Source organism: Epinephelus fuscoguttatus, linkage group LG23 (assembly GCF_011397635.1).
Source record: "Epinephelus fuscoguttatus linkage group LG23, E.fuscoguttatus.final_Chr_v1".
Lineage (NCBI taxonomy): Eukaryota > Metazoa > Chordata > Actinopteri > Perciformes > Serranidae > Epinephelus > Epinephelus fuscoguttatus.
The window spans coordinates 12580258-12827348 of NC_064774.1; the positions used below are offsets into that span (position 1 = coordinate 12580258).

A 247091-nucleotide genomic window follows, 5' to 3' on the forward strand; every position below is an offset into this window, starting at 1 on the left:
CCAAGTGAACCTCTAAAACCTTGACCTTTGCCTTTTTTTGACGCCCACACGCACAAATATATTTACACACACTGACAAACATTTTGCAGCGCCCGCCTCGTCCGCAAAAATCGGAAAAATCCTCCATGACACACACACACACAGAAAGGGGAAGAGGTGCTACAGTGCAAGATACACATGCACGCCCACACACACTCTTTGGCCAAGTGACTGCACCGCTGAGGCCGTGACCCTCCTCCCCTCCTCCTCCTTCTCCTCCTCCATATCCCAGGCTGTCTGTCTGGAGGCCGATAGAGGCAAAGGAGGTGGGGGTAGTGTGGAGGGGCAGGAAGAGGACTGGTGATTAGGATGGAGGGGGTGGCAGTGGTGGTGGGGGGTTTGAACATACCCCTGACCCTCTTATCCATTCTTGGCAGCCACCCGGCCGCTCCAGGAGAGAAAGAGGGAGGCCCTGCAAATATTTGTGATGGATCCACACCCACAGACGAGATAGTGGATGTCCACACACAGCAGTTTGGCCCACGCTGAAATATCTTAACAGCTAGTGGATGGATTGCCATGAAATATGGCACAGACGTTCATGTTTCCCTCAGGATGAATTGTAATAACTTCGGTGATCCCCTGACGTTACATGCGGCGCCATCATCAGGTCAAAATGTGTCTAATACTTTGGTTTATGACCAGAATCTGCAAAACTAATTAGATGTGCTTCAGCCTCAGCTGTGCTCTGTGTGCAGTGGGTATTAGCTAGTATCATGCTAACATGCTAGACTAAGATAGTAAACATCATACCTGCTAAAGATCAGAAGTTAGCATGGCCATTTTGAACACGTCAGTAATTAGACATTAGCATTTAGCTCCAGTAGTCTTGTTATTTATTAATTTATGGGGCAATTTTTGCTGACATTTAAGGTACATAAACTATTTTGCTTATTGACAAGGTTTTCTTTTGCAGCCACATTTAACTCTTTTCCTTCTCTCTTCTCTTTAAACAGAAGATATTTACTTATTTATATGGTTGTCTGGCTTATAATCTTTCCTACCTCCTGTGTTTACTAATCCAGAGGTTCTCAATCTTTTTTCAACCGACAATCTATCACCAGATAGAGAATATTAGTCACACAGTGGGACAATTTGCAGTGTATGTCCTTTGAAATGATTCAACATAGCCTGTTTTTAGACTTCTATAGTCTTACTTATGTGAAAAAGCAACACGAGAGAGATGTATTTTATCGATAATAGACATGTATTTAAAATATTTGCACCATCTCAACACAGAGTAAAACTCATAAAACGATGTGATTTATATCATTGGATTAACTATAAGTAACAGACCAAACATCAGAGGCAAATACAGAGTGAATGGTTTATTTAAAGTGTATTACAGAGCATTCACACACACATATCAAGAGAAGTGTGAATGGAGGTGTTTACTCCTACACAGGCAAAATAAAACACAAACTTTGATTATTTTAAATAATATGCAGTTTGTTAGATCAGAGCATAATCTATGAGCTATTTTAGATTTAAAAATTAAAGTATTAGCTTTTTGAACTACAAAGCATTTTGTAAAAAAGAAATATTTTTTTCCATGACAATTTAAATAATTAATCTGAAAACGTTCACAGACCCTATGGGCCACTTTGAGAATTTCTAAACTAAACAAAACTAAACTTAAATAAACTAAGCTAAACTTAAATAAATTAATTATACTAAGATAAAACAAACAGAAATAAACTGATCCAGTCTAAACTAAGATGAACTAATCTTAAAGATAAACTAAACCAAGATAAATTAAACTAAGTTAATCTAAACTTAATCTCTATATACAGACTCTACTTTCAGGGAATGTAGAGTCTGTAGGCAAACCCCGGAGATCTTGCCTCCGGAAGAAGAGCGGAAGAGCCCTGGTTTCCGGTTGTTTGTAGTCCGCGTGATATTGACTAATCACGTTTGAGCCGGCTGCAGTTGTTGCCAGGTTAAATGGTCCGTGCGGTGAACTAACGAGGCAGAAGATAATTGGCGTCACTGCAAACTCTGAATCCATCACAGTGGCTCAGCATATTTACTTATAAATGGAGGTTACAAATGGAAATTCGCCTCCTCCGCCCAAATCAAACCGGACTGCCACAAAATCGGGGGTCTGCCCCCAGAGGCTGTATCACCATCTGCCGAAAGTCAGACGCCGAATACAGCCAATGGGTTCCGAGAATGATCTAAACTAAACTTAAATAAACTAAGATAAACTAAACTAAGATAAATTAAATTAAACTTAAAAAAAAAACAAGATAAACTAAACTAAAGATAAAAAAAAATATTCTGAACTAAGATAAACTAAACTAGACATACACTAAACTAATCTTAACTTAGATAAACTAAATTAAACTAAGATAATCTTAACTAAACTTAAATAAACTAAGATAAACTAAACTAAGATAAATTAAATTATACTTGAAAAAAAAAACAAGATAAACTAAAGATAAAAAACTATTCTGAACTAAGATAAACTAAACTAAACCTTAATAAACTAAGATAATCTTAACTAAATTTAAATAAACTAAGATAAACTAAACTAAGATAAATTAAATTAAACTTGAAAAAACCCCAAGATAAACTAAACTAAAGATAAAAAAACTATTCTGAACTAAGATAAACTAAACTAGACATACACTAAACTAATCTTAACTTAGATAAACTAAATTAAACTAAGATAATCTTAACTAAACTTAAATAAACTAAGATAAACTAAACATAAACTAACCCTTAACAAACCAAGATAAAATGAACTAAACTAAACTAAACATAAACTAAACTTGAAAAAAAAACTAAACATAAACTAAAATAAAATAAACTAGTCTAAACTAAGATAAACTAAACTAAACCTACGTAAACTAAACTAAACCATGTTGAGTAGGAAAGTTGACCTCGAAAACAGTCAACACCACTGTTATGATGGCAACTGAGCAAACTCTTTCCCCAATGACGGTCAGATTGAAAGATTGAATATCTTGACTTGAGTCAAGATATTGAGTCCATTTAGTTGTGTATCATGTTTTTGTCTTGTTTCTAGTCCATAGTGCTGTGTTTATGTGTTCTGTGTTAGAAACACTATAAAATGTTATCACATGACCAGAATTTCACACTTTCACACTAAACCATCTCTGTGACAACTCACTGAAGGAAACCATGAGATGTGGCTGAAAGCTTCGGTGGACATTCTGGTGAGAAAGTTTTGTCAAACAATAAAAATAATGTCTCAAAAAGTTGTATATATATATATGTGTGTGAGGTAAGGACTGAAGTTGTGAAAGACCACAAAGATCAAATGACTGTTTTGGATTTGAAAAGTGGTGATTTCATTTTATTAGACATTATTCCACTGAAATTACAAACCTCATCTTCTGGCCACGTGCGGGCCACTTGAGCCCGCACCTGCACTTTTGCACCATTTCCGCCAAGTGGCTTTTCATCGATATCTGAAGAGATGTTTTGCAACCATGTGCACCAGAGAAACAAGATTCTCAAAAAAAAAAAAACGCACCACGTGACGACCATAAATCACCACTTGACAAAAACCTCCTCATCATGCAGCAGTGTGAGACCAGCGTTTTCACATTTTCTGCATTTTTGGAAAGCTTGAGGTCACAGTGTAAATGGAGGACCAGCAGTGATGAGAAAAGGCGTGTTTCCAGATTTATCTGCGTCTATGTGGCGTGACTGGAGTGACACGGAGCGATTGGGCTGAGCCAGCAACTCTGTACATGAGCGAGGCCGGATACGGGAACAAGTGAGCGGGTGAACAGTGGTAGTAGTGTGAACAGACGGGTGAGGAAACGGGGTGGCAGGCATTCAGCGGGGGAGCTTTAGAAACGCAGGTGCCTTAATTGTCCTCCAATAAAGCCTCGGCGAGTGGGCAAACCTGTGAATGAGTGTCTGTTAAAAGGGACGATGAATGAGGCGCACGTGAATAAATGAATGAGTGAATGAGTGATTGAATGAGCAAAACGAGTGCCTGGAAGAGTAAGCACTCTGTGGGGAGGCTGGGGGGATCAGAGGAGGAGGAGGAGGGAGGAAGAGACAAGTGATGTGATGTATGGGAGGTAAAAAAAAAAAAAGGCCCAGAAGAAGAGGAGGGGCTCAGGGGAAAAAAAAGATAGAAGAAGAGAGACATGGTGAAGGAGCTGAAGGAGAAAGGTGGGTATAAGAGGGAGATGGAGGAAGGAGGGGGGCGCAGAAATCGGGATAGAAGTGGGGGGTGGGGTGGGGGGGCTTTCAGCAGGCCCGTCTCAGACAATGTGACATGGCACACGCTATTAATTCTGGCTCAGCGGAGAGACCCTGCCTCGCCATCTGCTCAGGGTCAGGGGCGTTCGCTGGGGTCGGCGTCACATCCACCCTCCCACCAACCCACCCACCCACCCACCCACACACACACACACACACACACACACAGCACCCCCCCTTCCCCTCCGTCCTCGCCTGGCAGACACCCGGCCAGGCCCGCGTGCATTTCCATAAAACAATTGCGAGCCAACCTGCTCCCGTGTCGGGTGGGCGGGGTTAAGAGGGGAGTAGAACGCCGCCTAGCCTCCCTTAACAATGGCCTGTCAGATGAAAAGGCCCTTGGTGAACTTGATATACATTACAAAAGAGACACACCACGGTAGGCCCCGGGCCCAGCCTCGGCGACCTGCGGTTGAATTTGAGCTTGGCGTTCATTCGTTTGTTTGCAGTTTGCAACCCCCCTCCCGTCCTCCCTTAACCCCACCCCAATCCCACCTCCTTCCTCTTAACCCCACCAAAATTACATATACACACACACACATGCGCGCGTGGCAGGTTGGTGTTAGGAGGAGGAGGAGGAGGTGGTGGTGTTCAGTTCAAAATGTGATATGAAAAACAGAAGCTAAGAAACGGCAGCTTGAAACAGAAGGTTTAGTTTATGGTCGCTGGACAGGAAATCAATACACAATTTTGAAAACTGATTTTTTTTAACATGCAAAAATACCAACAGCTCTAAAATGTGATTTACTGCTTTCATCTGTTTTATATTACTGTTAACGTCACATCTTTGTTCTTTGGACCGTTGGGCGGACCTTCATTTGTAAAATACACCATTTATTGTTAATTATAAATTTATCATAAAGTCCTGCATTTAAAATTTTATTTAAAAGTCTAGAAGTATTGGAAATATAGATATATATAGAGTAAAAATATTAAGGGATATACTTCACGCGTGAAATGACCATTTGTGTATCAATTACTCACCCTGTGTTACGGCTAATTTGTGAGGATAACGTTGTTCTCACATGCGTCCTATGGTTGTCAGCGGTTAACGTTAATCAGTTAACTGCCGAGAATATTTTTGACCAGTTCAGCATGTGGGCTTCAGGTTGATTTTTTTCTTCGCATGTGGAAACACAGTGCTCACTGCCCAGCCTCTGGTTTCCACTCGTTAGCTAACGTAACCTTGGAAGCTCTGCATTACACATCAGCCAACTCTGGTGGGAGCTAGCTAGCGGCGCCACTCATTCTGCAATTCCCTCTAGTAATGTTGTCCCTACCCAGCAGCGTTGCTTTGGAAACATAGTAACCACTGCCCAGCCTGCAGTCTCCACTGGTTAGCTAACGTTAGCCTTGGATACTCAGCCAGGGCTGGTAGGAGCTAGCTAGCAGTGCCACTTATTCAGTGATTCCAGCTGGGAACGCCGTCTCGGCCCAACAGTGCTGCTGTGGAAACATTGTGCCGACCCTCCAGTCTCTTCCTGGGTCGTTCCAGTGAGTATGCTGCTAAAGTTTGAGCCACAACCCTCCTTTGGCATTGTTAACTACTGTTAGCTCTGTTAGCACCGTCAACACAGCTTGTGGTGCTATCATTAGCCCTTTTTAAACAGGAATTGTGCAAATTTGCAGGAAAGCCCAATCAGTCTTTTTCAGCATTGGCAGTATAAAAACAAAATCGGGGAGTGCAGCAAAATGCCACCTGCCTACTTTTATTCATACAGAATGCGCCTTTTTCGGGGCAATGGGGGGCGTGAGCACGTAACAAAACATGTAGCTCAGCGTGTGACGTAAACAGTGACGTAGGAGGGAAGCCGCGGCTAGTCAGGCGGCGATAGTCAGATGGCGATTCTCTCGTAAGTCGGCCTGTTCTTCACCGTCCTGTCATCTGACGGTTAATGGCCTCTTCGTTTGTGAGGCCAAGGAGGGCGCGCTATTCCTTGTCTCCTCAGTTGCTCATCTTTACAGTGTCTGTCAGGTTTGCGTTTCCCTCTTGCTACTAGCTGCTCGCTAATTCCTGCTATCAGCTGTTTCCTGTTTATCCACCGCCAGTGGATCGCACGTGCGGCGTCATCAACAGCCCCTCCCATTGCGGAAGGCCGCCTTGGTCTGTTTAAACTAAAAGGGTTCCGCCAATATGACTACTGCCAACTCGCCAATCTGCCTCTGTGTGTATAAACACTCGCAGCTGGCTGGCAAAACGGCCCAACATTCGCAGAAAATCTGGCAGTGTAAAAGAGGCTAAAGTAAATAATGCTAAAGGGGTTTTGTGGCTCCAAATGTAACCACCTATTCAACAGGGCTACCTAGTGGGAGACTGGGAGTGGCTACGATGTTTCTGCAACATTATTCCATCAACGGGACGGCATTGGTCTCCATGTGCGACACCACTAGCTATAAAGCTATAAAAGGAAAGGCTTCTTACATTTCATGTCATTTTGCTATTTTCTATGAAAAATGAAACGATTGCTTACCAGTTAGCGGGTGTCAAGCTGTCGAAAACAAAATCAATTGAAACTGGTATCCCTAATGCCTCAGCAGTAAACGACGAATCCAAAAAAAGGCAAACATTCTTCACTAATTGGAGTCATGTGAGAGTTTGTAAACAGACATTTTGATGTATGAATCAAGAAAAATAAAAGTTCGAGCACATACCAGGATAATCAGATTGTCACTTAGTTTATTATCAGCTTACATTTGAAAACAAAAAAGGGCATTCTGATATAGTTTTGCTGTTGTTAAACACAGACCTCTTTTACATACATTCATATAGAATATTTACATTTTTTTTTTTTTTGGATTCTTCGTTCACTGGACGGCATGCAAGAAAAAGAGTCTTATTCTTAAATTCCAGATAACATGCGGTGAGTTACTGATAAACAAATGGTCATTTGGTGGGTGAAGTATTCTTTCAAGTATCAAAAGTAAATGTGTTATGACTATTATTGGTGTATTATCACTGATGCACACACTTTTAGGCTGGTCGAGGTCAAGCTATCACTTTTACCTACTCTATAAACTTTTTGGGTAGTTTAGGGTGCTTTCACAGCTGCCCTCTTTGGTTGGGTTCAATCAAAACTCAAGTAGAAGTATAAAGAAGCACTAGGAGAAGATACTCCCGTCAATACTTTCTAAATTTGCTTTAAAAAAAGAAACAAACATACGTAATAACATTAAATCATGTCATATTAAATACAAGGATTAATTGTATTAGCAGCGCAGAGCAGTGCAGAGTGTTCCTGCTCGCTAACAGAGGAGCTTCTGTTCTCCAACAGGCAGCCATTGCGTGCAAGATCTGGCAAAGCTACAAGATTTTGGGTCCCTAATTCTGTTGGTGCTTAAGGTTTGGGATTAGCACTAAAACAAGAGACGATCAGACGGCTGGAAGAGGTATCACTGTGTCAACACATGACTTCCTCTTCTCCTCGTCTTTCCCCCCCCTTCCGCCATCCCTTCATCATTCTGCCTGACCCATCCATCCAATTACTCTCACTGCCGTCGCTTTTATGTTAAACAAAAGAAACTTCTTGATTTCTTTGACCTCCTCGGGGTGTTTGCGTGTGTATTCATCAACCAGGGATGTAAATGGGTGAGGAGTTTAAGTCCCTCCTGTACCACCCCCCTTCAGCTAAATCCCTTAATCTGCTCTCGGACACGTCTGGAGGGCAAAACAAACAAATAGGATCCCCCTCATCTTCCTCCTCCTCTCTACCCCCAAGTCCACACACACACACACACACACAAATACAGATCCCCTCTGAGCCCCCTCCCGAGCCCCATCACCGAACATGACATCACCGCGAGGAGAGGGTGACACTAACCTTCTCAAGGTTAATGAAGTGAGGTTGTGACCGCGAGGGCTGCTGATTCAAATCACGATGGTGATCGTCTTGGAAAGATGCTCACAGACCGAATATTGTCCCCGTCCTCACAACGAGGTGAGACAATGTGACTTAATGGGGTTCTAGTTTTCAATCAGGAGCTGCTGTGATAAAAGTTAAGAGCGTGGATGAAAAACGATTGTTCTCTGCTTTCCTGGTGTAGGAACTACCTCACTGATAGACCTCAAGCTGGAAGTCCTCCGAACTAAGCTATAAAATACAGGTCGACCACGCCCTCTTTTCTTATCTAATGCTCCTATCGCCAAATCAGTTTTATGATGTGACACCGACTACGTTTAAATGCAAGAACTGTTCTGGTTTTTGCCCTTAATTTGAAAATAGATAATACTACTCCTAAATTATTTACGTTTTTAATGAAACAAATATTCCGCTAATATTCCCGTTTAAATGCACTTGTGCATACTCTGTAGGGCTGGGCGATATGTTTTACAAATAATATGATGATATTTTGAAGCTACATCACGACACACAATATATATGTTAATGTTTTTAAACCTCCTCTAAACTACAGCAGACTACTAAAATAATAAACCACTGGATAAACTACTGTTACATTAAAGTTCGTGCTCATTCCAGGGTCATCAAATACCGGTGCTTTGTCACACCCCTCAGCTTCTGATACTGACGCACAAGGCACCCTTTAGTGTCTACATGAGATGAACTCCAGAGGACATGTGTAACTCCGTGTGCAGCAAAGGTGCTCAAAGCAACTAGCATAGTATAAAGAGTGAGAGAGTCCACATTGGGAAGAGTTCAGGGAGCAGGATAGGTCAAACAAACATGGACTTTCACCAAGGAGACCGCAGTTCGTGTCCCTTATGAAACCAAAAGTCATTTTAGCCCAAACCAGGATCTTTTCCTAAACTTAACCATGTACTTCTGGCAACAAAACGTCCATGTCCTGTGACCATAAAAGTTTATTTTGAAAGGACAACGTATACATGTAACAAGTGGACGCTGTATGTTTCCCTTGAAGACGGAAGTTTATTTCTAAAACAGTGTACGCAAGAAACAAACAGAAACTGTATGTTCCGAAGTTTATTTTGAAAAGCTACTCTATACATTACGAGGAGAAACTATCTTTCTTCAGAACATGGAAGTTTACTTTGAAAAAACACTGTGTGCATGCAACCAGTGGAAACTGTATGTTTCCTGTAAGCACAGCAGTTAATTTTGAAAAGACACTGTATGCAAGTAATGAGCTGAAACTATGTTTCTTGTGAACATGGAAGTATATTTTGAAAAGACACTGTATGCAAGTAAAGAGTGGAAACTGCATCTTTCCTGTGAACTTAGACATTTATTTTGAAAAGACACTGTATGCATGTAACAAGCAGAAACTGTATGTTTCCTGTGAACGCCGAAATTTATTTTAAAAAGCGACTGTGCATATGTAAAGGGCTGAAACCATGTTTCCTGTGAACATGGAAATTTATTTTGAAAGACACTGTGTACATAGAAGATGCAGGGACTATATGTTTCCTGTGAACAAGACAGTTTATTTTGAAAAGCCACTGTATGCACGTAACAAGCGGAAAATGTGTGTTTCCTGTCAATAATTAACTTTATTTTGAAAAGACACTGTACTCATGTAACAAGAGGAAACTATAGGATTCCTGTGAACACAAATTTTATTTTGAAAGACACTGTATGCATAGACGATGCAGGGACTGTATGTTTCCTGTGAACAAGACAGTTTATTTTGAAAAGCCACTGTATGCATGTAGCAAGTGGAAAATGTGTGTTTCCTGTCAATAATTAACTTTATTTTGAAAAGACACTGTACTCATATAACAAGAGGAAACTATAGGATTCCGGTGAACACAAATTTTATTTTGAAAAGACGTGTGTAAAAAGCGGACATGGAAACACCGTCCCTGAATGTCCAAAACTGATGCTAGAGGGGTTTATAGAGCGTCGACATTTTAAGTGTAACACCGCTGACCAAGATGCTGTATTTGATGAGATGGGAGTGGGAACGTGTTGCTATGACTATTCTGTAGGCTACCTGAAAAGGTTAAAACCCGCTGCAGTGTAGATATTTAAGGTTAGATGGGCCTTTAGCTTTGTTGTGATGTTGCAAATGTATTTATTCAGTTATTTACTTTGAGTTTTGTGAGTTTTCAAGTTTGTCTAAATGTTGAACTTTTGTGCACAGTTCTTCCATGCAATAAAGAGAAAAGCTAATTAGACATCTTTTATGGCGCGCGCATGTTACATGCTCGTAAATTTGTGTCAGGTGGTCTGAATGAGGCTTACTGGCCATTAAACAGAAAGTGTGTGTGTGTGAAGGGAGGTGTTTCCTGCAGGGGTCAAAGTTGAAAGGTCAAGAGATCAACTAGGCGGAAGAGTCATGAACAGCAGCTGGTACATCAGCTGATGACCTCGCGGGGCAGAAAGAAGAAGGGCAGAGACAGACAGACGGAGAGTTGTGTGTAAAGGTTAACCTCACTGAAACAAAACCGCTCCAACAGAACTTAAATGTTGTAGACGACGATGGAGCCAAAACACGGCTGAAGCCAGCAGAAAAATGTGTATCTATTTATATATGTGTCTGCGTTGTCTGTCCTCGATCCGGCCTCGCCCTCTGCTTCCCCTTCTCCTGACTATAAACCAACCTTATTACCTTTAAATAAAAACCATCTTCCCCTCTTCTCCCCTTTCTCTTTTTCTTTCCGTTCATTTTTAGTTTCTTCCTGCCTTCGCTGCGGGTTACCTCTGACTCCTGACTGGGTGGGAGCTGCGATGGGCCAAAACAGTGATGTCACTGCTGTTATTTTCAATAGGGGTGAGCTCATTGGCTGAAACCACAGAGGAGCTGGCATCCAAGTGTCAGGGAATGAGCGGCCGGGGTTGCTCTCAGCCTGGCGCTGCCCTTCGTTTGCGTTGCATCTGGGGAAAGGATCTGGGACAAATTGCGGTAGCTCTCAATACTTCTATCTGTCTTTCTATCTATTACTCTGAAGAGTTATAAACGAGCAGGAGAGAACGGAGTTCTTGAGAGATGGGGACACGAGGAAAAAGACAGGCAGACAGCGACACCAAGACCGCAACAGACAGCGAGAATAAATAACACAGCTTTTCACGTTTTGGAGTCTGACTCGAGGGCCACAAGTAGCAGATATGAGAGCGCAGAGGCCAGCAGCCACATGCTAGTTGACCATGACATGGAAAGAGTGACACGGCTGTGCAAGATGTGCCAGAGGACTGATAAAACACCAACTGCTCCTCATATGACTCCAGTTTAAAGGCATCGCTGTACCAGCTCCTGTTGACTCTGTCACACTGTAAAGATGTCAGAAACTTGTAGTTTGGTGCAGTAAATGTCTGATTTCCACAGATAAAATATGTCACGCCGAAATATTTCTGTCTCAGTTATAACAAAGGATTTTTTCCCCACTGGTCCACTGTGCTTTCTTTTTTTTTTTGATCGGAGGCTTTATGTCTTCTCCTGACACATTTCATGCAGTTTTATGTGTCCAAATGAAATAAAAATGAATAAAAATTAAATGTTTAAGGGACTGTGAAAGTTGGGAAGGGGGCTGACTTACATTTCTTTAAAATAATTATTATAATAAGATTTCTTTAGACACTTTAGACAGGTTGTTTTTTTACCATGACATCATTCCTGTTCCAGCGACGTTTGTGCCACCAACACTGGGTATTTTAAGCTAAAACATTTACGATATTTTCCTAACCAAGTGGTTTTTGTGCTTGTTCATAACCTCACGTTAACCACCGCGTTGTTAAAATGCTGTTGTTGTTGTTGTAATGTTGTTTCACACCAAACGCGATGCCAATTTTCGAGATTGAACGTTAAAATATTTTGTGTTGACTTGCTTCATACGCGTGTAATATCAATGAATCGATGATTACAGCGCTGATACGTCCTCGGCGTCATACGTCCCCGGAAGATCTAAATACTGATTGTCTATTGGTCGCTCAAGTTCAGATTTTTCAACTCTCGCAAATAAGCGTATGATGCAAAATGCTACTCGCTTCATTTGTGTGGCTTAATTTGCGCATTTTGTGTCATTCTTGTTGTGGCCATCGCACCACCTGGCGGGAATTTACGTCTAATCGTGTCTTTACATTGACGTTACATGTAATTCACTCATGCAAATTGTTTTAGTCACACCACGTGTGAAAGGTATTGTTGTGTTCATACCAAATGTGATGCGAATTTTCAAGTTTGAACGCTAGAATATTTTGTGTTGACTCCCTTCATATACACGAACAACTCGCATCATACATGCGTGAAATCGTTGAAACGATGAATGAACTTGACTTATGAATATTGGTCACTGAAGTTCAGATTTTTTAACTCTTGTGAACTGTATGATGCAAAATCATGCAACACCAGGTGTTCACACCAAATGCGATACGAATCCTCAGGTGTGAAAGCTTGAATATTTCGTGTTGACTCACTTTATATGTGCTACTAACTCATGTCATATGCATGGTTATCACAGCATGAATTGGTTGCTGAAGATCAATTTTTTTTTTTAACTTTTGCGAATAAAGCCTGATTTATGGTCCTGCATTAAATCAACGACGTCACTACATCGTAGGGTACGTGGCTATGCAGAAGGCTCGCCGTAGCCCTCGGCGTAGCCTGACATGCACCTCCCCAAAAATGTAACTACACGTCAAGGCGACGCAGACCCAGCGCAGACCAAGAGGGCTGTGATTGGTTTGCTTGATAGCAACGCATTTCCGGTTCCGTATTTCCAGATTGCGCTATCCCAGCCATCTTTAAACATCTTCTGTTGCGATGTAGATGTTGCAGTATTAAGGCCCATTTATGCTCAACGTTCAATACGGATACGGATACGGGGGAGCCATCTGTCCGTGCTCCGCGTTCTTTTCTCTGTGACCGGAAAAGCCGGAAGCTAAATGAAGAATCAACTAGAGACGACGATAACCATTCAGGAAAGGAACGCAGCCTCCTATCGCTCTGGCGGTGAATTGCACTGCGACGAAATGGAGTGACGGAGAAGTTTGAAGGGTTCACGACGGCGTCACGGCAACGAAATAGGAACGTCGTAAGTACGCCGCAGGACCATAAATCAGGCTTAAGGGTATAATGGGAATTGTGCTACTAGCTTCATTCATGCCACTTAATTATTATACACGTATTTTGCCTCATTCACCTCACGGCTCATGCCCATCGCGCTTGTCTTATTCGCACCCATTATGAAACATAACATTTTGTTCACACCGAATACGATGCAAATTTTCAGGTTTGAATGCTAGAATATTTTGTGTTGACTCCCTTCATATGTGCAAATAATTCACATCATACGCAGGGCTATCAGCGCAAATTGGTCGCTGAAGTTCAGATTTTTCAACTCAACAGCGAGTATGGCACAAAATTGTGCTACTCGCCTCATTCCATTGCTTAATTTGTGTATTTTGTGCCTACTGGAGGGAATTCATGTCTAATCATATCTTTACTTTGACTTTACATGTAATGCACTAGTGCAAAATGTTTTATTCGCACCCAGTACAAACACAACAAAGATTCTGCTACATGAAAACTTCCTTCTGGTGATTGGGTTGTTTCTTAACTATTTTAAAGGTATTTTTTGGTACAACCAAACAAAAAGAAAAACAGGTAAATAACAACACTTATTTTCAAGATAACACTTTAATAATGTAATTTTCCTTCATTATAAAGGTGAACTTACAGTGTAATCGAATGTAAACGTCCTAAATTGAATGATATACACATCAATTTGTAGAATGGTGGTGGGCGGAAGTCGGACCCATTGTGTTGGGACATGCATACACACACTGACTGCCAAGACCCACACACACGCGCACAAACGCGAACAAACGCGAACACACACGATTGGCACAATGCATATCTACTGTAGGAGGCGAATAGCCACACGTTTGAATGCTTACATATACTGTTCATTGACAGAGATATAGAAGGTGCTAGATATTCATGAGACTTATCTGTGTGTGTGTGTGTGTGTGTTACTGAGTGTAATAGTGCGTCACATCTGTGTGCCAGTCAGGTTATCTGTGAATGTGTTTTCATGCCTGTATCTGTGTGTGTGTGTGTGTGTGTGTGTGTGTGAGGGTCAGTCTGGGCAGCAGTCCAGACTGCTAAGAAGAAAAGGAGTGGGTTTCACCACAGGAGGTGGGTCTGGGCACTGTGCCAATCAGCCTAGCACAGACACACATTAACACACACACACACACACACACACACACACACACACAGCCCGAGGCAGTGGCCCTGTGCTGTTGATGCCTGCAGGCAGGCCTGACCACTCGCTGCCCCCACAGACACAGCGAGGACACAGAGAGAGCTGGAAAAGGGAAGGATAGAGAAAGACGAGAGGAGAGGGGGAGACGGGTTGGGGAGCAGAGAGAGGACAGGCTGATAAGGTGGAGGCTGAGAGAGACACGGAAACAGAGGCCGATAATGATAGATGGAGGAAAACAGACAGGGAGAATGAGGTGCAGAGGGAGAAAAAGATGGCAGCAAACAAACGGAAAGACGGGAAGAGAGATGACCGGGGTGTGTTGTGAGTAGGTGTGTTTGTTGTGGGAGGTGCAGCGAGGGGTCCAGAGATGTGGAAAGAGGAGCGAGGGGGGCAGAGACAGAAAAGAAAAGCAGTGGAAAGTGTTTTTGAAAGAGGAAAGAGGGGCGACGGAGACAGACAAGGGCTTCAGGGGTAGTGGAAAAGGGATAAGATAAAGGAGAGCAGGCAGAGGAAGTGTGTGAGTGAGGCCGAGAGAAGACAAAGACAGATAGCTAATGTGATATACATGAGTGGTTTGAGGACATACAAAGGAGCTTTTAATTGAACTGATGGAGAGATGAGAGAACTTGGGAGCAAGAAATGAGGCAGGAAATTAGAGAAAAAGTCTGAGAAACACTGAAAATTTAATAAAATAGAGGTTAGAATCTTCTTCATGGACAAAAACTTGACTTAAGGGCGTAGGTTCTACTTAGACATTTGGGGGTGGAGCATATGAATGTCCAGTACTTGCACCAACTGACCCTTCACTAAGTCCCGCCCCTAGATGAAGACTGGCAATCATAATGTAGCATCAGGGTCCGACAACAACACAGCTGTGCTCCATTGTTTCAGACTTCCTTCATTTTCAGGCTGGTTTTGTACCCTGGAAATCCAGAGTTCTCGCGAGAGCATAATTTCAATTTGCTCAGCGAGTCACTCTGGCAATCAGTAATGATGCTCTTTACCCATGCCGTTGGAGCCAAGCTGCACCAATCACATCGGTGTATCTGATATAGGCGGGCCAGAGGCGAGCTAAACAGATGACGACAGCGCTGTGACGACGAATTAGACTTGGATACGGATACGGCAAGAGTCTAATCTACCAGTTAGCTCCGCTGGTAGCTAAGCGTATACGTCACCCTGTGTATTGTTCTGATTGGTCGTAGTGTTATCCAATTGCTTGCGGTGATACTTTCAAATGCATGCTTGGTGCCGCCCCTCGAGTTGGGGCATTTGCATGGGTCTGGATTTCCAGGCTAATGGTTTTATGGATTTGGAGCTAAATGTTGTGCCTGGGGCACGTCGTGTATTAATGATTCTCGTTACCTGGAGAGGTTGGAAAAAGATATACGTTTCTTCCCTGTTCCAAAACCAAAATCAAACCCTGAAAAGTGTAGGGTTAGCTAGCTAGCTACTGAAGATATAGCCCACTGAATGTATACACATGCTGCTTTTGCTTCTTAATGATTATAACAGTGAAACAAAGACTGACCCTGCTGTACAGGAACCACCGACTTTCACCCTGGAGGTCAGTGTTCACTTCCTGTAAGACTGTAAATCCAAACCCTGTTCTTTTGTCCTAAACCCAACCACATGCTTTTGTTGCCTAAATCCAATCACAAGTGTATGTTGGCTTAACATAACCATGTGTGTCAATGCATGTGACAGACTGCAGTTGACCCGCCATCCCAGAATGTCAACAACGCACCTGTGGAAAAAATCTGCAAAAATCTGCAATGACTGATTTTAATTTTGGCCACTCTGGATCACTGGAAACAAGCTGTAAACACAACACAGACTCATTATAGCTGACATGTGCTAATTTACACATCCAGCTGTTATGGAGAACTTTATCTAGCCCCTGTTACACTGCCAGACTTTCTGTGAATGTTGGGCTGTTTTGCCGGCAAGCTGCGAGTGTTTAGACACACAGAGCTGGATTGGCGAGTTGATCCGAGGTGCCCAATTTTCTGCCTCGTAGGGTAGACATATTGGCGGAGCCCTTTTAGTTTAAACAGACCGAGGTGGCATTCCGCAACGGGAGGGGCTGTTGAAGACTTGTGGGAGGAGCTGTTGATGACGCCCCACCTAGGTGTCACGCCATCCACCATCCCCTTCACCTCCAGATGACTAAGTCAGCTCAAATGCGACGTCGTTTTTTTGCAGTATTGTACGTCAACATTTTCTTCTGGGGACTGGATTGTATGTCCTCACGAAACATTTTTTTTTTATCAATTTATCTCGAGGGCCGAGAAGTAATTTAGTTATCATATTGGAATGTCATATTTTTATGATTTTCTGAGCCTGCACCTTGATAATTTAGCTTCTCTTGAAAATTAAAACGTTTAAAATAAGCACCAAAAATCAGCAAAGAAAAGAGATTCTTGCTACGAAAAGGTTTCAACTCCCAACAAGGTTATCACTGTTTCCTGAACAGCACCGAGTGTCAAGGGTGGCTTTTGTTGGGTTGTTGCTCTGACTGCTGCTGCTTTCACTCGTCTTTTCTCCAGCGCAGGCAGGCGGAGAGCAAACTGAGAGAGATACAGCAAGACAGGAGTTACTGAGAGAGGGAGACAGAGAGGAAGAGAAAGAAAGAACGTCTGTGTCGGTGCCAGAGTGAGGTATAGGGTTTCCTGAGACTTGTTTTCCTGACTTAGCCGTTCTGTAAGCCCTCCATCCACTTCCCCTGTTACACACACACACACACACACACACACACACACACACAGTCCTTGCCTCTCCTCAAATCACACTACATATCGCAGGAGATAGAGGCTTTTGGAAAACTGAGCCCAGTTCCCTTGGGCTATTCCCAAACCCGCGCTCCGGTTACACCACCACGTTCCAGAGCGCAATTCCTCAGTGTAAGGCTGAGTTTACTTAGGCAGATGCCTCTCTCCTCAAAAACGCTGCACAAATCACCCCCAGAGCACTTAATCTCTGTTATTGGAACTCTGCTCCTATCAGTCCCCTTCCATCTAAATATTATTGGAGGCAGAAATAATAAAAGCTCCAATAAATATGTTAAATAACATCAGGAGAGCACCGCATGTCCGTTTCCTCAGCACGTCACACTGGAATGAATGAGTTAATATGTCAAGTCTGCACACACTATGTACTGCTTAACATGTATGAATGAACGTTCTCCATTCACATTCAGTCAAAGTCGTCGTTCGGTGTGAGCGACATTGAGAAGTACACGGTTGATAAAAAGTCCTTGAACTTCCCAGTAAAGACGCGTTTCATCTCAGAGCCATTAAGGATCCGTGGAGTCGCTGTTAAATTGTCCGCAGCCCATTTATGGTTGATCTGATTGCTCGCTCTAAAAGATGGCTGAGAGTCAAAAGATGCATCATCTTTATGCAGAAGCCACGTGGGTTTTCACTGTGAAGGCAACTTGTAACCGCAGGCACAATAAACACAGACACAGCTGCAGAGGAAATATAAGATAAAGTGAAAATTACTAAACATTAAATAGAGTAAATAATAAAAAATGGCTGTATAGAAACTAGAACTCATGCATCCTGTAACTCCTCCTAGACTCTAGAGTACTTTTTATGGTGGTTCTCAGCCTCAACTCCTAAACACTCATTTCGAATGTTATCAGCCAATTAAATGAACATTATCATATCTTATCACTACCATTATAAAGCTTCAGATGGTGCCAGCAACCAGCACTTACAAGCTGGCCAAAAGGTGAACATTCAATATTGTAAAAGGATCGCAGTTTTGTTAAGTTTAGGAAAAGATCGTGCTTTGGGTTAAAATAAGTAAGACTGTTGTGTTACGTGACATTAGTTAGGTACAACATATCAACAGTACTTTTGGCTTCACACGAGACACAAACAGCAGCCTCCTTGGTGAAAGTCCTGTGCTTGTTTGACCCGTCCACCCCAACACATTCTCACTCCGACCTCATCACATATTGACGTTTGGTCATGGACCTTCCACATCCACATACGTGAAAGGTACCTTTGAAATGTAATGTTTACACACAGTCTCTTTCGAAATAAACGCACTACGTTGGTACAACAATGCAAATTGACGTTTTTTTTCCCCAGCAACTAACGTACGAGGTTAAGTTTAAGAAAAAAGAACAGGGTTTGGCTTTATAATCTTACTGGATGCGAACACTGCTCTCCGTGGTCAAAGTCCACCACTTTTCCCACCCGCTGCCTTAATTTTCGTTCTTGCCCCACCGGATTTCCCCTTGACACGCTGGGCGCCATTAAAGTATATGGCGACTGGCCGCATATCATGCCAACATTAAAGGACGGCTTTTTCGTCAGTGTCTGACGCCGCAAGTCACTGTTCAAGCTTCATATTTCGATGAGTTCGGAGTGAGCCCCGGATTGTCCATCTACCCTGACCTCCTCGCTAAGTGGACTTTGCTGCTCTTTATACTACGTGATCTGAGTTCCTCCTTCGCGCATGTCATAATTACCAAGGCCACTAGAAGTCGCCGCCCAGGATACAGGATAGAGCCATATTAGAGTTCTCAACGTTCTCAATGGGCCGAAAAACAAAAAAATTACAACCCGAAGTGAACTGACCCATGTGAGCTGAAGCCAGCCCGTCTGGGATCATCACATAAAATACTGAGCCCATGCCCAACCAACATGTCTTATTGACAAAAGTTTCCAAATCTTGTGATCTCTCCAGTTAGACATTTTCGTTGCCATCTTTGTTTATATCCCTCTCCTTTTTCACCCTTGGATTTTTGTTTTCCTGCGGTTTTGTGCGAGCTGCATCATAGAAAGATCACCTGACCTGCTCTGTTCACACATGGGCTCAATCGGACGTGAACCAGACTTTGTACTTGGGAGCTGGCAATGTAGTCTGTTTAACGTCCGATCCAACTGATTCGGACATTTGCTTTCTCACATATTGTTCCTCCAGGCAAAACATAATTTCAGGTTTGCATGCATGAAAGGGGCGCAAGACCTTGGTATAATTTGCTGAACAGCAATTATAATGATATAATAATTTTAGTTTATTGCAACTTGGACAATTGAAGTTTACAATGGACAGTGTGAGTAATAATTAAATTTTTCACCTTCATATGCTCGTCCAAATAGTTTGGCTAACTCGAGGATTTGTCTAAAACCTTTATTATTGTTTGACTGTTGACTGGACTTCTTTCAAGCACTGTTGCTGCGTTCTCAGATCTTGGCAATTAACGTGGTGAGTACAAAGTCACGGATAGGAATAAAGGCCAAAACTCTGAAAATAAGACCCAACTTGTTATAAACCAAAATGATCCTTTAAGACAAAGTAAAACAAAATACACAAGGCTCAGCACTACTTGAACAGAAATGCTTTGGATAATTACTTTCAGTCCTCGCTGTCTGTGGTGTATCTGATATGTTCCACACTACATAGTGTAGGTAGCGGGAGGGAGACAGACATCACTGTGCAGTAGTGTGCATTAGGAATCCAGAAGCCACAAGTACAAGTTGGTTTTCCTTCTCTCTTGTCTCCCTCCCCTCCTCACCCCCGAGCCAAACCGCTCTTTCTGATACCTCAGCCTCTGTCCAAATGATTCATTCAACCATCCACCCACTAAAGAAACACTGAAACAAAGAGCGAACGCAACATAAAACAGCCTATACTTTTCCGACCACATGCCTTCGCACACAGACTAGCAAACCCACACACACACACACTGAAAGTTTCGTGCACGGTACCAAACAAAAAAGGAGACATATTTACTCATCCAGATACACACATACCAAATTACACACTGTTGTTCCCCATATTCCACATCGTTCCATCTCCATCTGTCTTTTCCTGCACCAAAGCCCAAAGGCAACACCATTCCTGCCGCCACAGGTCCCGGCCCACTTCCAGCGCCGACCTGAGATGACATCATTCCCCAACCCCCCCCTCCTCTACTCCCCGTCTTTCTCCTCCTGCACCCATCCTACTCGAACAAAGGGCTGCGTTCCAACACAAATCATCCAACCCTGTCCTTAATGACAGGGTAGAGCTAAGTGATGCCAGGGGGCAGGAGAGCTGGAGGTACTTTGGTCTGGGATGCTGCCCGGTCAGGATTCCTCCCTGAAACATGTGGTTTGTTCTCTCTCTCTGAATGGAGCAGCACCGGAGGGATGGATGGATGAGGAGAGTAGGGAGCAGGGAAAACGGAGACCACAAAGTAAGCTCATAGCCCAAAGGGAGAGATCATTTGTAGCTCAGGTGGGATATGAGTCTGCTTTTATGTCGGGATGGCTTTCTTGTGCGGATGGCATTAAATAGCAGAAGTATACCCTTCGGACAGAATATGAGGATGAGGTTTATCCATGCAATTCAATCGTTTTCACAAATTTCCTACTGACATCAGTGCATATGGGCCCTATTTAATCCTGTGGTTAGGTTTAGGGTTATGCACACGACATAACCAAGGTTTATTTTTGACCCTCTGTTGCACGTACAGCCGAGGCGAACAAATGTAGGAAATAATGAAGTTCTCGAGCAGTTGTGGAAAGAAAGTCTCGTCCAAGGCTCTAAAGCTATTCAGAAGGATACGATGATACAATTTCCACAATCTCTACTTCAGATTTATGACACTGCCTTCGGCAGCTCGCACACTGTGAAAACCTGACCAGCAATTAAAACCTTTTTTTGAGTTTTTTGAGGGTAAATCCAAGTCAAGGCCCAAGTCATTCGATATTAGTCCAAGTCAAGGTTTAAAGTTTGCAATGTTAAGTCCAACCATGCAACAGCAAGTCTCAAGTTAAGCTTCAAGGCCTCACGGACAAGTGAAAATGTCTTGCAATACCAAATCTCGAGCCAAGTCTCAAGTCCTTAAATACAAGTCCTAAAACAAGTCTCAAATCATTTGAGACAAGTCAGAGTAAGTCTCAGTCTGGATATCTACACAAATCTGCAAGCTCATGTTTTATTTGCTCATGCTGATGCGTCTGGTCATTGTAAGGACATAGTTTTTGTTTGTTTTTGTTTTTTAGGCTCTAATTGCAGGTGTTTTGTAGCAACCTGTCAATGTTTCTCCATTGACTTTTTAGGCTCCAGTCGCAGGTGTTTTGTAGTGACCAGTCTGTGTTTTTCCAGCGGCTTTTTAAGCTCCGGTCGCAGGTGTTTTGTAGCAACCTGTCTATGTTTTTACACTGGATTTTTGGGTTCCAATTGCAGGTGTTTTGTAGCAACCTGTATATGTTTTTACACTGGATTTTTGGGCTACAATTGCAGGTGTTTTGTAGCAACCGATCTATGTTTTTACACTGGATTTTTGGGCTACAATTGCAGGTGTTTTGTAACAACCTGTCTGTGTTTATCCATCAGCATTTTAGATTTTAGGTTCAGCCATACTGTTCCTGGATTTTACCAGGTTAGAGTTTGCGAATCTGCTCTTGTACTTTCAAGTCTCAAGTGAGGCCAAGTCTTAACGTAGTCAAATCCCAAGGAACTTAAGTCTCAAAAAAAAGGTTAGGTCTCACAACAGTCAGAGTCCTCATTTTTGTTTCTTAAATTTGTCAGCTCTAAAAGCAGTAATGTGAATCATATTTGCAAGTTTTATCAGGATAAATTCAAAGGGAGTTCTTGAAACATTTTGCATGTTGCTCATTACCAAAAAATCTAAAAAGGTCGTTGTTCCAAAATACAAGAGACTGAGTGATTCCTCATGGACTCAGTTCTTGAGAGAAGTCAAAGATTTTTTGACTAAGTGAGGAAATGCATTGAACAGATACAGTAGATTCCCTGCCGAGGCAGAAATACAGATTACCAGAGTTACTAATCATCTGGACGATCCGGTTGTGTCAAATCTGCTCTTGTGCTCAGAGCGATCCTGGTCTCTGTTAGGTTTTAGCCACATGCGAGCTCGCCCGCCGGCCTAGTGCTGTAAACCTGTCATTGTTCTGGGTCAGCTCCCTGAGGATGTCCTTACGGCCCACCACCACAAACACACACTGCAGCAGGATTCTTCCTCCTCCTCTTCGGTGGGGAGCAGGCCAACAGCGGACAGCCTGTGTTCCGTCAAGGCGTCCAAAATTCCATGACTTTCCCCGAATTCCCGTCCGGAGCCAAGTCATATATTCTGTTGTCATCCACAAGGCCCTAATGAAAACCCACGAGGAACAGAGAGGCACACCGTCTTCACTCACCCACACGCCATTTACACCAAAATGAAAATACACACCGAATGACTCATCATCCTGCACCACTGCTGGATGCTAAATAGCCATTAAAGCTATTTAATTCTATACAGCTGCTGCTAATGCCATATAGGATATAACTTTGACTTACTGAATTAATTTGCTCTGTATGTAAGCCACTAATAACAGGATACAGTTCACCGAGCTGCATGAAAATGGCAGGGCATTGTGAGTATTTTCAACACTGTGAATCATTCAACCCACTGGTGAGCAGAGTCCAACTAAAACAAGACTCAGTGTGTCACATTAGATCATCATATTACACATTTTTATCAATCTTTACTGCATTACCTGCTGTTAAACCACTCTGTGAAATTGCATACCTTCTGTATTGTTCACTACAATATAATTTTTAAATGCCGTCTTGGGGTTAAAGTGTTTATTTTGATACAGTTCCTTCGACTGAGGGGGAGTGGAGCTCCGTGCCAGGAAATATGAATGAAAACTGGCCCACCGAGTATAAAAAAAAAAGCTGTTTAAAAGAGCTTTCCATGGTTTTTTAATGTAAGCGATGGCTTTGATAGGCCGCAGACTTATTTTCACGATGAACGTGTCAAGTATTAAGGTGCCTTATAAATCACTCCCTGCTCTCCTCTTTTCTTAGCCTTTCCGAGAGGTTTGGAAGAGCAGCATGATTGCTTACAGCTCTGGCCCTCTTTGTCAGTAACCTCGCCTAAATCAACAGCCGCCCTGCTATTTTAGTGCATAAGAAATTTTTAAGATTATAATGGGACTGTAAAACGGAAACCTGCTATATAACATGATTGACGGCCAAGGCTCGCACGAGCTCAGACGGCGGCCGTGCTGTAATGGCGCGTGTTTAGTAAGGGTGACAATAATATTTCAATCAGTGTGTGCACGCATGCGTGCGTGCGGTTTTGCAGGACTCCGTTAATCAAACAGTCCGGAGCTAAATGTAATTGTGGTTTTGCTTTGGTTCCATAGAATCAGTGGAACATGGGACGACACGTTAAAAGAGGAAAAGATGGTCTGCAGGATGAGGTCGGTCCATAACAAAGATTTTCCTCACCACTGACACAAAAAAAGATGGAGGAAATAATAACTTTTTTCCAACCTTAAACTCGGACTAATTGCTTAAACATTTCCTCAACAGATCCATATGTGGACACAAGCCAAGCGACAGGCTTCTGGCACGCTTCAAACCACATCAGAGAATTTCCTACCTCATTCGGAGGTGTTGCTTAATTACATTCACTGGCTGCCTGAAAAGCAGTGAAGAGAGACGGCCCCATTGAGTTTAGCCACAGTAGAGACGAGTTAAATAAAATAAAAAAAAATAAAAAGAGTTACGTGTTTTGTGTGTTTCTGTTTTATAATTATTTATTCTATATTGTTATATCTCTTTCTACTGGACATTTTCCACAGAAAACAAAAAAAAGCTTGTAAAAGTGACGGAAAACAGGCTGGCTGAAAATCGGCTTTGGCTGGTCACAAGTGCAACATATGGAGGTCTGTTTATGTAAATTTTCTGGCACAAAAGGGGCAAAAGAAGTAAAAATACTGTATGTTGTGTTGCACAGTGATACAGAGCCATTCATCTTTTCCATTTGTCCTGTGATTTGTCGTCTAATTGCCAAGTGATCTCAGCAAAATGCTAATTGTCTGCAGCCACGCTAACAGTTCTCTGACGCTGTACTTGGCACAGTGGTGCCTTGAGCTAAATGTTAACGTCAGCATGCTCACAGGCTCACAATGAAGTCTGCTCTGATTGGTGTGTTTTTCCAGGTCTTCCATATCTCGGCATCTCTGCACCGTCACTACAAGATTATGACCTGAAATCTGGTAGAAATGAACAACATTAGCCACCAAGATTACAGGTTTCCCTTACGTTAGCATGTAACTACATGTAGCAGTGTACTTGCAGCTGGGGAATGACTGTAATGGAGAATAGTGGCAACTTTTACCGTGAAAAATCACCAATAAAATATTCTTAACACAACTGGACATGTTCCAACAGGAATATGATCTGAAACTGGGGGGAAATTAACAACATCAGTGACCAAGATTACATTTCCCTGACATTAGCATGAAGCTACATGTACATTAATAGTGTATCTGCAGCCGGGGACTATCTGTAACAGAGAATAGCTGTACATTCTACCATGACAAAACACCCATAACAGCTTCTACACACAACTGGACATGCTCCAGCAGGTATTGATCTGAAATCAAGGAGGAATTCAGAACATCCACTATCAGGATTACATGTTTTACTTTTGTTAGCATGAACTAACATATAGCACTGTACTAGCAGTTGGGGAATAACTGTCAAGGAGAATAGCTACACATTTTACCTTGAATAACACCAATATTAGCTTCTCAACACATCCGGACATGTCCTAACAAGAATATCTTCCAATATCAAGGAGAAATTACGAACATCTGTTATGAAGATTACAAGTTTCCTTAATGTCGGCATGTAGCTAAATATACGTTAGCAAAGTATTTGCATCAGGGAATGTCTGTAGAGAAGACCGGCACTTTCTACCATGAAAAATCACCAATAAAAGCTTCTTAACACAACTAGACTTGTTCCAGCAGAAATACAATCAAAAATCTAGGAGAAATGACCAACATCAGTGACCAAGATTACAGGTTTCCCTGACGTTAGCATGTAGCTTCATGTAGCAGTGCCGCAAAGAAATGACTGTGTATAGTGGCACTTCCTTGTGTTAGAAAAAAATCAACAATAAAAACATCTAAACACAACCTGACATGTTTCAGCAGGAATATGACCACAAATCGAGGAGAAATGATTAACATCAGCAACCAAGGTTACAGGTTTCCCTGACGTTAGCATATAGATATATAGCTATACAATAGCAGCGTACTTGCAACTGTGGTATGATTGAAAGCGGCATCTTCTACCATGAAAAATCACCAATAACCTGACATGGTAATATGGAATACGATTCAAAAATCAGGGAGGAATTTGCAACATCGGCAACCAAGATTACGTGTTTCCCTGATGTACGCATGTACCTACATTCACGTTAGCAATGTACTTGCAGCTAGGGAATGACTGTAACAAAGGAAAGCACCAATTTCTGCCAAAAATCAGCAATAAAACTTTGTAAACACAACCGGACTTGTTCCAGCAGGAATACGATCAAAAACCGAGGAGAAATTAACAACATAAGTGGCCAAGATTACAGGTTTCACTGATAGTAGCAGATACCTAGCTATACATTAGCAGTGTACTTGCAGCAAAGGAATGATTCTAACGGAGGCCCTTTCTACCGTGAAAAATCACACAGTATTATGTCAACACTTATTCAAACTTATTTTAAACTTTGGCTAAGGTTAATGAGAACATTTTTCATTGTAATGCTATACATAAGAAAACAATATGGAAAAGCATAATAGATCCCCTTTAAGCAGATGTACCATATTCCCACATCTTAGTTTAGCACGTTAGCATACTATCATTTGTCTAAAATATAACGTACAGTATTAAGGCTGATGGGAATGTCATTACTTTTGCAGCTATTTGGTGATAAACCAACATTGGACAAGTAAAACATCTGACATGATGATGGTGCTGGATGAAAAGTGAAGGCATCACCACAGTTATTACAAATAATTCTTGGGGGAACATGAATGTCAGGGAAATCCATCCAATAATTCTTTAAATATTTCTCTAAAAACCCCAAATGTGATGTAAAAATATCAGATTTCCACACAGAGAAACTGAAGTGTGCCTCCTGGTCATAGTTCAGTTATGAAACCCTCGTGCTGCACAGAGCATCTCTTCTTTGGGGCTTTTAGGGCGGCTAAAAACACGTTAGCATGCTAGAAAAAAAGAATTGCGTAAATTACTGCTCTAAACATTGTGAAAATTACAAAATGTTTCCTTTTAATTAGTAGATGAATGTTTATAATAAGCCGGGCTAAAAACAGACTTTAGGAGGCAAAAACCGCGTAACATGTTTTCACACGTGCATTGCTGGGTGGCCGCATACAGACTGTTTATAACTAAGTTCCTGTAAGGGTCTAAATTACACCAGCCGAGGAGGAGAGAGTCGACAAACCATCATTGCATCATCTGCCCTTTACCCATTGGCTCCCTGTGCACACTGACACACCGCAGCTATGAACTGCAATGCCTTCACGACTGGGCAACGGAGATGCAACCTAAAACAAACCATAATTATCTATTTGTGGTCCTGCTTCGGGCAAATATGAACATAATACAAAGGCACACACACGATGTTTGGAGTTCCAGTAAGTTCCACAACCACAGTTTAGTCTCCAGGGGATACTGGGCTCCTCTCAGCTGAACTTCTTCGCTTTCTTTCCTGAATGACACATGCGCACACACAAACACACACTCACGCACGCACTAAATGTAACTCTAGCTCGCTCCAGACCACACTGTCACCGGGGCAGTTTGCCTCGCCTGCCTGCTGCGAGCCTGGCCGGAGCCTTTTTTCCTAGACATTGCTTCAGACTTATACTATCTGTTTCCACAGCCGTGCGCCTGCTGACCCAAGAATGTGGACAGCGCTCTCCGGTACATTGTTTTACAAGTCTATGCAGCGTATGTGAGATGTGAAATGTAGACTCTCGCTTGTTTTGAGGGAGCAAACCGACTGTGTGTTTGCACTTGTGTGGATGTGTGCTGTGTTTAAGCGATAGTCTTGTTTTTTCTTTTTTGGCGACATTTGTGGTGAAATGTAGTCATTGCTTCAGTGGAATGCACGCAATGGAGCGGATCTGTCTGTACTGCATGAAGTTTGAAGGGATCCACTCTTCGGCCTTAAAGGGACAGCCCACAAAAAATGATTGGGCCCCTCAAAGGTCCAGTGACTGGGTCCTCCAACACAGTGGTTCCCAACTGGTGGGTCATGATCCAAAAGTGGGTTGTGGGTCCATTCTGTATGGGCCGCAAGTGACTCACGAGCGTGTCAAGTTTGCAGAAAACACTCGTCACTTTGAAGTACAATGAATTTCTGGCACACAGCTTTTATTTTGAAGTGGCGTTTTCTGCTGTAGATGGACAGCTACTTAGCAGAGGCAGCAAACTTGCTCGCCAACATGGCCAAACTCAAGTATGACACTGAATATATTCAACTGCGCAGACCTTGAACAAACAAGTAAGGAGAAATCTAGAACCCATGGCTGGACCAGTTGGTAACCACTGCTGTCAGGGCGCTTTCACACCTGCCCTGTTTGGTTCGGTTCAGTCAAATTCAAGTTCGTTTGCCCCCTAAGTACAGTTCGTTTGGGCAGGTGTGAACACAGCAATCACACTTGGTTGCACACCAGAACAACCAGACCGAGACCTTCTTGAAGAGGTGGTCTCGGTCCGGTTCCAAACTAACTCTGGTGCGGTTCATTTGTGGTGAGAATGTGTTCTGACTTCGATCCGAACCAACTGCAGTCACATGACACATTGTTTGGGTTAAACATGAGCATGTTACAGTCCTGGAGGATTATTAATGTGCACCTCCTCCTGTGCTGCCTTAATATGCACATTCAGCACATCCAATGCATCAAAACATTGTTTTCTAGTTGGAGCCGCGCCTCGTTTTCAAACTGTATGGTTTGACTAAAATGAACAATGACAGCAATATAGTCCACGATGAGCAGCGCTAACATCAACCTGCGTAGTTGTCCCTCCATTGTGACATTAGAAAGTGTTTATCTTGCAAGTGTACTCTTCTTCAACGTTTTGTTTACTTCCTGGATTTTTCCCGCATGGAAATTCTGACCAATCAAGAGCAGCTTTCTCACGCAAGGCATCTGATCTAGTCCGCTTGTAAATGCTGCCGTGAGAACACGAACCAACTCTTTGTAACAAAATTATTTCCTGATTTGGACCAAAGCAAGACAACTCTCTGTCTGAAAGCACCCTAGCATGTACATGGCACTAGCTACTTCTTGGCTTGTAACGTTAGCTTCGTGGCTATGTTTCATCTCTTCAGCCTGACTTTCTGAGCTGACTGAAGTTGATCGTTAAATCATTATTGGATTAAAAGCCCTTTCTAGCTCCCTATTTTCCTTTTCCTTTATTTTCTTGCCTCTTAATTGATGTGCAGGTCCTGCCATAGCAAAGAAATTCACTCCAACATCAGCTAATAGTTAGTTTAGATAAGAAAATTTCTCAGGTCATGTGGTCGGCTGCCCATATTGTTTTTCTTGCAATGATTGCGTAACCTACTCAAACCATTTTCAGGACAGATGCTTTTTATTATGAAACAAGCTGAAAAATAAAGCCAACAAGCGAGTGCCAAAAACTGCAGTTCCTCAAATGGCCACTTGAGGCTGACTCCAGAAGTGAGTCAATCCCCATAGATTTTCATGTTAAAAATGCCCAACTTTAAAGCAGAAATAAACATGTTTACAGCCTGGTACAAAACAGTTTGGTCTCAACAACTGTACGGGGGGTTGAACTTTTATTTAACTCACCAGTTTAAATGTTATTACGGCTTAAAGTTACGCATAATTAAGGGTGTGGCCGCTTTGAGTTACAGGCTGTCTGCGAGGCATCACCACAGTCTATGCGTCAGTCCAAATGTGGTCACTTTGGGTCAATTCTAGCTCCAAAAAATCCAAGATGGAAAAAATACCAAACTTCAAGCTTCAAAATGGGAGTCCACAAACCAGTGGGTGACATCACCATAGCTACATCCATTATTTTATATGTTATATGGTACTAAAAATTACAAACATTTAGACTGAAGCTCTGAATTCTTTTGCATGACTGTCTCTTTCATATTTCCTGGTTCTTATAATGTGGACATATTGATGTGGGACCTTTTTTGAGCTATAAATGGCCTCTTTATGGACTGTATTTTATATTTATGTTGACTTTAATAGCTTTGAATCATCTGATATACAGTACACTATATAAATAAATCTACAGATTACTGCCTTTTTTCTTTAAGAGGGCAATAAGTAACTAAATGTTGATCCATAAAACTGCATTGGAGTTATGAATCCACTTACTTTGATGTTAACATGTGAGCGTACACCTCATTAATTAATTCTGTATTTGCAAATAAACCTAAAAAGGAACAAGAAGTCCTCCCTCACTTCAAATAGAAATGAATGCCACAGTTCTCTGTCTTCAATTACAGAGCGTGTCATCAAGAGGCTCTTTAGAGCGCTCCGGAGTTCTTGTTTTTGTTCACTTGTTATTTTCTGTTTCTATTTTCCACACTTGACTGGAGCGAGGCGTTTGCTCTGCTGCTCGTAATTCACATCCCACCCCTTCCCGTACGCTCTCCGCTGTTACTCCAACCCCCGTGGCCTGTCTGTCAACCCTTGTTCCCATGGCAATTAGTTAGAAACCTTGGCCAATTATGTGCCGCTCTTGAACACACACCTAACAAACTGCTCGGAGCGACGATGTGCCACCACTCTCTGGGACCTGCCTCAATGGCTGGGGGAGATTTGTGTGATGGGTTAATAGTGGGATAGTAAAAGTGCTGCGGAGGCGACATTGTTGAGTTCATGTTGGTTTATAGTGCGCTCTGACCCTATTGAATGTTTTATAGTGATGGGTGTCTATCTACATAGCCAGCTGAATGGGACAAGGGCCGCAGAAAGAGGGCCCGACAACAGAGCCATAAAAGCCTGGTGCAGACTTTAAGGCCTGCTGCTGAAAGGACAGGCGTACGGAGCGAGCTCAGAATGAAATGTCACAGTGATTCACTGATTCACAGCCAGGCGGGACGAGAAAGCCGAAGGCCGTGCTGCACAACCTGTTACATACTTTGCCAGGCGAAGCAACAGAGATTGAGTGTCTCTCTATTCTGTGTGTAGGTGACGCGTCCCCTCAAGAATGCGGTTCTCTTCCTCTCGCCGTTCGCTTCAATTTCCCCTCTGGTTGCTTACTTCACTCACACAGCCGAGGAGCTGTCGCTTGAGGAATCTGGAAAACACCAGCGGGGAATGAGAGGAATTTCTGCTTTTCGTTTTCCCTTAACCACCCCCTCACCCCTTGCTCTCTTTACTTTGGACGCCTCTGCACAGCCGGGCTCTTGAGTTTTCTCTTGTTTCTGAATGCAGCCCAACAATAACAACCTCTCATAAACAATGGGGCTTGTTGATTGGGGGGTTTGAGAAGGAAAGTGGCCGCTGCTGGCCCGTGCAGTCGGTTTCGCTGGCAGCAGGCCTCACGAATGTCCGAAAGTACAGGCTGCATCGGGGACTGTGAAAGATTTAAGGGAAACTTTAAAAATGCACCATCTCTGAAGGACCATAAACACATGCTTTAGTTCTTTCTTAATCTATCTTTCCTCCAAGAGGACTTTGATGGACCAAGCTCTGAAAGGGGATGCTGGTCAATGTCAGGAAACCACAAAAGTACAGGGGAAAAAAAATTGGAGCTCTCTGCTTTTACAGCACCCATGGACTCGTAAAGGGAGTCTGGATCACATCGAGTATGATTCTGAACAAGACGACCACGGAGCTCTGCCCCCGTCTTTTTCAGCCTATGGGCAAAACCCAGCCGGAGTCACATGCCACTTTACACAGCGGGGCAACAGTTAAACCCTGTGTCTCTCCGTGACAGAAAAATGATAATGCAGAGTGATGTGTCCTGGAATAACTCTGTCTCTACTATTTCCATTTTGGAAGATGATACTGCACATTACTGGACATTATCCCTCATCTGCTGAACCGTTTTTATGACTCTTATATCAACTAAATCAAAATAAAATGTCAAAAGAGATTCTTGTGAATAGGATGGGTAAACAAACCACTGTATTTTATTATAATTTCCTGCAGGCTGCATACCAAGGCAAGGATTTTGGAAATAAGAAAGTTTTTCCAAAATATCTAAGATGCACAAACAAAACATTTCACAGTCCAGAGCCTTTTGTGGCCACAGATAAGGTAGGAGCTCCCCCTAGTGGACAAAAAAGAACTAGCACCAGCTCATCCAGGGTCCAGAGTGTCTACTCTTATGTCATAAATGTTTGTTTTTATGTACTAATATCAAATAATAACTGACAACCAACTTTTTATCATGAAATACTTAACAAAGTGATTCAAGAATTAATTTTAAACTTTTAAAATCACATCAAAGCACTGATAACACATCCATTTAAATGGGAAATAATGTAAGATAATGGGATGTGTCACACACCTATAATTCCCATGCGCGAACAGCAACAGAAAGGTTTTTTTTAAAAAATTACATTAAATTAAATTAGTTTTTTAGGCAGAGTTTGCCTCTTTATTAGGAAATGGGTGTGCACAACATACTGATAAAGTCAATTCAAAATGAATTCATAACTTTTGGTATAGGCCCAGTTGAATACTGTAATAATAATGTGTGGTAATCACAAAATCCCATGGCACACCTGGTTTACAAGTATCAGATACTTAAATTTAATGCGTTTATTTAACCTTTTCAAGATCATTTTAAACCAAATTCAAGACTATTTTTTTTTGGATAACGCATCTCTTTCATAGTGAAGCGTTGCAGATAATTATAAAGAGAAGTCTGTGGTGCCACGCAGAGGCAGGTTTTATGTAAGAATATGGTTATTAGACTGAGTTGTGTTAAAGCTACATTAAACCAAAAGGTAAGTGCACGTTTAATGATTTGTAACATCAGAAATGTGGACTTAAACACAGAAGAGCTTGACTCATTTTGACAAAAAAAAATTGATAAGATGGATAAATCTCATTCTTGAGAACTGTGGCAAAACCTTATTTTTGGGGACTATTTACGTTTATTTATTGTATTTATGATTGTTGGATTAATGCTTGATTTCTCTACTTATAAAACTGTATATTGATACTTGATTTAATGCATGCTTTTTTTCTATTTACAGACAATTAGACCAGATTGAGGAGGAACAAAGGCAGGACACTCCCTTCTCCCCTTGCACTACCTTCCCCTTGATGTAGAGAGATATCATTGAATTAAACTGTCTGTTATGGGGTGTGGATATTGCGATTATTAAATCCAAGAAGCAATTCAGCCCTCTTGTGTGTGGTGTATCTGCTTATTTGCAATCAACCTAACTTTGGGGGTTTTTGGGGGGTTTATTCTTCAATTAAGGTGGGAAAATAAGTTTTAAAAGATCAAAGTCTGGACTATTAAACCTTGTAACTGGCCAACCTCCCGAAGATTTAATTTTTTCTTAAATACCATAAATTATGGATGTCAGAGGTTCGATCTGACGGAGGTGATGTCTTACAGAATTGACAAAAAATTAGATATATTTATTCATTTCACTGCAGCTGTAGTGAGGAGCCCATTTATTTTTCATACCTGCGAAAAGTTCTCTTAATGCTCATCAAAATACTCATTTTCAAACCATAATTTGTATTTAGTTTTGATTTAGAGGGGCTGTGAAGTCGACATGTCATGTTAAGGAGACACACCCAATATCAATATTATTTAATGAATTAATTAAAAAATAGAAAGCTTACCAGTACTTGAGCAGCATTTACACCTTTTTGGAAACCAGGAAGTGAGATAGGAGTCTCTAGGATGTAGCGAACACCTTATATGCCTGATAAAATAAGGTTATCGCAGAGTTTAAAAATATCAGGGACACATCTTCAAAGGGCTAAAAGTTTCACACAAAAAAATATTTTTTAACAAAGATGTCTACAGCAGTACAGCAGGGCAAGTTTAAAGTTTAAAATAACAAAAGCAGATCAAAAATATTTTAGAAATCATATTTATTTCATGTAAATAAATCCTTTAAAAATAATGTTTCACACCCAAAACATTTTTAGTGTGTTGATAAGTTAAAATTTTGAAGGTTTTTCTCAGCAGGACATGAAAGAATGTGATAAATGAAATTAAATAAAATGTTTGTGGCGATTAAGACCTCACAAATTCAAATGTACCACAATTGCATGTCTTTTAAAGCCTAATATTTATAAAACTGAGGACATTGTGACACTTTTTAAGGACCTGCAGAAACCTCATCTTGGACGTTTAAAACCTGGGTCTTCAACAGGGGGTCAGCGACCCCTAGAGGGTCCTCAAAGTTACTGCAGGAACATTGACTGACTGAAAGACACATTAACATGGATCCAAGATATTATAAGCAAAGATTCATGCTAATTGTTACCCATGATTCCTTGTGCAATCATATTAGCTGATAATATCATATAATCTACATAGTGAGGGGTCCCTGCTCCATCTCTCTTTCAGCTAAAAAAAAAGAGACCCCTGATTTATAAGATAAGTGAATTGTAGTAGAAAGTAAACATGACGCTACTTGTCTCATGTCTGTCACCCTCTGTGTAGATTACTTTGTTTCACATCACCATACCCATCAAAGCAAAACTGATATTAACAAGCCATTTAGAGATTTTTTTTTTTTAGATGAATGAGCTTTACACTTTATTTTTAAGATTTAAGGAAACGCTTAACAACCAAAAAACAAACACACTCTGGAAAACATTCACTCACGCGCACACCAAGCACTCATCAAACAGGCGCTCTCTGATAGAAGTCCTCATCAGTGTCAGTGGGATCAGTGGAGCAGTCGCTGGTCGTCATTTGCCTGCAGGCTTGAATGGATCCGACCATATCTTCACACCTGCAGATTAACAAAATAAACAGTGTGAACATGTGTGTAGCAGCAACATTACACCACTGACACCTCTCACATCTAAAGACAATGTGCGCTTTGAAGTCACACACGATAATACTTTGCAAAGACTGAGTCATTATCTTTAAGACCACAGCTAGATTCCCTTTAAGATTATTCATCCTCCTTATCCTGGTGTAAATATTACAGCAAACTACCATCAAGAAATACGACATATTATTAATTCCTTACGTGTCTATAAAAACACATAACTCACATAAGAAAAACAAGACAAGAGGCGTCATATGTTGACAGTATTTTTGCCAATTCGGCGTCTGTATTTGTGTAAAAACTTTTCCATTTTGTCATCTCAACTCGTGACCACCCTCTGTTGGTTAGCTGTGCTATTTCAGTGGGAGGAGACCGTGGAAATAAGAAGATAACTGTTTCATAAATTAGGATTTGTCACTGAAATTAGTGCTGGTTGGTGGCTCAGATACATGAAGAATTAAAACTCTTGTCTGCTCCACAACCCCATGGACTTCATGAACTTAAATATTTGCACGAGCCAAGACTAAAAAATGTTGTTGTTTTTTCTAACTGCGATAGACAATAAATAAAACGGAAACAGAACTGTGTTGAGCCGGTCCATGCGTGTATGACAGATGTGTGTATGAGAAGTCTTTGCAAAATACATAAAATCCCATTAAAGTCCAATATCTTCTGACTGATTGCAAAAACAAAAAAGGATGATAACCCCAGCATGCTGTCTCACATTCATCTACAACATTTCAGTCTACACAACCTTCAGCAGGTATAATACACCTGTTCATACATAAATGTACTCTGTGCTCTTACCGACAGGTTGAACATCCGCCTGGTTGACTCCTGCCCGATTCGACTTTTGGACACTTCCTAGCAAAGAGAGAAAAGTACAGTATTCTCAGAAGAAGATTGTGGTGGTCAACATCAATGTCAGGAACAAGAGTTTCACACTGCAGCTTTGTCTCTCTCCTGTGTCTGCGGAGCTGTCAGTAACACTGGAAGACATTTATCCACGATCTGCTGTATATCCTGACTACAGCTTTCCATCTGAGCTGGCCACAACTATAAAGACTGTCTAATAAGTAGTGGTGGAAGACCATAAAATCACTTATGGTCATGTTTTCTAACGTTTGTTAAAAGCCGAGCAGCTGCGTTTTGCACTAGCTGAAGCCGTGAGATGTCTTTTTGGCTCAACGCTGAATACAGTGAGCTGCAGTAATTTAACCGTGAAGAAATTAAAGCATGGATGACCTTCTCAAGATCGTGCAGAGAGAGAAAGGATCTGACAGAAAGAGGACTGGACAATGCTTGTAATTTGTTTTTCCAAAGGAGAGGTCACTGTGAAACACCACAGCAAGGTTTGGCTGCAGGTTTGACAGTTGCATTTATCTTATTTTCTATGATCTTACATGTTTATTGTGCTTACTTATAACAGCAACTGTAACGTATGCCAATTTTCCCCTGGAGATTACTTAGTTACTTTCCACCACTGCCAATAAATAGCTGTTTAAAACACACAGTGAAACCACTACTATTTAGCTGGATGAATTTTCGTGGCATCACTCTGTCTTTCAGTATTAGTTGGGCTAACTAACTTACATGTTTAAGGTTTGAGAATAATAGAAAGAAAACATCACTGCAGTTAGAAACTCCTATTTCTGGCTTGCAAGTTTAAGTGAACACTTTTAACTCCAGCTACATTTAGCTGTATAGTTTATATAACATTAAATTTATGTTTATTCTCGTTTATTATTATTCGTTGTGTGTTTTGGGAAGATAGACCCCAATATAATATGTTAAATGAATGAGAAAACACTGAGAAAGTGCCATGAAACATGTTAGCTAACTAGCATGCTAGCTAAAACAACCTATTAGCCAATTAGCTATCGCTAGCTAGATAAAGCTAATTATTCGCCAGGTAAATCAACATTGAGCTGAGCTGTAACGCTGCCTGCGAAGAATTAAGAACAATGCTAAAGCCTTTACACGCAGAAACATATTAAATGTCATTATTAAACTGTCTTTATGTGTAAATGAAAGTTTAATAAAAGCCGTTAGCTACTTACTGTACTCATCTTTGTGCGCGAGCGGGTAGAAGAATATGGGGTAAAACGCGGCGGCAACGGCCGTTACAAATCCTCCAAATATCAACGCTATTCTTTTATTTTTAGACATTTTAATGTTGGATGAGGTGAAGCACCCTCACCTCCAAGTGTTCGCAGTGTTTACATTTAATGTTTCCGGTTTAAAGGTCACCGACAAACACGCGTTAGTTAAAAAGTGGCTAGTTTGGTTCTTCAGGGCTTCCGTAGCGGAGTCGTCAGTCACATGCTGCAGCACAACAATAATAAGGAAGTCTGTGTGAAGACTGGAGAAGTTACTGATCGTTTGTCTCGTTTTATGAGATATAAAATGAGACTTTTAGTGGTTTTTGTGCTTTTTCTTTGCTGCTGTTGCTCAGCAGGAAGAAACGAGACCATTCAAACGTTTGTTATTCCTCACAGTCACATGGATGTTGGCTGGGTGTACACTATTCAGGTAGGTTTCTGTCACCATAATCTCTTTATAAAGTGTTAAACCTGACAAGAACATAGTGCACAGCCTCTCTTAAACCGTGAAAAAGTATAAGGCAGGTGTTAAAGACCTTGCTGTGTAGTATAACTACCTTGTGACATTAAACTATCTTCCACAATCTCACCCTGGAAGCAGAGTTTGGCTGTTCCTCACCCAGTTTTAAGCCTCCTACACAGCTGTTTCAACCCACATGTGACATTGATGATCATCAGCAGCTGTTTGGTATAATTGGTTAATCATACACCTGACTATGATCTTACAAAATCGTTGACTTTGTGGAAATTACTGTTGTGGAAATGGCATTTTGTCACATTTTTTGTCTCATATGTTGCCTTGCTAATGTCTCGCCTAATTTAGCATTAAATATGCACAAAATACACAACATAAAATTCAGGGAAAGCTGTCTGAGCATTAAGCTTGTTTACAGCAGTGTGCTGAGTTCACATTCAGTGGGCTAGAAGGATACAAATATATAATAGCAACTGCAATAAGGTGATGAAAAAGTCCATAAAAACAAATAAGAGGCAGCAATGTCTGTCAAGAATTATTAACAGCATTAAAAAAAAACAGACTTAATAGTTTTTTTTACACACCAACTCAAAGTGGTCTTCACGGGATCAAAAAAAAAAAAATTAAGCATGGCTGAATGAACAAAATCGACAACAAAGAAAATATAGCCAAAAACCACACATAAAAGGCCACTCATTCATTTTTCTTTGTTCCTTTTGGTGTCAAATTAAGCGTGATAAATATAAAGAATCACCCATATATGAGTAGTAGCGGAATATACTTTTAATTAAATACGTATGTTTAAGTACAAACTCGAGGTACTTGAGTGTTTCCATTTTGTGCAGCTTTCTATTTCAACTTTATGACATCTCAGAGGCAAATGCTGTACTTCTTACTCCACTACGTTTGTCTGACCGCTTAAGTTACTTTGAAGATTCATTTTCTTATACCTTTTTTATCCAGGGAAAACCATGTGTTGATGTTACATGTTTGTGTCAGACTGAAGGATGCAGTGTTCCTTTATGTGTGGGGAAAATTCTACTGCTTCTTAAGCCAAATAAACTCTTTAAAAACCCTGTTGGATCAGCTGAAAAATGCATCGTCACAAAGCTAAAAACAGGGCTGTTTTCTTGACAGCACGAAAAGATGACTCTTTTAGAGATATCACAGCACCGCCACTCTACATCTACAGCAGTGAAACAAAGTGTAGTGGAGTATTTTTACAGTGTGGTGTTCGTACTTTTACTCACGTCAGGGATCTGGATACGTCTTCCACCACTGCTCATGAGTGTGCATCTTCCCACAGGAGAGTATGCACGCCTATGCAGCCAATGTGTACACCAGCGTGACTGAGGAGCTGTCGAAGGCTGGAGGCCGCAGGTTCATCGCTGTGGAGCAGGAGTTCTTCCGGCTGTGGTGGGACACTGTGGCCACGGACTCACATAAGAAACAAGTAAGGAAACAAGATGGCTTAATACTCTGTCTGTACTGACATGAAATAGTCTCAATTCTCTCAACAGGATACTCTGGATTCATACTTTCATAAAGTTTAATCAGTGAAAAAATTGTTGGAGTGACCCTTTAAATACTCAGTGAATATTTAACATGCTTGGTTGGCTCTCCAGGTACGACATCTTGTAAAAGAGGGTCGACTTGAGTTCATCATCGGGGGCCAAGTGATGCACGACGAGGCTGTAACTGATCTAGACGATGAGATACTACAAATGACAGGTAGCCCAACACATGTCCACCCTCTGTAAACGTCAGTTTGAGAGAAGGAGACATGTAATGAACTTTTTTTCAATGTGCTGTTTCAGAGGGACACGGTTTCCTCTACGAGACGTTCGGGGTGCGTCCTCAGTTCTCCTGGCACGTGGATCCATTCGGAGCCTCTGCGACCACGCCGGTGCTCTTTGCCCTGGCTGGGTTCAACGCCCACCTCATCTCCCGCATTGACTATGACCTCAAAGACAGCATGCAGAAAAACAAGGTACAAGTTGGTGCTTCGGTCCAAATACAACTGCCAACAGTGAAGGGATTATTATTTAAAATTCACAGCTTCAGTGTTGAAAACCCAAAGAACACACTTCTTAAACTGCTTTTCTTACATTTTTATCAGATAAGTAAAATGGGGTTAAAAAATTAAATACTTCAATTCATCAAGAATTTTTTCCCATTTTTGGATTCTTCGTCCATTGTGAGAACAACAAGCAAAAAAACGTTTTCTTCACGAATATAATGAAACACAGAGTAAATAATTAATAATCACTTCATTTTTATTTGGGGGTTTTGTATTCCTTTAAAATGGCACCTAATAGTCACAGCAGGTTGTTTATCTTTTCTTTATTACAGAAACTACAGTTTGTGTGGAGAGGTTCTCCCTCTCTAAAAGAGAAGCAGCAGATCTTCACTCACACTATGGACCAGTTCAGCTACTGCACCCCATCCCACCTGCCATTCTCCAACAGGTACTCCATGTTTGGACTCGTTCTTGGTAACAGACAGAAGTGTCTTTACTCGCCATAATTATACTTTACATACTCATAAAATTATTGAAAAGACATAAAAGGAAATCTGTTCTTACGTCTCAGCTCTGGTTTCTACTGGAATGGAGTTGCCTTGTTCCCCGATCCCCCGAAAGACGGAGTTTACCCCAACATGAGCCTACCTGTCACCAAGGAGACGGTGCACGCCTACGCCAAGACGATGGTGGAGAACATAAAGCAGAGGGCTGCATGGTTCAGGACGAAACATGTGCTCTGGCCATGGGTGAGTAAACGGAAACTAAGCATCAGTTTATAAAGCTATTAGTATTAATTTTCTTCAACATACCCTTGTGTCTCTGTGCACTTAACTAGTACATGAACATGTCACTAAAATCCCGCTGCACTCTCCTCGTGTTTCAGGGCTGTGACAAGCAGTTCTACAACTCATCTGTCCAGTTCAACAACATGGACCCTCTGATGACGTACATCAACCAGAACAGCAAAGAGTTTGGGGTGACAGTCCAGTACGCCACTCTGAGTGAATACTTCAAAGCCATCTACCAATCAGGTCTCGCCTGGGAGCTCCGCGGCAGTGAGGATTTTCTACCATATTCCACTGGTGAGAATCTCTTGCCTTGGTGACAGTAGACGTGTAGTTCGGGTAAATGGCCACTGAGTTCCCGTCGTAAGCAGGGTTCGGTCCTGGGATTTTCCCAAGATCTGCATGCAGTCTCCGTCATAGTGCAATTTAGCGATGATAGCACGAGGTGTATCCCCTGGCTTCCTCGCCACAAGACTTCAGTGTGAGTGGTCAACTTTTTCCTCTCCATCTATCTGAAGTGTCTCTCTTAGCAGTTCGGACAATGCCACGGGTGAACTGGAATCCGGTTGTTCTGGTACTCCCACAAGTTGCACATTCCTGCCTCTCATCCGTCCTTCCATGTCCTTACGTTGTCCTTTCAGGTCCTCCATTGCCTTTTTTGAGATAATTCACTGTAGTTTGGAGGGAGACCACTTCGTCTGACCAGATTGAGAGTCCTCCCTCAATGTCCTTCACGCCGCCCTTCCTTTGCTCGATTTTGGATCCTACAGCCGCGGCGTTGTACACAATTTCGGCCTTCACCAACTGCAGTTCACTTTTTAAAGTGTCAAACTCTTCAGTTAGGGCATTCTACAGTTCCTGCCTTATCACCGCCAATATATCGGATCCCAGGGATGAGAGGATGTCCGACTTTATTGCCTCCAGGTCCACGTTTGTAACCTCTGACTTTGCCTTGGTAGCAGGTTGGACGGGTCTACCTGGAGTACTCTGTGCTGAGGCTTCAGGCCTTGTGCTGGAGGAGCTGGTGCACTTGTACTTACGGAGACATGCCGTTATTTATAACAATGATTCTCAACCAGCGTCAGAGTTTATAACTTCCTTGTCATGAATTCAGATAAACAAAATAGGATTACATGCAGTGGATGCCGTTGCAGTGTCTTAATATTCCCAGCCCTGAGAAACACGTCTTACTCCATGTCTTGCTCAACAGCACCCCCACTGGTGAGAAAATCTATCCGAAAACATGATACGAAGCATCACCAGCTTCACATGACAGAACGCAAGGAACACAATTTTTCTGTTGATATCATCTACCGTTACTGATTTATTCCCTAGAATCGCACCAGGCGTGGACGGGGTTTTACGCCTCCAGAAATGTTCTGAAAGGAGTGGCACGACAGGCCAGCTCACAGCTGCACGCAGCGGAGACTCTCTTCACCCGGCACCGAATCAGCTTCCCTGATGGACCTGTAGCGAAAGACTGGGCCCTGGACAAACTGAGGGCGCTTCGCTGGGCTGTCTCAGAGGTAATCTGTCGAAAATATTTGACTCCTTAAAAGGGTAAGTTTGGTATTTTTCAACCTGGACTCTATGTTGCCATGTTTTTGTGTCTGAGTGACTATTCCGAACAACTTCTAAAAGTAACGTCAATTTATGTCTGCTATAAGTGCTTGTTTCTGCCACTGACAGCTGTCGCTCACAGTCAAATACATGATAAAGATTAGAAAAATGAATTAGTACTGTATGTGTTTTTTTAACAGAAAATGTTATTTACTGGTGTGTGTTTTAGGTCCAGCACCATGACGGCATCACTGGCACAGAGTCTCCCAAAGTGGCAGACATGTACCTGCAGCATCTCATGCAGGCCATGATGGGAGTGGAGGAGCTTCTGGCCGCGCTCTTCCTGCTGCCCCACAGCCTACCCAGCATCCTCGGCAGTCACTACCACAGACAAGGTGTTAACATTTTGCAGCTTACTTTAGCATGCTAACATTTGTGCTTTAAGCTAAATGCTAAGAAAAGGAAGTGATACTTTACGCCCTAAATTACCATTTGTAAATCAGTTACTCATCCCTTGTGTTTTCTGCATTTTTGGATTCTTCGTTCACTGTGGAGGCGTGTGAGAAAAGCAAAGTTGTCTTCACGAATTAAGTGTAACACAGGGTGAATACTTGATATACAAATGACCATCTGGGGGGGGAAGTATTCCTTTAAACATATGAGTTACTGTCTAAACAACTGAGTCTTATATTTCCTCCTGCCAGCTGTTCATGAGGCTTTGGAGCAACATGTCATTGTTTACAACCCGTTAGCATGGAACATCACCACTATCGTCAACGTCACTGTAACCTTCCCCTCTGCAGCCGTCTTTGATGATGATGGACAGCCTGTCCCTGCTCAGGTCATTATTGACAACTGACTAACAAATGTGTAAATGTTATGTCTTTAAATAAAAAGTATGTACTGAACTGTGGTTACATGTGGCAGCTACCAGATAGCGTGAAATACAGATGAAATACAAGATGAGAAAATCTATGTAATATACTGAATACTGTCTGTTACAGATCCAGAGGTCAGCACAGTCCAATGTGACCTATGACCTTTTCATCGTGGTGGAACTTGGAGGTCTTCAGCACAGGAAATACCTGATTAAGTTCTCAGACAGGAAATGCTCTCATAGGTCCAAGTGTGGCTCAACTTATGAAGCTAAAGGGGTTTTGTTTGAGCGACGCAACATCCGGGACTCGGCGACAGCAGGGAGGAGGCTCCTGCCTGTTCTGAGTGACTGTTACAAGCTGATGTTCGACCAGGATACAAATCTACTGCACAGCATCACTTACCTGTAAGATTTAAGAGATAATGTTGCACTACATGCAGATATACTTAAGTAATACAGTACAACTCTCTGACCTCTATGTCATGCTTTGCAGTCAAGAAAAAAGAAGAGTAAGGATGACTCAGGACTTCTGGGAGTACCACGCAAACGGGGATGTAAAAACAGGGCCCATCTCTGATAACTACATCTTCAGCGCCAACAGTTCGGCTGTGCGCGCCTACAAGGCTGTGGAAATGGAGATCATCCCCGGGAAGATTGTGACTGAGATCAGGCAGCGCTTCTACAGGTGGGTAACTGATCAGTTGTAGTGCAGTAAAATGAACCATAACTGGCATTTACTCTTTACAATGCATCTTATAGAGAGGAGAGTGATAAAGACTACACCTACTCCATCACCACCCGAGTCCCAGCATGTTTTGGGAGCAGACCACGGTGTCGTAGGCTGGATCAGATGTACTCACTGGGCCCCCTCCATCTCAACACAGAGGTCGTCCTCAGAACCAGCTCCTCCTTGAAGAACAACAGGACCCTGTTTACAGATGACAATGGCTATCAGATGTTGAAAAGGACGTACAGGAAGTTCACTAATAACACTTTAGCAAGAGTAAGTCCCTCAATTTATTCAAAATAATATATGCACACTAGTTTTATAAAAATTCTGTCTCTTTAAACACCCTCTTCTAAAAAAGCCCAGTTTGCTGTGATTGGTCAGCGTTTGCAGGTCTTCCATGTTTTGGCGTCTCTGCACTGCCAGATGACTGTAACAAGGTATCGCGGCGCATATTCGTAGTAGGAATATGATCTGAAATAGGGAATCAGCTGAAAAAATCAGCAACCAAGATGACATGTTTTGCTGATTTTAGCATGTAGCTACATGTAGCAGTGTACTTGCACCCAGGGAATGACTGGAACAGAGTATAGCTACACTATCTACCATGAAATATCACCAGTAAAAGCTTCTAAACCAAAATCTTCACAACTGGGCATGTTCTAGACGGAATATGACCAGAAATTGGGAAAACATGAACAACACTAGCTACCAAGATTAGCTGTTTCCCGTACATTAGCATGTAGCTGCAAGTAGCAGTGGACTTGCAGCCAGACAATGACTGTAATGGAGTAAACCAGCCATTTTTTCTGTGGAATATCATTAATAAAAGCGTCTAAACCAAAATATTTACACCCAGACATGTTCCTGCACGAATGTGGTCCAAAATTGGGGAAATATTAACAACACTGGCATCCAAGATTACATGTTCCCTGACAATAGCATGTAGCTACATGTAGCAGTGTACTTGCAGCTTGGAAATAACGATACCGGATTATAGCAGTATTTTCTACTGTGAAAAATCACCAATAAAGCTTTTGAAACAAAATATTCACAATCTAACATGTTCCAGCAGGAAATTGACAACAAAACAGAGAGAAATTAACAACATCAGCAACCAAGACTACATGTTTCCTTGATGTTAGCATGTAGCTACATGTCACATTATATTTGCAGCCGCGAGAATGACTCCAATGGAGTAAAGTGGCACTTTCTATTGTGAGAAATCATCAATTAAAGCTTCTAAACCATAATTTTTACACCTGGACATGTTCCAGCAGGAATGTGATTTGAAATCAGGGAGAAAATAACATCATCTGCAATCAAGATTACGTTTCCCTGATGTTAGCATGTGGCTACATGTTGCAGTGTTTGTAATGTAAACAGCTGAAGTACCATGCCTGAAGCAGATGAACATATAAAGGAATGTGTCATGATCGGATACCAGCAAATCATGTAGTTTTGCTGATGTTAGCATGTAGCTACATGTAGCAATGCACTAGCAAGCAGGGAGTGACTGTAACAGAATATAGCAGCACTTTCTACCATAAAAAAAAATCAATATTCACAACTGGGCATGTTCCAGACAGAATAGGATCGGAAATCGGGGGAAAAATGAACAACATCTGCAACCAGGGTTTCACGTTCCCTGATGTTAGCATGTAGCTACATGTAGCAGTGTACTTGTAGTCCACAGCGGTATTTTTTACTTACAATCTTACTACTTACAATAAAAGCATCAAAACACAACTGGACATGTTTCAGCAGGGATATGATCCAAAATCAGGAGAAATTAATAACATTGTCAGCCAATATTCCCTGCTTCCCTTAGTTAGCACGTAGCTACATGTAGTAGCGTGGGCTATGTAATGTAAACACTTTAAGTAGCTTGTCTGGAGCAGATGACCATTAAAGAAATCTGACAGAAGCTTGTCACAAAAGTACATAAAAACCATGGAAACAGTATTCAGAAGAGTCTGAAGCCTGAGGGTTTTGCTTACTGCGATCATGTTGACATACCTTTACCTCATTATATGAAATTTTGGTCATATACATCCAACACTGTAACATTATGTATATGACAGAATAGAAGGGAAGACATAATAGGCCCAATTTAAATGAGTAGAATAATCTTATTATAATATTCATTTTGCAGAACTACTTCCCCATGGTTCGGGCAGCGTACATTGAGGATGAACTCAGCAGACTGGTGCTGGTCAGCGACAGAGCTCACGGTGTGTCCAGCCAAGCTAATGGACAACTAGAGGTACCTGAAGGCAACACAAATATTTATCAGTCTGTCTCTACCTACACAGAAACACATGTCAACCTCCTGTTTCTCTCCTCCTCAGGTCATGCTTCATCGGCGTCTTTGGAACAACTTACCCTGGAACCTCGGCTACAACCTGACCCTCAACGACAGCACCGTCATACGACCCACCCTGTGGATGATGCTGGGCTCCATCAGTGACACGTCCAAGCTTTACCAGAGGGAGGCAATAGAGCTGCAGCACAGGCCTGTTGTCATGCCCATCGACCAGCCTCGTGAGTGCTCATCTTTTTAAAGGGTTTTTAGGGGTTGAGTTTTTATCAGTTAATTTGTTTCTCTTGCACACTCAGAGAGGCCCTGGCAGAAGAAGGAACCCAGAGGAAGTTCTCCTTTGTGTCCAGTGGTCCTGCCACCCAACCTCCACTTGCTCAGCCTCAGTATCCCTGGATGGAACTACAGCTCTGATCACGATGTTCACCTCAGACACATAAACTCAGGTCGGCCATCAGAAGGTTTTTTAAGTCCTCGCTGACTTTTCTCAGGGGATTAAGTTCTAAAAAAAAAAAAGTTTGTTGTATGATACTCATCTAGGTAAGGACTTGCACTCGGAGCCAGACTACGACCGAGTCCTGTTGAGAATCATGCATCTCTTTGAGGACGGAGAAGACCCCGAGCTTTCAAAGCCAGTCACCATAAACCTGAAGGTGCAACAAAAACCCGTACTGTCTCCATATTAGTGTCATCATGAGGAAAGCCTCGGATTGTGATATTTTTAAAATATAACTTACATCATCTTTTTCTTTTTCATTGGTCATTTCCTGTGTGAACAGGAAGTTCTGCAGGGCTTAGGGGAAGTAAAAGTGCTGGAGGAGCGTTCTCTCACAGGAACCTGGGATGTCGCCCGTCTGCAGAGGTGGAAGTGGAGGACCGCGGACGACTTCGAAACAAGTGGGAAATTCTTGGTTTTGTGCCATTGGCATTTAAATACATTTAAAATAGGGATGTTCCCTGATGACTAATGTCCCTGACGTCTGAACGGAAGTTTAAACTTAGACATGTCGACCAGTCCAAGAGTAAGAAAACTCAATTTAGTCTCTAAGGTTAAACATTGTCTTGTTAGCTTAGTAGCTAACAGAAGCTCGACTAGGAGGACATGAAATTTTAGCACAAATTTGACTGTCTAGTACTGCTGGTTTCGACAAGCAATGGCAACAGTGCTCAATTGACTGGTCACGCACATCCCTGATTTAAACAGTCTTATATAAATATGTACATTTGATGAAATTCTAGTTCTCTCATGTCTGACGTACCTTGTTGTTTGTGTTTTCTTCCTCTCAGGTAACGAAAGGTGTTGCGGTATCAGAGATGAGCCTTTCACTGTGACCATCTCGCCCAAAGAGATCAGGACCTTCTTCGTTCACTTCTCCTCCAGGAACTTTTAGACTGTCTTCTGTGAAGAGAGTCAATATGTAGACATGATATGACAATGCTTTTAAAGGTTTGATTTTTTGCTACACTGATAATTAATGCTCTTTTTGCACTTTACGATAATTATATGAGAAGCACTGATGTGTTGATGAGGTGCGTGTTCTCACTTTGAGTCCCTGTTGACTTGCACTGAATAAAGTGATTATTTTTGTCATGTTTGTTCAAATGTGTGTGTTAAGTGACTTCACAAACACTGGCCAATGACCAACCAACACCACAGCAAAGTTTGTCTGATATTGGGGGTTTGATGAGAAATCCAAACACAATGTAGAATGCAATAGATAGACCAAAGAATATTTTCTACTGTAGAAATAATCTCTATGAAAACTGTTGAAATGTTCACCTCCATGTACTGCATTGCTTTGCTTAGCTTAGCTTATCTTTGCTCAGCTTAGCTTTGCTTAGCTTATCTTATCTTAGTTTAGCATGAAAATCAGAAGCAGGGGAAAACAGGTAACTGGCTTTGTCTGAAATTTAAAAAACATGCCAAATAGTACCTTTAAAGTTCAGTAATTAACTTGTTAGATCTCATTTGTTAATCCAACTCTAAAAGCATAAATTAGTTGTGGTTTCACAGGAAGTTAAGAACCCCAACATGTGCCTTTATGCTAGGCTAAGCTAATCATCTCCTGGCCCTTGTTTAGCTAACTCTCTCAACAGACACAGAGTGGTGTCACTATTCTCAGCTTACTCTCTGCAAGAAAACAAGTGAATGTCTCAAATGTTAAATTCTGTCTCTTCCCTTGTTCAGTGACTACAGAATTTATTGTTTAAACCCAACTGGATCATAGTTTAGTCATAACTTCAGCAGACAGGTTAACAACATTGCAGCCTAGCCTGTTTACTCTGGGTGCATCACTCAAAACGGTCTGTGTTACAACACTTGTGTAGCAGCTCTCCTGCAATGTAAACAATAGTTCCTAGGGGACATATGTAAACAATAGCTCCTACTGTTACATCAAAGGCCAAAGTGTACTGGTTAGAAAGCTAAGCTAGTAAGATCACTAAGGAGGATTAGGGCCATGTCGAAGGAAAAAAAATCTTAGATTTCGAGAATAAGTAAATCTACGACAAGTCATAATATTACGAGAATAAAGTCGTAAATGTACAAGAATAAAGTCATAATATTACGAGAATAAAGTCGTAATTCTATGAAAATAAAGTCATATGAGAATAAAGTAAAATCTACGAGAACAAAGTCGTAAATCTACGAAAATAAAGTCATAATATCACGAAAATAAAGTAAAATCTACAAGAATAAAGTCGGAAATGTAGAAGAATAAAGTCATAATATTATGAGAATAAAGTCAAATTTACGAGAACACAGTCGTAAATCTACGAAAATAAAGTCATAATATTACGAGAATAAAGTAAAATCTACGAGAACAAAGTCGGAAATGTACGAGAATAAAGTCATAATATTACGAGAATAAAGTCATAATATTATCAGAATAAAGTAATAAATATACAAGAATAAAGTCATAATATTACGAGAATAAAGTCATAACTCTACGAGAATAAAGTCATAAATGTACAAGAATAAAGTCAATATTACGAGAATAAAGTCAAATTTACGAGAATAAAGTCGTAAATCTATGAAAATAAAGTCATATGAGAATAAAGTAAAATCTACGAGAACAAAGTCGTAAATCTACGAAAATAAAGTCATAATATCACGAAAATAAAGTAAAATCTACAAGAATAAAGTCGGAAATGTAGAAGAATAAAATCAATATTATGAGAATAAAGTCAAATTTACGAGAACACAGTCGTAAATCTACGAAAATAAAGTCATAATATTACGAGAATAAAGTAAAATCTACGAGAACAAAGTCGGAAATGTACGAGAATAAAGTCATAATATTACGAGAATAAAGTCATAAATCTACGAGAATAAAGTCATAATATTATCAGAATAAAGTAATAAATATACAAGAATCAAGTCATAATATTACAAGTATAAAGTCTTGACTTGATTTACTTAGATTTAAGACTTAATTCTCTCAGACTTTATTCTCGTAGATTTACAACTAAATTCTCTGTAAACACATGAAAACTAAGTTCAGCTGAAACAAACAGTCGATTAATCGATTGACAGAAAATAATTGTCAACTATTTTGATTATTGATGTAATTTTTTTACGCAAAAATGCACAAAGCATTTCATGCGTCCAGATTCTGAAATGCCAGGATTTGCAAAACTTTAGTTATTTTGCAGATTGAGTTGATGTTGATGGATTGCTTTTTAAATACAGGGCCACATTATTGTCCTCTACTAGATTTTATTTGTCTTTTTGTTTCTTAGGGGGTGAAAATGTTTTCCTATACTTTTGTATACATGTTGTTTTCTTACATATGAAAACTACTAAACTATTAGGGGGAAGAAATATCTGAGTGCTTCTTCCACCTGTGATTACCTCAACAAACTGAACCATCCTTACTGTCATAGTCCAGCTCTGACCTGCAGTACTCCAACATGTCCGCTAGGGGCTTCACTCGCATCACCATTCCCAAACCAACTTCATGCTGCGACAGTGAACACCGAAAAGGCAACACCCGAGGAGAACAAAACCAGATTGTGTGTGTATGTGTGTGTATGTGTGTGTGTGTGTAACACCACAGCAGCTCACCGGGACAATGAGCCGTATCAGACAGCACAGTGTGAGGTGTTAGTGTGTGCATGTAACGCCATGTTTGCCTGTGAAGGAGACGACATTGTCTGCATTTTGGTCCAAGATGAGCAGCGGCAGTGTGAGTTGTCTCCATCATTATGTGCTTTTATGTATCAGCTGCAGCAGGGGTTGAATCTGGATAGGAAGGAGTCGGGTTGTTGCATGTCATGTCTGCACTGCTCCTGTTTTACATCACTATTATACCGAGTCTTTATTGTCGACAGAGATGCAGGAGGCTGAGGGGAGGCGTTGCATGTGTTGCTAGGATACTAGACAGGGAGGGGACTGATGGGATTCACTGAGGTCAGTCTTGAGTGGAATTAATGTGTTTCTTGTCTTTTTGCGTCTTGTGTGACTCAACAGAAACGAGAGAGGGAGCAGAGGAGGAAGCTGCAGCACTTCCTCAGTGACCTGGCCTTGCTGGGGTCATTACAGGTCAGTGACTGCACACGTAGAGAAGATTAAACACACACATGATCAAACCATCATTTGCAGATAATCTTGTTTGTGTTGCAGGGCTTTAAATACTTCCAGCCTTGGCTCAGAGGGAAAGAGGAGCTGCTGCTGACGGTCGTTAATGAGGATCTGGTTAGTTTCATCTCGCTGCATATTTCCTCGTGTGTTCATCATCATCATCATCTGTGACTGAGTGACCTCATACCTGTCCTGCAGGGTTGGCGTTCCCCAGGGTTTGCGGTCTCCAGAGCCTCCTCCTACTCGTCCACCAGCAGCCAGAACAGCAGCGATGTGTCCCCCAGCAGCAGCTCCCCCAGCCTGGGCAGCCGCAGCAGCTCTCCCCTGCCTGGGGAGCCTCAGGGCCCACGAGACCCTCCGGCACACGCTCACACCAAGGCGCAGTCACAAACTGTCAGGTGTGTGCCACATGTTTATATCTGAACTGGGCAACAGGCTTGTGTCGTAGCATCTTCATGAACATCCGTTGGTGCATCACTTCCTGTTAGTCCTGTACAAAACAAAACAATATGTCAAGGCTTTCAGTGACGTAGATGGTGTCTCTGTGGCATTTGTTGTACACATGATTGTACAGTCATTACAATGATGCTTTGATGCAGCCTAATGCTCGCTAATGTCGCCCAGCGTCCACTTTCAATGAATATAATGCTACAGTGAGGCTTTGCGGATTTTTTCAATTAAAAAAAATTACAATTTTCTATGGGAAGCATTACTAATCTCTCATTGTTAAAGGAATACTACTCCCACAAAATGATCATTTGTATATCAGTTACTTACCCCGTGTTATATTGAATTCATGAGGAAATAATTGTTTTTCTATCATGGGTCCACGGAATAAAAGGGATCCAAGAACTGGGAAAATTCTTGATGAATTGAACTCATAGGGGTCCACGTTTAATAACAGCAAAACTATATCAAAACATCTGTTATCAAACTCGCACACCACTCAAGCAGTATATTCCAAGTCTCATTTATCCAGTCGTATGATCAGTACTTCACAAACACATGCATTTTCTCCAAAACCCTGTGTTTAATACTAAACTTAATGTAAAATTTGTCAGTGCTCCTTTCAAAGCCAGACTCGTACTCATACTCGTCGTCCTCCGCTTATACGGGTCTGGGTCGCGGGGGCAGCAGCCTCAGCAAAGAAGCCCAGACAGTCCTCTCCCCAGCCATTCCCGTCAGCTCTTTCAAGTGAACCCGAGGCGTTCCCAGGCCAGTCGGGCCATGTAATCCCTCCAGCGTGTCCTGGGGCGGCCCTGAGGTCTCCTCCCGGTTGGACATGCCTGAAACACCTCCCAAGGGAGGCGTCCGGAAGGCATCCTTACCAGATGCCCGAACCACCTCAACTGGCTCCTCTCGATGTGGAGGAGCAGTGGCTCTACTCTGAGTCCCTCCCGGATGTCTGAGTTCCTCACCCTATCTCTAAGGCTGAGCCCAGCCACCCTGTGGAGGAAAGTCATTTCAGCCGCTTGTACTCGCAATCTCGTTCTTTTGGTCACTACCCAGAGCTCGTGACCATAGGTGAGGGTTGGAACGTAGATTGACCGGTAAATCGAGAGCTTGGCTTTCTGGCTAAGCTCCATTTTCACCACAACGGATCGGTTAAGCGCCCGCATCCCTGCTGACGCCGCCTCAATCCGCCTGTCAATCTCCCGCTCCAAAACCAGACTCCATCGACAAAAACAGTAATTTTACCCTGCTAAACACAGGAGATGCTGGTCTACCACCAGCTCCATCAGTTAGTTAGTTTGTGTTATTGTGTGACTTTAGGCCTGTTTCCACCGCAGGAACTTCGGGGTAATTTTATGGGGCCTCCCATTAAAAGCCTCCCGTTGTCGGATACAACATGAAACTACTCCAGTTAGCTCAATCATGTTGTAACTAAGACATCCGCTGGAAAAAATATTTTTCCCCGGGCCACTTCATGAGTTATTACAGACACCGCTATCGGCTAACAGCTAACGGCATCCCTACGTCGCCCCAGTCAAAATGGTCGCGCAACGATTACATTACATCCAGAGCCCGTAACTTTACAGGAACCTTCCTCGTACTCCACTCTCAGTGGAGACACGGCGGTTGAGAGGGCCGAGCAAGAGGACGTTCCTGTAGTAGTTCCTGCCCCCCAAATAGTACCAGGAACTTCTTCAGTGGAAACGGGCCTTTTGGTGTTTTAAAGTAGCAGTGTGTAAGTTTTGCGGGGATTTAGTGCCGTCTAGTGGTGAGGACTGCAGATTGCAACCAGCTGAAACTTCTCCTGGTTAGAGTTCCTTCAGTGATCATTGATCAGGAGGTTTTTACCAGGAGCTGAATTTTCCACAGATGTCCCCTCTCTACAAAACAAACGCACCCAGTGATTTAAACCGGTAAAAACACTGATTAAAGCAGTATTTAGCAGGTTCACATTACAAATAAATGTCGAAGATGTGTGGCTCGCCAATCACATGCTAACATGTGCTCACCTGTTTTCTCTGAGAACTTGAGATCCAGACGTGCAAGAGGTTTTTTTGGCAGTAGAACAGGAAAACGCAGGTAATATAGCAGCAGGTGTGTGACAGGGGAAGCAAACAGTTTTTTGACCATGTTAAGTGTGGCGGGAATGGAAGCTTGGACACTAGCCTGTGACGGACTCCGAAACTGTAAAGTGGAAACTTACCTGAGATGAATTATAGACATGTAATGTTTTACCTGTGTGAAGGTGAGCACGTGTTAAAATAAATGGGTCACCGCACTTATAGAAATGTGATGAATTGGACTTTGGTTTATTGTTGTTCCCCAGAAAACGAGTCCGAACAATTTCTCACTGTTCGCCCCTCTACATAAACAGCTTAATCCAAGACAACAGAAACACAGCATTATTTATTTTCAGGTGATTATAAGCTAAAGAAAACATACTTATTATATTATATTGCATTTTTGCCAATATATCCTCCTAAACCCTACACACTGGACCTTTTAAAGTCTTGGTTCGGATTCACCAAAGTGTGATCGAGGCAGTGGTAGACCAACAGCTCCTTCAGGGAGGTAAAATTACTGTTTTTGTCAATGGAGTCTGGCTTTGATGAGAACGTACAGTACGTAAGTCTCACTTTCAGGTCAGGTCCTCGTCAGAAAAAGCTATCTGTTTGGAAAGTGCTGAGCATACCAGTGAATAACAAAGACTTGAATCATACTGCACAAGTTGTGTGAGAGTTTGTAAACAGGCGTTTTGATATAGTTTTGCTGTTGTTAAACGTGGACCCCTATGACTTCAATTCATCAAATATTTTCTCTGTTTTTGGATTTTTCGTTTACTCTGAAGGCTTGTGAGAAAAAGTAAGTTTTCTTCAAGAATTCAACGTAACACAGGGCGATTAATTGATATACAAAAGATCATTTTGTGGGTGAAGCGTTCCTTTAAGTAAAGACTACTAATGAGGCTTTGAACAAAGAGCCTTACAGCTCCGAGGTGCAGATGTTCGTGTGATAGACTCACACAGTGCAGACATTATACACAAACACATTGTTGGACGTCTTTCTCTGTCCTCAGGGACCCCAGCAGCGAGGAGCATCTCCTCCCAGCCTCCCCCAGTGAAAGAGAGATAGCAGTGCCTGTGAGTGCGTCAGCCAGTCTCGCTTTAACAACCACTAACTCGCCTGCTCAAGTCTCATGACCTCGACTTTGTCCTCCCCACAGGAGGTGAACTGCACTCTGTTTTTACTGGCCGGCTACGTCAAGTACGGACGCCCCTACGCCTGGATACGCTCCAATCACGAGCGCCTGGTCAACATTGGCGGCACGGATTCGATGGTCAAGGACACGCCCATGAAACTCAAGTCCATCGCAGACTGGCAGACACGAGGTATGGAAACAATGTGAGGAATCCAAACATGAGAGAGCTATTGTTTCACTGCACAGATTCAATAATTACAACTTTTTCCATGAGCTTAATCAGACGCAGATGTCTTTGCTTGAGTTTAACCTTCTCAGAGACTACTGTTTCGTCTGGATTAGCTTGGTGGAAAAAGCTCTGGGTGCTTTGGTCGTAAAGTTACTCTGCACTGTTAGACTGTTACAAATATTTATCCCAAAAAGCATCTCTGTGTCGTGTTTACTGTTGTTGTTTTCAGGTATTCGTGTGTGGGACGTCATCAGTGAGCTGGTGTGTCTGTGCACTGTCCCCTCTCCCTCCAACCCCTTCGCCCTGGACATGCGCTACATCAAAAGCCTTCCCCTCCCCGACCGCTTCCTCGTCACAGGCGCTCTCCTTAACTTCCTGGACATGTACGTGGTTTACGGAAACAGGGACGAGATGCACTATGACAAAGGTAGGCATCATTTGATTTTAATACACCATCATTAATATTATTTTTACTGAAGCCAGCAGGTGATGCTGTTTAGCTACGTTACAAAAAGATCCCTCCTCACACTCCACACTTGAATTTCAGGGCATCAGTGAATGTTTTCTGATGATGGTTTTCTCCTTTCAGTGGTGGAGGAGGTGAAGCCTCTGAGGCGTCTCCACGTCCAGTCCCTGCTGGAGTTACAGCGGCACAGAGAGGGCACCGGGTCAGAGAGCAGTCCCACAGTGGAGGACTCTGCCGGAGAGAAGTGACTCTGATTGTTTGTGTATGATGCGCATTCAGATGAAATATTATGGGTGCACTTCTACTGACTTTTTGTGAAAAAGAAAAGACAGTAAATAGGTTCAAATGTCTGATATCTCATCAGAACAACTGAATTTAGGTTATTTGTTGTGTTGTGGTTATTCTAAAGACGACTATGGATGAGCATGAGAACCCAAGTACTCAATTTGGACGTTGAACGTATAGAGTAATCGCCACCCACATGTGAACATAACTTTTCTTTTACTATCTAAAATGGATAAAACCTTGTGATGTTACCTTACCGGTTACAGACAGTTTGGACCACACAGTAGAAAGTTTCAGCCTAAATTTGTTGGGTCTGTGTAACAGCTCGGTGTTGGATGTTAGCCGCTGCTGCTGCTGCTGTGTTAGCTCATGCCAACTGGGCAGATATTGGAGACGGTCCTACAGTACTGTGTCTGACCTGTGTAATGGCAGCAACAGAAGGTTTGCTAATTTATGGTTTAATAGGCTAATTGAAGCCGTTGTTGAATAAATTTTGTTGTTGGCTAATTTACATTTCTGTTCTTACCTTATGCTTTTTTTCTGTGGGTACTTAAGCACTTTATAATAATTTAATGCGAGTACTCGAATACAGAAATTACTCAAAATACCCATCCATTGTACACACTGGGCAAACCTTTTTTTTCCAAGGCCACACAGTGCACTTGGAGCTGTATCTTTAGCCCTTTTTACACTGCCACTGTTCTGTAAAAAAGGTATATTCGTGGCATGGGGTAATGGAGTTGTCTCGCCTTTAAGCCAGCAGTGTAGATAGTAAAAGTGCCGAAACGATGCCAGATGGGATCACGGACAGGATGGGTGTGACAATCTTTTTTTTTTAGATTCTTTTTTGGGCTTTTTTATTCCTTTATTGGATGGGACAGATTAGTCGTGAAAGGAAATGACATGCAGCAAAGGGCCATGGGCTGGAATCGATCCTGTGGCAGCTGCGGCAAGGATATTGCCTTTGCACATGGGATGCCAGCTCTACCCACTGAGCTCCTAGGTGCTGTAACAGTCTGACATTGTGTTGTTTGCAACCCACGCCCGGGAGATTTAAAAAGCAGTTGATAGCAGTTAGCAGCTAACTCAAAGAAGAACAGCGGCCGAAGATGTATGCAGGTCCGTGAGCTTCTTCCCCCATTGAGCACAAGACAGGCTCAACCGCCATATATCAGGGATCGTTAATGATTTAACTTGATGTGTTTATGCCGTTTTTATCGCTTATAAAGCGCTGCTGAAACATATGTTATATGTCACGCTAGGGGCCAATGCTGTTGTGTTACATGTCAAGCCTGTCACGGCTCTTGTGATGCCACCATGCCGGCATGCTTTATTAATCCCCTAGGCTAAATTCAGTGTTTTCACTCTGTTGTCATACACACATGCACTAACATTACCAGTACACGCATTAAATGGAGAGATGTCAGAGTGACGGAGCTGTTTTGGATCGACGCCCCGAGCAGTTGGGGGTTCGGTGCCTTGTTGAAGGGCACCTCTGCAGTGCCCAGGAGGCGAACTGGCACCTCTCCAGCTACCAGTCCATGCTCCATATTTGGTCCAGACAGGGACTTGAACCGGCAACCCCTACACTGGAACTGCGTGATACTGTTTGGTTCTTTAGAAAAATGCAAAGACAGCATATAGAAGAGACTTCATAGCGGCTCTATAGCACCATCACTGTGTAAAAAGAGCTTGTATCTTTACCACAGTTGAAAGATAGTCACATGTATGAGCTGTTGAAATGTGAAAACACTGGAGAACTAACCCTGGGAATTGAGTCACATGGCTGAAATCTAACATCCCAGGACCTCTCTGAATGTCTTGCCCTGCTGCCACCCCCCAAACCTCTCTATCCTGCCCTCCCACACACACACTGAGCTGCTTCAGGCCAAATATAACATCTTAAAAGCAAAGCAAAATGGAGTCAGGGTCAAAGCTGGTTAAACATTTGTCTTGAAAGTTACGGCGGTACAAAAATAAACATGTACACACAAACAAATGTTGTATAAAAAGTTTTAATACTCCATAAAATACATATTAATTAAATATGTACAACGACATAAAAACAGTACATTGATAAAATACGCTTTAAAGCAGGCACTTTGACCCCTTTTTCTGAGATGGGGGCTGCGCCGTTTGTAATGGAGAAGATACATCATGAATACAAAAATGTGAACTGATAAAAACCTTGTGGCACATCAGTCAAAAACACCTTTCCTGTAATAATAAAAAAACAAAATAAAAGGCGACATCGCTAGCTTAGTTGTGGTCAGCAAACACAAAATGACATGGTAGCCTCGGGGTGTACCACTAATCCTCATGTCTTTGTAAACCTTAAGACTGAATCATGAGGGCATCTTATGCAACGCCGCAGACATCACTGCCTTTAACCGTCACTTTAAATAGTCAGGGGACCTTTTATGGCTTTGGTAATGTGAACGAGTCGAAGGCTTAGGGAGCACTGGTCTCCTGACGAGGCTGCTCACTATGCAAAGTCATGGCTGGACATTTCTCAAATTTCCCCCCCCGTTTGGAATGCAGGTGCACGGCCGCACATTCCTCACAGAGGCTCCACACGGGAACACAGCGTTCCCAGTGTTCGGACTCAAACAAACCCGCAAGTCATGGCTGAGTGTGCTTTTCTCCACGTAAATGCAAATTATTCATGGCAGTGGACAGTTGGGATCTGTTTTTTGTTTTTGCAGGATGCTGCTGTGGTGCCTGAGGGGAGGATTTTGTCGACCCTGCAGGTTCTGCTAAGGTCTATATTTTCCATTTATAATGCAGGTGCTGCTGCTGACCTCTTCAGATGGCAGGAAGATAAAATGTCTGATGACCTGACGAGGAATTAAACTGATGTGTTCAGATATAAACATTTTATAGGAAGTGCTCAGAAATTACCGTGTATGTGTGCACTAATAGGAAACCATAATGCATTCATTTGAGAAAAGAAATTGTCCTTTTCCACAGAATTTTGAGATAATCTCGTTCATTCGGACAAAGATTTCAAGAAAAAAAAAATCCACTCTTTTTCGGAATAAAAAAAATATTTCAGAATTCTGAGAAAAAATTTAAGGGACAATAAAAATTCTGCTTGTGTTTCTGAATTAATAAAATAATCTTGTTAATTCTCAATTTTCTACTTTCTATTTTAACAAGATAATAATCTCTTAAATGCTGAAAAATTTGCAGAATTTATTAATTTCTCTTTTTTACAAATCAATAAGATAAATATCTGGTTATGAAAATTCTGAGGTAATAATTTCATTATTTCTCTTTTTTTCTTAATTAAGATAATTATGTGGTTAACTGAGAAAAAGCAAAAAAAAAATAGAATTCTGAGATAATAATCTCATTAATTCTCAATTTTCTTAATAAGATACTTATCTGGTTAATTCAGAAAAACAGGCAGATTTTTTTAATGAGAACTCTGAGATAATAATTTGTTTTGTTTTTTCTGGATTATTAAATAATTATCTGGTTAATTTAGAAAAACAACAGCATTATTTCTTTCCATGAAATCTCCTCTTAGAATTTTGAAATAATAATTTTGTTAATTCTTGTTTTTCTGAATTAAGATACTGATGTGGTTATTTAGGAAAAACTAGCTGCCATTTAAAAACTTTTTTTTCCAGAATTCTGAGATAATTTTTTAAATTAATTTCATTTTTGTAAATAAATGAGAATTATCTGGTTAAATTAGAAAAACATGCAGATTTTTTTCCCTTAAAAAAATCCTGAGATAATAATTTTCTTAAGTCTCGATTTTGTAACTGAATAAGATACTTATGTGGTTAATTAAAAAAAAAAAAAAAGGCTGAAAATATTCCCATTCATTTTTTTAAATTCTGAGATAGTGTCTTAATCTCAGTAATTCTCATTTTTCTTAATTAATAAGATAATTACTTGGTTAAGTCAGAAAAACATGAGCATTATTTTTCCATGAAATCTCAGAATTATGAAATAAAAAAAAGGGCATTTTTTTCTCAAATTAATGCATTATGCTTCCCTACATTAAAAACTGTAATTAAATGTACTTGACGTTTTTATAGCATGCCTGGATTTTCACTCTCTAGCTTTACATCTGTTTGTAATATCGGCCAAAACTCTCACAATGTAGATTAAAAAAGGTTTCATGGTTTAGTCCATCTAATTCAAAAATAAAAAGATAAACATCCTAGTGCCACAGGGTTAAAATAATAACATAAAATCATCATGACCTGTCACATATGTCAGTTAAATAAAAACCCGCCTTCTAAAAACAAAAAAGATAAAGCTCTTTGTCTCTTTCCAGTTTTTAGTCATCATCTGTGGATCTTTTGGTCGACAGCTGCTGTTGTTGCTGGTTTAATTATCTGCTTCCAGCAGACCAAACTCTTCCATGGCTTCAGTATCAAGCAGACTATTTCAAAGCAAACAAGCCGACCAAAAATGAAAGAGTTACGGAAACGAACCAGCCCGGTCCACAAACGGCTCGCAGCCAGTCACAGAGCTGCTGACAGGCGAACAAAGGCAGCTGTCGACAGCATGTTGTGCTACATCGGACATCACTCTTGCAACCGTCAACTCTGCTGCGTGAAAAACCTTCAAGTCCATACGTTCACTGATTCAGGCGACACCCTCTCACAAGCAGGGTCCTCATTCATCCAAATATGGACCTTTCACACCTCCCAGTTTCAGTCCCTTTGTCCTCCCGTCTGTCCTGTAATCACCCTCCCTCCCATCAGTGCCGTCATCCTTGAGGTTGTCTTCAGGTTAATGTGGTCCCATGTTTGAGGGGTTAAAGTGGCGGGAGTTCAGTTCCAGCTGTCAGAGGCAGATCCTCTTCTGGTGATGGCTCTCAGGGGGCTGCGAGACACAGAGCCCCTCTTCTTCCAGCGAACTGAAAAGGAAGAGACACACAGAGTCAGTGATGAGTCAGTGGTGAGTGGCTCAGCAGCTGCGGATGAAACACCGGTGTTAAAATGTTAATCATGAACATCCAAGCAGCCCCACGAGTTTGTCAACCTTGACTCTGAAAGTGTCCTGGTGAGGGTATTCATTTACTGTTCTCCACTTCAGCACTTGGTTTTCATTACTTTCACCAAATGTGCTCACTGCAGTGGAAATCTTATCTGTCTGAACAGCTTGGAGAGCAAGAGGAGAGAGTGATAACGACAGTTAATCAAGGAAATGGCTCTTTATTCAACCATTAAAAGGCCTTTGTGTTTTTGTGGTTTAGAACTATTTAGCCCTACAAAGCCAAAACACAGTGACTACATAATTTATCAAAACTGAGTCAAAAAATAGTCTAAAATTTTGACATCTATTAAAAAATATAAGTTATTTTGGTATAAAAAGTATTAGTTTGGTAGGGGAAAAATAGTAAAACTCGCAAGAAGATGAAAACCAAGGCTAGCTGGGATGCTAGCCTTAGCTAAATCTACTTTAGGGTTTCCTCTACATGAAAAATGCCCCAACATCTTAATAATTGATGTGATAATGTCATGAAACTAATTGTAAATGAGGCTTAATCTAGTTTAAAAACTTAAACCATAAGTAACATTAGATTAACTAGCCAAAAAGTTAACTTGCCTAGCTTAGAGTAGCAATAACAGCCATTCCCGCAGCCTCTGACTCCGGATGGAAACCTACATTTACGGTTTTATTTTTCAACCTGGACCCTATTTCACCAAGGCTTTGTGTCTAAGGGACTTATCGTATAATATAATTTGGCTGGGGAAAAAAAAATAAAGTAAAACTCCCAAAAAGAGGAAACCTGGGAAGCTAGCCACAGCTAAAGCTAATGTAAGACTCATGCAAGTAAGTGTAAATAAGGTTAAATCTAGTTTAAAATCCTAACACCAGAAGTAACATTAGATTAATGAGCTAAAAGATAATTAGCCTAGCTTAGCAGAGCAGTGAATAACTTTTCAAATGGGTCTAGTATTGAGTGAGAGCGCAATGTGCTATTTTGTCATAAAACATCAGTAATGTGGAAGGGGGAATAAGTAAAACTCACAGGAAGAGGAAAACCAGAGCTAACTGGAAGCTAGCTAGGTAGTTAGCCTTAGCTCAAGCTAATTTAGGGTTTCCTTTAAATGAAAAATGCCCAAACATTATAGTAGTTAAGTTCGCTACATCATGTGAATAAAAATAAATCTAATCTAAAAACGTAACACCAGAAGTAACAAGCTAAACGTTAACTAGCCTAGCTTACCAGAGTAGCCGTAACTGCCATCCCTACAGCTTCCAACTCCGAAGGAAAACATACTCATAGCCTTTTTATTTGTCAACCTGGACCCTATTTCACCATGTTTTTAAGTCTAGGTGACTCATGGAGACAAATGTTTTTGAAATGACTCCAGTATTGGAGTAATGGACAACTGTGCACCTATTTTTGCCACTGACAGGCTCATGGTGTTATTTTAAGTGTTAACTTCAAACAATCTGAGCCCGTCAGTGACAAAAACAAACACTTTTGAAGCAGTACTGTCATCTCACCTTTTCCCAGACTGGCAGGCAGCGTGGAGCTCTTGTTGTTAGCGGGAGAGTTGGACGACTCCTCTGCACGTTTCCCCTTTCCCTCTCCTGGCTGCAGCGTGGCCGAGCCATTCTGCTGCCAGTCGCTCAGCGCCCGCTGGAAAGAATGTGCCAGACAAGCTGTCATGTCTCGTGCCCGCTCCGCCCGGCTGCACCAGAACACCCGACACTGCAGCTGCTGCCCTTGATGTTTGCAGATGTACAAGAAGACGTTGGGCCGGTTTGCGTCCGCCGCACAGTACGCAATGTCCTGAAGGTACGTCTTGGTGAGCTGCCGACCTGTGCTCAGTTCCTTGACCTCTACGTATCTCGGGCGCACCACCAGGGCGTGATCTTTGCTCAGCTTCTTCCCGTTAGCGATACCTTCCAGCAAGTGGCTGATAGCGTCCTGAGCCTGCTCTCGATCCAGAGAGAAGATTTTCTCCGTGCCCAGGTAGTGGACCTTGAAGAGAGGATCACCGTGGGATAAAGACTCTGTGCGGTCGCGGCGAAAGCGGCGACGTAGCGCAGCTGGAGAGTTCTTAAGAGTCTGCATGAGGTGAAATGTGCTGAGAGACATGGTGCGCGTCAGGCTGGGTTTGGAGGAAATTTTAGCTGAGGTGTATCTGCCGGTGGCCAGCTGGTCGTCTTTAGAGCCTCTCCCACTTTTCCACCTTTCTTCCACAGACGGAGCGTAGTTGCATCCACTGCTTTTATCTGAAAAGAGGCAGACAGTGACATTAGCAGATGAATAATTGAGCGTGACAGATGCTTGAGCTTTGTTCAGAGTTAAATACGGTGAAAGAGAAAGTACATCATGGAAATAGGTTATTGACATTTAGTTCGGTTAAAAGCAACTCTCTGTTCGTTATCGTTTTTGTGCAATCTCATTCTTTCAACTCCTTGATAAGGAAAAAAAAACAAAAACATGCACTCAGCACAACTTGTACCACAGCATGGAAAAACAGAAGGCCACCAAACAGGATCAGTTACAAAGGTGACGCATGGGAGGAATATTCATTCACCACAGACACCAGCCATTAAATATTTACAGTGAGGTTTGGGCTTTGTCCTCGCTGCAGTGAACCCTCACACTGATGAAGTGGAAACATGCCACAATAATCTGAAGGTTAATGTAACACACAAAGGTGGCACGCAGGTAATCACAGGTACATGCACCCCGTGCCAAGAACTACAAACTCTTATATCACAGTGCTGTTTCTAACAGGAGGACTTGAAGGATTCTGTGACCTTGCCAACCCCAGTCTTATGCAACGTCCACATCTGGCCTCCCATTGTCTCCCATCCTACAAACCCACAGACCTGCCTGTTCTCCCATTGTGTTCTCCGAACTTTATTTTTTCCCCTTTCTCTTTTCTTGGCTATTCTTTCAACATCCGAGTTCCTCAGAAGTGAGCTGCACTGAGAACCTCCGACTGTTCCAAGGTGGCGGTCATTGTTAGCCGGGACCCTGCGCAGGAAACAGCTTTGCATTCCCCACCTAAATATTTCTCCTGCAAACAATGGCGTGCTTTTGTGAGTGTGTCACCTCACAAAAGAGATGAGAGTTGACCTAGAGCCTGGGCCAACCCCGGGCATGCACACACACAGTTACACGTGTGGGTTGCAAACATGTGCACAACTTTCACTTGGAAACACACGCAGGTGGCTGCCTGTTTTGCATTAAACCACAGGTACTGTGCAACACTGTTGTTCCCTGCCACAGGGCACGAGTCACAAACTCAGCCATGTCCCGAACAAACAATCCAAATTTGCATGCAGGTAAGCTGTCGTGCGTAACTTCATGTGATCTGAGTAAACTCTCTAAGTTTTTTGAACATGTGTAAAGAGCTGTGGCTGCCAGTCAGCATTAGGAAGTGGATACAACACATCAGCTTTTATTTAACTTTAATATTTATTCTATGGAACCAAAATTTGAGCTTTAAACACTTAATTTCCTGCATTCTGGTGATTTTAATGTACCAATATGTGCATTTTCTGCATCAATTAATGGTGAAAATGTATTTAATTTTGACAAAATAAAAGTTCTCTGCTATTTTATGTTTTTATTGGGGAGGCACAAATGCAAATGTTCTTAAAATTGACGGGGACATGCCCCTGCGTACCCCCCTAAATCTACACCTATGTGTATGGTGATTTTTGCCCTAAACTTTATTTCAAATATGAAGAAAAATACAAATAAAGCACACAAGAATGTGAACTAAGAGTTTAAATAAGGGTTTCTACATTTCAGGATTTACCATACAAAGTACAGCTAAATTAAGACAAAGCATGACAGGGGTTTGCTTCACTTTCTCTAAAAGGAGCAACAGAAAACAGTTGTTAAAAACTTTTTCTTCATGTTATGTTCTCATTTCTTGTATGCCGAATTAAACATCAGAGCCTATTGATTACTGTAACATCAAAACATTTCATCTGTGCGACATTTAATTTAAGAAATGAGCGAGACAACTTAAAATTGGCGGATTTTACAGTGAGATTCGGCGAGCCCCGTAGCGTCCCCCAAGCCCCCTCATTTCTCAGTAATATATCACAAGTATGAGCGTGACAGTGATTAAAGTTGCATGTGCTTTCACAAACTGTCATTATATTTTGATTATGTTAATAAAATCATACTTTATACTTTTAAAAAATGTGTCTTACCTGGCCACAGTTTCATGCAAACGATGTCCTCGTGCGTCTCAGGTGAACTGCAGAGTTTGGTGGTGTTTTCAAACACACCGGGTCAGGTGAAGTCTGCTATCCCGCACGTTCACACTAAACTCGACCAACTGTCATTAAATCAAACTCAATAAACTAATCGATAACTCTGTATCGGCTCTCCTCGTAGAGTTCCTCGTGCTCAGATAAGCGGCAGTGAGACACAAGCAGACGGAGACAGTTGATGTAGACACTAAATCATGCTCTGCGCTCTCCCTGCTCAACGCGTTTGACTTGAGTGAATCACTGAGCGCGTGGAGCAACCGTTTTTAAAACAGCGTAGGCGCGAGCTCGTCACAGACGTGGACGAGCACTTGCGTCTGAGCAGTGAGGAGGAGGAGGAGGAGGAGGCTGGCTGGTGTGTGAGCAGCAGCAGCAGCAGCAGAGGGAGGTCTGAGGGGAGAGGAGGTGATGGTTTACAGTAGAGGAGAGATTTACAGGACATGGCAGCATGATAACACCTGACACACTGATGTTCTCTTACTGGCACTGCTGTTCTGAGGAAGACCTGTGTACATATTTACACTGCCCCTATAGTGTTTCCAGTGAAGGCTCTGTCACCACGTTTAACATGGATAAATCATATTATTTATTATATACTGTAAATACTCGACCAGCTCCTCATGGAAGCAAATATGTGTGAACCACTGAACCCCTTTTGTGGTTCCTTAAAATGGAAATGTTCTATGTATTCGGCAGCGTTAAATAGGCACATTTCTCCCCAAAAATCAGCCTGATATATTTGAGTTTTTTGATTTTGAATTTAAACAAAGTTATATGGATTTTAACAATGTTTTACTCAGTGGCGTCCCCAAAGAGGAGCCAGGGGTTGTTTGGGTGGAACAGCATGTTCTCATCCTGAACTCGTCAAATACCGCCGCTTGGTCAGTGATTTCGGCATCAGACACCGACACCAAAGCCACCTTTCAGGGATGCCCAGTAGCTCAGTGGTCGGAGTGGACCATCCCATGATCGGAGGCATTGTCCTTGTCGCATCGGCTGTGGGTTCATATCCAGCTCTTTGCTGCATGTCATCCCCTTGACACGCCGCCAGTTGGCCGGATGGCACCTGTCGCGGCAGAATGATACGCAAATGGGCAACGTCAGTTAATCACGCGGCCAGGTGGCACCTGTCACAGTGGTATAATATGTCGCTGGACAGTTTTAAATGCTACCATTAACGACGTAATATAAGGAGCTGGAGAGCCCTTAAAGCATGGGTGGGGGAGGAGGTGAATGAGTCAAACACACCCAGACCTTTCACCTGGGAGGCTGTTGTTCACTTCCTGTTTGAGTGCTAAGCCAAATCATGACCTTGCTTCTAAACCTAACCACGCGTTTTTGTTGCCTGAGCCCGGTCTCACTTAGAAGTCGTTGACATCTGATGCATGGGCAGTGACTTGCAGTGTCAGACACTGACGAAAAAGCTGTTCTTCAACATCGGCATGATACGCAGCCAGTTGCTGTTATAGTTTAATGCCGCTCGGCTGCGTTGAGGAAATGCGGCGGGACAAGAACACAAGTTAAGGCGGTGAAAGTCCTAGTAGGGCAGGTAGGATTGTTGTTGGATGGGTCCAATAAACACCGACTTTTACTCGAGGAGTGGTGTTTGCGTCCTGTAAGATTCTAAATCCAAACCTTGTCCTTTTTTCCTAAACCCAACCATGTGTGTTAGTTGATGAAGGAAGAAAACGTCAATTCGTGTTGTTGTACTGACGTAGTGCATTTATTTTGAACGAGACTGTATGCAGACGTCACATTTCCTGTGAAAACAGAAGTGTATTTCGAAAGAAAACAATGCATGTAACTGGCAGAACTTCACACAGCGTCCCTGATTGTCAACAACCAACACACCCAGGGTACCTTGCACGTCGTACGTGGACGTGGAAAGTCTATAACCAAATGTTGATATGTGACGAGGTCGGAATGAGAATGTGTTGATTGTTTTACCGAGGTTTGAAGTTTATTTTAAAAAATGCTGTACACATCTAATGAGCAGAAACTGTACATTTCCTGTAAAGATTTAAGTGTATTTATAAAAAATACAACACATTTAATAGGGTTAAATTGACAAGCCGGCTTAATATCACCTCAAGTTTAGGCTAAATTCTGGCGAGGGACCAAGTGGCAGTACCATTTTAAAATAGTCCCTTGAAGTCTCACTTCAGGATATCTGAATTAAAGTGGGGTTTGTGGGTACCCACAAGTCTCCCCTAAACTTGAGACGGCTTGTTCCTTACAATCAATGTACTTCTTCGAATTGAAAGAAAAACCAGCCATGTGGAGAAAACTGAATTGCCTAACGTACAGATACAAAAGTTAACACATCAAAGTATATCAGTACGCGATTGCTTAACTCTCCATGTTGCAACTAGCCTCCAGTATATACTAACACAGCATTATCGAGTTCCTGAAATTCAGTTATGTCTTGTGGTTTTGGTGCCACCCTAAGATTTTCAGTGGCCCCATCTGGCTACCTTGAGTCTTAAAGAACAGCATAAAAATAGCACAACATATAATTTAGCCTTTACCTTATCACCTTTTATTTACCAAAAGCAACTTCACAATCTGATTATTACTTCTAAGATGTTATGATGTCATTTAGACCATCAAAATAAACACTGGCAACATACATACATGGTGATTCAGTGAGACAATCCCCCTTGTAGCCTATTATAAATTCATCAGGACTGATGGGCAAAAATGGGCCTCAAAGTTGCCCAGTTCCCCCAGCTGACTTTTAAAATGACTTATTTTGTCCAAAAACATTTCAAAACCCCAAGATGACAGAAGTTACAGAGAAACTGTTATATTTGAGAGGCCCGCTTGTTCCCATTATTGTTATTTAAATGACCCAAACGATGAACAGATTATCAAAATTGTTATTTAATTCTCTCAATTTATAATTTCAGCATGACCCAAAGAGCTGTGTCTAAAAGAACTGTGATAAAACCTCATATTTTTGCATTCACATGACTAATAAAATTGTTTTTATACGTGTTTATGTCAATGTATTGTAGTCGTTGTCATGTCACAAGCCCATGACCCTGTGCTCTATGAACGTTGAAAGTTTCATGTTGCTTTCTAAAAATATATGTACAAAACAAGGCTGAGGCAACATCTGAAACCCACTACCTTTCATTACCTACACATTGCGTCACAGCCCGGCTCTAATGGGGACCACTGGCCTCACTGGTTCAGATCTGCCTTGAGTGTTTATTCTGGGGGCATTTTGAACAGTGGCAGAGGGAAAACCTTAAACGGTTCCATGTGAGTATGCGTCTATGCATCTGTATGTGTGTGTGTGTGTGTGTGTGTGTGTGTGTGTGTGGCTGGGTGTGCCTGACGTGTGGAAACAGTAGGGCCCCTGTTTCTCCTGGGTTTGGCCCAACAACAGTTAAGTTCTGAACGTCACACTCGCCTCAGTAACTCGTAGGACACACTGGAACTATTCTTGGGGCACCGGTGACATAATGGACCATCTCAGACAGGCACACGCCCTCCCTACGTATCTCGCAACGGGCAGCAAGAACACAGTCAGCATCCAAAGCGTTGCATAGGCAGGAGTGCAGCTGCAGGTCCAGAGAAGTGCAGACTTCACAGGTTTAATCCCCTTTAAACAAACTTACTTTTTATTCAACACAATCAGCAGTGTACCTTTTATTTTTAGCTCTGTTTATTTGTTCAGCAGTAGTGTACTATGATAAAGATACTCTGTGTGTGGTCAACAACTATTGGATGCATCGTGGATAGATGGATTGAAATTTGCTAGAGATATCTGTGGAAGCCAGAGGATGAACCCTACTGACTTCAGTGATTCCCTCATTTTTCTTGTAGCGCCACCATGAGGTTGACATATAAGGTACAGAGCAAAGATTGTATAAGACAATGAACGTAGTCAACATGGCATCACCCATTGGTCCGTAGACTGTTTTGAAGCCTTGAGTTTGGCATTTTGGCCGTCGCCATTTTGAATTTTGGAGCCAGAAGTGACCATATTCGGGCAAGAGGTTGGAGCTAACCATAACGTTAGCTGCTAGCTTGGTTAGCACGGTGCATTCACAGCTATAGTTAAATGTGATAATACTAGTTTTTGCAAGTGAAAATCCAACCCGGTCTCACTCCGAAGTCGTCAAAATCCAGCACCCAGGCAGTGACTTGCGGCTTCAGACACTGTGCGGCTGGTCGCTGTTATAGTTTAATGGCACTCAGTGGCGTCAGGGGGAAACACAGCGGGACAAGAGCGAAAGTTAAGGTTGTGAAAGTACGGATAGCGCGGGCAGGAGGGTGGAGGATGGGTCCATCAAACATCAACGTTCACCTGGGAGAGCAGTGTTCATGTCACGTAAGATTATAACGCCAAACCCTGTTCTTTTTTCCTGAACCTAACCATGTGTTTTTGTTTTTGTATAGGAGAAAAAAGGTCAATTTGCGTTGTTGTACTGACATAGTGTGTTTATTTTGAAAGAGGCTGTATGTAAAGGGTAAATTTCCTGAAAGAAGACAATGCAGACTTCAGAAAGTCAACAACCAACGCACCAGGGTACCTTGCACGTCGTATCTAGATGTGAAAGGTCCACGACCAAACGTCGATATTTCATGTCGATAGGTCGGAGTGAGGATGTGTTGGAAAATCAGGCTTATGTTGTGTTCAAACTACGAGCTGGTCACAGCAGCGTGACCAGCTACGTTATCGCCAAGTTGCCGATAAAGTGTTGGTGAAGCGCTACTTAACGTAATTATGCCGTCACAGGTTTGTGTGGTCTGCTACATACCACAAAGCACCTCAGCTGAACATCATCTAAAGATTGTATCTGGTCAAAAAAATATCTACGCTTTTGATCAATGCCTGAGCCCCATTTTAACGTCGCATTTCGCCGCCTCATTGCATCCCTGTTTGGGCTAGCACATAAGGCTAGCATAGTGCGAGCTAATTAAGCTAAATACAGCTAGACAAAACAGGCAGGATTGTTGGTGCCAGCTCAACTTTGATTTCATGCCTGTCCACAGCAACAAGTGTCAGGCATTCGTATGTAGCTTTATGTCGACGGCTTCCACTGGGAATGACTTGTAACCTGTTGCTGTGTCACTCGTGGTGTGAATACAGCATTAAATCCATTAACACAAAATGTATTGAACTGAAAAACTGCATATTCAACTCCCTAGAGGGTCTTTTAGTACAACCAAAGACTTTTTTAGGCAACCAAATCATCATTTATAAGTACAAGTCCCTCTGAATCAGAGAGCAAAGTCTTTTTTTTAGACTAAACAATCGGCCACAAAACATTATTATCAGTGGGTGTGGGCTCTTTTACAGACACACCCAATCGTTCAGAAACTAATTAGCAGCCATTAATTCAAAAGTCTTGACTGCTACTTTTAACTGAAACCAACCAAGTTTCCGATTCTCTCAAGAGACTATTACAAGTCATTGTGAGGAAACAAAGACAATCTCTGACTGCAGTAAGAGGCAGGGTGAAGGGAAATGGTCACATTACGAACACCTCATGACAAAAACAGTTCCTTGGATGCCAAACACAGTTCACAGTTGAGCTGCTAGGAAATTTGGGGATTTCAGGGAGAACAAAATCACATTGTGTACCACTGACGAAGCAGAGGCAAATTGCAGAAAGAGGGAAAATGAATCGTTGGCTAATGAGATTAGCTTGAAATTCACACCAAATACAGAAAATAACTGACCAGCCCTGAAGGTTACTACAACTGTAGTGAAGCAGAGAGTCCTCAAGATCAGGGGCGTTGTTTTAAGAATCAGGTTTACTGAGTCATTTCATTTCCTAGAACAGTTTCCATTATTTTCACAGGGTTCGGTTCTCGTAAGCATACTGTGCCTCGAGAAGCTGAACAGGGATGTAAAACTGCTATTGTTGGAAGCAGGGCAAACACAGAAAATTGAGGAAGTACATTGACATGATATATGCTCCCACCCATCCATGGTAGAAATGTTTTTATGCCCAGTTCCCTTTCTCTGAACTGCTGCACATCAAATATCAGTGGCATTTACTGATTTATATCTGCAGTAGCGAGGCTTGTCAACAATGAAGGCAGCTATCTTTGAGTCCCACTAAAACAAAAGGTACGCCACAGTCTGTCCCTGGCACCATTACATCTACTGATATAACAAGAATGAACTTTTGCCTTCATATGATAATAACCTGAACTGTCAATCACTTGTTAGCTAGCTATGGTGCTAGCATGTCAAAAATAACATTCCCATCAGTTGTATTTGTGTTCAATGCTGTGGCTAAAATTAGCATGCTAACATGCTAAACCAAGGTGGTGACCTTAATACCATTATTGTACCTGCTAAACATTAGCTTTACCACTATTAGTATGCTAACATTAGTAGCTATAAGGACAGCCTCTCACAGCTGCTAGCATGGCTATCACTTTTTTGCTAGTTTTGTTAAATATCTACACTACTGAACAAATTAAAAGTCGACTCAGAATATGTTTCCCCAAATATAAAAAGTGAATTATAATTTTAAACATCTTATTTACATTTTTACAGCACACAATGTAGGCTATCATCACCATTTTGGTAGTAAATAGAGTGGTGCAGGAATGAGTCCCCAAACATGGAAATGAGCTAGCCAATCAGTTAGCATTTTAGCTCTCCCAGCTCCTTCATCTAAAAGTCAATGGGTTTTTTTAAGCCTCCGCGCTGGCGATGGCCATGACCAGAGGCATTATGTTTTCAGGTTGTTTATCCGTCCCATTCTTGTGAAAGCAATATCTCAAGAACTACTCAAGAGAATTTCTTCAAACCTAGCACAAACATCCACTTGAACTCAATGATGAACTGATTTGATTTGGTTTTCATAGGTCAATGTCACTGTTACGTCAACTGTCTCATTCATGTGAACCCAATAAAGGGTTCACCATAAAGGGAGTTCTTCAAAACTGGCATAAACATCCACAAAGAGTCAGTGATGAACTGATTAGATTTTGGTGTTCAAAGGTCAAGGTGACAGTAACCTAATGTCTGTCTCATTTTTGTGATTATCTCAAGAACACCTTGAGGGAGTTTCCTCAAATGTATCACAAAAACATCCATTTGGACTCAACAATAAACTGTTTAAATTTGGTGGTTGTAGATCAAGGTCACTGTGACCTCACAGAATATGTTTTTTGGCTATCACTCAAGAATTCATACACTAATCATGACAAAATTTCACATAAATGTCTAATAGGATAAAATGATGAAGTGATGCTGTTTTATATCCAAAAGGTCAACTGTGACATCATAATGTTGTGCAAAAACATTTTTCTGGCAATTACTCACCATCAGAGGGGGAGACATTTGGTCAGATACTGAACTGGTGACACTAATCTTGAGTGTCCACCTTAATGTGTTACCCCTGGACATTTTTGTCCATTTCCAAAATTCAAAACTCCCTCACAGAGAGATTAAAAGGTCACAGGGGGGTGATTTTTTTGCATGGGGGTGTCATTCTGGGTGAAATTTCAAAATCTCAACTTTCAGCACGAAAATCCATTATTTGACCCTGTAATGCATTTTTATCTCAGCAACAATAACAAATGGCTAAATAACAGGTGGACATTTTTGTCCACTTGAAGGGTCATGGATGGGATAAAAATGCATTACAGGGTCAAATAATGGATTTTCACGCTGAAAGTTGGGATTTTCAAATTTAACCCAAAATTACCCCCCCCCCTTGACAAAAATCAACCCCCTGTGACCTTTTGTTGGACACTTTCCAGAAAATGGACATTTTTGTCCACTTGAAGGGTCATGGATGGGATAAAAATGCATTACAGGGTCAAATAATGGATTTTCGTGCTGAAAGTTGGGATTTTGAAATTTCACCCACAATGACACCCCCATGCAAAAAAATCACGCCCCCGTGACTTTTTGTTGGACACTACAAAAGCTTCTAGAAAATGGACATTTTTGTCCACTTGAAGGGTCATGGATGTAACTTTTTTGAAGGGGAACACAAGGGTTAAAACTGTGCTGATTGTATATTTCCACAGACCATAGACGTGGATGTAAACTGTGAGTCAAATTTGACTGGCTTTTGAAGGTATACAACCTGAAGGCTGTGATTAGGCTAATCAATACAATGTAAAATGCTATCAGCTTGTGCTAATAACATTAGCATGTTATAGTTATTTGGAATACATGATTATTCAAAGACTTTGTTTTGTCGGTGAACCTTGTGAGTTGTAATGGAGCTGAATTTTGTAACGTCACCTTTGTTAAATGTTGCTGTTGTCCCTGGTTTCATATGAGTAGAGACCATAATTATAATCATTCAAAGAGAGTTTTAATGTCATCATTCATGTTCGTGATCCTTCTACAGTCTGCCACACACATCTGACCCACATTCCAACATCTCGTCTGATTACTTCTGTTGTGTAATTTTCAAACCCGATGACTCCTAGTCACACCAGCTTTTGTTGTTATTTACTTGAATACCACACACACCCATAGAGTCTGTTTCAACAGAGCGTTTAACCGTACAGGGAAGTTGGACGAGGCGTGGAAATATGAAAACAGGAATGGTAACTGCATATTTATGGGTCGCTCTGCATTGTTCTCAGATGTGTGCTACAATAGAGAACACGATAGAAGGGGTTGTTTTTATTGTGTGTGTGTCCTTGTGTGGTATGACAAGTGTGTTAAAGAGTCATCTCATTTGAGTGTTGTAATTGCAGCAGAGGTGCGTTGCATAACTTTATCTGTCAATCTTGAGCGGTTGTGTGGTCTGGTTGTGAGCATGATTAAGCTTTTTCTCAGTGAAGTACAGCAGAAAAACAACTGCCGGTAACTTTCTGTTGGTGTCGAAATAAATGCTGAAGTTACAGTTAACTGGTGGCGTCACACATTCGTATTGATCATTAGTGCCCGAAATATGACGTGAATGATGTTTTGAAGAACACAGGATGCTGGTATTGTTGTAGTAAGGGAGTAAGTGTTGACAGTAATTGTATGTTTTAATGTGTTTGACACACTCAAGCGACAATAGCAGTGCTTCCAGTGAAAGTGACCGGATTCAGTCATGTAAATCCAAGTCTTTAACGGCTCCCTGGTAACACCTTCCTGAACAAGTCCAACAGGCCTCTGGTTTCACAGAAGGAAATGGCTCACTTACTCAGAAGACAAGTTGTCGGCGGGGGTTCATTGTATCTGTGGGCCTCATAGTCAGGTTTTCCTGTTTTCTGCCTAAATTCAAAGGTATAAAATTTGAGGAAATGATCGCAGAAGGACAAAAGACAAGAAGTGGGTGGCTGCTGCGTTTGATAACTCTGATATTCTAATAAAGTGCGAGCTCATAATCTGTGAGGTTTTACATCTTTACAGGAGCTTTACTGCCAATTAAAACCTACTTAATCTCACACACACGGTCCAGTTCTTGGCTGCGGCCCGAGCTTTGATGTGTCGTTACAGTAAAGCTTTGAAGGAGAGGCGATTTCCTCAGGATGTTGCTGCGGTAGCTTATGTGCTGCTGCTGTGTGTTTGGACTTTAGATACGCTACGTGCTCTTCACAAGCTGCTGTTTTTGTGGAAATACAGGAATTTGTGGATCTGATGCACACGCCTTTGTTTGTTTACTGTTTAGTGTCTGTGAACATCAGAGGGTGATGGCTAGGTTAACCCTGCACGGACAATATGTGATCAAAGTGTTTCCTTATCATATGCTGACACTATACTCTGGGACCTACGAATAGATGATGAAATATGATCACACAATTCCAATTTATCAAATGCACTGTGTCATCCAGATTTCATAATGATGACATGAATGTGGCATTTGTGCTAATTAGTGAATGTTGGCATGCTAGTATGCTAAACTATAAAGGTGAACATGGTAAACATTTTTATACATGACTAACATTAGCGTATTAACATTGTCATAGTGAGCATGTTAGCATGCTAAAATTAGCATTTAGCTCAAAGCACAGCTGTGCCTAAAGTACTGCCTCACAGATCCTCTAGGGCTGAGGGAACATGGGGTTGACGAAACCTAGAGTTCAGGGGACATAGGGCTAAAGAAACATACAGATTAGGGAACATTGGACTGAGGAATGAGGGAAATAGGGATGACTTAACATAGGGCTGAGAGTACATAGGGATGTGGGGACACAGGGTCAGCGGAAAATGGGGCTGAGGGAACAAGGGGGGTAGGAAAAATTGGGCTGAGGGAACATAGGAATGAGAGAAAATATGGATGAGGGAACATAGGGATGGGGGGATCATAGGGTTAAGGGGGAAATGGGGCTTAGGGGATAAGGGAGTGAGGGAATACATGGCTGAGTGGACACAGGGCTGAGGGAACAGGAATGAGGGGAAAAGGGATGAGGGAACAAAGGGCTAAGAGAACATCAGAATGAGGGAATATAGGGTTGGGAGAACAAAGTGATAGGGGAACATAGGGTTAAGGGGAAAATGGGGATGAGGGAACATAGGGCTGAAGGAACACAGGACTAAGAGAACATAGGAATGAGGGAAAGTAGGCATGAGGGAACATAGGGTTAAGAGGGAAATGGGGCTTAGGGAACAAGGGGGTGAGGAAAATGGGGCTGAGGCAACACAGGGCTTAGGTAATACAGGGTTGAGGGAAAAGGAATGAGGGGAAAAATGGATGAGGGAACAAAGGGCTAGGAGAACATCGGAATGAGGGAATATAGGGTTGGGAGGACAAGGTGATGGGGGAACATAGGGTTAAGGGGAAAATGGGGCTGGGGTAACACAGGGCTTAGGTAATACAGGGTTGAGGGAACAGGAATGAGGGGAAAAGGGATGAGGGTACAAAGGGCTAAGAGAACATTGGAATGAGGGAATATAGGGCTGAGGGAACTTAGAGTAGGGCTGAGGGGACACAGGGCTGAGGGAACATAGGGTTAAGGGGGAAATGGGGCTTAGGGGATAAGGGAGTGAGGGAATACATGGCTGAGGGGACACAGGGCTGAGGGAACATAGGGCTGAGGGAACAGGAATGAGGAGAAAAAGGGATGAGGGAACAAAGGGCTAAGAAAACATCGGAATGAGGGAATATAGGGTTGGGAGAACAAAGTGATGGGGAACATAGGGTTAAGGGGAAAATGGGACTGAGGGAACAAGGGGATGAGGGAACATAGGGCTGAGAGGAAACAGGGCTGAGGGAACATAGGGTTGAAGTAACAAATGCTTGATGAGACACATGGCCAAAGTAGGGCTGAGAGAACATCGGGTTGAGGGTACATAGGGCTGAGGGAGCATAGAAAACTCTCCTTGGTAACTGCCAAGCTCCAGTTTAACCTGATATCAGCAACACCAAATTGGGCTGCATTTAGAAAGGGTTTTTCCTCCAACGTTTAAAGAGGTCTATATCAGGAAGCACTAATCTCTGTGCAAATATACAAGAGAGCTTTACACTTGCGCGGTAGCCCAAAGGCTTGATGGGGTATTCTCACATTTTAAAGGTACTCACAGGTGATGTTTGCAGTTGCAACAGGTTTATACGTGAATCGTTGTTGTCTGTAAACTTTGTTGACCTCAGTCTTTACCTGCCCCCAAGGCTAAAACAGGACAGGAAATTTATCTTTAGCATTTCACCTGGTATCAAAATGGGAAGCCTGGGGTGTTATCAGTGGGAAATAAATATGAGGTCTGTAAATAAGACTTTTTTATCTGAGCTGTGAGTGTAATTTATCCCTGATTGATAGCACTGATGGGATGTCTGCCAGCTGCTTCCAGAAAGCGAAGTGTGCTCCATCCAAAACATTTAAATGGGCACTGACACTGAAACTTCTGTCCTTTCCTTACAGGAAACCTAGTTGTCTATTTATCTTTACCGAAAGCGCAACTGCTGTGTTATTGTTTAATTTCCCACTCGGCCAAAGTCCCACAATGAGCAAGTGGCCAAGTGACCTGACCTTCGCAGGAATCACGTGGCTCAGTGTGTCGTCTGAGGGTGGTATGAGACGCAGAGGGACCAAAACAGAAAACAAAAAGCAGCATCTGCCCGTGTGTCAGCTGGCTGCAGATGTCCTAATAAGGCATGTTAATGGGCTCGTGCGGCGCAGAGGGAATGACACCGTGTCTGCTTTTTTCCTCCTCTAGTTATCTTTACATTAGGGTTGCGTCAGTCTGCTGATGAGCTAATTTCCTTTCTTCTTTTTTCCTTTTTTTTTTTTTTAACTTCACCAGACTGAGTGAACTGGTGGGGGTTTAAGTGTAATAACATGAGCAGGCCAGACAGGAGGAAGGGTACGTCTGGGGGAATTCCTTAAATCACCATTAATTTCAAGTCATTCTGATAAAGACCTTTCTTAAAATAGGTGATCATTACAGTCGCTTGCATCATGCTAAAGAAAGACTGAACAATTATGTAGCATCTGAACTAAATCAGTGTTTTCTCTCATGAGCACTGTATTCCCAAAGTGAGCTATTCATGATAAGTAGAATAAAAGGCATGAAGCTGCGAGAGTAACTCTTATCACAATGCTTCATGTACACTAATTCTGGGGAGGGGGGGCTCTTATTTTGAAGGCAAAATAATGTCCAAAAATGGAATTAATGGAAGCCGAATCAGGGAGGGTGGGAGATGTCAGCAGCGATTCCTCTTTTGTTTTGACTGTGTTTCTACCGCCTCTTTTTGGGCCACTTTTAGCTCCTTTTTTAAACTGATAAATGTGGTGTTGACTGCTTTGTTGTGCAAATGCTCTCGAGCCCAGGGACCAATCAGAATCTAGACTAAACAGGAAGAGGAGGTGGCTTCCTGTCCAGCCCTGGAGGAGAGGACATTATCCAGTATGTGCTACTCGACTGAACCCAACTATCTCAAACGGAGAAACAATGAGTCAAAATATACTCAAGTTACATCCCAACAACTGAATAAAAGACAGTTTAGTTTGGATGTAAAGGCTCACCACTTCCCACTCAGTCCTCTATCATCAGTCAGGCCGCTTTTTCTCTCAGCGTCACCTCACTACAGGCGTGTTTTTCTATCATTTTTTATTTTCTAACAATTAACTCAGCAGTGCATTGGGTTGTTTTAATGACGCGAACAGAACTTGGCTGCGAGGGTTTTTCCAAATTAAAGCTTGCACACAGAATGTCATTTTTTTGAATTATTCAGAGGTGTGAATAATGTCAGTGTTATGCAATGAGTGGTCTATTCATTAGTGCTGAATAAAACTGAGGCGACCTTGGGTTTATGCTTCTAGTGCATGCAACAAGTGACAAGTCAGCATCACAGACGTAATACTGTGAATGACAACAATGCTACCAGTATGTCCTTAAGTGACAAATGACAAGTGACAGTGTTGATGCTTTTTCTTAGGAAGTATGTGTTTCTCAATCCATAAGGAACACTTAATCCTTACGAGTCTCTGCAAATGTTTATATCACCAAATTTGGAGCTGTACGTACTGCATTAAAGGAATACTTCACCTCCAAAATGATGAGTTGAATATCGCTTACTCACCTTGTGTCACCTCAAATTTGTAAAGAAAACTTTTTTTTTTTTTTTTGCATGCCTGCACAGTGAACGAAGAATCCAAAAAATGGATTTTAAACGTTTAAACAGATGTTCTGATATAGTTTAGCTCCTGTTAATTTAGAATTTTTCTCAGTTTTTGGATTTTTCGTTCGTCATGGTTGCAATCGAGAAAATCGAGTTTTTCTCACAAATTCAAAGTAACACGGGGTGATTAATTGATATCCAAATCACTTGGGGTGTGAGGTAAAGACCTTTTTGGTGGGCGGGGCTTAGCTGGAGGCAAATCAATTCTCCAAAGACGTTAGCCAACGCTAGCTAGCAAGTTCTGTTGGCTTGTTTTAGACAATGGAGGAAGATGATGCCAGTTGTGCATTAAGAAATACTAATTCTGAGTGCCAGCAACCAAATTAGGCTCGCTGTTTTCCCGTTTTCAGCCTTTATGCTATGCTAAGCTAACCACTCAGTGTAGCTAGCTGCTAGCTGAGGTCAATCTTCTGATCTCATACTCAGCAAGTAAATGAATAAGCATATTTTTCTAATGTGGAACTATTCTTGTATAGGGTTAAGAACATAGAGTGTACAAAAATAATGAACGTAGCCACTGTGACGTTACGCATAGGATTGTGGACTCCACTTCTGAAGCCTCGAGTTTGGCATTTTGACTGTCGCCATGTAGAATTTTTGGAGCCAGAAGTGACCATATTTGGATGAGAGATTGGAGCTGTGGGCGAGTGTGGGGTAGATCTGACTCACAGACTGTGGTGACACCTCGCAGAAAGTGTTAATAAAAATTAATGGGTGAGTTGTCTGAAAATTCAGCCCTGTACAGTTGTCGTGAAGGGAGATTAGTTGTAAAGACCAAAACTGTTTTTTGTACCATGCTGTGAACATGTTTATTTCTGCTGTAAAGTTGGGCATATAGGTCTATGGGGATTGACTCACCTCTGGAGCTAGCCTCAAGTGGCCATTCAAGGAACTGCAGTTTTTGGCACTTCCGCATTAGCCTCACTTTTCACCCCTGGAATTTGCCGCTTGGTTTAAAATATATATGACAAATGCTTTTTGATTTTGAAATAACCATATGATGCACCTTGGCACATCACCAGTGATGTAACCTGGGACCTTCAGAGGTTTCCGGTCTTTCAACATCAGACATCCTCGCTCAGGGGACTCATGGATTTCCTCCCGGCAACACTCACCCACTGATCACAGAACTCACATAAACACTAAGAACTGCTCTTTGCTTGCATACCAACTGTGGGTTTTTCTAGGTCTTTGTGGCATTTGTCAGACGTGCATGGCCCCGTGAGCGGCCCCACTCTCTCTTACTCACAATCCACTGACTAATATCGTCTACGGTGTTTCTGCTTCTAGCTGCCTGTGAGTGCGTCTGTAAAAACTGTCAGGGGTATCTGACGCACGTCATCAGCAGCTCCGGAGAGGCTGGCTGATGAGAACAGTGGCAAAGCTCTGGCTTTTCTGCTTGCGTCGTATGAAAGGAGCCATTACTCAGTCTTAAAGAGCCCCACCGTCCTGCTGCTGGAGCTATTAATAGCCACACAGACAGCCTGTTTTTTTTTCAGGAGAAGGCTGGCTACGGAGCATTTGAAGCCAGCCCAGCAAAATCCCCCATTCCCTGTTCATTTCCTCCCCACCCTCCACTCTGCAGAATGCTGTGTTCTGTGACAAATCTCTCATAAATGTATTTTTAGCCCCGAACACACCACAGTCTCTTATTTACACTGTACTTTGTGTGTAGCATTAACACATTAACAACCAAAGGCGGTGAGGTAGACACAGTTATAAGCACGTTATCTGTAATCCTAAGCATTAAACATCGGCTGTTAGATATTTAACTGATGAGTCTTTCATCAGTTATTAGTTGGAACCAGACTTCACACATGATGGCTAAACCAGCTGTGGTTTCTGTGTCGCCTGGTTTCACTGAGAATCATTACGCTACTCTTTAACCAAAGATTCACACAGAGAAAATTAACTTTAACTAGAGCTCTGTGGCTCTGTGAAAAGACACAGCTATGAAACTACACCGAGAAGTAGTTCATTAGCACTGTTATATAATTTTCAACTGTAATATAGTTCCAGTTAATTTGCTTTGTCTATTCAGGCGGTAGAAGAAATACTCCACTCTTTTCAAGCAAAAGTACTCATACCAAAATATTTAGGTACTGCATTCAGTAAGTAAGACCTTCACTGGCTTTAAGTAAGGTGTTAAGTCTTATTTAAAGGTCGAGTGTGTAGGATAAAGGGGTATATACAGTCAGAAATGGATGCACTGTATGCACTGTGGCTAACAAATGTTTATGATACCTACACGTTTTGTTCAGCAAGATAATCTTCACAAAGGAACACCACTTTTATGGTTACTGAAGTCTAAATGCAATCGCCAAAAGTATAAAGCTAATGTTAGACTTTAAACGAATTACACTACGGTCACATGACTTAAAGTCACTTACCGTTACAAGACAGTGTTTGGCACGATGACGTTCTGTCAGTGCATTCTCACTCCGATCTTGTCACATATCGAAATTTGGTCATGGACCTTCCACATCCAGATTCGACGTGTAAGGTACCCTGGGTGCGTTGGATGTTGACATTCTTGGACGCCGTGTCAAGTTCTGCCTGTTACATGCATTGTCTTCTTTCAAGATACACTTTCGTTTTCACAGAAAATTTACCGTTTACATACAGTCTCTTTCAAAATAAACGCACTACGTCGGTACAACAATGGGCATTGATGTTTTTTTTCTTGAACAACTAAAGCACGTGGTTAGGTTTAGGTAAAAAGAACAGGGTTTGGCTTTAGAATCTCCCAGGTGACAGTCAGTGTTGGACCCATCCACCAGCCCTACTCAGATTTTCGCCACCTTAACTTTTGTTCTTGTCCCGCCAGTGACTGGCTGTGTATCATGCCAACATTAAAGGACGCTGCAAGTCACTGCCCAAGCGCTGGATTTCGACGACTTCAGAGCCAGAGCAGATTGGTTCTGTGGTCTCATTTAGCCACTTGCTAGCGACTGCCTTTTTTAAAATACATAGAAGCTTCAAAGTTCACCAGTGGGGCATTAACTGATGTATTTCATGTTGGAGAGCAAAATGTGAAAGTCTCTTAAGCTTGTGTTAACCACAGACCTTATTTCAGGAATCAGACGTAAAAGCCATTCAATAAACCTAGTGACTTCAAGACGAGGGAACCAGGAGTGGTAAAATGCAAACTCATTTCTGGGTTTGAGGACTTCTGGTGGACTCTATAATCACCTTAAAATAGGAATTGTTGTTTTTTGTTCGCTCAGAATGAGCAGTTTAAATCTACGTAGGTAGCAGGTCCTTGTCTAGGGAGAGTGCCACGTTGCATCACCATGTTTCTACAGTAGCCCAGAAGAGACAAACCAAACACTGGCTCCAGATTGGACCATTCACATCTACCGTAGTTTGCAGCCCCTCTGCAACGAGCAGCCTCGGAAAAACACAATTCTTTTAAGTGAAACTGCTTTGTTCAGTGTATAAATCACCTGGTTTGTTCATTTGAAAAGGAAAAGACCTCTGCGGCTCATGCTATAAACCTCCTGGATCAGAGATAAGTTGAGTACACATTAAGTTATCAGAGAAAATGAGGTGAGCACACATTAACAGGTGCTGGGCAAGCTGCCTGTCTGTAATGAGCCAAACAGCACTGGAGAAACACTGATTTATAACATGGAACACCTTTATTCAGTGTTTTTACCAATTTTAATCACCTGGCCCGTTTGGTTTGGGGAGGAAGAGACCTCTTTGGATAGTTCAGCTCCTGGTAAAAACCTCTTAAACAATGAACACTGAAGGAATTCTGACCAGGAAAAGTTTCAGCTGGTTGCAATCTGCAATCGTCACCACTAGATGCCACTAAATCCTTCACACTGCTCCTTTAAAAGTACATAGGTACTGGTATCAAAATAGCAAAGAAAAAAATAAAGTACTTGTCCTGCAAATTCTGTATTATTATATTTTACATTAATAGATACTATTAAATACTGATGAATCAATGTGCAAAAAACAGCTTACACAGAGAAGGTTGGTTGTTTATTCCAGCCACTCTAAAAAGCCCCAAAAATCTGTGGGGTTGTGACATGAAGAATGGAAAAGAAAAGAGTACACCAACAAATACACCAATTTCTATTGATATTTTGGAATTTCCCCTTATATTTGTTGTAGTTTTAGGTTCAGTTAAAGGTATAGTACTATGCAGGATTGTCGGTTACTGATTGTAAAAACGCTCACCGACAAAAGATTAAATAAAATCCAGCCTGAGATTCACTGTTGTTTGGCGTTTCTCCTCACTATAATTGTTTTTTTTTAATATTTTTATTATTTAGATTTTGTATTTTTTATTGAGATTTGTGAAGTACTTTTTAAATTGGTTATCTTATGTCGTTATTTCTGTGCTCAGCTCGAGTCATTTATGTACTGACATCTCAACCTCAACGAGACTTGCCTGGTCAAATAAAGGTTTGTATTGTTGGTGCTGTGTCTCTTGGATGTCTACTCCTTACGATCTGGTACCTTATCACCTCCTTTGTATAAAACCCTGACCTCACCTGAGCATTGTGGGGGTTCACGCCTATAAATGTCTAGGGCACAGAAAATAAGAGGAATATCAGAAAATACAGGCAGAAAAATACACCACCACTCACTGAAAACGGTCATATTTGATGATTGATTACTTCTGTATGAGTCTAAGTATTGGACAACTTTACCAAAACTCTTAATTTGAAAATAACTACAGCTCAGACAGATGTATTTGAATAAAAAGGACAACATTACCCTCCGAGATGTTGTAAAGTATAATGGAAATATTCAAGTAAAGTACCTTCTGTGTAGTACTTCAATAAAAGTACTTGCTTATTTTCGACCATTGGACTATTTCTATTTCTTTTAGCCTGTATTCTAAGACAAGGTTGTAAATGAAATTCCTAAAGGTTTTTGTGTAAACACAATAGTTTGGCTTGAGCGCTGCCTCTTCTTCACAATAAGGGTCTCACGACAGTGTATTTTGGAGTTAAAAGTCTGCCCCAAGGTGTCAGATAAATTCCAAATATTTGTAACATCAACATCAGTCAACACCTGCTGGGAACCTTTGTGTCATCCCATGTATCCTTTCTATATGTGCTGTCAACTTATTACTAACTTTTGCACACACCCTGGTTAATCTGTCGTCGGCTTTTCCACTTTGGCATGTAGACATAAATATGAAAATGCCTTGTTGATGCCAGAGGTCAGAGGAGAATGGACAGACTGGTTCAAGATGATAGAAAGGCAACAGTGACTCAAATAACCACCGGTTACAACCAAGGTCTGCAGAAGACCATCTCTGAACCAATAACTCGTCCAACCTTGAAGCAGATGGGCTACAGCAGCAGAAGACCACACCAGGTGCCACTCCTGTCAGCTAACAACAGGAAACTGAGGCTACAGTTCACACAGGCTCACCAAAACTGGACAATAGAAGACTGGAAAAACGTTGCCTGGTCTGATGAGTCTGGATTTCTGCTGCCACATTCAGATGGTAGGGTCAGAATTTGGCGTCATGGATCCATCCTGCCTTGTATCGATGGTTCAGGCTGGTGGTGGTGGTGTAATGGTGTGGGGGATATTTTCTTGGCACACTTTGGGCCCCTTAGTACCAACTGAGCATGGTTTAAACACCACAGCCTACCTGAGTATTGTTGCTGACCGTGTCTATCCCTTTATGACCGCAGTGTACCCAAAAGGGCGTCCAACCTGGTACTAGCACGGTGTACCTGATAAAGTGGTCAGTGAATGTACTACTACTTAAAAATGCTCATTTCCTCCGAACTATACTCATTCAGGACTGGCTTTCTAACAATACAGAACTGAAACAGTATGAACATCGTTGTGTCATTATATCACCATGTTGTGATTACACTCACGCCTTCAATATCAAACAGACAACACAGACTAAACATGACTGGATTTATAATGAAGCAGTGGGGCTTACAGGAGAGTTGCCTCCACCCCGAGGCTGTGGGTGCGGCACAGTACAAGTTTACTGTCTGCTGAAGTTCATTATGTAACAGCTGGTATCAGAGCATGAAGTCATGAATGAGGTATTTTTAATAAGACCACTTCTCTTTTTCTTTTAAAGAGAAAACGTTACTTTCTGTTTCAAAGTGAATGTTTAAAAACAGGGAATTTCATTTGACAGGCTTTTACCAGGGAAGACACATCATTCTAAATCTCATATGAGGAGTAATACTTTAACTACTTACATCAGTAAAGGCAAACCTTGGTATTTTTCAACCTGAATCATATTTTCCCATGTTTTTGTGTGAGAAGAAGAAGAAACAATAGTTGATATTGGAGCGAGTGTTGCAGCCTACAGCCATGAAACAGGCTGCAGTGTAACCACTTAGTATATTTGCACTGTTAATGTATGTTTACTAAACATGTTTGTTTTTGCCACTGACAGGCTCAGATTGTTATTGTTAGTGTGTGACAATATTAGGAAAGGATCCCTACAGAGACAGACCTTAATGTGAAAAAGTAAGTTCCTTTTTGTTTAACCAGAAACAGCCCGGAAATTGATGTCACCAAACCAACCATACTCCATTTGAATAAGTCATTTAAGCGTCTAACTGAATGAATTAAATGTTTATTTCAACCAAACCAGAGTTGGTGATTGCTCGAATGGTGGAAAGACGAACCAAGACCGTTTTTGTGTTTTATTTTAATTCTGTCAACTTAAATTGAAGCGCCTATCCATTGTTATTTGCGAATCCGAAGCCAGGTCACGGGGGCAGCAGGCCAAGCAAAGCACCCCAGACGTCCCTCTCTCCAGCGACGTTTTCCAGTTCCTCCTGGGGGACCCCAAGGCGTTCCCAGGCCAGATGAGATATACACATTCTGGGTCTGCCCCGGGGCCTCCTACCAGTAGGATGTGCCCGGAACACCTCTAACAAGAGGCACCCAGGAGGCATCCTGATCAGATGCCTGAACCACCTCAACTGACCCCTTTCGATGCAAAGGAGCAGCGGCTCTACTCCGAGCTCCCTCTGGATGTCCGAGCTCCTTGCCCTATCTCTAAGGCTGAGCCCAGCCACCCCACGAAGGAAACTCATTTCGGCAGCTTGTATCCGCGATCTCATTCTCTTGGTCACGACCCAGAGCTCATGACCATAGGTGAGGGGTGGGACGTAGATGGACCAGTAAATCGAAAGCGTCGCCTTCCAGTCAGCTCTCTTTTCACCATTACGGTCTGGTGCAGCACCCACATCACTGTAGATGAAGCGCCAAACTGTGATCCATCTCACACTCCATTCTGCCCTCAGTCGTGAACAAGACCCCAAGATACTTGAACTCCTTTGCTTGAGGCAGGCAGGGACCCAGCCCCAAATGGAATCTGGTGAGTTTGGCCATACCAATTTCACCTTGCTCTTTAACAAAAAGGTCTGTCTCTGTAGGGACCCTTTCCGTTATGTTGTAAGACACTCAGAATAATAATCTGAGCCTGTCAGTGGCAAAAACAAACACTTCTAATGGTTGTACATTGATGGTGCGATATTTCCCCAAACGATTAGGTTACATAGCAGCCTGTTTCACGTCTGTAGGCTGCAGCACTCTCGCTAAACACTGGACTTATTTTGAAAATGTTGTTCCATTCGTCACTTAGACACAACAACATGTGAAAGTAGGGTGGAGGTTGAAAAATACAGACGTTTCCCTTTCGAGACCGACTGCTAACTTATGTCTTTATATCAGATAAAAGACAATTCATTCATTCACGTCTTTCCCTTTCCAGAGCATTCTCTGTTCCTCAAATTCAGCGCTCTGCTTATTGGGGACTTGCCATTATGTCTGTCTAAAGAACACTTAATTCATGAGATCATTCTTATTTCTGGCGCCAAAGTTCACAGTTTGATGATATGTCCACACTGTGCGTCATCACCGGCAGCTTTGACTAAATATAACCTCTCCGGTAGTGACACCTCCTGAGAAATTCAGCCGTTATTCTAGTTTTATTATTTCTGGGAGAGAGAAAACGGAATAAATTTTGTAGAGTATGATGAAACAGCCCTCCGCCCACACACAATAACCTGCACAGACACACAGAGGCCTGCATGTATCATCTTCATCGTGAATAAAAATAATCTTGGTATGTTTGGAAATAGAAACTCAAACTTTACGTGTTTACATCAGCTCCACTCATGAGTTATAATCTAAAAACTTCCCCAGCTATATATATATATATATATATATATATGTAGAGAGAGAGAGAGAGAGTCCTAATACCATTTTATATCAACTGAAAATGAAATGAAAGGATAAAGTTTGGTTCCTGAGAACAAAGTATTTAAGCCTCAGCAACAGAGGAGGTGAACTGTTCCTGCTGCTGATCTCACACACTTAAGTACAGTCATCTGAACTGCACAGACATGAGACCAAAAGTCCAACACCCTGCTAGGGCCCTCTAGAGGCCACACTGTTTATTACACCCCACAAGACTGCAGTGCTGCATGAGGCATACAAAGTACTAACGATTTTCTAAAAAGTAAAGTTTATCCAGAGGGAAGGCCAAGTGAGGGTCGCCAAAAATCAAAGGTCAAACTATTCCCGTAAGTATGAGCAGGGCTGCCAACTTCTCAGTTTGGTTTAGAGCGAGCATTTATGAGAAGGCCTTCTGTGACTTTACCTACCACAAGGGTCAGGGTCGTCACTCCTCAGCCCTCAGGAATTTTGTTTATAAGGTTCAGAAGCAGAAGTCAGTTTTAAAGTCATGAACAGATGAAAAGCAAAGTCAGTGATTAATAACTATGGTTGATAAGCATACTTGCCAACCTCCAGACGCATGTATATCTCTGCTGCAGCCATAAACTCCATTACAACCCGTCTTTCTGCAATAAATAAATGGATGAGGCAAAATGTCTTAAAGTTAAATGACGACAAAACCTAAAACAAAAAGAGATATGCTGCTTAATAATCTGGGGAATTTACCTCCCTGGATTAAATCCGAGGTTCCAAATCTTGGCCTGATCCTTGATTCAGATCTAAGCTTCCAGTCCAACATTAAAAGGTGACGAACGCATCATTTTCCCACCTCACAAACATAGCCAAGGTACGACCATTTCTAAATGAAAAAGATGCAGAGGAATTGATTCATGCCTTAATTTCAAGCCGCCTTGACTACTGTAACACACTTTTTATTGGCCCTCCGAAAAACAAAACTGAGAGACTTCAGCTCATCCAGTAGCTAATAAAACTCTGTGATTTTATGAATGAGATAATCCATGATTTAAACTGTTTTAAATGTCCCTTTATATTGAATTGCCTCACCGTATTGTTAAGAACTTGGTGCTGTATTTCTTGTATGAAAGGTCACGTACAGGCCTCCATAAGCAATATGTGGAACGTTTGATACTCTGTTTCTGTACCCCTACGTTCACCTTACCCCACCCATAAAGGGGTGTCTACTGCCTTACCTCTCCCCTGTTGCTGTTGTGCGCCCTGGGAGAGGTAAGCAACATTTCTGTCATAGTAATTTCCGTGTTTTTGCGCTGTTAAGCTGTTTATAAGTTCATTCTATGCTAACATATTCTTGTGTCACTTAATTTGTGTAGGGGCTCGAGTTTATATGGTTGTATTTTACGGAGGATTTTGTTTTCACCTCTTGCTGTCAGTTGTCAGGAATAAACGGAGACCTCCTCCAAAGATATCCACGGTCTGGGCCTCTTTATATCTACACAGCGCAGACAACACTTGAGTCACACTTCAAGTATACTTTTACTTCATTTTCATTTGCAGTTTCTTTCAATGTGTTTTTTGTCTGACCTGTGTCACATGACCCTCACAAGGTCTTAAATTGCACACCTGTTTCCAGTGCATTTTACACCCTAGTGAAGACTCTCTAGTTGAAACATGTTGGTTTATCCATGTATTAATAAAGGATTTTCAACTACAGTCAGAGTGCCTTGAATGCATCTCTGGACTGTCTGCCTGGACCATGACTGAGTTGGCCGATTGTTGTTTTTTATCTCCAGACATCCTAATTCAGTCGTTCTCAACCAGACATCCAGGGGAACCCAGGGAACCTCAAGGGAGTTCCAGACTGTCCCCCCAAAAATGTGGAATACTTGATTTTTTTACTGTATAATTTACAACAGACGTGGGCCCGATGTGAGTAAGAGTCACATGAGTGAATATTGTCATCACAAGTTTCACTTCCTCCACAGTTATTATTCTGGTCTGAATCATGTCTAACATGAAAATATTTTCAGATGAGGTCCTTGACACAAAAAAGGTTGAGAACCACAGGCCTAAATGATGCTGATGAATCACCATTTGGTCACTTGAAGAGGTCTGTTTGGTGGTTTGTGATGCTTTTTGATAACTTCCATTTGTTGTCAAGTTGTGCACTGTACACTGCCATTATGGAAGGGTTAAGGGGATTTATCTTTGCCATTACAAAATGTGCCAATATAAATGGCCACTAGGGGGCCCCAAACATTTGCCTCTTCTTATGGTATAACCCCGATACCAAACTGGGGCCCACATGCGCCACAGGTGTGCCAAACAAGTCTGGCCACAAAATTACAAGAAGTTTGTTTGGCACGCTCCCGACACACTTGGCAGCGCCTATTTAAATGCAACTATGGCAAGCTGAGCTCACGAAAATAGAGTCCGCGCCCCGCAGTGTACTATTGTGCACACAGAGTATAATGGATGAAGTGACACCCACGCCAGACACCTGCCATGCTGCAGACCACTGTTCAAGACCAACAAAGTGAGTCACTGCCGTGTTTCCTGCAGCTTTTTGGTGACCTAACATGGGTGTTTTTTAGGAACCCGTCACCATGCTTCCTGCAGCTTGTCAGCCACTAATTGTGGGTGTTATTTAGGGACCCGTTGCTCTGTTTCCTGCAGCTTTTTAGCAACCTAAAATGGGTGTTTTCAGGGACCTACTGCTGTGTTTCCAGGGAGGTTTTTACCCACCAAATGTGGGTGTTTTTTAGGGACCCGTCCCTGCGTTTCCTGCAGCTTTTTAGCCACCAGATGTGGGTGTTGTTTTGGGACCCATCACTGTGTGTCCTGAAGATTTTAGCTACCAAACGTGGTTGTTTTTTAGGGACCCATCGTTGTGTTTCCTGCAGCTTTTCAGTCACCAATCATGGATGTTTTTTAGGGACCTGTTGCTGTGTGTCCGGCAGTTTTTAGCAACCTAAAATGGGTGTTTTTAAGGGACCCACTGCTGTATTTCCTGCAGCTTTTTAGCCACCTAAAGTGTTTTTTTATGGACTAGTTGCTGTGTTTCCTGCAGCTTTTTAGCCACCAAACATGGTTGTTTTTTAGGGACCCATTGTTGTGTTTCTTGCAGCTTTTTAGCCCTCAAAAGTGGGTGTTTTTTTACAACCACTGATTTTCCAGCGGGAATAGTGCTGTGAAAAGCTGTTTTGTTCTTTTTTTGTTTGTTTGGTTTTTTTTACTGAGACATTTCTGTTTTTACAGCGGCGAGCCAAAAAATAATCTTTGCAGTGTTTTTTGTGCCTGAACCTAAGCACACATTAACCACAGCACAATTTAAGTTTAAAAAAAATTAAGTTAACAACATATTTGCTGCTTATAATATGCAAATGAAAGTATCCATGGTTTGCAGAAACGTACAATACCAGCATTTATTCTGCATAAAAACAATCTGTGCAGAGGAAGTACTGACAGCTGCTGATTCAGAGGACAGACAGGATCATTAATAACACTACCACACAGTAAGAGGTAAAATTCTTCAGTTTAAGAGCTTTTACAAGTCACCACCAACTGAGCTTGCTGCAAGGCCAAGTATCCTCAACCATACTGATCATATTGTTCATCCTGCTGTCATATTATTGCACATGTTAACATTAATATGTAAGATGTCGCTCACACACTGAGGGTTTCCAGGGCAGCCCAGGAAATCAGTTTTTTTTTTTTTTTTTTTTTTTTTCTGAGTGTGAGAAAATGGATGTGTGATGTGAGAGCGTGTGAAAACTGCCGATAGCATGAGTCAGTGCCTGAGAGTTGGCAGCTCTGAGTATAAATGTTCTTAGCAAACATCAATGCATTTTGGCAGGTAAATCAAGTTAAGTTAAGGTGAAATATTAGCATGAAAATGTGGCAATCATTGGCACTAAGGTGGACAGTCAGGTGACAGCAACACCAGTGACAGCTCAACAGGAAACTCTGCCCCGACAGCAGCACTACAGACAAGGTCAGACTGACAGCGCCATTCTCAGGCCCACGAGCATCACTTAGTCACAAACTAAGTGACATAACACAAATATCGGAGGGGTGGTGTTCCAGCATAACAAGGAGCAGGGGCAGCTCTTCCTATACAACACACGTGGCCCCCTAGGGCACCACTCAGAAGCCCAACATACACAACAACACATTAAAATAAAACAAATTAATACAGCCTGTTGTTATAACAATCCAGCTAATTAATTCAGTTCCACATAATATACTGAACCCTTCCGAACCCTGCATAAACAACTGCATTATAACTTGACAAAACTTAAGTGCTCAAAACAGCTGACGCTGTTGTGAGCATTTATATTTGTATGGTGGTGTGTCTGTGTCCCTCTGCAGTTACACCTCCAAACCACTAGTTGGCAGTGGAGGTTTCTGTGAAGTGCTGTAAAGTTTAGTTGATTCAAAACACACATTAAACACACATTAAACATGGCTTAATAGAGACAATTTCAAACACAAGAACACAAATCAGCTTCACTATAACTCGCAGCATTCACAGACAAACACTTGTCTTTATCTGGACACATTTTCCCCACAAATACAACATGCTAATGTTTTTAGCACAAACCTATGGCATTTTACATTGAATAAATTAGCCTAGCAGCTAGCAGATTTTTCCTCTCCTCATATGAAGCCAGGGACAACAACAACATTTAACAAAGGTAACACTACAAAATTCGGCTCCATTACAACTCACAAGGTTCACCGACAAAACAACCGTCTTATACTAAACACGTTTTCCTATGGCATTTTACATTGTGTAAATTAGCATAGCGAGTAGCAGAGATTTCCTCTGCTCATATGAAGCCAGGATAAATCACACACAAGACTTAAAATGCTATTTTTGTGGAGGCTTTATTGTCTTCACAATTTATTGTGTCTTATCTGTGAAATTAAAGTGAATAAAAGCTTTGTTTCCACTGAGGGAAATGGTTTCAGCTTACAGAAACAGACAGGAGGTCTGCGTCACCGCGACTCGTACTTAAATTTTTAAGGAAGTGCATGTCAGGCTAGCTATTTGTTATTATTATTTTATGTTAGGTATGTTGTTTATTTGGCTTTTGTTCTTGTTTGTAATAAATACAATAACTACAAAAGATAATAATACTCTCTTTGGGGGGATGGAGGTGCCAGGGGAATAGGCTTGTGCCGATTTCCGGTTTAACCGGTTCGGTCCGGTTTAAGAGCTCCACCCGGTTTAATTCAGGTCAACCAGATAAACTGGGTAGGGGTGGGGGGTCATGGGGGAGCTTGTCACATTAGCGGCGTGTCAAGGGACTATATTCAACTTATCTTGCATTGTAGCATGCATTATGACAACTTAATAAGGTTTATGTATGTTTTTAAATGAAGTGGAGGAGCCTACAAGTGTTTTGTTTAGTTTGACTCAGAGGCTCCCCGACTGCGGACTCCGCAGCTCCGCTCAGCCGTCTGATGCTGCTGCCAGAGAAGTGTCCTCCTTCTTCTTCTTCTTCTTCTTCTTCTTCTTCTTGTGTAACCTTGTGTGTATTGGCGGTTAATACAGCATTATCGCCACCTAGTGGATTGGAAGCACATTACACCTATAATGGGCTTTTATTGGGAAAAATAGCTGAAATGCGACCCCCAGTGGTAAAATTAGGTATATAATTCGATATATCGGTTAGGTTAGATATTTGGCTTTAAATCAAACCGGTTGGAAAATTTTCAAACCGGCACAAGCCTACAGGGGAAGCTTGCGTAGGGCACCAAATGTGCTAGATCCGGCACTGACAGGGAGGTTTCTGAGGGTCTATATCCTCCTGAGACCCCGTGTCCTTGTATGAGGACACCACATTTTGGGTTAACTTGTCCTTACACTTCACTCTACTTAACTTAGACCTGTTGTCCTCGTTTGTGGACACTATTTTGCGCCATCTAGTGGTAGTAAGAGCACAATACACTAATCCATGTAAAAAACAAAAAAACAAACAAAAACAGCTGATCCCAACACAAAAGTGGACATTAGGACTTAATTACTGTTGACAATATTTCGTTTTTTATACTTATCAGGTCTTACTGATCGATAGATAGCTGGGAGGAATTAAAAATGCATACCTAAAGTTTCAGGAGGATAAGACACATGAAGAAATGCACAGAGGGGAATGGGGATGGAGGATTGCAGATGGAAGATAATCACCAGCAAAAAAGATTTTACGACCCATGCATAAAGCATGTGAACTGTTAACCGGTTACAGATCTTTTATATAGGTCACATGGGGAGCTGGTGTGGTGGTGCGTCCCGTCACTTCCTTCCTGGAGGAGGAGGGCGCTCTCAGCTCCACTCACAGCTTGTGTTTTGGGAGGTTGTGGTCAAGAGGACAGCTGCAGACCTTCCACGCACAGTCATCCTTTCACGTTACCTCCACCACGCACTGTGAGCACTACACCATAGTCAGACCCACGCAGCAACATGGACTACACTATCCGTGCAGCCAACGTGGAGGACTGCAAGGACATCGCGCGGATGATCATGGTGAGCGGACACGTGCGGTGCAGCTTCTCGAGGAGCCTTTAGGATCCTGTGACTCGGTGTCTGACGTCAACAGATACTTCAGATACACACGGTGTAGCGATTATTACATTATTGGGATATTATTGGATGGACGGGTTCCTTTGAGCGCCACAGGGTCACACAGTGTGACATATCTAAGGATAAGGAAGTGTGATGATTCATAAACAGTATTAACTGGTGATATCTGATGTCATTTGTGCTTATTCACAGGAGTTGGCTGAATATGAGAAAGTCTCAGAGCATGTGAAAATCACACAGAGAGGTACTGTATTAACAGCTGTCCTAAAACTATCTGTCAAAATAAAATGTACAGCTCCCAGCTCTGACCTTATGTTTACATTTGACCTTCATGAGGTAAAATCCTGCACATTAAAGGGCCTCTATTACATATATTTTTAACATTATGATCAATCTTAGCAATGCTAATATTGCACATTTGCAGTTCTGTCATTTCTTTGTTATTTATTGGTGCCTTCTGTGTTCAGTTCAATTTATTGCATTTTAGCAGTATACCGAAAGTAGCAGAGATGCAGGACTGAGCTCACTTTAAAGGGACAGTTCACCCCAATATCAAATATACATATTTTTTTCATTTATTGGTAGTGCTGTTTATTTATCCATATTGTTTTGGTGTGAGTTGCAGAGTGTTGGAGATATCGGCCGTAGAGGCGTCTGCCTTCTCTCCAGTATAATGGAAGTAGATGGCACTCGGCTTGTGGTTTTCAGAAATCATGACCTGGTTACTCAAGATAATCCACAAACCTTGCTGACTATTTTTTTTCTACCGAACTACAGCCGCCCACTGTATCACTGTATCACACACAGAAGGAAGCGTGCATCTACTCATGGATGAGAGGCTCGTGCTTGATGTCCTCCTCGGCTGAGCTGTAACGTTAGCTAGCTCAGTGGTGCGAGGTGAATTAGCAATAGATGCGCGATTCCTTCTGCGCAGTGATACAGTTGGCAGATGGCTCGTTTGGGACAAAAACGGTTACTTAGAAGCATCTGCCATACTGCTGTAGTTATTACGTCATTGTAATCACAGCATTTAATTTCATTTATTTTATTTATTAGGACAATGCACATCAATCAACATTTCTGTCAATGTGCCAGTGTTAGCCAGCTGGCTAATTTTCAGCTGCTGTCCTTTGGTAAGATGTTGTGAAACCAATAAAAGGATAAAATTCACAGGACAAGACAGCAAAACAAACAAAAAACCCCCATAAAGACAGCATTAACAACAGCAAATAGAAATTCAAAAAAAGCGAAAGCAACAAGCAACAGCAGAGCATCAGTACAATACAGTACAATGTTAGCATAAACAGACATGTAAGCAACATAAAGCACAAACACACAGCTTACAGCAGACAACAGTAATGAGATGAAGCCCAAGGGGATTAGCCTACAAGCTAGCTAGTAAGCTAGGACTAAATGTTTCACTGTCAGCATTAAATTATTAGCCTTAATGAATGTTGAATTTCTTGCTAGTGAGCTAGCTATTTTTGTTAAGATTGGACTGGTATAAATTACTAATGTCATTGTAACACTTAGCAGTTGTTAGTTCGTCCCAAGAGTTTAATCAAAATTACAAATAATGGTAAAATGATTTAAGAATTTGACAATAAGGGAGACAAACTGCACTTAAAACCAAAACGTTAACTAGCTCAGTGGTGCTAGGTGAGCTAGCAGTACATGCACGCTTCCTGCTGCAACATGATAGGGTTAGCAGGTGTAGTTCAATGGAAAGTAAATAGTTCCTACATGAAACTGCTCACAACAAGGTGTGTGGATTATTTTGAGTAACCAGGTCATGATTTCTATAAAGAGACATTGCTGTTGAGTTTTTTAATTTAATTTTTGGCATTTTGAACACCGCAAGCTGAGTGCCATCTAGTTCCATTATACTAGAGAGAAGGCAGACATCTCTACGGCTGATATCTGCAACACTCGGCAACTCACACCAAAACAATCTAGACTGATGAACAGCACTACAGGGAAGAGGAAAAATATGTGTTCTTTATCCCAAGTAATATTGTACGATATATCGTTATCGTGATGATCATGTTATTCACAAACTTATTCTACCTTTTTTTTAATATATATATATCATGCAGCCCTAGTAGAGATAGACGATTCATTCTTGACCTTGGAAAAAATACAATATTTCACCACAAGGTCCCTTTAGTAGCCCTTCTTGAGCTTTTGAGTGTATCGCATGATCTTCCTCAGCAGACGGAGTTTGCCCAGTTGCAATTTTAGACACTTAATTTTATTTATTTTTTTGAGCACTTTTAAGACTTTTCATGCAAGTTTGCTAATTTATTCTTGAAGATGATGAGCTAAGAAGAGTATGTGACATGATCTAAAGCTCCAGAACAGCTACTAAATTGACCTTGTGGCCAAATTTTTGGCTGTCATGTCCGACATAAACGATGGATGTTCACTATGAACTTTCAGGCTAGCATGACACGACACTCAATCAAGATCGTGATACAATTAAAAGCTACAAAATGGACCTAGTGATGAGGTTGATTTGCCAAGTGTTGAAGCTGTTTCAAACCACATCTTTGTGAAGAGACCATTAAATGTCTGACCTTCATTTCAGGAAAAACTATCACCAGCATATTACAAATATGTTTCTTTGTATTTTATATGCAGACTTAGAGCAGGATGGCTTCTCCAAGAACCCGTTCTTCCATGGGATCATCGCTGAGGTGCCGGATCAGCACAAAACCAAAGATGGTGAGGGGGAACCACCAATAACACGTCAACTTCACTTACAGCAATGTAACAGCAGGTAGTTGTGTCTCCTCTCTGAAGGGACACGCCTGTTATGACCTCACTGTTTGGACTGTGACCAGAAGTATGACATGCTACGACAAGTTATCAGCAGCAGCAGCAGCAGCAGCATTCTTTCTGCAACATTCAGTTCAGGCCTGATTAATCCTTTAATCGGAGTGTGAGCCTTTCCCCACACTTAAAGTGGCTCATTTAGATGAGCCATAAATCTCACCAACCACAATTATTTTTTCTAGATGGAAGCTCCATTACTGCTTCTTGTTCTTAACCCCAAAGATTGACAGTTTAAGAGGAGGTCAAGCTCACAAAGACAAATGTGGACTTAAGAATACATCTGTTTGTTGGTTTGCTTATTGATTAGTCATTATGAACTCAACAAACCCTGCCGTAAGAGTTCTCTAGACAGTTTTTGTTGCATAGTCTTTAGTGTTAGCCAATCCAACTCAGAGTCCAAAAGTCCTTTTCCTTCATTATCTTTCAACTCTTGTTGCTGCTATCTGTCTTCCTGCGCTTCTTCTTGGCCTGCTCTAGTCCTGATGCAGAAAGTCAAACACACCACACTGTTTTTTTAATTGTACTCATTAAGACAGTCCCTCCAGGATTTTGCATGCTGGTTTTTCAAAAACAGTTATGATGCTGTCTTGGATTTGGAGCTTATAATTATGAGAAGTCAGTGTTTCCCACAGAATTACACTGTCTTTGTGACAATGGGAGGGTAGGCTGATGGCTGCCGATCAGCTGTTGCTGCTGTCTCCATGAGTCGCCCTGCTACTGCTCTGTCTGCCCGTCTATCATGAGCTAACACAGCACAACATAATCTCACCCCTACTCGTCATATTTTGCTGCTTGGGGCAGAAATCCTGTGCCAAGCTCTTAATCTCACACCAACGTGGCTTGACCTTGTCATTTAAACTGCTGGTAACTGTTGGGTAACGTTAGCTGTGTGTGATGAACAGTTAGCCCAGTCACTCTCTGGGTAACTCTATCCCAGGCACAGAACTCCTGCAGCAGTTGTCTCATGATAATCACAGAGAGTGTAAGAGGGGCTGAGTGGATCAATACGCTGCACAGCTCTACAGTGAAATGAGATTTTATCCATTTTAAATTGTCAAATTTGTGTTAAAGTTGGGGTAATTGGGATTTTAGCTCTGTTTTTGGTCTCTACCAGCTCCTAAGGGAAATACCTGCCTCAGCAGCTAAATGCTCCACTATGGTCACTCATAGATAACTTAGTCTTTTTTTGTTAAAAACAGCTGTGTGCTTTTGAAAAGAATTCTGATGAGAGCAGTGAGTGCATCAGAACAATAAAGTAGTGGGTCATAAACTGAAACAACGCAACTCAATCGGCAGAAATAATGTTGGCATTGTACGTTTTTGCAAACTATGGATACCAGACATATGTACATTATTATGTAGGACAAGTACAGTAAATGTTTATGTTTCAACAACACTATGTTTAACATGTGTTTATGTTTAGGCACAAAAAAACAGCATGTTTTGGCTTAAAATACACAGTTTTGGTGGCTCGGTCCAGACTGGAAATGGAGCAGTGTTTCAGTAAAAAAAACAGCTGCTTTTCGTGCCCTTATCCCAGCGAGAAACACAGTAATGTCTTGTTAAAAACAGCTACTTTTACTGCTTCTATTTCAGCAGGAAATGCAGTGAAGTCTTGATTAAAAAAAAAAAAAATAGCCACTTTTCATGCCTCTATCCCAGCAAGAAACTCAGTCATGTCTGGGTAAAAAACAGCCACTTTTCGTGCCCCTATCCGGAAGGAAACACAGCAATGTCTTGTTAAAAAAACAGCTGCTTTTCATGCCTCTATCCCAGCGAGAAACGCAGTGATGTCTTGTTAGAAAACAACCGCTTTTCATGCCCCTATCCAGTAGGAAACGCAGTGATGTCTTGTTAGAAAACAACCGCTTTTCATGCCCCTATCCAGCAGGAAACGCAGTGATGTCTTGTTAGAAAACAACCGCTTTTCATGCCCCTATCCAGCAGGAAACGCAGTGATGTCTTGTTAGAAAACAGCCGCTTTTCATGCCCCTATCCAGCAGGAAACGCAGTGATGTCTTGTTAGAGAACAACTTTTCATGCCCCTATCCAGCAGGAAACGCAGTGATGTCTTGTTAGAAAACAGCCGCTTTTCATGCCCCTATCCAGCAGGAAACGCAGTGATGTCTTGTTAGAAAACAGCCACTTTTCATGCCCCTATCCAGCAGGAAACGCAGTGATGTCTTGTTAGAGAACAACAACTTTTCATGCCCCTATCCAGCAGGAAACGCAGTGATGTCTTGTTAGAAAACAGCCGCTTTTCATGCCCCTATCCAGCAGGAAACGCAGTGATGTCTTGTTAGAAAACAGCCGCTTTTCATGCCCCTATCCAGCAGGAAACGCAGTGATGTCTTGTTAGAAAACAGCCGCTTTTCATGCCCCTATCCAGCAGGAAACGCAGTGATGTCTTGTTAGAAAACAGCCGCTTTTCATGCCCCTATCCAGCAGGAAACGCAGTGATGTCTTGTTAGAAAACAACCGCTTTTCATGCCTCTATCCCAGCAGGAAATGCAGTGATGTCTTGTTAGAAAACAACCGCTTTTCATGCCTCTATCCCAGCAGGAAATGCAGTGATGTCTCAGTAGAAAACAGCCACTTTTCATGCCTCCATCCTGCAGGAAACGCAGCAATGTCTTGATAAAAAAAAATTAAAAAATAGGGACGGGTCACTAAAAAACACACTTGTTTCGGGACTGAAAAGCTGCAGTAAATGCAAAAGATGTCTCAGTAGAAAACAGCCACTTTTCATGCCTCCATCCTGCAGGAAACGCAGCAATGTCTTGATAAAAAAAAAAAAAAATAGGGACGGGTCACTAAAAAACACACTTGTTTTGGGACTGAAAAGCTGCAGTAAATGCAAAAATAACTCGCTAGAAAACAACTGTTGTTGTTGTTGTTTGTTGGTTTCAAACAGTAGTCTGCAGGGTAAAGAGCTGCACGTCAAACAGCCAGGGGTCCATTTAAAAAAACTAAACGCCATGTCTGGGAAACTACTGGAAGAACACTGATGGTTCCCTAAAAAACACCCACATTTTGGGGCTTAAAAAAACACTAGAAAACCAGCAATGTGTCCCCAAAACAAACCCCCATGACTGGGGGCTAAAGACCTGCAGGATAAACACCCACATGTCCATAAAAAGACACAATGTTTTGGTGCTGTAAAGCGTCTGGAAAAACAGCATTGGTTCCCAAATAAAAACCCACTTTGGTGCCTAAACAGCCACAGGAAATGCAACAGTAACTCGCTAAAAAACAACTGCTGTTGTTGTTTGTTGTCTCAAATAGTGATCTGCAGTTGTTTGGAGCTTGGCAGGCGTCTTGCTCTGCTCATATACTTACTACGTCACTTTAGAAGGGATGATATGATGCGTATGAAACGTGCAAAGGTAGCGTATTCGTGGTTTGCAGAAACATACAATGGCAACATTTTCCTCTGGTGAATAGGTTGAACGATGAGCTGTGGAGCTGAGGGGAACTGCAGAGGTGATAACTCTCTGTGGGTTTGTTTCTACGAGAGGCCTGTTAAATACTGCATGTAGCCAATTAATAGATTATAACTCTGAAACAAAACAATTAAGATGATTAAGGATGAAACTAATTTGCTGCGTCTACTGCTCTTCCAGTGCCACAGTCATTTAAGAATACAATAGTGACTCTGGTCTTGAATTACAGCAGCTTCAACAGACATTTCCCACAGCAGAAAATTTGACACGTAGTAGGAAAAGCACATGTGTAAGAAATAACATTAATGAGGGCCCTGGCACTGAAACATGGCCGTCGTTAAAATTATTGATGACACCTGTGCTTGACAAGTAAAAATATCAGCTATGACAAATTCTTTAGAAATTGCGTCTAGTTTGGTTTAATTACCGACAGCACAAAACTTTAATTCTAGAAATGCTTCTTTGAATGTTGGTGAGTTTATGAACAGAGAATTGCCAGCTACCAGGTTAATCAGTCTACGTTTATTAGCTCTGCTATCTAATGTAATGGCACACTGCAGATGTGACCTCTCAGACAGACACCACTTACATAACAAGACTAACACACTGCTTTTCCTCAGAATACAGCAATGAGACCATTAACGTACGCTCTGCTGCCCAGCTGGGCCTTTTTCTTCCATGACACAGCCCTTTTTCCATACAGTCACCACTCTCCACAGGCTGCAGATATCTGCCTGTCAATGTGTGTTTGACTTTACTGAGCCATCACTAAAAACAAACACGTTCATTCCCAAATTGGTTCTCCAGCAACGTTTACCTGCACAACAGGGTACAGATTAGCTCATGGCAGCTAGAATCGGTCCGACAGCCTCACTGAATTGAAGACAGACAAAACTCTGTGGTGATTTCTACCTGTTACACTTTTGCATCTCATCTCTAAACACCTGGACAAACCTGAATCATATGCCAGAGCACTTTTACTGTATTTATAATCTGCATTTAACACCGTCCAGCCTGATTTCCTCCTGCCAAAAATGATTCAGTCACAGCTCAGTCCAAACGTCCACTGATACATCTGTTTGCTCACAAACAGAAAATCAGTTAGTTAAGGTAAATAATATAGTTCCCTCTCCGATGAGGACAAACGTTGGAGCACCTCTAGGCTGTGTTAGCTCACCTGTGTTCTTTACACTGCAATCGTTACCACCAGGGTGTCCAACCAGTTTCTTTTCTAATAATAATATTATATATTATATCGTAATCTTATATGCAATGACAGTAAATATCTATCTATCTGCGTCACTGTCTCTGTTACCTGACGGTGATGAACCCAGATTATTCCAATGCCATGCGTACTGGCTCTCTAAGTGGTGTGATAAGAACACTCTCATTATCAGTGCTAACAAGATGTGTTTGGACTTTCTCCTGACTGTCAGCTGTCTCCAGTGTCAATTCACATTGGTCTATCCCAGCTGACACTGGGTGAGAGGCGGGGTACGCCCTGGACAGGTCACCAGACTATCACAGGGCTGACACATAGAGACAGACAACCATTCACACTCACATTCACACCTACGGACAATTTAGAGTCATGTCTTTGGACTGTGGAAGGAAGCTGGAGTACCTGGAGGAAACCCATGCTGACACGGGGAGAACCTTTGACCACCAAATTCTAATGACTTTATTCTTGAGTCCCAGTGGACTTTATTTGCCAAATTTAAAGAAATTCCCTCAAGGTATTATTGAGATATCACATTCACAAAAATGAGAAGGTCACAGTGACCTCGAACTTTGACCATGAAAAACTAATCAGTTCACTGTTGAGTGAAGTTGATGGTTGTGCCAAATTTAAAGAAATTCCCTCAAGGTGTTCTTGAGATATCGCGTTCATGAGAATGAGACAGACAAGGCCACAATGACCTTGAACTTTGACCATCAAAAAATAATTGCTTCATTGTTGAGTCCAAGTTGATGTCAATTCAGTTTTAAAATTTTATTTATAAAGCCCAATATCACAAATCACAATTTGCCTCACAGGGCTTTACAGCATACAACATCCCTCTGTCCTTTGGACCCTCACAGCGGATAAGGAAAAACTCCCCAAAAAAAACCTTTAACGGGGGAAAAATGTTTGTTCCAAATTTGAATAAATTCCCTCAAGCTGTTTTTGAGATATTGCGTTCACGAGAGTGAAATGGACACAAGGTCACAGCAACCTTGACCATCAAAAACAAATCAGTTAATCGTTGAGTCCAAGTGAACATTTGTACCAAATTTAAAGAAATTCCCTCTAAGTATTCTTGAGATAACAAGTTCACAAGAATGAGACAGACAAGGCCACAGTGACCTTGAACTTTGACCATCATAAACGAATTAATCATTGAGTCCAAGTGAACATTTGTGCCAAATTCCTTTGAGGCGTTCTGAAATATTGCATTCACAACATGATGCATGGACAACTCGAAAACTTAACGCCGGCGCAGAGGCATAAAGATTCCCTCAAGGTGTTCATGAGAATGTGACGGATGTAAGGTCACAGTGACCCTGACCTTTGACCGCCAAAATTTAATCAGTTTCCAAGTGGACGTTTGTGCCAAATTTGAAAAAAATCCCTCAAGGCATTTACAGGAATGGAACGGATGGACATCCCAAAAACATTATGCTTCTCGCCACAGCTGTCGCCGGCACATCGGAATAATAATTGAAATTGATCAATAAATAGAGTTTTTGCTTCTCAACATGGATTTCTCTGCATCATTTGTTTGTCTTTGGTACAAATGTATTTTTTTACAGATATAACTGCAATATATTGACTAACAATAACTACTTTCATTTTTAGGGTTTTTACAGCTTGAAGTAATCACATATGCTGAGCGATACTTCTTATCCCAGCATCATGCCCAAATATTTTAACTGTGCAGACCTGCCAGGCTGCACCCATGCAGTGTTTGACTATTTCAGCAGCAATAAAACAGTGGATAAGAAATTATGACTTTACTTCTGTAACATACTTGCTGCTGAAATCAACGTTGATAAGGCAAATATTTTATTTAACATCTCCTATTTTCTTAGTTTAAGGTGAAGAATCACTAATTGTAGTGAACCAGCTTTATGCTGCTTTTAAAAGTTGAATATTGTAACTCAAATCACCTGCTCACGACTAATTCCTTGTGTATTAATTTCTCTTTTTTTCTCTAGGTCATACGAAGATCGGATATGCACTTTACTTCTATGCCTACAGCTCATGGACGGGCAGAGCTGTTTACATGGAGGACTTGTATGTGATGCCTGACTTCAGAGGTACAGTACAGCGTTCTCAGTCACACGTTATTATAATTATGGAGTAAATATAATTTGTCAAAATGACCCACAGGAAAAAAGCAGCAAATTAAAAACTCATGTCTATACGTGCAGGAAACTCAGGTAATTTGTGGTATGTTTCTTTCAGGGAAGGGCATTGGCAAAGCACTTATGAGCAAGGTAGCTCAGGTGAGTGAAACATCAATCCATAATGTAACTATGACAGTACAGGAAATGTAATGTGTATGTTTAACTGAGGATGTTAGCGGCTGACTGTCGAGAATATTTTTGACTGGTTATGCATTGGTAAGTTCTGCTCACACTCGGTGGGGTGCTGTTACTATTACAGATAGTTACCCTTACGTTAAACAAAGGAGGTCAAAGTGATGCACAATGTGTCTCTGAGCTTGCATACATTCCCATCTGTCATGTAACCATGTCTGTTTTCCTGCTCTGTAGCTGGGCATGGCTGCCGGCTGCAACCAGATCAACTTCACCGTCCTGGACTGGAACAAACCATCTGTGGACTTTTACCTCAGCCAGGGCAGCTATAACGTCACAACTACGCAGGGCTACCACCTTATGCGCTGCGAAGGAGAGGCATTGGAGCGCCTGGCCCAACCCTAACCAAACTCCGGGTTTATAACGGCATGACCTTTGAAACCATTAGGTCACAGTGCAGGGATAGAGCACCTCTCAGTGGCCCCGTTCCAAAACTTGATGATGACAATCGTTGAGCCGATCTCTGTCAAAGCAGATGATCAAAATAATTGACTGTTTGTTAAACCCAGCCCCCAAAGTTACTGTAACTACACCTGTCAAGTTTTCCATGCTAGGACGGTACATATGCGGTTTACAATCATTCCAACACTGTCTCATGTACTTCACATACAGGTACACAAAAGCAGGTTTCTCATTTAAAGCTGATGTCTGTCAACAACTGGTAGATTTTATTAGCGGTACTTAGCTAACGTTAGCTAATGAGCTGACACCAGCTCACTGAACTGGATGAAAACTCCATCTACAGTTGTAGTTAGCTAGCGTTAGCTAATTAGCCAACTTTTTAAGCTTCAAGCTGAAACCAAGAACCCTTTAAAAAGTACACATGATGGCGACATACGTGATTTATTGCTAAAAGACTGAGTGTTGCAGGCAAAAAGTCTACTAGATCTGCTGGAGTGGAAACTTTCAGGACAGAACCGCTAACGTTAGCCTAAACTAACTAAGGCCCCGATCATACAGAAAGCGTTTTGCAAGCTAGCAACCACCCCATCACCTCCTTACACTAAACTTCCTGTGTATTGAATCTACTGTTTTTTCCCCCCAGTAGTTAGTAACTAGTTCCTAAAATGTTGAGGCAGAGGGTACTTGCTGTAGCTCTGGTTGAGGGTGAGAGGCTGTCAGTAAATAGTTTGTTGGGCACAGATAAATGGAGATCTGTGTGGGTACGTGAGACCCTAAAAAAGAGGTGGGTCATGGGGAGTACCACCAGTTGGTCCAGGAGCTTCTCCTTGATAATGGCGGTTTCCAGGCATATTTTAGGATGTCTCTGGGAAAGTTTAACAACTTGCTGTCTATAGTCGGGCTGTATTTTCCTGGGTATCTGACAACCACTGCCACCAGTTTCTTCCATTGTTTACCAACTGTAAACTTGTCGTCGTGACCACCACAGAAGGCCCGCCTCTCAAATCATCCGATTGGACAATGGGGAAAAGACGATGAAAGAGATGATGAGCGTGCTTTTCCGCTCTGAGTTGAAGTTTCTTCAACTCAAGGAGTTTAGAACCCTCCGGCAAAAACGGCAGGCGCCAAGAGTGTCGAAATGCAAGGTGCATCGCAATGCAAAAACAGCGAGCAAAACCCTTCATTCACATTAAAAACAATTACAAAAAGGCGCATCCAGGTGCTAAAATGCTTTCTGTGTGATTGGGGACGAAAGCAGCATTTTGGCTCCCACACAGTGGATGCTCCCGTCCAATTTAACTTAACAATAACTGCTGATTTTAAGCTAGTTAGCCAGGCATGCTTAGTTGGCAGCTTACGTTAGCGTTTTTGGTTTTGGTATGGCTAAAAGCAAAAGACACAACCCCTCAAACTCTTTAGATAGAGTGAGTTACCCTTAAGTAGGACACTGCCTCAGTGGGACACCAAAGCCCTAGTGGGTGTAGGTCTTCCTCAAACAAATGTAAATCAATAAAACCAGGAGTTAACACAAGCTGTCTCACAGATGTATCAGTGTCCCACATTTCCGACATGACTGTCCCACATTAGGAGATGCATATTTGTCTGAGCTACCTTGGCACTGACGGCACTGATGTGTCTACCATTTATTTTCATAAGTAAGATAGCTGCATTTTGTTTTTTGGTTTTCTTTGGACACATCTTGGAGATGTCGGAATTTTGCCACAATTTATTCCAGAAGTCTGAAATGCTTTACCCACGAGGCATCGCTCTTACTTCAGCATCATGCACTCTGCTTCAACATGTACCTGCTGTGCCTTGTTGTGGTTTGATGTGGGTTTAAACAAACAGTCAATTGGCTTATTATTTAGTAAGGATGCAGTTTTAAGTATTGGAATGGGGCCTACGCAATATATTTAAATAGTACGGAACCGAGGCACTGAAATTTGTGTTTTGTGTTTTTCCCTTGTGATATGTTACGACCCAGAGCACCTTTGATTTTGGTGTTAAGTGGATCAGATAACCTAACCTCTCTTCTTAATGAATAAATGTAGAATATATGGGCGAGACGAGAAAGGTCCGACGGGAGTGTGCAGGTGTGTGGTGGTGGGGTTTATAGAGAAAGTCTTAGAACACAATCATCTTTAAATGATGTTTTTGTTTTTGCACAAAGATCCAGAAAAACTTTACGCATTGCAAAGCCAAGATGTATGTTTTATTGTATGACTGCTGGAAAAGGTTGAGTTTTTAGTATCGTATCCCTTTAAATGTATTATAAACTATGACAACAGCAACCAAAGAGTCAGTCACCTCTCCCCTCGTCTTCCAGAGGAGGAGCTGTAAAGCTGTTGTGAAGCACAATGTTGGTATTTGCACTGTTTTTTTCTCCTTTTAAGCCATGTGTGTACTCAGTGATGAAATTGTAAAGGAACCAGCTGAACCTAAACTTGCTTCCATGTATAAAAACAACAAACTCTTTGGGATAGTTTCAAAGGAATGATCCTAGAATCAGACAAAGACGATACATCTGGTGGAATTTAAAAAATAAAAGCCTTGGACTGGGCTCAGTGCGTGTCTTTGAACCTGTCCTGCTAAAATGAAAGGGGCATAAGTCTGGTCTGCACTTCTGTTTCATATCCAGTCTAATTTAAAAAAATAAAAAACGAGGGCTTTCTGTATTATTTCCAGCAATTTAATGAAAACAGTCTGAGTTGTGGGTTATATTTAGTTTGTTTTCTCTCACTCTAAACAAGTAAGAACCACTGACCCTCCTCTGTAGCTTTTGCAATTTGCATTTTATTTCATACTTTGTTTACAAAATAATTGGAGTGAAGAATGTAGATTTGTTTTTTGTTCATTTTGGGGATATTGGTTTGTAAAATATTCATGTATGTATGGAGACCTAGAGGGTCAAATCACAACAGATCACAAAACAGGACATTTCACAAAACAAAACCACATTTCAGAAAACACAACCACGTTTTAGTTAAGACAACATTTCACAAAACACATTTTAGAAAACAAAAGGACATTTCACAAAACACAACCACATTTTAGAACAGACGGCATTTCAAAAAACATAACCACGTTTCACAAAACAGAACCATATTTTAGGAAACACTACAACATTTCACAAAACATTTGAGATATCAAAATAACATTTCAGAAAACAACCACATTTGACAAAACACAACCACGTTTCAGAAAACTCAACTGCATTTCATAAAACGCATTTTAGAAAAGACGACAATTCACAAAACACAACATTTAACAAAACACAATGACAGTAAACAAGAAACAAAATGACCTTTCCCGAAACATGACCACATTTCAGAAAATACTACCACATTTCACAAAACATAACAACATTTGAAAAAACACATTTTAGAAAATAAAAGGACATTACACAAAACAAAATCACATTTCATAAAACTCAACCACATTGGAGAAAAGATGAGATTTCAGAAAACATAACATTTTACAAAACACAACCGCATTTTAGAAAACACGACATTTAAAAAATATATAATGTTATTTCACAAAACAACCATATTTTAGGAAACACTACATTTCAAACATTCCCGTGTCAACATTTGAGATATCAAAATAACATTTCAGAAAACACAACCACGTTGATGAAAACTCAACTGCATTTAATAAAACATAACATTTGACAAAACACATTTTAGAAACGACAATTCACAAAATATGACATTTAACAAAACATTTGAGAAAATACAACTTGACAGGAAACAGAAAACAAAACATTTCACAAAACACAACCACGTTTGACAAAAGATATTTAACAAAAAACACATTTCACAAAACACATTTTAGAAAACAAAAAGACATTTAACAAAACACAACCACATTTCAGAAGACATTTCAAAAAACATAACGTCATTTTCATAAAACATTTGAGATATCACAATGACATTTTACAAAACACAACTACGTCTCAGAAAACATAACTGCGAACAAATGCGTTTCAGAAAATACTTGAGAAAATACAACTCGACAGGTAACGGCAAACAAAACATTTCAAAAAACATGACCACATTTCACAAAACACAACATTTAACAAAACACATTGACATTTCAGTTAACACATTTTACAAGACAAACAATGTAACTGTGTTTTGTGATTTATTTTTTTTTTTGTGAAACATTGCACTCATGTCACATGCTGTCCGAGATGGGTTTTTTTTTTCCCAAATGTGGTCAGGTTTTGTGAAATGTTGTGCTTTGACCCTCTGGGCCACCATATAAATGTTTGCTTCAGTGTGCAGAATGTACGCACAAAAGAACATCACAATTTAATGTACTAACTACAGAGTCCAAGGGAACACGAAGAGATATTTATAACCCATCTTTTCTGCAACTTCCCATCAGAATGCCAGTGCCAGAGCTTAAAGTACACAGCTTGTTACTTTGTTCCCAGCATGGAAAACAGATTCAATATCCAAGTTCAAAACTGATTCCTGTCACATCTCTGCAATAAATCAAACTTTGAGAAGCAATTTTGCAAACAAAACAAGAAAAGATAGAACATTTGCAATGTTTATTGAGATTTTAGTGTGCACAGTGTGTGTGTGTGATCACTGCACAGTGTAACAGTGTAAGTAGAGAAACAACCATGTTGATGTATTTGGCTCATTCCCACAACTGTGGTGCTGTTGTCAGGAAAGGCCTGAGTGTGTTACCCAATGTACCATTCACATGATAGGATAATTCCAGTGTGTTCGATACTGTTTGTTTTTCTACCACTATGTGCAATTATGAGGCGTCTGTTTTAATGTGTCTGATTTTGTCTCTGAAATTGCTGAAAAGAAAAATAGCAGCTGGGTGGAAATCCTGTGAATCCAAAGACAAGCTCTTCAGAAACATCGTCCATTTTTTAAACTTCATCTCTGAGGTTTTAAAGGGCTTCATGACATCAAATAAATTCCCTCACTCCACTAAAAGAGCATGAAATTGACTCAGATGACACATTAAACCACCAAAAATGGATTCACAGGTTTTTTACGTAACCAGTAAAATGTTTGGTGCCATTATTTCAACACAAAGATCCATTATATTCATCTGCTGTACCAGAAATCGTGATACATTAGAAACTGTCTTCAGTCATGTTACATTTAGCCTAGAACCTGCATGAGAAATGTATTTGGGGCTTCCTGTTGTCACCCATGCTTGACAACCGAGGGTGTGTTTCACTGTTTACGTGTATACCTGTTTAACGGCTCTGTCCTGTTGACACGGAGGAATAAAACCAACTCTGACTGCAGTTTAATAACAGTGTTGCCCCACAGCTATGTGTCCTCGTCATACTTACTTCGGTCTGCCAGTGAATTTACCAGAATCAGCTTTATTGAGGAATTTGGCTGCGTTTTTTTGTTGTTGCTCTTACTCTAAAAGTAGAGTACAGATAAGAAAAGCCAACAAAGCTGAAGAAAAGTCAACATTTAGCTGTTACGTAGGGGAGAGTGAGGTCGGTCGTCACAGTTTTTACTTTCGCTTGAATCCTTGGAACACTGTTTCCTTAGTAGATTCCCTTTCGGTGTGTAATGAAGTGTCAGGTAGGAATGCATCGATGTTACTCTCCTTGTGCTTCTCTGTTTCAAAAATGGACTGTCAAATATCTATGTGGTGTGCACATGTGACAACCATCCACATCACGGGTTTGGTTGTCACGTGTTAATTTAATGAGAAAAATAAGACATCTGAAGTCTTAAAAATGACTTAATGACTTAATGCAGTTGTAATTCAACAAGCTAACGTCTCATGCATTGAGAGAAATGGGAAAAATCACTCCCGTAAGTGCATTTTTAACCCTTATATAACAATACTAAGAACAATAAAAAGGTAAGACAGGGATAAAAGTGAAAGTAAAACCTCCCCTACTGCCTGTCAGTTAATCATCCGGACATTCGTAACACCAGAACAATGCCTGCACATTTGAGTACCACAGTTTGTCTTCCTGACAAAATTCCTGCCCATTTTCTATCGAAAAAAGAAAGGACTAAATATTTCACACCACGCGTGCACATGCCAACAAAAGGGTGTGACAACCAACCCTGAAGAGAATGTAACAAGCATCCACAACTGGGTTTTGTTTCCCCGCAACTATGCTGCCAACCACATGTTGTAGCTTAGCTAAGAACGAACGTATCTACGCTACAGCTCTCCCATCGTACTTTTTGATAGTATTAATAGATTCATTATAAATTCATTGTGTAAAAGATCAGAGGAGAAACACAGAAGAACTGGATATTCGTATTTTGACATGGAAAACATAAAGCCTTTTCACGTCAAAGTCAAGCGCATTACTTCTGAAATGACCCCTTAGATGACCTCTGACCCCAATTTGGAAAATCTCAGTACCAACAGCGCCCTCTAGGGAGCGACATCTGATGAATGTGACTGCCATTAGCCAAGTAATTTAGCTGTATAATGGTGCAGAGTGCAAACATGTTGGAATATTTATCAAATAATAAATGTAACATGTCAGAGCCAGATATGTCCTGTCACTTACCATGTGTGGACACTGGGTGGCGCTGTAGGAGGTCAGGTGTTTGAAGGGCAAATGGTTTTTGACCTCTGTAACAGTGTTCAACATGCTGAAAGCTGTGTGTTCAGTTTTGGATGAGAAATGTAGAAAAGGGATATTTCTTTATATTTCTTTAATTTAGGGTGATCTACTGACAGAAAATATAATATAATAAGTATGTTTTCTTTCGTGTATACTAACTTGAAAGTTAGAATTGCGTTACATTTCCTTAGAATGATATAGTTATATCTATGTATGGAGCAGTCCACTCTGTTGCACCACTATGTTTCTACAGTGGCCCAAAACTGACTCAAACTTTTTGTGCCCAAGGAACACCAAAGGGCAAGCCAAAATCTCAAAGCACACCTGTATTTATATCTGTGCACAATAGCTTCTGTAATGTGTGTTGTCACTCTTATCACGACATAAGACAGTAAGACAGGTAGCTTTCCTGATACCGTCTACTGACAGCTTTGTGTCTTTTATTTCTATGGTAGTTTTCGTGCTGGCCAATTAACAGCCCCTCTCTGAGTAGCAGCTTGGGAATTTTTTTTTCTTTATATAAACTGCTCTATTTAGTGCTTTTATTGGTTTAAATCCCTGTGTTTGTTTGTTTGTTTGTTTTGGAGAGCTGGGGACCTCTGTGGATAATTCAGCTTCCAGTAAAAACCTCCTAAACAATGAACACTGAAGGAATTCTAACTGGAAGAAGTTTCAGCTGGTTGCAATCTGCGATCTTCACCACTAGATGCTACCAAATCCCCCTAAATCTTACTCACCGGACCTTTAAGATAGATCTTTAGTCCCAGAGATGCTCCCCAGGTAGCCAAAATGACCTCGCCAAGAATGCCAGGCCGGGTTCGGTTGCCCGAATCGGCTGAGACTCAGTATGAATGGGTCCATTTCCACCAACATTTCCGGGAACTTTTGTTTCCAGGATTGTATTTACCTGGGTGAAAGAAATCCTGGTAATCTGTGTGGTTTTCCACCGCACCTCAACGTTCCAAATCAGGCTGATGACATAGATGATTCGGTGTGTGCCCTATATTTAGCTCCGACAGCTTGTCAGCTATTCTTCCATAGACTCAGTCGTTTTGAGTCGCCGACTCGAAGCCTTGCTGAATTTCTTCCTCAGCAAATACGCTCAAAAGAGTCTGGACCTCGTCGTTCGTCCACTTCTTGAAGCTTCTCTTCTTTTGCTCCATTTTCCCAATGATCAAAACACAAACAAAGTGAATCTTGTAGAAATGAAATAATGTTTGCAGCCACACTAAGGCGGAAGTGCGCAACGCTGCAAGTGTCTGTTCCACCGATCAGCGTTCTGAGGAATCTGAAAAGTCCTACCCCCTACGGTATGTTTTCAGGGGAAGTTTGGAGTTGAGAGAAAGTTTTTTACCTGGGTAATTTCGGTGGATACACATGGAGGTTTTTCAAAATCCCAGGGAATTGATAGAAGTTCCTGTCTGTATACATCCTATCTACACATACATTGTAAAATAAAACACACACATGGTCAAATACAGTGAAACATATGTGCCCTACTTGGGCAAATGGAGAAAGAGAAGGCAATTGTGCAATGCATAGAAGAAAGTATAAAGTATTTGGGGGGGATTCTAGATTATGGACTGTTGGGATCAACAGCCAGTTGTTGATGACCCACTGGATCCAGTCACACAGCATCATCCCCACCATTCATGGCCTATACACTACAGCCACCGTGTGGTGACAAACGGAACTGTCACGCGCGTGGATGGCACATATTTTCAAGGCATGCAAGTTGATGAAAGTGTCTGGAGCAGCGGAGGAAGCCCCGGTGCGCCTCGTATGTTTTTCTTGTGCTCACCTCGTTGGTTTTTACGGCGGATGCACGCTGGTATCACAACATCAGAGCTCGCCGAGGGCGCGCGGAAAGTTCACCACAAAGTCTGTGTATGTGTGTGTGTCTGTGTATGTGTGTGTGTGGTTTGACGCTCATGTGTGCTCAGTCTGTCTGTCTAATAGAGTGACCCCCCAGCGCGCTGTTTAAAGGGAAGACAAGAGAGCTGAGTCAACGAATCACAAGGAGAAGGATGCAACAGTTGATGTGCGCGAGTTGCAGTTTCCGTGCATTTGGAGGCACGCGGAGGATGGTGGCTTTGATCTGTGTGGAGCAAAGAGTGGATGTTTTGCTGCTTTATTAAAACCCCTCAGCTGTCAGATTAAACACAAAGACCCACGCGTTTAGTTTAGAGGCTGTCCACTCGCGCGTCTTCCCTGCACCAAAATGGACATTTGGACAGACCCGCATTTGGAGGGACTTCATGCTCTGCTGGAATGAAGTTGGAGCGGGGACTTGGGATGGTCTGCGGCGGCGAGTAGCAGCGCAGTCTTGCACCAACATGCATCGGATTCTGCAGAGGAGGCGAGTGCGCAAGCTGCGGGTCGTCTGGGCTTCTCTGGCCCTGGTGGCTCTGTCTCTGGCCGCATGCAGCGCGCTGTTCACGGCGTGGACTTGGCGACAGACGCGGGACCTGTCCCAGTCCTTTAAGATCCTGCAGGACCGAATGGAGCAGGTTTGTGTCACACTCCAAAAAACCCAATCAAGCCTGCAAACACGCATGCCACGCATATTTGCACCAACGATAATATTTACGCGCCTGTGATTATTACTAAGTGTTTGTTATGTAACTTTTCTTGTGTGGCTGCGGTTACGGGAATCTTCACGGGGGGGATATGGAAAAATGCGATTCCACACTTCACCCCCCCTCAGCCCCTGGCCCCCCTTTCTCTCCCGCCTTTGCACGTACTCTATTCTATTGCACCATTTCGCTGCTTGGCACTTTTATTGCTTACCAATAAGTGCAGTCAGGTTGTGTGGAGTTACTGCTTCTTTTTTGCGTCTAGCCCCCCCTCGTGCTGCTGCTGCTGCTCCCCCCGCCATGTTTAATTACTCTGGTGCCAGTAGTGCTCCAGTTTTATCTCAATTTACTGGAAAGCCTCAACTATTTGCCTCTGTGTGCACTTTATACCCAACCGAGCGCGCGGAGGGGAACAGGCTGAGTGATAAAGTGTGGCAAGTGTAAAGCGTTTTGCAACATGCACGGTCACTTCTCCTGCACAGGTCAGGAGAAGGCTCTTTTAAAGTGGTTGAATTTGCAGAAATTATGCGCAGCAAGTAAAATCTGAGCATCAAATACTTTATGTCCTGCATTCTGGTGAGTTTTTACGCACCAATATGTGCATTAACAGCATCAATTTATGGTTTAAAAGTCTTAAAGGGACAGTTTAATCTTTTTTTGAAGTGAGCTTGTGTGGGGTCCTTATCCATAGTTAGTATATTACACACATTTGATATCTGTCGTCACGCCCCCAGTTTGGAGAAGCAGGCTGGAGTCCGACGTGGAAGCTGAGCAATGCACTGCTGCGGATGGGGGCCAGCAACAAGGCATGTTTTAGCCACCTAAAAAAACCAACATCAGTTTAAATGTGCGCTATATTGAGAGTGTTTCCACTGCTTTACCTTTCCATCAGACCACCCATTTTAACAGGAAAGGCGTTAGCGGCTTAAGTTCCCTGTCTATGTTCTCATCAAAGCCACCAGACTCCATTGAGAAAAAGAGTAATTTTAGCTTGCTGAACACAGGAGCTGCTGGCCAATGTTGATTCGATTAGCTGGTTAGTTTGTGTTACTGTGTGACTCTGGGGAGTCCAGACAAAGCCGTTCAAAAGCCGAAGTGACACAAAAACACAAATAAAATAACTAATGAAGGCAGCAGTAGACCAGCAGCTCCTGTGTTCAGCAATGTTAAATCGCTGTTTTTTTCAAAGGAGTCTGGCTGAGAAGAGAGCGATGTAACAGCTTCATTTTTGCAGTGGTAATCACTGATTGATATTGAGGTAAAGCAGTGAAAATACTCTCAATAGAGCACACACATGACCCGATGTTGTTTTTTTCCCAGGTGTGCCGTTTCTAGGTCCACAGCAGTAGGTTGCTGAGCTTAAAATCTGAACTGTCCCTTTAAATGCTGTCAAGATAAAAGTCCTTTGCTACTTTCATGTTTTTACAAGGGGGCAAATGCCCATGTTCAAATATTGAGTGTCCCCTGAAATCTGCACCTACATGTGCAGCTCTAATGCAAAGAGCACTTTTGAAGCTTCTTGCACTTGCAGCAAATGTTAAGACTCCAGCACGAGGTTGCATCACAAGGCAAATTCTCTACAAGCAGCCAAAAGGAGCTGATGGAAATTCTTCTGGTTTCGAGTTCACAGTATTTACAAAACCAGGTTGCGCTGGATTTGAGATCAGGAGGACAGGTTGGCCGTGTATCATGTTGACAGACCTGCACACACACTCACTCACACACACACACACACACACACACACACACACAAACACCCCCCCCCCCAAAATTGGACACGTGGAGTGTTGATGCTGGAGTCCTTCCCAAGGGGCCCCGTTCTGTCCATTTGACCGTTGGCCAACTCCTGATGAGAGCCAGCGAGTGAACGTCTGGAGAGCGCAGAGCGACTCGCTGCCTCCATTTCCACAGTAGCAGTAAATTTAAACATACTTTCCCTGGGCCACGGTTCCTCTTACTTCATATAAGCCTCCTTCGGTCATTCAGCGGGCCCCTGGCCAAGCTTTTCAAAGTTTGCTGGCTTGACAAAAATCGTTTCTTTCTCAGAAATGGGAGTAAAGATGCGAGGAATGCAAAGCACTAAAAACATGAATTAGGTGTCGCAACCACTCTCTGAGGAAGTGGTAGACCTATTCTAAAGCGAGCATGGCAGCAGGGGCAGGATACTGGAAAAGACGAGCCTGTTTATGTGGCTGGCTGGCTGGAAGAGGCTGTCTGTGGCTGTGTGGGATCCACGCCAGAAAAAAGTCATAATAAACTTATTGGACATTTGTTAATAGTGCGTTTTCTCTCCCTCTCTCTTTCTCTCTGTCTCTCAACAGGTCAATACACAGAGGAAGGCCATTGTTCAGCTCATTCTGGAGAAGAGAGAGCTGCTGGTGGGGCAGAGAGTGAAGAGAGACGGTACTGCAAACCAAAAAAAAAAAAGTCTTCCACAGCTGCATTTTCTTGACTTCAACACCAGCAGCATGTCGAAGTTTTGTGCTTTTTAGCCGCCCCCAAAATCACCACAGACACAATACTTACCAACTGTGCTCTGTTGTTTTTTTTGGGAAGAACATTTAACACAAACGCTGGCCAGTCTTGGCCCGCATGCCACTTTGGTCGGGTCCAGCGGGCCGCAGGCACAGCCCGCTGCTATAAGTTGACACAGGAAAAAGTAGGCAGCTGGATGACTGTTTCAGAAATTACAGGTCTGACCAGAACGGCCTCGGAGCCCAGAAAACCAGCTGGCTCGGGAGCGAGGCCTTGTTGCATGCTTTCGGGCAGTGAAATTGATTTTTTTCTGTCCTCCCCCCTGAGCACACAACTGACACAGCTATGATTTGTTGTGAAAGCGGTGATATTTGATGACCTATCATTGCAGTATTTATAGCCTCTGCTTGCGTCACCATCACGGGACTGCTTGATTGTTCACATTTTGTCCGAGAGTGAACCCTCAGTCGCTCGTATGCTGGATTTCAGCGCAGGGATGAACGTCCAAATTTGACAAAAGGATTCATTTAGAGAAGTGCATTTCTCGCCAGAATATCTATATTGATATCCTGCAGATATTAGCTTTTTTCTTTAGTAACTGATATCCTGCTTTGTCTTCCAAAACACATTAAACAGTGTTCAAAAATTCATGGCTATCGACGGGAATAAAAAAAACACCAAACAGCTTTTTCCAGTTTGTGGAAAGTTGACCACCGCGGTGCAGCGTTTCAGCAGGACACTGCTGTTATGTTCTCTCCTGATGACTGACAGCTTGAGTCAGGAAACTCAGGCCAGCCTGAGGGCTTTACGCTCGCCCATAGCAAATCCTAAGTCTACAGGGTCACCCACCTGCGAGTTATTTTAGCAGGGACTTAATATTCCTGTATGACGGCGGGGGGCCCCGGTGTTTGGCTGCTCCGTCTCGAAACATAAAGTATGTATTTCTCAGTTACAGTATTCAGGTTGTATCTGAGTTTCAAATCGCTCCCCGAAGGCCAGAATGCAAAGCTAAAATAAACTTTTAGTGGGTAACAAGAGCAGGCGTTCTGCAGCTTTGGCCTTTTAGCGTTGTGTTTTATTTATTGTATTTATTCGAGCAGGGGCCGTAGCTGTTGCCTCACCCTGTTCTTAGTCGACTTTTTTGGGACACAGGGTAGCTGAAGAATTTTTGACTCGCTTTTTCTGGCACTTCATTTCTCTAATTTAGTGTTCTTAGCTTCGTCTATAAGGCTTTTTTTAATGAGACACCAGTGGTATTTTCAGCCGTGATTGTGGTACCAAGACCAGCTATTTTAATGGCAGCTGTTCAAGACTAACAAACAGCAAAACTGGCTTTTTTTTATTTTATCTTTTTTTAATCGAGATATAGTGGCATTTCCAGCCATAACTGTGGCACCACAATCAGGTGTTTATTATTTGTAATTATTAGGTTTTTTTTGAGACAGCAGCTGTATTTCTAGCTGCAAATGTGGTACCAAAATGTTTTGGTTTTTTGTAGCGAGACATTGGAACATTTCCAGCTCTGACTGTGGCACCGAAAGTGTTTTTTTTTTTAATGAGGCATAAGGGCACTTCCAGCTGCGACTGTGGCGCCAAAAATGGGATTGTTTTAAGCAAGACATCGCAACATTTTCAGCCTTGATTATGGCACCCAAAGTGGGTGATTTTTAGCAAGTCATTGGCTGCAACTGTTGCACCAAAACTGGGTGTTTTTAAGCGAGACATCACAGCATTTTGTGCTGCAAATGTGGTGCTACAAATGCTTTTTTTCTCCTTTTTTTTGAGACATCAGCTGTATTTCCACCTGCAAATGTGGTACTAAAACTGGGTGTTTTTTAGCGAGTCATCGGGGCATTTCCAGCCATGATTGTGACACCAAAACTTGGTGTTGTTTAGCGAGACATCAGGGCATTTTAAGCTGCGATTTTGACACCAAAACTGTGTTTTTTAGCGAGTCATTGAGGCATTTCAAGCTGCTATTGTGGCACTATAACTCGGTGGTTTTTAGCCAGACATGGGGGCCTTTCAAGCTGCAATTGTGGCACCAAAACTGGGTATTTTAAGACATAACATGATCTTTTCCTAACCATTACCAAGTGGTTTTTGTGCCTAAACATAACCACACTTTAGCCACAGCACTGTTGAAATGTCAGGAAATGTAAAGTCTCAACACTTGCACTACATTATGCTCCCCGTAGGCCAGATTGCAAAGCTAAAATAAACCTTTAGTGTGTAACAAGAGCCGGCGTTCTGCAGCTTTGGCCTTTTAGTATTGTGTTTTATTTATTGTATTTATCAGAGCAGGGGCCGTAGCTGTTGCTTCACTCTGTTCTTAATCGACTCTTTTGGGTCACAGAGCAGCCAAAGACCTTTTTGACTCTCTTTTTCTGGCACTTCATTTCTCTTTATAAAGCGTTCTTAGCTTCATCTCTCGAAGCACATTTAATGCTTTCACTTTCCCCCTGCCTATCTTGTCTTTGTCTGCCCCCCCACACAGCTCTCCATCCTCCTTCACTCCATCGCTCTTCTTTGTCTGTATTTTCTAGATGACTGCGACCAGCTGGCACTAAGATTAGCCCCCACAGGCACAAAAAAAAGAAAGAGGCACACGACTGAAAATAACAGTTTGAGGAAATATATTGAAGCACGTGACAGGAAATCCTTTGCCCATCTGCTAACCGCGTTAAAAAGAGCCAGGTTGAATTTAAATGGCTGCAAATTAACACACCGTGTTATTAGACAGATACAGATGGGAATGATTGTTTTATCAAAAAACCACAGACGTTATTTTCTCTGCCATTCATAATCCGTCTCTCCTTGCCTTGTGAAGGGGGAGCGCTGCGAGGGAGGAATGGAAGTGGAAAGAAAGCAGCGTCTCATTTTGAGAGTAAGTAGCTTGGCAGATCCCGTATAGCCGTCTCGTTTAGCATCTGCTGAAGTGGTTTCAATCATATACCCCTATACGATTGCACTCATAAAATCTTAATTGACTTTCCCTTTTCTCTCCCTTTCAATGTCTCTTTCACTTTCCACCAGTAACCAAAGTCTCCTCTCAGCAAGGTAAGAGTCGTAAAAATGACGGATGGAAGATAATCTGTGAAATTTTTGTCTATGAGATGATTTACCTTGGATGACTGTGTGTGTGTGTGTGTGTGTGTGTGTGTGTGTGTGTGTCAGTTGGAGAGGGAGGTGTGATAAAGGGTTGGGAAGAGAGGACATTGAATATGAGTAAAGCAGTGAGGTACAACAAGGAACAAGGCACCTTCACTGTGGAGAGAGCGGGCGTCTACTTCCTGTTCTGTCAGGTGAGTTTGTGTTGGGAGTTGTAGTTTATTAACAAACTCCAACAGCATCACACTCCTCATCCTCACATTACTACGTGTGCACAGACATACTATGTGGTACTAAATGTTCGTAATTTCAAATTCTTGGTCTTATTCTTTGATCAAACATTTTCTTTAACTTGGCTGATTAAAGACTGCATTTCATGTAGTCAAAGTCCTTGTATGACTGAGATGAGACCATTTTGTCAGTGAGGAAAAAACAGCCCATTTGCCTGAAGAAAATGTTGGCATTGTACATATCTACAAACCACAGATATGTAACAACAAACCGGGTGTTTTTAGCAAAACATCCAGGCATTCCCAGCTGCAATTACACCACCAAAACCAGTTGTTGTCCAGTGATGATTGTGTCACTAAAACTGGATGTTTTTCTGCGAGACATTGGGGCATTTAAATGTGGCACCTAAACTGTAATTTTTAGGGAGATGTTGGTCGCATGTTCAACAGTAATTGTGGCACCAAAAACACTTGTTTTTGTAGCAAGACATCGAGGCATTTCCAACATGGTACCAAAACCAGGTGTTTTTAGGTGACATTGGCAGCATTTCCAGCAGCAGTTCACCCTTCGCTAAGCCTCTCCCTTAATCAGTTACTGTCCAATCCTACGTTAGCAACCGTGTTTAGCAACCAAGAGGTCCGTCAAGCTTTCATCAGAAGCTAATATGCCAAAGCAGCGTGCATACGGTAACGTTACCTTCAAGTCCGACACCTGATACCCAAAAAGTGTCGAAGGTGGTGTTGAATTTTCCCCTTCCCCAAGCCCAAGACCCAAGGAAGATATGGCTAAAACAGTGTGGAAGACCACATGAACAGCTGAATCCAGCAAAGATCAATAAAAACACCCACATTTGTTCCAAGTTAAGATGCTAACTAACTTTAGCTAATGCTAGCTTTGTGTGCTAGCTGCTCTCCCTTTGTCTGCCCCAAGGAGGGAACATAACTCAACATTAACTTAAATTTAAACCATATATTGACTTACCCTGCTGTACAAGAACATTCTTTGTCCTTCATGGGGTGCTAAACGCTTGCATTGCGACTGGTGAGCTTTTCCCTCTATTTTAATGTTCTCGTGATTTATACTCCGCCAGCAGATGATATTGTGAATGTAGCTCTCACATGCATATTGAAGACCTTTCTGCTGGCTTCTCTCTGATATCTCCGAACAGTTTTTCCAGAAATTTGATGTTATTTCCTTTGGAATATCTCTCACCGATATCGCTGAAAACTCCATATTTCTTATGCTAGGAGTGAAAGCTTGACGGACGTGGCAACAGTAACAAAGGGGGGCGGGGCTTAGCGAAGGGTCAATTGTGGCAACAAAAATAGTTGGTTTTTAGCAAGACATGAGAGCATTTTCAGTGGTGTTTGTGTCACCAGAAACAGTTGTTTTTGCAGCAAGACAATGGAGCATTTCCAGTGGTGTTTGTGTCACCAGAAACAGTTGTTTTTGCAGCAAGACAATGGAGCATTTCCAGTGGCAAATATGGCACCAAAACCGGATGTTTTTTAGGAAGACACTGGTGCATTTCGATGTGGTACCACAACCAGGTTTTTTAGGTAGGCATTAGCAGCATTTCCTGCAGCAATTGTGGCACCAAAAATAGTTGTTTCATAGGAAGACATCAGAGCATTTCCAGCAGCGATTGTGTCATCAGAATCAGAGGTTTTTGTAGCAAGACACCGGAGCATTTTCTAGTGGCGATTGTGTCACCAAAGCAAACATTGAGGCATTTCTTGCAGCAATTATTGCACCAAAACCAGATGTTTTTATCGCACGACAATGGAGCATATCCAGCTAAAATACTGTCTCACCAAACCAGATATGTTTGGTAGGTACACATACAAGCATTTCCAGTGGCGACTGTGGCACCAAAACTGGATGTTTTTAGTGAGACATTGGGGCATTTCTATGTGGCTCCTAAACGGGGTATTTTTAGGTAGACATTGGTGGCATTTTCAGCTGCGATTGTGCCACCAAAACCAGGTGTTATTTAGGGTGACATCAGGGCATTTTCCATCCGCCATTGTGGCTATGAATTCCCCTTCCCTTTCACTTACTCTGCAGCTTTCTCACAGTCCAACACGTAGCTAGCTAGCTAGCATATTTATCCGCATCATTTTTACGAGGGAGGTTCACCTGGTTACGCTTGCATCTTCGGGAAACACGTTCCCTGTTTAGTATTTAAATATTGAGGTGACCTTAAATTATAGTTTATAGTATGTAAATGCCGCTAGTATCAACTTTTTGTCTGCATTTGCCAGAGCCTCACTGTTCCTACCACAACTGGCATCAAAACAGGAAGGAAGTGGTGAAGAAGTAAAGCCCGCCTCTTGTTTGCTTTGACTGGCTGCCAAGGCCAAGTGTGATATTGACAAGCTAACCGCTCCTTGCATTGAAAAGCTGATGATATTTTAACTACTATGCATGTCTAAAAACCGCAAGAAAAACATGAAGCACAGCATGAGAGAAGAGGAAAACAATGGTTTTGCTGGTGACATGTTTTCCATCAATGTGTCTTGGTGTGACAGGGCCTTAAACAAGTTTGCTTTTGAATTTGGCTTCCTTAGTTTTTAAGTTGAAGTGAAAAAACCAAATTTCATATTTCAAACTTGAGTGAATCGTCTTGGGACCCAGCCTTACTTCTTAGTTTTACCACCTAATGCAGCTTTTAAAAAAAACAGCCTTTATTTTGTACAAACATCAGTCATGCTGTACTGGTACGTATCATGTTCTTTGGAGAGGTGGATATCAGGTTTTGGGTAATCTCGTGTAGCCAGACCTCAGCCTTGTCAAGTTGACAGAGGTCTGGAGAAAATCTCGCCAAAAGAAAGAAAGAAAGAAAGAAAGAATTATGATTGCAGGACCTTGGAAATCCAGCACTTAGTTTTCATTTGAACAGTTGAGAAGAAACAAGTTGTCCTGGTGTCTCTGCTAATCTGTCTCGCTTGATTGATCATCTTCTGCATCTCCTCAGGTGTTGTTCAATGAGCAGCAGTCTCAGTATGTGAAGCTGGATGTGGTGACCAGCGGCCAGAGGCCTCAGAAGCTGCAGTGCATGGAGGGTTACGGGACGACCCCCTCCGCCGGGCCGCACCCTTTCCACTTCCTGAAGCCCTGCCAGGTGTCCGGCCTCCTGCGACTGGACAAAGGCACGGAGCTGCAGGCCATCACAGGCTCGTCCTTCAGACTCCACACTCTGGGCAACCCGTCAGCCTCGCCTCACATCTTCAGCATCTTTAAAGTCAACTGAAGCATGGATCCTTTTAACGCAAACTCATCTGAGAACATCAAAACTTCTTGTGTGTCTGGATGAGATCTTTTTTCTATATGGTTAAACAGTCATAAGCAGTCGGGGCATCACATCTGGCCATAGCTGCTTCCCAAAGACGTTAATTTGAAAGACAAACCTGACATTTGTGGAAGTTGTTGTGGAATTTTTTCTCTGGACAGCAGTGCTGTTTTGGAACGCAAAACACAGACTTTTGGATTTAAACCAAGACCCGAAGTGGACGAAATGCCTCGATGAACGTCTGCCGAGAGAACAGATGTGATGGAAGCTGTTTTGTAGATAAAGGGCTTCATATAAAAAGAAAAATACTTGGATGTTCATTTTAGCCTTCGTATCCTGTAATAAATTGTGCTTACACTCTCTTTATAAGACTGACAGTAAAGCTGTGCATGCACCTTCCACTTTTATATCGCCAGTGCCTCGAGGAGCTGAGAGCACGTCCGCAAGCGTCCAATCTAGACACTATAAATGGCCGTCATGAGCTGTCAGTGATATTTTATACGTCTGTGTGTGAATCTGATGAATCAAACAGTTCTTGTTTATACTGATTTTATGATCTTTACAATGCAATGTGTGTCTGAGTGTGAAATTAAGTCTTTTTTTAAAACTTTGTATATACGTCACACATATTTTACTCTGCGCATATCAAGTCAGAAGCTGGCAAAAAAGGGGACATTTTAAATAACATGGATGTGAATTTGTGCTCTTTCTTCTAAGGTCAGATTTGACTGTAAGGTATTTGTATGTATAGTACTGGCTTGACTTTTGGAAAGTACTTGCAAGTTTCAGTAAGCAAAGCAAACAGGTATAAATACAATGGTGTCTCTCTTTTCTGCCTTTTTTATTGGTTTAATGGATCGTCAGATAATTGTTAATTTAGTATTAAGAGCTGGTCTTTAAAAAGTACTGGAAATTCCCTCATTCGTCCAAAGCTGTAGTGAAAGTAAGGGTGCTTTTACACCTGCCCTGTTTGGTTCAGTCCATTCGAATTGAGGTTCGTTTGTCGCCTAAGTGTGGTCCGTTTGGACAGGTGTGAACACAGCAATTGCACTTGGGTGTGCACCAAAACAACCGGACCGAGACCTTCTTGAAGAGGTGGTCTCGGTCCGCTTACAAATGAACTCTGGTGTGGTTCTTTTGTGGTGAGAACGTGTTCCGACCTCGAGCCGAGGTACTGCCTTAATATGCGCATCCAATGCATCACAACATTGTTTTCTAGTTGGAGCCGCGCCTCGTTTTCAGACTGCATGGTTTGACTAAAATGAACAATGACAGCAATATAGTCCACGATGACCAGCGCTAAAATCAACCTGCGTAGTTGTCCCTCCATTGTGACATTAGAAAGTGTCGCATTTATCTTGCAAGTGTACTCTTCTTCAACATTTTGCTTTACTTCCATGGAAATTCTGACCAATCAAGAGCAGCTTTCTTGCGCAAGGTATTTTATCTGGTCCGCTCGTAAATGCTGCCGTGAGAACACGAACCAACTCTAGGTAATTATACAACTTTGTAACAAATTAAGTCCCTGATTTGGGCCAAAGCAAGACAACTCTAGGTCTGAAAGCACCCTTAAAGTTGATTTTAAATATTACAAAGATTTTGTATTTTTTTTTTCCAAAAAAAAGAACATTATCCAGAACTTTCTGTCAAGAGAAGTCTTAATATTAGTGTTAGTAGTATGGCTTGGTAATATATCGATACTGTGATATGAGACTTGTGGCAGTCGGTGTTACAGTGTTTGAGGCATACACCGATTACACTACTCGCCCACTGCCGCCACCATTTCATTTTTTTTTTACTAAACGACAGATACTACTTAACTGAAAGTGTTTTCTCAGTACAGCAGAGTTGCAGCTCACTTATCATTACGAGAGTAAGAAGAGTTGACGGACAAGATGATGGTGGAGGATTTGGTGTCAAAGCAACAAGCAGAAACGCCTCTTTGGCAATATTTGAGATGTAAACCCTATCTTAATTGGGAATCTGATGACGTTACTGATGGAAACTGAGTTGATTACATCCATTGATGTATATAGAGAACTGGATATAGCATCAGGGGCGGGCCTTGGCTCATGACCAGTTTGACTTCCTGGATCTTCTGCAACCTTTGGCAATCGAGTAAGTGAACTAGAAACTTCGGCTGGCCGAGCTGCTAACTTCCAGTTTAGCCTTCTGCTAGCTTGATGTGGCTCTTCTAGACTTTTGAAAAGTTATTGGATCAAATTCCAATAGTGAAACAACATTCGCAGGGGTAAAATGTGATGACTTACAGACGTGTCGTTCACAATGTAAGTCTACATAAAAAAAAGTCTTTTGGGCTCAGTGGCATCACGTGACAGACTTGCAATTACACGGTTTGGCCGCTATGTCCAATTATCTTGAATGCCCGGCGCACTTAGCAGAAGATATACTTCATGAATCCAAGATTAATCCCAATTTTTTTCACTCTCTTGTCATATACATACGTGCCTGAAATACACACACATGCACGAACAGGACCTATACATGCATCAGACGAAGAGATGTCAGCGTTAGGGGGCTGCCAATAGACAAGCACCCCGGGCAGTTGGGAGTTTGGTGCCTGTAGTGCCCAGGAGGCAGGCTGGCACCTCTCCAGCTACCAGTCCACACTCCATATTTGGTCCGGACGGGTACTTGAACCAGTGACTCTGGTTCCCAACCCAAGTCCCTATGGACTGACCTACTGCCGCCCTTTCCTGTAGGGCCTGGTGGCATCCCAGATGTCGTCTTAGGTTTTGGATCTCATAATATTGTCAATGTTGTCTTTTCCTGGTTTTTAAGGGTGCATTATAGTAAAGTGATGTCATTTCCTGAACTTACCAGACTATTCTAGCTTTTCTATTGTTTCCCTTTACCCACTAAGTCATTACATCCACAATTCTGATCCCTTATTTTACCAGTATAAAGAAGAGTGTTAATATAAGCCAGTAACAAAACAAGAGCAGCAGTCTGATGTACAATACTGACACTAATTTACACAAATAATTTACAGTCTATGCTCACAATGACAACAATAACATACTGATGGTTAGCAGGTGTTATGTTTACCACGTTCACCACCTCATTTTAGCATGCTAAAGTGTTGCTAGTTAGCATTAAACACAAAGTACAGCTGAAGCAGATGGGAGTGTGTTTGGTTTTGAAGGTGTTTGGCCATGAACCAAAAGACTGGAGAGATAAAAGTATATTTAGTATGTCTTTGCCCTTGAATGACTCGAATTAGTTTCTAATTTAGAAGTGAAACATCTCTCCTATGAACAGCTCTGAAAAACATGGAAAAGATCCAACCTGCACCCATGAATCTGGAAAATGACTCCATTTATCTAAATTATACATCGTGATAGTCTCACAGACAGTAACTCAGAAGTTCTGGTTTTATAATTTGAGAAGTTTAAGAGTTTAAAATCCAAGTTAAACCCAAGATTCATCGTATAAAGTGACTGGCTTTTTGTTCTGAAAGGTTTCTCAGTCACGTTGCAACTTTCTGTCACTTTATTTTTATCTCTTTTTCGAAATGACACTCCATCTTCCATTCTCTCATATGCTGCTGCTGCTTTCTGTAATATTCCCTGCTACAATACAAACAGTGTGTATTTCTAGCAGTGGGTTCAGCACTCCCACTCTTGTTTATAAGTAGTTTTTGTGGACGGACCGCAGTGGTTTCTCCTCAGCACTTTACTGCAGCGAACGTAGTGTTTTTAATTGGAGCCAAACATTCATGTTTTCAGATGGGAAAATGTCAGATTTTGAGGTGTAGACATTATATCCTGTTTGATTTCCTCATCGTTTTCCTCTTCCCTTTTGTGTCTCACTCATCCCCCCCACCCCCAGACACCCCCACACACCCCCTCACACCCCCGTGCACCTCATATTTCCCTGTCAGCACCGATCAGACCGCACACACACACACACACACACACACACTGAGTCCCCTGAGTGTCCTCTGCACACACACCAGAAGCCATCTAAATTTTCACTTCCTGAATTTGAACCTGAACCACATAGCTGAAGGTCTTTGAGGAAAAACATGCCTCGTCCCTCCACACAGACACACACACACCCACACACACACACACACACACTTCCCTGCCCCAATTCCTATATTTCGAAATGTCAAAGTTTATTACCACCTCGGAAAATCTTGTGAAGTCTTGTGAAGAAGCTCTCTGTAAAGTGATGATGTATGCAACGCCTGGACGTTTCTTTTTTTTTTATTATTTCTCCTGAACTCACTCATCATAAATGTTAAATAAACTTTTTTGTTGTTGTTGTTTTGGAAAAGTTATTAAAAATTTCTTTAATGAAAAGGCCTAGAAAACCAGCCTGCGTGCATACCTCTAAAAATGAAGGGGAGCAGAAAATGTAAAGTAGTGACTTATCAAAATGTTATAAGGTGTAGTGTATTGGATGGGAATTATCTATAAAAATCTAATTAATCTAAAGCTGATTTGAAGCTAATCAATACTTTGTCACAGTATCAGAATTAGATACTGGTTTATAATTTGGATTATTGGTGCATAACATAAACATAGTAAGAGAAAAAGAAAATGAAAGTAAGCATTGCAAAGAGACATTATTATAGAAAAGAAGAAAAATACAATACAAATACTAAAAAAAACAATAAAAATATATGTACAATAAATCTCAGTATGTGTTAATAAAAAGTTAAATTATGTGTAATGTGAAAGGAGTTACTCTGATAGTAAATACGAACCTACAGATCACTATCACTCTGCTCTATGGAGAATTTTAGCATCTTAAAACTAATAATCTGTCTTGCTTTAGCAGCCCCTATTGTTACTGTTTTTGTTCACTCTCTCAGCTCTCATCAGCATAATGTTTAACTGTGATAAACCCACTACTGTACGCTACCCGCCCAGCACCAAACGGCAGACTGTCAACATTAGCGACAGCTTCCCTAAGGAGCTGGTGGGGACCAAAACAGAGCTAAAAAGGGACAGTACTGTGCCAACACTCGTAGGTGGGCAGAAACATCAATCAAAACAAATGCTAATGTTGCTCCATATCTGCTGGATGTATAAATGGCAAATTTGCTGACACAATAACAACTTAAGCAGCCCGCCCTCGCCAAAAAAATGACGATGTAGGTTGTCAAGCAGCTCATTATGACCCATATCTATGTTTATTATTAGGAAGTGACCTCTAGTGGCCATAGTAACTATGACAGGAGCAAAGGAGGAATACAGGTGATATAATATTAAGAGCAGAAGTCTGCACAAGGAGTAGGTCAAGCACAGGACTTTCATCCAGCAGATCACTTGTGTACCATGGGTATCTAATAGGGCTGTCAAAATTGCTCAAAAATAACGTTCGCATATTCCTTCTAAAAATAACTCATAGGTTCGAACCATTTGAATTCTTTTTTTTCCGCATTATGTCCACAAGAGGGCAAACTAATACCAGGAAACATAACTACTTGTAGGTATTTTTATTTAAACATAAATGTCTTTGAAAACATTTACATACCTACACATTAAAACACATAAAACAATTATCTATAACATTACGTTATAAACGACCGCGGACCTCTCGCTCGCCCCCCCCCTCTGACCCGTCAGGCCACACTGCCAGCGCTGCAAATAGCCTCGAAGCACTGAGAAGCCAAGCCAGTTTCCTTTTGGCGCCATGTTAACCGATTGTGTCATCAACAGCTGGGAGCAGAACCGCTTGTCGACCAGCGTGGAGAAATGCGCGTCTGATGTGAACGGAAGTACTCCGGCTCGCGCGAGAATTTCGGTGCGTTGCGCTTCGCAGCACTTCCGTGGGCGGTGTGGCCTATGCAGTACGTTCAGTGCAGCGGCCCAGGCCAGTGCCCACTCGCAAAGACGACAGCTGCGGTGGTGGGTTTTTTTTTCCTCCACAATCGAATATCAATTTTCACATTCGAAGGTCCATTTTTTCTTCGAATTCGAATTTAGAATATTCATTGACAGCCCTAGTAACCAAATATCAATAATGACTTATTTTAAGTACCCTGTACTGACGTCACACACATAACATAAATACATAACAAATGTACTGATTTTAACATAAATTATCTCTTTTTTAAAAAAAAAAAAAAGACATAACTAAAAACAGCATTAAACAAATACTTTTAATGGCAAATCAACATTTCAGACAAGCAACAGTTTTTAGGTGAATTTAATACCGAGCATGATCAGATGATGATATCAGATGATATTACTTAAACTTACAGGATGTTCTGTTAGTGTATTTGCATGCTGACAAGTTCATTGATTACACCTACATAGTTAGCAAATTTGATTGATGGAAGTAAAATACTACACAACCCTCATCTGATTTAGAATATAACCACATGATATCTGAGCACTTACATTTGCAAGTTTTATGTACACACTCACACAAGTTGAGTAAACAAGTGAGTAAGCTATATTTATACTAAATCTTGGCAGTTAAAAATGTAACACGTGTTACAAATGAGCCGCTGGACACGTTGCATTCCTTACAGACCACAACTTGCATGGTAAAACATGTTAAAACTATGCTAACTGATAGAGGACAGAAAAATGCAGCTTTGCAACTTTGTGGATTTTAGCTCCACAACACAGAAACAACTTGAAATATTTTTCAAATGTAAAGTTGAGTTTGTGCCAAACTGCCATTCCCTACAGAGTGGGCAAATCCTGTTAGTATTTCTCAGGGATGTTCACTACTGTACTGTTTGCATGATGACATTTAGGTAGCAAAAGAAAAGGTGTGTGTTACAACAGCAATGCATTACTTTAAGAGCAACTCTCTCCTATGTGTACCTGTTGCTACTACTTTCCAACAGTCATGTATGTCATTTTGCAAGTCATTGTTATACAACCTATTCTGTCATTAAAGTATGAGGATGTGTTTGACAGTAGTGCTGGGCTGCCCCCAAGTGGCCAAAAAATATCAGTTAATACTGCTTTAAGGACTAACAAAGGAGATTTTAAGGGGTTTTTGTTTTGTAATTAGTCAGACAGTGAAGATGTCATTTTACTAACATTTACAGAACCTTGATGTAAACCCAGAACAGCAGAGGACCCTGAATGCAGCCCTGATGGACACCACATTAAACTCTTTTCCTTTTCGCCACCATCAGATTTGTTTTGTCGACACATTTGATAACAGGATTATTGTTTAAAAAAAAGTCCTGAGAGAAGTCAGAGGCATATTTTTATAGGTTTGGCAAGACATCACTATATGTTGTATGAGAGAGACTGAAGTTTACTAAACCAACTCCTCAAATTCTCTGTCATTAAGAAAAGTTTTTATAGCATAGAATAATTTGAAAGCTGTTTAAGATAAGATACACATAATTGATCTCCGGGGGGAAATTCAGTTTTTCCACTCTGTTGTCATACACACACACAGGCCCCGAAACACACACACATGCACAAACAGGACCTCTATTAATTGGAAAGACGTCAGAGTGAGGGGGCAGGCACCCTGTGCAGTTGGGGGTTCTCAAGGGTGCTCAGGGGCACCTTGGCAGTGCCCAGGAGGCAAATTGGCATATTTGCAGATGCCAGTCCCAATCCATATTTGGTTTGGATGGAGAACTGACCCTACGGTTCCCAACCCAAGTCCCTATGGACTGAGCTACTGCTGCCATAAACCTATACTGATAACCCTCATAATAAACAATATGCCATCAGCTAAAAAGAGTCTCATGCATACTTCAAAGTGCAGCTGTAAACTTCATCAAATTACCAACTTTTATTGCAGCTATGTCGTCTAACCAGACACTTAAGTATAATTCATCGGGTCCCAACCTCTTTGGCTCCGGACCCCTCATTACAAGGCATGTCATTAGTGTATGAGATGCCAACAAGGATTGATTGTTCCCTCTCAGACTGCACATATGAAGGATTTTTAGAGGCTCTAAAGAGCTGAAAGTAACCAGCGTTTACTGAGAGAAAAGCCCGATTTATCTTTGGGTTCCCGTGGGTGGGTTCAGACTAAGAATCACCACTATAACTAATTCGGATAATATCAAAAATGTCATGCTAATGATCGTTAAACTTTTAATTATACTTGATTTATTGAGATATAGAAATTCAAACACAACCCAACCCTGCTGTAAAGTAATGTCAAGGGATTTAATTCCAGAATCTGTTATATCTGCAAGTTTAATGTCTTTTTGTTGCGATAATATATAAATAATTCTAATATTAATCTTCTTATATCGCACAAAGTACCAATTGATAGCATCTAAACAACATTTTCAAGTACATTGTGCAGTAAACTGAGGTGAGAAACTAAAGCTCTGCCCTCAAGTTTCTCCACATCAAAAGCTGAATCATATCACCTGAAACATACATGTACAGTAGAGAGGAGATCTCTCAGGACACAGCCAGTATATTATCCATAATGAGCCCTGGGAGTTAAACTCATCTCCAGGCTCATCCACGAGGAATCATAAAGCTGAGATAACAGTAAACAGTGAACTGCGTGGCATCAATCTGTTCTGAATAACAGAGCAGGCTGACTCTTCACCTTTAGTCATCATGAATCACTAACCATCTGCTCCTCAAGGTTGCTGTGATGTGTGTGTGTGTGTGTGTGGGGGGGGGGCGACACAGAAGAAAGTGTGATAAAGGCCTCTATAGAGGAGACACTGAATCACTGCCATCGCTCTCTCAGCCGCCCACATCAGCTTCTTCATGCTTCAGCATCCGCAGACATCAGAGCAGACTGACGCTGGCAATGACACGTCTCTGAAGACGACTGTGTGTCAAGTTTTATTTACCTTCATTTATCAAACAAAACTAAATAGAGCAGACTTTTTTTTTACTGCAAAGCCAGGCTTTAAACTGTTTTTTCAATCTTGGCTTCTACAGGCTTTTATTTATACTTCTATATAATCATATATGTTGAGTTTATCACCTGCTTCACCTTACATATGAAGTTGAAATATACACAAGAAATGAGAGTATATCTTATAATTTTTGGATAAAAGTGGAGCCTAAAATGTCTATGCTATTTAATCTGTCTGTATATCAGTTAAGTGTCCACTAAGCAGTCATGAAAAAGTGAAATCAAGCAATAAAATGACCATATTGGGGGTATTTGTACAAATCAAGAGATGACTATGGCATTTTTAAGATATTTTAAAGTAAGATTAACTGTGCGTTCCAATACCCACACTACCCAGACATGGGGGAAAGTCACACATGTGCAAGTCACAAGCAAGTCTCAAGTCTTTACCTTCAAGTCTCAAGCAAGTCCCAAGTTAGTTGTGGTGAGAATCAAGCAAGCACTTGACTTGAGTCAAGTCCTGGCTACAAGTCAAGCCAGTCAAGTCATTACTCAGGTCAAGCAAGTCACAAGTCAAATCATATGTCACATACAGCAAACATCTCCTCACGATCTGCTAGCTACATGTCCTCTGAATATGCTATGAAAAAGTCCGGTCTCTGTAGGCAGCCCAGGCTCTGCAAATGCCAACAAAAACATTTGGGTCCAGGCTGCACCAACCAGCCAGCGCGAGACCAGCGAAAGCAAGCACACACACATGAACGCGGTGCCCATGTCTCACGGTCTCGCGCAAGTGTGCACACGTGAACGCGGTTCCCAGAGAGGCAGTTAAGAGCTACAGGCTACAATGAGGCTAAAAACAGAGTTCCACTGACGTTTTTTCAAACAACTTTTTATGTCCGGGCTTCAGGATACTTGGATCACTGCGGATAGCTAGCTCCGTTGTGTTTGATAACATTGTTGAACGTAAACAGAAGTGACGCCCAACGGTGCTTAGCGTGCCTTTAATACTGAATTAAAGCCAAGTCCTTTCAAGTCATCTGTCTCAAGTCAAAGTCAAGTCTCAAATCATGAATACAAAGTCAAAGTCAAGTCGAGTCTTTTATCAACATCAGTCAAGCAAGTCTCAAGTCATCATATTTGATGATAGAGCTAGTATGTCCCAATACATGCCAAAAATTTCAAGGCCAAGATGTTCTACTACTGTACATCCGGTCCAATGCAATGACAAATGACAGTGCATTGGAGCAACTGATGATCTCCGTCTCTGGACAACTCAGTAAGTGGCGTTTGATTATCTCCAAGGTAACGGATATAAAAGCAAGACGGTCAAAGTTCAGGGCGTGATGTTATGAAACAGTACTATGTCCTGATTGTGTGCATACTGCATGCAACATTACGTACTTTTGAAGGGCAGCTGCTACTAAAAGTAAAGAGAAAAAGTATGCCATTCAGAACGCACCCTATGTAACTGTTGAAAGAAAAAGTGAACTCAGCCATACTTAGAAATAAAAAGTTAAATTCATAAGCATTAAAAATATAACCTTGTTTAAATTACTACATTGTGGGGTTTTCCTGCACCATTACACTCTTAGTTGGTCTAGGTTCAGTGGTGCCCCTTGATATGCCACACTGCCATTAAACTCGACAGCCCATGCTAGCTTGTCAGGATGGGGCTAAATAACGCTCCAAAGGTAGGGCTGCAACTAACTAATTTTCATTGTCGACTAATCTGTCGATTATTTCTTCGATTAGTCAACTAACCTTTTTAATGAAAAATGTATTTAAATGTTGTTAAATGTCGGTCTGTCTCTCCCAAACCCCAAAATTAAGTCATCTAATGTCTTGTTTCATACTCACACCAAAGGGTTTTAGTTCAGCATCATGGGAGAGTGTGTAAAGCTGCCAATATTTGAACGTAAGAAGCTGCAATGAGAGTATTTTGGAGTACTTTTATAGTACTTTTCTATGAAAAATGACTCAAACCAATTATTTTAATAGTCGATTAGTCATCGATTAGTCGACTAATCGTTGCAGCCCTATCCAAAGGTAGGCTAAATTTTGGCGAAGGAAGAACTGGCATGGTCACGTTCAAAGGGGCCCCTTAAACTCTCACCTCATGATAGCCTAAGTGAAAATGGGCTCTATGGGTACCCATGACTATCCCCTAAACTTGAGAAGTCTTGTTCCCAGTAAATATTTTGTTCCTTACAATCAATGTACTCCTTCAAACTAAAACTGTATATTCATCTTTTTAAGGTCAAGGACAACCAGCCAACTTGAATACCAATAGATTGCCCAACACATGTATACAAACACATAATGCTTTAAAACAGGACTGTTGCGGAACTCATAATTTTATCTGTACCAGTATGAATCTATGCTCTGAACGTGGGATAAATTGTAACACAGACTTGGGTCGATCCTTTCATGCTTCCGGTCAGTTGACCACAAATACCGCCAAACAGTGACCCACAAAATTCCACAGAGGTTGGACGTGTTTCAGCGGAGTACAGTGAGAAAGAGTGTTTTTCAGTGACGAAAGTAAATTTCTTTGTCATACTTGTTTTTCAACCACTGAGCTGTCAACATCCAACCATATATCATCTTAATAACTGTCTTCTTGCCTAAAACATAGCACTGTTTTGAACTATGTTTTTTGTCCTTATGTCCTTCATTAAATGAGGTATAGGCCTACTTTGTACATTTAATTTGTCAGGTATCTTACTGGCACACAGTTTCACAGTTTTGTCAACACTCATACATTCAACACACATACCTTGACATGTGGATCTAGTTTACCCAATCTATGTCCATGTATCAGTCCAACCATTGAATTCTGATGATAGACTAACAGATAGATGGATACCTGTACAGATACCTATCCTCCCCCTAATGTAGATGGAGAGGTGAAAAGAGAAAATTACGTAATATCCACACATACAGTACTCTGAATCCATCTATGTGTTGATCTTTCCATTAATGAAGCATTGGTGGTTAGATGTTTGGATATCTATCATAGATTAGTCTCGCCACCAGACAATCAGAGATCTTCGCCTTCTGATAGTCTGGGGACACTCCTTTCTAAAGTGTGTTTAACACACCGGCGAAAATGGCCGGCAAGAAAGCAACACCTCTTGCATTTTTGAAAACGACACGCCTTCTCAGAAATGTGCGCTCCCCCTTTTCTTGTTTGCAAGGAAACAAACACACAGAGAGCTTGAAAATGGATGCCGAGAGATTTAACTCCGTTTTATCAAACGTGTGCTCATCCGTGAAGAAAATATTTTTTCCAGCAGATGTCTTAGTTACAACATTATTGAGCTAACTGGAGTAGTGTCATGTCGTAAACGGGAGGCTTTTAACAGATGACGTCCTGATGTTAGCTTTGCTGCTGCTGTTAGCTGTCCCCGTCAGCTGCAGCCACTGATGCTTTCTAGACATCGTGATTTCCCAAAACTGAATTGATACCACACATAGCAACACAAAACTGCTTTGCTAGCTCAATCATGATGTAACTAAGATATCCGCTGGAAAAGATATTTTTTTCACGGACCGATTAATGAGTTATTACCTATTGCAGACACCGCTAACGGCTAACAGGGCTAACAGCTAACGGTTAGCCCAGCTAAACGTGCACACAGAAATAGTAATGTTTGTTCAATCATTGTGTTTATAGACTTTACAAACATCGGATTAGTCTAAACGGTGATACAGTGATGTGAAAAATGTGATATATAGGCTATATACTTAGCTAAAAGCTCTGCTGGTTTTCTGCCCAGAAGTATTTGTAAACAACAAGGCGATTCCCTCTATAGTCCGGCCAGACGGATGAGTCATTGCCTTGTAAAAGATTATGCTTGTTTCTTTTAGTTGGCAAGAATGTGTCGCCGCAAACGCGACAAACACCCACTAACTTTGACGGCGTTTTCTGCGAGTGCGGCTGAGCCATTTTGTACCGCTACACTGTTTCTAGTGGGACTATGTTTACAAGCACAAGAGTTCAGCGAGCCACCGAAGGACTGCCCTGCAAATTTACTATTGGTTCTGCAACGTAGGGAGTTTTTTTAAACTCTGAAATTGTATCCGCCCATCTAAACACAAAATCAGGGAGAAAGTCATTAGTCTTTAGTTAAGCAAAGCGTCTAAAGACTGACTTGTGAGTCTAATCATAGATAGATCCGTAACAGTACCAACCCATAGTATATACACCCCAAGATTTTCAGTGGTCCCATTTGGCCACCCCTATCAAACATTCTGGGGACGCCACTGATGAGGGTGGCTGATGTTAGCAATGTTTCATAGATATTGCAATATGCCTTATCAATATTATGACTTACACTGTTAGGGGCTGAAAGAGAACTAAAATATTTTATTCAAGTAATAGTTACATTAAACAGCCTGACATTTTACCAGCAGTATAAAGCATCACCAAGGCAGACACACCACAGATATAAGACAATATGAACCTGACAGCAGCTGCAGCCCACAGACACATGAGCAATACATTGCAACGCTACTACGTTGCCAGGCAATGTCTGTACAGTGTGCTAGTTTATATTTATGAATGAGTGTGTTGTTGTACTCACCTCTGAACGTCATTCTGTGAGTCTGGTGTACCGCTAAGTTCACCTTAGTCTGCTCCAGGTAAATAAAACCAGTCCACTCAGCGTCTCTGTCCCAGTATAACCAGTCCACTCAGACTCTCACACACCTCACTGGAGGTAAAAGTTCCTGAGCAAATACCGTAATCGCCGTTTCAGAGTTCACCTGGACCACATTAGCATTTAACATTTTAGCTATAACCAGCATGCACCTGTTGATTACGCATCAACGTAGGTGCGTTTGATTTGGGCAACTTAACGTGCCCGCCGGTTGGTGCGTTAAATCAGTGATTAACGTAATGCAAATATTATTTATTCACCATAATAGAAAGACTACAAGGCTACATCCACAGTAGCTTTATCGTTAGCTAGCTGTACTTGAAAACACAGTGTTGCTTTTAGCTAAATGCTAACGTTAGCATGCTAAGCTAGCTGTGTGTGTCTGTACTTGTAGTGTCGCTTTAAGCTAAATGCTAACGTTAGCATGCTAAAATGCTAGCATGCTAATGTTTAGCAGATCTATTGTTTACCATATTTACCAACTTAATTTAGCATTTTAGCTAATAGTTACTAACAAATGCTAATTAGCGCTTAACAAGTTCAACTACGGCCAGTGGTGGAGGAAGTATTCAGATATATTACTTTAGTTTAGGTACTAATACCGCACTGTAAAATATACTCCACTACAAGTAATATACTCCACTACAAGTAAAAGTCCTGCATTTAAAACTTTTAAAAAAAAGTTATAGTTTAGTATGTAGGTTCAGTATTATCAGCGAATTTTACTTAAATTCTCATAATAAAACATAATAAATTATATTTCACTTAAATGGTGTGTTTTCTGTGTCACCTTCAATATCTGAAAAAGATTAAATGTCTACATCCATGGTAGCTTTTGCATTAGCTAGCTCCTGAGGCTGTAAATATGTAAATATGTTGATTTTAGTAAAGAAATAATAGCCCAGGCTATTAATTTAAGTTTTACGGTAGCTACATTTTTATATATATTGTAGCTATTTAGTCATTTTGAAAGATTAAAACAGTTTTGAAACATTAAAAACAGTATTTATATTATTTTTATTGTCATTTTAATGGTCAGTGGCAAAAATAATTAGACATTCCTACTGATACACTGCTAAAAAATATTGTTTGGCTTTAAAAATAGCCAAGTGTTCAGTTAGTTATGTTTTCTACTTGTCTGAATTAAATGTTTAAATAGTCTCTACTCTTTCTACTGCCCAATGTTTTTGTACAGTAACGATAGCGTTTTAACTATATGCCAAATAACCCCATTGATGGGACTTGTTGGCACAAATGCACAACATGACTTTAATAACAAATTATCAAATTTTAGACAACAAATTTTGTACATTAAAACATATTTATTAAGAGCTGAGAACTTGGACTTTCATTTGCTGCTAATTAAAATATTCTAACACAAATAATGCCAGATAAAATAAAGTAGAGAGTGAAAAGTGTGCCAGCCAACCTGGCCTAAAATAAAAATACTCAATTAAAGTACAAGTACCCCTAATTTGTACAGCACTTTAGTAAATGCATACTTAGTTTAATTCCACCACTGATAGAGGCTGATAGGAATGTTGAGTTTTGGGTATTAGGCAAATCTATTTTTTAACCTGATGTAGAATGTATCCTCTATGGACCTTGAGTATTGGTAGCAAATTTCATGTCAGTACATCCAATAGGACGGCTCGAGAAGGTATGACAATGGATGTGAAATACAAACACCATTTGACAAAAAAAAATCCACACATTGCTTTTTATCATTTCATTCAGTTTTATTACAAACAAAAAAAAATAAAGAAAGAAAAAAAAAAAGGAGATGCGTCATCATTGACATGTTTCACTGCCACTCATCATTTGATCGGCACCACTACATACACAGTGACACAAGATACCCAGAAATGAACACAAAAATCTGGAGAGAGGACAAAGTAAAAGTGGAAAAAAAAGAACTAAGTGCTTTTAACATTTTAGTTCCGGGGTTGCAAAAACCGTTGTATGAAACATAATTTTTAAAATGGACTGTTTCCTGGGAAGATCAGTGAAAAATGTCCGGGGTTTATGAGATAAATTAACTCCTACGGTAGCTATCTTTTTTTCAGTTTTAACTTAAAGCAGACTCCAGGATTTACAGGTTGACATCAGGTTCTTAATTCAGTTTGATGACTTTACATTTGTTCAGCTATGTTTATTAAGGCGTTTTTTAATGATGCGGTATATAAAATGGACTTCCAGCCTTCGATTTTCCAGATAATAACCGTGTATTTTACTGGGGTTAGATAGTGTACATTATCTTTCTGCTCATAGAAGCATTTAGGGTTACATATGGCCTATTTTCTATATATGTATATGTCATTTGCAAGCCCCAAATCTAAAACGTAAGCAAGAAAAATGAGTTTTTCTTGTAATATATCTACCTCTGAAGTTAGCTCAACTTCTTCGTTTGCGTTCTCTTGCAATTATAGGACAAACATTTCTCGTTACAAAAAAATTGTCTCTTTTGGTAGAAGCTCTTTCTCGAATAGCGACAGCGAGAACAACATCGACGACGACAAATACTCATAATCGCGAGAGTAAAAACACAAGAGAACACGAATGAGCTGTTTAAATATGCAAAGTATATCACAGGATTTTTGTAGAAAGAAATAGAAACTTGGAGAAAAATAAAACAGGAGGAAAGGTTGATTGAGAGAGGGGAAGGGCATCAAGAGGAGTGATCAGATAGGTTTAATAACACTGACTTGCTTATGAAAAGGTTATAAACATTCATAGGAGGCTTCTGAAAAATAGCATCGTCGTTTTCGCCTTTTCTGGAACAAACCCCCAAAATACCTCGAAGCTCTTTACATAAACTAGAACCAGGGAAGCGGGGCGACAAATACTTAAATGGATAGTAAAAGATTTTTTGAAGTAGGGTTGTATGAGGTACTGATCCATAGTCACTGTATTAATGACAGCAGCAGTCTGTCAACACGTCCCTTGTTTGGTGAATTGGCATAAGTGCCGAAACGGAAGCTGAGCAATGTAATGCTGTGGATGGGGCTCAGCAGTTAAACATATTTTAATCACCTAAAAAGGTCCCACCAAAAAAACTAGAATTACCGCTCTGCAGTGGTACGCCTCCACAAACTAAGTTGCACTTATAGTTTACATCAATGTCTGTAAAAACATGGATGCTTTACACACATCCTCCCCTTGGCAGCATGGAGGAAGTATACCATTAGGACAATGTCAAGGTGAGCACTGAGTGAGCATCTGAGTCTCCCCTTCTGTTCCTGATGCAAGATCACAGTGACCTTGACCTGTGACCACCAAAATTTAATCAGTTCATCCTGTAGTCCAAGTAAACATTTGTGCAAAATTTGAAGAAATTCCCTCAAGGTGCTCCTGAGATACCATGTTCACGAGAATACAATGCACACAAGGTCACAGTTACTCTGACCTTTGACCACTAAATCCTAATCAATTCAATTTGACTCCAAGTGAACGTGTGTGCCAAATTTGAAGAAATTCCCTGAAGGTGCTCTTTAGATACTACATTCATGAGAATATGACAGATGCAAGGTCACAGTCACCTTGACCTTTAACCACCACAATCTAATCAGTTCATCGTTGAGTCCAACGAATATTTGTGCCAACTTTGGAAAAATTCCCTCAAGGCATTCTTGAGATATCAATGTTCATGAAATGAGATGTACGCAAGGGCACAGTGAACTTGACCTTTGACCACTAAATTCAGTTCATTCTTGACTCAAAGTGGCTGTTTGTGCCAAATTTGAAGAAATTTCCTCCAGATATTCTTAAGATATTGTGTTCACAAGAATGAGACGATGCAAGGTCACAGTGACCATTGACCTTTGACCACCAGAATCTCATCACTTCATCACTGACACCAAGTGGACATTTTCTGACAAATTTAAAGAAAGTTGTTCTTGAGATATTGCATTCACGAGAATGAGAGGGAAGCAAGGTCACTTTGACCTTGACCTCTGACCCCCCAAAATCTCATCAGTTCATTGATGAGTGTAAGTATTCCCTACAGATGTTCTTGAGATATTGCATTCACAACAATGAGACAGTGACCTTAACCTCTGATCACAAAAATCTATCGTAAATCTACATCATCGTAGAGTCCAAGTGGACATTTGTAAGTAATTTGAAGAAATTCCCTCAAGGCGTTCTTGAGATATCGTGGGACGGACGGACAGACCGTCAACCCGAAAACATAATGCCTCTGGCTACAGCTATATATTCCAGAAAAAGTGTACGCTACATTGAGAGTATTGTCACCGCTTTACCTTGCTGTCAGACAGCCCTTTCCAATGGGGAAGCCGTTAATAGCTTTAGGTCCATATCTATGTTCTCGTCAGAGCCACCAGACTCCGTTGAGAAAAACAGTAATTTTAGCTCGCTGAACACAGGAGCTGTTGGCCTATCACTGAATCAGTCAGGTAGTTAGTTTGCGTTATTTCGAGACTTTGTAAGTCACACAATAACACACAAACAAAAAAACTGATCAAGGCAGTGGTAGACCAGCAGCTCCTGTGTTCAGCAATGTTAAATTGTTTTTCTCAATGGAGTCTGGCTCTCAAGAAAGCGATGTAAAAGTTTCAGTTCCCCGTTGTAAACTGCTGTCTGACAGGAAGGTGAAGCAGTGAAAATACTCTCAAAACACTATACACTTGAACTGATATTGTTTTAGGTGGGACTTTTTTAGGTGGTTAAAATACATTTTATTGCTGACCCCACCACAGCAGTACATTGCTTAGCTTCTGTGTCGGACTTCAGCCTGCTTCTCCAAACTGGGGGCGTGTCCACTAACATCTACTGTATGTAATACACTGACTATGGATAAGTACCTCATTCAACCCCACAAAACTGAACTATCCCTTTAATGTGGTCGAACGAGTCCTGAACATAATTATCATATCATATCATCTTGCTGCATTTCTATCCGAGTATGTACCTTTAAACAAAAAAGCAAAAAACAACAAAAAAAGGATGGAGCTGTGCTTGGAGCTGCTCGGACTGAGTAACCATAGGTTCAGCTTCTCCTGGGAGAATTAGAAACAGTATTAAAACAACTGTAGGCACAGCTTGACACCATTTTTTTTTCCTTTCCACGAGACAGCATTATTGTGATTAGAGCATGCTTCAGGGGATGGAGTGCGGCGGTAGAAATTATTTTAGTTTCACATGCAGCTTCCTGTCGAAGGGGAGGAGGAGGAGGAAAGTTACATGGTCTATTGAGAGATCTAAAGGTTTCTAGAATTGAGGTGCGTTGTGTGTGTACGTGTGTGTGTGTGTGTGTGTGTGTGTGTTACTTGTGTGTGTAGATGAGGTTAGAAGCATCCCAAGAGGAGGAGGAGGAGGAGGAGGCCTGTGTGAAGAGGCCTGCTTATGAGGAGTATCATGGTTTGAGGCAGACAAGAAAAGGTCACAAGAAGTTATGAGACAATATGGACTGTGTGTGCTGCAGGTGTGTGTGCGTGTGTCCGTGGACAGTAAGTGCACATGTGCGTGTGTTCATGTACTGCATGTGTGTGTGATTGTAGTTTTTCAGGGAGTACCAGTCAGCAAAGTTTTCGTGTGTGAATGAAGCAACTACAATCACTAGCGGGTCAGTAAGTACGCCCGAAAAGACAGTCAATTCGTTTTAATACTGGATGTGTGGTTCATTTTCTTGGAGAGAGACTGGGGATATCTTTGCAGCAGATGGGTTTGAATGTGTATGTGTGTGTGTGTGTTTCGGTGTGTATGTGTGTAATCTAGTCGTCGATACAGATGACCTCTCCGCTGCGCTGCTCCCGTCGGTTGACTAGCAGCTCTGCTTCCCGCTCCTTCTTTACAGACATGGGAGGCCCGTTCAGCACTGCGGGGACAGAGGAGAGTTCAGTCAGTTCAACATCTAACGTGTCTTTGTTCTACATGTTTCCTCTCGCAGACCCAAAACAGAAACTGTTCGTACTCACACAGGGATGCACAAATGCAAATACACAAATTTAGATACTGGTTCAAAACTGTGGTTAAACAACTTTCGGGCATTCCTGACAGGCTCACTCTCAGGCCTCGTCCACACAGACATGGGTACTTTTATAAATTTAGTTTTTTCGTACACACACACTGCGTCTTAGTTCACCTTTGTCCACAAAGTCTTTTCAGTGTTGACATGTCAAAGTGAAAAGTTTTTGGCTTGTGACGTCAAGAGGGTACTCTGTTATCGCCTTTGTGAGGTGTCACAAATGAGGAAACATTTTGTGCAATGGAGACGCGACCAAAATACTTACTAGTGTACAGTTAAGCCGGATTTATACTTGTGCGTCAGCTCGATGCAGAGCCTACGCCGTAGCCTACACATGTGGTCTACGCCCTGGAGCATTTATACTTGTGCTTGCGACTGCAGGTGGTGGGGATAATGTTACAGGACTAGAGAAAAACAAAAATGTAATTTAAATCTACTATATAAATTATTTATCTTGAGATGACTTCGTCCAACCACAATGGCAGTTTATTAGCCATATGATTTCATTCAACACATCCTCAGTTCAGCCCACTGAGGTGTTAGTACCTGCTGCAGCAACAAGTGTCATCAGGTCCTCCAGCAAGAACAATGCCTCAAGGCCCTGATCACACAGAAAGAGTTTGACAGGCTGCAAAACGCGTGGCGCACTGCACTGCCTTTTTTGTTTTCAACTTAAATGACACTAGTGAAAAAACGCTTGCTGTGCCTTTTTATTGTTGCCAGGCAACCACCCTGTAACGTCCTTACTCTAACCTTCCTGTATAATCATTCTACCGTTTTCCCCCCGAGAATCAGTTGCTAGCTCCTAAAATGTTGAGGCAGAGGGTACTTGCTGTAGCTCTGGTTGAGGGTGAGAGGCTGTCAGCAAATAGTTTGCTGGTCACGGTGAAACAGAGATCAGTGTGGGTACATGAGACCCTAAAAAAGAGGGTGTGTCATGGGGAGTACCACCAGTTGGTCCAGGAGCTTCTCCTCGTTGATGGCTGGCATATTTTAGGACAACTGGGGGGCAGTTTGACAACCTGCTGTCTATCATCGGGCTGTATAGCTCTGGGTATCAGGCAACCACTACCACTAGTTTCTCCTCCATTGTTTACCACGTGTTGTCGTGACGACCACAGAAGGTCCACCTCTCAAATCATCTGATTGGACAATGGGAAAAGAGATGAGTAGGGGCGTTATTCCGCACTGAGTTGAAGTTTTGTCAACTCAAGGAGTTCAAAGCGTTCCGGCAAAAACGCCAGGCACTTAAAGGCGAGTTCACATTATACGACTGGCTGACCAGTCTTGAGTCGCGGAGACTATCGTAATCTTTTGAGTGTTCATACCTGGTGACGTGTGTTTCTGTCATTGGGAGTCTCGCCAACTGCGTTACGACCTGTGTGTGCACACCACACGATTTCTCCACTGAGCTCTCGCCAACAGAGCCCCAGATAATACGGTGACATCACCAAACTACGCTTTGTCATGCGTGAACAAAACAGGACATTAGGAAGTTCCCCGGTGCTACACTTTACTTGTCAACATGGATATTCTTCCCAGTGTTGAATCAGATCTGCCTCCAGGGCCTGGGTCTAAACACAACGCGCTCCCTGTGACCCTGTGGACGCCGCCATTGTTGTTGTTGCTTGCCGGCTTGTCCTCCTCACATTTCTTCCGTCTTCCTGCGTGCTGACGTGGGACGTATCCCACCTCTCATTGGCTGATGCTCTTTGTCAGTCGTGTCAGACTTCTCCAGTTTTCTAGCATGCCAGATATCCAGTCCCAGATGAGGGGGCGACTTGCTCGTAGGGTTGTTCACACATGAGGACTCGTTGTGGCAGACTATCTGCCGACCCACCTCCGATCCAAGGTGGCTCTCAAGATCCTCTGCGACGTCAAAATTGGGGTGAAAATCTTGTAATGTGAACTAGGCTTAAAGCGCAGCAATGCGAGGCACGTCACAACGCAAATACCGTGGGCAAAAGCTTCATTCTCATTGAATTACAAAAAGCCACCTCCTGCTGCTAAGGTGCTTTCTGTGTTTTCGGGGCCTTAAGTATTTAAACCCAGCAAGGCTGGTCTAAGTGGGCTGATGTATATTAGAAACACTCGGTGACAGTGACTTCTGTCATCAGCAGCTCGGCTTTTACATTCTTTTGTTTGGTTTTGTTGTGTATTTTGTATACCGTAGTGAGATGTCAGGAAGGTATGAAAGTATGAACAACAGATAACGGCCAAGCCTATTAGCTCGCCGCCCACAGTCTTACTTGATTGAATGAACTTTTGTAAACACCCCAGAGTGAAGAATGAGTCATCAAACATTTGAAACCGTTTTACTGAAGCTGCAAAGACAAGGATTTTGATGTAAAAATATGGTCTATAAAAAGAAATAAATGTTGAATTAACACCGGGACACAGGATTAAAACTGAGTAAATGTATTTTTCATTTCATGGGGACTTTAGGATGAATTAATCATACCACGCAATTGTGTAATTATAGTAAATCAGACCATTATGGAGGTTTTAAGTGTTTGTCGTTCTCTACATTCTCATTTTTTCCTCCCAAATCTGGCTAATTGTGTTTCCTTTGAATACTAAAATAATGGGTGAAAAATTAGGCTGAAAGTACAACTTGTTGAGCAAACACAACAATTTGTTCTTGGTGCATATTTTCTCTCTATTACTGGACGGACTCCAGGAGAAAATCAGCTCCTTTTAAAAATATGGGTGTTTTTTGGCGACAAACAATAAAAACTGAAAACCATTAGCCGTGCAGTGCGTACTGCCAAATGACAACTGATTTTGTTGTATTCTCTCCACAAAATGTTTTGCAGATGAGCTGACAAAGGGGACAAGAAGGCGTACTGTCCTCTTCTGCAACATAAAGCAAAGTTTATGGAACATTTGGCTTTGGTTTTAGTCGTGTTTATCTACGATAGAACAGAATAAGCCAACAAACTGCATCCAGGGTTACTCGATCATACTTTGATAATCTCTTTAATGAGCAAACTTGCATAATACAGTACATCAATATATGATATTACATATACAGTATCATGTTTACAATAATGATAAAACCCCAGAATGCATAACTGTGAGCCTGGAGAGAGTGAGGCCGGCAATGAGTACACACACACATTCACTCACACACTCAGCACACACACAGGCACATGAGGTCACAGACACACGAACGCACACATGCATGAAAATTAACTTCTTTCTACACGACTGCACAGCTGGCCAGCTCGGGGATCTGAGCTTCCCACATTTGTGCGCTATCATGAATCTGCTCGGGGAGTGGAACGGCGAGTTTAGTGCTCCTTTCAAAACAAAGCCAGGAATAGACTAACAGCGCACTTCTCTCACTCGCGCCACAGGGAAAGATAAACTGTCATAACACCCCCGTGCAGATCAAAGATGCGATAAGGACCGTATTGAGCTGAAGACGTTTTGGGGGGGCCGTAACTGTGTGTCTAGAAGCAGAGGGGGGACCACTTATGGGAAAAGTTGTGGCATCGCGCCAGCGGAGGCCAACAGAGGGGACATAGAGAAAGAAGAGAGTCAGTGTGTGTATGTGAGAGTGTGTGCGTTTGGGGCAGACAAAATCTGATAAGGAGCAAAACAAATGGAGGTAAAGACTGGGTGAAAGAGCAAGAGGAATTACGGGTGCAGAGAGAAACAAAGATGCAGGAGCAGAAGATTGAGACGTGGAAAAAGGAGACAATGAGATGGAAAAAAACAGCCGAGTGATCTGGAAGAGGAGAGGACAAAAAATAGTGAGTGACTGTTAAGTCGCAAAACAAAAATGCCAAAGATGTGATTACATACTTTGTCCAACAGAGAGCGCTGAAAAGTATGTTTTTCGAAAACATCCTGCTCGGTACATAACAGCTTATAATTGTTAAAAAAAATAAAGAAAAAAATTTAATTAAAAAGATCCAAATGTTTAAGTTTGTATATGACAACATATTTTTCTCAGTTTTGAAATTGTTAGTTATCATTTAAGATACCTTTTAAAGTGTTAAAAATACTCTGTTGTGATTAATATGATGTTTAACATTAATTGGTTAATTGTCAAGAATGTTACACGTCGGTCTATCGGTTAATTTTGCTGCTCTTCAGTTTGCTGCACTGCATACCACCTGGGTCTGTTGGGAGTTAGCTAGCACCTAGCACTGCCGCTAAGTCGGCGATTACCGCTAGTAACACCATCCTAACCTAACAGAATTGCTGTGGAAACACAATGCCCACCTGCAGGTTTCCCTACAGGTCGCTTGAATGCGCAAGCGGCTTAATTTAGCATCGCTAACTATCGCTGTTAGTTGTGTTAGCACCGTGTGTTTACATGCACAGTAAAGTCGAGCTGCGGTTATAGCTCAACTAGGCTATTCAATTGGAATGCTGTTCTTGTCCCTGTATACAAGCACAGGAGCAATTTATTGACCGAAGTACGTCCGACTTTGCTACGATAGGTGGCGATATGCCCCCTTTCAGCCTCTTAGTAATGGACCTTTTTCCAGGTGACCCGGTACATCACAGACCAAACAATGGACAAACAAATTAGCTACGGTTAGCTAGCAGCAAACTGGTACTGTGATGGACAAATTTATTAAACATTTATTAACATTTCGTCATTCCAAAAAGTTGCACATCTCTGGATGTAGATTTCGCCATGTTGTTACTGCCTTCTTCTTTTGTTACACATTTAATGCTTTTGACTTGATGGTCAAAGCCTGGGGCGAACACTGAGGAGCATGCACCGAACGCCTCAGCCAGTTTGGGTCTGATTGACTGTAGGCTATACATTCAGATTATGCGATTCACAGTCGCATAATCTGGGTGTTAGTCCAAGTTTTGGGAAATCAGATTTGGTACGATTCCAGTCAGACTGTTTACATGTATTTTAAAAGTCTGGTTGTAGTCGGACTAACACAATAAATCTATTTTCTCTAATGTCATGTAAACGAAGTGAATGCTAACGGGGTTTTGCGGCTACCTGGGGGGAGGCTGGAGGGCAGCCACCATGTTTCTGCAACAATGCCGTCCCGCCATTGGGACACCATTCCCAGAAGTGATCTCAAATGAATGGCGCCACAAGCTAGCTCCCATTAGACGTGGTAGGTGCACCGTGCAGAGCGGCCAAGGCTAACGTTAGCTAACCAGTGGAGACTGAAGGGACAGTCGACACTATATTTCTGCATGTTAGCTAGCCAGCTGTCTGTCGCCCAGACAATAAAACTGAAGGCAAGACATTTACATCACAAGAAATTTAAATTTCACCACCTCCAAATGGATAGCGCTTTGAAATGCATCCCCAAAGCTCACTGAGTCGAAGAAGTGCCAGACTAAAAGAAAAAAGCTTTAATTTTGCATTTTCTTCTTAAAAATTAATCGGTTAGTTACCGGTCAGACCCTGACTCAGACAATAAGTCTGTTATGCACCAAAATTTGCAACTAGCTGACATATCAGAATGGTTAGCATAGTTAGCATCTTTCAGTTGTTTGCTAGCTTGTAGGCAAATTGGCAGTGGCTGATACAGCGTTGGAAAACATACAATAATATCTGCCAGTGTCACAGTGTGCTTGCGTTGGTCCCGTTTACATCCAAAAATTTTACACTCTGCCATGTTTGCCGTCAAAGCTTTCACTGTGCTGATGCTAACTCTACTCTGTACTGTCGGCCCGCCCTGGGTTGTAGGTTTCAGATGTATTAGTGATGTACATAACCTCGCTTGCCTGACGTACTTTGAAGCTCAGATTTTCAGGGGAGTTCACAGATATTGCACCCTTCAGTAGAAGAAAGTGAGAACACCTCTCTAGTGACAAACAGATAATTTTCACTGTCAGTGGCGGGGTCCGCCATTGCTTTAAATTACCTACCTACACAAGAGAGATTCACAGAAAATGATTCAGTGCGTAATCCAGTGTGACTGTTTTTAATTTCACTGCATTGATATCAGCTTTGCTGTTAACTCTTCGCTCTCATAACTGTAATCTAACATTTCTTAACTCTGCTGCTTCACATTAAAAAAGTTTCACTAGTGAAAAGATGGCTTTTATTGTAGTGCAGTCACATGAAACATTTGTCCCCTAGGTTAGTGCTGACTGCAATTTCACATCAAAAACAACAATATCAGTGTCAGCCGCACAAAAATCCAGTCTGACTCAGGCTCAACAAAAAAAGGCATATAAGGTAAAGGAGCTGTGAAGATAAAACAGGGGAAGGAATTCAATGAGACACATGCATTACGCCAGATAATGGATTCCCTCTGCAACGCCAAATCCACACTGCAATACTTCATGTCTGTCCATCCAAACTTCTCTCTGCAGCCTGTCTGGAGCTTCACAGTAGCAGCAGACAGTGCTAGACAAATGAACATTTTCTTGTCCAAACTTAGGTTGGCAGTGATAATTGTAGCTACAGGAAAAATATGAGAACTCCAACAGCCCACACATGGACATTTATCTAGGAATTCCTAAAACTTTACCCATTTTATTCATCTACTATGCATTAAACTCTTGGACTGTGCTGGATGGAGCATCTAAGGTCCAGAAAGGCAATAAAAAACATTCCTGGCCATCGTGTCTCTCCCCTGTAGGTCCTGCCTACTATCTGATAGAAGAGAACGCTGCCATCTTGGCAGGAAACGCAGTGTTTTTGCTTGCTGAAAAGCTTTGCGTGTCTGCAGCTATGCCAAAAGCTTTCATCAGGAACAACCTCCTGCCTCTGAACTGTCAACCGTTCCGGAGCTCAGAAAGCACAAGTTTGATTTTAGAATTATGAGTCTGTCCAACTGAGACTTGAAAAGATTTTCATAAATCTTTGTGTTTCAAGAGTTTGGGGGTAAAATCATCAATCACAGATCTCACTGTGAAAAAAACAACTAATCTGCATGCATATCCATGATCCTCTGTGTGTGTGTGTGTGTGTGTGTGTGTGTGTGTGCACAGATGTGTGTTATGTTTTCTTTTGAGACCGGGTATCATGACTCATGATGTGAAATACTGAAACCTTTAAAGTTGGCCGGACTCTTCATCTTGGTAGCCTATCCTTTGATCAGATATTTCCTGATTTAAACCTGTATTAACTGATTTTCTGAGCACTTGAGGGCAGCACATTGATATTCTATCACGTCCAGCTTACACAAAGCAACGTCTTTCATTTGCTCCACCTATTGAGTCTAAGAGTAATATTCTTGCATTTTAGCTCAGTTTTGGTCTCCACCACTCACTGAAGGAAATACCTGGCTCTTTAGCTGCTACATGCTCCACTATATTCACCAACTAGTTGCTAATTTTTTTTAGGTGCTGAGCAGGTAGCGCACAGGGGGACATTGTTCTGATTGCTCTTAATTCCAAAGCCCCAGTAGTCAGAAAAATGGACCGATGGACCGAAAGCCCATTTGTCCATTTGTTCAGTATCCCCAAAAGAAAGGCATATTACTCCAGATGGCTTTTTTTTTTCAGAGCACATGGCTAATTATTATCCAGAATAACGTCATCGGACTTTGCGCCCCTGATTAGCTAGTACTCGTTGCTTTCATTGGTTGGGTTGGTTAGGTTTCAGTATTTAGGAGTGAGATTGGTTCGGGTAAGAATAGCAGGGTATGCCAATCAGAGGAAAAATAGGATGGCGTAAAAATATCCAAAACGTCATTCTGAATAACAATTAGCCACTTGCTTTTGTTTGGGAGAATGTTTGTCTATTTTTCTTGGGAAACGGCCCAAGCAATGTGCATCTGTTTTTGGGGTACCGCGCAGTAAAGAAGTAAAGAAGCTCTGATAAACGCACTGTATGCGTTGCCATGCTTATGTTCCCAGGGCTAATAATTCCAAAGCCCCAGTAGTCCAAATAATGTTGCAGTGGATGGAAAGGCCATTTGTTCAACAGCCCAGTATCCCGAAAACAAATTTGCATTGTTCTGAAGGGCTGATTCTACGAAAGTAGGGTACATACACCCCCAAACAGAAGCACTTGGTTCATTACCAAGCAGAATCAGACATTCCTAGTATGACGAAGACGAAGCCATAAACCTTAGCTTACCCTAATATTGTCATCCTACCCTGAACCACTCAACATGCCTAACCTTATCAGCCCGACCAATGAAGGCAAGAAGTACTAGCCAATTAGACATAGAGTAGGGTGCAGTGTGCTATGAGTACTGGATGCTGTACTCAAAATGGTCAAAAAGTTCAGTGTGGAAAGACGTTCATCCTGGCAGGTAACGTTACGTCGTGTTTTATCTCGTAACTGCGTTGTTCACATACGCCATGTGCTTTGTGTGTTGTAGAGCTTAGATCGGGCCCAAAAAATCCAGCCCGACCCCACCGGAGCCCGTGCATGTTCTGTCCGAGCCCGGCCTGTCCCTTTAACTGTAATTACGAGCCTGAGCACGGTTTAAACCCGACATTTTTTTTAGGATACAAACGTGGACACTGAAGGCTGACTCTCGTCTTTCTTTCCATGGCAAGCCTTTGTCACGTGCCTCTTAAGTGTCGAGGTCACTGTCTTTTTGCTGTCATACACCAACATCACACTGCACTTGGTACACTCAACGAAGCCGACACACACGTTGTCACCATCGACAACTCACATGTGCGCGGCCAGTGGCGCCGTCAAGGGAGGGCCGCGCCCACTAAGCTCTAGTGTGTTGATCTGTATCTTTTCCGAAATCTAAAATACTTCCACACTGCTGATTTATTCCCGAGTAAATAACGCTATCCTCATCGTCTTTTCTTGGCTGACTGCCATCTGCCTGCCGCTGTTTGACAGTGACACAGACTTTCAAGATCGATGGATCGTCGCTCCCCTATGGACAACTCTCCCCCTTAGTGTTCACCATCTTGGCAATGTAGCAGAAAGGCAGGGGCCACCCAAAGTTGTAGAAGTGGCAAACAAGTTGGCAGACATTTTGGTGGGCAACAATGATGGTCAAATGTTGGCAGTAGTGCTCCGACGAGTTGCAATTTGACATTTAGTGTAAGAAGTAGCGGTCAAATGCTGTGGTCGCCATTTCTTGTAAGTGCACAACACCCATGTTTAATATGAGACAATGCTATCCTGCTGATTAGTGTTGAAACTTAAATATTTGAGTTTAGCTTATTTGTGAAAAAATATATTATATAGTACATTCTTAAAAGTAGCATTCTAAAAAGGTATGGTTTGGAATTGGTAAAGAAACTCAGGTATATTGGCACCAGTACTGAACATTTTAAAGGATACCTAGTTCTGATAGAAATAGCTGAGCGACCATGCACAAAAACACGTACACACACATTCCTCAGCCTTCACACACACAGTACAGTCCTCACTGCAGGCCGCACCACTGCCACACTTCTCTGGTCTTTAAAGGGAAATACCACTCGATTTTAGCTTAAAAACACTCACACATCCTGGAAAAGTTCGGACTCCTCTGTCCTCGCTGAATCGAGGCAGAGGAGTTTGCCCTGCTCTTTAGTCTGGGATGTCACACTGATGTACAGCTCTACTGCACACACACCGAGCTGGAAAAACGATGACACAGTCCAGAGTGTTTTATTTTCTCGGGGATCAGGGGACATTTTCCAGCGTGGAATCCATCACGCTGTCACAATAAAGAAGCTCGAGGAACGAAAGCGTCTCCCCGGGCTTCAAAGCGAAGGCTCCCCTCTTTCTTTCGGTGACAGATTACAGTCTTTAGCTTTGGGGAAGAGCTGCTCGTAAATACAGAGGGTTTTTTTTTTTTTTTGCTGCAATGAGGCTTAAAAACAGGAAACTGTGAGTTCAGTGGAGTGATATTCCCCTTTAAGTGACCCCCCCCGTTAAAAGGTGCAATAGTAAATATGCTTTGTAATACAGTACATATCTCAATTGGGTCAGAGCACAGTTGCTACTGATTGTTGCACAAAGGCAGAGTTTTTTTTTTGTATCTATGGTTCTTGCTTCTATGCTTGGTTGGACTCAGGAATGCTGGGGCAAAAGAGTCCATGGGAAGAAGTGCTTTAAACTTAGAAAACTGTTTTTTTCCCTTCGCTTTCTTTCCTTTTTTTGCAAGATTATCTGAGTTCATCCCTTTCTATTTCGGGTTTGGATTTCATCTGCCTGTGCTGAGCAGATAAATTAAGTTCTTTGCAGGTTTTCAGGTTGTGTGTGAGGTCCACAGTGTATAGATATACAGTATATAAACGTGTGTGTGAGGCTGAGACAGAGAGAGACGGAGGAGTGGAGGGCTGCGGAGGAATGAGGGAGTACAGGGTCAGAGCGAGGGGACAGGCTTGTTCAGTCAGCCGGCGGATGAGGAATTGATCCGGGGGGAAATCTTTTTCGGCGCACAGGGAGAAACAGAAAAAGAAGAAATCTGTCTGAGCTTTTAGAGGAAAAAAAAAATCCTCCTTTGTTGCATTTTTCTCCATTTCGGCCCTCATATCTGAATTCCTGAAAACCTGTGATTGCATTAACATACCGTCTTTTTTTCCGTCCTCCCTCGGTCCAGACATCTTTCCCCTCAAAGTCAGATTTTTGGGCTTTATTTCAGTAGCGCCTTTTCTCTTTACTCGAGGATTTTGTTTGTTCCAGACAGGTCATCGCACCCCCCCTTCACCCCCCCCACACATCATTAGTGCTTGATCTCAGCGCCAGCTTTTCACCTCTCTCCCTTCTTACTTTGGACCTCTCCTCCTCCTCCTCTCCCTCTCTCTGCAGTTGATTGCTTGTTTTCTTTCAAGTGCCGCCACGTCTTTTCACTTCTCATGTCCTCTCCCTTTTCTGCCTCCAGTCCCTATTCGATCCAGTGAGCTTTACTTCTCCCTTTATATTCCTCACATTCCCGCAGTGTCAAAGTGCTTTGTCCTTTCTGGACTTTTTCCTTTCCAGCTTCTCTGTTTCAGTCTCCATTTTTGTTACATTCCTGGACGTTTTATCCAAAATGTCCTCTTGTGTTTCCGCTCCTCTCCTCAGGGTTTCTTTGGTCGCCCGTTGCGCGGCAGGTTCTCCACCGTGTTGCTGAGCCGGTACTTGACGATGATGCTGTGCACCGTCGACTTGGGCATCCTCAGCTCCTGCCCGATGGCCCCCTCGGACTTGCCGTCCTTCCAGAGGTCCACCACCCGCTGCCGCTGCACCACATCGTGCTCCTTGGTCTTCTGGCAAGCAGCGTTTGGCCCTCCGGCGGCTCCCCAAGCAGCTCCCCCGGTGGCCCCAGCAGCGGCGGCGGCTTCTGTGGGGGCAGACAAGCGGCAGACTGTAGTGGAGACTCGGAGAGGGGAGCAGGATAATGTGACACTTTACTGGTCCCCGTAGGGAATTCTCTGTTAGTCTGCCTCCCTCCTCTGCAGGGAGGTCAGAGGTCAGAGGGGAGCTACTGCAGCTGGCGGGGGGTTCAGTGTCCTGCTCAAGGACACCTCAGCAGCGCGGGTGCCTGCAGACATGAGGGCTTGAACCAGTGTGCTCCACTTGAAGGGCAATCTCTAATTTCTACGCCCCTACAGGATGAAGTTTTGTCTTTTAGTGAAGATGAGTAGCTTCCTCATGGCAGCACTGATCGCTGAAACAGGTTTTCCAAAAATGCAATTCAGAGTATTGTGCAAATGCTTGGATATTGGCATGTGTGAGACAGCACGAAACAATCCTTCATGGGAGCACTTGGCGTATCATTACATTCTGTAGTTCACAGAGTGCAGCTAAAGTAGTAGATGTAAAAAGTGCCACGGCAGACATGCATATTTCTGGATGTGTTTTGTGTACTCAAGCGAGGGAGCTTCTCTCAGGAGAGGGCTATTAATGGTGGAGGTCGCACAATCAGAGATTTTTTGTTGTTTTAACTCCTGCTCACTCTTTCCCTCCCTGGCTGGAGTCTAAGAAGGTCAGGAACCAGCACGACCCCAATCAAGACCGTAAATGTGGCCTCATTTTGCTGTGTGCCTGTGCCCTGCCAGAGTTCAGGATGTTCAGACTGCACTCGGCTCAGCTCGGCCTGCGCTCAGCTCAAGCTGCTTGCCGCGAGGCCCCCACAAGCGAGAAAAAACCCACGGAGCAACACAACTCGCGCGCGACTATTTCTGAACAGCACAGCGCCGGGGCCCAGCCCTCCGCCGGTTCACAAGTCACAACACGATGTTTACACAACCAAACTCCTTCTGCGGTTTCTGTCCCTCTCAAAATACCTTGGTACAAAGTCCGAATGTTTTCTTGGCACACAGCATAATGACATTTTCAGAGATAGGCCCTGGCTCTCTAAAATGCAATGCCTTTGACAGATGTCTCAGTCTACAATTACATAAATCAAGATACACTGAGTGGAGGCAGGCTGCACTGAGAGAGAGCTGGGTGTTGTGGGTTTTTTTTTTTTTAAGGCAAAGCTATTGGGGAATATCAGGTTCTACCAGTTATCTCTGCCACATCGCCGCTATCTAAACATCTCCGAACACGCATACACATGCAGAGCGGGGAGTGCGTCTGGTGAGCATATGCTGTTACCAAACTAATTATGAGAAAATAAATTCACAAAACTGCCAGTGCGCTCTGACAGACTGCAGGCGAGGAGAGCTGGACGAGGGGCCAAAACAGAACTTCTTTTTATGATTTAAAATCTACGGCTTTTAACTCAATAAGTAACGAGAGCCACAAAAGGACTTCACGAGTGAAAATAAACATGCTCGGGAAAGAAAACACTCCCCCGACAGGTTTGATAGCACTCCAGACTGTGCTTTACTGTTGCACAATGTGCCGTTACTGCTGAGTATTGAGGTTTTGAGGTTGGACATGTTAAGAGATGAAAATGCCTTAATATAGCAGTGCAGCACGTTCCTGTTTGATTTCGGTAATGTCTATTTCAGGTGTCTATCTGGCAGCCACATCAGAAACTCTGCCACAGATGTGTTTTTCCAATATGGACTCCGTTCTGGATTTTTGCAGGTTTCACAACTTAAGCTGCTCGGGGAGATAAAGTGTCGACTCAAAGTGCTTAAAACAGAGCTGCTTTAGAAGCCATCAGGTAGCTCTTTGCTCCACATATTTAAGGATTACATTGAAACAGAAGAGCTAAACAACACTGTACTTGATCGTGCATAGAAATATTCCCAGAGTCACTCATTTCGATTCTCCTGACTGAATGTTTTTCCACTACAACATAACCATATAAAGATGAAATTCCTCAGATGATATCTTTAAATAGAAGCAACATTTTGGACCGCTTTTGCCCATCATCAGTGCAAGTTGCCAAGTAATCAAGTCCAGATCTCTGAGGATGGATTTGTGCTCCTCTGTCAGGGTGTCGTGGAGACTCTGTAGCTCTGCTCCGAAAAACTGTAACTTCACTGAGGCAGCAGAGACCACAAGAACTGTGATTAGCGAGCCTGGGCCGCGTGTGTGTTTTCTTGTACAGATTTCTGAAGCTGCTCAAGGTTGTCGTTGGGTAAAAAACATGGAAAAAGTTGAGGTAACGATCTCCTTTTCGGTAATGTTGGACAAACTTATAATTTGTCTTTTGTGTGCAGACGTCCTTGCTGAGATCGTTATGACAAGCTTGACTTAAAGGAGCACAGCAGGGATTTTGTATTTCACAAAAGACGTATTAAAATAAAGAATTGTCAAAATCAAAGCAGCACAGGCCTGTCTCTTAGTACTTAGTATGACCTAAAGGAAAAGTTTGGATCTTTTGAAGTAGGCTTGTATGAGGTGCTTATCCATAGTCAGCGTATTACACACAGTAGATGTCTGTCAGTACGCCCCCAGTTTGGAGAAGCAGCAGGAGTGCCGGCACTGAAGCTAAGCAATGTACTGCTGTGGATGGGGGCCGCAGCAAAATGTATTTTAGCCACCTGAAAAACTCACTATATTGACAGCATTTATACTGCTTTACCTTTCGCGTCAGACAGCCCTTTGTGGCAGGGGATTGAAGCCATTACGGTATCTATATATATATATAACCAGATTTCCACCAAACACTTTCAGTATGGTACCTTTGGGACCACCTTCAGACATGGTACCTAGACTCTAGCGTTTCCACTGCAAACAGTACTCTTTCATGCTGCTCCATCCAGCACTCGCTGTATTTTCTCATCACCGTCGACACAGATAGAAGTCTGCGCCTCGTTTACCGTCCACAGAACGAGGCTGCACGCCAACATTTTCAGAACAAAATAGAACAGGCTGCAGTGAGAGTCTCTCTGCATGGGATATTTAAAAATAGCAGGTTTGTGCATTTAGTCCTTCTCAGGCAAGCTCAGGGGTTTAGTGTTGCCATAGCCCACAGGAACAACTTTCCACGATGCTTTTTTTCTACGAGTGAGGATTGGGATGTACGCAGCTCACATAACTTGGTTGAAATTTTTATATATTATGCTTAAAGATGCACTCGTTATCAAAAGTGTATGTGATATAAAAACTAAAGTGATGGTCAAAGCATTGAGGAACATTACAAGTTAACGTTCCACCTTAAAAGTCACCGGCAGTCGACCCAGTGAATGAAGTTATTGTTTCTCCGACTCCAGCTGCTGCAGTTACAGTTTACTAATAAAACTCTCCACAGTATGAACAGTGGTTACATGAGCCTCAAAACCAGCTACAACTCAGCCCTGAGCAGAGTGACCGTCCTCTACTGACCAATCAGACTGCAGTGTTCACAGCTCCACCTTTTAGTACCAGATCTGTGTGCTAGGTACCCCAACAGAGGGGGGACCAAAAATGGGGACGGTACAGAACGGTTCCATTGGTACCATCCACAACTTTTTACAGTGGAAATGGAAAAAAAAGCGTACCGAACTGAACTGCTCATTGGAAACAGGGCTTATGACAGCACGGTAAAGCAGTGAAAATATTCTTTTTTTAGGTGGCTAAAATACATTTTGCTACGGTAGTACATTGCTCAGCTTCCATTCCGAACTCCTGCCTGCTTCTCCAAACTGGGAGCGTGCACCACCATCTATACAACCCACTTTAAAAGATCCAAACTATCCCTCTAAGCTGCAACAACAGCGTATCCGACATTTCCTGTAACGCAATACAGTCTTTCGTTTGTCCCTCCTCACCTGCACCTTTTAAACTCCATGCCCCCAGTTCATAATACAGGTTATAAACTGGTAGCCTGCAAGCCTGAGCAGATAGAACCCTAATGACATCACTGTGATGTCATCAGAGTTATTTTCTGCTCCAGCGCCACAGATTTTACACAAAACTCTCCACAGGCTGAGTCCTCATGACGAGTAAACAGAACCTCGTGAGTGCCCCTTTTACACACGTTTACTTTGATAAATCTATATTTTCTGCTCGAGCTAGCGCAGCCATTTCCTGTCCAAATCTTCCCATAAATCTCTCCTATCACCAAGTAGAAGAAAGAAGACACACGGGAATCCTTCACCTCCGCAAGGAATCATAAATCTGGCTTAAACTGCCAGCTTGCCAACTGTCAAACACATCAAACAAGCCGGTATTCTTGTGTAAATTACCTTGGATGCTATAATTATGGGTCCCGTAATACCTTCAGATGTTTCCTTATTACTGACTGGAACACATCCACCTCGCTCTCGCTCTCACACCCACAGATTCACACACAGAGCACCTGCGCTGGCAGGTGAAGACTGAAACGGCTCCTAACTGGCCCCTTAAGCACTTTCAGAGGAGGAAAAAACATTTTTCCACACGACTCAAAATGCTGCACCTTTATGTAAGATGAAGAATTCCAGATGTCTGTCACAAAATAAAAAACACATTTATTTATTTAGATAATACACCAGTGATGGAAAATGCCCTCATATAACGCAACTTTCTTCGCAAAATTCCGAGCTACCTCTTGAACTTTTCTGCGTTTGCGCAACACTCGTCCGCACGTTTATAAAAACAGACCCAACTCCTGACCCAGCTGCTACTATCACAAGTAAAGGATGTCAATGGAGATTCAACACTGACCTGATATGAAGGATCCAGGCGGCATCTGACTGTAGTTGGCCCCTCCCATGAGTAGGGCGCTCGGGGGTGCGGGGGTGAAGGGGGCTCCGTAGTTGTGAGGGGTCGCGTAGGGTCCCGGAGGAATGGGCTGCAAAGAGGAAGAGAAGTTTTGTGCATGTCGGATGTGATTTATGAAAATAGATGATATAAGATAAGATAAAACACTTCTACGTTATGTAAGCTGACAGAAAGAAATCTGCTGACTAAACAGTTGTGGAGTGAAAATCCACAGGTGGGTGACAAGATAATGGGCTCTGTGTTTCTCATTGGCCGCTCTCCATCTATTATTTTTCCACTGAATGCAGGCAGCTGGAAGCAGGTTTCAACTTGTGCATATGAGCATGTGTTTAAATGTGTGTGTGTGTGTGTGTTTAAAGGCTGCTGGTTGCTGCTGACCGGGGGTGTGTGCGTCTCAGTGCCCTTGCTGGCCAGTCGGCTGAGGATGCTCCTCTCGGACATCTGTAGGCGGGCGGCGATGGGTGGGACTCTGGCCAGCGTGGCCGGTAGCCGGGTCACGTCGGCCTTCATGTCGCTCAGCAGCTCCTCCAGCTGGTTCAACACTGACAACAACAAACATCAACAACTACTAAGACGAAAGACTCAATACTTCACTTCTGATCCATAATTGCATGTTCTAGCTTGATACTTCCTGTTTCTTCGACACCTCTTGTTAATCATTTGCTTTGAATGGATACTTTTTTGATTGATGCAGAAAAAAATAGCTCCCTTGTGAAGGTTGAGGCTCAGGAACTATATTATATATTTCATTTAACGTCCAGGGTCACTTCAACTCCCAAGAAACCTTTGAGATTGATGACTTCTGGACTACAGGGTCTCTGCTGAGATGCCAGCGTCCACGGCCAAAACTACTGTCTTTTTAAAGCCAGAGTGAAGACACTGCTATCTTATGAAACTCGTCATGCTAGCTTGTCGGGAAAGGGAGGTTAACATAGCTCCAAATTTGGGCGATGGAAGAAAACGGCCAATGGCCATTTTCACAAGGGTCCCTAGAACTCTCAGCTCAAGACATCTGAATGAAAGTGGGTTTTATGAACCTTCTAGGACCCTGAGGACATCTGGGGTCGGCCTACTGACCGTTCCAAGAGTTAGAACGAAACACAGTGAAGCAGCGTTTTGTTATCATGCTGCACAAACCTGGAATAACCTCCCAGACGATGCTTGACATGCCCCGTTTTACACCGCCTACTACTACTCAAACTCGACTTTATAATATTCATATCAATGGCATCACATGGTCTACATAATATGGTCAATCACAACAGCAACACATACCTGTATCCTTTCTTATGTTTTATATTTTATTACTCTGTAAAGCACTTTGATATACCCTGGTGTATGAAATGTGCTGTCCAAATAAAGCTGCCTTGCCGTCTATGGATACCCACAAGTCTCTCTGTTAAAGATATGCCCACTTTCTGCTAGAACAATGCACTTTTTGGTAAAAAACCATGCAGTATACATGTGTTATTTTTGCCTATTGTGCTTGAATATTTCTGCACACCGGAGCCTCTAAACAGTCTTGGAATTGCATAACTTGGGTATGAGTGGAAAGCTGACACTCTTGTGGATTCAACAAGCCCAATTTTGTTTACGTGTGATGATGTTAGCTACCACAGTAGCCATTTCATTGACCTCACTGTATAAAATAACCTTAAGTGACCTCTAGGATGATCACAGCCTCGTGAAACTTTGCGACCACAAACTCGAGACCTTGGGCATGCAGAAGATGTTTGGCTATCCTAAGTGTAGTGCAGTTTCCAGAACCGAAGTGCTCGCTATCCAATCAATGAAAAATGCAGTTCGTACAGAAATCTCCAAAGGTGTTCCTTAAGGTCTTGGTGTCTAAGGCCCTGATCACACAGAAAGCATTTTAGCAGCTGGAGGCGGCTTTTTGTAACTGTTTTTAATGTGAATAAAGCTTTTTGCTCGCCATTTTTACATTGCGACACACCTCGCGTTTCTGCAGGCGCGCTCTGACTTCCTTGAGCTGAAACACTTAGAGCTGAAAAGAACCTACATCATCTTTTTTCCAGTTGTCCAATTGGATGATTTGAGAGGCGGGTCTTCTGTGGTGGTCACAACAGCAACTTTACAGTTGGTAAACAATGGAGGAGAAACTGGTGGTAGTGGTTGCTGGATACCCAGAGCCATACGACCCGACAACAGACAGAAAATTTCTACAATATGCCTGGAAACAGCCATCATCGAGGAGAAGCTCCTGGACCAACTGGTGGTACTCCCCATGACAAACCGTCTTTTTTAGGGTCTCATGTACCCACACAGATCTCTGTTTCCCTGTGACCAACAAACTATTTGCTGACAGCCTCTCACTCTGAACCAGCGCTACAGAAAGTACCCTCTGCCTCAACATTTTAGGAGCTAGACACTGATTCCTGGGGGGAAAAACAGTGGATTGATTACACGGGAAGGTTAGAGTAAGGACGTTACAGGGTGCTTCCCATGCTCAAAGTCTGAATAGGCGCCTAACCAAAACACAATGTTGATTACATATTTTTGAGTAGAAAAAGTCAACACACAGTGTTGGGCTGCATCTCAAATTAATCTCCTGGTTCCCAGCTTTCAGATAATGTTCAACACTCCCATGTGGCGTATACTGTTGAGCTGTTATCTCTCCCTAAAGATCCCCTGTCCCCCCAAATTAGACAAAAATGGATAAGTTCTTCAAACGTTATTATTAGTTATATTATCATTTATGGCGTCTAAACACTATAGCCTGTTCGGTTTAAAAGTCTTATCTTGGGGTATTTTTATTTCCAAAAAAAGCCCATTTCTCACTCTATTTTTACAAGGGATTTCTGTTCCCATCCTTTATTATCTCATGACTCTGTCATCACATCCCCTCATGGAGTTAATCACTGATTAGAGAGCAGCAGCGTCGGTTTGCAACACGATAAGTCTGTTTATGAGAATTCATTAAGTGTGGCACCATTACGTGCAGAGACACAAGGCAGAACAGTAGTGTGCTGAGCATGTTATCCTTTCGACAGAACAATATAAACATGGACAGACTTGCCAGTGAGGAAATGTTTGGAGCGATCGTTTAACAGCGTGTAAGCTTATCTGCTCGGCTTTATTAAAGTCAGCTTCAGGCAGAAGTGATATGGGCTCAGCAGGAAGGAAGACGGATTGCACAACATGTGTTGATGTGTATCTCTCTTTTATTGTGCGCCTGCCATTATCTGTTTGCCAATCTCTCGCACTTTATCTAAACTGCCTGTCTTGGCTTAAATGTTTGGTTTTTTTTAATGAGCTGAACAGACAGATGAAAACAGAGAGAGAGATTTTTCACCCTAATTACTGGCATCATCCCATCTTCTCTGACCTTTGTGCAGGACAGCGTTGGCTGGCTTGTTGCCTGCCAGCGACTCCTTGCTGAGGTGCTGGTGTGACTCTGCGAGGCACTCCACCTCTGTAAAGCGCGCATTGAGCGCCATGGCCGGGTGGCTGGGGTCCTGGGTCATGTTCAGGTAGGCTGCCCGTCGCAGTTGCTCCTCTATCACCAGCGCCTGCTCCAACAGCTGCAGGATGAAGGGGTCAAATACTGATGTCAGTGAACCACAATCATTCACGTGTCGTTTTTTGTTTGGTTATTTTAATATTTGCTGATAATGTACCGTCAAGCACATTTTATACATCTGTTAAAGACGTAATAATGTATTTTTAATATAAAGACCAAGAGATTATTTTCACTGTAAATGTTTTCATATTAATGGTTTTCATTCACAAATGTTGATTCAATTTGAAATCAAGTAAAGGAAAGAACATGAAAATTGTGGGGGGGTTTACACCTTAATATATTCTAGTTTTCATATTGTGCACCTGACTGTTGTGTAGTTTTCAATTTTCTGCACTTTACTTCTGTCTAGTCTTTATTTTTGCACCTTTCCACTTTCTATTTTTTTTTATTTTTTTGCACTGTACTTCTATCTAGTATTTATATTTTGAACCTTACTGTTATCTTGTTTTCATATTTTGCACCTTACTGTTATGTCGTCTTAATTTTTGCAGCTTTCCACTTTCTACTTCTTATTTTTTGCGCCTTAATATTATCTAGTTTAATTTTTTGCACCTTATTGTTGTCTTGTTTTTTTTTGCACCTTATCATTATCTAGTTTAATTTTTTGCAACTTACTGTTATCTAGTTTTAATTTTCTGCACTTGACTGTTGTCTAGTCTTTAATTTTTGCACCTTACTGTTAGTAGTTTAAGTTTTTTGCACCTTACTGTTATGTCGTCTTAATTTTTGCAGCTTTCCACTTTCTACTTTTTATTTTTTTCACCTTTTTGTTGTCTAGTTTATTTTTTTTTTGCACCTTATCATTATCTAGTTTAATTTTTTTGCACCTTACTGTTATCTAGTTTTCATATTTTGCACCATACTGTTATCTAGTTTTAATTTTCTGCACTTTATTGCCGTCTAGTCTTTATTTTTTGCACCTTACTGTTATCTAGTTTAATTTTTTGCATCTTTTTTTTTGTGCATCTTGTTGTTATCTAGTTTGTATTTCTGCATCCTACTGCTATCTAGTTTTTAATGACTACACTCTAGTATTATCATTTTATTTTGTTTTGTTTTGTTACAGTTTTGCACCTAACTGATTTCTAGTTGTTTTTTTTTTGCACCGTACTGTTATATACCTTACTCTCTACCTCTTGTTTTATTTTTTGCGCCTTGCTGTTATTTAGTTACTTTTCGGTACCTTACTGATATCTAGTTTAATTGTTTACACCTAACTTTAATGTCATTATATATTTTTTTGTTTGTAATTTTATTACCTTTAATATAAGGGACAAGACATTATTTTGATTATAAATACTATGATCTTTAGGGTAAATTTGCTCATTCACAAATGTCGATTAAATCAGCAATAATGAGACATTATCGGAAATAACAGGAAAATGTTATATAAATGGTGGGTGGTCTGCTGGGTCTGGCATTTTCAGGAGGTTTCTGGTCAAACAAAAAGCATCTTACTCTTTAACAAAACATCAAACTCTGTAGGGTTCCTTTCCATCATGTCAGTGAATTAATAACAATCAGGAGCCTGCCAGTGGCCTGTTCGCAGCTTCAGTGCTCTCTCAGTATTGGACCAATTTCAAAAATAGCTGTTCCCATTAGTCACTTAGACACAAAAACAAGAGAAAACAGGGTGAAGGTTAAAAATACTGAAGATACCATTTAAATTAGTCTGACATTGCTGCAATCATCTCTCATTGTCTGATATTTTTAGCAGTATGTCAGGGTCTTTCTCAGTTGGCATAGCAACAGTAATGCAAGCATTTCAAAGGAAATCAAGACTCATACAATGATTCAGTTGTGGGAGTGTGTCCCCACAAAAAAAGAAAATGCGGTTAATTTCTTGTTAACATGTTGCACAAGTGCGTTATTGTGTTACACAACCAACAGCTGAAACTATACTAAGGGAAAATTGGTGTGAAAGAGTTTTACTTTGTGCTGTCTTGCAAAGATTTACCGAAAAAAAACCTCTAAAATACTCCAATAATTTAGCAAGCGAGATAATGAGAAATGTGAAAGAGACAGTGATACAGTAAATGAGGATGTTGAAGGCAGGATCTGAAACATGCGAGCCGCTCAAAAACAGGATGAGAGCTGTTCCAGAAATGCAGCGGTCAGCAATACCATCCAGCCAATATGTGGGTCTAGGGGCATATGTCATCCGACCATCAAACGAGTCAGGTGATTCAAGACACTGCGAAATGTTACTAAAATAGATTGTTTGCATGGAAGAAGGGCTGGCACCGAAATCTGTCTGTGTAACATCCTTAAAGTTGGTTTTGGCTGGTCATAGTCGGAATCCTCTGATCCGCCAATTCAAGACTACGAGTATTCTATTGCTCGTAGTTTAAATGATAGTTTAACATTTTTATATTTCTCGGCTACTGTAAAAAATATCATTATGTTATCGGAACAAAACAAAACAAAATACATATGGCAAATTAATCAAGTGTTCTCCAGTTATAAGAGGAAAGGTGAAACTACGTCCTGTCTTACCTTAAAGCGTCGAGCCAGGAACTTGTTCTTCATCTCCAGGAAGTTGCCTTTATTCGCCTGCGATTTGAAAGGCTCATTGACGATGGCGAACTGGGGGTCGTTCTGGATGTCCTGCCACCGGGCGTAGCCGTGACTGGCACAGGGGTCAAGGGTCACTTAACACTTTGAATAAGAGATAGTGTGAGGCAGCATCATGTGAGCCATTATCCCACCTAGCATCGTCGAAGTGACGTCACAGTGAAGCTAAATAAGGAGGGTTTTTTATTGTTTCTTTTTTTTGTGATGAAAAAGTTATGAATCAGATAAGAGCTCAACATTTTCACTTCAAGTTTATTTGCTTTCTTACTGAGCGTTAAGATGCTATCAAGTCTGTGAGCTAGAGCTAGCACCAGGAGAAGATTAGCTATTAGCATGGAGACTAGCATAAAGAGCAAGGGGAAACAGCTAACCTGGCTCCGTCCAAAGATCAAAAATATGCGTACCAGCACATCTAAAGCTCACTGATTAACATTTTGTATCTTTCTTTGTTTAATATGTACACAGCTGAACATGTTAAGGTAACAATCTGTGGTAATACCCGGAGTTGCATGCTGTAGGCTAACTAGCTTGTGATGAACACCGTAATTCAAAATGACAAATTTTATTTTTGTATGAATTTAAAAAATGAGATACAAAATGTTAATTAGTGAGCTTCAGAAAGTTTAGATTGACCAAAGTTTTTAAACCTTGGTCAGAGTCAAGCTAGCTGTTTCCCATTCCAACCAGTCTTTATGCTAAGTTTAGCTTAGCTTAGCTTCATTCTTCAAAAAACAAACATTTCAGGATTTAGGGAAATGCTAATTTACGTTCTTCACCAGATTTAGGTGAGGAGACTTATACAACTCTAATAACTGTCCATTAAATTTGAAATTATAGCCAGCAGCTCATGACCATAGATGGACCGGTAAATCGAAAGCTTTGCATTCCGGCTAAGCTCCTTCTTTACCTAGACAGTCCGGCGCAGCCCCCGCGTAAATGCAGAAGCCACACCAAACCGCTGATCCTTCTCACGCTCCGTTCTATCCTCACTCGTGGACAAGACCCAGAGATACTTGAAAGTATCACGTTCAAAACAGAAATGTAAAAATGCTAACATGTATCCTTGGTAAAGCTATAATCAAGCCCAATAAATCAGGCCCAGCACTAAAAATGCCTGTAGCTCAACCCCTTCTCCTCATTAAAGGATCTGGGACAAGTTGATGGCAACACAGCTCATAGATTATTCATGATTCATGATATTCAGGTTCTGGCAGAGAATCAAAACGCTAATCTCTGGTAGGCATTTCTGAATGCTGGACAGAGCCAAGCTCACCGTTCGCACCTGCCTCCAGCCTTTATGCCAAATTAAGTAATAGACATGAGAGTGATATCGACCTGACCTTTGCAAAGAAAGCAAACAAGCCCAAAGTGTTGAGCTATTCCTTTAAGCTGAACACAGATTTTTGAGGGTGATTCATTTTCCATCTTCGTAAAATACAAAATTACAGTTATTTCAGCACCAAATTTCAGGCGGCTTCTGAAACAAATAGTTGCTCCCCTTTAATTCCAGTCCAAGCAGGCCTCTTGATTATCTCGCAGAGTAATGAAAACAGTTTTATGTGACTGCTGCATGGCCTTAATTACCATAATAGAGGGAACAACATGAACTAAATGACCCACTACATTGGCTTCCAGCAGACACAGTTTGGTGTTTACTGAGCTCTGGCTGGCTTGTTGACTTATTACGCTGGGCTTCTGCCGGCTTATAGAAAAATAAACACACCGGGGTCATCGCTCGGGCAACTGCCGTCAAGGATACATCACGATTCCCGCCAGCAGCCAGAAGTCGTGTCGACGGTGCCAGATCTCGTTCATCTTCCCCGAGGAGATGGCAGCGCGCTCCTCGTTCTGCCAGAGAGTGTGCAGCTCTGTGGGATGAAGCCAACACAAGCTTTAAAATGAGGCTGGTCTCAAAGTGCTTAGCTAGCTGAAACCTGGCTGCAGGTGTTTCCACGGCACAGAGAGCTTTTCTGGGTTTGCGATCAAGGTGGGGATCATTTTTGGCTTTTGTACCGAAGCTCTGGAAAGCAAGGGGAATGTTTTTTGTTTTAGCAGTGGGTTTTATGTTGTTTAGACTGCTTAGTCACTTGTTTGGACAAGTTAATAAGTTATTTTCACCTTTTCACCTTTCTCTCCTCATATCTCAGGGATTCTACAGGATTTATATTCAAGAAAAAACCTGTCTCAGAGCATGACATTTATGTTTTGAGCAATGCAAAGAGATCTCTGTATATCTAATGAACATATTGAAGTATAAATCATAATTGCACTATTAAGATCTTGCAGCTAGAATCTTTAGAAGCCGATATTAGATGCTTCAAGCCAAACAGTCTTCAAGTCTCCCAAAGAGGAACTGCCCAGTGGGGAGCTCCCCTGAAAACTTTATACCTTTAAGAGCTTTTTCTGTTTGCATTTGCACCACCAATAGGAATACAGAAACCTATTTTGCTTCGAGAAGTCAAAATTGCGATGTATTTGACTCTTTGCATATGCTCACTAAAGCTTGGACTTCCCTGTCGGTCCATTCCTCCGTGTTTTCTTTCAGTTTTCTTTTACAAGCTGTTGTTTGTGTTGGCTGTTGTTTACACGGCTAGCTGGTTTTTAACAATGGCATTTGCCAGTGCGGCATTGACTCGTGTTCAACCAATCAACATACACTTTTGTCACTCATTGTTCCTCTTGTGTTGGAAGAAACAATGGTTTCAGAGCTAAGGTTGAATCCAAATGTCCACCCTCTGGACTTGCAGACTGAGCCCTCGCGGATTTAGTCGTATGTACTGTGACGAGTTCACCGTCATCATGTCAAGTCTGCGAGGGCAAGCTGCTGATAGACGGCCCTTGAGACAACTGTGCTCGTTGACGTGGAAACATTTAACTATCTCTGTTGTCATATTCATGATGTATAAGTTGAGGAACAGTGCCTACTCATCTGTTCCTGCAGAAAACAAGATAAATCCCATGTATAGCCTTTTTTTGTGACTGGACATAAACATCTCTCTAAAATAGGCTACACATGTTCAAAACCAGAAAGATTTGTGAATCGGGACTTGTTTTATCGTGGATTTGGACAGCCCTTAGCACTCCCAGACTTCCTGGGAACGCGCCCATGAGGTCAGCAAGTCTGCAAGTGTGGACATTTGGAGTCAGCCTATGACAGAGACCATAGATAAACTGAGACGGCCAAATTTAAATTCACTTCCCGTATCTGTGTCATGTGGGTTTCGCCACTGCCCCGCCCCATTAGGAGACTAGCAGCGGTTCTGAGTCTATTCGTTCCAATAGGAAAAGTGAGCTTGAGTACAGATTAGGACCGATTCTGAAGTAAATGTCGGGCCCATTTTTCACAAACCCCAACCCTTCTGACACTGAAGTGGCATTTTATCAGACAGAAAAATCGGGAGAAAGTTAACTTTGTTCAAGACATGTCTCTGTTTTAGCAACGAACTCTTGCGAACTCTCGTCAATAAGAGACATTAAGCTCGCAGATAAAAACAAGCGGCAAAATAAGGAACAAACATTAAAACGAAACACCCTTCTCAGTTGTGATCACTTTGACCCTAACAAGAGGTTATTGTCACGTTCACGTCACATCCATAATTACCAGTTTCTGACGTGTAAACCCTTGAATCTACGACATATAAAAGTTGGTGGTATCTGGGCCATTTTGAGGATCATTTCATGTTTTGTTCTTCATTCCTTTCAGACGAATCTGTTCCTGACAATTGTTTTGCAAGAAAATTATCTTTTTGATTGGTTTTCCATAGCTAGTTGACCCATTAATGACCACAATAAATGTTAAAAAAGTAAACATAGATGGTTACAGTTGTTGAAATGCATCACTGTATGTACACTTGAATGTATTCCACAGCCACTCCAGGTGAATCAGTACTGACCGGTGAAGCCGCCATCTGCGATGTTGAACATAAAGCGAGGGCGCTCAATGGGAGGCCTTCCGTTACCCTTGGGTGGGTCCTCCTTCACCAATCTGACTTCTTTCCCAGCATCCTTTTCACCTTTGACTTCCTCTGTTACAAAGAAAAAAGATATTTTGTTAAAAAAAAAAAAAAAAAAAAAAAAGTGCTTATGTATTAATGGCAGCAGACTGTCACAGAGAGTGAAGCGTACCTTTCTTCACGTCAGACACCTCGGTCTTCTCCTTTGCATCTGTCGTCTCAGCTGCTGTTTGTGACTCTTCCCGCTTTTCTTTGTCTTTCTCCTTCTCCTCCACCAGCTTCTCTCCTTTTGCAGGAAAAAAAAACAGAAGCAAGGGCTTGTTGCTTTGCTCCAAACATTTCTGCTTTATCTGTTTGTGGGTGTCAGATTTCATCAAATCGACCGATCAGGTTTCTGTGTTTTTGTTTTTACCTGTTTTCTCCTCTTTGACCTCCATTTCTTGTTTTGTCTCCTCTTTACTCTCCTCCTGTACTTTTTTCTCCTCTGTTGTGGCAGCTGGAGCGTCTGTCGTTTCCTTCTTCTCCTCCTCTTTCAGGTCAGCGTCGTCTTTGCCTTCAGTCTTTTGACTCGGGGACGAACTTTGTGATGTGTCTTTTGTGGAAGAGGAAAGCTACGGAGAGTAACACAATAAGCTGTCACTCACTGAGTTGGCCTGCTTTGTTGTTGTGAGGGAAAGTCTCCAAATGTCAGCTTTTAATCAGCTGTATTTAATTTGTATTCCACCATTTATCGGACGCTACGCAAGTGATCTAAAGAGCATGGTCCAAAGTGCATGGTAGAAATGCATTTAGGGCATCTCTGTCTCAACTTTTCCTAGTTAAACGTTGCATAATCTGGGCAAAAAATAAGGCAAAAGGGGCAAAATGTATTGTGTTAATTCCCTCAATTAATCATACGTGTGTTTTAGGCAGTACATGAATTCAACCAATCAGATCGTCATCTCCCATTCCAAAACTAAAAACTGTAGTTATAAACCTGACCAAGGAAACAGGACTAAACTTTTAGCTTCAGAAATAATCAGTGAAGTTCTGCTGGTCAGCATCTCTTTTAATGGGGAGACAGACAGCGGCTCTGCTCTGATCTCTGCTACGTTCACATTTTAGAGATTGTGTTTGTGTTTTCCCCATTGATGCTGTATTACTTCACCCACCATCCGCCACCCATCAACGCATCCCTGTGTGTGTACTAAGGGGAGTGTATGCGCGTTGTGCACCTGCCTAATGCCTATGAGGGCATATCTTACTATCTGATAATCTCGGCCATTTTGAATTCCATGGTCATTTTTGGTGTTTCCCACGTGTTGTATTTTAATTAACTCCTCCTTCAGATTTCATCGGATTGCCTTCAAAATTGGTTTGTGCGAGGTTGACTACTTTGTGAGCAAAAGTTATTACAAGATCTATGTCATGTTGAAGGGAACACCCGCTGCACAGCACTGAATTTTGATGTCTCGCCATGAAACAGGAAATTGCTATAACTTTGGAGTGAGTGGTCCAATCTCCACCAAACTCCGGCCCTGAACACATCTCTATGGCAATATAAATAACAGGAAAATCCTGCGCCACTAACTCTGGATTAGGTATTTGTTGGTCAGTGGCTCAGTCCTTTTCTGCTGCCTCAAACAATGCATCTCACCACATGTAATTTCAAGACCTACATGCCCATGGGAGCGCAGATGGGTGCAAGTACACTTGCTACTTTCACGATGTGGTTTCTGGCCGTGAAAATGACAACTGAGTCAGTCTGAAGATGGTGTAAAATAAAGCCCATACAGTTTATACAATTAACAGCATATTGTATTTGTAGATTATTGTTTATTGTTTATTACTGTCAGGTTTCAGGAGCGTATATGTTTTATAGTATATGTTTTAGGGAACTTGTTAAATGTTTAAAATAAATAAACAGAGTGTTTTTTTAACCGACAGTGTCCCACCTCTTCAGATTCAGCAGCCTTGTTGCTGTCCACCTCTTTCCCCTCATCCTTGTCTTTCTCCTTCACTTTCTCTTTGTCAGACAGGGCCTCGCTGCCTTCCTCCTTGTCCTCCTCCTTCTCTCCCTCCTTCCCGTTCTTCTCCAGCTTGTCTGCTGGAGCAGGGGTCGCTGCACATAAACACATAAAACAAACACACGTGTTACTGTAGCTCAGATTCAGCTGTCCCTGGTGCCCTTTACATGGAGTGCCCCCTGCTGGTAAATGTGATTGTTTGGTTACCTGGCTTTGAGGTGCAAGGTGTGTTATTATAGCTGGCCTCGGGGGTGGGCGTGGCAGTCTTAACAGCGGGAGAGGAGGCCCTGGAGGAGGACTTGTCTACGATGACCTCGGGCTTGAGCTCTGGAAGACTCCATCGTCCGTTGATGTGCTCAAACTCCTGGATCTGGATACACAACACTCAGCAAAATGAAGAAGCTTGGCACGCAATCACTTTACCTAATACCACCTTCTTTAAACTCACCACCCACATGCCCCGCTCGCCTGGCAGTATATCATACATTCCCCCTGGCAGAGATAGCAGATCAGGATGTCAGCAGGTTTCAACAAGTTGGATTGAAAGCTGGAGCGAAGATATTTGAATAAATTCGAGTGAACTGGCACAGGGAAGGTGTAGGGTAATCAGAACATCTTTCAAGATGTCATGGTTGATTTCTTCACTTGAAGAAGAGCTCTGACATTTAATTTACGACCCTGAGGACGATATTGTCTTTGTAGTTTGCTGAATTAAAGGCAGCTCCCTGCTACCCTGGCACACACGTTCTGGCTCTGTCTAAATTTATCGAACTACTGGAAGTCTATTTTCAAAGCTTTATCAGATGTTTTTGGGCGGGTGATGGAACCACAGAAGAGTCCTCTTTGAGGAGCTTATTACAAAATTGCAACCTTTATTATGTTTTGAGCCTGAAGGATAATTCTCCGTTTTATGGTTCAGAGATGTTACATAGCACTTTAAACTACAGAAACTCAACTTGATACTTCATGGTTCTGTCGACAAATTTGAGATAAAATGGCGTCCATTCCTGGACTACGCTAAGTCTAAGCTTTAAATCTCCTCATATGTAAGTTGCAGATATTGAGCATAGCGTTAGTTCAGTCAGGACACAATGTCAAGCTCAGCTCACATCCCAGCTACATCAGGTGATCTCAAGCAGCCCAATCAACTGATGGAGCAGCTGATTGATGGAAGGGAGTCAGCTGACAGATCACATGATTCCTTTCTATGCAACCAATTGGCGAATCTCATTCAGGGCGCCCTATTTAAACTGCTCTGGCCTGTCTACTGTTGCTGTTCTGATCCCGGGGGGTCTTTGCTGCTGCTCTCCCTGCCTTAGGCTTTCCATGTAGGCGCATGGAAGGGCAGGGAGGTTTGCTCTCTCTGCCTCAGGCTTTCCTCATTTGCACATGGAAGGGCAGACAGGTGTGCTCTCTCTGCCTTATGCTTCCACGTAGACAAAAAAGGTTCAAAGGTTCATTTATTTTCACTCAGTACATGTCTGCACACTACAGAGCGAATTATGTTCTCTGGTCCTGATACAATAAAAAAGGCAATAAAAGAGGATAAAAAACACATAAAAACATACAGACGCATGGAAGAGGCTCTTTGCATAGGCCTAGGAAAGCCAGAGGGGCCCCAGAACAGAGCCATACCGCCAAATACTGCAAATGGAAGCAAATTTTTCTTTGACTTAAGTGTTCCTGACTGAACTATACTTCACACACAACTCAGCCAGTTGCCATCGACATAAGTTCTCTGATGATTCTGCAATTGTTGGCGTCATCACAGAGGAGGATGACAGGGAATACAGAGACCAAGGTACTATCCCTCATGGACAACATGACCCAGCCCATGCAGGACACTTGGACAACACAGGCTGCTTCACTCGCTGTGTGTGAAGGAGAGATACCACAGGTCCTTCCTTTCTGCTGCTGTCAGACTATACAACCAACACTGCTCCCAGTGGACCACGCATACGAAAACCATCATCACTTGTGTGCAATATCTGTATCTGTATACACTACCTGTGAAATATCTACACTTTATACTTGTGATAATGTAAATTCTGCCACTCAGACTATTTATTATTATTAGGAGAGCTGCAACAATTAGTCATTTAATCATTTAGTGGATTGACAAATGTTTTGATAATCAACTTATAGTTTAAGTCATTTCTCATGTAAAAATTACAGAAAATGCTGTTTTCAGCCTCTCAAATATGAAGATTTCCTGCTTTTCTCTGTTTTATATCATATTGAACTGAATGTCTCTGGATTTGTCTTGACTTTAAAGGAACAAGGATGAACATTTTTCACCTTTTCACCTGAACATTTCATAGACCAAATTATTAATCCATTGATCTAGTAAATAATTGGCAGATTCTTTGATAATGAAAATAATCGTTACTTGCAGCCCGACTGTACGTCAGTGTTAATTGTTAGTGGCGGAGTCCGCCATTCCCATGCTGCTTTCTAATGGCCTTCTTACATATGGGGATTCACAGGAAATGATGCAATAATGGAACAATAAAGAAAATAATAAGAATAATTGCAGCCCTACTGTACATCAGTGTTCACTGTTAGTGGCGGAGTCCGCCATTCCTGAACTGGATTCTAATTAGATTCTACGTAAATGCCTTCCTAAACATGACAGATTCACACGAAATGATGCATGTGTGTAATCCTGTGTTGGTAATTTTCATTGATTGTTTTAATGTTGATTGAACTTTATAATGCACGTAACTGTACATATTTCTTATGTTTACTTTTATTCTATTCTTGTTTATTTTATTGATGTATATACTGTAGTTAAATTTCACACTTACAGCCTCAGCACAGTGACGATATGTATTTTATTTTTAATATTTTTATATCTTAAGTACAAGTGTTAAACACTGTAGCATAATGCACATTCTATTATTTTTATTTTATTTTAATGTACATTTTAATTTTAATTTAATTTAATTTAATTTCACTGATTAATATTTACATATTTCTTTTTCATACTCTTATTCTCACTTCTTATAATTCTCTACTCTACATCAGAGCAACTGTAACGAATCACAATATCCCCTCAGGGATAAATTAAGTATTTCTGATTCTGATTTCTGATTCTGATATCAGAAGTTGCTGCTGATGGCACTGATTCTGACCTTCTTCTTGACGAGAGACATGACGCCGATCCGCGTGAGGACTGGCTGGCGACACAGGCCCTCTCTCGGCACGCCATCTGCAAACGTCTCTGCCCCGTCAGCCACTGGCTCGCACAAGTGACGCATAAAGAGAGACACATAAGCTCTGGCAAAGAAGAGGAGAAATATATGATTAAAGACAGAACTTGAGAAAGGTTACATCTGAATCAATCAGTACTGTTTGTCCTTACTTGAACTCCTTCTCAGTCTTGCCCCTGAGGTCTCTGACCAGCCACTGAGAGGAGAAAGCGTCCTGAGACGGCATCCCCCAGCGCATCACTGCGTTCAGGAAAGCCTTTCGCTGGCGTGTGTTGAAGCCCAGCACCTATGGAAATGACAGTATATCTTACAGTATATTTCTCCAGAGTGAAGCTGGCACTATCCTGGCAGCGGAAAATGTATCAGTGCATTGTTATTACTCTGGAAGACTTCAAATGAAAATGTCAGGATGAGAAAACTTAATTCTCCTGCAGACATCCACGTATTTTTCAAACTTTCCAAGGCCTTCTTTGAATAGGTCTGACTCCCTAATAACACTAAAATAAACCTTGAATCCTCTCTTGAACAGTGCGGGCCATTATAATCACATCCACCATTATCATTATGATAAATGAGCTTGGAACGTACAGACTTGTTGGAGATGTAATAGCCCTGCTGCCATTTAGGACCGTTAGACTGTTTGAAAAATATCTGAGTTCAATTTAAACACAAAGCCGACAGATTCCAGTAACATCACAATAAAAAAATAGAATAAATGAAAGCAGGGCTCGTTCCACAGACTTGTACAAACCTCAAGGTTGCCTCCCACTCTGGCGAGAAGAGGAGGCAGAGGTTTATCCTTCTCATTCCTCAACTGGCGGCGTGACTGTCTACGACCTGCAGGTAACAGGAGGCGACAGGACAGGATGGTAAGGGACCGTACTTTATTTATTAGAGGAGGTGGCTAGGGTGTCACTCAGTATTTCTTTTAGTCCTTGAGCCTCCCTGAGTGATGGTGAAAATACATGGCTTTCCCTTCACCATACATAACCAGATTTTTTTCAGCCATAATGTAGGTATTGGAGCCAATTCAACAAGTAAACAGCGTGGAGCGAGCTATCACCAAAGCAAACAGGTCATTTCTCAATTGAATGCAAACCCTCCTTACAAATTGCATCACTACAAAAGCTGTGTGCACTTCAGCAGAATGTGGGTGCATGACCGCCAACCACCGACCACATGAAACGAACTAAATTTAATTAGCCTACTCCTCACACACACACTCCGAAACACACATCGCAATGTCAGTAACTTGACACAGGGAACAACGTTAAATTTTAAAAATTTACCCTTTAAGGTTTCAAAGTTTGAGTTCAAAGTTGAAAAGGAAATTCAGAGTTGAAAAGAAAACGTATATTTTTTTTAATGTCATGCAGACAGGAACGCAGAATTTAGAAGGGTATTTTTTTTACGGGATCTGGTGTCAGTGGGTCAGTTTTGTTTAATTTTGTTTTTGACAGCCCAACTCCCATTAACCAGTAACTGACCACTGAATTTTTTCATTTAAAAACTTTGTACTTATAATTTTTTTTTATTCTTAATTTAATTTTATTTTATTAATTTTATTGTATTTTATTTTATTTTTCGCGGTACACAGGGAAAAAGAAAGAAAAAAAGACAAATATGAGCTCATGGCATGTTTACAAAGTCATGACACATTTTCCTAATTTAAAGTAGAGTGTAATATATGGTACACACAATAATCATGTGGAATCTATCTCATTGACTAAATAAACACACCATTTTCTCCACCGTAATTGAGGCCTTTCCTCTTAGTCCGGCACTCCATTGTCTCAGCGAACTTAAGCACCACACTTCAAAGCGTTTTCAATTTAGAGACGGTGAAATTTTAATATATTGTGACGTAAATATTTTGCCTTTTATTTTATTTTATGTTTGCTTCACTGACAAACAGCCAGCTAGCTGTGTTAACGTGGAAACATAGTGACCACAGCCCACCCTCTGGTCTCTACTGGTTAGCTAACATAGCTTTGGTCGCTCTGCACTGCGCACCAGCTGGGTCGCGTGGGAGTTAGCTAGCGGCGCTAATTCAGCAATTACCGCTGACAACATTGTCTCAGTGACGGCCCAGCGTTGCTGCGGTACATGATCCATGGTCCAACCTCTGGTCTCTCTCCAGGTAGTTTGTTAGCACCACTAGCCGTGTTGACACTGCTAACAGAGCTAACAATGCTAAAGAGGGTGTGCGGCAAAATTGAGCAACTGGGAAGACGTGTGGGGACCAGGAGGGTGGGCCCAGTGTTTTCTCACACATTGTTGAGCAGGGTTGGTGTTACAAGCAGTAATCCCCAATATCAATGAGCGGAGACGCTAGCTAACGTTAGCTAGTACGCAGAGCAGTACTTGATCAGTCAGTACTGCATTCCAGGCAGTTAACTGATTAATGGTTGACTGTTGTAATCCCTGAGGTAAAATAAAGAGATTTTTAAGATGGCAGCCTTCATTGTGCCTTCATAATTTCTTTTTTTTTTTTATTTCTGGATGTGATAAATGAGGTAATTTTGTAATTTCAAACCTGGCAAGTTCAGAGGGTATTTAAAATACAGCCATTTAAAGATGTATGCCCCTCACTGAAGCCAACATAACAAACACGAGTCCCTCCCCAGTGCTTTAAAAATTATTTGACATGCCTTTCCCTGTTTTGCACCACCTGCTACAACCTCGTAAATAACGAAGAGTCCCTGAGAGAAGTACAAGATGTAAGGCGAGGGAGGATTTTGCAGACTTGCAGATTTCTTGAAATTTACAGTTAGCGTTGAGTCAAAATTTCTGACATGTTTGGAGTGTTCTCCTCAAGGAGGTCTGAAGGTTCAGGGGGGAGGAGGTGGATGGCTGTTTGCATTTTTGGCAATCTAACATGTCGGACTCTGCCAGGCAACTGTTACAACTAAATCAATTTCAACCTGTAATTCAACACAGACCTGAATTTGTGTGTGTGTGTGTACTCCAACAGGCATCTTTCATTGTTTCGTGAGCAGCGCAGCTCTGGTTGATGTCTCTTTCTCCTGCTTACCTTCTGGCCGGTCGTCAAAGTCCTCGTCCTCCTCCTCGGAGCCCACTGAATACTCGGACTGGTTATCTGAAATGTCAGCATGCCACTCTGAAACAGCACATGGTGGTCTGTCAATAGGCCAGGCCCATTCACCTCCACTGTGCAAGCAGTAACTCAAACACAGGACACATCATCTAAAGTCCTGCTAATTCTACAAAGATCATAAGCTTAGAGTAAGTAATAAATCTTGACGATAAATAACAAATGCAGTCTTACTTTCAGCAATCATTCATAGGATCATGTGACAGAGGATTTGTTTTTAAATCCACAGTTTGATATACACAGCTGACAGGAGTTTATCCAGCACCAGGTCCAAACCCAGTCCCTACCTTGGTCTTCCTGTGCAGCGTCATTGTAGTTGACAGGCTTGCGGTTCCTCTTGCCTTTGCCCAGCTTGCTCGCCAGGTCTTCTTGTTGCTGCTCGTAATGATGCCGCAACAGTTTCTCCCAGTAATCCGGATCCACGTTCTCCTCCTGTTTGATGATCTCCCGCTCAATCTCCTCGATCTGGAGCATCAGAGAGAATTATTTGCAGACATTTGTCATTCTGTCATCTGACTTAATGTCTCTGAAATAGCATAACTGATTGTGGTTATCTGTTATGTTACTACAACATGCGTACATTCTCAGATAAAGTTAAGTTAAAACTTTCTTTACAAAATTTCCCGCAGAGCTGAAAAAAGGGCTTAGTCATTGAAATCATGACAGAGAAAAGCTTCACTATTTACACATCAAATGTAGCTGGGTGTTTGACATAGCGCTCTCAAGGCCTTTGCACACCAAGTCCGAAATTTTTGTATGCATTTTTTAAATCTGACAAAAACCTGGCGCACTGAGTCCGTGCATTTTATTGTTCTAATCCTTACGAACATTCGCAATACAGGACAAAATTAAAAGCCAGATTTGCACTCTTGCATCTCTCCTCTCGAGTTATCATAAGTGCTATATCGTAGGCAACTGGACTTGCTTGGGTTTCTTAAAGACGTTTCGCCCCTCATCCAAGAAGCTTCTTCCGTTCGTAAGGACTGGTGTGGAGTTGCAGGCTTTAAACCCTGTGTGGGTGTGACCTCTTAAGGCCGTTTCATAGTCAACGCACGCAACCATGCAAGCGACACAAGCAACACAAGCAACGCACTTCCTTTCATAATCAACACATTGAACACAAGCGACGCGGGCGACACTTGAAATGCAATATGTCACTCGCGCAATAGGGGGTAGCAGAGTCACCGGTACATTCCAGCTAGCTAGTACTGCTATTTTATTAGAGTGCAGGGCACTAGAACTGTCATATAAATGGGGGTGTGCCCGTATGAGTTCGCAAAGTTCTTCCTCCTCACCTGCCATATTTCATACCTGCTTCTTCTGTGAATAACAAAAAGTGGTTAATTTCAAGTACGTCACTTGCATTACCCCCGCTGGCAATGCATGGTATTACACGCGTCACTGCGTTGTGTATCAAAAAAAATTAACAACACATTTTGAGATGCAAGCACGCATCATGGTGGCCAATGCGTCTCAATGCGTCCCAATGCGTTCGCGTCTGCGTGCCTTTACGTCAGCTATGAAACGGCCCTTAAGGCCCGAACATACTCGGGCGTACTATTAGCGGAGCGGACTTCGCGAGGAATGTCCGCAGTCATTCAGGCTTTCATAGTCAAGCACACTTCTGCGTTGTAGTTTCCTGTAAAAATGTCCGTGAAAAATCCCTGCAATGTGAAAAATACATGCCGAGCAGTCACTGGTGCGCGGAACGGAGTCCGCGCGCTCGTAAAATCTGAGCTTTGCGCGCACAGGGCTTGTGGACATCCGCTTTGAGTCTGCGCGGACCTCCACGGAGTCCGTTCCATGTACGTTCCACCCGAGTATGTTTGGGCCTTCACAGAGTCTTTGGGGTCACATGTTAGCTCTTAGTTTCAGAGTCATTAAGGTCACAATGTGAGTCGTTGACCCACCCGGCCATTTTGTGTGTCGTTAGGGTCAGGTGGGACCAGGTGAGAATTGGTTTTAAAGTCGTCTGGGGAGGGATGCCAAGACTGCATTGTAGATGGGTGATAAATGGTGTTGTAGGCCACCTCCTGCGTTTAAAGATGGTTCGATGTCTTCAAGAAACTCAAGCAAGTCCAGTTGCCTGCTGACATCCTCCAGAGTTACTTATAATACAAGAGGCTCAGACATGGAGTTGCACATTTGAGGGTTTACTTGCAAGTAGGCCCTCAAATGTGCAACTGCATGCCTGAGTCTCTCTTGTTTTAAGTCTTGTTTATGCTACAGTGTTACCTCCCCGGTGGCTGACACTCTCTGCAGGAGTCTTGCATTTGGCACTGTGGCTACCTGAAGGGGCTGAGCTCTCCTGCCTCTTTGTTTCTACACTGTTGCTTGCTTTCTGTCTTGTGTGCGGTCCTCATCCATTAATACGTCCACCTTGATTATCATGCACCAAAATATTGCTGTCTGACCTGCTGAAAGTAAACTATCTTCACTGCTTCATGGTCAAACGAGTCACTAAAGGCTTTTGACAGAAAAATTGCGACAAACTGAACCTTTTCTAAAAACTGTAATAACACATGAAAGTTTTGGAGGCAGAGTACAAACATGATTGACGCAAAGTGAGGCCATATGTGTTTATAAACATGCATCAATTTTAGAAAAAAAAATTAAAAGAGTACTGTTTGCGGTGGAAACACTAGAGTCTAGGTACCATGTCTGAAGGGTTACTTTTGGTTCTGAAGGTACCACACCGAAACTGGGCCTAAAGTCACCAATCCAGTAGCACCGCCTCTTTCAGCATCCAGTCCATCAAAGTTAGACATGGTAAAAAAAACTCCAAAAGAACCCCAACATACAGTCCAAAATCCCCAAATATTCAACTCAGTATCACAGACAACAAAGGCATTTACAATTGGCTTTTATCAACAACAGCATCTGTTGCAATATTTGTAACATGCTCTCCACCTCCTCCCTCTCACCTTATCCTCCTCTCGGACCATGTACTGGGCCACTTTAAAGGAGCTGAGGTACTCGTTCATGTTCTGGACGTCCGAGTCGTCTGTGGCGTCTTGGCTTCGGTCCAGCAACCTCTCAATGGCAACGTTGTCGTAGTGGATCACGCTGCCCTCGTCCTCAACTTTGTCCCCTGAACTATTCTTCATACCTGTCAATTAAAGTCAGAGTTAAAAAGGCGAAATGATTTGTCCTGTTCTTCCAGACAAATTCCACATAGAAATGCATGCTGTCAATAAAACCAGAATAAGACCAACTGAGTCAAGACATTTAAGTGTGTTTGACAAAATAATTTCACTCAGGAGAGGAAGGCTGCCAAATCCTCCCTGTCAGAATCAATCCAACAAAATCCCTTAACGAAATATTCTATCACTTTACCTTCTACTTCATCCTTGAACAGCTCCTCTGTTCCAAACTTGAGGATGTCGTCCAATTCCTGTTTGGTCATGGAGCCAGCTTTGGAGCCCAGGCCTGGCCGGACCACCAGGTGGGTCAGCATCATCTTCCTCTTGGCCACCTGGGTGATGCGCTCCTCCACGCTGGCTCGCGTCACAAACCGGTAGATCATCACCTTGTTGGCCTGTCCGATTCGGTGGGCTCGACTGAACGCCTGTGCAGAGAGCGATACAGCTGAAACATGGAGTATCTGAATCCTTACCTCACTCAGCAACTGCCAGTCCACAGTACCTGTATGTCATTGTGAGGGTTCCAGTCAGAGTCGAAGATGACGACTGTGTCTGCCGTGGCCAAGTTGATGCCCAAACCTCCCGCTCTGGTGGAGAGCAGGAAACAGAACTGACAAGCACCAGGGGCTGCGAGCAGAGAGACAGAGAGAGTGTATAAGATATACAAACAGCCAGTAACATTCAAGGGATAGCTCAGGGTTTTTGACGGTTTGCCTAGTTTGACCGCAGTTCACAAGCAGTGATTGATGTGACTGACAGCTGCGTTAGAGACTCCTCAGCTCTGATTTCTTTCATACTGCCGTGTAGGATTCTAGCAAATGCCATCAGAAGCACTAAGTGGAGGCACAGGAACATGATTTTTTTCCACAGACTGTCTCATGTATTGTGTAGACGTAGGAACCGTTCCAACAAATACGAAAAAAGGTTATATGATCCAGTATCTCACCATTGAAGCGGTCGATGGCCTCTTGTCTCAGCGCTCCTGTGATGCCTCCATCAATTCTTTCATACTTGTAACCTTCATGGTCCAAGAAATCTTCTAGTAAATCCAGCATTTTAGTCATCTGTAAGCGGAAGAGAGAAAGAGAGCTGGTCTAAACCAAAATTTAAATGCTGCATTTTCAAACCCAGTAAAGATTCAGGCCAAAACACAAAACACGCCCCTATTATTTTCAATGTACAACCCCACACCGGCGGCGGCTAGATGTGCGTCGGTGCTCCTGGACGCACCGCCCCCGCAGCACTTTACACCACTGTCCAATGTCAAGCCTCGCTGCCCCCAGAGTTAAATGCATTTTCCACCTACTCGCTCTGTGCTTGTACATACTGGCTCCTCTCCTCACCATGGATGCATAAAGAGAACTCTGTTGCTGTCTCGTGTGTGACAGAGACTGGACGACTAGAGACTCGTTGAGGTCAAGAAATATCTGAGCTAAACTACCCACAATCCTGTCATCATAAAGACAATGGCCTACAAGATGTCCCTTGTTGAGTTTGAGGATTTAGTTTGTATTTTTTCAGAGATGACTTCATCATTTGAAAACCTCAGCAGAAGTTTAAATGTTTAAAAAATGATATTTGCTACAGCCCTACCTGTGTGTGTGTTTTCATCTACACTCGATGACCCACGCACAGCTGGAATCAATCTGCTGCTGAACCTTCTGGAGGCGTCATGGGAGTAATTTAACATCTGTGAAGGGAGGTGTCCATCTGGTGTGTGTACTTGCCTGTGCTTAGCATACTGTACTTGTGTGTGTCCATGTGAGTGTGTACCTGTGAGAACACCAGCACTCGGTGCCCCTGCTCTTTCAGTTTCCTCAGCATCTTCTGCAACAGCATCAGTTTCCCAGAGGCCTTAGTGAGGGCCGACCCCTCGTAAGCACCGTTGGGGGTTTTTTGGGCTTCCTACAAACACACACACACATGCCATGAGGAACAAATACATGTCTGCATCTTAACTGTAACTTTAACCATAAAATACATCTTAAAAGTACAAATATGTTACAACAAGCACTACTGAAAATGACCACAAGGTGTCACTGTTTTGCCATTTAGGAGTAATCCAAAGAATTTATTATCAAAGCATTGTCTTTGGCTACAAAGGGGGTATTGTCAAGGATAAGAGTGTGTGTGTGTGTTCTCACCATGGAGGCGACGGGGAAGAGGTAGGGATGGTTGCAGCACTTCTTCAGGTCCATCATGATGTTGAGCAGGGACACCTGGTTCCCTCCGCCTTTCGAGTTCAGAGCCTCAAAGTTCTTGGTCAGAATCAGCTTGTAGTATTTTCTGTTTTTATAAACATAAAGACAAATGAGGACATGATCATCACAGCGCCGCACACACAGACTAAGATAAACTTCCTTTTTCTCCTGTCCACCCTACATTGTTTAATTTTTAATGAAAACATCCTGAAGACTTTCTGAGGAATTGCCTCACTTCAATATTACTAATTGAAGTTATTAATTTTGTGCTGCAAAACATCGGATTGCTACAACTCCATTTAAACCTTAACAGTTTAGAGTTGAAATAATGGTTAAATGCAACCTTCATGCCATTCATTCATTCATTAATTAACTAATCTTTAAAAAATGCCCAGTTTTGTCGAGTCATGTCGTGTCTAAAAATGTCCATCATCAGCGTAAATCCACATTTCCCCTCCGAACCCTCCAGTGAATGTGTGTCGTACTTCTGCATGGGGCTCAGCTCCACCCTGACAATCAGCTCGGTCTTGGCGGGCATGTTTTTGAAGACGTCTGCCTTCAGCCTCCGCAGCATGTGAGGCCCCAACAGGTCATGGAGCTTCTTGATCTGATCCTCCTTGGAGATGTCGGCGAACTCCTCCAGGAAGCCTTCAAGGTTACTGCACACAGAGATGGAACTGGGTGAAGGACTGATAATACCCTCAAACATTCTTTGTATGTGACAGTTTTAGGTATACCTGTGTGTATATGTGTGTGTGCGTGTGTGAGAAGTCGTACTTGAAGCGGTTGGGTGTGAGGAAGTTGAGCAGGTGAAACAGCTCCTCCAGGTTGTTTTGGAGAGGAGTTCCCGTCAGCAGCAGCTTGTGGTCGATCTTATAGTCGTTCAGACGCCTGAAGAACTGCAAAGACAAGAAAACTCCTTCACTGATCTGCAGTTATTTTACATACATGTCTAACAAAATTCAGCTCTAGCTTTAAAGTAAGACAAACTTGCACTATAAAAAAGCCAAAACCTGTCAAGGATACTGTAGTTAATTCAAAAAGAGTGTTGCCATTTGATGGTTTGTCCACCAGAGAGTGCTGACCAGTAAGGCTGGCGTCAACCACAGAGACTCCAGAGGCCCGTACTACAGAGCAGGATTTGGAGTTAGTGAGGTAACTTCAGGGTTAACTCTGGGTTTTCAGTCCTACAAAGCTGGTTCTCTTTTGACCAGGTTTGTAGAAGTGTGTAGTACCGGTTATCCAGACGGCCAATGTTAGGGTTAGTCACCAGATAATGAAAACATATCCTGGATGAGTCGACCTGGCGTCGTAGTACAGGCCTCAGATAGACTAAAATTCTCCCTACATTTCAACCAATCTATTGGTCAATGGGTGAAAGAAATCTCTAGGTTATCTTAATCAGCCACAGTGTCCTGAGCGCACTCTACCTGGCAGCACTGTGTCTCCACCAAAGCGGTTATTTCCTGAGGCCAGCATATTTGACAGTTCTTTGCACTGGGAGCGCCGCATATTTACACTATGCTACAATCACCAGCAGCATGACGGGGTGCTGAGCATCTTTTTAGCACTTAGCACTGCACGTTTGGCTTTTTTTTTTTTTTCTGGTCGACAAGAGTTTGAAAACGTCCAACTTCGGGTTAAACACTGCACTTGTCACTGTCACTTTTTACCCAGCTGTCTAATTACAATGGAGGGGCAGGACAAATACAACAAAGACCAACCGTCACATCATAAATGTACAAGCACAGAACGACAACAATAGAGCATAAATTAATACTGAACCCACACAGATTAGGGGGTCAATCCTCCCGAATAGTCGAGCAAATGTTTGTCGACCAGAAAGGTTAGTAGTTGGCAAGATTTCGTTGGTCGCTTAGTCGAAGAAAAAGAAAATAACTAATAAACATGAAACTCTATAAGGATCTGCACCAAAACCTGTATGACTGGACCATGTGGGAATTTAATTTGAAAGGACAGACACAGGAAGTGTCCATGCTCATGTTAATTTCCAGGGCTGGTACCTGCGGTTATTCCACAGGCTAGTTAATAACATGTCGGGCAGGAAATCCAAAGTGTGGGATCATTTTGAGAAGGTGAAGGACGAACCCAAAGTGATATGTAAACTCATCTTCATTGGTCGACTACAAACATGACGTATCATCTGAAACATGGAAGTAGCTACATGCCCATTAGCCCACAGCGTCATTAACAGGCGGCTCGCTCAGTGTGTGACGTGCACTTGGAGATAAAATATAGGCCTATATTAATGAAGGTTCATTAGTACGGTTTTGTATTTCTCTGTAATGTAGCACAGTGTTAACAATGTTACTGATACTATTCTTTCTCACACCTTCAACTCAAATTATATCATTTAGTAATTACGTTAATATCATAAACGTGCAGGCAACTAGTCGACTAATGGTCTTAAATGACGACTATTGGTCGATGAGGAAAATTCTTAGTCGAGAGCAGCCCTAATCCAAAGCGAGTACTCTATCTTGTACCTACATTTTTACTTCCGCAGATATTCCGTTTCATAGCAACCAGATGCAACCAAATTGTCTCAACAAAAATGCTACGCCTCCAATGTGCTCTAGCACTCCCAGCTGGGCGTTTCCTGACAAGTGCTGGGTGTTTTCAGCTGGGAAAAAAACACATGCGCGAAATGAACCACACAACTCTTTTACGAATGAGAATTTGGTCCAACAAGAGCATAGCAACCAACCACGAGGACGTTGTCAGCCCTACTGACCAGCATTTTTTACAACTGTAAGATCTCCCTCTCAGTACATGTAAGGGTGACAATCCTCTAAAAATGTGAGGCCTTTTTATCAAAAATGTAATAAACTATTTAGTGCAGTAGTTCCCAACTGGTCCAGCTACGGTCCAGTTTAACATATTCGGCATCATACATGTTATTGGCCATGTCTCTGTCAAGTAGCTGCCTGTTAGTCACTCACTCTACAGCAGAAAACGGTACTTCAAAATAAAAGCTCTGAGCTGAAAATTTACAATACAGTACTAAAGCGTTGTTTTTTCAAACTTGAGTTCAAGTGACTCGTTCCATTGGCGAGTCACTTGCGGTCCATCCAGAATGGAAACCTCAACCCGCTTTTAGACTGTGACCCACCAGTTGGGAACCTCTGATTTAGTGGGATTTATATTAACATTGACACACATTAGCTCCAGTACCTTGGACTGATTGTTCTTGAGGCGGTGGGCCTCGTCCACCACCAGACAGGCCCAGTCGATGGACTTGAGCGCCGTCTGGTCGATGGTCACCAACTCGTAGGAGGTCAGCAGCACGTGGAATTTGATGGGAGCCTCTCTCTGCAGGGAGACAAAAGAGAAAGGATTTTAATATATGTGCTTTTTTAATATCATTATAGTTGTTAATGTTTATGGTAACAGGTTTAAATTTGGCAAGCTAATTTTTCGAGTTATGGTTCAGATCAAACTTGTCACTCAAAAACAGCTAATAAATAATTAGAGTTTTGAGTTACATTTTTCAAAGACTTATCAAGGATCTTTAAAAACAATAACTTGATTAGATCAAACAATTACTTCACGACTTTCCTCGTCATCGTCTATCATCCCCATATTTAATTTTAATATTTTGTCCCTCTCCCTTCTCACCCTCAGTTTGAAGGCCTTCTTCCCTCCTTTGACGGCCGTGTCGTCGAAGGAGAACTCGTTCTCTCTGATGATGGCTCGGCTGTCTTTGTCTCCCGTGTACGTCACCACGTAGAAGTCGGGCGCCCACATCTCAAACTCCCTCTCCCAGTTGATGATGGTGGAGAGCGGAGCACTGACCAGGAACGGACCCTTAGTGTGGCCCTGGGGGACGGAAGAGGAAGAACAATTCATACAGTCTTTTCAGTGAAACGAGACAACAGTAGGACCAAAGGGGCTCCTGTACCTCTTTGAAGAGTGAGTAGAGGAAGACGATGGTCTGGATGGTCTTGCCGAGGCCCATCTCGTCTGCCAGGATGGTGTCTGTGCCCTGAGCCCAGGAAAACCGGAGCCAGTTCAGACCCTCCAGCTGGTACAGGTGCAGCGTCCCACCTGTCGATGTTACAAAGTCGGGCTGTTCCTCGTATTTTATCGTAGGCTGGAAGGAGAGAGCAAAGAGATGAGACCTTATTGGGACACAGTTCATTTTATATTTAACTCATATGGTCATCTGCTCCAGACAGGTTACCGCAAGTGTTTAAATTAATCACTCTGCTACATGTAGCTACATGCTAACATCTGGATAACACATAATCTTGGTTGCCAGTGTCGTTAAATTTCACATCATATTCCTGCAGGAACATGTCTGGTTGTGTACATTGTTTTGGTTTAGAAGCTTTAATGGGTGATCTTTCATAGTGAAAAGTGATGATAAACACCATTACAGTCATTCCCCAGCTGCAAATATACTGCTACATGTAGCTACATGCTAACTTCAGGGCAACATGTAATCTTGGTCGCCGATGTTGTTAATTTCTCCCCAATTTCGGATGATATTTCTGCTGAAATATGTCCACTTAATTTAATTTAATTTAGTTTATTTGATAGGGACAATGCAGGTTAACATAGTAACACTTCCACTCGTTACAAACAAGTCAATGTGACTGATGTTCTGCATACAGAGATTATAGCTAATGCTAGTTTCCAACTCCCGTCCCTAGTTAGGCTTTTAGTAAAAGAAAAAAGACATCAAAATTACATACCAATACAATAAAATTTACAGTACCTCTGAAATCATACCAAGTCATGACCCATTAAAAGTGCATGCAGCTCTGATTTTGTTTCAGCCAGACATTTTTATTAAAAATCCTTACGTCTCGGGTTAGTTTTATTTCGGTCGGTAGTGAGTTCCACATCTGGGAGCCCTTTATAGAGAAGGCTGATTGCCCAAAGGAGGTCTTATGACGCAAGATTTTACAGTTACCACTTGCTGTACCCCTGGTGATCCTATCACTATTTTGTCTGCTAAAAAGACTGCACAGAACATCTGGTGCCGAGTTCTGCAAACACTAAAAAAACAGTTTAACAGAGGAAAAATTTAGGAAATTATCAAAACTAAGCAAATTGTACTTGAGTTTAGACAGCAGAAATTGTCGCTATACGCAGTCATTCTCTGGCTCCAAGCGCACTGCTACATGTAGCTACATGCTAACATCAGCAAACCAGGTGATCTTGGCTGCCAGTGTTGTTAATTTATCCCCAGTTGTGAATCATGTTCCTGCTGAAACATGTCCGGTTGTGTTTAGAAGTACCTTTCAGTGTAGAGAGCGCTGCTTTACACCATTACAGTCATTCCCAAGCTGCAAATATACTGCTACATGTAGCTACATGCTAACGTCAGGGAAACATGTAATCTTGGTTGCTGATGATGTTAATTTCTCCCCAGTTTTGGATCATATTCCTGCTGAAACATGCACCCTTTGGTTTAGAAGCCAGTTAGTTTTGTTTGACAAGATAAAACCAATCCACTTAACAAACGTTTGAAAAATGACTGTATATTTCATTGACCTGATTAATATACACATAAAGAGAATATGGTTCCACCTTGTAAGAAACAGGTAAGATGAATAGATTGCATAAGAATACTTAAAATTTAATCATCAAAAATAAAAGCAATGCCCCCATTTCCAAACAATTTGGTTGTCTTTCTAAACCTGACTGAAGCTCCAGAGAGTCAGATGGAAGAGTTGGTGTAAAATACCAACAGGAAGCAGCTTGAAAGACAAAATACTGAAACTAGAGTTAACTCACATCAGTGACCGGCGAAGCAGGAGACTCCTCTTCACCCTCCTGGTTCTTGCTCCTTATCCTCCTGGGTTTGTCTGGATCCTCCTTCATTATTGCATCTCTGTTGGACAGAGAAATATCAGTGACTATGTTTTCATGCACACCAATATTACACTGTTATTCCAAACAGAACAATACTTCAAATTTGATAATGACCATTTAATGAGCATATTCCTATTCCTAACTATTTAAACAGCTTAGTAGGAATATTGTCTTCATCAGAATAAAAACCAGAATATTTTGTCGATGTTAACACAAAAATAAACAAAACGAGATGTGTAAATACAAGAAATAAATGTTGAAGCTGAACTATGCACTGACCTACAGTAGGTTCCCGTACTTTCGGGTACTCTCGAGTCTCCTGATAAACCTCTAACGTAATGAAAAAAAAAAAAAAAAGCTGAAACAACATCATCACTGCAGTCATTTTGAAAACAACTCGACAGTAATGGCTGTAAAAAAAATAATAATAAAAATGGTCTGTTTTTTCCCATAATGACGTCAGTGGTGGTGAAATATGCTTCCAACACGTCCTACCTGTGTCTCCAGTAGTTTGCCTTGTAAATTGCGAATTCAGGGATGTCCATGTCGTCTCTCTCCCAGGTACACTGGTCGTAGGTCAGGTCTCTCCATTTCACCAGGTAGTGGTACATCCCCTTTTTATCCACACTGGCACAGAGACACACACAGAACAGTGAGTGCTTGCGTTATGTGTTTGAATGTATTCGGATTTTGTAAACCACCATTTTGTACTACAACAGTACTGCGGTGTTAAAACAGTCTCACAAGTGTTCACAAACAAATGTCAAGTCACTGAACTCAAAACACACAAATAAATGCGGTGATCTGAATCAGTAACTCATCATTTGAAAACCATAGAACTTGAGTTAATATCCCAGAGGCTGGTTGTACAAAAACACCTTAAGCTTTCTCCTTAAGTACGATACTTAAGGCTTAATTCCTCCTCAACTAAGGGACTTACACAGTTGCACAGAATCCCTTGAATAGTTTTCTTTGTTAAGGAAAAACATTCAGTCATTTACTGTGTTAAAAGAGATTTTACAGCAGCAAAATTTTCCATGGAAATTGTTTGTTTGCTGGGACTCACACTTGTGACGCTTGCTATCGTCTCACAAAGTTGGCTTATAGTTAGGGAGTGAAAAAATGACAAAGACAAGAAAACCATATTGGTTAGAGGAGGAGAAGATCAAACTTCTAGAGGAATACAATCATAGAAAGCACAAACTACAAAGTAAATTTGATCCCCAAATATCAGAAAACGATTGTCGGAGGAAACTGCAATGAGAATTAAATCCATAGTATTAAATTTAAAAGTGTATCCACTGGGCTCTCCTGGTCACAGAACACTTTTCTCAGGGTGTGTTAGTTTTTTCATTTATCACCATAATCTCAGTCACTTTGCAGTCAACCCTCCAGTCAAACCTGGAGCGACATCACTTTTTTTAACCTTTGAATCCCGAGCACATTGGTTTGATTTATTTCAAAATACACAAGAAGAAAGGCAATGAGCAATTCGGCAAGAAATGTTCCGTAAACTGCGAGACGTTAGTAGATTTGTAAATTATTTTTAAAAAATCTATGGAAGAAATATGCATAAATATGTATTTTAAAATTATGTTACAAATTTTAAGCACTTTTTTTAAGATTATGCCCTTATTTGAGTTTGTTTTTTAATTTTCGTCACCTTTTTCTCTTATTTCTTGCTATTTTTATCTTGTTATTTTTTGCTAATTGCCTTCTTCACATGTTTTTGAAAGAAATCAAGTCACTTTGCTCAGGTTTCAATGCGTTAAGGTAGAGTCAGAGGTACCTTAAAAATATTTTTACCTGAATTTGGTTTTTGTCTTTTGTGCAACGGTCAAGCGATTCCTTAATTATAAGACCAAGACAAGAAGAAAACCATAAATACTTAACATTTTAAGGAAACCTTAAGGGTGTTTTGTGCAACTGATTTCATTTTGAGGAAACCTTTACTAGGACTTTAAGGAAAATATTAACTTAAGGTGTTCTGTGCAACTGGCCCTCGGCTTTTATTTGCTTCAGTCACTGAATTCAACCAATGTACATCTGGGACAGGCCTTTAATTCCTTTCACATAGAACTCCTGTTTATCAAAAAAAGACAGAAATGTTATCAAATTTCTTATTTAAACAAGTGTGAATATTACTAGTATAAAAATGATCCTATCAAATAATATAATTTACAAATCATTCATTTGATCTGGCCTAGAGAGACAGCACATCTAGGTCCAACCTCATGAGCTGAAAGAGAGAGTTACACTGTCAGCTTTATGAAAAAAAAACCCATCTTAGTTATTTCAATAAGTGGACCCTTATGGACTAAAGACATGTAACTAACCGAGGAATGGACACATATTCAGACTTCAGACGAGGTGAATCACCACCTTGTCTCATATCTAGTTTACCATAATGGTAAATCTTTATTAATTATCTTTTAGTGCTTTTAGTGTAAAATAAATTGAACAGTTGAACTGAGCTAATCATGATATGCATAATGTGAGCAGCTAAGGTTAGCTCAGAATTCACAAATTCACATGCAAGGAAGACCATATGCTCTCCACTAGATGGCAGTAATGCAACATTTATGGATGCCAAACGCTGTTATTGTAAACAGAAGAAGAAGTGCTGCCACTAATGCATTGTGTTTTAGGAGTTACATTTGTTTGTGAGTACTTATGAGACCGTTTTAACCTCTTACTGTTGCAGCTGTGTGCTGTTGGACTGCATTTCCCAGTGTTCTCCTGTGTTTTCCCTGCCCCTTTCCCCAGTGTCTGTCTGTGTCTTGTGGCTTCCCTTCCCTGGCTCCTGGCTGACTACACACACCTGGCTGATCACACACACCTGCCTTCCATCAAGCTCATCAACCTCCAGTCTATATCTACCCCTGGTTCTCACCCACTCATCGCCAGAATGTTGTTCAACCCTCTGTGGTAGTTTTCTCAGGCCAGACTTTAAGAAAGGACAATTTATTGATTGTGATTTCCCCGTGTTGTTTCCGCCTTTTTGTTAATCCTGATTCTCCGTATGTTCCAGGACCAGTACGCATCTGCCTCTCCTTTCTCCAACCAACCTGCCAGCCATCCACCCATCTGCTCCCCAGCCAGCCCTGCTCATCATCCCCCTCACCCTTCTCACTTGATCCTTGGACCATTTTTTCCTTTTGTTGGAATAAATCCTTATTTTTTCCCCCAACTGTTTGTGTCCTGTGTGTGGGTTCCCCCAGTGTTCTCAACACTTAAAACAGACCAAAAACAAAATCCTGTTAACTGAAAAATAGTTAATGGCAGATGTTAATAAAGATAAATAAATCACACTGGCTTGGATTGCATTATAAATTAATGACAATACACTCAGGAACTGACGACACCACATTTCAAAAGCCCAGACACTGCGTGCTAATGCTCACACACAAGCCTCACCTGTGGTTGATGATGCGGTGGATCATCATCCACTCAGGCTTGATGCCGTATCTGTAGTACTTGTCTTCCAGCATGGCGTACTGGGGGTCCTTGGCCCTCCTCTTCTCGCTCTTCCCCACTCCGTTCTCGTCCTCTGCGCCCGACCCGTAATCCAGGCTGGGAGGCTCGTCCATGTCCGTCTTCCTCTGGTAGTTTCTGTACATCACCGAGTGAAAGATCTCCAGCTGGGAGGAGGAAGGAGAACAGGAACAGGAAGATGAGGATTGGGAGAAAAGTTCTGAGCAGTTCTAGACTCGATGTGACCGTCACTTGAATCCTTTCTGTCTCACCTGCAGCTCAGTGATCCAGGTACAGTGCCAGTACGACTGCCCAGTCAGCTTGACAAAGAACTCCCTCTCGGCTCGGCCCTTCATGGGAGGCGGCAGTGGGGCATCAGGCGGGGCATCAGGAGCCGGGGGGACAGGGATGGGAGGCGGAGGTTCACCCCATCGCCAGTGGAGGATCTTCTGGACACGTCCTTTGATTGGCGGACACTAAAGGAGGAATACTAAGAATAGTTAATCCTAGGAAGTGTGAACGGATCCTGTGTTTGCAGTCAAACAGTTGGTTAGGACTAAGACTATTTATTTAGTAACACTCAGCTGAATCTGTTTGATACATCTGTATATTTGGGCCCCCGCTTATCCGGGGCTGGGTCGCGAGGGCACCCCAGAGCACCCCAGACGTCCCTCTCCCAAGCAACGCTTTCGTGCTCCTCCTGGAGGACCCCGAGGCGTTCCCAGGCCAGATGAGATACGTAATCCCTCCATCATGTTCTGGTCTGCCCCGGGGCCTCCTACCAGTGGGACGTGCCCGAAACACCTATAACGAGAGGTGCCCAAGAGGCATCCTGATCAGATACCTGAACTACCTCAACTGAACCTTTTCGATGCAAAAGAGTAGTGGCTCTACTCCGAGCTCCCTCCAAACATCCAAGCTCCTTACCTTATCTCTAAGGCTGAGCCCAGCCACCCCACGGAGGAATCTCATTTCAGTCACTACCCAGAGTTTATGACCATAGGTGAGGGTTGGGACATAGATGGACCAGAAAATCAAAAGCTTTGCCTTCCAGTTCAGCTTCGTCTTCACCACGATAGTTGCGCCTGCATCACTGCAAAAGCTGCACCAAACTGCTGATCCATCTCACGCTCCATTCTGCCGCTGGGGGGACGAAGGGGTGTGGTCTGGGAACCTCAGAATTGCATCTCTGCTTTATGCAGATGATGTGGTTCTGTTGCCCTCATCACACCACGACCTCCACATTTACACATGCCCATGAAATTGTCTTTGTCTAGGACACATTTAGCTTGGAATACATTTTCTCTCAAGTGTCTTGAATCTACCTTCTCATATATTTCAATATTCGATACAGTTCAATTTCTCATATGTCTAAAATTTTAACGGCAGCTTTGGTATTTTTCAACCTTGAACCTACTTTTTAATATTTCTCACCGTGCAGCGCGGACAAAGCCACTCTCCATTGGGGATCTCCGGCAGCGGCGGGTTGAGACAGTGGATGTGGTAGGAGGAGGTGCAGGTGTCGCAGCACAGCAGCTCGCCTCCGTCTTTACACACCCGACAGAACTCCATGTGGTCGTCATCCTCCTCGTCCGCCCCGGTGTGGACCCCGACTCTGACCTCCGATATCACCCTGTCCTCGCTGTCCTCCTCGAAATCCTCAAAGTCCTCGTCCTTTGCTTCCCACTGGATTCCCTCTTTTTCCTGAGGAAGGAAATAGTTCATTAACTGACATGTCAAATATATATAAATATATGTTTTGACAGAATTTTGACAATGACAAATATCCTGTTAGGGGTCGCTTGTGGACTTGGGGACTTGGGGTCTATCCCAGCAGACAGTGGGCGAGAGGCAGGGTACACTTTGCACAGGTAGCCTGGCTTGGCGTGGTTTGGGATTTCAACTTCACACAACTTCTAATATGGCTGATAGTGAACATGAAACAGTACAAACAGGACGCAGGAGAGAAACTAAACTCCAAACCACAGAGATTCACTTAGATGCTACAGACGTACTGAGAGCTGAACACACAGAGACTTTTAAAAACGCCTTTCTCTCTGCTCTCATGCAGATACAGGTGAGGAGAGTCTCACAAAAACACACGCTTATTTTGGGGGCAGAACGGGGGATCGTCACCGCTACTCGCTTGAGGGCTTTTCAATCTACTCCTGAGAAGGTCCATCTCTGGCGCAGCTTAATATGTCAAGGCGCGTCTAAACTGACAATGGAAACACAAATTGGAACAGGCATGGCTTTACTCTGTGCGGCCAAGAGTGACAATTGAAAAAGGGGTCATCAAGTAACCTGCATGTCTTTGGATGGGAGGAAACTAGAGTACCTGGAGAAAACCCACGCTGACACGAGGAGAACATGGAAGCTCTACACAGAAGGGCTGCCAAAACCGCAGAATCAATAATGGCTTTGGTGTCAATTAAATCTTATCATTTCCCATCCCTAATACCTGACTTTAGAAACACTATTCCAGTCAAGAGCATGTCAGAGATGTGATCTTGTCTTCTTGTGCACCCCCTGTCCATCCCTCTCCTTTTCAGCTGCAGAGAGTCTCATTCACGCGTTCGTCACTTCCAGACTTGATTACTGCAACAGTCTCCTCTACGGTTCATCATCCAAAACTCTCAAGAAACTACAATACAAATACAAACTCCTCCTCCTCATCACCTATAAAGCCCTCCACAACTTGACTCCCCTCTACCCGTCTTAGCTACTCCATCAGTACACTCCCTCCTGCACTCTCAGGTCTGCTGATGCCAACCTCCTGCCTTTCTCTGTGTTATTAGGTTGCCAGCACCTGAACACAACTCCACCTAACACCTCTGCACTCCACATTTAACTCACAGTGATTCATTGAGCTGACTTATTTTACTTGTTTCGGTATAAAGACAGTTATCTGTGTCATGGTAACCGAAAAATGAACATTGAGTTTAATTTGTGAAGTGACTGAATAGATCTACACCCACAGCACCACTTCAGGTATCAGTCTTTGCCTGGACAGGATTGTGTTCGTCTGAATTCAGCCAGCCTTCCGCTGAGATTTGCGACGCAGCTACAAAGCCTCTATTCATCTGCAGCTCCGAGCAAGTAAAAACAAACCCACTTTAATTGTCTTTTCTTATTCTCACTCGGCCTTGCCAAGTCGACACGTCACTTCAAGATAAATATATGAATAAGGATGCTGAGCAAAAAAACCAGACGTGGTCCTGTACTCACGCAGTGCGGGCAGCTCCACTTGCCCTCGGGGGCCTTGTCCAGCTCGGGCTCGAGGCAGACGAGGTGGTACGCTCGGGGACAAGTGTCGCACAGGATGATCTCTCCGCCCTGCTGACACACCTCGCAGTAGTCCTGATGATCCGTCTCGTAGCCGTCTCCCTCCTCTTCACCTTGGACTGCAGGGCGTGAGACAAACACAGAAAGATGTCTGAAACATGTCGGGAATTAGTTCGGGTTTTTTCAAGAGGATCTGTTTGAGGTACTTAGTCAGGTACATAGTCAGAGTGTTACCTACAGTAGATGGCAGTCAGTACGCCCCCACTTTGGAGAAGCAGACAGGAGTACCGCCACAGAAGCTAAGCAATGTACTGCTGCGAACAGGGCAGCAGCCGAACGTATGTTAGCCACATATAACAATCTATATCAGTTCAAGTCTAAACTATATTTAGAATATTTTCACTGCTTTACCTTGGCATCAGACATCCCTTTTAGACAAAGAACTGAAGCCGTTAACAAAAACTAGTGGCAATAAAGGCCAACTGTTTCATTGCTTCACGTTGCCTATGTCCCAGCTAAAAAGGTGCACTTGAACACACCGCAAAGACTACAGCCAACGACCAACTAGCACATATGTTTCCCACCTGTGTATAAGGACTCTCCATACACTCAGGGACAACTAATTTTCTGTAACCGCTTATCCTTATACTGGGTCGCAGTGTGCTGGAGCCTATCCCAGCTGACATTGGGTGAGAGGCAGGGTACACCCTGGACAGGTCACCAGACTATCACAGGGCTGACACATGGAGACAGACAACCATTCACATTCACACCTACGGACAATTTAGAGTCACCAGTTAATCTGCATGTCTTTGGACTGTGGGAGGAAGCTGGAGTACCTGGAGGAAACCCACGCTGACACAGGGAGAACATGCAAACTCTACAAAGAAGGGCCCCAGCCGGTGGATTCAGACCCCAAACCCCCTTGCTATGAGGCGACAGTCATTGTATTTGTCATCCAAAAAGTTAAGCCAGAAGACCGACGGGACTGATTCAAGATGCTAGTTAGCCAGTTAGCACATTAACAACACATCCAAATGCTGAAGGAACAAATGATATTTACCGTGTCCTAACGAACAATAATGCAAACAGTTCTGAACCGTTTCTGCTAAAGAGCTCAATGGCTACAAAAATAATCTTACCTAGTATATAGTATAAGGTTTGTTTCGATCCACAGCATCTTGCATGGATGTATGACTTAAGCCATTTGTTTACTTGCCTCACTTCCATTTCTCAACTTGTGCACTGAGTTGAACAGCCAATCAAAGTGATCTCATTCACCAGCAAGCTCAGACGACATGCTGATTCAGCTGAAAAACAGCCGACAAGGGCTGACCAGTGCCAACGATGTGGGACACACCGCAAAAACTAGAGCAATATACTTTGATCGACAGGCAACTGTTGGCTTGGTGTGTCAGTGCCCTTACCTCGCTGTAGCCGAGAGCTGCTGGTCTGCTGCTGCCTCGATCAGCTAGTTAGTTTGTGTTATAGTGTGACTTTGGTGAATCTGAAGTTACCCTTTAAAACCCCAATGACACACAATAGAGCAGGAGACAAGCAGCTCCAAATTTCTGCGAGGTGAATTACTGTTTTTGTCGATGTAGTCTGGTGGCGTAGAAGAGAGCATAGGTAAATAACGTACACTTAAACTGATGTACTGCAGTACTTGTCTTCAATGCTAGTACTCCTGCCTGCTTCTCCAAACTGGGGGTCATGCCAACCGACATCCACTTCAAAAAATCCAAACTACACTATAATACAGATTTGGCATACTTCATCTATAATTATATATAATACATGTAATGGACAGGTTGTGACTGTACTTGTATTTTTCTTCTTCTTCTTGGCAGGCCGTCCTCGCTTGTTCTTCTTAACACGGCCGGAGCTGTCAGAGCGAACCGAGGAGCTGTGCACGCTGGAGTCCTCCTGCTCGGACTCATCCTCGTCCATGTCCTCGCTCTGACAGAGAGCAAAGAAAGGGTCAAAGAAAGAAGAAACAACAGTAAACAGGTAACAGAATTGGAGGACGAAGAAGCTGGAATGGAGACAGAGAGAAGCTTTGAACTCACTGAGCAACTCTTCTTCCTCTTGGCACCTATAGGCGATAGTTTGATACGAATGGGTGCCATCTTTTTCGCCTTTGCCAGGGCCTTTTTCTTTTCTGGGACTCGAGGGCTTTTACTGCGCTTCTTGTAGCCAGGGCCTGGACACATAAGATCATAAGATGAATGACAAGGCAGTGAGTAACACAGGAGCAAGAGTAAATGAGGTCAGTTTGTTGTCTTATAGTGACGCTAATCCTGGGTCTTTCTACATAGGTTCTTAAACTGAGCGACTTGTCACCGCCTCATATTTCTTTACCCCTGTTGGATTACGGTGATCTTTTATATATGCACACCTCTGCTTAGTGCCTTCATATGGTTGACACAGCTTACAATGCTTCCCTGAGGTTCATTACCACTTGTAAAGCTCTGACTCACCACTGTGGGTTATACTCTCTGGGTAGCAGCCTGCTTCTGCTCTGTCACTGGCACACCTTTATATACAGTATATAAGGTATTTCTTGGACTGCTCCCACACTACCTATGTGTCTTTATCCCACAGTAAAGTGACAAGACAGGACTATTTGCACTCTCAGGACTTCTTTACGCGTTCTGTTCCCTATGGCCACAGAGAAATTGGAAAAAGGGTATTTGTGTATTCAGCACCCTCGGCTTGGCACACTCAATTAATCTTGTTACACACTTTTAAGATCCAAATGGAGGAATTAAAGGCAGATTCCTCTTAATGTCGTCGCTTTTTGTGTTTTCTGTTTGTAGCTATGTGGTTTTATTTATGCTGCTGCCTGCCTCGGCCAAGTCTCCCTTGAAAAAGAGACAGTAAAGGGATAGTTAACATCTTTTGAAGTGGGGTTGTATGAACTTATTGATTTAGAGGAGCAGGCAGGAGTACCACCACTGAGGCTATTCAACCCAGCTGGCACCAGCTGACTCTTACACTGGACAGATGTTAAATTTTGGTTGGACGTTAAAATTGGGTTGACAATACTTTAAATGTCTGACGACGTTAGAATTTCATGTCGTGTGGACACTAACATCGTGACGTTTTGCATTTTGTGACACTGGGTTTTGTTCTCTATACCTAAAGGCTAGTTCACATTACACAATTTTCACCGTGATTTTGACGTCGCAGAGGATCTCAAGAGCCACCTTGGGTCCGAAGTGAATTGTCAGATAGTCCTCATGTGCCTACGAGCAAGTCGCCCCCTTGTCTGTGACTGGGACTGGATATCTGGCATGCTAGAAAACTGGAGAAGTCTGACACGACTGACTGTCCCACGTCAGCACGCAGGAGGACGGAAGAAAAGTAAGGAGGACAAGCCTAGCCGGCAAGCAACAGCAACAATGGCGGCGTCCACAGGATCACAGGGGGGTGCGCTGTGTTTGGACCCAGGCCCTGGAGGCAGATCTGATTCAACACTGGGGAGAATATCAATGCCTTTATGATGTGTCGTCTCCAAGTTAAAAAACGTAGTTTGGTGACGTCACCGCATTATCTGGGGCTCTGTCGGCGAGGGCTCAGTGGAGAAATCTTGTGGTGTGCACACAAAGGGTCGTAATGCAGTTGGCGAGACTCCCGATGACAGAAACACTCGTCACCAGGTATGAACACTCAAAAGATTATGATGGTCTCTGTGACGCAAAATCGGGGTGAAAATCGTGTAATGTGAACTAGGCTTTACGTGTAAATGTTACTCTGCGTCAAGTTGACGTTGGCATTAGATGTGTGGAAGACGTGTGATTTTGGTTCCCAACAACACAACTTAAAACCAACAAAATACAAACGTCATCTGTTGTTGATATTCTTCATCACGTTGTTAGCATTAGACATTGTGCTGACATTGAATTTTGTCACACGATGTTACAACCTAAATTCTACCAAATATCAACATCTGGCCAACTGGGAATGTACTTTAGTCACCTAAAAAAATTAGTCCCACCGAAAAATATCAAACTCATTTTACGTGTACATAGGGGTGGGAATCACCAGAGGATCCACGATATGATATTTTCACAATACTTAAGTCACGATACCACATTACTGCGATTTTAAATATGTTGCGATATGCTGAGTATTGCGATACTATGCTACATTGATTTTTGCTCCCCCACCCCTACGTGTACTCTATATTTAAAACATTTTCACGGCATTACTTTTGGCATCGGACAGCCTTTTCCGATGAGGAACTGAAGCAGGTATTTATGCTCTCTTCAAAGCCAGACTCCATTGACAAAAACAGCAATTTTACCTCACTGAACACAGGAGCTTCTGGTCTACCGCTGCCTCGATCAGTTAGTTTGTGTTTTTGTGTGACTCTGGTGAAGCCTTACATTACTTATCTTTCACTGTGGTACTCCTGCCTGCTTCTCCAAACTGAGGGCATGGTGAATGAGATCTAATGTAGGTAATACACTATGGATAAGAACCTCATACAACCCCGCTTCAAAAGATCTGAACTATCCCTTTAATCTTAGTGAGCCTCTCCTGGTTGAAATATTAGCATGTAAACCACAACATAAGAAAACAGCAGCTGATCACAAGACATCAGCACATGTTAAAGATGATTACTGTTCTTGTGTCGTCATGTGCTTCTCAAGCTGCAAAGTGACCTGTTTTTACTGGATATTTAACACACTTATATCAATGAAAAGCGCTTTATTTCACACAAAATCCCAGACTGACACAAAAGCTACAGGGGTACAGGGAAAGGAACCACTGACCTTTGCCCTCTTTCGTCTTTGCCTTCCTGATTGGTGGCGGCTGCGGTGGAGGCTCAGGAGAGACGTTCGCTGCAGAGACCTGCTCAGCAACAGCAATCGCGGCAGCCGCAGCAGCCGCTGCGACGGCAGCGGCATTGCCCTTGAAAGGATTATTGGAGCTGAACTCCCTCCACTTGGCCCCCAGTATGGTCATCATCTTTGACATGGGGATCTTGGGATTCTTCTTGGCTATCATCGGCCTGCGAGCAAGAGGTCAGGGTCATTAAAATGTCAATAATACGTATTAGTCACAGGAATGGCTTACATTTTAGTTCTCCACTCCGGCTCAGTCTGCCAGTGGAGCTGAGACAGCCAAATAACTTCCCGACATATACAAGCAGTGGACATTATGGATTCATGTTATCAGAGTCAAAGCAGGTATGAGTCAGCCACGGAGGCTGAGGCTCAGGCTGCCACTGACACACTGACAGCACGACTAGCACGGATGATAAAGACACAGCTGCCAGAGGGAGACAGAGGCAAGTTGTTTTCAGCCCACGCCACCTGTATCTGTGTTAATATGCTGCGGGTACTTTCACCATGGACAGCTTCTGTTGCTGGGGGCTGGTCTGTGTGACAGGTGCGTAACTTTATACAAAGGGTAGCCCATTATTTTGTGTTCCACAACAGCACATGTGCATATGTATACATGCAGAACTGAGACGTAGAGCCATAAACAAGCTTACACTCCAAACTGGGCCTGTCTGGTGAGGTTAACCTTGCCGTAGAGATGTCTAACTTCTCTCCAATATAATGGAACTAGATGGGACTCAGCTTGTGGTGCTCAAAGCACTAAAAAATACATCTGAAAAGCAACGTCTCTATAGAGAAATCATGATCTGGTTACTCACCTTGTTGTGAGCAGATTCATGTAGGAACTATTTTCTTTCTACTGATCCACACCCACCGACTGTATCACTGCACAGAAGGAAGTGTGCATCTACTCATGGACGAGAGGCTCATTACAGTGCAAGATATAAACATTAATGGCGTCCTCCTCGGCTAAGCTGTAATGTTAGCTAGCTCAGTGGTGCTAGGTGAGCAGTAGATACATGTTTCCTTCCAGGTTCCTGTCGCTTAAGGCAGGAGGATTTAAGACCTTTTAATGCCACTTGAAATTACATTTAACACCAATTTTTCGAACTGAAAACAAAGGGAAAAAAACACAAACTGACATCAGTTACTTAGGATGAGGGACTAATTTTGCCCACATACTTATTGTAATATAAAACATGACTTTTTTGCCCTGTGGTAGATACAAGGGAAGAACAGAACTTGGAAATATCAGCCGTTTGTCGGTGCATGAGGGATTCCACTGCCTTGATTCTCATCATGGAGTTTAAGAACTTCATGCATGAAACACATCAAGCCTTGCATGCATTGCTTTGGTCCAGCTTCAATCATGCTGCAAGTTCTTGGTTACTGGACATAGCCATTCTCGGAACCCATCGGCTGTATTCGGCAGCCTCTGGGGGCAAGGCTCTGGATTTTTTGGCATTCCGGTTTGATTTGGGCAGAGGAGGCGAGTTTCCGTTTCCGACTTCCGTTTATATATAAGTAAATACGCTGAACCATTGCGATGGATTCAGAGATTGCAGTGACGCCAGTTATGTTCCGCCTCGTTAGTTCACCGCATGGACCGTTTAACCTGGCAACAACTGCAGCCGGCTCAAACGTGATTAGTCAATATCGCGCAGACTACAAACAGCCTAGCACGCTCTTCTTCCGGAGACAAGATCTCTGGGGTTTGCCTACAGACTCTACATTCACGAATATGAATTATTTTGAGATTTTACAATGAAAAGCACTACAAAAGACACACACATCCCAACGTCCAATGGAGTGGAAAGAAACGTCTGGCAAAGTAGAGAACAAATAAGTTCGCACACCAAGCAGCTCCCATTGAGAAGGATTTTAATGCAGAGCGATGTTTCAAGCCTCTTCCTCAGACTTCAGATTTTACACTGAAACATGAGAAAAAGCTACTAATAAAATCCTACTTCCCAAGTCGTAGCATTTTTAAGACTTTTGAAAGACTGATTTAAGGGTGCTTTCACACCTGCCCTGTTTGGTTCGGTTCAGTCAAACTCAAGTTTATTTGCCCCCTAAGTGCGGTCTGTTTGGGCAGGTGTGAACACAGCAATCACACTCAGCTGCGCACCAAAACAACTGAACCGCACCAGAGTTCAGTTGTAACCGGACCGAGACCACCTCTTCAAGAAGGTCTCGGTCCGGTTACAAACAAACTCTGGTGCGGTTCGTTTGTGGTGAGAACGTGTTCCGACCTGGATGTGAACCAACTGCAGTCACATGACACATTGTTTGGGTTAAACATGAGCATGTTACAGTCCTGGAGGATTATTAATGTGTACCTCCTCCTGTAGTGCCTTAATATGCACATTCAGCACATCCAATGCATCAAAACATTGTTTTCTAGTTGGAGCCGCGCCTTGTTTTCAAACTGTATGGTTTGACTAAAATGAACAATGACAGCAATATAGTCCACGATGAGCAGCGCTAAAATCAACCTGCGTAGTTGTCCCTCCATTGTGACATTAGAAAGTGTCACATTTATCTTGCAAGTGTACTCTTCTTCAACATTTGGTTTATTTCCTGTATTGTTCCCACATGGAAATTCTGACCAATCAAGAGCAGCTTTCTCTCACAAGGTATTTGATCTGGTCCGTTTGTAAATGCTGCCGTGAGAACACGAACCAACTCTAGGCAATTATACAACTTTGTGACGAACTCAGTCCCTGATTCAGACCAAAGCAAGCTAACAGTACTTGGAGCAAAAAACACTGCATGCATATGCAATACTTGTCTTCATGCAGCTACGGCCAGCTGTCAACGTCAGCACCATGGGAAAATAAAAATACCGCACCTCATGAACTGGCTGAAGGCTTTGTAGTTGGTGAGCTCCCTGTAGTCCTCCTCTGTGAAGGTATGATCAACATCCTCCAGACCCCACTCCTTTGCCAGCTGGGCTGAGGTCTTCTGCTCTATCGGCTGCTGGGAAGAAACCACCAGTCAGAACAGAGAGATAACATAATGCACTTAAAGATGATTTTTTATTGTGTGTTACTCTTTACCTTTGTTGTTTCCTCCTGACTGCTGTCTCGGTCCCCATCGACTTTTTTCTTCTTCTTGGTTTTCTTCTCCTTCCTTTCTTTATGTTTCTTCTTCTTCTTTTTCTCTCCAGATCCATAGTCGCTGGCTACGCTGTCTGAGTTCTCGCCGAAATCTCTTTCTCTGTCTGAGTCTCTGTCTACATCACTGTCCTGAAGAGAGGAGAATGAAAAATAATGAAGACGTTGTAATGTGGTCCACAAAGTAAAAACAAAGTGCAACAAACTTACAATCTTCTTGCGTTTTTTTGCTTTGACAGGTTTCCCCTCTTTGTCTTTCTTCTTTGTGTCCCTCTTTTTCTTCGGCCGTCCTTTCTTCCTGAGCGGGACCTCTCTGTCTGATACCTCTGGCTCTTCTTCTAGACGGGAGCGAGACAGCTATTAGAATCAGATGAGCAATAAGCTTCCCAACACCCTGCTAATCCCAGTTGAACATAATTACACACAACAGAAGCTGCATGATAGCCACGGTGGCTTCGGCGACCTCTGACCCCTTCTGAATTGTGACACATGGTAAATTAGATACAGTTCGTCAGAGGGCTGTAAGTACATGTGACAGCTGGTGTTGGTGGTTCCATCGCATGGGGATAATTCCCAATAATGGCAGTGTTAGGAGTCGGAATTGAGCCAGTTTATTTGGCCTTATTCTAAGGCGTTACTCATCAGAGTCTCAGCCAAGTTGAACAACCGAACGCGACCAGAGTTATTTCTTCTAGTATGCTGAATTTGGGCCAATGCTGGGCCAGGTCATTTTGATAACAGCCCAGTGACGGCAGTGTCTCTCGACAGAACTTTATTTGGCTTAATTCTGGGGTGTAATTCACTCTAAGTCTCATCAAAGTCAGGGTACTGGACTTGACCTGACTTTTTTATCTGGCAAGCTGAGTTTGGAGCAAAGCAGGGCCAGGTCACTTTCTGGCCCTTGATGGCAGTCGGAGGGCGACTTGAGATGGTTTATTTGGGTTTCGAGTCCCCTTAAAGTCGGGGAACCAGACGCAGTCTGGACCGCAGCTGGGCCAGGTCATTTTTGATAACAGCCCAGTGGTGGCAGCTGAATCGAGACATTACTTGTCCTGATTCTGGGGCATCATTTATCCCGAGTCCAGGCAAGTCAGGCAACTGGATACAGCCCAATTTATTTCTTCCAGTGTACTGGGTTTGGGTTGAAGCCGGGCCGGGCCTTTTTTTTGGCAACAGCCCAGTGATGGCAACTCGAGAAAGTTTATTCTGGGGCGTCATTCATCCCGAGTCTTAGCCAAGTGAGGAACCGAACACGGCCCAACTTAGATCTTCCAGCATACCGGGTTTGGGCTGCAGCTGGGCTAGGTAATTTTAAACGGCCAAGTGATGGCACTTGGCAGCCGCATTGGGACAGTTTATCTGTCCCGATTCAGCAAGTCGGGCCATCGGATGCAGCCCAACTTATTTTGGGTTTGGGCCTATGCTAGGCAGGGTCACTTTTAATAATGGACCAGTGATGTCAATGTCAGGAGACGAATCGAGCCAGGCCCAATTCTGGGGCGTCGTTCATCCTCCCGAGTCTCAGCCAAGTTGGGAAACGAACACTGTCTAACTTCTTCTGGCATGCTGGGTTTAGGCCAAGGCTAGGCCAGGACATTTTTTAAAATGGCAGTCAGCAAGTGTAATTGGGAAAGTTTATTTGTCCCAATTCTGGGACATCACTCATCCCGAGTCCAGGTCGGATGCAGCCCAACTTATTTCTTCCACCATGTTGGGTTTGGCTGGGTCAGGTCCTTTTTAATAACAGCCAAGTTACGGCAACGTCTGCAGCCAAATTGAACCAGTTTATCTGACCCAATTTTGGGCCCTCATTAATTCCAAGTCTTTGGGTTTGGGCCGAAGCTGGGCTGGGTCTTTCTTAATAACAGTCAAGTGATGTCAATGTCAGCAACCGTAATTAGGACAGTTCAATTGTTCTGATTCTGGGGCATCATTCATCCCGAGTTCAGGCAAGTCCGGCCACCGGATGCAGCCCAACTTATTTCTTCCAGTGTGCCGGGTTTGGGCCTAACCTAAGCCAGGTCATTTTTAATAATGGACCGGTGGTGGCAGTGTCAGCAACCAAATTGAGCCAGTTTGTCTGTCTCGATTCTGGAGCATCGGTCAACAAAATTCTCAGCCGAGTCAGGCACCTGAACACAGCCTAGCTTATATCTTCTAGCATGCTGGGTTTGGACCGAAGCTGAGCCGGGTCATACTTCAATAACAACCCCGCGGTGGCAATGTCGGTTTCTGGGGCATCATTCATCCCAAGTCTCAGCCGAGTTGGGCAACCAGATGCAGCCCGACTTATTTCTTCCAGCATGCCAAGTTCAGGTCGATGCTGGGTCAGGTCATTTTATCAACCTGGGCTGATTTATTGAGGATGCAAAAGTGTCATTTGCAGCTTCATTAACAAAGCTGAAAATCATCTGCAAGTCCTACTGTGTTTAAAAAAAAGTGTTATATATTTTTAAACTTTTGATTTAAGGGAACACAAATAGTAGAAACACAAATACCTCAGCCCCCCCTTCCCCCTTGTTATATAATAGAGAACTCACAGCCACAGAGCATCTAAAATACATGACTGTATCTCTGCTTTCACTGCAAATGATGTGAAAATATCAGGCCAGTTATTCCCCACGCTGCTTGTGCAATATCACAACCACAGGGAGAGCAATTGAACCTGCAACCTGACCTGGCTTGGAGTAGAAAAAGAGACAGAGAAAACAACAGCAGCCACAGCTTCAAAAGGCAAAAATGCAGCAAAGCATTAAAGCATAACCAAAATATGGGCTGCGGTCTGGGCCTGTGCAACCAGCCTGTTAGATAGGCTACATTCTGTCGGATTTTATTGTCTGCCTGCCTTTGTTGGTGAGCGCTCCCTCCAGCAGCAGCAGCAGCAGCAGCGGCAGCAACAGCCCCCTCCTCCTCTTCCTCCACCACCACCACCACCTCCTCCTCACTCCCACCCCAGCCAACCCTTCCCGCGTATCTGTGCAGCGCGCAGCCGCCGAAGTCGCGCCGGGGGCGGCGGCAGCACGCACGCAGGGCTCGGTGATTCAGAGGCCGCCAGCGGGACGGTGCGCTGAACTGGAACGACTCCTCTCCCGTGCTGTAATTCCCACACGGGGACCCCGACCACCGCTGCGACCGCTGCTGGAGGTCGTGAGGGGGTTAAGGTCCTCGACGGGGAGCTCTATTTATCTGTCTGGCACCGGCATGGCGGCGCAGCTAATTAGCTCCAAAGACAAAGCGGTGTTTGATTCCTGTGATATTCACACAGGAAATGACACTTGTGCAAACTCACATCTCTCCCCTGTGACATCTGCACTTTTAACTTTCTCTGCATCGCGCCCAACACACAACACACTCATCACTAGCTTATTGTGTGTTTCGTGAATAAACTGCAACCTTAAGGCTGCTGCACGGCTATTTTTGACTTGCACTGTTGCAGTGTGGTTAACCAGCCACTACTTTGTGCACCCTTTACTTCCACTGCTGCAACCCCCCCGTGCTGCTGCTGCTGCTGCTGCTACTGTCACAGAAACTTCCAGAATGTCATTCAATCATGTTCGTTTTGTTGCCACAGCTGAGAGGAGCGACAAAGCTGCCATGCTGGGTGATAATGCATTTGATAAACATGTTGTTCAGGTGGTGAGAGGCAGCTGAGCAGTCACACCTCAGTGTCCTGTGAGAGCAGCAGCAGCAGCAGCAGTGTCCTATTTTGACCTGTCACAGCGACATTAAGACAGGAGGGCAAGTTTGTGTCTGGCACCCAGCTTTCATGTCTGCACAGCACAACGCATCCTCTCCTCTCTGATGGGTATCAAATATATATAGCCTCCGGCCAGCCAGGGGAGTCCATGTTTTCCAGCCCTCTCTCTCTCAGCCATGAGCTTCTTTAACCCTTCAGGGCGACCTTATCACACCCTGCTCATTTATCTATCATGCATGTCTGAGAGCTGTCAAAATGGATCTGAGAGGGGCACACAGGCTGCAACTTTTTAACGCTGACGGAGGAGGAGGAAGAAGAAGAAGAAGTGCAAGGAAAAGCAGCTGTGTGGCAAGTTAGGAGTAAACTTTGTTGGGATGTGCTGGAGGTGCAGAGGAAGTGGAGTGGGAGAGATTGAAACAACACTGGTGTTTTTGCGTTTTGTTGCAAAGTGGAGAGGAGTTTCAAAGCGCGCTCTCGACCTTCTTTTTTTTTTTTTTTTTTTATCTCCAGTATGTCTAGCTGCACAAATGGCACCTATACTAACACATAGGTGCAATAGCTGGGGGGCTACGGAGGCTGTGGCGGGTAAAGGTGGTGAAACATGTGGCTGGTTTTTATAGTAAAAGTACTATTTTTGCATGCGCGCACTCGCTGGTGTCTACTGTACCGTGTGGAGCGGTGGAGGCGCCGATATGGAGCACAAACTGCGGCTGCCTCTCACCACGCCGTCTGCCTTTGCAACATTCCCCCAAACCCGCTAACTAAGTGTGTTTTTATTTCGTGTGCGCGCTCCCGACTTGTGCGCCAGTTTTCTCCTGTTTTACTGTACCTGGCGCGGCCGGTGTTGCAGTTTCCCGAGGCGCCGCCGGCGAGTTTATGTCGCTTGCGTTCTCGTCTAGGTCTCCGTCGTCGTCTTCTTCATCAAAATCTCCTCCCTCGGAATTAACCACCATGCCCTCGTCTTCCTCACAGGAGCGGAGAGGAGAGGACATTATACTCCTGTCATCGGGTCCGTCCTTGTGTTCCAAAAAGCGTATTCTTGCCCCGAATGTGTGATATTTATTTAATATTCAAATCGGCACAGAAAAAAGTGGGGGGCGTTTTGAAATATTTTACACTAGGCAGAGCAACAAAGATGGCCGCCCTCTTATATTTATTTTTTAACAACCCCCCCAATAAGAAAAAATCCCCTTACATAAAAAATGGCTGACTATATTATTTCAGAACGCACCCCCCTCCTCCTTTCTCTATCTCTCTCCGGCTCCCTTTCTCCCTCCGCGCGCCCCCTCCCTCCTTAAAAACGTACACATTGTTACAAGAGAAAGGGGTGTGTGACTGCATGTAAGTTACATTGTTACTTGTTTGTTTCTTTTCTGTCTCCCCCCCCACACACACACACACACCACCACCCTCACCTCCCTCCCTCCACCTCCACCACCACCTCCTCCACCTCCACCTCCACCCTCCCCTCGTCTCGTTTCTCCCCTCCAAGTCCGGATCAGTCACGAATCCGACAGACTCGCCTGGTGTCACTGTCACTTGCAAGATCACGCGCAACAACTCTCTCTTTCTGCATTGCAGAGCCCGACACAAATCTATCAAATATGGCCACCTTATATTCTCCGGAGCCCCCACCGTTGTATAAAAAATATTTTGGAGCACAGTGTGTGTGTGTGTGTGTGTGTGTGTGTGTGTGTGTGTGTGAGTGCTGGGGAGGGATTGAAAGAGGGGGGTTGGGAAAATCTGCCGCAGCCATGCCCAGACTTACATCAGATTGTATTGCTTAAAAATTAACTACTTGTGGTGGGGATGGAAACAATTCACAATATGCAAACTACGCCCCCCCCTCCCACTTTATAAAGCACCATGTTAAACAGCTCAGAGCGGGTAATCCAGAGGTTTTAAAACAAGCACAGGAGATTTTTGTGAACTCTTGTTGGTGTGTAAATCTCAGCAGCAGCAGCAGCAGCAGCAGGCTGGATGGCAGTAAGGCCATGGGAATCCCTCAACCCCAGCCAGCCCTCAGTGGCTGCTCAGGGCACTTCTGTTTTGACAAAAGGAATTTTGATTTGCCTTTCACATTCAAAAGCTCGCAGCCAAATCGGGGTCAGACAGGAGAAACTGATGGCAGCGAGATAGAGTAGGAAATATTATCTGCATCCTGATGAGCTCCTCATGCAAAAAGAAATGGGTTAAAATATGAATATAGTTTAACAACTTATATTCTCATGAACATTTGTTTAATGTGCATTTTTAATTTCTCCCAGCCATTTGGGGTCAGTAGGACCTGATGAGTGTAAAAAACTAAACACTGTCATCCAGAAACATTTTAATAAAGTCCCAGTGTCCTCAAACGAGAAGATAATAAAGTCCCAATGTCTTTAAATGAGACAATATTAAAGTCCCAGTGTCCTCAAACGAGACGATAATAAAGTCCCAATGTCTTTAAATGAGACGATATTAAAGTCCCAATGTCCTCAAACGAGATGATAACAAAGTCCCAGTGTCCTCAAACGAGACGATAATAAAGTGAGCTCCGCATCGTGGACAGTTGTGAGAGTCTGCCTGGCCATAAATGCACAGTGACAGGGCTAACCGAATCATCACACAGCTAACGTTACCTGACGTTTATTAACAACAGAGTTCAGCGATTTCAGTGTCGGTGAGAGCAGCAACATAAAGTTTCTATCAGGATGGTCCCGGATCAGACCTCCTGGACCAAAAGGATCAAATACAGGTATCATTTAATTTGGGACGCTTCATGACTATGACATTCATTTATTATGTGAAATTGCTCATTTAGATGCTTTGTTGTTGTTGTTGTTTTTTCTTTTTTAAATGAACTTGTAACAAAATTAGTTGATTGAAATTAAATCAAGGCCATATGGCCTTGATTTAATTTCAATCAACTAATTTTGAACAATCAATGAACAATCAACAAAATTAGTTGATTGAAATTAAATCAAGGCCATATGGCCTTGATTTAATTTCAATCAACTAATTTTGTTACAAGTTCATTTAAAAAAGAAAAAACAACAACAACAACAACAACAACAACAAAGCATCTAAATGAGCAATTTCACATAATAAATGAATGTCATAGTCATGAAGCGTCCCAAATTAAATGATACCTGTATTTGATCCTTTTGGTCCAGGAGGTCTGATCCGGGACCATCCTGATAGAAACTTTATGTTGCTGCTCTCACCGACACTGAAATCGCTGAACTCTGTTGTTAATAAACGTCAGGTAACGTTAGCTGTGTGATGATTCGGTTAGCCCTGTCACTGTGCATTTATGGCCAGGCAGACTCTCACAACTGTCCACGATGCAGAGCTCACACTCCTGCAGCAGCAGCTACAACACATACAGTTTGTAGAGTGGTTGGTAGCAATGTAACTTCTTATATTTGACTTTTTGATTACTTATTATTATTATTATTATTATTAACTGATTTGATCGGCAGATTAGAGGCGGTGCAAATTCACAAAAGAGAGCCGATCCAAAAGAACACTTAACACTGAAGAAATGTTCGGGCTCGTACCGTCACTGCCCTCGCACTTCCATGCGTCCTTTACGTTAGCATAGGTACATCCACTAGATGGCACCAGAGGGCAGGAACAAAAGTTTCTGACAACACAAACAAGGCAACAGTAACAAGGTCGTATAAATGTTCTTTTTAGGGGAGGCAGCACTACATATAATGGTCATTAAATACATTGCGACATGTGGAAGGAGAATTCTTTTCACTAAATTACTGATTTGTTTGCCATTTTTAAAATGTCTTCCTTGTGTCCAACAGTTATAATTTGAACTATGCTACACTGCCCCCATGGATTCCGGTGATACTGCTCCATTTTGAAAAACGTGCACAAATATGGATGAAATGAACACAGCATATCGACAGGTGGCTCTGTACGTGTCCATATACGTATCCAGTGAGCATAAATGAGCCTTTATGGATACAGACAAAGTGGAGCGCGTCCACCGGAGACTGTCAAGGCAGTGTGATGTAGCTCAAACAAGATATGACCATAGGGCATGTTGAAGACGCCCCACCCCCCAATAAAATCATTAAAGTACAGAGGACATTTATTTTGACAAAATTAAAGACATTTCCACCGTAAATTGATGCAGAAAAATTCACCAGAATGCAAAAAATTAAGTGTTGCTCAACATTTTCTGGCAGAGGAACACACTGTTGTTGTTTACTCGGACACTCATTAATGATATCAGTAACACCTCTGCTTTTCTTCCTGTATGTCAACATTTAAATTCAACAGTAAGAGGAACTCATCCAGGACTTCCTCAAAATGTGTGATTTAAATTCTCGCACCTTGAATATCTACAGACAGTAGGAGGGTTATCTTCTGTCAAAACCAAAGTGCCATATTGAAAATATGGCTGATGAATACTACAGCCCTTCTCATGTTTCTTAAAGTATTATTTGTCTTAAATCCATTGCAATTCAAATTTAAGTTTGTTTTTTTTTTTTACTTTAATATGTATGCACAGTACACATGAAGGCCTAAACTACTGTATAACATAATCATTTTGTGCCCGTCAATGAATCAGTCAGTGACACCATCAGTTAATTGGACACAGCTGGTTGTGGAGCAACACTTAACGAGCCTACGCCTTGTTTTGACTTTTGTATGTGTATAGAGACGAGTCAACCAGAAGTCCATTCATAACTATGGGAATGGGAGTATCCAATGTGCCTGCGAAACTCCTCCCCTTCGTAATATTCCAGTCTGAAATTTGCCGCTAGTACGTTAAAAATTGAACGTTTGCAGTGGATTTCAGAGAGACCGTATGACCGTGTGCTAGCTTAGCTAACAGGCTGCTAACTAGCTAATAGGCTATTTCCTTTAATTCAGTTGCCTGTGTTGATCGTCAAGTGAGAGTATATGATTGAGAACAACCTGTTTATCTAGTTTTAACACATTATGAATCTGAGTAATTTTATTCTTCTAAAATATGGTTATACGTTATATACAGTCAGATTGTCATCACATTTTCCAAAATACTAGATGGAAAAAAAAACAACAACAACAAAATTAGCCTCTCCCCAATGGCTACACGCGGTTTCTATCCATCTGTAAAGAAATGCACTTCCTTGCGTTGGACACTAGAGGCGTCATCTGTATATTTACGGATCTACGGTCACCAGTCACGCACATAAACTTAACAAGTGGCAAGTTGTGTGTCTCCATTTTTAAGATATTAATACAATTGGAAAGCTAATGCAAGATGACGCTAAATGGTACAAGCGGCAAACTCTGGGGCTGAAAAATGAAGCCGACGCTAAAGTGTCAAAAACTGCAGTTCCTCTAATGGCCACTTGAGGCTGGCTCCAGAAACGAGTCAATCTCCATAGACCATCATGTTAAAATACACAACTTTACAGCAGAAATAAACATGTTTAAAGTCTGGTGCAAAAACAGTTTTAGTCTCTATGGCTAATTCAAACATTTGTGACAACTGCACAGTGGGTGAATTTCTATTAAGTCACCTATTTACATTTTATTAAAGCTTAAAGTTACGCATGATTAAAGGTGTGGCTGCTTTGAGCGACAGGTAGTCTGCGAGGTATCACCACAGTCCATTAGTCAGCTCCACCCTCTGGTCCAAATATGGTCACCTCGGGTCGCTTCTGGCTCCAAAAATCCAAGATGGTGACAGCCAAAATCCCGAACTCGAAGCCTCAGAACGGGAGCCCACAAACCGATAAGTGACATAAAGGTGGCTACGTTTGTTATTTTTACAGTGTAAGCATTCAATAAAACCGTATTGTACCCTTAAACAAAATAATTCAGCCCACAAAATAACCTGTAACCAAACACATTTGTAGCTGTATAACAAATATGCAAATATGTTCTTTATGTTATGAGTGAGAGTGGAATCATTTTCATGGGATATGGTGAGAACAATCCCGAGATCACTTTGTATTTTCAAGGCTGGTCTGCCTTTCCGGCAAGAACCAGGGAAGACAGCAGCCTCATTGTGCGGAGCTTTGTTTTTGCATTCTGTTTGTGTATATTTATCTGTCAGCTGCGGCTTTTTACACCCATAACTGGATCTCATGTAAACAAGCATTTCAATTACACCTCGTGCTCCCTCTGCTGCAACAGGTGCCTGTGCCGCTCCGGCTCGGCTTCCCCGCGCCCACAAACGACAAGAGAGGAATTTGTAAGTGTCTGATCCAACGGCTACATCTGCCAAGAGAGGCACGGCGCAATGCAAGACCCACAAGGGGGGAGGAGGAGTGTGTGTGCATCTGTGCATCTGACTGGAAGCCCCCCCATGAAGCCTCTGGCCACAGAGGTGTCTGCTGTCTCCAGATTGGGTGGCTGGCAAGACATGTGTGTTTATGTGCATTTGTGTGTGTGCTTTATATACCCTCACCCACACAGCATCCATGTGTGTGTGAGGTATTTGAAGCCATGACTGTGCATGTGTCTCACTATGCATCTGAAACTAGCCGGCACTCTCTCTCAGATGCCGCAGGCCCTGACACACTGCACTACTGTGCTGTGGCCCCCCCTTTCCTCTCCCCTCCAACACCCCCTGTGTCCGTTTGGCAGGGAGACATGTCGAGGATGAGAGGAAAAAGCGCCTCCCCTGGGTGCTGCGCTGTAGCTAACCCAGATTTTATGCAGTGTGACACACAGAGGAAGGTTTCTGTGCTCCATTCAGAGCTGAGCTGTCTGAACCGAGGCGACCCGGAGAGCAGATAGTGCTTAAATAATGTTCATGCAGCGGGTGCCAAGTAGAAAAAGTTAGCTCTGCATATCCCAACAAAAGTGTTTTAAAGTATGACATATTCTTTTTGTGTGCATGCGCCAGTTAATAGGTTCCAATTATGACTTCTTCTGACCTTTGAGATTTCATCAGTGTTTAATTTGCTTTAGAATCTTTTATTCTGGTTTGGCACGGTCCTGAACCCCAATCTCTGCAAAAAAAACCCTCTACAAAATGTTCTTATTTCCTATGAAATAGGATTCAAAGTGCAAAGAGGTGACCATGTCACAGAGACAGTAGCTGTCCATCAGAGCAACCTCATCAAAAGAACAAATGTCGGCATCTTGTTTCTGCAAACGACACATGTAACATTTGTATGTCGTTATGCAGTGGATATTGTTCACGGTTTAAAGTGTGGTAATGTTAAGGCATAAAAACCACCTAGACGTGGTTATGAAAACATCATGTTTGGGCTTAAAATATCTGGTTTTGATGGAACAATCACCACTGAAAATGCACCAATAGCTCTAAAAACAGCTAGTTTGGGGGCGTCAATCGCTACTAGACATGTTGCCAATTTCTCGCTACAAAAGAACCAGTTTTGTCGGGACAGTCACCGCTGGAAATGCTTGTGACGTCTTGCTAAAAACAACTGGTTTTGGTGCCACAATTGCTGCTGGAAATGTCATCAATTTCTTATTAAAAACAACCAATTAAGGTGGCATGATGATTAAGTATCTGGCCAAATGTCAGATATGAGGTTGGCAAATGGCCGAAAAAGTGTTTTTACAGAACATTATGATGTCACAGGGAAACTGACCTTTGACCTTTTGGATATAAAATGTCATCACTTCATTATTTTATCCTGTTAGATGTTTGTGTGAAGTTTTGTCATAATTAGTGTATGAATTCTTGAGTTATGGCAAAAAACATATTTTGTGAGGTCACGATGACCTTGACCTTTATCCACCAACTTCTAATCCGTTTATTCTTCACTCTAAGTGGACATACATGTAAAATTTAAAGAAATTCCCTTAAGTTGTTTTTGAGATACTGTGTTCATGAGAATGAGATGGATGCAGGGTCACACTGACCTTGACCTAGATATGTTTTTATTAACAGATGCTCAAATTACAGTACAGGAGGGCAGGAGCAGTTCCAAAATGTGTCAGGTTTCCACCTGTGCATTTGAAAATATTATTTTAAAAAGAAAAGGAAAAACATAAAAAGAGGCTAAAACACACACATAAAAACAAAACAAAACAAAAAAAATAAATATAAGGATACTAATCTTTAAATAAATACAGCGAGGATGTACTAAAACTAAACCGTAGGAGATTCAGATGTACAAACATATATTAATAAATTCATGAATGAATCAGAAATGATCAAAGTTGGAAAAGAAAAACAACAAATTGTTCAGAATCAAGCCCCCCGACACTGACCTTGTGCTTTAACCACCAAATCCAATCAGTTCATCATCCAAGTGAACATTTGTGCCAAATTTAAAGAAATTCCCTCACGGTGTTCTTGAGATATTGCGTTCACAAAAAAATGAGACCGTCAAGGTCACAGTGACCTTGAGCTATGACAACCTAAAAACGAATCAGTTTATTGTTGAGTCCAAGTGGATATTTGTGTCAACTTTGAAGAAATCCCCTCAAGCATTTCTTGAGATACTGCATTCACATGAATGAGATGGATGCAAGGTCACAGTGACCTTGACCTTTGGACCTTGACTAACTCGAGATACTGAGTTCCCAAAAATTAGATGGATGTAAGGTCACAGTGACCTTGACTTTTGATCCTTGACCACCAAAATATAATCAGTTTGTGCCAAATTTGAAGAAATTCTCTCACAGTGTTCTTGAGATATTGCGTTCATAAAAAAATGAGACCGTCAAGGTCACAGTGACCTTGAGCTATGACAACCAAAAACTAATCAGTTTATTGTTGAGTCCAAGTGGATATTTGTGCCAACTTTGAAGTAATTCCCTGATGGATGCAAGGTCACAGTGAACTTGACCTTTGGATTCTGACTAAATCAAATCAAATCAAATCAACTTTATTTACATGGCACTTTTCATACAACAGTAACACAAAGTGCCTCACAGAGGTTAAAAACAACAAAGATCCAAAACAGAAAACAGAAAGAAAAGAGAAAACCCAACCCTTCCACCCCACACAGAGATACGTAAATATACATGTATGCACGCACACACACACACACACACACACACACACACAACGAGAATGAGATGGATGCAAGGTCACAGCGGCCTCAACTTTGATCCTTAACCAGCAAAATATAATTAGTTTGTGCCAAATTTGAAGAAATTCCCTCAACCCTTTCTTGAGATATTTAGGTCCCAAGAATTAGATGGATGCAAGGTCACAGTGACCTTGACCTTTAGGTTATGACCACCAAAAACGAATAAATTCATCATTGAGTCCAAGTGGACATTTGTGCCAAATTTGTAGAAATTTCCTTTAGGTGTTCTTGAGATATCATGTACACAAGGATGGGACAGACGACCTGAAAATATGATGCCTCCAGCTATGGTTATTACTGTATCGTGTGGAGACATAAAAAATGTATTTCAGCTACACAATATTCTTTTTTTTCTTCTAAATATCATGTCTCCTTCTTTCACATTTCTTTTACATTACTAAACAAATTTGATGTTAAATAACTCTGGTTGAACTGGTCGCTAAAAGCTGGCATGTACGGGGCTACAAGCAGACATGGTTTCATTCTAAGAGTCACAAAAAAAGTTGCATTCCAGCACATGCTCCTCACCTCCAGCTGTAACACTGTGATGTGAAGATGTTGAGCAGTCCCACCTCGTATCATTATTCCCTCCTCCACGGGCTCCTCACACTATTGGCCCAGTCGGTGCGGCCCGGGAGGGGAACATGTGCACAAACCTCCCCTGAGGGTGCAGCACTTCACTCAGTTAGTCATCAGTGTGATCACTGTGGACCAGAGCCTGAGGAAACAACATATCAAAAACATCTGGCTGAATCAGGAGTATAACTGAGAAACTGATGATTCTTCTGATCAATAACTCATACTCTCTCTACATATTTAATTACCATGAAATTATACATGTTCTTAGGTCTGTAGTTTTCCACTCTGGGATCAGTTATTATGTCTCGTCTTATCATATCTTGTCTTAACTTGTCTTATCTTATCTCCTCCTGCCCAGGAATGAAACACAGTCTGTGGAATTGCTCAACACTTCAGTTTCTGCATTCTGTATCTTCAGAGAGAGTTTAACATGGCCTCACAAATAACTGAGTATTCTCAAATGCTCTGTACATAGGCTACATATACACACAGGGGCTGAGTTGGAAGGGCACCCCGAGCACTTGGGGGCTGGGTGTCTTGCTCAGGGGCAACTCTGCAGTGCCCAGGAGGCAAACTGGCATCTCTCCAGCTACCAGTCTATGCTCCATGCTCAGTCCACAGGGACTTGAAGTGGCGACCCTCCGGTTCCCAACCCAAGTCCCGATGAATGTTCTAAGGCATACTATACACTCAGGTCCATAATTATTTGGACAGTGATACAGTTGTTGTCATTTTGGCTCTGTACACCACCACAATGGGTTTTAAATGAAACAATGAATACCTGCTTAAAGTGCAGACTCTCAGCTTTCATTTAAGGCTTTTTTCAAAAATGTAGTATGAACCGTGTAGGAATGACAACCATTTCTTCACACAGTCCCCCAACTCTAAGGGCTCATAAGTATTTGGACAAACTAACATAATCATCAATTAAACAGTCAGTTTTAATACTTGGTTGCAAATCCTTTACAGTCAATGACTGCCTGAAGTGTTGGACACATAGGCATCATCAGATGCTGGGTTTCTTCCCTGGTGATGCTCTGCCAGCCCTTTACTGCAGCCGTCTGCACTTCCTGCTTGTGTTTTGGGTGTTTTGCCCTCAGTTTTGGCTTCAGCAAGAGAAACGCATGCTCAATCGGATTCAGGTCAGATGATATGACTTGGCCATTGCAGAACATTCCACTTCTTTGCCTTAAAAATGTCTTTGGTTGCTTTTGCAGTATGCTTCAGGTCAATGTCCATCTGCACTGTGAAGCATCGTCCAATGAGTTTTGAAGCATTTGGTTGAATCTGAGCAGATAATGGTGCCCCAAACACTTCAGCTTTCATCCTGCTGCTCTTGTCAGCAGTCACATCATCAATAAATACAAGAGAACCAGTTCCACTGGCAGCCATACATGGCCATGACATAACAGTACCTCCACCATGCTTCACTGATGAGGTGGTGTGCTTTGGATCATGAGCAGTTCCTTCCCTTCTTCCTTCTCTTGTCTTCCCATCATTCTGGTAGTCGATCTTTGTTTTATCTGTCCATAGTATGCTGTTCCACAACTGTACAGGCTTTTTAGATGCTTTTTGACAAACTCTAATCTGGCCTTCCATTTTTAAGGCTAACCAATGGTTTGCATCTTGTGATTAAACCCTCTGTATTTATTCTAGTGAAGTCTTGTCTTGCTTATAAGAGCAGCAGGATGAAAGCTGAAGTGTTTGGGGCACCATTATCTGCTCAGATTCAACCAAATGCTTCAAAACTCATTGGACGATGCTTCACAGTGCAGATGGACATTGACCTGAAGCATATTGCAAAAGCAACCAAAGACATTTTTAAGGCAAAGAAGTGGAATGTTCTGCAATGGCCAAGTCATATCATCTGACCTGAATCCAGTTGAGCAACTGCTTGGATTATTTGGACAGCATTGGAGTGGTTTCAGGGGGTTATTGAGGAAGCTGAATCAATTTCTGACATTTACAAAATTCAAAATGGCTGATCAAACCAGATATATTAATATTTCAACTTCCGAGGGAGTGATTGAGATTAATTTAGATGGATTTAGAGGGTTTAGAGGACATTAAATTGATTGGATTGGACAGATAACTTATGTATTTGAAACAATTAAAATGTTTATTATTATTTATCATCATTGTTATTATTATTATTATCATTATTACTATTATTATTATTATTATTTAATATTCTGCTGCATCACTAACTTCCTGGTGTCGGTCTCTTTAAGAAGGAAAAAAACCCCGGATACTCAGTTTCCGGTTTCACTGGTCCGTCACACAAATTGTTCCGTCAGCAAATGTAGGAGAAGAAGAAGCAGAAGAAGGAGGAGGAGGAGGGTTATGGCAACAATGATTGAGGAAAATGGTCCTTCGACTCATGTATGTGATTCTCTCTTTATTTTTAAGTACTTTAAAATACTGTTCACGGTGTTTGACGTGTGATGACGAAGAGAATAGAGTTAGCTTACAACATATTCAATTATAATGAAGGGTGTAGTTGTTGCTAACGCTAGCCGGTGGCTAACGAACTAGCTAGTACAACTGTCACCTGTTTACACCATGTAACGTTAGCCTGTATTTAAGAGATACTTGCTTAATCTTGGACTCCAAATATGTAGCTATATTTGTAAACTTATCATACACCTTTCTGGATGATTTTAATACTGAAAACTGCAAAATAGGAGCATCAAATGTGTTAATATTTCCACAAGTAAATCAAAAGTAAGTTACGTTTGTTTGCCCATTAACTTAATCAGTTAATTGATCGCTTGTTCCGCCATTTTGTTCAGTGTTTGTTTAGTGTCTTACCTTTCTGTCCACACCCAGGAGCAGTCTGAGGTGTCCTCGTCGTCTCAGGCCCGGCAGAAACTGGAGGGGCTCCTGAACAAGAACATGAGGATCCGCATGACAGACGGACGGACTCTGGTGGGGCTGTTCCTCTGCACGGACCGAGACTGCAACGTCATCCTCGGGTCAGCTCAGGAGTTCCTCAAATCCACAGGTGGGTGAGGACTGAAGGTGTCCAACCAGGAAGAAGACAGAAATTTTAAGATCTGAAACTGGGTGATGTTTATATGATTGTATTTTTTTTAATCTCCAGACACTTTCTCCCAGGGTGAGCCCAGAGTCCTGGGCTTAGCCATGATCCCCGGTCACCACGTGGTGTCCATCGAGGTGGAGGCAGACAGTCTGGAGGACGCACAAGGCTTCGGAGCAAACCACTGATGGAGACCCTTCCTGTCTGGACGACACTCAGCGCTCAGACTGACTCTCTCAGTGAGCTCAGGCTGTACGGCCGAGCTCAGAGGAGAGTGGACATCTTCACTGGAGGTGACTTCACCTCAGATACAGAACTCCTGTGTCAGTATTCTGGATTCAGCCATTCCCTCAAAGCTTGAAGATGAGGCCGCTGTATGATGCAGCGTGTGTGTATGAGAGGGTGTGGGCAAGCAGGATGTGCGGAAATGGTGATTCAGTGTTGTGTACAGTAAACGTCTTTGTTTCATGATGTTTTAAATACATTTGTGTATTTGAGACTTTGTGTTTCATTAATTCTTGTAAACAAATGTTGGGTAGAAATGTATCAGGTGCTACGCAGTTCTTCACATCTAAGTCTATTAACAGGCTTCAAATGGTACAACTACACATGTAAAGGAAGTTATGGGAAGCCTTTTGTGCCTCCAGAGGGAGCCACAAGAAAGTTTCTTAAATTTGAGTTTGAATATGAAAAACATCCAAGGGTTCGGAGTTAAAGAAGTGAGGTTTCCAGCACTGTGGGTAATGTAGGCGCCAGATTGAGTGGAATAAAAAGAAGGCATCTCTGCATCAGTTTGGATCCTCTTTTGTTTTTTAATATCTAACTCTAAATGTTATGGGAGTGCAATGCTAAATTGGTAGTGTACTCTGGACCCCATTTTCCCGTGTTTCTGTGTCTAAGTGACTAAAGAGAACAACAATTTCTGAAACTGGTCCAGCTTTGAGAGAGAGAGGGCTGCAGTGTGACCGCTCAGAATGTTTGTACTGTCAATTTATGTCCACTAAAAGTGTTTGTTTTTGCCACTGACAGGCTCAGATTGTTATTCAAGTGTCTGACAACATTATGGAAAGGATCCCTACAGAGATAGACCTTTTTGTTAAAGAGTAAGATCCTTTTTGTTTAACCAGAAACAGCTCTGAAATCACCATTGCCAAACCTGTCAATTTATGTCCCCTAGAAGTGTTTGTTTTTGCCGTTGACAGTAGTAAATGTTTGACGTTATGGAAAGGATCCCTACAGAGATAGACCTTTTTGTTTAACCAGAAACAGCTCCAGAATTGCCATTGCCAAACCCACCAGACTCCATTGAAATAAACAGTAATTTTAGCGTGTATAGATCCAGCATGTTTTCACATCTAACTGAGTGAATTAAAGGTTTATTTCAACCAAATAAGAGTTGGTGATTGCTGAACAGTAGAAAGACAAACCAAGATGGCTTTTTGAGAGTTTAATTTTGTTTCTGTCAACTTTGACTTAAGTGTGTTTTACAATGATAAAATCACTGATTATTTAAATGGAGTCTGGTGGAATTGACGATAACGAATTCCAGGCTTCTTCTGGTTAAACAAAAAGGTCTGTCTCTGTAGGGATCGTTCCATAAAGTTGTCAGACACTTAAAAATAAAAATCAGAGCCTGTCAGTGTCAAAAACAAACACTTCGCAGCCTGTTTCACTGCTGTCAACTGCAGACTTTTTTGTTAAACCAAACACAGTCCTGAATTCTCCATCGTCAAACCCACCAGACTCCATTTAAATAAACAGTGATTTTATCATCATAAGACACACTTTATTGAAAATCAACAGAAACAAAATAAAACTCACAAAAACCATCTTGGTTCGTCTTTCCACTGTTCCAACAATCACCAACTCTTATTTGGTTGAAATAAACCCTTCACCCAGTTAGACGTGAAAATATGCTGACTCTATACACGCTTAAATTACTGTTTATTTAAATGGAGTCTGGTAGGTTTGGCAATGGTGATTTTGGGGCTGCTTCTGGTTAAACAAAAAGGATCTTACTCATTAACAAAAAGGTCTATCTCTGTAGGGATCCTTCCCATAATGTTACCATACACCTGAATAATAATCTGAGCCTGTCAGTGGCAAAAACAAACACTTTTAGAGGATGTAAATGGAGAAATTGAGGGTGCAAACATGCCCAGGGTGGTTACACTGCAGCCCTCTCTTTTAAAACTGGACTAATTAAAAAAAAATGTTGTTCCCATCAGTCACGAAAACATGTGAAAATGGGGTCCAGGGTGAAAAGCACTGAACTTACCCTTCAACTGTAGTGCAAGTTAGGAAAAATATCCCCATAAAAGCTGCAGGGGGAGCTGTTCTGTCTCCGTCTCTTTCACACCATGCATCATGAAATCAGGACAAACTTGGATTGTTTCAGTATTTTAATATGCTTGAGCATGTCAGCTGACTCAGTCTGGCAACAGTAAAATTGATGCCACAAACAGCAGAAACCCCTAAAAAGAAAACCCAGAAACAAAACCATCCCACTCAGTCCATTTAAATACAAAGAGCCAGTCACATTTAGTTCACAGAGTCGAGCAGTGGACAGGAAGCTGTTATGGTCACTTTAAGTTGTTAGTGACACAATAACGTAGTTTGTACTGAGAAAGTCAGATCTTTATTAAACTGTTGTGTGTCTTTCCTGGCTGTAAAACTGGAGCCTCATTGATATTTTCAAATGCATCCTGTCAGACAAATTATACAAATGCACTGTATATGAATTACATACAATACGTCGCAGACCTGTAACTAATGCAACACACCCGCTCCAGCTCAGCATCACATTTTAAATGTGCATTTTTCTGATAGACCTTTTTCCAAAATGAGGCTTTGAGAGAACCACAGAAGACACACTTGGTTTGTAAAGAGTCTTTGAAAGGCTTTTCTAAAGCCCACAGTAACGTTTCAGGAGTGGAGGAGACGTGGAGTGGTTTTTCAAACATAAAAGGTAAAAGTGCAAGTTTTCAAAGACGTGCTTTGAAATGAGTGACCAGGGAAAAGGGCGAAATACTACAACCTTGGACTCAGTCATGAATTGCTCTGCTTTTGTCCAGAATATTTAACTTTTTTCGTCAGTTAAATATGGTGACGTGAGTTTTAATTAACAGTTACATCCGTAATGTTTTAAACCCGGATATAAAGCCTGTTGAAGAGATAATATTTCCATTGAAATACAAAATTCACACATTATTCTGATTAGATAGCTGCTGAAAACAAATCGTAATTTAATGGGTAAGTTCTCTGTTTTCAACCTGGGCCCTTATTTCCCATGTTTTTGTGTGTAACTGACTGATGGCGACAACAATTTTTGAAATTGGTCTAATACTGAGCGAAACAGGCTGCGATGTAGCCAATAAGGGCAATTGTACGTCCACTGAAAGTTTTTGTTTTTGCCACTGACAGGCTCAGATTATTATTTTAAGTGTCTGACAACATTATAAAAGGATCCCTACAGAGATAGCCCTTTTTGTTTAACCAGAAACAGCCCCAAAATTACCGTTGTGAAACCCTGTAGACTCCATTTAACCCTTCAAAACCTGGAATTACAATTTTTTCTTGCACTGCTTTTAGACACATTTCGCAAGTATTTTAACTTTTTAATTTTGCACAAATTGGTGCAATTTCTTTAAAACATGAGAAAAAATGCAATGAGCAACTTGGTAAAAAAAAAAAAAAAAAAAAAAAAGTCCCACAAATGGCGAAAAAATTGTAGATTTAGATTGATTTTCTTGTTTAACTTTTTTTTTAACCAATTTTCTTGTTTTTAATTTTCTCTTTTTACCAATTTCTTGCAATTTTTTTAGGTCATTTGTTCTTTCGTTGCTCGTTGCCTTCTTTCCATGTTTTTGAAAGAAATCAAGCCAATGTGCTCAGGTTTTAAAGGGTTAAATGACCAGTAATTTTATCATCATAAAACACACAAAGTCAACAGAAATAAAATAAAACTCATAAAGGCTGTCTTGGTTCATCTTTCCACTGTTCCAATAATCACCAACTCTGGTTTGGTTGAAATAAACCTTTAGTTTACCCCCTTTGATAAAAAAATATTCTGGCGCTATACATGCTGAAATTACAAATTATTTAAATGCAGCTTGGTGTGTATGGTGATCGCAATTTCAAGGCTGTTTTTGGTTAAACTGAAGGGATCTTTCTCTTTAACAAAAAGGTCTATCTCTGTATGGATCATTTCCATTATATCAGACACTTAGAATAACAATCTGAGCCTGTCAGTGGCAAAAACACGCACTTAAAGTGGATGTGAATTGAGGGTGCAGCCTGTTTCACTGCTGCCAACTGCAGTACTCTCGCTCAATACTGGACCAGTTTAAAAAATTGGTCTTCGTTAGTCTCGCGTAGACACAAAAACATGAGACAAGAAGTGACCAGGTTGAAGAATATTAAACGTACCTCATAAAATCAAATCAAAAACAATCACTGATTTAAGACCCATAGGATTTCACCCACAAGTTTCCTTTAACAGTGCTGAAGTCTCACCTACTCACCATCAATGTAGACGCTCAAACAAAATGCTTCCTGATGTCGTGATGTATAAAAATCTCAGTTTTATAGCACAGAGAAGTTTGACATGGTCAAAAATATGGAGATCGGTAAACATGTAATTCCTCTGCAGAATACTGTGAGCAGAAACCAATACACTGACAGTCCTCCTACGAACTGTCCGAACAACTACTGCATTAAAAAAAGAGCCCCTTCACAAAAGGTTCAAAGAATGGCACAAAGAAAGAAATGAGGAACAAGAGCAGACACCCACATCGACTGCTTTCAACCACCACCTTTCCGTTCCTAAGGATCTCAAGTGTTGACTTCATTTTCTTCAACCACAGCGATGAGTTAATTCGACAGCAGCCACGGTCACATCTTTAGTGTTAGTGGCTGGAAGTCCATTTTCCTTTCACTGTACAGCTCAAGCCTCCGCTGCGTTAAAAATCAAAAGGTTCAAGTAACCGACGAAACTGTGTCCAAGCTGAAGCACAAGTTCTGAGGAAGACTTCTCCATAAATCCGCTATTGATCTTCCCAAATGTCCCCAACCCCCGTCCCCCCCTCGTGTTCGTCACCTCCGCCACTCTAGTTGTGGTGGAACTTGAAGTGGAAGCTGCCGCCAGACTCAAACGGGTTGAAGTGATACGGCCAGCCCTGCCCTCCACCTCCGCCGCCACCTTGCTGGTTTTCCGGGTCCAGGGGATCCTCACCTGCGTCAAACTTCTGCCTCATTTCTGGAAAGACAATGGCAAGAATGGAGGGACAAATTTAAGATTAAATCATTGCTTGAAGGGACCTATTGTGCCGATCTTAATGTTCGTACTTGTAGTTTGAGTTTCTATTACAACATGTTTACATGCTTCAACTTTATTTTCCAGGGGTGACCTCTAATTTACCCTCTGTCACTCCGTTTTGGCACCTGCTTCTTTAAGACCCCTCCCAAAAAAGTGGAGTCTGCTCTAATTGGTCAGCATTTCCGTTTTACTGCACTGTCATTGCAGCCTGGAGACTGACTGTAATGGCTAACAGCAGCACTCTCTACCCTGAATCACTAATAAAAACTTCCCGATGGGACATGTTCCCGCAGGAATAGGATGCAAAATCAGGCAGAAATTAACAACGTCAACAACCAAGATTACATCTTTCCCTGACGTTAGCATGTAGATACATGTAGTAGTGTATGTAATGCAGACACCTGCAGTAGTGTGTCTGGAGCAGATGTGAGCTGCTCTCCTTCTGCTCCACAGCAGCTGAGGCTAACATCTGACAAGGAGTGGTTTAACAGTCCCAACAATCTCACACCGACACTGAAACGGCTCCGCTCTGTCATTAAACCCCTTAATAACTACTGGGTAACGTTAGCTGTGTGATACTATTTGGGATTTACACTTCTGCTGCGAATCAACGCCGTAATCTACGCTGTAGCCTGACGTGCACCTCCCCAGAAATGTAACTACACATCACAGCGACGCAGACCTCCTGTCTGTTTCTGTAAGCTGAAACCATTTCCCTCAGTGGAAACAAAGCTTTTATTTACTTTAATTTCGAAGATAAGAAACAATAAATTGTGAAGACAATAAAGCCTCCACAAAAATAGCATCTTAAGTCTTGTAATGTAAAATACCATAGGCTTGTGCTAATAACGTTAGCATGTTGTATTTGTTTGGAAAACGTGTTTAGTATAAGACAGTTGTTTTGTCAGTGAACCTTGTGAGCTGTAATGAAGCCGAATTTTTTTAACGTTACCTTTGCTAAATGTTGCTGTTGTCCCTGGTTTCATATAAGTAGATGAAAAGTCCGCTAGCCACTAAGCTAATTTATACAATATAAAATTCGACAGGCTTGTGCTAATAACGTTAGCATGTTATATTTGCTTGGAAAGCATGTTTAGTATAAGACAGTTGTTTTGTCAGTGAACCTTGTGAGTTGTAATGGAGACAAATTTTGTCATGTTACCTTTGTTAAATGTTGCTGTTGTCCCTGGCTTCATATGACTAGAGGAAAAGTCCGCTAGCTGCTAGGCTAATTTATACAATGTAAAATGCCATTCCACATATATGTAGGTATGCTTTTAAATTAGCTATTAGTAGTGTGAAAGTGTCAGTACAGATACAGGCTGCCAGAAACTGTTTTCGCTTATCCTGTAATCTCAAAATTACACTTGCTAACTTGTTGGAAGTCACTCTGAATGAGTGTCTGCTAAATTCCTAAAAAGACAATCTAACAGCCGTCTGAGCTCCTGACCTGGGTCAGTGAGGACTTCTTTAGCTGACGCGATGTCGATAAACTTCTTTTCTGCTTCTTTCTTCTCCGCCTCAGACTGGAAGTTGTCGGGGTGCCACTGCTGCGCCAGCTTCCTGTACGCCTTGATGATCTCCTGCTTGTTTGCATTCCTGAGGAAAACAAAGTGTGTGGGAGTTATCTGGAGGGATCTGCTCGATGCATTTATCGACCGTGGATGGATTCAGTGTTCACTCCAGAGGAAATACACACTGTGTGTTACAGAACTGGTTGGACCGGTTACCTGCCGACACCGAGGATCTTGTAGTAATCCCTCTTACGAGAGATTTTCAGCAGTTTCTGTGCTCGGTCCAGGCCCTCTTTGAGATCGATGCGGTCGCCTTCGCCGTCAAACTCTCTCGCCTCTATGTAGTCCTCCACAGCTGGAATGAAACAGATAATAAAAGACCTTTAAAAAGATGTTTGTCTGCCACACTTGTATCTGAACAAAACTAAATTTTGTTTATAAATAACATTTTTGAGAGTAGAAGACAGCCTCATTTCACACTTATCCTACATGGAACTGTCATTGATTTGGACTGGACAAATTCTACCTGATCTTATTTTAAGGGGGGAATAACACTAAGACTACAATCTATTAATCGACTTTCTGAATGCACGTTTCACCTGGTAGTTTACTGTATTTTTGGCACCATAAACCCCAGAGAACCTGCTAAAATGGACCCAGTACGTGCATTTTTGTATGTGTATGCAAACGTAAGATGTTTCTTTACCTTTCTCGTACTCCTGGTTGAGGATGTAAGCCTCGGCTCGGTCTCGGAGGACGTTGGCGTTGCGAGGGTCTCTCTGATGAGCCTCTGAACACACGTCTATGGCCTCCTGAGCCAAGTTAATCTACAATGGGCAAGACGGAGGGATAATGAGTTGGCAGCAGTTGGAAAGGATCAAAAACAGAAACAGAAAGAGAAAATCTAACCCTCATGTATTTACTTTATTTATGTGTTAGAATACAGGCACAAGTTATCTTACCTTGACAAGGCAGAAGCAGATCCTCTCTTTGGCCAGGTTTGTGTAGTGTGGGACATTGGGCTCTGTCTTCATCACTGATTCGTACTTTTCAATGGCTTCCTCGTACCTAGTTGTGTGTAAAGAGAAAATTCAGTAAGGTTTATTAAGTAGGTAGCTAGTTAGGTTGCAAGTGTTAGCTTCTTCCTCTTGTATTTCTGGTTTGAGTATCAACAAGATTTGGAAATAACGGGGATCACATGCAACGTGTAGGTTGTAAGTTAGATTGCATGTTTAATAAAAGGTATCACACGTGCTCTGACTCATCAAACCACCCACGCTGATTCCTATTTTCTGAGGCAGCTAACTTTCATCTCAAAAATATCAAGTGGCTGACATTTTCTGTTTCAAACAGACGCATATTTCAAAGCACACACCTTGTAAATACATGTTATGATAGCCTTACAACAAACGAGTCTTCAGGCCTTTTTCTTTATGGTCAGACAAATTCTCAATGTTGGAATAAAATGATATGAGTTGTGGTGATCTTGATGATGTAAGGTGATCATAGAATTCAAGTCTTTTATGTGTTTTTGCGGACACTTAAGGAACTGTTAATATGACATGTCTTTTTAAAAGGGAGTTTGGTGTCATATTTCCACCAGCGGCAGGATGGGAAATAATCTTCCCACTTTTTCCAAACAAATATCTTACTAAGTGTGGCTAAAAACTCACATTGTCTTTAGATTTGAGAGGGTGTCACTAGGGTTTTCCCTGGGTTTTTTTCGAGACCAAGGTGGCAAAGGCCTGTGGCGGAGGGCATCTTGACAGCTGTACTTTTAGATATGAAAGGAGGCCCCCACATGCTTCAGCCTTACACTGCTGACTTGTATAATCAGAACAGACATGTCCTGTGATTTTCAGCCTTCTATGATTATATTTACCCTTTACAGCAGGCACATCCTGACAGCTGAGAATATTACTGTCAGGTATTGTCCCCCCTCTATTAAATATGAAAGGAGGCTGAAAATCACAGCACATGTCTGTTCTGATGATACAAGTCAGTGGTCCTGAAATGTGTGTTTCTCTTCTATAATACACATTCTGCATCTCGGAGGCGCCGTCTTTCCACATACGGGCTTCCTTCGCCTTTCAAACGGGGCAGAGCTCTGTGGGAAACAGTAGGAGTGACAAAGCCCGAGGGGGAACCGGGATCTGACACAACAGGGAGAAGCAGGTCCGTGGAGCTGTGCGCCGGACGAAAAAACACACACACCGCATGCGCGTCGCTACGGCATTTGCTTTGGGTTGTGAGCAAGCATGATGCGTGTCTACATTGTAATGGGTTTGTGTGCGCAAAAGACACTACATCTGAACGCCCCCCCATGCGCACACACACGCTTTACCCAAGGCGGCGGCCAAAATCACCCAGGCTGCCCGCCTTTGTCTTAGATAGGCAGGGAAAACCCAGTCTTCTTGTGTATGGCAGGACTAAGTCAAACAAGTCTCGGCTTTCTTGAAATGTGTAAAAGGAGGAGAAACTGGTGGAGCTTGTCACGGGTCAGATCCACATTCTACAGTGTCTTTTTTCTTTATGACTGGTTTTTAACACAAATGGACAGCTGTGGCCAAAAGCTGCTTCGGTTTCTGCTCAAATGTTTAACAGGTTTTGTTCTTGTAAATTTACACCAGGAGGAGGATGGGAAATAATCTTAAAAGAATTCTAGTTGTAGTCTTGTAGTAGTGAGTAGTAGTGATCCCCAGTCTTTGTAAAATCTTAGTGTGTGACTACATAGAAACTACCATACACTAGAAGACTTTCAGAAGACCTGTAAAAGACTTGAGTGACACCCTCACATATCCTAAGACTGTGGGTTTTTAGTCTCACACAAAAAGATTTTGAGAAGACTGGGGGATCTGCAGGGCCACTATCTGAAAGCAACTAGGATCCTGAACATTATTTTCCATCCTGCTCCTGGTGGAAAATATTACACCAAACTCCCTTTAAGAAATATGACATTTTAACAATTCTTTAACTTTCTGCAAAAAGACATGATTCTGGAAACACAAGATTAAAGGCGTCATATGTCGACAGTTCTCTTGTCAATTCGGCACCAATATAATAAACAAAGATAAACTGTGTTTGCGTACAGACTTTAAATTCTGGATTTTGTTTCCTCAACTTGCTACCAGCCTCTGTTGGTTAATTGCACTATTTTTGTGGGAGGAGACTGTGGGAATAAGTGCTAGTTGGTGGATCAGATACACACTGAATTAAACACAGAGTCTTGTTTCCTCCACAGCTCCACCAGCTTCTCCTCCTTTTCCACAGTACAAGAGAACAGAGACTTGTTCACGTTCACTCTCTACCTGGTTTGCTGCTTCCTGTTTGGTGCTGGAGAGAGCGCAGCTATTGGTTGCTGACAATGTTCACTTCACTGAACTTCAGTATTTGCATGAGCCAAGAGTGAAGACTTCATGATTTCAGAGGACAAAGCGCACCACTCCTACAGACGTACTGACCTCGTCTGCTCAATGAGCTCCTCTGCTGCGTCCAGCTGCTTGCTGAGCTTCTTCACCTGCTTGTAGTGGCTGAAACACTCCTTGTCATCCTGATCCAGCTTCAGACACTCCCGGATGTGACTGCACACAAACAGACGAGCCAGACGGACATTTTGTTATGGTGACACAGATGCGCTCAGGATGAAAATCAGCTTCATTTGCATGGCTCTAAATCAGCGTAGTTTGTTTATTCCAGCTCACTTGAGTGACTCGTGGTGATCCCCGAGGCTGTAATGCAGCATGCTGAGCTTCAGGAAGGCGGCGCGGTTGTCGTTGCGTAGCCTCGTGGTCGGCGTCAGATCCAGGATGGCTTTCTGAGGATCCCCCATGCGGATGTAACATTCTGCACGGAGCTCCCGCGACTCAGGATCCCAAGGAGAGATCTGGAGAAAGATGGGAACTTTTATGTGTGTGCAAAGTAATTCAACTCAACTGCCATCTGACGTATGATGGAAAATAATATAATAATAAAAGATCTTTTATTTTAGGAGACTTTCTCCAGAGCGGACACACACCTCAATGACTCTCTCCAACACGCTGATGGTGGCGCTGTAGTCTCCTTGGTGGTACGCGGCATGCGCATCCTCCTGCAGCTCCTCCAGCTCGTTCGCTTTCATCAGCTGGTCCTGAGCCTCTTCGTGGTCTGGGGAGCGCTGCAGCTAAAAACAAAACAGACAAATTATTCTGGCTGCTGCAGGTAAAACACTACAAAGGACAGCAGCGGTGATTTGAGATTTAAACTCACCACGGCTTCAAAGTCCTCCCTGGCCTCCTGAGTGTTACCCTGCTTCAGCAGGATATTCCCTCTCTGCAACCTGGCCTGAAAACGCAGGAACAAAGAGAGACCCAGGAGATGGAGAGAAATATGAGAAGCATATGGACACATAATGAGGACTAGGGATGCAAAAGGGTCGGTAAATTTCCATTTAATGTCTGAAAAACTTCACAATTTCGATTGTAAAAGTTGTACCTCTTTATTATCTGGGGGAAAAATACACATAAAAAGCAATACTAGGTCTTAAAGCATGTCTTGGTTAAAGGCAGAGTTCACATTTTTTGAAGTGGGGTTATATAAGGTACTTTTCCACAGTCAGTGTATTCCCCACAATAGATATCAGTCAGCACGCCCCCAGTTTGGAGAAGCAGGCAGTAGTACTGACACTGAAGCTAAGCAATGTACTGCTGTGGATGGGGGCAGCAGCAAAACATATTTTAGCCACCTAAAAAAACTCAGTATCAGTTTAAGTGCACGTTATATTGAGAGTATTTTCACTTCAAAGCCAGACTCCATTGAGAAAAACGGTGATTTAACATCGCTGAACACAGGAGCAGCTGGACGATGGCTGCCTCCGTCCGTTAGTTTGTTTGTGTTGTTGTCATTGAAGGGGTAGGATAAGTTACACGATAACACCAACAAGCCAGCTGACTAAGGCAACAGTGGCTCTCATGTTCAGCAAAATTACTACAGGTCGGAGGCACCAGAGGATCCACGAAACGATATTATCACGATACTTAAGTCACGATACGATATTATTGCGATTTTAAGTCTGTTTTCAGTCTTTTCACAGCAGCAAATTGTATCTAGTGGACTGAAAAAGGCTAACAAAAGTTTAATTTGTATTTGTCATATTAATGATTTATATACTAAAAAAAATTATACTTGGTACTTGGTATGTGACGATACAATATTGCCATACAAAAATATCACAATACTACACCATATTGATTTTTCCCCACCACTGTAAATTACTGTTTGGTCAATGGAGTCCGCTGGCTTTGACGAGGGAATAAAGAGAGTACAGATGCCGAGAACGGTGTACCCGTCGAAAATTACCGTCTGATGGAAAGGTAGGACATTGATAATACTCTCAATAATGCATACACATAAACTGATATTGATCTATTAGCGCCAGTTGTGGCTCATTATTGGTAGTTTGACCCCCGGCTCCTCCAGTCCACATGTCAAAGTATCCTTGGGCAAGATACTGAACCCCAAATTGCTCCTGATGGCTGTTTCATCAGTGAGAATGGTTAGTGAGTAGCAGGTGGCAACATGTATGATAGCCTCGGTCACCAGTGTGTGAATGAGTGACAGCGCTTTGAATGGTCAGAAGACTAGTGCAGTCCATTTACCATTCAAAATATGTTTTGCTGCGACCCCATCCACAGCAGTACATTGCTCAACTCCAACATTTCTGTCTGCTTCTCCAAAAAGGGGACTTGCACCTAAGGTAAATAATACACCGACTATGGAAAAGTACCCCATACAATCCTGCTTTAAAATCTACGAACTAGCCCTTTAGAGTATGCCTAAGGTTGCAAAGGGTCCATACATTTCCAGTACATTTCTGGAAATTTCCCAAGGTAAGTTGAACTCAGGAACTTTATTTATTTTAAAAGAGGAAAAAGCCGAAAATATTCCAATTTCAATACACATTTTTAGCTCTTAATAGTGAATTAATTCAGGGGGAAAAAGACATAAAATCAGACTCTGAATCAGGCAAACTTACAGCCAGGAAGTCGGGTTTGAGCTGGATGGCTCTGGTGAGGTCTGGCAGGGCAGATTTGGATTTTCCCATCGCCAGAAACACCGCGGCTCGCTTGTAGTAGGTCAGGTAATTCTTAGAGTCTCCCTCTGTGAAAATGATTCACACCAAATGTCATTCTTAATGTACAAATACAAATCTGTCTGTGTGGAAGTTTGGAAGATTACAGGCATTATCAGAGCAGAGAAAGCGGCTGTAAATGTCAGCCAGTGGTGAGAGTATAAATGTGTGTCAGCGTGTGTGTGTGTGTGCACATGTAACCTTACCCACAGCCGAGTGGTAGTGGGACAAGGCCTCGGCCAGCTGACCAGCAGCCAAAAGTTTGCGGCCCATCTCCAAGTGGTGCTCGATCTCGACATGAGTCGCCCCCAAGACACCTGTAACACAAGACGGCGCTTGAGCCTCGCTAGAAATATATCGCTGACAAAGAGAGATGGCGACAACATTATTAGACAGCAGACTGTCTACAAGAAACTCAAAAAACAAATATATTCTCCGACACTCAAGCTACACCTGTTTATGATTTATATTCTAACAGCTAGTTCGTGAGTCACTTGAAGTATTTCGGTGAATCAGAGGTGCAGACACGACCAAATGCTGCTCATTAAATTTCAGATGAGCTAAACAGGAAGTCAAAGCCAAGTCTATTTTGCTTCAAATACCCAACCTTAATCATCACCATTCTAATTTGTGACGAACAGAGGCAACGACAGCCCCTCAAACTGACTCCTAACACTATAAACATGTGGTGTGCGTTCAGTGTAAGCTGATAGTTGTATTTAAAACACATTTCAAGATGTTACAGACCATGACATGAAATAAATATGTTTGCCGTGATGATGTTGCTGTTCTGTTTGACTCCAAGAAGCCATCTCTAGGTGTGTATGGCGACATTTCATCTCTATATGATTTAATTCACTGAACAAGCCCAAACAGACTCCTGTCAGTTTGACAGTTCATGAAAACAAGATGGAGCATCTCAAGTTTATCCTCAAATTAAATGTCTTCTATCACTTTGGTTAGGCCTGTCATGATTTCTGCTTTTGTTTGGATGATATATTGGCCAAGAAATAATGTGATAAACTGTGTTATTGTCATTTTAAGACCATTTTAGGCCACTGATTTGATATAATAAATAAATATTTAAATATTATATCCTCCTGAGATCTGCACGTTTGTTTGGTATGCTTTTTAATTTCTCCAAGCTATCTGGGATCAGTAGGACCTGATAAGTATAAAAAACTAAACACTGTCAACAATAATAAAGTCCCAGTGTCCTCAAATGAGACAATTAAGTCCCAATGTCCTCAAACGAGACAATTAAGTCCCAATGTCCTCAAACAAAGAAACAATAATAAAGTCCCAATGTCCTCAAGCGAGACGATAATAAAGTCCCAGTGTCCTCAAATGAGACAATTAAGTCCCAATGTCCTCAAACAAAGAAACAACAATTAACTCCCAATGTCCCCCAAAAAAAGAAACGAAAATAAAGTCACAGTGTCCTCAAACGAGACGATAATAAAGTCCCAGTGTCCTCAAACAAGACGATAATAAAGTCCCAGTGTCCTCAAACGAGACAACAATTAACTCCCAATGTCCCCCCAAAAAAAGAAACGAAAATAAAGTCCCAATGTCCTCAAATGAGACGATAATAAAGTCCCAGTGTCCTCAAATGAGACGATAATAAAGTCCCAGTGTCCTCAAACAAGCCGATAATAAAGTCCCAGTGTCCTCAAACGAGACGATAATAAAGTCCCAGTGTCCTCAAACGAGACAACAATTAACTCCCAATGTCCCCCCAAAAAAAGAAACGATAATAAAGTCCCAATGTCCTCAAACAAGACGATAATAAAGTCCCAGTGTCCTCAAACGAGACAACAATTAACTCCCAATGTCCCCCCAAAAAAGAAACGAAAATAAAGTCCCAATGTCCTCAAACGAGACGATAATAAAGTCCCAGTGTCCTCAAACAAGACGATAATAAAGTCCCAGTGTCCTCAAACGAGACAACAATTAACTCCCAATGTCCCCCCAAAAAAAGAAATGAAAATAAAGTCCCAATGTCCTCAAACAAGACGATAATAAAGTCCCAGTGTCCTCAAACGAGACGATAATAAAGTCCCAATGTCCTCAAACAAGACGATAATAAAGTCCCAGTGTGCTCAAACGAGACGATAATAAAGTCCCAGTCTCCTCAAATGAGACAACAATTAACTCCCAATGTCCCCCCCAAAAAGAAACGATAATTAAGTCCCAATGTCCCAAAAAAAGACACAATAAGAAAGTCCCAATGTCCTCAAACAAAATGATAATACACTCCCAATGTCCTCAAACGAGACGATAATTAAGTCCCAGTATCCTTAAACGAGTACTTCCTAATTAACTTCAACTTTATCTTGTTACTGTGGCAACAATTGGTCAAATTTGTTGCCATATCAAACTACAAACTATTAATCTCAAATTAACAAGTGTCTACCATAAAATGTGATCAGGTTTTGGACCTTGTCCACTTTTGTGTCGGGATCAGCTGCAGACTGACTTGGCAGAGATGGCCGCCATCTTGTTTTTACATGGATTAGTGTATTGTGCTCTTACGACCACTAGATGGCACAAAAAGTGTCCATGAACGAGGACAACAGGTCTGAGTTAAGCAGAATAAAGTATAAAGTCAAGTAAATACAAAATGTGATGTCCTCAAATGAGGACGCAGGGCCCCGAGAGGATATATTGAGAATAATATATAGTGGCTCTTCTGTTGCTCACCTGCCACCTCCCTCCTCAGATAAATACAGTACAGTCCCTAATGATGTTGGTGACAGGAAGTAGGGTCCCAGTCAGGACTGTAGCTCCGCGTACTGCTCCTAGTTATAACTACAACTGTTAAACACCTTGTACACCTGTTGCTGATGTCTTTTACAGCCTGTATAATGTTATTATCAGTGTAATAATGAAGCAGTGAGTGTGACTCAGAGCAGGTGATGGTGGGGCGGGTAACAGTGTACCCGGTGAGCTCACATTCCGGGTCAGTTTTAACGGGAAACTTTAACGGCTTTACAGAAGTTATAAACGCACATTACCGTCTGTATTTGTGTCTTAAAAACTTGTTTGTGAACGTGAAGCCAGGCTTACCGTCCAGCTGGATATCCAGGATGACACACAGCAGTGACAGGGAGCACAGGACCCCGCTGAGTCCTGTCCGCCGACACGACTCCATCTCCGGCTTCAGTCACACTTTCACACCGGAACCAGCAAACTTAACGGCTCTGCTTTCACGTCTGGTTTCATTGAAGCTGGTGATATACAACCTTAAACCTCCATCCTTTCCCTCTCTGCTACACCGCAGGGACAGCTACGACGGTGTATTTACGGTCCCGGTGTGACAGTATTCCGTGTAGAAATACGGCAGCTGAAAGGTTCCCCCCTGAAACGGTAACGGTTAAAGAGCGGTTCCTCCGCCGTGACAGGGACTCAGTGGGGTTTAGTTAAACTTAAAACACGTCCACGTAACATGAGGATGGTGAGGGTGAACAGCTGAGGGCCGGTACACTTTGTACATGAAACCTTTTTGCCTGTGGTACCGTCGTCTCCTCCCTTTCTGCCCCACATATCTGTGGTTGGTCCACGGGCCGCACATCCGTGTTGGTCTGGAGACGTGGGCTGCGCTCATTGGAGGGACTATTTTAACACACTCCCTGCATGGGCCACACACACACACACACACTCACACACACACTCACCGTATCAGTTCAAGTAAACGACTCTGGATCAAGAACAAGAAACTGAAACTTACTCTGATACACAAAAATCTGACAATCTGATAATATAAATCATGTATGGAGGCCTATTTGTGCCAAAAACACAATCTACCACTTAAGTTATAGTCAGGGGCGTAAAATTAGACAGGTCAGGCAGTTTGGTTTCATTGAGGTCTGTGCAAATACACTTGTGTTCAAAGAGGAACTCACATTTAATTAAAAATGGTGTTATTCAGTGTAGGATAAAGTTTGGGGCGGTGGGGGCGGAAGAGAGAGGAAAACTGCGTAATGCTCACCATGTAGCATGCTCTATCAACCACAATAACAACAACAACAACCACAACAACAACAACAACAATATGGCATTGCCAGCATTGCTGCCTGATAATGTTACACCTGTCAAAACGGTGAAAGAGGATGCGACGAGACGATGGTGCGCCAGAATCTAAAATTTTACTTTGGTGAACACTTTTAGGGAGCGATCACACCGAGATGAAATGCTAGAAACACGACACCAGTAAAACCACTGTTTTCCTATGATACGGCGCGTCTGACCGGCGTTCGAGTGTCTTTTTAGACGGGCGTTTTTCCAGCGTCTCTTTAGACGCGTGTTTTTGTAGACGCTTCTTTTTAGACACTGAAAAGTTTCAACTTTTTTGACCCCCTTTGGTAAATTTGGTGAATTCTGGATCCGCTCTCTAGACCGGAACCAGAATCCAGACAAAATTCAGAGTGAATGGAAACCAGGCTCTTCATCGTACGTGAAGAGCCTGGTGACGCGAGGCTAGACCATCACAGGGCTGACGCTTCAGCCCTTTTTAGATAGGAATTGTGCAAATTTGCAGGAAAGCCCAATCAGTCTTTTTTCAGCATTGGCAGTATAAAAACAAAATCAGGGAGTGCAGCAAAATGCCGCCTACCTACTTTTGTTTATACAGAATGCGCCTTTTTTGGGGCAATGGGGGGCGTGAGCAGCTAACAAAATGTGTAGCTCAGCATGTGATGTAAACAGTGACGTGGGAGGGAAGCCGCGGCTGGTCAGGCGGCGATTCTCTCGTAAGTCGGCCCGTTCTTCACCGTTCCCATCATCTGACGGTTAATGGCCTCTTCGTTTGCGAGGACAAGGAGGGTGCACAATTCCTTGCCTCGTTCTTTTCAAACCAAAAAGGTTCCGCCAATATGTCTACCCTACAAGGCGGAAAATTGTGCACCTCGGATCAACTCGCCAATCCGGCTCTGTGTGTCTGAACACTTGCAGCTTGCTGGCAAAACGACCCAACATTTGCCGAAAATCTGGCAGCGTAAAAGACGCTATAGAGACAGACAACCATTCACACTCACATTCACACCTGCGGACAGTTTAGCGTCACCAGTTAACCTGCATGTCTTTGGACTGTGGGAGGAAACCGGAGCACCTGGAAAAAACCCACGCTGACATGGGAAGAACATACAGACTCCGCACAAGGTTTGAGCCCCCCACCCCGGGTTCGAACCAGGAACCCTCCTGCTGTGAGGCGATAATGCTAACCAGTGAACCACAGTGCCACCCTGCTTTTTATTTTCCTCGATATTTTGTCACATACAGGTATACATTGATGATTGTTGAGTAACAGGGATGTTAAAGCCTTCTCTACTTGATCATGTGACAAGACGATACGATACGGCAGCTAGTTTAGGCCCATGGTGACCACCTTACGCCACTGGTCAGGAGTCTCAAAATTGCGAGATAAAATGCCCTAATGTGATCACTTTATCAGACCTTTATGACTCCAGTGCTGCAGCCAAAATTTAAGAATATTTGGATTTTGGGTCTCTAATGTTATTCTCTACAATGCCAAGTATGTAACCCTGGAGGGGAATCCTAAACTCCATTTAGTTTAATACTTTTTTTTTTTTTTTTTTATAGATATTTTATTCCTTTTTTGCAGAATCTAAACCATCTTTATGTCATTATATCTCCCACATTCTCAAGACAAGACCTCAGTGGTAGCTTTGTCGCTAAACATAGATGATTTGTGTCTTATTATGTCTTATTATTATGTGATAATTTCCTGGCTATATGACAAAGGGCCTGTCCCATTTCTACCCCTTAAATCTCCCACTTGGTATTGAGTGCCCTCGTTTGCGAGATAACCCTTGACGAAGGAAGTGAGAAATATTAGGGTAGAGATCTTTCCTTAAGAAATGAGACACCACTTGATGCAAATCGGCGTGGCTGACGTGCAGGTATACGTCACACGTAGTAGCAACGCAAGATACCGGTAGTCATTCAGGTTTGAAAATGCCGGCTCCAGCGCTTGTGTCGTGGCGTGGTGCTATGTTTATTCTTTTCCGTCTGATGAATCAAATGCTGAAAACAGGAGGCGCCTACAACATCTTCTAGTTCTGATCGATTTTGTTCGGGTAAGTTGATTTGTTTAAATATTTTGACTGAGTTGCTGATGAGTTTACGCAGTCAAACCATCTGTTGTTTGTATAGCCTACATTCCGATCTTACAGTAACAAATTGTTTTCCAAAACTTGCCGAAGTTGCTGACTTCGCAAAGTGTTCTTGGAAATTTCCTCTTCCACTTCGTTGAAAGTGTGGGTCGGGGCTCCCTTGGAATCTAGGGTGGATTTTAAGTGTTGGAAACCACTTCCACTACCTCAATTCTGTTTTGGGACACCACTAGCCTAAACGTGAACACGCACAACCAAGTGTAAGTGGGTATTTCTAGGGGAAGTGCGGGTATTGGGACAGGCCCAAAAAAGTGTCTCTTTAAGGTCTAGTGTGTAGGATTTAGTGGCATCTAGTGGTGAGGCTGCAGATTGCATTCAACAAACCTCTCCCATGTGCCAAGTGTGTAGGACAGTGATACTCAACTTACCACCCACAGACCAGGGGTGTCATTCATAAAACAATGCATAGGATCTAAACTAAAAACGTTAATATGGACAAAGGCCAAAAACGGCGTGCACCCAATTTTTTTTCAACAATTTCTACAATCAGGCTTCCAACCCACTGTCTGCATCGGCAGTTTCCCGTCTCCAAAATGTTGCACTAAAGGGTGCCTCTGTGCATCGGAGTCTGATGCCAATGGGCCACTGACCAAGCGCCAGTGCTTGAGATGGGAGTGAGACCAGGTTGGACAGAAGCACTGGCTGAGCCCCAAATGTCCTCAAATCCTAGAAACACCCCTGCCTTACCAGACCTGAGCTGCTGTGACTGGCCCCTGGACTCCTGCCCTTTTGTAAAAGTGGCCCCCAGGCAAAGCAAGTTGAGTATCCCTGGTGAAGGAGAACTCACGAACCCTATGTCTAGAGTCAGTGTTTGGTTGGACAACAGGAAGACAAGGTCACACTGAAATGTTTAGCATGACACATTTTATTGTGCGCAATCGTACAAAAAACAAAACAAAGAAACATGAAAATAAAGACAACTTGTCCTCCGCCCTCGTTCACAGGTACTTTCTATAAAACTGTACAAAACAACACACAAATATCTGGATCATCACAGTTTGACCTTCACCTTTACAAATGTCCAGAAGTGTTTAAACAGATCATCAAATGATTGGATTCCTTTGAAAAGAAAAGGCTGTATGTAAATGTATTTGTGCTAAGCATAAATAGAATCATTGCGAGCATGTCGTAGGTTTGCGCTCAGCTTTTTTACAACTGCAAAGCCAACAGTTTACAGAATACACACGTGATGTGGTGATTATATACAGGTCAGTGGTGCTGTCACTTCAAGATGGACCTTTGTGTTTTTCCACATGGACAAACAGCTCCAACTTGAGGGTGAAAACTGAACACCAGGACGTGAAAAATGTCCATCAGGATTTTTTTTGGACAAAGTTCCATTTCCACATCCAGCTCAAACGTAAGCATTTCGTCCGTAAGTGCTAGCAGCCACGCTTCGGGTCGGCGCAGGTCCAGAATATACAGTTCCTCTGGTTTGATAAGGCAGCGGGCTGCAACACAAACAAACACAAACACATATATTAGACACTGAGGTTGGAACCTGGTACGTCATAACAAGGATCCTGATACTGAAGCAGCTAAATGGAATTCAGCCATCATTAATGTTATCATTTAAACTTGTGTTTTTTTCTGCTGTGACATGTCAAAATGTTTTCAGTAGGCCTTTTACATGATAAATTTATAGGAAGGCTGTGCTGAAACCTTGTGCAACCTATATTGTGCTCTCAGCCCATTTGTCTCACCACTGTGTACTTGCACTAGTGTGGCGGGCGCTAAACTCCATCTTTAAATCCTACACACAGTGGCCTTGACCTGTCAGGCCCAGTCAGGCTGGATAGATAATCATGACTTAGCAATTACCACCCTTTGATTTATAGCCTGCTCTACTTCACCCAACCCTTTCAATGGTGCACCTTATTTATCTTGTGTAATGACACTTAATGGTCAATAAAATAGAACCCAAATAAAACTTTCCATGTGTAAGAAACAAAGGCACATTGTGGAAGCCCATTTCTGCCAATGTGATGGAAACAAAACAAAACAAAATAAAACAAAACAAAACAAAAAAAGATCCTGTAAATCATTGTAATGAGAAACGCTCTCAAATTCTGATGACTTAATATCTGAGAATAATGATTTAAGTCAAAATAATGACATACTTATCTCAAAATAATGACTTAGTATCTGAAAATAATGAATTATTAAGTTAAAACAAAGATCTAAAGAAATGACTTAGTCTCATGAATAACGACTTTGTATGTCAAAATAATGACTTACTATCTTAAAATAATTACTTATCTCAAAATAATTATTTAGCGTCTCAAAATAATATCTTAGTATCTGAAAATAATGAATCATTAAGTTAAAATAATGACACTTATCTAAAAAAAATGACTTAGTCTCACAAATAATGACTTTTTACGTCAAAATAATGACTTACTATCTTAAAAGAATTACTTATTGAGGCAAAAATAATCACAAACTTATCTCAAAATAATGACTTAGTATCTCAAAAAAGACTTAGCCTCATGAATAACGACTTAGTATCTCAAATAATTAGTTATTAAATCAAATTAATGAAACGCTTATCTCAAATTAATGACGTTGTGATAAAACAGAGAGAAACTGTCCCAAAACATGGACTTAGTTTCTTAAAACAATGAATCAGCAAGGTTTCTCATTATTTTTGAGGTATTAAGTCAATATTTTGAAAAAAGTTTCTACTATTCTGAGATACTGCGTCATTATTTTGAGAAAGCCTATAAATATTTTGAGATAAGTGAGTCATTGTTTTGAGATGCTGAGTCATTATTTCGAGATATAAACTCATGATTTTGAGATACTAAATCATTATTTTGAGAAAGTTTCTCTTTATAATAACTTACAGAATTATTATTATTATTTTAAGATTTTTTTGGGGCTTTTGCCTTTAATGTACAGGACAGAGTGAAATGGGGAGCAGGGGGGTGACATGCAGCAAATGGTTGCAAGCCGGAGTCGAACCTGCGACCGCTGCAGCAAGGCATCGCCTCTGTACATGGGGCGCCGGCACTAACCACTATGCTACTGACGCCCCAGAATTATTATTTTTCTTGTGTTATCGTTCAAAAAAGTTACATCCATGACCCAGTGGACAAAAATGTCCATTTTCTAGAAACTTTTGTAGTGTCCAACAAAAGGTCACAGGGGGGTGATTTTTGGCAACGGGGGGTTATTTTGGGTTAAATTTGAAAATCCCAACTTTCAGCATGAAAATCCATTATTTGACCCTGTAATGCATTTTTATCCTATCGATGACCCTTCAAGTGGACAAAAATGTCCACATGTCATTTAGCCATTTGTTATTGTTGCTATACCATCCATTTATCATGGATGGGATAAAAATGCATTACAGGGTCAAATAATAGATTTTCATGCTGAAAGTTGGAATTTTCAAATTTAACCTAAAAATCACCCCCCTGTGACCTTTCATTTGTCTGTGAAGGAGTTTTGATTTTTGGAAATGGACAAAAATGTCCAGGGGTAACATTGGCAGAAATGGCCTTCCATACATGGACTTGGATGAGCTGACTCTACTAACACATTCAGGTGATAATGTCTGATGAGAGCTCCTATGACATCACACAGGTTTTGCCACAACAGGGCGCCAGAGTGTCATTAATGGTGATCTCTTAAATAAACACAGAGATATAAAAATAATATAGTGATTTAATTTTTGTTTGTCTAAACTGTAGAGGTACAATTATTTATGAATTCATTTATGCTTGTTGCTATTTGTTTCCATTGTAAATCTGCATGCTGACATTTTAAAGTCAAATATGTATTTAGATATTCATTATTTTATTAAGAGATTTATCAATTGTTTTATTTATTTGTAGTTTGATCAATTTGTTGATGTATTGGTACATTCATACTTCACATTTGTGATGTCATAAATCCATCTCTTTAACTTCAAATAAAGGATTTTTACATTTTAAAGTGACTATTCGAGCTTTAGAGCAGTGAAAATGGTTATAAAGCAACGCAGTCATTGTTACAAACAGTTAACTAACAGTAAATCCATTCATAAATCATTGTATATTATATTTTGACAGACAGAAATCCAACAGTTACAACTGCACTCACTATTTTTCCTGTGTGCCCAACTTGCAGGAGCAGGTGAGACAGGCTCCTCCAACGATGGCGAGCACGCCGGAGCACCAGCCAATGTAAAGTCCTTCTCCAATTTCATACCTGCGACACACAGCAGAATGTCAGTTGCATATGTGAGCTTCATGTTGGGCCTGAAAGTCCCACACCATCACCACCACCATCATCTTACTTTGTCCCAGGATAGAGAGGGTTGAAGAAATCCTGGGTGATGTTGAAGGCGTACCAGGACACTGAGATCATCGTGCACAGACCTTTTAATAGAAAAATACATATTGTTGTAATCACTGAGAGAACAGCGGGGAAGCTTCCAGATTGTGTCACAGAGGTCTGAACTCTTGCAGAAAACTTACGGAAATTTAAGTATTAGTTCCTCTATCTATTTCTAGGGTACTGAATAAGGGAGTGGCAGTAAGTAAGTACATTTACTCAAGGAGTTAAGTCCTATTCAGAGGTATTTGTACTTTAATAGAGTTTTTCCACTCCTCTCTACAGTATCTCGGAGGCCAGTATTGTACTTTTTACTCCACTACATTTATTTTACAGATATAGTTACTTTTCAGAGTCAGATTAACAATTAACAAATACATTATGATGTATTATTATTGGCTAAGATAATGATCTGTCATATAGGGCAGCTGAGGCTGAGGAGGTAGAGCGGATTGTCCATTAATTGGATGATCATCGGTTTGGTCCTTGAGCAAGATACTGAACCCCAGAATGCTGTGTACCATATCAAGTAGGGGGCACCTTGTATGGTAGCCTCGGCCAAGGCATGACTGTATTTAAAAGCGCTTCGGAAGACTAGAAAGGCGCTACACAAGTGCAACCATAAAACTTTATTGAGCCTGGGGGGAAATTCACAAGCTACACAACAGCATAAAGTCATAAAATGAACTCCACCTTTATCAGCTGCAACATTAAAATGATCAACACATTAATGCATCCATAACTATTATCTAATAATATAATTACTTATATAGTACTTTTTGGTACTTTAAGGATACGTTTGCACTCTAAGTGAAGTTTTAAATGCAGGACTTTTACTTGTAGCATTGTGGTTTTACTGCTTAAGATCTGAGTATCGTCTCCACCACTGGTATTAGCAGGTCAGACTGGTTCTTTGGACTCAATCTCACTGGTCTAAACTCTCCTAAAACACACTTAAAAAACAGTAATGCATTTGTTTTTTGTGTCTTTGTTACCTTGAAGTATGAAAAGCACTCCAGCGGTGCCAGCAATCCTCCCTTTGAGAACATAGTTTTCCCCTCCAGCCTTCGAACACTGTATTCCTATCAGGGCCGCCAGCAGTCCAAAGGTGCCCAGCACTATTGCTGAGATCATCAAGGCACGAGACGCTTGGATGTAACCTGAACGCAGAGGGGAGACAGACAAAAACAACCACTGAATTCACCACCTTTTACTTGTCAGTTTGCGAGATCTGATGTTGGCCTGTAATCACATCTTGTTATGAACATTTCAAGTTCAGCAGAGGAAAAGTTCAGGGTGTCCGAGGACCCATGAAATCTTAAAACTGTTCTTTAGCAGTCATTTCTTATTGCATAATATTTTTGGTGTGTAGGATTTAGGGGGGTATATTAACAGGAGTGGAATGTAACATAGGCCTAAGTATTTTTGTGTGTGTGTGTGTGTGTGTGTGAGTTTAATCTTCTGAAAATAAGAATTGTTGTGTTTTTGCTAGTTTTGAATGAGTCGTTTATATCTACATAGGGAGCGGGTCCTCATCCACTGAGGTCACCATGTTTCTACAGTGGCCCAGAATGGACAAACTAAATTAAACACAAATTGACTTTAGATAGGGCCATTCAAGTTTTTGCATTAGCCACTGAAGATAGAAGCCTGTGTTGGAAAAACATGACTTTTTTAAATGTAAAACTACTTTCTTCAGTGGTTTTACTGGTTTAAATCATTGGGTCCATTTGTTTCGGAGAGGAAGAGACCTCTGCAGATAATTCGGCTTCTGATAAAGTTAGATAAGTTATAAGAGAAAAAAGGTGAGCACACAGTAGTGTGTTGTGGGCAAGCTGCCCATTTCCAACATGCCAAACAGCATCGGAAAAACACTGATTTTTCACATGAAATGCTTTATTCAGTGTTTTTGTGGTTTAAAGCACAGAGTCCATTTGTTTTGAAGAGGAGGAGACCTCTGCGGATAATTCGGCTCCCAATAAAAACCTTCTGAATGTCTGGATCTTAAGTTACCAGAGAATAAAGGTGAGCACACCACAGCGTGTTGCAGGTGAGCTGCCTGTCTCCAACATGCCAAACAGCATTGGAAGAACACTGATTTTTAACTTAAAACTGTTTTATTCAGTGTTTTTAACAGTTTAAATCACCTGGTCTGTTTGTTTTAAAGAGGAGGAGACTGCTACAGATAATTCGGCTCCTGGTAAAAACCTCCTGAATGTCTGGATCTTAAGTTATCAGAGAAAAAAGGCAAGCACACAATAACATGTTGCGGGCCAGCTGCCCGTCTCTGACATACCAAACAGCACTGGAAAAACATTGATTTTCAACTTAAAACCGCTTTGTTCAGTGTTTTCACTGGGTTAAATCCCATGGTCTGTTTGTTTTAAAAAGGAGAAGACCTCTATGGATAATTCGGCTCCTGGATAAAACATCTTGAAAAATAAACACTGAAAGAATTCTAACTGCGAGAAGTTTCAGCTTGTTGCAATCGTCAATCCTCACTGCTGTGCACCACTAAATCCCCCTAAATCTTACACACTGAACCTTGAAGTTGAAATTACCTATGTGTATGTGTAAAATTTATTGCAATTAGATAATCAACATACCACTCAAAGCGAGCAGTGAAGGGAACTCCCTGCAGTTATGCACCCCGGTTGAATCCGTCGCACAGGACATCCACAAGTTTTCATAGATGGTGGAGGTGGTGATGACGTTCCCGTCGACGGTGGAGGTTCTCCAGTAACGGTTCGGCAGGGCGATCCCCACCATCACCCACCCGATGAACCCCAGGAACAGAGCCACTACTTCCACAATTGGATCCATGACCCCTCCTCGGTCCAGCAGTCAAAAAAAAAGTATATCCAGATCTCAGTTTTTGAAATTGATTAAAAACTTAAAGAAAATCAGAGCTGCTTTTTTTTGTCGGATACAAAGTCAGCAAGTCTCTGTGAGTGTATCTGTGGTGTGTCTAGTCTGCCAGTATGAGATGTGTCTGGCTCAACAGATATGTATAATGATTTATATAACTTGCTTTCTCTCCTCCCCCCTCCCCTCACACACACACACACACACACTATCTTCTGTCTTTCGCATTTTACACCCCTGAAACTGAACAGGTGTTTATCGGCTCACTCTCAGGGTCCAATGGTCATCAGTCGCTCTTAATGACACTGCACTGTGTATGTTTATCAGACACACTCCACCCTGTTGTTTTTCTTTGACGATCCATAAAACATCATTAGTAATTCATGAGGTTTTTTTTTTTTTTTTGTGCTGGAGCTGTCCAAAAATGTATGATTACACCCCAGGTTTTATATACTGAACATTATGCATTATACCTTCAGAACAAAGCCAGCTGCACCTTGTTTTATTGTTTTGGTTTGGAAATCTCAAGGCCATAAGACACAAGGTCACAATCACTCCGTAACACACCCAAGATTTTGTAACATTTTGGAAAGGTATCAACATGGAATTGGTCGAACTTAAAGGGACAGTTCACCCCAAAATCAAAAATATGTATTTCTCCTTTCACCTGTAGTGCTGTTTATCAGTCTAGATTGTTCTGGTGTGAGTTGCAGAGTGTTGGAGATATCAGCCATAGAGATGTCTGCCTTCTCTCCAGAATAATGGAACTAGATGGCACTCAGCTTGTGGTGCTCAAAGCACTAAAAAATACATTTGAAAAACTCAAAAGCAATGTCTCCTTGCAGAAATCATGACCCCAGTTTCATGTAGGAACTATTTTCTTTCTACCGAACTACACCCACCAACTGTGTCACCGCACAGAAGGAAGCGTAGACTTACAGGTGACAGGCTGGTGCTCATGACAGCACAATATGTAAACATGAATGACGTCCTCAGCTGAACTGTAACATTAGCTAGCTTAGTGGTGCTAGGTGAGCTAGCAGTAGATGTACACGTCCTTCTGCGCAGTGATACGGTTTGTGAGTGTAGAGTGGGATTTATACTTGTAAGTCAGCTCTATGCACAGCCTACGCTGTTGTGAGCATGTACACTTGTGCTGTGGTGTGTCTGTGTCACTCTGCAGTGACACCTCCAAACCACTAGTCAGTGGCGGAGGTTTCTGTGAACTGCTTTCAAGTTTAGTTGATTCAAAACACACATTAAACACACATTAAACATGGCTTAATAGAGACAGTTTCAAACACAAGTACACAAATCAGCTTCACTATAACTCGCAGCATTCACAGACCAACACATGTCTTTATCTGGACACATTTTCCCCACAAATACAACATGCTAACGTTATTAGCACAAGCCTATGACATTTTACATTCTATAAATTAGCCTAGCAGCTAGCGATCTTTTCCTCTTCTCATATAAAACCAGGGACAACAGCAACATTTAACAGAGGTAACGTTACAAAATTCGGCTCCATTACAACTCACAAGGTTCACTGACAAAACAACTGTCTTATACTAAACACGTTTTCCAAACAAATGCAACATGCTAACGTTATTAGCACAAGTCTATGGCATTTTACATTGTATAAATTAGCCTAGTAACAAGCAGAGATTTCCTCTGCTCATATGAAGTCAGGATAAATCACACATAGGACTTAAAATGCTATTTTTGTGGAGGCTTTATTGTCTTCACAATTTATTGTTTCTTATCTGTGAAATTAAAGTAAATAAAAGCTTTGTTTCCACTGAGGGAAATGGTTTCAGTTTACAGAAATAGACTGAGGTCTGCGTCACCACAACATGTAGTGCCGCAATGTGTAGTTACATTTCTGGGGAGGTGCACATCCAACTACGGTGTAGGTTACAGAGAAGGCTCTGCGTAGATGCAGAAGTATAAATCCTGCATTGTTACGTAGAAAGAAAATAGTTCCTACATGAAACTACTCACAACAAGGTCTGTGGACTATCTTGACTAACGGGGTCATAATTTCTGGAAAAAGACATTGCTGTTTTTTCAGATGTATTTTTTTGGCACCACAAACTGAGTGTCATCTAGTTCTATTATACTAGAGAGAAAGGAGACATCTCTACGGCCGATATCTCCAACACACAGCAACTCACACTAAAATAATCTAAACTGATAAATGGTATCATATGTAAGAGGAAAAATATGTTATATGTAATATTTTTGATTTTGTGGGGAACTGTCCCTTTAAGGCCCAAAGTCACAGCTAAAAGCAAAAGACAAAGGTCTAAAGTTTCCCAGGTCACCCTGTAGTTTCTGTGTTTGTATGTCTTCATTAATAATCCCCCCTGATAGCTGCTGGGTCAGTGTTGCCAAATCAGGGCACACTGAGTTCACAGCACTGATAATATTAAGATAAATCTTCACCTGCATTTCAGACAGAGCCCTTGAGTGTGCGGAGGTGGGGAGACTTATACGCCAGCGTTTGTTTAAAGGTCAAAACTGAGTCTCCAGAAATAGAGCACCAACAACAAAGCTGACCCCAGCTGTTCATCACGTTTCTAGAAGGAAGTGGGCGGTGAAGCGTTTGCGCAGGAAAGTTTGTAAATTAATCGCTGTGACATAGGAACACTTGTAAAATTTAATGCAGTGTCTGCAACAGTTTGGACAAGCTTGGGTAGATGTCTGAGAGGATGTTTGGAAGCTCTTATATGCTTTTAAGTTGTAGAAAGCCCTGTATTCATGTAGATGTTATTTTGTATGAAGTGTTTTCCAAGAAAACAGTAATGTTATGTACATGGAGAACATAATGCAATGGATCAACTAGGCTGACAAGGGAAACGCAGATAGAGATGAAGATTTCTCTTTGCAACAGTTCAATAGAGAGGTGAAGTCCCTCCCCTTCTGGTGGACCACCATGGGACCTTATTTTGGAAAGTTGTCAATGACGAGACTAAGTGGCAATCTCCAAGGCTAAAAAAATGACGCCAATGAGGAAGTGCCGAAAACTGCAGTTCACCAAACGGCCACTAGAGGCTGGCTCCAAAGACGAGTCTATCCCCGTTGACCTCCACTGTTAAAATGCTAAACTTTACTGTGGAAATAAACATGTTTACAGCCTGGTACAAAAAAGGTTTTTCCGACATTCATGATGACTGTACGGGGGTTAATATTTTTCATAACTCACCCTTTTACATTTCATTAAAGCAGCACTTACCTTTCTGGAAATTTTACGCTTTTCTTTGATTAGGTTAAAATGCTATTAATAAGCTGATGGCCTGTCTGTCTTTCCCACGTGGAGGACTCCAACTGATGTAACCGCTCGCGTAACATCAACACAGCATCCAGTTGCTGATGGCTAACGTTAGCCTACTGTGGCGTAGCCTCTGAAACATTAACGTTATCTTCCTTGTGCGTTTCCACTTACTAGTAACGTTAACGCTACTATCTAACGTTAGCACTGTAACCTTATTCTAAAACTCAGTCATCACTGACTCCGGTTGAGTTTTAAAACTCCAGGGTTGCGTTTGACTGTCTTGGTTGTAACGTTACACTCGCTCTCCTCTTCTGTGTATCTAACGTTACCTTGTCAGCGCCTACGTCTATCATAGACGTAATGAGGATGTAATGGAGAAGGGGGGAGTAGGCCTTTGGAGGGAAGTGGAGTTGCAGGAGGAGTAGGATGGGACTTTGGAGGGAGGCGGGAGTTGTGGATGTTCAAATGTTTTCTAAGTGCTGTGTGAAATGCAAGAAAGGTAGGAGTAGCTTTAAGGCCCAAAGTTCGGGATTTTGGTTAAGGGTATGATTACTTGAGTGACAGGCTCCACCCTCCCGTCCAAACATCGTCACTTCTGGCTCCAAAAAACCAAGATGGCGCGGGCCAAAATGCCAAACTCAAGGCTTCAAAAATGTCAGTCCACAAACCGATGGGTGAAGTCACGCAAGCTACATCCATTGTTTTATACATTGTATGGACGAGACTGCATCATTTTTTGATCCCATTTGAATTGTGCCATCAAGTAGCTTCATCTACGATGTTTGTCAAGTTTAAAAGACAATTTTGCAATTGAAGAAAGTTGCACTTTGTCGGAAAACTGCAAAAATTCGTAATTAGAACAAATACAAAAATCACAGATAACATCATAACTTTCTCTACTGTTGAAGCTTCGACGTATTCCCATGAGCAACAGGTCTTGCTCGTACTTTTGCTTCCTAGCTATGTGGTCGTATGGGTTGGAGGACTTTTTGTTTTTATCTCTGTTAAAATACCCGTTATTGTATAAAAGAAGTAAAACATCAATACACAGTAACAGCTGAGTGTATAATTAACATTTTGAAAGCACTATAGCAGGACCCTGAAACTGAAGCAGCTAAATTCAATCATTATTTAT

At 42.1% G+C, this 247091-nt stretch overlaps 10 protein-coding genes across 19 annotated transcripts; 5 read left to right on the top strand and 5 right to left on the bottom strand.

Annotated features, from left to right (window-relative positions):
• Positions 1-33271: 33271 nt before the first annotated feature.
• smim20 (small integral membrane protein 20) lies at positions 33272-36466 on the bottom strand. Its single transcript, XM_049567782.1, has 3 exons — positions 36263-36466; positions 35010-35066; positions 33272-34160 (listed from the first exon to the last, which is right to left on the bottom strand). The coding sequence occupies exons 1-3, from the start codon at positions 36369-36371 to the stop codon at positions 34117-34119; spliced, it is 210 nt and encodes a 69-aa protein (XP_049423739.1). The 5' UTR covers positions 36372-36466; the 3' UTR covers positions 33272-34116.
• A 33-nt stretch (positions 36467-36499) lies between these two features.
• Positions 36500-46667, top strand: man2b2 (mannosidase, alpha, class 2B, member 2). Of its 2 annotated transcripts, none has more exons than XM_049567778.1 (19): positions 36500-36734; positions 38086-38232; positions 38405-38510; positions 38597-38769; positions 39132-39247; positions 39371-39548; positions 39686-39884; positions 40923-41113; positions 41377-41542; positions 41852-41988; positions 42152-42429; positions 42518-42709; positions 42784-43027; positions 44907-45017; positions 45103-45295; positions 45371-45517; positions 45612-45724; positions 45851-45968; positions 46359-46667. In XM_049567778.1, the coding sequence occupies exons 1-19, from the start codon at positions 36525-36527 to the stop codon at positions 46460-46462; spliced, it is 3123 nt and encodes a 1040-aa protein (XP_049423735.1). In that variant the 5' UTR covers positions 36500-36524; the 3' UTR covers positions 46463-46667. The 2 variants fall into 2 exon arrangements, with proteins under 2 accessions (XP_049423735.1, XP_049423736.1); XM_049567779.1 differs by having other exon boundaries at positions 36541-36734; positions 38035-38232.
• Positions 46668-48753: 2086 nt separating this feature from the next.
• On the top strand, positions 48754-56231 carry si:dkey-19b23.7 (uncharacterized). Its single transcript, XM_049567780.1, has 8 exons — positions 48754-49258; positions 49543-49614; positions 49696-49767; positions 49852-50051; positions 53183-53246; positions 53330-53495; positions 53764-53961; positions 54124-56231. The coding sequence occupies exons 1-8, from the start codon at positions 49244-49246 to the stop codon at positions 54246-54248; spliced, it is 912 nt and encodes a 303-aa protein (XP_049423737.1). The 5' UTR covers positions 48754-49243; the 3' UTR covers positions 54249-56231.
• Positions 56232-56284: 53 nt separating this feature from the next.
• Positions 56285-63764, bottom strand: si:dkey-19b23.8 (low density lipoprotein receptor adapter protein 1). The gene is made up of 3 exons (XM_049567781.1): positions 63451-63764; positions 60769-61503; positions 56285-59167 (listed from the first exon to the last, which is right to left on the bottom strand). Exons 1-3 carry the CDS (start codon positions 63464-63466, stop codon positions 59082-59084), a joined length of 837 nt encoding a protein of 278 aa, XP_049423738.1. The 5' UTR covers positions 63467-63764; the 3' UTR covers positions 56285-59081.
• Positions 63765-91549: 27785 nt separating this feature from the next.
• On the top strand, positions 91550-104438 carry sat2a.1 (spermidine/spermine N1-acetyltransferase family member 2a, tandem duplicate 1). Its single transcript, XM_049567735.1, has 6 exons — positions 91550-91761; positions 92011-92062; positions 94459-94542; positions 101295-101396; positions 101545-101585; positions 101856-104438. Exons 1-6 carry the CDS (start codon positions 91699-91701, stop codon positions 102021-102023), a joined length of 510 nt encoding a protein of 169 aa, XP_049423692.1. The 5' UTR covers positions 91550-91698; the 3' UTR covers positions 102024-104438.
• A 5937-nt stretch (positions 104439-110375) lies between these two features.
• tnfsf12 (TNF superfamily member 12) lies at positions 110376-124296 on the top strand. Its single transcript, XM_049567733.1, has 6 exons — positions 110376-111176; positions 113564-113645; positions 116548-116604; positions 116754-116777; positions 116895-117022; positions 120037-124296. The coding sequence occupies exons 1-6, from the start codon at positions 110925-110927 to the stop codon at positions 120310-120312; spliced, it is 819 nt and encodes a 272-aa protein (XP_049423690.1). The 5' UTR covers positions 110376-110924; the 3' UTR covers positions 120313-124296.
• Positions 124297-135889: 11593 nt separating this feature from the next.
• Positions 135890-205139, bottom strand: chd3 (chromodomain helicase DNA binding protein 3). Of its 8 annotated transcripts, none has more exons than XM_049569455.1 (41): positions 204557-205136; positions 200241-200368; positions 199974-200162; positions 199766-199893; positions 196843-197081; positions 194131-194264; positions 193885-194020; positions 192005-192180; positions 190211-190480; positions 189049-189252; positions 188720-188943; positions 185798-185929; positions 185582-185632; positions 185225-185321; positions 183381-183572; positions 183098-183298; positions 182654-182791; positions 180236-180357; positions 179944-180117; positions 179402-179543; positions 179031-179162; positions 178204-178321; positions 177760-177884; positions 177451-177682; positions 177039-177223; positions 174402-174579; positions 174034-174120; positions 171751-171836; positions 171152-171285; positions 170922-171066; positions 167995-168157; positions 167716-167882; positions 166194-166392; positions 165954-166067; positions 165722-165853; positions 163588-163696; positions 161751-161883; positions 159060-159255; positions 156092-156255; positions 155657-155783; positions 135890-139641 (listed from the first exon to the last, which is right to left on the bottom strand). In XM_049569455.1, the coding sequence occupies exons 1-41, from the start codon at positions 204717-204719 to the stop codon at positions 139538-139540; spliced, it is 6270 nt and encodes a 2089-aa protein (XP_049425412.1). In that variant the 5' UTR covers positions 204720-205136; the 3' UTR covers positions 135890-139537. The 8 variants fall into 8 exon arrangements, with proteins under 8 accessions (XP_049425412.1, XP_049425410.1, XP_049425407.1 ...); XM_049569453.1 differs by lacking the exon at positions 135890-139641 and adding an exon at positions 150374-150968 and having other exon boundaries at positions 174034-174099; positions 204557-205139; XM_049569450.1 differs by lacking the exon at positions 135890-139641 and adding an exon at positions 150375-150968 and having other exon boundaries at positions 200241-200365; positions 204557-205139.
• Positions 205140-215580: 10441 nt separating this feature from the next.
• naa38 (N-alpha-acetyltransferase 38, NatC auxiliary subunit) lies at positions 215581-217151 on the top strand. 2 transcript variants are annotated; one of them, XM_049568060.1, is made up of 3 exons: positions 215581-215702; positions 216150-216324; positions 216424-217151. In XM_049568060.1, the coding sequence occupies exons 1-3, from the start codon at positions 215664-215666 to the stop codon at positions 216546-216548; spliced, it is 339 nt and encodes a 112-aa protein (XP_049424017.1). In that variant the 5' UTR covers positions 215581-215663; the 3' UTR covers positions 216549-217151. The 2 variants fall into 2 exon arrangements, with proteins under 2 accessions (XP_049424017.1, XP_049424018.1); XM_049568061.1 differs by having other exon boundaries at positions 215603-215702; positions 216153-216324.
• Positions 217152-218744: 1593 nt separating this feature from the next.
• On the bottom strand, positions 218745-232816 carry dnajc3b (DnaJ (Hsp40) homolog, subfamily C, member 3b). The gene is made up of 12 exons (XM_049568058.1): positions 232367-232816; positions 229504-229614; positions 229202-229326; positions 227437-227511; positions 227207-227350; positions 226893-227074; positions 226653-226772; positions 224154-224259; positions 223898-224018; positions 223408-223546; positions 223128-223276; positions 218745-221617 (listed from the first exon to the last, which is right to left on the bottom strand). The coding sequence occupies exons 1-12, from the start codon at positions 232449-232451 to the stop codon at positions 221469-221471; spliced, it is 1506 nt and encodes a 501-aa protein (XP_049424015.1). The 5' UTR covers positions 232452-232816; the 3' UTR covers positions 218745-221468.
• Positions 232817-236337: 3521 nt separating this feature from the next.
• On the bottom strand, positions 236338-242808 carry cldn15a (claudin 15a). Its single transcript, XM_049568172.1, has 5 exons — positions 242418-242808; positions 240807-240971; positions 239774-239855; positions 239578-239685; positions 236338-236942 (listed from the first exon to the last, which is right to left on the bottom strand). Exons 1-5 carry the CDS (start codon positions 242632-242634, stop codon positions 236846-236848), a joined length of 669 nt encoding a protein of 222 aa, XP_049424129.1. The 5' UTR covers positions 242635-242808; the 3' UTR covers positions 236338-236845.
• Between the last annotated feature and the right edge of the window lie 4283 nt (positions 242809-247091).

Excerpts from the sequence above, each read along its gene's own strand:
- smim20 (XM_049567782.1), bottom strand. The coding sequence starts at position 36,371 with ATGTCTAAAAATAAAAGAATAGCGTTGATATTTGGAGGATTTGTAACG. Across the intron at positions 35,067-36,262 it reads CGCGCACAAAGATGAGTACA|GAAGTGTCCAAAAGTCGAAT; the intron begins GTAAGTAGCTAA and ends TCTCTTTGCTAG. Across the intron at positions 34,161-35,009 it reads GGCGGATGTTCAACCTGTCG|GTGTGAAGATATGGTCGGAT; the intron begins GTAAGAGCACAG and ends GTTAATCTGCAG.
- man2b2 (XM_049567778.1), top strand. The coding sequence starts at position 36,525 with ATGCTGCAGCACAACAATAATAAGGAAGTCTGTGTGAAGACTGGAGAA. Across the intron at positions 45,018-45,102 it reads AAGCTAATGGACAACTAGAG|GTCATGCTTCATCGGCGTCT; the intron begins GTACCTGAAGGC and ends TCTCCTCCTCAG. Across the intron at positions 45,969-46,358 it reads CGCGGACGACTTCGAAACAA|GTAACGAAAGGTGTTGCGGT; the intron begins GTGGGAAATTCT and ends TCTTCCTCTCAG.
- si:dkey-19b23.7 (XM_049567780.1), top strand. Across the intron at positions 49,768-49,851 it reads CGGTCGTTAATGAGGATCTG|GGTTGGCGTTCCCCAGGGTT; the intron begins GTTAGTTTCATC and ends CCTGTCCTGCAG. Across the intron at positions 53,962-54,123 it reads CGAGATGCACTATGACAAAG|TGGTGGAGGAGGTGAAGCCT; the intron begins GTAGGCATCATT and ends TTCTCCTTTCAG.
- si:dkey-19b23.8 (XM_049567781.1), bottom strand. Across the intron at positions 59,168-60,768 it reads GCCTGCCAGTCTGGGAAAAG|TTCGCTGGAAGAAGAGGGGC; the intron begins GTGAGATGACAG and ends CTTCCTTTTCAG.
- sat2a.1 (XM_049567735.1), top strand. The coding sequence starts at position 91,699 with ATGGACTACACTATCCGTGCAGCCAACGTGGAGGACTGCAAGGACATC. Across the intron at positions 91,762-92,010 it reads ACATCGCGCGGATGATCATG|GAGTTGGCTGAATATGAGAA; the intron begins GTGAGCGGACAC and ends GCTTATTCACAG. Across the intron at positions 92,063-94,458 it reads TGTGAAAATCACACAGAGAG|ACTTAGAGCAGGATGGCTTC; the intron begins GTACTGTATTAA and ends TTTTATATGCAG.
- tnfsf12 (XM_049567733.1), top strand. The coding sequence starts at position 110,925 with ATGCTCTGCTGGAATGAAGTTGGAGCGGGGACTTGGGATGGTCTGCGG. Across the intron at positions 116,605-116,753 it reads AGCAGCGTCTCATTTTGAGA|TAACCAAAGTCTCCTCTCAG; the intron begins GTAAGTAGCTTG and ends ACTTTCCACCAG. Across the intron at positions 117,023-120,036 it reads TCTACTTCCTGTTCTGTCAG|GTGTTGTTCAATGAGCAGCA; the intron begins GTGAGTTTGTGT and ends GCATCTCCTCAG.
- chd3 (XM_049569448.1), bottom strand. The coding sequence starts at position 204,719 with ATGTCCTCTCCTCTCCGCTCCTGTGAGGAAGACGAGGGCATGGTGGTT. Across the intron at positions 189,253-190,210 it reads GGCTTTGTCCGCGCTGCACG|TGTCCGCCAATCAAAGGACG; the intron begins GTGAGAAATATT and ends TTCCTCCTTTAG. Across the intron at positions 166,393-167,715 it reads AGGCTGCTGAATCTGAAGAG|CTTTCCTCTTCCACAAAAGA; the intron begins GTGGGACACTGT and ends TACTCTCCGTAG.
- naa38 (XM_049568060.1), top strand. The coding sequence starts at position 215,664 with ATGGCAACAATGATTGAGGAAAATGGTCCTTCGACTCAT. Across the intron at positions 215,703-216,149 it reads AAAATGGTCCTTCGACTCAT|GAGCAGTCTGAGGTGTCCTC; the intron begins GTATGTGATTCT and ends GTCCACACCCAG. Across the intron at positions 216,325-216,423 it reads GGAGTTCCTCAAATCCACAG|ACACTTTCTCCCAGGGTGAG; the intron begins GTGGGTGAGGAC and ends TTTAATCTCCAG.
- dnajc3b (XM_049568058.1), bottom strand. The coding sequence starts at position 232,451 with ATGGAGTCGTGTCGGCGGACAGGACTCAGCGGGGTCCTGTGCTCCCTG. Across the intron at positions 227,512-229,201 it reads TCAAACCCGACTTCCTGGCT|GCCAGGTTGCAGAGAGGGAA; the intron begins GTAAGTTTGCCT and ends CTGCGTTTTCAG. Across the intron at positions 226,773-226,892 it reads GATCACCACGAGTCACTCAA|TCACATCCGGGAGTGTCTGA; the intron begins GTGAGCTGGAAT and ends GTTTGTGTGCAG.
- cldn15a (XM_049568172.1), bottom strand. The coding sequence starts at position 242,634 with ATGGATCCAATTGTGGAAGTAGTGGCTCTGTTCCTGGGGTTCATCGGG. Across the intron at positions 239,856-240,806 it reads AGTGCTTTTCATACTTCAAG|GTCTGTGCACGATGATCTCA; the intron begins GTAACAAAGACA and ends TTCTATTAAAAG. Across the intron at positions 239,686-239,773 it reads CCTCTCTATCCTGGGACAAA|GTATGAAATTGGAGAAGGAC; the intron begins GTAAGATGATGG and ends TGTGTGTCGCAG.